At 35.8% G+C, this 243,793-nt stretch overlaps 3 protein-coding genes and 1 long non-coding RNA gene across 6 annotated transcripts; 2 read left to right on the top strand and 2 right to left on the bottom strand.

The window, feature by feature from the left end:
- Positions 1-17,386: 17,386 nt before the first annotated feature.
- LOC123679861 lies at positions 17,387-137,998 on the bottom strand. Its single transcript, XR_006747450.1, has 3 exons — positions 137,919-137,998; positions 49,368-49,516; positions 17,387-17,423 (listed from the first exon to the last, which is right to left on the bottom strand). It is a non-coding gene; the product is annotated as an uncharacterized LOC123679861 (long non-coding RNA).
- Positions 73,782-75,549, top strand: LOC123679859. 3 transcript variants are annotated; one of them, XM_045617394.1, is made up of 3 exons: positions 73,782-73,950; positions 74,728-75,063; positions 75,145-75,549. In XM_045617394.1, exons 1-3 carry the CDS (start codon positions 73,795-73,797, stop codon positions 75,421-75,423), a joined length of 771 nt encoding a protein of 256 aa, XP_045473350.1. In that variant the 5' UTR covers positions 73,782-73,794; the 3' UTR covers positions 75,424-75,549. The 3 variants fall into 3 exon arrangements, with proteins under 3 accessions (XP_045473350.1, XP_045473349.1, XP_045473348.1); XM_045617393.1 differs by having other exon boundaries at positions 73,782-74,640; positions 75,162-75,549; XM_045617392.1 differs by having other exon boundaries at positions 73,782-74,640.
- Positions 77,828-79,557, top strand: LOC123679860. Its single transcript, XM_045617395.1, has 3 exons — positions 77,828-78,648; positions 78,736-79,071; positions 79,153-79,557. The coding sequence occupies exons 1-3, from the start codon at positions 77,995-77,997 to the stop codon at positions 79,429-79,431; spliced, it is 1,269 nt and encodes a 422-aa protein (XP_045473351.1). The 5' UTR covers positions 77,828-77,994; the 3' UTR covers positions 79,432-79,557.
- A 65,772-nt stretch (positions 137,999-203,770) lies between the features above and the next one.
- LOC123680220 lies at positions 203,771-209,285 on the bottom strand. The gene is made up of 9 exons (XM_045618010.1): positions 209,127-209,285; positions 208,914-209,035; positions 208,775-208,864; positions 208,588-208,665; positions 207,517-207,606; positions 207,327-207,434; positions 207,180-207,275; positions 206,258-206,381; positions 203,771-204,237 (listed from the first exon to the last, which is right to left on the bottom strand). The coding sequence occupies exons 2-9, from the start codon at positions 209,025-209,027 to the stop codon at positions 203,825-203,827; spliced, it is 1,113 nt and encodes a 370-aa protein (XP_045473966.1). The 5' UTR covers positions 209,028-209,035; positions 209,127-209,285; the 3' UTR covers positions 203,771-203,824.
- Between the last annotated feature and the right edge of the window lie 34,508 nt (positions 209,286-243,793).

Below are 243,793 nucleotides of genomic sequence, written 5' to 3'. Positions count from 1 at the left end.
TTTCCAAATATGTTTTCATTAATTATGTAATATTCTGAATAAACTCTTTTATTATTATTATGTAATTCTTCAACATTGAAGCATTATAAAAAAAAAGAGCATATGTCATTTTCAGTAAGCAAATTTTGTGCCAAACATTAACTATCAAATTTGACATGAAGCTCGCGGAAATGAAAACATATTATGATACGATATTCCACTTGATTCGCGAGTTTCTCCACAAAGAATGTACTTCTTATGCCCCATAAAGAATTAACGTTTTATATCAACTCAAAATATATTGAAATAAATGTAGGCTTGGTTAATCGATCGTCTAGAGGTATTATTCGTTTACCTGGCCTTTTGTCTCTTTCTCCGTGACTTTGTTGGATTTGTAATAATTAAACTCTTTTGAATTATTTACATCTATTTACAAAGCCACAATTATACAGTACAAACTCAGTATTGAGAAGATCTTAATTACAAGTTTCTCACTACGGTGCTGAATTTCGTCTTTAACTCGTTTGTTGATTACTCGAAAAGTCTTCGTTTATCACGTCTTCGTCGTACTTCAAGTTTTAGGTCGTCTCGTCTTTAACTTGTTCGCGACTCGTCTTAATCTAGTCCGCGAAACGTCTTTTCGTCTTACATCTTAAGTTGACCGCCCGAACTTGCCTCGTCTTCGACTCAAGTTAAAACTGTACCGTCTCTACCCGTCTTCGGTTTAATTTGAACTGTGCTCTCTGTCGATTGGAACTACCCTCTCTCGAATATAGACCTCCCTTCTCTCGGTTTGACCACACCCTTAGGGAAAGGTACCATCCCCTAGTCCAATAAGAGCTTTTGCCATACCGCCCCCAAAGATCTTCGCGGATTCCTGGAAATCGAATATTCTAGAAGGACTAGAACCTGATAAACAGATGTAACACATCTCGTACAACCGTCTTGTTTTCGAACTTTTCGAACCCCCGTAAATCTCTTAAGTTTTACAACCGACATGACACATTCTTCGACACCCCGAAGAATTACACATCCTTTTTACATTATATGTACAATAACAATTCGTTCCCTGTAAATCAATTGAAACTGTCAGCCCTCGACACTGAAAGAAACTAATAGGTCTCCAAGCATTCGGTTGACCATCGCAATTATTTACAGGGAACAATAATTGGATCCTACATAAATACCCAAATATTTCAGAAATTCAGAAAACAAACTTCAAGCGCGCCAAACGAAGTGAAGCAACCAATGATACTAGGAGAGCAAAAGTTGCCAAACCTTGGATTTCAGCAGGTAAATACAGAAGATAATAAATATTCTGCTTATTATAAATTCTACAATTAGGAAAAATATCGGATTCCAAATATTCAAATTCGCATATTTAATCGGGAATCACTCAAATAAATATATTTCATTCAATATAATATACATTCATAACGATATAGTAAAATTGTGGATTTGAAAATGTATTACAATCCGACAACGTAATCTAACCATGTTGAGGACATGTAAAAATTTCGAATACTCCCTCTATCTATGTTTTTTACTCTATGCCTAGCACTGTTGCTCTTAATGAAGTTTGAAAATTCATTTGAATTGAGTTTCATTCCTTCAACCAGACTGCTGGCAGATTTTAATGAACTCAGTTCAAAACAGAATATTATGTCATTACGAAATCCCAAATGGCTTACAATTCACTGATACGTACTTCTTCTATTTATGTTATACTTCTCCTCTAGTTTGGGAAGTAGAGTTCAATGTTTATCGTATCAATTTTATAGATACGTAAATTTTCTCCCATATACATGTGCCGTTTTCTATTGACATAAATGCTGCTCTCGTAGTTGATTTGATAGTTCAGATTTGACATTCACTTTACTGTCTCCATAAACTTTTATTTCGATGCCAAGGTATGAAGTGATTTTCTGATGAATGGCTATGGAAATTTGTATCTGATCGGTGTTTTAAAACTAGTTTATCTTATTGTCTTTCTATACTGTTTGCGAAGCACTGTCTTTTTATTCCTTCATTTAGTTTTATACAACCATTCAGTTCTAGTAGTAATATTATCGTTTAATCCTCTGAGGAATTGGATAACACTAGAATATATAAATATTATATTTAATGCCTGCATTTTATTACTTGAATACATTTTTTCGTCTATTGTGAAAATGATTTTCAAATGTGGAAATGAGTATTTCTCAATCATCTTTGATTGTGGGATATCCGAAATTTTAATGGATTCGTTTGAATGATACACACTAATTATAATCTTTGAATCTTTATACATGATGTTAGCTCTATTCATCCTCTAGTTCAATAAGTATCAATCTATCGTATTTAACTGAGATGATTACAGAAATTGTACTAATTAGACACTGATTGATTGATCTCTATTTGGAATTCTCTAATTGAATTGATACAAAAAACAATGCATGTGGTATTTATAATATTGTCTTTATTATTGTGTGGCCTAATCCGTAGGTGCACACATGCAATTTAACTTAGTCTGCGATATGCATACATTGTATTATACACAAGTAAATGGAAGGCTTGAAAATACGATATTCAATTAGAATGGGGCTATAATATTTAGTTATAATGTTTCACTTTATGAACAAGGAAGTAATAGTTATTTACTATACAAGTGGGATAAAGGCTTACTATATGAGTTTTAAGTTGCAAACGTTACAAGAGTTATGTAAGCACACGAATAAAGTAATAATGCATTACCAAAATATGTATAGTAAAACAAAAAATATTTGTAATTACCTAACTCTTGTGAAACTAAACTGAAAATATCCTAGTTGATATCAATTGCCTTGAGATCATCGAAATATACATTGACAACCACTTGACGTCTATCAAGTTTGATTGAAAACATAGATAGAGACTGGCGTGAAGTTGGCAGCCACTTTTCAGCAGCCGAATTCATTCCAGCAGCCAAACGACCAGTGGCGTCGGTAGAAATTAAAACTAACGAATCGATCTGTTTTTGGGGTGCAACGCAAGAATTTGATTTTTGAGTACACTTGAACGACTTCAGTCAAGAATTCATGATATTTCAATGCACAAAATAATATTATAGATGAAGGTGGATCATGCTGATCAATGAAACAATGAGGTACATACAAGTATTTTCACGAATGAAACAGTTTTAATTTATACCGACGCCACTGGTCGTTTGGCTGCTGGAATGAATTCGGCTGCTGAAAAGTGGCTGCCAAGTTCACGCCGGTTAGATAGAGGGAGTATACGCAATTTTCACATGCCCCAAGATGGTTACATACGGATTGTGATATATTTTCAAATCCACAATTCTATTATATTGTTATGAATGTATATTATATTGAATGAAATATATTCATTCGAGTGATTCTCGATTGAATATGCAAATTTGAATATTCGGAATCCGATATTTATCCTAATTGTCAAATTTATAATGAGCAGAATATTCATTATTTTTATTTTCTGTATCTATCTGCTGAAATCCAAGGTTTGGCAACTTTTGCTCTCCTAGCGTCATCGGTTGTTTCACGTCGTTTGGCGCGCTTCAAGTTTGTTTTCTGAATTTCTGATATATTTAGGTATTTATGTAGGATCCAGTTACTTATTGTTCCCTGTAACTAATTGAGATGGTCAACCGGATGCTTGGAGACCTCTTAATTTCTTCAAGTGTCGAGGGCATGACACTTTCAATGAATTTACAGGGAACGAATTGTTATTGTACATAATGCAAAATGGATGTGTTATTCTTCGAGGTGTCGAAGATATGTCAAGAGTTGTAAATCTTGAAGAGATTTATTGGGGGGTTGATAAGATTCGAAGACAACGCGGTCATACCAGATGTGTTACATCTGTTTATCAGGTTCTAGTCCTTTTAGAATATTCGATTTCCAGGAATCCGCGAATATCTTTGTGGGTGGTACGGCAAAGCTCTTATTGGACTAGGGGATGGTACTTTCCCCTAAGGGTGTGACCAAGACGAAAAGAAGGGAGGTCGATACTCGAGACAGGGTTGTTCCAATCGGCAGAGACACAGTTTAACACAAGTCGAAGACGAGTCAAGTTCGGGCGGTCAACTTAAGACGTAAGACGAAAAGACGTTTCGCGGGCTAGATTAAGACGAGTCGTGAACAAGTTAAAGACGAGACGACCGAAAACTTGAAGTACGACGAAGACGTGATAATCCAAGACGTTTCGAGTAATCAATGAAATTCAAAACCAAAATTCAGTACCGTAGTGAGAAACTTGTAATTTAGACGTAATTAAGATCTTCTCAATACTGAGTTTGTACTGTATAATTGTGGCTTTGTAAATAGATGTAAATAATTCAAAAGAGTTTAATTATTACAAATCCAACAAAGTCACGGAGAAAAAGACGAAAGGCCAGGTAATCGAATCATACCTCTAGACGATCGATTAACCAAGCCTACATTTATTCCAACATATTTTGAGTTAATATGAAACGTTGATTCACTATGGGACATGAGAAGTGCCTTCTTTGTTGATCAACTCGCGATTGAGTGAAATATCACTCATATGTTTTCATTTCCGCGCTTTATGTCAAATTTGATAGTTCATGTTGGGGACAAAATTTGCTTACTGAAAATGACATATATTTTCTCTATCTATGTTCATTCTTCTGAGGACTCTCCAAAAATGTAGTAGTAAAATAAGTTATTTGATGTATTCATTGAAAAAGTTTTATCCACTCCACCAGAATATGAAAGATGATTATCTCAAATCGTTCAAGAGAGTCAATTAAGCCCACGGGCGGTTCTTGAAAGATCCAGATATTCGAATTCGTGCCTACTTCCTTGGAGCTGAATCATTTGGGCAAATATATTCGACTGTCAAGCGTGTCATTTGAGATTGGAAAGTGTCATAGAGAGCGCCAGGCCTCCGGGTGATATATGGCAGTCCGATGCGATGAAAGCCAGAGGAAAATCGAATTTAGGCATGTATAAAGAAGGAGATATTGGCGCTGTCGCTGTCGCGGACCAATTTCATCATTCCATCCGTACGAAATTCGAAAGACTTTTCGAGCACTCTTTGAAATTGACATGGAGATAAATGAAATATCCGCTAGGAGAAGATCCGACCATCCGAGATTATGAAAAGTGAAGATATACTTCATTATGTTACTGATGCGTTGGATTGATTAGAAAACTTGGGTTAGTGTGGAAAATACAGCTTTTTCATCAAGAACGTTACCTAAGGCTACTGAATATAAAGTTAAGTTTGTTTTTTGAGCGCTCGTTCCCTGAACTGAATTATTTCGAAACAATGTCAGTAACTTTCGAATTTTGGTACGGTTCGTCTCATTGATGAAGAGTCCATCCTCAAATTCGATTTAATCCATCCTCAGAGTATTAAACATAGATAGAGGGAGCATATTTCATTTTCAGTAAGCAAATTTTGTCCCCAACATGAACTATCAAATTTGAGTAAATATGAAACGTTGATTCACTATAGGACATAAGGAGTGCGTTCTTTGTGGAGAAACTCGCGAATTGAGTGAAATATCGTATCACTGATTTGTTTTCATTTCCGCGCGCTTTATGTCAAATTTGATAGTTCATGTTGGGGACAAAATTTGCCATATACGATATTATCCTCAATTCGCGAGTTTCTCCACAAAGAACGCACATCTTCTGTCCCATAGTGAATCAACGTTTCATATTTACTCAAAATATATCGAAATGAATACCTGAATATATCAGAAATTCAGAAACAAACTTTAAGCGCGTCAAACGACGTGAAACAACCTATGATACTAGGAGAGCGAAAGATGCAAAACCTTGGATTTCAGCAGGTAGATACAGAAAATAATAAATATTCTGCTAATTATAAATTCGAAAATTAGGAAAAATATCGGATTCCAAATATTCAAATTTGTATATTTAATCGGGAATCACTCAAATAAATATATTTCATTCAATACATTCATAACGATATAGTAAAAATGTGGATTTGAAAATATATCACAATCCACCAACGTAATCTTACCATGTTGGGGACATGTGAAAATTGCGTTTACTCCCCCTATCTATGTTTATCACTCTATGAGTCTCTCCGACCTAGAAACTTAAAATTTTCATTTCTGTCATGAGTTGAATTGAATATGGCCATCCGGAATTTTTTTGTATATTATTTCCGAATTATAAATTTAGTTTGAATAAATTTCTGTTATTATACATAACGAAGTTTCGATTTCTCGGGAATAACCTCAAAACAGTCAATTTACCAGTTATTTTGAATATCGTTTCGTTCAGAAAATTCGATATCACTTATGTTTGAATTATATTATGAATTAATTCAGTTAATCATTGTCCCTTTGCCAATCCACAATCCATGAGCTCTCATCACTGAGAGAATGCCTTCTATTATGTTGTTACACAGCATTGACATTAAAGCCATAAATTATTACTATTTTAATTTTTTGGATAATTATTTTTCAGTTTAAGTAGAAAGTGTGTTCATCGTGCAAGAAACGTTATTAGTATTTCAAACGTTAAGAGGTATAACCACCACGTGGCTTTCCGCGTATCAGTCGAACATAAAGTACCCCTCTGGTGCTCCTACGATGACCAAACTTTGTAGGTTTACGAAGTTCATTCTCTTTATCTTCTTCCTCTTAACAGAGCATATGAGTAGAGGGCAGCACTGTACGACGGTCAATTATATTTTTCACAAAATTATAGTTTTACCTTTTTTTAATGATTTGTTATAGGTTTTTTTCATGAATATTTCCAAAACATATCAGCGCTTTGTACAGGGTGTTTCACGTAAATGGTTCACTGGATTTTGTGGCTTATCCTTTGAGCAATATTGAAAAGTGACCCATCAAAGTGAAAGAATTTTTCACGGGCTACCAAAATATGTTATCGAAAAAGTTATCGAATCAAGGCATGGAAAGTTATTGAGGAAAAACCGTTTTTCAAAAAAATTTTGTTGCAAATTTGACTGATTTTCAAAATAAGATAGTCTAGAGACTATTTCTCACCAATTGTTTTTCTATTTGAACTTGAAGGAAAAATCTATAATTTCGTTTTGAACTGAGCAATCACGTGTTGGTATTCTCTCCTGCGCTCCTCCTTCAAACTATTGTCTTCGATCGGTAAAGTGTCCTTACCGTCCCCGATATACTATTTGAACAGATTGTATGAGTTTTCCATCTATCATCATCGAAACTTACCAACGTTTGAATAGCTCCAAAGGATTCCATGGATTCATCATTGGAAACAATAAAACCGGAGGAGCATGTTATTGTCATAACACACAAAGACCATTCAGATAAAATGATATATATCTGGAGCGTTATAATCTGAAATATTGCCTCCTCGAAATGTCTCTTACGACCGAATGAATTTCCCGATCTAAAAGAAAAAAAACCCATTTCGTTAAGTCGGTAAATGATCGGGAAAATAGCGGCAGTTTTCTGCTTCCGATATTGCTACGGCAGGTGAATCAATACTTTTCCCAATGGGGTCCTCGACTCACTCCCGAGTATCCACTTCAATTTAGGAAGGCATATCGAGAATCTGAAGTAACTGTAGCAATAACTTTCAATAAACCACATTTTTCTGGAGCACTTTCTCATGAATGGGAATTGTTAAATTGCAATTGGATATCGTACAGCTGGTTGGCTTTCTGAATTGCAGCTTCTAGATGCAGTTGGAATACAGGATATGGTCGCTTTTACGACCAGTGAATTTTGTTTTCTAGGGACTATTAGTGAAACTGCTCGCTGTTGCGAGCTATAATTTTACCTAAATGTCTTTTATTTTCGAATTTTGAACCAAGAATGATTTTGATAAGGTTTGATTCAATAATGATGAATGTTTGGTAAAAATCAATTCTGACCGTCATCAAGCAGTGAAAACGATAACTCTATAACATAACCTTTTAGACTTTTGAAATTTTCATAGTAGGTTTCATTTCGAATGCTGTTAATGAAGGGCAATATTTGACTAGGATTTCTGTATATACAGGATGTTAAGGTGAATAAACAAAAGATCGATATTACGCTGTGCAACGATTTTGCACGCTTCAATTGATGTTACGATACTGAAATTTTCAAAGACGCGGTGCTTTGTCGATTCGTCGTGTATGGTTGGTCGCCGATGAAGCGCCAACGGATGCGCGCATCTAGAGAAATTTTCTGAAAGATTTTAAAGAATTATTGAGACTTCAGGAAAGATACTTGTTTCATTCTAGATTTCAGCCATTACTAGTTCAATTTGAGATGTAGACTTTAATTTATTGGTGAGAATTGTGTCGAGCTTCTCGCACCTCTCGTGGGATTGGAACAACAGAAACCTCTCTTGGGATTGAAAAAAAATCAAGAAGTACAACCTTCCGTGGGATTAAACAATATAAATCTCCATTGGGATTGAAATATCAGTGGGATATAGAAGATGGAATAATACGTACGTTAAACCACTTTAGTTCCTGAAACTGAGAGAATACCTGCGTAATACCTGGCGTTATTACATCAACTTCGCTGAATGGGAGTTGGGGTACTATAGCTTCCTGCTAGGATCTGGTGTTTAGATGACTGAAAATAATTATCTACAGAAGACCAAATAGCATAGTAATCCACTAAAAACTGATTTAAGTAAATTTTTATCTCGATATTATTTGTTCAGAGTGGAAAGGATCGATCTTTGTATATTCAAATTTTATTAAATTTGTAAGAACATGTGTGGGAGTTTTGTTGCCAAATAAAAAAAACCACACGAATGGCACTAAGAGAGCAAAATTTGCCAAACCTTGGATTTCAGCAGGTAGATACAGAAAATAATAAATATTCTTCTTATTATAAATTTGTCATTTAGAAAAAATATCGGATTCCAAATATTCAAATTTTCATATTTAGTCGGGAATCACCCAGATGAATATATTTCATTCAATATAATATATATTCAAAATAATATAAATTGTATAATTTAAATTGTGGATATATAACACAATACGACAACGTAATCCAACCATGTTGGGGACATGTAAAAATTGCTAATACTCTCTCTATATATGTTCATTACTCTATGACGGGAGCTTTCGAGATCCGAACCTACCCTGAAAATTTCAAATTTCTAGGTCCTTATTCTGTTATCGTGTATACGGCAGGACAAAATCGTATTTGAGGACGGATTGATCATCAGCTAGTCAAACCTTATCGTTTGAGGAGACAATTCATAATTCGAAAACTACAAACATTGTAACGAAATTATATACTTGTGATAATTCAGCAACAAGAAAAATCTGACGCTTATTTCAAGCTAGAATAACTAAAAAGTCAGTTTTCAAGTCAATAGAACACTAAGAAATTGCACTTTCATCTCCTTCTCCATAATATTCTATGAAGCTCCCTTCAAAGTTCCAACCAAGATATATTTACTTACCATCGTTTTGCTACGTTGGTCAAGCGTAATTATATTAACGATGCAACAAAAACCAATTCCTTTAATCAAGTAAAGTACCACAGCCCAGAGCCAGGGAATAAACGTGGCAAAGTTCCTTTGAACACATATCATTGCATTTACGTGGCACAGTGAAATGAACAAACAATGGTCTGTATAGTCGTCTAGTATACCGGAGGTCGTCCTCTTCTGCTTGAGCGAGCAGTGTGTCAGTTATCGCTCTTGAAATGAATACACGAATGTCCTGAAAGTGGAAGTTCGGTCCCCAATTCCAGAACCTGCGATCGAATAAATTCCAGATATGGGACGTAGTTCGAGTTTGAACTAGTTACGATTTCGTTGCTGAAGATAATGCACATTGCGGAATGGGGTTGGTTTAACTTGTACGCCAATAAGCTGGGACGTAACGAATTTCACGGTGTATCTAGAGGATTGGGTTTACTTTGAACAGAAGAGAATAATGCATGGATAAGTTTGTTTCACACTACGAAACTAAGACGGCAAATATTTGACAATTATAATAATGAAGTCATCTTGATATACATCTATACTGTTAGATACGTCATAGGTACATACTGCCAGAAATTCGGAGGTGTATTTAATTTCGAAAATAGTACATTTCATAATCAAGAAGGACCAGGCATCTGAATGTATGATGAATAGTTACCGGGTAATTTTAAATGTTAGTATTGTTCTTTGTAGACCTTATCTGAAAAGGCTATTTTTCATTGATCGCTGAAGTTTTGTAGAATTTTTTTGGGGTATTTATCGTGTTCACTTATGAGTTACATGACTTCGTAGAAAACGTAACAACTTAGCTGTTTTACAAATCGATTATAATGTTTTATTTTTAATATTATCTTATTATTTCGGAATTTGTATCAGAATACTCAAAGCAAAACAATATAATAACAGTATTCTTGAACGCACACTATCAAGAGTGTATTAGGTATTATCATCTTTTGCAATAAAAAGGAGTCGAAACATTTGCAATATCAGCTATCATCTCTCAAATTAACAGGTAAATCATTAACAGGCACACAAGCGGCCCAAGAACAGAACTCTGAGCGACTCCCAGATTTAGTTCATATTCATCTGATAGATAATTTCCCCCTTGACTGACATTGTTCTGCCCTTAAGAAAACTCGAGAGCAGAACTAGTACCTATATGATAGGAGTATTCTTTTGCCTTTTACATTCCAATGAATATAGCGAAATAATAATAATACTTCATTGTGTAAAAGGCATGTGAAAATATGCATATACTCGTCAAATAATTATATATTTTTCAAAATAAACACAGATAACTCAGATAAAAATATACTAACTGACAAAGGAACTGCAACAGCCAGAATGAACTGTTTGAATTTGAAATTTTTTTTGGTAAAACATAGATAGTATAGCAAGGAGTAAATAATTGAAATTTGGAGGAAAAACGAAGGGTTCACAACTTTTTTAATAAATTTGTTAATAATGTGTTTGTCCACCGCGATAATCTTTACACTCCCAACACGTCTCGGCGTTGATGCAATAAGATGGTCTATTTCTTCTTGAGGGATACTATCCCAAGCTACATGTACTTCATGTCTCAGAGACGCCAAAGTCCATGGAAGCTGGGGTAAATTTCCAAGCCTCCTACCCATGATGTCTCAAACATGCTCTATCAGCGAAAGATCGGAAGATCTGGGCGTTCATGGCAAAATATTCACATGGGTCACTTCGAAAGAGTGTAAACTAACTCTGGCAACATGAGGTTGGGCATTATCTTGTTGAAATATTGGATTCTCGAGCAGGTTAAGGTAAAGGAGAACATATGGCTTCACTATTTCTTGAAAATAATGCAGCGATGTCATATTACCACGAATAAGGACTACAGGTGACCTACTTGCATATGCAATAGCACCCCATGCCATACCGCCTACTGTCGGTGTATATGACGCTCAACATCAAACTGAGGTTCACGTCTTTCTCCTCGACGTTGTCTTACCCTTCTTCGGCCATCATGTGCACCCAAGAAGAATCGAGATTCATCAGAAAAGGCGACCTGATGCCAGAATGGCCTTGTTATCCTAAACAGTCATCAGCCAAAGATCGAGTTATCGTAAATCGGTCTCTAATGGACATAAGTCTTAGATGTCGATCTCGATCTCCATTTGTATCCCTTCGACGTCCGGTGCCTACTCTTCTCCTATTTTGGTCATTATCAAACCACGCTTGACCACATCTCATAACAGTAGTTGGATTTCTGTTCGTACGATTAGCGATTACCAATAATTCGACCTCTTTCAAATTCGCTTAGCTTAGCTTCAATTTTCAAGAAAAAATAGGTTCACTTATTAAGACTTGAACTTATTGAGCGAAGTGTTATTTTCAATATCAAGTTTATCGAAACAGAACTTTCATATCACGATCTTCATATTTTACAGTCAAAGCGCTCGAATATCAAAGTCCTCCATAACTTGCGATTCCTAATATTTCACAGCTGCTGCATACGCTGTAACACAATTCCTGTTAGCAGATGGAGCATTAGCCAGCCGATAATGAAAATATGTCCCGTCATGGCGAACAGTGGGGAACTTCGGTATATTCAACTTCATTATACGAACTGTCTTTGACAGTTAGTTGTTTCGCTGAACAAAAGGCAACACACAACTCCCGATTACACGAAGTTAGGGTCTATCAAACAGGAAGGAGTCTCGCTAAATTAAGATCCAGAAGTTTTTACTGCCCGTCAAGTTTGCGATTGGACAGAGGGGGAGGAGAAGATGTCTATTTGTGATGACCTACCGTGATCTGCAAGATAAATCTCGATATTCTTAGAGAAATCCCACTAGATTTTTCGCTTAGATTTCTGGAAGGAAGTTCCTTTGCTGCTTACGGTATGAGTACAAAGGCAGAAATCGTCACGTAAGGGAAAAGCGTTTGACCTCCGACAGGTCAACTCCCTTTCTGTTTATTTATGTCTCTTTTTAGTATATACAGTATAAAAATGAAACTTGTCAAAATTTCGTCACATAGAGTCTATTGAAGGTTAAGTGATGCAACAATTGTTGTTGTCTGATAAATTAATGAAAACAAGTTTCGTGTATTGTGAAACACTGTTTTTTGATGGGAAAGAATACTGCGCAAGCAAAGCTATGGCTTGATAAGCGTTATTCAGACCCTACTTTATCGACAACAACGGTTAAAAGGTGGTATGGTAACTTTATACATGGTTGAAGAAAACTGCTAAGAACTCTGATCGCCCGAATTCGGATGTTGTTTCAGAGACATCATGAAAATTTATTATATGCTTTTTAGCGATCGTAAATGGTTGAAGTTACGAGAGATAGCGGTAGAGTTGAAGATATCAGAGTCCAGTGTATTCATTTTGTTGCGTGAACATTTGTCCACGAGAAAGCTTTGTTCGCGCTTAGTCACCGCAAATCAAACGCAACAACGCATGCATCGTCTTTTCCGTTTAGAGCTTTATGGCTTTAAAACAATGCATTTCATATTTAGGCTTGTCCAGCCGTGCTGGTCCAGCCTAAGTGTAAAGCAGGTTCCAGGTTGGTAATTACCCAGGTATCATGGTATGGGCTGGTATCTCCGAAATTGAAGGCTTAGTAGGCCAGATAAATAGTCAACAGTAGCTGGAATGATTTTCTTATGTAACGTCTATGGACTGAAAGAGACCGAACCATCACTATTTGACTAGAAATCGAAATTCTCTGGAAACGCCCTTTCAGAGATTGAATATCACCAGGAAAAGTTTTAATTATTTGGGGGTTCTGTTCTATAACCATACGCTAGGTAGGTTGAAAGATGACAAATTTTTCAAGAGGAGTCTTCGAAAATATTCGATCCAAGGAGTTTATTATAGTTTTAACGAATTCCTTCTTTGATGAACGTGACGGATTGATCCAGTTATCAGGGTGTTTGTTTTATATCTATTATGATATGTTTCTCTTATTGTGTTGTTGTATACATCTTTTTTTTAAATTACTGTTAATACTGTAGGCTTGGTTAATCGAACGTCTAGAGATATGATTCGATTACCTGGCCTTTCGTCCTTTTCTCCGTGACTTTGTTGGATTTGTAATAATTAAACTATTTTCAATTATTAACATCTATTTACAAAGCCACACTTATACAGTACAAACTCAGTATTGAGAAGATCCTAATTAAGTCTTAATTACAAGTTTCTCACTACAGTACTGAATTTCGTCTTTAACTCGTTTGTTGATTACTCGAAACGTCTTGGTTTATCACGTCTTCGTCGTACTTCAAGTTTTCGGTCGTCTCGTCTCTAACTCGTCTTAATTTAGTCCGCGAACCGTCTTTTCCTCTTACGTCTTAAGTTGACCGACCGAACTTGACTCGTTTTCGGCTTAAGTTGAACTGTACCCGTCTTCGGCTTAATTTGAACTGTGCTCTCTGCCGATTGGAACTACCCTCTCTCGAATATCGACCTCCCTTATTTCGGCTTGACCACACCCTTAGGGGAAAGTATCATCCCCTAGTCCAATAAGAGCTTTGACGTACCGCCCACAAATAACTTCGCGGATTCCTGGAAATCGAATATTCTCGAAGGAATAGAACCTGATACACAGATGTAACATATCTGGTACAACTGTCTTGTTCTCGAACTTTCCCAACCCCAGTAAATCTCTTGAGTTTTACAACCGACATGACACATCTTCGACACCCCGAAGAATTACACATCCTTTTTACATTATATGTACAATAACAATTCGTTCCCGGTAAATCAATTGAAACTGTCATGCCCTCGACACTAAAAGAAACTAATAGGTCTCCAAGCATCCAGTTGACCATCGCAATTATCTACAGGGAACAATAACTGGATCCTACAATACTATTTTTATATGTTGACTATTAAGTATTGCCTACTGTTTGTAATACTTTGTTGAATAAATAAAATGCAATGAGAAATCATCTGTCTAAGACCATCAAGCGCAACTAATTTTTGTCTAAAAACCAAAATATTATATGGTTGTTATCTTGTCATGGATCCAGAGAGAAACCACTTTCCTGTCAAAAATTCAAATTTTCCTATGGCTTTCCTACAAGTTGAAGCTTATATTTTATTTCAGAAAAACCTTAAGGATATAAGAAATATGATACAGAAAGTTTGAGCACTCCATAGGTCTCCTGTCGAAAGTTATAAGCCTCGCAAATACAGGACTTGATTGTGAACCATAAGGTACATAGGCATTGGAATTGCATAGTTGTCTCACATAATCAAACTATTATCCTTCTACCTATAGACCTTTTCCGATAGCAAATCAAATCCAATGTTGGTGGTAGCTGATGGAATCGGAGAGAAATTTGCATTCAATCTCGATGCATCCATAACGAGTTCCAAAGTCTTCCCAACTTCATGAAAAACTAACACGGCAGGATAATAGGTTATCGCAGATTCCGGCCATGAAACAAACTTAAACTTCTCCTCGTTTTCTTCTCCGTTGAATTTAGATTCAAGTTAGCGCCTCTACCGAATCATCAACCTATAAAACTTTAAATATACCGAAAATCCCCCTAAGCTGTCCTTTTTCCATTTCAACAGAATATCGTGCGATTCTCTCCTGTTCAACTATATAAAATACGGTAATATTCAGTTAAAGTTCAGTTTTATTACATCGTAAAATACACATCTAAGTCGATCGTAAAAATGTTACAAAATACGGTCTCTTGTACGTCTTATACAACAATTGCACTGCACTATAACTTCCACGGTGTATCAAGAAATACCGCCCTGTACTCCACATTTAACAATCACTCTTGTCGGTTTTGTTTCTCACTCAATAAGAGTTGTTGTCGAAAGAATGATTTTCTGATCATTTCTTCAACTCATGATGAGGTTATAAAAAGTAATCATTATGAAATGAATATTCTGGTAGAGATTGCAAGAAAATCATGTATGAAATATAGTATTAGCAAAATTAATCGAGAACAGCTCTTACAGGGGATCAAGAAATTTTGGGCGCTTGTTCAGGAGCTGTTGAATAAATTTTACTGATATTATGAAAGATGCGGTAATCTAAAGTATAAAGTTCTGCAAAATGTGGTTACTTCTCATTACTATTATGAACTTATTCATCCCATTAGATAATCAGAGTAATAAACATACATATATACGACATAAACATCTCTTTGCAATATTCTTTCATTATTACTTATCTATTTTTACTTATTTTCTCCATTTTATGTCGAACTGACTTCTTATTCATAAATAAAATTGAGATATTTATATTCCACTTGCACACTGAATCTTGACACACTTTTGATTGCAGCAGCTGTTGATTGAAGAGCACTGTTATCCCAAACGCATATCAGTACGCAATCCAATACTAGATCCTTCACTTGAGCAGTAGACAACTCGCATAGTGTGTTCGCATATTGGGGATCGGTTTTTGTATGATTTGTTTCGAAGCTGAGGAGATGTTACTGAGTCATAACAAAATAAAACGGCTGATATTTGGATATAATTGATGAAAATAAAAATGAGTACAATATTTAGTACAATTTCCAAACGAGTAATATCATCGTATGATATTAATTATTAATCTGGTTATCTAATGTATCAGCAATAGGAAATTGCCATCAACACAACCATTGTCAGACAGAAGGTCTCCACGCCATTATGTAGGAATCATAATCGAAAGTAACCCAAGGAGAATGCATGTCATCAAGGGAGGATAGCGATATACCGGTTTCACCCTTATTAGGGATCATCAGTACTGCATAACCCTACCCAAGATGACAAACAAACGAAATAGCAGGCACCTTATTTCATTTCATTTATGACCTGGAGCAGGTCTCACATCTGGGTGGCATTCAATTTATTAAATTGTGCATTTGTGTTAAGATGTTGAAATACTTCGATTTGTTTTGTGTATTTGAATCTAATTGAGATGCCAAACTTCAGTATTGTATCTGGGTAGATAAAAGAAAGCCGAATTGTGAATACCTCAAAATAAGAAATGCTCATGGAGAATTATCTTCAAAAAAAGAATTATATGGTGAACGACTCAAAACTATGATCAAAATATATGTTTGTATATGTTTCGTAATTTTTCGTCACAAATTTTTGAATCACCTTGTATAAATATTTACCCTTCCGAATTGTGAAAAATTCAATAAAAATGTTGAACTTTTTAATGTTGAACATTATTCAAACATTTTTCTATGATTGATGTTTTTTATCTGAACTTTTAAATTTATTTTTAATTTACCATTATTTCAATCAGAAAAGAATAAACATGCTATATTATCACAATTTAGTTCATTGAACTATCTGATTTTTTTGAAAATGATTTCACTCGGAAGACACTCGGTTATAAAATAAAAAAAAAAGATGTTCAATTTAAAAATTGTAATTGAAACTATTTTGCAAAGAGTGAAATCGGGCGAAAAATATTGTGACATCTTATAAGGTATCACAATCTAATCTGATCTATTTCAATTTATAGGTGAAGTAATCGAAAGCACTACATCGAAAGAGTTTTCGATATTTCAAAAAGTTGAAATTCGTTTGGGACTATCAACAGCACAAACAGGATAATCATGACAAATTTTATTGAAATCGGCTGAGAATTATGAAACTTGTGGCTATAACAAAGATTTAACGATTCACTAACTTTCAAACAGTCTCTATTAGGTGGTGAGTTGGAAAAAGCTTCTTCGTCATTCTTATCGACTTTTTTTGGAGTTAATATTTCTCGAGTTCTATGACATTTCTGCAAGTTAACAGATTGGCACATCATAGGAAAGAATCAAAATTTATTTCGATATCTCATATTCAGAATAACCAACATGTAGGAGGGAGATCCCGACCTAAATTTTCCAAAACATTTAATTCGCTCTAAATATATTCCGCTTTTATTCGTACTTGCCTGAAACGTGGAGATGTTGACAAAATTATTTTTACACTGCATCAAAAGAGCCGAATATCCGTTTCATATCAGCGATGTTTTTTCCGAAATACAACCGTTACAGCTGCTGCAGTCACTCACCCTGAAAACAGAAATAGAATTATGAAATTTATGTTATTATTGAGGCTGATATGATAATCTAGCATTGTAGTAAGTCGAGTATAAACAACTAGAAACATATTCCGCTGTATTCGAACTATTTCGATGGATATTAATGTGACCCCGTCAATTTCGAATTTCATTCGCAAATGATTAATTTCCGAATGATGAATGTTCGTGCAAAATCGAATTAATCTAGCGTTGTTGCGGTGCGGTGGGAAAACTGATTCGTACAAACAGAGAGATTCGTGATTTTTCTGCTGGAAAATTCGTTTCGAAGCTCAAATTTAAAAAATAGGGTTTCTATTTTCTGTTAAATCACATCCCGAGAGTATGAATTCCGATATATGGTCAATTTCAGTGGTTTAGAATGGAGGCGAATGAAAATCTTCCAATTAATGTTTTGAAACGAGTTTTTTAATGAAAATATTCAGGTTTGATAAGAGGTGGGCCGATTATTAACGAATCAATCGATAATCCCACTAATTTATACTGATGAGGTACCGATGATTAATGTACCAATCGATAATAAATTAGAAGGATTATCGATTGATACTTTAATAGTCAGTTCATTATCGATTGATATAACGGGTGTTTTTTTTTCGAGGTATATAACATTACTGTTCAAGATGGCGAACGATTTAACAGCTGTCAAGTGATTTATTCTCAATTTGGTTTGGCAATTCATCATGAATAGACTCACGTCCGAACAACGCTTGCAAATAGTGCAATTTTATTTCGAAAATAATGGTTCTGTGCGGAATACGTATCGCGCACTACATCAATTTTATTGTGTTTAGCGATGAAGCGCACTTCTGGTTGAATGGCTACGTCAACAAACAAAACTGCCGCATTTAGAGTGAAGCTAATCCTGAATATATGTCGAAACACCGTTACATCCAGAAAAACTGACTGTTTGGTGCGCTTTATGGGCTGGTGGAATCATTGGTCCGTACTTCTTCAAAAACGATGATGGCCAGAACGTTACAGTCAATGGTGATCGGTATAGAGTCATGATTACTAACTTCTTCATTCCTGAATTGAACAACCATGATGTCCAGGAGCTGTGGTTTCAACGAGAAGGCGCAACATGTCACACAGCTCGTGCCACAATCGATTTATTGAAAGACACGTTTGGTGACCGCCTAATTTCACTTTTTGGACCTGTGAATTGGCCTCCAAGATCTTGTGATTTAACACCGCTAGACAACTTTCTGTGGGACTATGTAAAGTCATTGGTCTATGCGGATAAGCCACAAACCCTTGACCATTTGAAAGACAACATTCGCCGTGTTATTGCCGATATGCGGCCACAAATGTTGGAAAAAGTCATCGAAAATTGGACGTCCAGATTGGACTACATCCGAGCCAGCCGTGGCGGTCGTATTCCAGAAATCATATTTGAAATGTAATGCCACAAGATTATCTTACAAGTAAATAAAATTTATGTCAATCGAATAATCCATCGTTGTTTTATTGCAATTTAAAGTTCTATAGCTCTAAAAAAAACACCCTTAATAAATGATTGCCGATTGGTACCTCACTATAGTAACTATGGTGAGGGGAACGTATCAATCTATAATAAATCTGCAGGATTATCGATTGATACGTTAATAATCGTTACCCCTTCCTTCCCCTCACCATAGAAAATATGGTCTGATACTGATTATTAACGTATCAATTGATAATCCTACTGATTTATTAATGATTGATACGTTCCCTTTACCATAGTAGATGACTATGTTGAGGTTCTGATTATTAACGTATCAATCGATTATGCTACTAATTCTTTATCGATTGATACATTTATAATCGGTACCTCATCATCATTAGTATAAATTAGTTGGATTATCGATGGATAATAATCGTTACCTCACTACTTATTTTTTAACGATATATACATTAATAATTGGTGCCACACCATCATTACTATGGAGTGGGGAACCTATCAATCGATAATAAATCAGTAGGATTATCGATTGATACGTTAATAATGGGTACCTCACCATGGTAACTATGGTGAAGGGGAGGAGGGGTACTGATATTAACGTATCAATAGATAATCCTACTGATTTATTATCGATTGATACGTTCCCCTCACCATAGTAACTGTGTTGAGGATGTGATTATTTACATATCAATCGATAATGCTACTTATTTATTGAAATATTAATAATCGGTACCTCTTTAGTATAAGTTAGTAGAAGTATCGATTGATACGTTAATAATCGGTACCTCACCACTAATTTATTATCGATTTATACATTAATAATCGGTACGTCACCATAATTACTATGGTGAGAGGAACCTATCAATCGATAATAAATCAGTAGGATTCTCGATTGATACGTAGATAATCGGTACCTCACCATGGTAACTATGGTGAAGGGAGAGAGGGGTACCCATATTACCGTATCAATCGATAATCCTACTGATTTATTATCGATTGATACGTTCCTCTCACCATAGTAACTATCCTACTGATTTATTATCGATTGATACGTTCCCCTTACCATAGTAACTACGGTGAGGGACTGATTATTAACATATCAATCGGTAACGAATTAGTAGGATCTTTGCACAGGTGTGTTAATTTATTCCTCGGTCCCCATCAAAGACTCCGAACCGTGTACCAGCTCATTGACGCTGTCGAAGCCAAAACCTCGTTCTCAGCTCGCGCGAAACGCTCGGAAAATTGAGACTTTGAAGGCTGCACGGGCCCGCATCAGACCGGGATGAAATATCGGTCCAGGTCTGCCGTGAGCAGAGATCAAACGCCCCATTCCGGTAATCTTTGATTTCGGCCCGTCAATCTAACCGAGATTTATGAGAAGGGGAGTTCGACGGAAAAGTCGCAAATAAACCACAGGAAATCGCCATTTAGAGGAAACGTGCCAGCGAGGCAGCATCCATCGTCTCCGGGGAATTTATCTCAGGACATGAGAGGCCTTAATCCCTTCCCTCTGAGATGGATGCTGCGAAGAATTTTGAAACATTTAAGCGGAGATGGTCTTAAGTGGGGATAATTCGTGTTCTGTTAATTGCAGGGTATTTATGCGTAAAAACAAGCTGAAAGAATGTTGGGAGATTCGTATAATGGAAATTTCGATTCGCGTGGAACTTTGTTGATTCGTAAATAATTCGGATTTTCAATTCAATTTTAATTGTTTGAATTGATTAATTTATCGTTTATTTTTGTTCGATCGAATTCGTGATATGTGGCGTTCTATACCAAAAATTTACATGCGCCTATCAATGATTTTTTTAATCTGATAACTATTTGGAACAAAAAAAAATTCGGATGCGTTGAAGGTTTGTTGTGAATATTTTTTCGGTTATTTGAAGAGGGAATTGCTAGCTCATAGAAGAAGGAATTTATTTTGGAAAAATGTAATGTTGAAATCCAAAAATTTATCTGAAATAGACAAATTTCGAATTGCTAGTACCTATAATTTTTAATCTCCTAAGAAGCGAAACCTGAAGAAGAATGCAGAACGTTCTTCTTTGATGATTTAATTCTAATACTCTGTGACATTAAAAATGCAACACCAAGATGGCGATGGAATTTTTTGACAAAACTTGTAATTGACTAGAAATGTATACAAAATAATCTAGTTGGCCTGAAAAATTTAACGATTCACTCATACAATCGGTAGATATTTTGAAAGATTGGGTCGATTTCATTATTGTTTCTGGTTGCAATTTTTTTGTTTCTGTGTTCTTTTCTACGTTTTCGGTCTGCGATTATAAAAACCTGAAAATTATCGAGAACTGACCTAATTCGACAAAAGGAGCATTATTGGATTACATGGAGGTGGCTCTCCATTCAGAGTAATTACTGATCGATTTTACCATAACCAATTCTATGTTAGGAATATCTTAGGCGAGACATACAAATGTGATCCAAGACCGTCATCTTTGAAAAATGGCATTGAGAGACCGATTCTCTAAAACAAGGACAATATGCGATCAATAGTTTTGAAACGAAGGACGTCCTGTAACCCTTCGTACAGTTAACTGTCAAATTAAAACTTTTGTCTACAATCCATCGACCACACCTTGTTCCATTGCTTCATCGACCTTGCAACCAAATTTGGCCGTGGAAAAGCATAAGATAGTCTTCAAAAATGAATCCCGATTCTGCTTGGGAGTGCATTATATTCAGACGTAGATGTGGAGGAAGTTACACTCTTCTGTTAGACCTATGGTATAGTATAGGCAACTGTTCATTGGAACAGGTGTCAGTTGGTGTTTATCCGGTTAACTATAAATGGTCACTGATATGTTAATGAAGTGATCGAATCCCTTATCCTTCCATTTCTTCCGAAGGTGAAGGACCAAATTTTCAACCAGTATATAAACCAATATAAGCTATATGATGCTCTTCGTCAATATGTAGCTGTGGCCTCTCGACCTTTCGCTTATCCAACATGTGTGCAACATAATGGGTGGAAGACTGAAACAATCAACTAATCATTCGCAAAGACGAGAAGCTCCTTGGCATGAATTAAAGATCACCTGGGATGCAATACCGTCGGGTTTTTGCCCAAGGTATGGCATATTGCTGAAATTGTCATCAAAAAGCTATCTTATGATGGATTAATATACTGAGCGTGCCATTTGAAATAAGAAAGTAGTAGTCTGTAGTAGTAGACCATTATCTCAAACCCCAAAATACGAATTTTCACCCTAAAATTATGGTTAGTTATCCATGAACGTCTAATAGGTCATCGCTGTAAATCACTCTGCATATAAAACGGTAGGATTGTATTTTATCTGAAGAACCTCTGTTTTGTTTCAATTGTTGAAATGATTACCCAGAAAACATCTGAATTGAAAGTTTTGAGAGTTGTTACATGAAAGTTCCTGCTTGAATATCAGTATACATACAGGGTGTTTCATCATAAACTGGACAAACATATATATTCGTGTAGAGGACATCGGGAGAATCATTTTTGCCTTATACAATATATCCCGTTTTCGACGCATAAGCGAGATACAGGGTGTTAAACGTCAATTTTGAGCAAGATTCTTATGGGTGTGGTCAGTATTGTATAACACTCAAAGAAACGGTTTTTGGTCAAATCTCAGTATTTTTGGGTCCTCTATTCAGAAAAGTTGATGAAATCCGAAAAAAGAATTACAAAATGGCGGAAAACCTGCAACGTTCCTAATTTTTTTTTCCAGTGGTCAAATTGAATATTAGTTCCTGAATGAACACAATTTTCTAAGAATTTCTGTGCAAAAATTTTTTCAAAAATCGAACACAAATTTTTTTTTACATGTCTACAGCGATAAAAAAATTTCACCCGAAATAAATGAAATTTTGTACAATTATACTCCTTCAATTATCAATCACGAATATGAAAACAGAATTGTAAAATATCAAACGCTTTCGTTACTACAGCCATTCAAATGTTTCGTTCAAACCTCCAAAAAAAATTTAGAATGGCTTCTTAGAGTCAAAATTATTAAATTATTGCTATTTCCAAAAATTCCGGATGCTAAAATGTATTTATACAAAAAAATTCGGTGAAACTCAGTTGGGAGTCGAACCCTCGATTCCAACGTAAGTACCTATTAATGAAGAAATTAAGACAGTTCTAAGGATATTGATATTCGTTGCTAAGAAACGGAAGTTCGTAGCTCATAGAATTCTACTGGTTATTTGAATTTCACTGAATATAATTTCGCAAGTATCGTGACAAGAATTTGTTTGGAAACGAAAATGAAATATTCTCTTTTGGAAAAAAATTATATTGTGCAGGCTTATTATGAAGCGAATTGCTCAGGCAGAAAAGCAAGGGAAATTTACTCCCACAGATTTCCAAGCAGAAATTTGCCAAACTTCAAAACTTTTTATGAAACAGTACGCAAATTACTTGAAGAAGGAAGTTTGCACCGGAAAAAGAAGGAAACAATAAGAACAAACGATGATCGCATCCTTAATTTAGTAGGAGATAACCCAATGATTTCAACAAGAACTCTTTCGAACCACCCTTCAGTGAATAAAAGTAAAACTACTGTTTGGAGAGTACTCCAAAGGAACAGCTTCCATCCGTTCCATTTCCAACTTTGCCAAACTTTAGAAGACGTTGATTTTCATAGAAGAAAAGAATTGTGTCAGTTTATTTTGAGAAGAGTACGTGGAAATAGGGATTTTCTCCATCAAATTTTATTTACGGATGAAGCTACTTTTCATAGGGATGGTTTCTTCAACAAAAAAAATAATATTTTATGCTATGGAGAAAATCCGCATGCCACGGTATCAAAAAATAGCCAGAAGAGGTTTTCAGTTAATGTTTGGGCGGGAATAAAAGATAAATTCATTATCGGACCATACATTCTTCCTCAAACAATGACTGGAAACGGCTATTATCACTTCCTGACGGAAATTCTGCCAGATCTTCTTGAAGATATTCCGCTGAGACAGATTCAGGGCATTTGGTACCAGCATCATGGTTGCCATGCCCACACAACTCGTGATGTAAGAGGGTATCTAGATGAAGAAAATCCACTCTGATGGATTGGCCGATTAGGACCTATCGCATGGCCTCCTCGTTCGTAGGATCTCACACTACTGGATTTTCATTTCTGGGGACATCTCAAAAGTCTTGTTTATGATAAGAGAGCTCCAGTAAACTCAAAGGAAGAACTTATTCAACGAATTGAATCAGCTGCCGAGGAGATCCGGCAAAACCCCGAAATTATACGTTCAGCAGTCGATAGTGTTGCGAAAACAGCGAGAATGTATATTCTTTCAAATGGAAACATCTTCGAAAACGATTTATAAATTGATTTTTCCACTAATCTGTTTTTTTTGTGTTTATAAAATGTAAAATTATTAGTAAAAAATAAGGTTTATTCCTTGAATAATTTGTTTAATAATAAGCATGAACCATGACATTTTTTCCAAAAGATAATATTTTATTTTCGTTTCCAAACAAATTCGTGTCACGATACTTGCGAAATTATATTCAGTGAAATTCAAATAACCAGTAGAATTCTATGAGCTACGAACTTCCGTTTCTTAGCAACGAATATTAATATCCTTAGAACTGTCTTAATTTCTTCATTAATACTTACGTTGGAATCGAGGGTTCGACTCCCAACTAAGTTTCACCGAATTTTTTTGTATAAATACATTTTAGCATCCGGAATTTTTGGAAATAGCAATAATTTAATAATTTTGACTCTAAGAAGCCATTCTAAATTTTTTTTGGAGGTTTGAACGAAACATTTGAATGGCTGTAGTAACGAAACCGTTTGATATTTTACAATTCTGTTTTCATATTCGTGATTGATAATTGAAGGAGTATAATTGTACAAAATTTCATTCATTTCGGGTGAAATTTTTTCATCGCTGTAGACATGTAAAAAAAAAATTGTGTTCGATTTTTGAAAAAATTTTTGCACAGAAATTCTTAGAAAATTGTGCTCATTCCGGAACTAAAATTCAATTTGACCACTGGAAAAAAAAATTAGGAACGTTGCAGGTTTTCCGCCATTTTGTAATTCTTTTTTCGGATTTCATCAACTTTTCTGAATAGAGGACCCAAAAATACTGAGATTTGATCAAAAACCGTTTCTTTGAGTGTTATACAAAACTGACCACACCCATAAGAATCTTGCTCAAAATTGACGTTTAACACCCTGTATCTCGCTTATGCGTCGAAAACGGGATATATTGTATAAGGCAAAAATGATTCTCCCGATGTCCTCTACACGAATATATATGTTTGTCCAGTTTATGATGAAACACCCTGTATGAATAACATATTTACATAATGAAAGTTGAACATGTATTCGAAAACTCATGCCTGAAAACAAGGTCTCTAACCTTGCTTACAGGCTAACATCGTTGAAATGCAAGAAGAAAACCTTTATAATTATGTTATAAGCAAGTTTAGTAATTTGGTCTTTCATTGACTGCAGTGAAATAAGAAATTACAATATCCTTAACCATTACAAAGTAATTAAGTTATGAGCTAATATAGATATTTTCAAATGGAAAATTCTTCATTCTCCGAACTAATTCAAATTCCAGCTGCAAATTTCAAGGTACCTATTGCAATGAGGTGATCAATTCTAGAACGTGCAATGAAAAATGGCTGAAATTAAGTCGGTCAGAAAACATATGGGACAACAACTTAACGATTAATAAAGGGGAAAATTCAATTTACACGCTTCTACACGATTATAGATTTCCGTGGACAAAATTTGATATTTATTGCGTTAAATATTAAAATTAGTGGCAGAATCTGGCAGACCATCAACTGCGACAAAATTAGAAATGGATATTAGCCAGGATTTTAAGGTGGCTTCGACATCTACCCGCCTTGTTTTCGTACACATTGGCAAAAACTCAGGAGATGTGAACTTGTCCTGTTAAACTGAATCCCTGTTCCCATTTAGAACTGTCATGACCTTGCTGCTTCAGATTTCGTTTAATAGTGGTAGCTTGAAGGATACAACTGTTGTTGGACCGTTTCACAAGAATAACGCGTCATTCGATTCGTCACAGGCCTAACCAATAAAAACAAATTTTTTATGAAAATTTGACTTTATAGTCAACATAGTCACCTTCAAGGGTTGAAAACTTTTCAATACGTTTTCTGTAGAAACATTTATGTTTGCTTTCGAAATAAGCTTCAACCTCCGAAATCACTTCATCATTAGGGCCAAATTTCCATCTCTGGACTCAAGAGTCTAGTACCGACTCCATGTCACATAATGATACGAAAAATTTTGTTTATTTTACTTCAATAGATCCAAGGATTATTGCTTTTGGCGAGCGTTGAGTATGTGTGGCATCAATGTAGCTATCCGTATGGACGGACAGAATCGACTACTACTGGTTATACCTTGGACAGAAAAATATACGATGGGTTACCAGACAGGATCTTGTACTCAAGAATCGGTATCTTAATGCTATTGATCGAAGGTGAAGGTCCTGAACCACATTTGCTTCAATTCATGTTACGTTACTGGAATTTTCAAAGACGCGGTAATTTGTCAATTCATCGTATGCCATTGGTAGGGATGCGGATGCGCGTATCTAGAGAAGGAAACAGGGAGAATTTTCTGAAAGATTTTCGATAATTTTCGAGATTTCAGGAAAGATACGTAACTGGTTCTCAGATTTCAGCCATTACTAGTTTAACTTGAGATTAAGAGTTTAATTTATCGGCGAGAATTGTGCGGGATTCTCGTGTCATCGAACTTTTAAAACCGTATTTTGGGGATTGGAACAACAGATACCTCTCTTGGGATTGAATAATATCAAAAAGTACTTCCTTGATATTTAGAAGTTGGAATGGTGCGTACGAACCACTTTAGTTCCTGAAACAGAGAGAATACCTGGCGTTATTACATCAACTTCGCTGAATGGGAATTGGAGTTCTATAGCTTCTTGGTGAGATTTGGTGTTTAGAAGAATAATCTACAGAAAAAGTTCCATTCTAATAGCCCAGTAATTCATTAAAAACCGATTTAAGCTAAGTTTTCATTTCAATATTATTTGTTTAGAGTGAAAAGGATCGATCCTAACCAACCCTAGAAATCAGTCTATAGAGTCTCATGGGCAATTGTAATGTTACAAACTGTCAGATTAAAGTCACGCAAACCTTTATGGAGTAATTCTTTCCTTCAATCTAATGGAAGTGGCTAGGAAATTTGGCGTTCAGAATGGAGTTCTTGTAATGTCTTTAACAAATGTTTAATCGTTCCAGGTTTCAATCTTCCTTGAAAAATTTGGTGTATTTCAAATCGTCTTAGAACTGGTCATGGTCTTTGTGATAGTATGCTGTTCTATTGGAAGCCCACTATGTGAATGTGGTGTAGAAAAAAACATTGAATACTTATCCAATCTATAAATTTCATGGTGGTTGCCAAGCTACTCATACAGTTTCTGATTCTTTTTCTGAACGGGTCACTAATTTTAAATGAATATAATGGCAACTATTACACTTATTACTTCGTTTTGGTTATTTTATTTTTTGATTTCAGATTTAATTATAAAATATATGTCGTCATTTTTAGAGAAGAGGAAGGATGGAGGGGATTTTATTGCGATGAAGAGGAGGCCCTTCGATATAAATATGTCAGCTAATAATGTGAACAAATACACAAACCAATCACTACACCGATACGGGGAAACTGAGGTTTTTATCTGTACTCTTGCATCATATGCTGAAATGTATGATGCCCCGTTTAGATTTCCTCTGCTAATATTGAGATTTCATCTACACATATTTTATTGTTTGAAATTAATAATTTTTCGTATTGCTCTATCACAAAAGAATACATAGATTCAATTTACTTTAATCAATATCAACCTTCAACTAGAAGAACATTTCTGCCTAGTTTGGTAGCAAAATTCCAATGCCTTCTTGGTATTTTATGTCACGCAATATACTTCATGAATTTTTACTATTTCTTAGATTGAGTTACGTAAAAGTTCAGAAACTTAATAATTCAAACGGTTGGTCATATTCCTAATGAGGTTATCAACTCCGTTTTAATAGATGGACTGTTTTGCAGAACAAGGAGTAACAAGGAACCAACAAAGGTATGCAAATTACTGAAAACTGTTCGTTTACTTTTACAAGATGTTAAAATTTTAATGCCATATTCGTTATACCAACATTCATTCATTTAATACCATCACACCTAGTCAAAATTAAATGAGTGCACTTAGTCTGCATACAACAGAACCTCACTGTGTTCTAACATAGACCAGGACGTGTTCGCAATACTCATGGCAGTTTCAGCCTGGAACCGGAGCAATTAAGGACATGAAATATCTTGCACAGGATCAGCAGGTCAATCTCCATCACAGCGTTCATTAGTTAAAGAGAAAATTCATTGTGGATCCCTACATTTCATTATATGCAGGGGAATATTTTCTGTTAGGCTGAGACCGCGAGGCGACGTGATATAATTATATTAGATTATCCTTGATGGAAAAGCGTTGCAACCTACACCGTCATTAATTTTTCACATTACGGAAAAAGTGTGGAAAATTGGGTCGACAGAGAAAAGTTGCGCCTACAGAAGAAGCTGTGAGTCTCACGGATAGTTTAGTGCATTGAAATCGTCATTGTTTGAGTTCATGCAGCGTATGCATTCATCTTCGTTTGATCATAAGATTATATTAATGGCATGAAAATTTTCGCAGGTATGCAAGAGCAATGTTCGGTCTGCATTTTATATGCAGGCCTTCAATGAATGCTTCAGCTTTTGCATATTCTCTGTAAACTATTCTGGAGGAGCTTATCTTCTGATTTCAGACCTTTCGCCATGTTCCAGATCCAATTGTCCTTGGACATGAGCCTTTGCTGCCATTGTTCATTGCTGCACTCTATTAGAGCCTTTATAACTTGGAGGTGATTTGCCGCTGCTTCAACTACTTGATACATATTTCAAACAACAACAAATATAACGTCATTCAACACTCATTTTTTTTGATCTAGACTAAATACTGTAATATGAAATTTTGAAACGAATCATTTGAAGCTGTATAAAATCTGTGTACAAGGCCAATATATAGATTCTTGTTAGCTTTTTGAGAAAATAGTTTGATTCTTTCATTCATTCATCTCCATTTTCCACTATTGCTATTAGCTTTTATGTTGCTTTTACTACCTACTAATACCGTAAATGGCTATTCCGATATCATAGGATTATGTGTGATAAAGTTAGGGACCTACATAGGATGCATCCTTGGCTCTTCTCTCCTCCCTAATATTCGAGCATGATATTCGACTTTGTTTATTCAAGTCCACATTATGTGTTTTTTACCGATGCATTTGCAGAAAAAGCACCAAGGTTAACAGCTATTGGTCCTGAGCCCTTCTGTGGACTTGTAGAAGACCAATGTGTGTGTGAATTCCTAGGGTTGTGACCCTATAATGGCTTCGACAGTAAGTCATTAGCTAGCATATCTATGCACATATTCATCTTTACTCCATCGTATCACCCATTCATTCATTTCTTTTCGTATTGCTACTCGGTTTGCTCATATTAACTTTCGAAAATCAGGTAGACAGGATTGAGACTGGGACACATATACGCCAAGGGGCTCATCATGGCGTTTTTTTTGGTACACGACACTTCACATATGAGCCACGGTTGGACAGGAATAAACCACAAGAGGATTGGTACAAGGGGAACCATCAAACGCGCAAAGTTAAAACTTGAAGCCACATGAGATGGCATGATCGTATATGAGCTCATAAACGTCAGTTTTTCTTGATGAGAGGAGAAAATTAACTACATGGCTGAAAACAATCAATCACTCTGTTCAAATTGAACAAAAGATTTTCCCTCCGAGAACGAAAGGACTCGCAGATGAAGAGCAGGGACCGTATTCTCGACAAGTGATCTTTCAAAACGTATACGTTCTTTCAATGCTAATTACACTGAATGAACGTATACGTTTTGAAAGATCACTTGTCGAGAATACGGTCCCTGGTGTTCTGTGTTACCGATTTCTCCACACTCACAGAGGGGATTTTATCTAACACCTATTCTATGGAGGTAAAAGGGACACAGGATGTGTCCACTACGAAGACGAGAAGAGCCCTTCTGTGGACTTGTAGAAGACCAATAAAAGGTGCGGCAGAGTCGATTGACGAGTTCTGACAGGTCATTGTTCGGAATGTGGTGGGGGCAAGTATGTGCGTAAAGGGTCTTTGTGTTCCTCAGAGTTACAAGATTTTAGTCAGCATCATGATTTGGAACGGAGTGCATCGAGGCTTTGCCATTTGCAAAATAAAAATTCTGTGATCGCGACCCAGTGGGCACTTCGGCGCTATTTTAGCATTGTGACGACATGGACGTCCAAAAACGGTAAGAACACCGGAAAATGTGCAGGCTGTTCGAGTAGCAGTCGAGCATTCACCTAGACTCTCTGCACGGAGGCACGCGATAGCTTTGGGAAGAATTCTGCATGAGGATTTATCATTTCCACCGTATAAAATCATGCTTGTTCAAGAGTTGCGTGCTGAGATTCATGAAACGATTCAGAGCATCTCCTCAAGAGCAACTTTCTTTAGTAGTTATGAAGCACATTTTCTACCTTTCTAGAACAGTGAAAAAGCAAAATTTCCGGTACTGGGCTGCATGTAATCCTGCTCAACTACATAAAAGACTACTCTCTTAACCTAAAGACACAGTTTGGTGTGCTGTGTCATTGATTTTTCGAGGTTGAAAATGTCACCATCACAGTTACTTCCCAGCTTTATGTGTCAATGTTGGAAATCTTCATACAGCCTGAATTGGAAAAACTTGCTGAAGTCAGTCGGCTCCGAGGTCGGCTCTGCCGAACTTTGTATAAGGCAGCGGTCCAACAATGGAAGTGGAACAATATGAAACCCTTTGGAGGAGCACTCCAAACTAGCTCTGAAAAAAAAATTGTGGTGCTTCCACCGACCTATACCAGGAAGCTTCTGAAGCTACCACGAGCTGAGCTTCGGGTGATGGTGGGACTGTCGGTGCAAATACCTCTCTGAAAAGCAGAACACATAGTGTAAACAGGTCCAGGGATGACTGGCCTGAGAATCACTCACATGAGGAAGCCAGTTCTGGATACTCGCAAGGTAATAGCCGAGGCTACCAAGGATGTCGTCGGTTTCGTTAACAGTATCGACGGCCTCCCTGGGATTGTATGAGTAAGTAGGGTTAAGAACAAATTATCAATTTGGTAGCAGTTCGCGGAAGATCAACAGAGCCGCAACAACCCTGATTCAGTGAATTATGATAATAATAATGTATTTGTACACACAATACTGAATTAATTTTCATTGATAAAATCCGAATAGCTTCTTTAGGTATATAGGTAAACCTGAATTTTCGTACCTGATCCTAAAACAAACTGTGATAGTGTATACGACTAACAAACAGATTATATCTATCTATACGATCTATCGACGAGAATGAAAGTGTGAAAGTGTTCTTCAAGTGATTACTATTTCATTCAAGCCTTAGAAGTTCATTGATTCTGAATTGAATATTTAAGTACCTCTGCAGATATAATTAGATAGTGTTACTGACCATTGGTGGGATTCAAATCCTATGATCCAGATTCATTTTCATTGATTCCCGTTTGGTCAAACTCGTTTTAACTCAAAGCACGAACGTGTTACCAATCATTACCCTTGTAATTTCATGTTTTATGTCATCAATATTTCAAAGTGAAATATCGCAATGAGGATAATCGATCAGGAAATAGATGCATAATTTCAATCAACGAACATGTAAGGTTTCATTTCTATTAAATTACTAACCCTTCACACAATCAAACAGCAACTAATACATCAGATGTAAATAAACACTGATTGGATTAATTGAACTTGTGCATGAAACCAACAACGTTCCTAGATTGTCATTATATAAATAGCCGTATATTCGCGTATTTTTAGAACAGAAATGATTGTATGTGAAATACATCCTCACCAAATTGAAATGCTCCTAAGGTCAAACAGCGCATAACAATATAAATAACGCTATTAGACCTGAAACAATCATTCTGATCATTCATGCATGCTGTTGAATAACTTCGATTATGGTAAACTGAAAGCATACGCCTCTTTTCATGCGAAATTAGTACATTCATTCATATTGACGTGAATCAGAACACGATAAATCGACGGTCATGCTTTAACTTTTTTTCAAATTGAAAAGTTCAGCACATTTGGTGGATTCGGTATTGCTAAAATGCTAAATGAATTGTAAACATTAAACTGTTTCAAATACTCGTTTCATAACTGGTTTATTTTCAGCTGAATGATAGTTTCGATGGTTGCTGTCTATGGATTGGGAATATAGAACTATAATGACATTTGTGTTCAGTAAGGTTTGACAATTCATCATGAATCGTTTAAGGCCAGAACAACGCTTTCAAATAGTAAACATTTACTTTCATAATTATAAATATAATTTGATATTTATAAATTTATTCGCGAAATTCAAAGAGCACATCGTTCATTTCATGGTGAACATAATTTGCCTAGTGAGCAAGCAGTTATTGATCGTTTTAGCACTAACATTACTCTTATCGTTTCAAAACCATCAACAAGACAAGAAATGTGCATACTGTAGAAAATATTACTGCTGTAGCGCGAAGTGCTGAAGAAGACGACGAAATGTCGAAACGTCGACGTTTTCAACTTGTTGGTCTTTGTGCTAATCGGCTAAATATGAGAATTTTCACTGAAAAATTGTATTTAGTGATGAAGCTCATTTTTGATCAAATAACTTCGTCAATGAGCAAAATTGTCTTTTATGAAGCAAATAAATGCCAAAAAGAATACTCCATTATGCCATTATAACCATTTTGAATTAGGAATTATCATTCATTTTGTAGGTTCAACGCCAAAGGTAATAGTGACGTCAGTGGATTCGAGTTACTATGAACTGACAGATACTAGAACTGCCAGATTAAAGTAACGCAAACCTCTATGGATTCATACTTTTCTTCAATATAATGAAAGTGAAAAGAAAATGTGGCATTCGGAATCGAGTTTTTGTAATGTCTTCAACAAAAGTCTAATTGTTGATCCTTTAGAGAAAGTTCAAGGTGTCAATTTTCCTAGGAAAATTTGGTGTATATTGAATCGACTTAGGTCATGGTCGTTGCAATAGTATGTTCTACAAATGGCGTTCTATTGAAAACCAACTATGTGCGTGTGGTGTAGAAGATACCATTGACCACTTGGTGAATACTTGCCCAATTTATAAATTTCATGGTGGTTTCCAAGCTAACCATTCAGTTTCAGATCTTTTTCTAGAATGGGTCATTAACTTCAAATCAATATAATGGAAACTATAACATTTATTACTTCTTTCTGGTTCTTTTCTTTTCTGTTTTCATATTCAATTATAATATATTTGACGAAAAGTAAATATGGAAAAGATTTTGCTTGGATGAAGAAGAAGATGTTCAATATAAATATCCCAGCTTATTCTGTAAACAAATACACGAACCAATATCACTACACCTATACGTGGAGAGAGAATTTTTGCTGAGGTTCTCATCTAGTTTTCATCTACGTTGAAATGTATGATGCCCCTTTACATTTTCTCTGCTAATACTGAGATTTTATCTACACATGCTTTATTATTTGAAGTTGATAATCTTTTGTATTGTTCTATTTAAAAGAAAATATAGATACATATATCAAAGACCCGCATTTACAAGACGAACATCAGACCAACTCTTGGAGACTTAAGAAATGCGGGTTCTAAGACGAATAACAGGCAAAACGTTGAGAGATAGAGAACGTAGTGAAAATATCAGAAGAGCATGTAAGACAAAAAATATTAACGAGTGGGTGAAAGGAAAGAAAGTGGAATAGAACTGGTACATTGGACGAATAACGGAGGACAGATAGGTGAGAATTGCAAGAGATTAAGTCACCAAGTGTTAGGCGAAGTTTTGACCGTCCTAAAAAGAGATGAAGTGATGACATCGACCTGGGATAAGGTGAATTCATTCGATGGAAGAACAGGGAGAAGAGGAATAGAGCAAAAATTTTTTTCAAATAAAAATTGTCAATTTCCTTGATAGCTCAAAGGCGAGTGCATCGGACTAGTGATTCGGAGGTTGCGGGTTCGAATCCTGCTCGAGAAGGTACTTTTTACTGAATTGAAAAATTGTCTGAATGCCGTGAAATTAATTGAATAGATAGATAAATAGATAATATGTTAATATACAGACGTTAAACAATTATTTGTTGTCAATATATTTAATGGTATATCATTTCAAATTTCGAATCAATAACGGCGCAAAAAACCTTCAAACAAGCTCACCCTCGTCCAAAATTTCCCATAAAACATCCGATCATATTGGAAAGGAAGGCCCCCTACGAATCGAATTCATTAGCAGATTGCCGTGCACAAATTAGTTCAAATCGCGTATATCAGCTGGTTCGGGTACCCAATCGGCTATATATCGATTTGCCGGATCTTTCCCCATTGGAATTGACGGTTTCGAACCCACGGAAGCTTACAACCGGCAATATTTCAACAAAAGCCGTATCATGCTGGCTAGATACGTTCCGAATGTAACGTAACGTTGATCTGTTAATTCCTGCCAAACGGACCTTATGTATGCCAACACGTCTGTGTTTTCGTTTCATTCGGTCGGAATGTCGCGGAATTTTGGGAGGTTTTTGTGTTTTGTAAAGGTAGGAACCCCTGTCGAAAGAAAATAGATGTTGTGGTGTGTGGTGTTCTTTAGGTTGGAAAAATTTTGTTTTTGTAGGTTTTGTGTTATTTTTTCTACCTAGGCCTCAAAATATAATAAAAATAAGTCTGAAAAAATATGGTTTTCGAGATACGGGGGTTCTAATTTTAATTATAATAAGATTTTGAATAATAACACCAACAAGTGGACGTATTTCCAAAGTAAGTAAGAATGTCATATTTCCGCATAGACAACAGTTGCCGACTATTCAGATGTACTGCGGAAATTTGTCAATTCATCGTAGGTGATTGGTCACCGATGAATCGACTAAGGGTTGCGCGTATCTAGAGAAAGAAACATAGAGAATTTCAATAACTGTTGAGATATCATACGTTATTTTATATTTCAGTCATTATTGGCTGAATTTGAGATTTTCCTCGATAAATTGAATTCCAAATCTCAAATTCAGCTAATAACGGCGGAAATCTAAAACGACGTATGTATCTTCTCTCAAGTCTCAACTATTATTGAAAATCGTTCAAAAAATTCTCCATGTTTCTTTCTCCAAATACGCACACCCGAAGCTGATTCATCGGTGGCCAATCACGTACGATGAATTGACAAATTTTCGTAGTACATCCTCTGTAAGTGTTCACATTAATATTTTCGAAAATAGTAGCCGTGATATTATTTTCATATATAAGCATTTTCATTCAACAAGTAATAATCTCAACAGGAGGACTGCATTGATTTCGAAACAGTAGTTTTTTTAGAGTCATTCATCTTGTGGAAACATATACAAACATGTGGAAAATCCGAGGTTTATAACGTGGACTATGGAGATCCGCAAGGGTCAATTCTTGGGCCTTTAATTTTTATCCTTTTTATCAATGACGTGGTTGCCCATATTGCTGACTCTGAGTGCACGGTTTTGTATGCGGATGACTCGTCGATTGCTGTTAGCGCTTTAACGCAGGAGGAACTAGAACTTAAATTGAATAATATTGCTAACAGTTTCGTGTTATGGTGCAGATGTAATTCGTTGATAGTAAACATCAACAAGACAGTTTTCATGCAATTTTATACAAAAAATAAATCGTTTAAAGCAATTAACCTGAACATAGACGGCAATATTGTCAAGATGAGTACCGACACGAAGTTTCTGGGGATATATATCGACGGTAATCTGAGTTGGGAAGATAATATTGATCACATTTCTGCAAAATTGAATGGGAGTTTCTATGCAGTGATGCAATTGAAACAGGTACTGGATATTTAACAACTGCTTTCGGTGTATTATGCCTTGTTTTACACACATTGTCATATAATATTACTTTGTGGGGTAACTCCACCTTTGCATCTCGCATTTTCATTGCTCAGAAACGAGTAATACGTCTTATTTTCAATATGGGATCGCGCGATTCATGCAGGCCGTATTTTATAAGGTACCGAGTTCTAACGCTTCCCTGTATTTACATATATAGGTGTATATTGTTCTTTAAAAAAAACGTTAATGAAGTGCCAAAAATATCTGATTCTCATTCATACCAAACGAGACATGGTGCATTATTTAGGACACCAAAACATAAAACAAAACTTTATGAAAATTGTCCTATGTTTGCTGGGATAAGACTCTTCAACTCTCTGCCTGTATCTATAAAAAATGACTGCGGTCATAGAAGCTTCAAAAACAAATTAAAAAATCTTTTATGTGAGAAGGCATATTATACAGTGAGGGAATATTTGACTGATAATTTCTGTTGTTAGTATAGCTTGATAAAGTGATGTTGACGTTCTATTTATTTTAATATTAAGTTTTTTATTTTTATATGTGATATATTATATTTGTATATAATGTATTTTTGACTTGTCTTATATCATGTAAACGATCGATTGGACTAATAAATATTATTATTATTATTACTTCATGTTTGGTGTTTTGACATACCTAAAGATTGCCAATCTGGATTACAATTCAGCAGAATTGCAACGGAAAATAGAAGTAGCCGTGAATGTAATTAAAAATAATAAAGAAGGGTTATTTGATATTAAAATGTCTTTGGGAGATTGGATCATAAAGTGTATTGGAGTAGATGGTCGGTATTTTGAACATAATTTCAAGTTATTTTTTCGAATATTTCGTTTCTTTTGAAAGTTCCCAACATTGCGTTTGCATCGATTTCTCTCCCAACAAAATAGTTTTTCCCTAGTATTATCCTAATGACACCAAGAACTTAAATACGACCTAAAAATAAAGTGCCATAGTGCGCCAGTAATTTTTTCAAGCTATTGATCACGCGACCGCTTAATTATACTGCCTCTTTCCATCATGAACGCTGAATATTCCGAAAAAATTCATATTTCCCCCGACTCATAAAGATTGAAACTGCTCCAAGCCCGAAAAATGAGATGGCTGCTCTCCAGAATTTCCCCATTTGAATGGAACTGAAACGACTAGGCGTCGCAAGAATGAAAGTTCACTAATGGCTTATTCCATCCCCAATTATAGAATGAATTCATTATTCCAGCTCTATGTGGCGATAGAATGGAGGAGTGCTTGTGAATGCAGGTTCTGATAAAGGTTTTTCTGGCAGGGAAGTCGAGTGTAATCAACCGAGAACGAGACTGGACGGTTTTTTCTCCTCCTGCAGGGAGTTTCTCGACCGATTGAAATACGGGGAAAAAATTATGAATCGTTGTGATATTTCACTGACCTTAATTATCATCTTCACAATAGGAACTGGTTACTTTCGTGTTAGAAAGAAGTTGCAAATTTCACAAAAAGGTTTTTATTATTCTGTATCTCATACAATTGTTCAAAAATTATTTCTCGACAATTTTTTTTTATGTGAGCTTGGTTTATTGATCGCCTAGGGGTATGATTCGATAATTTGGTGAAACTTCTTCTTCTGGTTTACTTTGTGTGAAGGACAAATTCAACATCCTTAAATTATCTTCAATATTGTATCTAATGTTTCTCGAATACTACATAGGCGAACAACATTGCTTTCGCTGTCTTTTTTCGAAACTCGAGACTTCATTGTGAAAAACTGGTTATTCATTTATGATTCAGAGTATTGTCTATCGCTGGCCACTACTTTCTCCCATTTTTCGGACAGCGTCCGAATCCCGCATTGAAAAAACTGGTCAACCTTTGAAGCAATCCACGAATCGATACCAGTTTTTCACATCTTAATATTACGGGAAGTGCTGGTCAGCCGGGCCATGTGCCATTGATCGAAACAAGTGACAGTCCGAGGGAGCAACGTCAGGAGAGAGAGAGAGAGAGAAATTTTATTTATTTGTGCGTCGGCATCATAGGCCATTTAGCACCATTCTCGCTTATGTCAGACTTCAAAAGAAGTACACTTATACACAAATGGGTGAAAACAAATATTGTACGGTATAAACATAAATGTAGATAACAATATATAGGAAAAAACAAACAAATAAATAAATAGAAATATCACAAAAGTGTCAATGACTAGATTTTTTTCAGAATACCTATTTCTCTGAGGAAAGACATCAATAGTGAAGCATTTTCCTCCGAAAGTATCTCTTTTAATCTTTTTTGAGACAAAAAGGCTGATCTCCTACCTCCATATTGTTTACAATCTAGGAGAATGTGTTTAACTGTGTTAGTAACCCCACAACGATCGCAGAATGGACTGTCCTCAGACTTCAGCAGATATTTATGTGTCAGTCGAGCATTATCATGCTGTAAAATCACTTTATTATATCTCTTGTTGTATTGCGGCCGGTTGTCTTTCAATGCTCGGCTCAAATGCATTAATTGCGTTCGATAATGATCGCCTGTGAATGTTTCAGTCGGTTTTAATAAATCATAATACACTACACCTAGCTGGTCCCACCAAATATTGAGCATGACTATGAAACCGTGAACATTCGATTTGGCCGTCGATGTGGAAGCATGGCCGGAATTTCTCAATGATTTTCTGCGCTTGGGATTATCGTAATCAACCGTTTTTTCGTCTCCAGTTACAATGCGATGCAGAAATCCCGTCCGTCTGAGACTTGCAAGCAGCTGTTCACAAGCAAACAACCGCCGTTCAATATCTCTCGACTTCAACTAGTACGGCACCCAATTTCCTTGTTTTTGAATCATTCCCATGACTTTCAAGCGTGTTGAAATGGCTTGTTGTATCACTCCCAATGATCCTGCCAATTCTTGATGCGTTTGACACGGGTCTTGATCAAGTTATGTCTCCATAATTCTGCATCTTCGAAAACCTTCTCTCTTCGACGTTAAAACCACCGTTCTTGAATCGTTAAAAACACTCTCGGCACGTTCGTTCAATAATAGCGGCCCCACCATAGATATTTGAGAGCATTTGATGAGCCTCAGCCGCAGATTTCTTTATATTAAAGCACGAAATTAAAACCTCCGGCAAATGACGAGAATTTGGCTCGTAAGCTGACATGTTTAATCGAGAATAACTTTTCGATGCAGACATAAATCGACTAATATTTTTCAAATACCAAATATTTCTGAGATTTCAAATCCGATCAGGTCGAAATTTTACCTGTACATATATATAAAATACCAGTTTTAAGCCTATTTCAAATTTTTTTTATGAAGAATTACCAGAGCCATAGATAAATTAAGATGAATATCGATAGGAATAGCCCAATATTTCCAGGAGCAAAAAGCAAAAAGTTGAGATTTTGGATGTGGTAATAACATACCAAAATTTAGCTCCGAGCGATCACATCATCTGTACAATAGAAAATCCGAGAAGAATATTGGAAAAAGGCACTAAGTGTTTACTCAATGAGTCCCAAGTCTAAAAGTAAAAACTTCAAGCGTTTATATACAGTTCTATGGTCTTCAAAGGTGAAATTGGAGCATGAATGAACGAGCATACAAAAGCGCCTGACACGTTATTGCTTTTCTCTTATTTTCAGAACTTGTGTTGAACTCTCCAGCTTTCAAATACTAGCACCTACTGCATCTATCAAGTACCTACCTATCTACCATCTCAAGAAACTAATGGATTTTTCTGTCAAATGCGATATTCCTGGAAATTCAATCTTGCAGTTGAGTTGTCCCATTGAAAACACATAATCCAACACACAGAGTCCTATCTGAACGATTATCCCATTCGATTGGTTTATTGTTTGTACCATTATCATTTCCCTTTACGATACTGCATAGCCAATAGAATGGACTCCCATCGTTTGATATCAGATTATTATTTTAACTACGAGTCATGAATTAATGCAGAAACAGTGGCAATAAGGGCTTTGCTAATCCTAGTGCAATAATAGAAATCGCAATCAGAACACTCGACGACTGTATTTACTGTGCATCTACTATGCATCGAGTGGTTTCAATATCGAATTTATTGGGATTAGTTTTATGAAGTTTCAGATAAATAGGTGAAGAACAATATCAATATTAAATAGGTGATATGTTCTATGGTAATATTAACCACAGTCATAATTATGAAAGTTTCACAATTTTGGCATATTGTTATTCTAAAGATGCAATAATGCTAATTTAATAAATTATACTCAGTTGTAATATCACAAAAACTTTGACAATATTCAGGAGACGTGGTTCGCGAAACATCACGAGTACGCAGCTCGAGTGGTGTTTCGCGAACTATGTCGAGTGGAGAGGTTCGTATAATCGAAATATATTGTCTATGCTCGAGTTGGTCTTCGTTACGATAATATCACGAATAATATTAGGTGTACAACTTTGCTTCCGCCTATTTGAAAAAGATGACTGTAGCGGTAAATGGTAGTCGATATAAATAGATCGTAGCTGCCATACAATAAGGTTAGGTTTATGTGAACATAACGCCATTGATCGAATGCTCTCAAATACCTATGGTGAGGCCGCTATTAGTGAAAGAATGTGCCGAGAGTGGTTTCAACCCTTCAAGAACGATGATTTTGACTTCGAAGACCAGTGAAAGGGAAAAGGTTATCGAAGATGCATAATTGGAGGCAATACTTGATCAAAACTCGAGTCAAACGCAACAAGAATTGGCAGGATCAGTGGAAGTGACGCAACAAGCCATTTCAAAACACCTGAAAGTCATGGGAATGATTTAGGAACAAAGAAATTGGGTGGCATACGAGTTGAAACCGAGATTTGTTGAACGGCGTTTGTTTGCTTGTGAAGAGCTGCTTGCAAGGCAAACACGAAAGGGATTTCTGTATCGCATTGTGACTGGAGACGAAAAATGGGTTCATTACGAAAATTCCAAGGGCAGAAAATCATGGGGATATCCCGGCCATGCTTCCACGTCGACGTCCAAACCGAATATTCAGAGTTCTAAAGTCTTCCGGTATTATGAAGATGTAAAATATTGAATCGATTCGTGGATCGCTTTAAAAGATGACTAGTTTTTTCAACGCGGGAGTCGTACGCTTCCCGAAAGATGAGAGAAAGTAGTGACCAGCAATGGACAATACTTTGAATCATAAATATATAAACAGTTTTTCACGATAAATACTCGAATTTCAGAAAAAAAACAACGGTGGAATCAATGTTGTATGCCTTTGTAGCTATTGTGTCTCAGTGTTTTTCTATAATAGAGATCGACGAAGAAAACTTGGGTTCGAATCGACAGTGCCCCAAGAGACTTTTTTGTATGTTGCTCATTGATTAGAGATATTTTATAGAATAGTAGGAAAAAACTGACTTTTAGATTCAGAACAATGTTTCAATAATTCACTATACAATATGCTTGGAACCCATCAAAACGTCAGGCAAAAAAAAAGCTTTCTACTTTCGCGTTTCCATGACTGACAAATATCGAAACATCTGAATATAACATCACCTTTCTGATTCGAATGCATCGATATTTCCTGCAGGTAGGTCTCAGGTAAAAAACGGAGTACAAAACCTATAGATGAGGCCGAACGAATATGAAAAAGAAAAGAACGAAATACACAGTTCAGCAGGTACACATAATGGCAATGACCCAAAGGTCCCTATGACCTTTATTCACGGCTTGATGCAGTTTGCAAGTAGGGAAACGAATTGACATTTGATATAACGAAAGATTACAGAATGAATGTTGGGGCTATGTTGAATTAATGACGCTTTCCAATGCATGTAGATAACTTTTATTATTTCTAAAGTCAACAATATTCGAGAGTTCTACTCGGAATTATGAGCATTTGGTGATATTTATTTTCTGATTATCATTATTCCTGAGCGAGGAATGAGGAAAATTGAAATTTCATTCAGATATTGAGTTTTAAAGGCAAGGTTTTGTTCTCTTGAAAGAGTGGGCGTTTTCAATAATGAATTAAGTATTAGCATTTTCAAAATTGGGGCATTTCAATTACGTCCATTTTCACCTGGATGGCTTCCTTCAAAGGCAAAATTATAGTATATCGAAAAAAAAATTACCCGATATTTCCGTGTTCACAAAACCGATTCAGTTCTGAGTTTTGACATGAAATAACCAGGGCCGCCGCCAGGACCGGCATACCGGACATTTTGCCGGGGTGCCAGATTGTAGGGGCACAAAGTCAGTTAATAAAACAAGACTTTCTGCACCTTTAAGATTTTGCATTGGAAAATACGATTTCATATGGAATTGAAAAGCTGCCTGAGAGAAAAAGCAGAGGCTCCTTCAAATAAAATTCGTATAAATTAGCCAAATTTGCCGGGGCGCCGAAATGTCTGGCGGCAGCTTTGGAAATAACAATTTCCTTCAATATCTGAATATTTGTTTTGTTTTGCAATAATGCCTAGACAAAAACTCAGTGCGGCTGAAGCCATTAGGGCTATTGGTATTGTTGGAAAATGTTTGGTCATAGTTGTTTGAAAATAGTTTTCGTTAATTATGTAAATTTTGAGATTTAATTAATTCTGATTCAGACAGATTGTCATCTTTATAGATTTCCAATGAAAGTTTTCATTGAAAATATCATCAAATTGTCATACATATGTAGGAACCAGTTTATTGTTCCCTGTAAATAATTGAGATGGTCAACCGGATGCTTGGAGACCTATTAGTCTCTTCAACTGCCAAAGGCATGACAAATTCAGTGAATTTACAGGGAACGAATTGTTTTTGTACATAATGTAAAAAGGATGTGTAATTCTTCGGGGTGTCGAAGAATGTGTCATGTCGGTTGTAAAACTCAAGATTTACTGGAGTTGGGAAAGCTCTAGAACAAGACGGTTGTACCAGATGTGTTACATATGTTTCTCAGGTTCTAGTCCTTCTAGAATATTCGATTTCCAGGAATCCGCGAAGACCTTTGTGGGCGGTACGGCAAATGCTCTTATTGGACTAGGAGATGGTACTTTCCCCTAAGGGTTTGGCCAAAACGAAAAGAAGGGAGGTCCATGTTCGAGACAGGGTAGTTCCAATCGGCAGAGAGTACAGTTCAAATTAAACCGAAGACGGGTACAGACGGTACAGTTCGAAGTTAAGTCGAAGACGAGAACAAGTTCGGTCGATCAACTCAAGACGTACGACGTAAAGACGGTTCGCGGACTAGATTAAGACGAGTCGCGAACAAATCAAAGACGAGACCACCGAAAACTTGAAGTTCGACGAAGACGTGATAAACGAAGACGTTTCGAGTAATTGAACTAGAGTTAAAGACGAAATTCAGTACCGTAGTGAGAAATTTGTAATTAAGAAGCAATTAGGATCTTCTCAATACTGAGTGTGTACTGTATAAGTGTGACTTTGTAAATAGATGTAAATAATTGAAAAGAGTTTAATTATTACAAATCCAACAAAGTCACGGAGAAAAAGACGAAAGGCCAGGTAATCGAATCATACCTCTAGACGATCGATTAACCAAGCCTACATATATAGATTCGTATCAATTCACCGGGTATGTGCTCTGTGCGTGATAGGTATGATCGAGGCGGGATCAGAGAGATGTTGCGATTTCTTTTTTCAAGTTAGTGAGAGCGTAGTCTCCTTACTCGTCCATAGATATCGAGAAACTGGATACCTGACCAAAATACCGAGAAGTGGACGCTCAAAATCTACCACAAGATCGGTTACTGAATGTGTCTACAGGAAGAGAGCTTTTGAGTACTCATGCAACAACGTCTTATGAACGCTTCTGGTATTTTGCTTTCGATTGAAACAATTCGTCGAAGACTGCATTAATCTATATTCTCGACCACTTTTGAGAAGGATTCCATTAACTCAAAATCAATTGCGACTGCGATTAGAATGGGCCAATGAGCCAGTGACTTAAAATCAATGGAGGTATGTATTGTTCCTGTATAGATCCGTTGAGATATGGATAGTTTTCGTAGAGTCGGCGTGTTTGGGAATGAACCCATCCTCTGGTGCCCAGAAATATTAGATCAGTTCAAAGAAGTTCATCCGTTAAGAGGTGGTAGAGTTATTGTCTGGGGAGGCATCTGTTTGAATGAACGTACAGAACTCTAGGTGCTTGATCGTACCAAGAATGCACAAACTTACATTGATTAAGTTAATGGACAATTGTACGATAATGCGCTATCTCATCGTACGAAAATTGCCAATGAAGCTCTGGAAATCCATGGTGAGGCATTTTGCCTTGACCACCTGCCCACCGAGGGGCCGACCTCAATCCCACTAAGCTTGGGATGAGCTACTCTGGAGAGGAATTGATCAAGGCTTCTTCAACAATATGATCGAAAGTGTGCAAGAGCGTTGTCAACTTAAGATAAGTGAGTAAACATTGAGATCTATCATATTTGAAGAATTGCTGAAAAAAATTGAAAACTTCTCTTAAAATCTCTGAACTTCCTTAACTTTAGTGGAGGGGCATATATCTTGTCTACAGATTCGTTTTAACGTCTTCATCCCTATGAAACCACACAAGTACAACTCAAAAATCAAACTAAATTCCTCCACATCTCCACCTCTTACTCATACAGCCCGATTGATGGAATGCATCAGTGCGAAAAAACTTCCGCGTTGACTAAAATCCCCCCCAATAAAATCCCTTTTCCAGGGTAGATACGAAGACTGTGCTACGCAACTTGACATTCCCCAAACAATTCAATCCTTTGTCCCTGCCCAAAACTTGCTATCGACTCTTGTCCCAGCTCAGCATACCTACTTTAAACGCAAAACTCCGATTCAAACTTGCAAATGGATACCCCCGGAACAGATCAAATTGTCCCTCGTAAGCTTGTTAGGCCTGCAGGACCGCGTCCTGCAGAGATTCCCCTACCCAATTGTGACCGTTAAAGTTTATCGCAACGTTAGAAAGGGTGGTCTCCAAGATTCCATCGGAGAAATTTAACGGTGAAGTTTCCTGCATTTCCTATTTCTCCGGTCATTATCGTAAATTGGTGCCGAGCGATATTTCATCGGGATTGATGCGGTCCATTATAATTTGGGATCGGTAATGGACGGTTTGTCCGTGGACGATATAATGGTGGCGTTGGCTTACCTTTTGTGAGGATCTGAAAATAGGGTTCGACACATGCTCTGGACTGAAAAACTCTTGTTTAATAACTCATCAAATGAATTGGGATCTCAAAATACAATATATGAAAAATTTTAAAATAGACACACAATAGAAAATAATCATCACAACAAACTAAAACGAATTCACACAAAAGACATGAATGTAGGATCCAATTATTGTTCCCTGTAAATAATTGCGATGGTCAACCGGATGCTTGGAGACCTATTAGTTTTTTTTAGTGTCGAGGCATGACAGTTTCAATCGATTTACAGGGAACGAATTTTCATTGTACATAATGTAAAAAGGATGTGTAATTCTTTGGGGTGTCGAAGAATGTGTCATGTCGCTTGTAAAACTTAAGAGATTTATGGGGTTGGGAAAGTTCTAGAACAAGACGGTTGTACCAGATGTGTTACATCTTTTTCTCAGGTTCTAGTCCTTCTAGAATATTCGATTTCCAGGAATCCGCGAAGATCTTTGGGGGCGGTACGGCAAAAGCCCTTATTGGACTAGGGGATGGTACCTTTCCCTAAGGGTGTGGTCAAACCGAGAGAAGGGAGGTCTATATTCGAGAGAGGGTAGTTCCAATCGGCAGAGAGCACAGTTCAAATTAAACCGATGACGAGTACAGACGGTACAGTTCAACTTAAGCCGAAAACGAGGCAAGTTCGGTCGGTCAACTTAAGACGTAAGACGAAAAGACGGTTCGCGGACTAGATTAAGACGAGTCGCGAATAAGTTAAAGACGAAATTCAGTACCGTAGTGAGAAACTTGTAATTAAGACGTAATTAAGATCTTCTCAATAGTGAGTTTGTACTGTATAATTGTGGCTTTGTAAATAGATGTGAATAATTCAAAAGAGTTTAATTATTACAAATCCAACAAAGTCACGGAGAAAAAGACGAAAGGCCAGGTAATCGAATCATACCTCTAGAGGATCGATTAACCAAGCCTACATGAATAGTAGGTAACTTAAAAGTTTAAAATTCAGCAATGTAAAAACCCTTCCATAAAGTTCTTTGAAGAAGTAACTTTTCTCTTGAGGAGCGTAACATTGACCAACTTAATATCAGCCGGTAGTCGGTTATATACATAGGCGTACAACTTTGCTTCCCCTTTTTTCCAGAATTCGGGGATTTATTGAAAAAACTGGTTATTCATTTATAACTCAAAGTATTGTCTATCGCTGACCACTAATGTTTTGACTACTTTCCCAACATGGGGTCGATCATTGTCAAGTTGTAAAATAATTTTATATGGTCTGTCGTTGTATTGCGGTTGTTTGTCTTTCAATACTCGTCTCAAACGCATTAATTGCATTCGATAACGATTGCCTGTGATTGTTCCAGTCGGTGTTAACAACTTATAATACACTACGCCGAGCTGGTCCTACCAAATACTGAGCATGACCTTGAAACCGTGAATATTTGGTTTTGACGTCGACGTGGAAACATGGCTGGGTACGCCCATGATTTTCTGCGATTGAGATTATCGTAATGAACCCTTTTTCAGTCTTCAGTCACAGTGCGATGAAGAAATCTTTTCTGTCTTTGCCTTGCAAGCATCTGTTCACAAGCAAACAAACGCCGTTCAACATCTCTCGGCTTCAACTCGTACGGCACCCAATTTTCTTGTTTCTGAATCATTCCCTTGACTTTCAGGCGTTTTGAAATGGCTGGTTGCATCACTACCAGTGATCCTGCCAATTGTTGTTGTGTTCGACAAGGGTCTTGATCAAGTAATGCCTCAAATTCTGCATCTTCGAAAACCTTCTCTCTTCCACCGGCATGCTGGTCTTCAACGTCAAAATCATCGTTCTTTCACTAATAGCGGTCTCACCTTAGGTATTTGAGAGCATTCGATGTATTATTTCTCTTATTAAGCATAAAATTAAAACCTTCCGCAAATTAAGAGAATATGGCTCCTAAGCTGACAAGATCGTAATAACTTTACGATCCAGACACAAATCGACTAATATTTCGATGGCGTTCATTTATTTCGATTGCGATATGTTTACAAGTACCTAAGCTTATTGTATGACCTCTAAGATCTATTTATTTCGACTACGACTTACTGCTACAGCTTATTATTGCAAAATGGCAGAAGCAAAGTTGTAAAACAAAATTTTCAAGCAGATAAAGTCTGGTCCTTGTTGTTCCCTTTCAATTCTTTTCTTTTCCTAGTTTTATAATCGCGGAAGTCTTCATTTGTGGTGAACTCGTCTTCATTTTTATTAATATCGTCAACTCTAGTAAGTATGACTACATACGTCATGGTAAGTAACCCCTCTCTCTTAAATATCTCCCGACAGCTTGTCCTATCACTTAAATGGAACCCTATCCTCAAAGCATGTTTCTGTTTCAGGAGTACCATATTAGCATCTGCAGAGGCCCCCACATGACAACCCCATATGTCATCTGACTATGGAAGGTAGAAAAATAGGTGAGTTTTTCAGTGTCAGCTATTTGCTTTATCCTTCTTATAATGTAAATTGATGTAGATAGCACCTTACACAAAGTTTCAAAATATTTCTTTCATTTCAATGAAGAGTATCGCATCAACGCCAGGAGCAAGCGCCGAAATAATAGAATAAGTAAATTTCAAACTATTATATAATAAAAATATAATATAATAATATAATGTTTATTCACTATAAACATAAAAAAATTACAGAGGTATTTATTTCCCGAAATATTTACCTGTATGTAATCATAAATAAAAAGTGTATTATTATTATGTATTCATACATCTAATAAAAATGAAATTGGAACAAAATAAGCTCCTTGAGTTTGAAATATTAGAGAATTGACCAGGAAAATGAAGGCAGAACAACTATTATGGCAGGTTCAAGAAACAGAGAATTTCACCATGTCAATCACAACACTAAGAAGACTTGATGCAAAACACTAAGAAGAAGACATCTAAATACAAATTTTCATCACGCTAGAATCTGCAGTTTTGGAATAAACAGGAATATTTCACTCATATATGGAATTTCTCATGGCAGGAATGTTATTATCTGAAAATTACATCGGTAAATGCACTGCAGAGCGAAAATTGCATGGCGTAAACATGCTGTTGCTAATGACACCACAAAAAGGCCAAAGGATATTTCCTCAACAACAAAGGAGTCGTTCATAAGCGTTCTGTCGAATATATTATCGAACTGGACATTCAATATGCGCAAGCAGAACGATGAGGAAAATACCCCAAATGTTCACAAAACCACCTCCAAGTATTTTTCACGTTTTTATTGGTTTTCAATGAAAATAAGCATTTATAATGATTTTCACTGATGGCAAACCAGTATTTATACAGATCGTTTAAACGGAATAGGGAGTGAACAAGAGTGGTGGCGTGTAAATATTTTAAGAAACGTTGTGAAAATGGTGACTTCAAAGCACGTTTACCCTTGTTTTTTTTCAATTTGAAAAAGAATCATAGAAAACTGAAAACTAGTTTGTCAATCCATCAAAAATCATTCCTAACCTAACCTAACAGATGAAAGGTAAGGTAGGAATGATTTTTGATGGATTGTAATGATGGCGAACTAGTTTTTATGCAGAATTCCAAGATTCCTTTTCAAATTGCAAAACTATCGTCAAGAATAATTCTAGATTGCTCATTTTCAATGGTTAATAATTAAGAAGAAGAAATATGATGGTTCGGTTTTGTAAACAGTTAGGTAAAGCAGGTCTCAGAGTAATAAACATAGATACCGGGAGCATATATATCACTTTCAATAAGCAAATTTTGTCCCCAACATGAACTATCAAATTTGACATGAAGCTTCCCAGAAAATTTCAATCTAGATCCTTCCATTCGTCTGCAGTTATCAAGAACGAACATCATCTCATTTTAAGACAGATTTTTCATCATTCAACCGAACCTTATCGATCGAAAATATCGCTCGTCTAAAAAACTACTGTAGGACAGTATTGCATCCTCTCAAAATGATCATCGCCATCTGCTTTCCCAGGGTATCCTTCCTGTATTCAAATTGAACGAGATCCGAACGAAACCTGCAAGAATTAATCTAGAACAAATCCAGTCCGTCCTGTGTCTCTCTCCGTAGGGTTAAATTTCCCAGGAAAGTAGGCCAAACGCTCCACAGAACAGTTGAGCGTATCCCATTTCCACCGCAATATATCCCGAATGTCAGAATTCAAACAAGAAGTAGAGGTTCGTGATGCACGTAAATGTGGCATTTTTCCAAGTTCACAAAACTACATACAGAACTCGGACGTGACAGAGAGAAAGAGAGAGCTAGGAAATGCGCTCCGATGTAGTCGCATTCGAAATAAACAACTTACCCTGATTAAAGTCGGTTGAAAACGCTCAAAAGAAACGCTACGGTGCGTTATCAGCGACAACGAGCCCGAGCTAATTGAATTCGTTAGGTGGAGTGAAGATGCAGATGTCGGAGATGTGATTTGGGCATCAATGATTTGACGTGTCTTACCTGCAACAAAAATTGATGTCAATAAATATAATATTAATAATTGTCTTCATTACATCAGAAATCTCAAGTGGAAGTTCACCCAAAAGTGTTCTACCAATCAACCCTTGTAGTTTACAAAAGATACATTTGAACATAACTCAATAAATAAATAAAAAATTGGAAATAAAAAGGAATTGACAGAACGAAAAAAATATTTATTGATTAGCAAAATGAATTCGCACAAACGCTCTAAAAATTTTACTGAAGATATAAACATCCTTTTGAGATGAGCAATACAAAAAATTATTAACTTCAAACAATGAGCATGTGGGATGAAATCTTGGAATTAGCAAAGGAAAGGTAAGCAGGGCATCATACATTTCAGCATTTGATACAAGAGTAGTACAGATAAAAACCTCAGCAATTGCATTGATTGGTTTATATTTGTCATATTTATGTAGGATCCAGTTATTGTTCCCTGTAAATAATTGAGATGGTCAACCGGATGCTTGGAGACCTATTAGTTTCTTCAAGTGTGGAGGGCATGACAGTTTCAATGAATTTACAGGGATCGAATTGTTATTGTACATATAATGTAAAATGGATGTGTTATTCTTCGAGGAGTCGAAGATATGTCATGGAGTTGTAAATCTTGAAGAGATACTGGGGGGTTGGGAAAGTTCGAAAACAACACGGTCGTACCATCTGGTACGACCGTGTTGTTTTCGAACTTTCCCACACAGATGTGACACATCTGTGTCACATCTGTGTATCAGGTTCTAGTCCTTCGAGAATATTCGATTTCCAGGAATCCGCGAAGATCTTTGTGGGCAGTACGGCAAAATTCTTATTGGACTAGGGGATGGTACTTTCCCTAAGGGTGTGGTCAAGCCGGAAGGAGGAAAGGATATTCAGAGTGGACGGGGTAAGTTGCGGTCAGGGGACGAAGTAAGTTCGAGTCGAGAGTAAGTTCAAGGCAAGTCTGAGACGAGTCAAGTTCGGTCGGTCAACTTAGGACGTAAGACGAAAAGACGGTTCGCGGATTAAATTAAGACGAGTCGCGAACGAGTTAAAGACGAGACGACCGAAAACTTGAAGTACGACAAAGACGTGATAAACGAAAAGGTTTCGAGTAATCAACAAACGAGTTAAAGACGAAATTCAGTACCGTAGTGAGAAACTTGTAATTAAGACGTAATTAGTATCTTCTCAATACTGAGTTTGTACTGTATAATTGTGGCTTTGTAAATAAATGTCAATAATTCAAAAGAGTTTAATTATGACAAATCCAATAAAGTCACGGAGAAAAAGACGAAAGGCCAGGTTTTCGAATCATACCTCTAGACGATCGATTACAAAAGCCTACATTTATATTGAAGGGCCTCATCTTCATCCAAATAAAATCCCCCCCATCCTTTTTCTTCGCCAAAAGTTGACGATATATATATCATATAATAATCAAATATGAAATCAAAAAAAGAAAAGAACAAGAAAGAAGTGATAAATGTAACAGTTTTCATTATATCGAATTTAAAATTAGCGACTAGAAGAAGAATCTGAAACTGAATGGATGGCTTTGAAACCACTATGACATGAAAAAATTGGACAAGTATTAACTAAGTGGTCAATGGTTCCTTCTACTCCACACTCACATAATGGGCTATCAATAGAATACCTCTTGAAGAGCATACTATTGCTCATGACCAGACCTAAGTCGATTTAAAATAGACCAAATTTTCGTAGAAAGATTGAAACCTAGAACTTTCTCTGAAGGATCAACGATTAGACTTTTGTTGAAGACATTACAAGAACTCCATTCCGAACGCCAAGTTTCAAGAATTAATCTAGGTTTGCGTGACTTTAATTTGGCAGTTCTAGTATTTTGGAGGTAAGATACAATTGGAAATAAGTTCGAGTAGAAATTAAATTTATTCCAAGATCTCTTGACTACCATCTGTATACGAACGAGGCGAAACAATAAAAATGTGATAGCACTGTTAACTAAGGTGAAGATGTAGATCTAATAATTCCACTGATAATTCTCATAGAAAAGTTAAGCTGTGCATCAATTTTATGAATATGAGCAGCAGAAAACACCAAGGCCAATGTTGCCGTACTAAGATAGGTGGCATCAGCATCCCATGAAGAACAAGATAACTTTTGAAGAATATTACTGATGACGAATTAGGGAGATAAGCTGTGATTTTTTCTCGAATTTGGCATAGATCCAATCTGAAATTTTCTTCATGTGAGATGCTTATTTTAAATGCAAATCTAATGGGTGCCCGCTTCTTTTCTCCAGAATTTTTTTTTTTGTGGACCACTGGTAGCTAGGAAAAATGTAAAAAAAAGACTCTGGTGCCGGTACCTACTCACATCTGTTCTCGTAGTATTTACTTCCAAGTAACCTTTTTTGATTGAGTAATTTATGTTTGAAGAGAAATTCTGATGGTATTAGTTAAGTTGTGCTATTAAAGAATGAAATAAACTTGAATTAACCAAAAACGGTTGATTTTTCGATGATTCGTTCATACCAAAGTTTAAATACTCCTCTCTCGTCAGCTTTTTTGAGATTCCTCCACTTTTTATGATGAGTGAAGCAAAATCAAACGTTCCTCTGATTTACCGTTATTTTGTACCACATGCAAGGACACAAAATACGTTTATATGTATTCATTTTTAATTTTCATTTTAACAGTTTCATAGATAAACCTCACTTATGTTTCGGTATTCTATTTCCAAAAATATTCTATCAATTTTGCATTCCTGACTATAATTTCAATATTTTTTTTTTTGAGAAACAAAAAAAGACAAAATCTAATTGGTACAAAGAGAAATATCATCTAGTTGAAAAAAATTCTGATGATGACACAGAGCACGTGTACCTCTAAATTATCAGTCCTCGTGCTACTTTGCCGTAATTTATAAGTCATTAGTTGCAAGATCTAGGCGTCGTTCATAACAGTCACATAACAATAGCTTGAAATCGAAATGAGGAGGATTTTTTCATTGAAACGAACTTCATACTGAAATCATTTTGATAATTTTCGTTCAATGTATTCCTCCAGCTGAATGGAGGAAATCACTAAAGATAGACAATTAGAATTTGAGATGAATACAACAATGTTTCAATGAGAACATTGATATCCTCTTAGAGGACATTTACATGAATTAGTTGAGACATAAGTCTTCTTGAAAAGTCATCTCAATAAATGAAATATCTGGAAATCTAGATGGCCAGTGGTACTAATAAAACTTTTTGAAAATGAAAATTGGGGAAATGCTAACGGTTGGATAGAATATGAGTTGTCCATATTTTGTTCTTGTAATATTAAACAATCGTTTTACCTCTTACGAAAAAAAAAGGAATCCTATTTCTATAAACACTTACTTCCACGCTATAAATACAACATTGATGTGCACATACTTTCCTCGACAAAATATCACTTTTAACATTGATCCTCAAGGACAAAATTCTTGATTCAAGTGTAAGCTTTTTTTCATGGCTCACCAATTAGTTTCAACTTTGCGCAAAAGTGCAAGCAAAACTTCAAAATAAACTGCCGACTGCTGAACATTTCTATCACTCGTTGAATCAAATCTTCGTCCAAAAAACTTGATTCGCACAAAATTCCAGAATTTTCCGCAACCAATTCAACTTTTTCAATCCTTTAATTTTCCCAATAAACATAAGCCGGATTCCCACCAAACGATGCGAATATAGCACTCGGTAATGTAATTGAGTGACACAAGTCATGGCAAGGCTATTTTTAATGGGAGGTCAACCGTTCTTCATAGTGCTTAATGTCTGATAACTATTTAGATATTATAACGTACACCAACTCGAACAGTAATTGAGGCAGCATATCATTCAAATAATAGACGTAGAAATTGTTTGTTCAAAAGTAAAGTTCTAATGTTATGCTAGTAAGGAGAGATGTATTTGAACTGTATAATTTCGGTTTAAGTATTATTTTCAATGATAGAACATCCTAAGTAATCAACGTGGGTGTAGGAATAATTCTAACTAAAGGTTGCACTGCTCACGTTTTGGATAATTTAAAGTCGGAATGATTATCGAATGAAAAATACTGCATATTTAATACTATGGATCACCTCATAGAATATTCGAATCATTGGCCCAAAAGGCAACACTCGTCATGGTGGCTTCTTCTGGTGAAATTATTAACAGGCCAATTGAAAAGTCCCCGGTCTACTATAGTAAAACACATTTTTTTTGGCAAAAGTCGATATTATTATTCAACATAGTTGCCTTCGCGGGCTATACAGCGATTATAGCGATCTTCCAACTTTTCGATACCATTTTTGTAGTACGATTTGTCTTTCGATTCAAAATAGGCCTCAGTTTCGGCGATTACTTCTTCATTGGCGCAATCTTTCTTTACAGCAAGCATTGTTTTGAGGTGTGAGAATAGGAAAAAGTTGCTGGGGGCCAGATCTGGCGAATACGGTGGATGCAGAAGCAGTTCGAAGCCCAATTCATGCAATTTTGCCATTGTTTTCATTCATTTGTGACACGGCGTCTTGAGGAAACAGCACTTCCTCTTTTCTTCAAATGGGGCCGTTTTTTAACGATTTCATCCTTTAAACGATCCAATAACGCTATATAATAATCGCTGTTGATGGTCTGGCCCTTTTGGAGGTAATCAATGAATATTATACCTTGCGCATTCCACAATACTGATGTCGTAACGTTGCCAGCTGACTGTTGTGTTTTTCCTCGCTTTGGATTCGATTCATCGTGTGCAGTTCACTCAGCTGACTGTCGATTGTTGATTGACTGTTTCATCCGTTGTCATATATAATATAAAATTCATGTTTATTGCACTTAAACAACTTCAAACACTGTTCACAATCATTAACACGTTGTTGCGTTTGATCGATTGTGAGCTCGTGCGGCACCTATTTTGCACACAGCTTTCACATGTAAAAATATTCATGTACGATATGATGTACACGTTCAGAATAATCTTCATAATGTCTGCTATCTCAATCAACTCCACTTTAAGGTCATTCAAAATTATTAAGTGAACTTTTTTGATTTTTTCCTCGATGACAGCCTCTTTTGGCTTTTTTCTGTTTTCCATCTTTCAAATAACAAAAGTAGCTACACTCACAATGCAATATCTCACAATCTAATGGTCGGACTGCTGTCAAATTTTGACACGTATCGTTTGAAGGTTGGTATTAACTAACAATCATATGGATTCAATACTAGCACTGCCATCTGTGCATCAGATCAGTAAAATACTGTTAATATTCAGTACCATTACGGCATTACCTACATGCTTCAAACTTCATTATTTAGTATTGCTAAGTTTCCTAGATTAGTCTTTCATCTAATTGCTAGATAATTCGCTTTAAAATTCATGTATCTTGTTCACAGGCGTAGCCAGGGGGGCAGGCGGATAGAGGGGTTAGAAAAAAGGTGAAAATACGGTTCTCCTAAAAGCAAAATGAAGACGTAAAAACGTATTTTAAATTTTCGCATGTGATAGCAAAGGACGGTAAATCAGAGGAACATCTGAGATTGCTTCACTCATCCTGAAAAGTGGTGGGATATCAAAAACAACGATGAGGAGAGAAGAGTAGTTGAACTTTGGTAGATCATGTGGTATAAACACCTGTTAAGAACAGTCATAATTCCACTGACTATAAAAACATCCGAAGGATTCTAAAAATAGTGTAACTTCATTTCTTACTGTCTTAGAACATGAATTTTATTCAGTCTGGAAGTTTCAAAATCCATAGAAAAAAAACTGGAAATATTCAAAAGAACATCCTTCATCGTCGAATCACAACTTAAAATGAATGATGAATGATTGAAGACCATGAAAAAAAGTGATGGATATCTATCGAATATCAAATGAGTGTGATAATCGAATATCTAATTGAACCCATAAAAAAGTGATGATTTTATAGTGCCTTCATTAATGCTCATCTAGTATGCTAAAAAATCAATCATTTCATTATATACACTCTAATTAACTTCTACGTTTTTTTTTCGAGACGCAATTCTCCTCGTGAAAAGCAAAATCCAGGTATCCATGGAATTTTCCTCTTGATGAAAAACAAACGATCCGACATGATGAAAGTTATCCACATAAAACCCATTAAATAACTCTATGATGAACTTTGTCATTGGACAAATTGTGGAATCATCGGTCGAGAACTTTCAACAATAGATGAATGTTGATAATGCAGTATTTAATTCCTGTTATTTGAACTTGTTTTGTGATATCAAACCATAGAGAAGGCCAATCACCTATTTTCCTAAAATGATAAATCATAACAAAAAAAAATTCAATTTATTATATGAAAATAATTAAGTAATTACCTGACATGAATCGAATGATTTTCAATTTTATGTAATATTATTCACGCAAATATGGGTGAACAATCATCCTTCTGAAAAAATTCCATAAAAGCGCTAATGCCAGGTCGGAATTTTTTTTTTTTTTATCATTCAGTAGTAGTAAAAATTTCACTGACTAAGTTGAAGAAAACAATAACTTTCTGACTTTATGGTTTCAAGAAAACGTGGTTAGTATACATGGTGGGCCACGGTGAATGGTACTCAAGACTTTTTAGTGAGAACGGAAAGTACGATTTTATTGAAAATTTTGTTTCTTGGGTAGGAACCACTGCTCTATCGATCTGAAATATTTTCAGCGCTGCAGTTAGGGATTCACGGCTTGGCTTGATATTCAAGCTACTTGGCTCAACCTCAAGTAGCTTGGGCTTGACTTGAAATCAACTCAAGTTCAAGACAAGTATAGTAGTTTTTCAATGTTAAGTCAAGTACTCAATAAACAAACAATTGACTTGACATTGATAAACTACTACTTGACTAGAAGAAGTAGCTCAAGTAGCTTGAATATCAAGCCAATCCCTAGCTGCTATGTTGCCGCTTTTATCAAAATATACTAACAACTCGGATATTTCAAATAAATCACCTGTATATCATTACCTTTTTCGGTTTACTTCAGCCCTAGTCTCAACCCAACGTTTTTTTTGTTTATATTCCGGATCAGATTAGTATTCCCGGAAATATTGGGTACCTATTTCCTCTCGGTATTTCTTTTTTCCAATATTTCCCTTGATTTTCTATGATTCTGATTATTGGATCATCTGCAATTCTTATTTTATATCACACCTAAATCTCATTTTCTTCGATTTTGTGGTCATGGAAGTATTGGGTGATATTTTGTCGATATTCTTCTTGAATTTTCTATGATTCTCATCAACACAATATTTTGCACGAGAATGCCATTCTCCATCCAACTGAAAAATTTCACTCTGATCGATTATGCAGTTTTTAAATTGAAAGGAGCACAAAACGAACAGCAATATACAGGGTGATTCATTGGTGAATGGCCGGAAGCTAAGGGTAGATAGGTAGATAGAAGTCGCTGAGGTAGCCAGAATAATCTATATTTAAACGAGTCTATCTCCCTTTATAATCAAGATACAGAGTGTTTCATTGATTTTCTCAATCTCTCCAATTACCGAACCACGCTATATATTTTCATGATATTTGCTACGTTTATTCTCCGCAACAAACTTCAGATAAATATGATAACTGGTTTTTTTGGTCCGGCCTAGAAAGAATTGATACATAAAATTCAATCCCAAAAAAAAAAGAACCCTTATATCAAAATTCCTTAAATTTGAAAGAAAAAAGGAGAAAAAACTGAAGGGAGCAAGGTATTTCTCAAACTTCCGCATCCGATTTTGATGCTCAATAAATCTAGTCAAACCTGAATATTCAGACAACACAGTAATCAAAATTCCAGAAAAATTGAAAATCATTCGATTCTTGATTATAAAGAGAGGTAGACCCTTTGGATATTCTGACTCACCTCAGTGTCCTGTATCTGCCCTCAGCTTCCGCTATTTACCAATGAATCACCCTGTATACTCAACCTTGAGTCGCCAAGTTAATTCTCTTCTCAAATTTTTTACAGTTTAGACCTCTGACAAACCTTTTAGCTTCTTGAAGTTTGTACATACAGAAAGCCCACTTTATTTCTATGCTTTTCTGTGAAATTCCACGAAGTTAACAAGAAAAACCATAAATCAGATCGTTCATCCATCGCAGTATATTTGCCCAGAACGTCATCAATCAAGAGTCACGCCATGTACAGATCATGATACCCACTAACCCTTATAACGCTAAAACCTTGGAAATAAACCCTAATCAGGGGAGGAACACAGACTAAGGATAGATCAGAACCTGAGATGCAACCGACCAAAATGAAACTGCTACATAATAACCCAAGCGCATGTACGTCCCTGTCCGACACAATTGTTGCCTGAAATTGAGCTAATAATTCTCAAACCTCACAGGCGATATTAGGGTCCGTGGACTGAATATATGCCAACTAGAGAATTATAATGAGAAAATACAAAACCGCATCGGCAGAATTATGTTCAGTTTCGGTGTTGATATCTAGTTTGGCAGCTAGGGAATGTTGGACAGAGGTGGCCCAACATTTCGGTGATATTAATGTCAATTTGCAAACTCGGCAAATGTTCATATTCGAGGGTAGACCTGAAATGTGGAATTGGAGGTCTGATCATTCGATATACGAAGAACGTGATGTGTCTGCACTTTTTTTGTTGGTTTCGCTAAAAATAAAATAACACACATGTCTTTACATTGTTGTTGTTGTTCTTCTTCTTCCTTTGGAAGAAACATTGCCTGTTTTGTTCAGATTCACTTATGTGTTTTTTTCTTGAGATGTAGATTGCCAGCTGTCTGGCCATCGTTTTGGTGGTCTTTCATAAGGTATGGTGCCTCTTGCAATCATATCCATCCTGTATGTATGAACATTCTGTCAACCAGCTGCTCCCATTATCTCCTCCTTACTCTCATCCATCTTACTTTTTTTTTCCTCTTCTTATCTTTCAGTGTATATCCCACTATTGTTCTCAGAGTCTTCATCTCGGTTGTTCTTAGGATTCTCTTTGTCACAGATGTTTCAGCACTTGCTTCTGAGCCATATGTGATAACTGGTTGTACACATGTCTTATACATCCTCAACTTATGTTCTATTATCAGATGTTGTTTTTTCGGAATCAGATAATCAGAAAACACAAAATCTAATTCTATAATATTTACAATTACTCATTTCGGATTACTTCTTCATTATTTTCTATGGTTCTGATATTTGTTATGACATCTCGAAACTAAGCAATAAATGATGGTTCAGGCGCCAAATCGACATGGTTGTATTCTTCTTCTTCTTTTTCTTCTTCCTCATCTTCTAGGACACAGTCCTGTTTTGTAGCAACGCCATGGCATCATTATTGGGAGGCTGAATTCCAGCTTTCCTACCATCTTTATGGTGGTCTGCCTGAAGGTCTTCTTCTGCTCGGTTCACATTCCTTGATAATTTTGGCGATCCGATCTTCCGATCTTCTAAATGGTATTGAGTGCTGCGGCTATCTTTGGTGTTAACTGAATGCAACATGGCCGACATACATTACATGCAGGAGGTGGTGCATCTACTAATTCTACTTCTTCTATAGACGAACACTAAACCACTTTTCCAACAAAATAATATACGACCACATATAGCCGGTCCATTTCAAGACAATCCAGTCGAAGCATTAAACACATCTGAGACATTATGGAAATAAGATTGCTTCTTTGACTCTACCCTCTACTGGCTCGAGCTACACTTTGGCACCATAAAGAAATCGATAAGGAACAGGAATAATCGATAAGGATAAGGAAATCGATCAAGTTCAAATGACAAAGAAAAGGCCCTACACAATTTTCTACATGAGCAACTCTTCTGGTAGGAGCTGAAGCCAGTACCACTACACTGAAACTTATTGGTGTTGAGAGAGTGCTTATGTTGCTGAAGGATACATAAAGGACAGTATATCTACAAAAAAAACAGCTTCCCGAAATGCTTGCTGGCATAACTTCAGAGTCTGGTTTTTCTTTACAGAAAGACATTGAAACATGAAACCATATTTACTATAGACAATAAAACATTCATGGGGTTCTTTCAGAATTGACAATTCCATATCAATTCGAATGAAAAATTTTGATAGTTATCATAATTTCTTAATGAAACTTATTATTATTATTGCATAATTTCTCTGTATACATTTTGCCACAAAGCATTCAGATTATGTCCAAAGGCAATAATATCGAAATATAAACTGGTATTCTTTTTGTACTCGTGAAACACTTTTCACCATGAACTAACTTAAATAAATTTGTCGTTGTATCTGCTAATGCTTCAAAAACAATAAAATATACAATAAGAGACAATAAAAATTTAATCAGTTACGTATTGAAAATAATTTTCTTTGAAATGTAATAAACAGAATTAGAAATTAAATACGTTATGGAAGATATTATTCGATTCCCAAATATCCATCACAGATATGAAACACGAACAAGAAGAACTAAAAATTGGCGAAAATGCCCGTGTTTATTGTCGAAAAAACAAACAACCAGAAGAAATCCGTTTAGCTGAAAATAATTAAATAATTCAATTCGACGCATAAAACTGCAGTGAGCTCTCAGAGCTTACACAGAATTTTCGATAATGTTCCCATGAATTCTGAATGATGAACGTGAGATAATACCGCGATAACTAGTTATTACCCTTTTATTGAAGGCTCTTTTATACGATTACTGTATCATTCAAGGCCAATCTCATTGTTTAAGGTATAAACATTTTACTGCCTGGATTGACCATTAAAATTATACCGACTCATTGCTTGTCCAATTCTCGATATCTTTACGACAATGATTGTTCCCAGTATTAAAAGTTGGCTGATTTCACATTAGGAGAACTGTGGTATAAATTGACTCCTTATTTTGTTTGTTGTTGCTTTTTGTGGGCTTGTTTCAGGAGAAAGCCTATTGGAGACAGTTCTCGATTATGTCATGAATCAAAAAGTTTCACGACTTCACAGTGGATATAATATGATATTGCTACTACTTATTAGGTCAATTGAAAAGTCCCCGGTCTGATGCACAGATGAAGGTGCTAGTATTAAATCCATATGATTTTTAGTTAGTACCAAACTTCAAACGATACAAAATTCGACAGCAGTCCGACCATTAGTTTGAGAGATATTGCGTTGTGAGTGTAGTTCCTTTCATTATTTGAAAAAAGATGAAAAAAAAAAGGGTTTCGTGTGCTGATAAAATATTGCTTTTTGAAAGGAAAAAATACAGTCAATCAACCTTCATTGATTGGTAAGATAAGTTTAAACGTGGTGAAATGAGCACCGAAGAATGCGAACGCAGTGAACGCCCAAAAGAAGCTGTCACCGACGAAAAATCAAAAAAAGTTCACAAAATAATTTTGAATGACCTTAAAGTGAAGTTGATCGAGATAGCAGACATTGTGAAGATATCATCTGAACGTTTACTTCATATCATTCACGAATATTTGAACATGAGAAAGCTGTGTGCAAAATGGGTGCCGCGCGAGCTCAGAATAGATCAAAAGCAACATCGTGTTGATGATTCTGAGCAGTGTTTGAAGCTGTTTAAGTGCAAAAAACCTGAATTTTTGCGTCGATATGTGACAATAGATGGAACATGGCTCCATCATTTCACTCTGAAGTCCAATCGACAGTCAGCTGAGTAGACTGCACACAATGAACCGAATCCATAGCGAGGAAAAACAAAACAGTCAGCTGGCAAGGTAATGGCATCTGTATTCTGAGATCCGCAAAGTATAATATTCATTGATTACCTCCAAAAGAGCCAGACCATCAACAGCGATTATTATTTAGCGTTATTGGATCTTTTAAAGGATAAAATCGTTAAAAAACGCCCCCGTTTGAAAAAAAGGTGCTGTTTCATCGAGACAATGCGCCATGTGTCAAATCAATGAAAATAATGGCAAAATTGCATGAATTGGGCTTCGAATTTCTTCTGCATCCACCGTTTTCGCCAGATGTAGCCTCCAACGACTCTTTCCTGTTCTCAGATCTCAAAAGAATGGTTGCTGGAAAGAAATTTAGCGCTAATGAAGAAGTAATTGTCGAAACTGAGGCCAATTTGAAGCGAAAGACAAATCGTACTAAAAAAATGTTATCGAAAAGTTGGAAGATCGCTATAATCGCTGTATCGCCCTCGAAGGCAACTAGGTTGAATAATTAAATCGAATTTTGCCAAAAAAATCAATTAACTATGGTACACCGGGGACTTTTCAATTAGCCTGTTATACCTATTAGCCTCTGGATTATGTATTTAATCGAATTCATAGATTTTTGTAGGCGAATGATTTCTAGCATGTCTAGCATGACATGATAAGGGCTGAACGTACACTATCCACTCTACAGAAAGAGCAATCCTAACCCTTCCGAAACTGCTAATTTTGATTATTCTTCTAAATTTTGGATCTGACCATGATACACCCTGAATTGTAGAAGTCATTGCAGGTACTGCCTCATTTTGTTCAAATCAGGAACTGAGACTTCCTGTAACACTGGTTAAAAAAAAATATGTATCTACCTAGCACCGTAACGTATCATTCTTTATTGACAGTAGCGCTCTTAAATTTCCTCTGAAGTAGGACCAATGTTTCTATTTTTTTAATTACCGTCTATGCACTCAAAACGTTCTTGGTGCTTCAATTACAGGTTGTTTACCTTCAATATTCGCAATTTTGTCTGCTAACTTGAACATTTGAATATCAATGATTGTACTGATTCAGAGTGTATTATTTGATTAGGTTTCATTATCATATCATTAAAAACAACTTCCAGTCTAAAAAAAAACCCATCCTTCACAAATTCGACCTAGAACACTTTTTGCCTGCATCGAAGTCAATGAATCCAATGCAGAATGAAGATATTTGTTATGGTGTTGAGTCTCATAATTTCCATCAGGAACAAGCAATAAAATCCTCATATCCACACATTCGTTGATTAGCGATCGATTATAAATTATATGAGCCTATCTCTACAATAATCTCATGTTAAAGATGAAACACACCGCTTAATACTCTGCTCCATTTGTTCTTGAAGGTCTTCCACATTCGCAGGGTATTATTAGATTTTAATGACGGCGTAACATGTCCTGGTCCTCTGTACCTTGTCTAATTTCCTTGCCGATGTTTTAATCATCATCGATATTATACATAGTTGCATTTCATCAGTGTGTCCGAAATTTCACGCTACCATTTGATAGGTTTGATAAATTTTCACTTTAAACTGTCGGTTTCTGTTTGGAGTGAAGATCAAAGGGTTTGATTGAGGAATGTCAATTGGCGTGAATTGTGGAAAAACAACTGTTTGTGAAGGAGAAAAGTATGTAAGCTCAAGCGGACATAGACGAGATTAAGTAGAATGCAGCAATTCGAAAATAACAATTTTTATGTGAATATGCGAAAGAATGTTCAAACCAGAATGAACGTACATCAACCTTTGAATACAACTGACAGAAGTGGGTATAAAACACATCGTGTACATCAATATCTTTCAAATTCGGCCATAAAAAATCGTTAATCATATTAGATCGACGAGGTATCAACAAACTTCTGCCTACAATATTATACGAATTACAGAAGTAATATTCTCAGTTGTTCTTGAGTGACGCATACGATTTTGATCCTTCACATCACTAACTTGTCCCAACAGCTTGAATTTTTTTCCCAGTTCAAATTTTCACCAATTTGTAGGGAATTTTAACAATTCTCATGCGTTTTTCAATATTAAATCATTTCATTTTTAGTAATGGTGTAGTTTTTACTTGTCGAATGTGAAAAGATGACAACTTCAAAAGTTACAGTTGCCCAGATTAGTCGGCAATATGTGTTTCTCACAGAAAAGTTTTGAGGTAGTTTTGATTTTCCTTCGATTTGGTTTTTGGGGTGCTGCTATTTAAGGTTTTTCACCAAATTTTCGTGACGGATAATTGGAGAAAATTCAAAAAAAGGTAAAAAACTTCAATTTTGTATACATATAACTCAGAAAATATAAATTTACAATAGTTACCTGCCTATACAAGATCGAAATAAATGAAATTTCCTACAAATTTCTTTCATTAAAGTTTTTAATCCGATAAACCCTTCTGGCTCAAGACAGGGTGGCTCAAATTAAAAAAAAGTTGATATTTCCAATGGTTACCGAGATATCGATAAAAAACTAAAAATCAAGATTTAATTTTTTTCTGTATAACTCATTTGTATTTGGTTTATAGCCATTATCCATTATAGAGATACTAATGGTGTCTTCAGATTTTTTTTGTTTTCTATTGTTTCAGAGACGCCCTAGTCAAGTGATGATTTCTCATAACAACTCAAATTTCAGCACCAAGACTCGATATTTTTAAAGAGTGTGATACATTGTTGAATTTGTAATTTTTTTCTTTATCACCTCATGAAGAGAACCAATACGGCGTCCGTAAGAAAAAAAAATTACTACCGCATCTCCGAAACAATGAAAAACAAAAGAAATTTGACGACATCATTAGAATCTCTGTTGGATAATGGCTACAAACCGAATTTCGTAGAGTTATCTCCAGAAACAAATGAGTTATAAAGAAGAAAAGAAAATCTCGATTTTTAGTTTTTTCGAGATATCTCGGGAACCATTGGAGATATTTTGGTTCTGTTAACACTAACACACTCATCCCTAAATAACGCAACTTTTTTGTACTTTAAGCCACCCTGTATTTCTTACGGTTTTCGATATCCCTGTAGTGCTCCTCTCAATAGCTCTGACCCTGTATAATCGTAACGAATACCAATTCGAGCTTCTTCACTCGACGTAGTTCGCGAAACTACACGAATGTGCACGTCTCGTGAATCGGGGTTTAATCGAATATTGCATAGACAATATTCGATTATACATATCACATGAGCATAGGCTCATGTGATATTATAACTGAATATTTTGAGAAAATAATACCGTTGCATTATTTATAATAATAAAGTACTAAAATTCAAATTTTTGTAGCTTTCCCTTGAAGGACTCTTTCGAGTAGAATTGACTGAACTAACAAAGCGTGCTATTCAAAATGAACCCTCTTATTGGAACCCCTCTATATCTGAACGGTGGATAGCTCTAAGGTGCACAATATTAATCCCAAAACACTATTTGAATAAATTTTATGAGCATAGATGGATAACAACCGAATACCAGCTAAATTCCATCACAAAAATGAGAAGACCATCAGATAACCAAAAATCGAATCGAAAATTTATTTTCATTCAAATTCAGAACCGCAATAAGGGCTCCAAGTAGAAACCTTTTAGGCGACTCCGGGAATATTGGATCCCTTCTTGGGAGATTTAGAACCGACTCAAACGGGAACTGGAAGAATTCTTATCCTCCATTTGGCATAATTCATTAAAATTTTAATGAAATTCAGCTCGAGACGTGTCCGGAAAATGAAAATGGCTGAATTATAATGAGAGATCCTCGAAAAAATCTGAATACGGAATAATGATGCACTCAAATCAGATTTGTCGCTTGTTTCGTCCCAGCCTCCACACAGCTGCCATGCTGTGTATAGAATGGGATTTCCCAATGGAAGAAAAGAAAAAAAGGGATTTAAAATAGGATGATTCGTTTCGCTCTCCCTCAAAGCGCCGTTATATGTGCTCCATTATGATTTTCGGTTCATTATTTTCGATATTTCTTGTGGAATATTTTATCCCTATGACCTCAAGATAGAAGCAGTTCATTCACGCACAAATCTTTCTTCGTAGGATGATATCATTCACGTTAATAATCTTAGAGTTGTCGTTTTGCAATACATCAAAGTGGCGGCTAGTGAAAGTATAAGATGGTATAGAAAGAAAGCATTAGAAAGGAAATTATTATAATTTTATTGTAATATACATATATGTATATATATCTACTAACTGACAAAAAACTGCAACACCCAGAAGGAGCTGTTTACATTTAAAAATTTTTTTTTGGTGAAACATAGATAGTATAGCAACGAGTATATGATTGAAATTTGAAGAAAAAAAAGAATGGTTGTCAGTTTTTTTTTTATAAATTTGTTAATAATGTGTTTGTCCACCGCGATTATCTATACACTCCCCAAAACGTCTCGCCATTGATGCAATAAGATGGTATATTTATTCTTATTGAGAGATAATGTCCCAAGCTGTTCTTTTACCAATGATGTCCAAAACATGCTCTATGGGCGAAATATCGGGGGATTTGGGCAGCCATGGCAAAACATTCACATGGATCACTTCGAAAAAGTTAAAACTAACTCTGGCAACTTGAGGTCGAGCATTATTTTGCTGAAATATTGGATTATCGAGCCGGTCCAGGTGAGGAAGAACATATAGCTTCACTATTTCTTGAAGGTAACGTAACGCTGTCATGTTACCTCGAATAAAGACTGAAGGCGACCTACTTGTATATGCAATAGCACTCCATACCAAACTGAGATTCTCGTCTTTCTCCCCGACGTCGTCTAATCCTTCTTTGGACATCATGTGCCCCCAAAGAGAGTAGAGAATTATCAGAAAAGACGACCTGATGCCATTCCACGTTCCAATGTTGACGTTCTCTGCACCACTGTAATCGTTGCCGACAATGCTCAACCGTCAGAGGTAACAAGAGATGGGGTAGATAATGCTGCAATCCAAAAGACCTTATCCGGTGATAAACCGTTTAGGCAGTTACAGGATGACCTTCTTCTCCTAACCACTCATCAACCAAAGATCGAGTTGTCGCAAATCGGTCTCTAATGGCTATAAGTCTTAAACGTCGATCTTGAACTTCATGAGTGCCTCTCCGACGTCCGGCGCCTACTCTTCTTCGATTTTGGGCATTATCAAACCACACTTGACAACATCTCATAAGAGTAGTTGGACTTCTGTTAGTACGGTTAGCGATTTGTCGAAATGAAACCCCGCCTCCCGTAGACCAATAATTTGACCTCTTTCAAATTCACTCAGTTGGCGATAAATTCCGCGTGCAGGTGCTCTAGGCATTTTAACAAAAAATAACATCGACTTTGGATCTCCTCGAACAGCTGGTTTGTTGTAAAATTTAAAGAACTTGCAAAAAACGAATACAATATTCAAGTAACAAAATTGTTCAAACGAAAAAACTTCACGATTTTTTCTCTAAATTCAATCATTTACTCCTTGCTATACCATCTTCGTTTTACCAAACAAAATTTAAAATTTAAACAGCTGCTTCTTGATGTTGTCTTTCTTTGTCAGTTAGAATATTTTGAAAGAAGAGATCGGAGTCCTTTTTCTCCAGATTTCCTCGAGATACTCATAGTGACCATCGAACTACATATCAATTTACATTTATAGTGGACAAGAGGATATTTTGATTTATATTCTATTCCGAATAGGTTATTTCTCTCCCAACTCCTAATGATAATGATTCTATTACAGAGTAAGCTTTCCTCATCCATGAACTATGAGATATGACAAGAAATATTCAACCATTCCAGGTGTATTAGCTTAAACTAGAGCTATTCCCTGGCAGGTTCCTCAGACAAGTCCTTAGGAGCAATTACAAATCAACTTCAGCAAACGAACAGGGACAGGAGGAAAGCCAAGAACAGAGCACACGCTTCGTGCAGCTGAGTTCCTCCTTTGAGAAACGAAATGTAAATATTTCCATAAACGAAGAGTTGGCGATGTTACTCTCGACGGAAAGACCTGGCTATCTCCAACGCCTAGCAGTACAGGTCCAATCAACTTTATGTCAATTTCGTAGGTTGTATACAAGATTTGATTGAGTAGGAGGTAAACATAAGCTGTGATTCGATCACGATCGTCAGAACTGTCGGATATGTTCGGAGTTTATTCGATGCTTTCTTTGAGATGTTCGAAAGGAAGGTAAGGAAGCGGTGAAATTGCTTTTTTCGGAAACGAGTCGAAAGTTTAGTGTTACAGTGAATTGTTGAAGTTTTTAGGGTTGTGAATATGTCTTTGTCAGTTTGCGCATAGTTCTTGAAGCTTTATGGCTTCTTCCTACTCAATTCGGTTTATTCCAGTTGATGCAAAGTAAATGATTATGAATTTCATCTGAAAATTGCTCAAATAGTCATCTACAACTATCTGAAGGCATTTACGAATTACATTCCATTCATTATGCACAAATCGATAATAGTGCCTGATAATATCCATTGAATCCATTTGCTATTTCCTCAGAATAATGAACGTAGATAGAGGCAGCATATTTCATTTTCAGTAAGCAAATTTTGTCCCCAACATGGACTATCAAATTTGACATGAAGCGAGCAGAAATTAAAACATATCAGAGATACGATATTTCACTCAATACGCGAGTTTCTCCACAAAGAACATACTTCTTATGTCCCATAGTGAATTAAAGTTTCATATTAAGTCAAAATATATTGAAATAAAGACCTAAATATGTCAGAAATTCTGAAAACAAACTTCAAGCGTGCCAAACGAAGTGTAACAACCGATGACACTAGGAGAGCAAAAGTTGCCAAACCTTGGATTTCAGCAGGTAGATATAGAAAATGATGAACATTCTGCTCATTATAAGTTCGACAATTAAAAAAATATCGGATTCCAAATATTCAGATTTGTATATTCAATCGAGAATCGCTCAAATAAATATATTTCATTCAATATAATATACATTCATAACGACATAGTAAAATTGTAGATTTGAAAATATATCACAATCCGACAACGTAATCAAACCATGTTGGGGACATGACAAAATTGCGTATACTTCCTCTATCTGTGTTTATTACTTCATGGCTATTTCTATGAAGAACTTTTTTTTTCTCATCCGAGGTAAAATCTAAACCCTTAAAACTTCTAATATCTTCTCTTTTCGTTTCAAGATTTTATTTTTCTTAGTGCTGAGAATATATCAATTTTTGATATTTTTACTGTTTTATAGTCTATGGCGTCTGCAAAGAATATTACGCTATGGTGAAAGAGAAATGAAACAGCCCAAATCCATGAGTATGTAATTTCTGAATATTTGGAATATATTTTCAGAATAAATAATAATCAAATTATAAATTGGTTTCAGGTTTCAAATATATTTCTAAACGTATTTTTAATAACTCTCTGAATAAAAATTCATCATTTCAAACAACAGTTAAATCATAATTCATCCATGTATAATAGCACGACAAAAATGAGCATCATGTACATAAACACCTCTTAACCAAAGAAGCAGGTTTGTTACTTATAGGTGATAGGTAACATGTACATGTTTATTAATGAGGTTGGTGAATATCTGACAGAATTTCATAACATGCGTCTCATTAAGTAACAGAATGAATAACGACTAATTGTTAATCTCCTTCGAATATTCTATAATGATGGTACATTTTTCATAGGACGTTATAAAATAGAACCAGAATGAGGACGCGTTTTCTAAATAAAAACATTGTACCTACATATTGATCAATTAGGTGAAATTGGAATCTTGATTAGCTGCCTGCTAACAATGAAGTAGGTGGCTAAATTCATAAATATAACATTCCACAAGTTAGTTCTTCCTTCTTCATTTGAAGTAAATCTTCGATGAAAGTCACAAGTTTTCTGGGAAGCATAATATCTAGTTTTGATTCTTCTCAGATTAGCTTGAAAAGATTCAATTTGTTTGAATCACGAATGTTTGAATTTTCTCCACTAGTACACGAGTACACTAGTAGACGAGAGAGAATATTCGGAAAATAAAATTTCTGAGATTTATCGATTATCTACACTTGAAAGCCATCAAATCATGTATCTAAAACCATCAATCACTACTTATTTCAAAAAAATATTATATAATTGTTATATTTTCCTGTACAAAAAGGAAAACCACTTTATTGTCGAAAATATGAATTTGCTTTTCAATTCCTTAACAAATTAGGCTTATATTCTATCTCAGAAAAACTTAAGGATATAAGGAATATCAAGCAAAAGGTTTGAGCACACTATGACTCTCCTATCAAATGTTATAAGCCTCGCAAATAGGATACTTCATTGTGAATCGCCCTGTATATACTGTCATGAACGGGTTGGTCAGAGAAAGTTCACCAACGTTCATTTATCTCCGGTTGAGATGTTCTTTTAACCCCTGGAAGAGCGGCTTTCCAGAGGTCTCGGAGAGTTAATAATTATATAAATTCACAAAGATGTTATGTGTGAGTTCGGCCTGTCGCTTCAATGGACAGGTCTTTTTGATTGACTTTCTTTCTCTAGGGACAGGATTAGTTTACTGGGTCAATAAAAATCGATTTGAATTTTAAAACTAAATATAATAAAGAAAAATAAAAATATCCAAAACTACAATATTCCCTCAATTTCTATGTTGACTCATCAGCCAAAACTTGAAAAAAACAAAAAATGTCTCAAATAATCTGTTATTCAAACAAACGAAACAATATACCAACTTTGAATTTGGGAGAATCGGAACTACTCAAATAAACTTATTTTCATCGAAAAAGCATTCAAACATCAACAAATAAAATAAAAAGTAAATAGCCAAAAACTTGCCCTTATCCCACGATGCTAGGTGATTATTTTAGGCCTTGCCTAAACCTAGTTTTAATTTTTTCAAACTGTTCACTCGGAACGTGTAATTCCTTATAATACACTTCACTCCCGATCCGCGAACTCCGATCTAACCTAATTTATTCCAGAACAGATTCTAAACTTTGTCCAAAAAAAAAATAATCCCTAATTTTCTATTTCTGACCTAATTCTTCTTTTCTCAGAGCCAAAACAATTCCTTTTCCTGAATACTAAAAATCTCGAAAACATATACCAATTTACCGTCTATTCAACTTATCCTTATTAAATATTATTCTGATATTGAAAAGAAATTGCTTGGCTCTAAGTCCGGTTTCGCGACCGACGTTCTAATTCTCAACCCTTCTCAATAAGAGACCCTAAGCGATACTGATTTCTTCTTTCGACCTCTCCAAAAGTCGTAACATCGTACTTATCTAAGACCGCCCCAACAATTCCTCAAGATACCATGTCAATTAGATCATTGGTTAGAACATTTTTTATCTTTTTTCAATAAAAGTCCTTCCCTCTACTTCAAACTACATTTTTCTGTCGATCTCAGCAAGAAACATACTTCAACTCCGCCTAAGACCTTTTTGCTGCGTCATCTGAGAACGACTCAGACAGTTTTTCGCATGTATCGAACTCAGATAAGTCAAGATTTCCCCATATCTAAATTATTTTTCTTATCCGTAAAAAATATATCGATTTCACCAACGCCGTGAGACGGTAACTAAGAAAAGCATTGATTGAAAAATAAAACATCCTTATTCTAAGATAAGATCAGTTTACACAAATCGCGATCGCTCTTTTGAATTTAACGTATATTCCCTCCATAATAATTCCAATAATTTCAATAATTTCCAAATATCCGATTTACTATGATACAATACCCTCTTAATTTCCCAATTTAAATAATTTTTTGAACATTCCCCCATTCCATCTTTCAATTCATACAGACTGATCGCAAGTGAACATGAATAAAATTAAAATATCGAACTTCAAAAGCCTTCCATTACCAAAATTGTACGTTCACGTCTCTACCCCGCACTGGTATGAGGTCACGTGATTTTCGTTTCGATCTCGAAACCGAGATATATCATCTTAATGGCTTTCCAAGGAAATAGACTGTTGCCAATTCACCATTTCATAAAACTGCTCCCCCATATACCGAGAATTCCATGAGGTAAGACCGCCATTCATCCTTTATTGTATGCAGGAAAATTTATATTACGATTCGAGAGGCATTTCTGAGGAAAACACATAGATAAAAACGGAATAATCGCACAAAAACAGGCATGCCACGGATGAGCGGATGTACGCAACTAGAGATATGTTGTTGGAAGAAATATTAGGAAAATTCTAAATATTCAGCTCATTTGTTTGTGTCAGAAGGTCGTGAAACTTGGAGATATTATCGAAACACATTTCCATGTATTATTGTGGAAAAACATCATTCTCGGAACTGATATCGATAATCACGTACGTTTTGTCATTTTTAATTACAGGAGAGCTTCATTTGTCGCAGTAAATTTAACAAATGATCCTGAAAAAATGGGAAAACTCTGATTCGTAACTGTCATAATTTACTCTCTTCAATTTTCTATGGTTTTGACAACACTATTAACATAAAGCTTGGAATTGCTTTATACAGGATGCTCCCGAATCGGAAGCAGAATCAAAAATGCTATAAGAAACTTAAAAAAAAAAAACTTCAACATCTTGTATCTCAACGAAATGCGTCTGAGGGCCCATGTATATAAGCCATTTTATCTCAAAATTATCCGAGAAAAATACCATTTTTGTTTGTAACTAGAATTGTGCAACTAGAAACAAAAATGCAATATAAACGGATCTGCATTTTAGAAATCAACAGGAAAATTTTTAGACATTCTAACAACCAATCAAATTTTGTCATTTTGGGTCATATAAAACAATTCCATCATCATGTCAACATAACATTGATAATTGCATTCCGTGCATTTATCAATCACTATGACAAAAAAATTGAGATTGACAACTTTATTCCAAATAAATTTCCAAACGTCATGTTTTTGGCAATGCGTAGGAATATTCAAAGCATAACAAAATATAAATGCGCTAATCATGGAAAAATTCCCAGAAATACAACATATAGTCACAAATATATTTGGTGAATATTAATAGATTTTTGTTTCGAACGAGAACATGAATTGAATGATCAGAGGAGTTTGAAAGAATTGAGGTTGATACTAAAAGATTGGGCGCTCAATATGAGAAAGAAAAACTAGATCAAATATAAAGAAACAACGGTGAAGACAATGTGAAACGTTTTGTCCAAACTCTTGCATAAAAGAACTATATAATGACTTCAACATTATGTTTGACCCCTTTAATAATATAGTATTTAAATCAGACCAAAATGCCAACGAATCTAATGTTGAGTTAAATTTTTCCCGCCGAATATTCCTTGGGCATTGGCATTCATCTCATAATTTTATGACAAATGTCGCAAGCTTGTATCTTGATTACCAAGTAACGAGCTTTCGATTGTCATAAAATTATCTTATCTATTATCAATGTCCTAGATAGGGATTCATCAAGCCAAGTAGCTTGACATTATAACCAACTACTTGACTTCAAAATAACGCTCGTGAAAAATTCAATACTTGAGCTTGACTTGACTTGATTTTAGATATTTATTGCTTGACGTGATATCGAGGTACTTGATATTACTTGAGCTTGATATGCACGTGTCGCACGGCATATATTTCTGCAACCTCGTGCGTGCTTAGACTGAATGAGGGGATTCCTCTATAGTCCAAGAAAATGGCCAATGAAATACGAATTTTGAGGTTAAAACTTGAATTTTCGATATAAGTTACTTTGAAGCATCTAAAAACGAACTGTGAAAGGTTTTTTTAAATTCACCTCCGGGAAGGGGTGAAAAAAAATAAAAAAAGGGGTTTTTTTGAAATTTTGGGGAAATGGTAAGTGTTAGAAAAAAAAGTTTCGAATAAAAGTTGTAGAGCGTATAATTTTACATAAAAATGTTCCCACAACTTTTTTTCCTAAAATTGAAATTAACTGAGATATGGTAGCTAGAAGCTAGGGGATGATAACAGGAACTTTAAAAAATCATAAGTTGTTGAAAAATTGAAAAAACTCATAATTTTTTTTTTTAAATTACTTATATGATTATAAACTTTAATTCTAGAGAAAAATTTTTTTTTTTTAATTGTTTATAAAGAAGTTATAACAATTTAAAATTTTTATTTTCAAATTAAATCAACTTTAACTGATGAAAATATATATATATTTTTTTTAATAGATTAATATTTTAAGAAATTGACCATACGCGTTGAAATTTAATTTTTACCTGTTCTTTTCAAGCAGATATAAAATAATTTACCTGGTTAAAGATATTGTGTGGCGGCCATTTGCTTTCACTACCGACTTCGGTACCTCATGCGCATGCGTCAGTTGTTCTCAATGCGCCAGTTGTTCTCTGTGTGTTTACAATATTCTCCATTTGTTTTGAGTGAATTGATCTCTGTGTGTTTACAATATTCTCCATTTGTTTTGAGTGAATTGATTAGTGCTGTTAATTTGGAAAAGGTAATTATTTAAGTGATGTTCAATTTTATATTGAGAAACCGCATGGTCAAAACATAAACACATGCTTTTTATTTACTTTGTTATAAAAATCACCATCAATCATTTTATATTATTTAATTTTTTAAATACTATTGTTGAAGTATCTACCTAGATTAGTTGATAATGCATTAATTTTGTACTTTTCTTGTTTATATAGGTTGAAATTTCAACATGGATCAACAAGCATTATGCAGTATTTGTGACACAGTTTTGATCAATGACACCGACACTGTTGTTTCAGTGAAAGAGAGAGGATTAAAAAAGTTGATTGAGAAAAGCATTGAGAAGGAAGACAGAAAAAGCGAGTTATGGCTCGGAAAGATTGAAGTAAGTTTTCATGAAAAATGTAGGAAGTCGTATCCTATGTCTACCTCTTCAATTAAGAGAAAATCAAAATTATCTACTGATCCATCTTCATCACATTTTACATCATCTGTAGTTGGACCAAGTATACTACCAGTGTCAACTTCAACAAATTTGAATTTTGATTTTGTAAATCTATGTTTTTTTTGTAAAATGTCATTGGATCGCAAACATAAACGGGTCCATTTGATAGCTAATAAGTACACACAAGACCAGATACTGGATATTGCCAGGAGGCAAAATGATGAGTTTAGTACTGAATTGATTAAACGCATTAAAGACATCAACCTAGTTGACTGTAAAGCTAGTTATCATCATAAATGCTACGTGAATTTTAATAAGCTCGTGAAGGAACCAAAAATCTCTACCCTTAAAGAACAAACAGCTAGGATTTTTAATCAAATTTGCAAACACATTGAAGAAAGCTGTCAGTATACATTTAGTTTGCGGGAACTAAAAGATATCATGGGAGATGATCCCTTGAGTAACTTTGTTTTATTTCGAATGTTGAAAGAAAAATATAAAGATGATATCTTCATATCTCATCATCGAGGTAAGGAACCAATGATCTATTATAAAACATTCGATATTTCTAATGTGATGATACCTATCATGTCAAACGCGGAACCAGCACCAAAGGAGTTAATAGATAAAGTAAGTTACAATTCACACCAACTTATCTTATTTTAGTGTTATCCAATAGTAATAATAAATTATTCATTTTGCATTTTATTTTAACAGGTTTCTTGTAGCTGTAAAACGAATTGTTTATCAGCTCGATGTGGTTGCAAAAAAAGTGGTTTAAAATGCAATAAATTTTGTAAAAGTTGCCAAGGCCAAAGCTGTGATAACGCTTCTGAAAGATCGTTTAATCTTGAGGATGATGAAAATGAAGATAAAGAAGATGAAGAAAGAGATGATAGTGATGATGAAAATGATGATGATGGAAATGTTTATGAGGATGAAAATGATGGTGAAGAAGAAACTACTGTCAAAGACGGAGAACAAGAAAATGAAGCTATATGTACAGGACGTAAAACTTTTAAAAACACTCGTTCAAAAGTATCCACACAAAAGGTATAATATCAATCAAATAAAATTCTTCTTTAGTTAATTTTTACGCTATGGACGATAATTTTTTTCTTGTATTCTTCACAGATTTTTTGTGGTTGTAGAACCAATTGTGCATCAGCAAGATGTAGTTGTAGAAAAAGTTCTCTCAAATGTAATGAATTATGCAAGTTTTGTCATGGTGATACATGCAATAACAGTATAAATGCAGGCGTTGATACCAATGAAGATAGTGAATATGAGACACATACAAAAGCTAACGATAAAGACGAAGAAACACCTACTGAAGAAGAAAACGAAGGAAGCTCAACTGTTAGAGACAGCAGTCCACTTGATGAAATTTATATTAACTTTGAAAAATTTTAATATAATTTTTGGAATTGCAAAATCTATATTTTTTTATTTATTATATAATTAGAGAATCAATTACTCTTAGGAAGTTTCTTCAAATTTTTTTAATTGTAATACAATTTTGTAATCTATTAAAAAAAAAAAAATATTTTCATCAGTTAATGTTGATTTAATTTGAAAATAAAAATTTTGAATTGTTATAACTTTTTTATAAACAATAAAAAAAAAAAATTTTTCTCTAGAATTAAAGTTTATAATCATATAAGTAATTTTTTTTCTGTCTTCTTTTTCTGTCTTCCTTCTCAATGCTTTTCTCAATCAACTTTTTTAATCCTCTCTCTTTCACTGAAACAACAGTGTCGGTGTCATTGATCAAAACTGTGTCACAAATACTGCATAATGCTTGTTGATCCATGTTGAAATTTCAACCTATATAAACAAGAAAAGTACAAAATTAATTCATTATCAACTAATCTAGGTAGATACTTCAACAATAGTATTTAAAAAATTAAATAATATAAAATGATTGATGGTGATTTTTATAACAAAGTAAATAAAAAGCATGTGTTTATGTTTTGACCATGCGGTTTCTCAATATAAAATTGAACATCACTTAAATAATTACCTTTTCCAAATTAACAGCACTAATCAATTCACTCAAAACAAATGGAGAATATTGTAAACACACAGAGAACAACTGGCGCATTGAGAACAACTGACGCATGCGCATGAGGTACCGAAGTCGGTAGTGAAAGCAAATGGCCGCCACACAATATCTTTCACCAGGTAAATTATTTTATATCTGCTTGAAAAGAACAGGTAAAAATTAAATTTCAACGCGTATGGTCAATTTCTTAAAATATTAATCTATTAAAAAAAATATATATATATTTTCATCAGTTAAAGTTGATTTAATTTGAAAATAAAAATTTTAAATTGTTATAACTTTTTTATAAACAATTAAAAAAAAAAATTTTTCTCTAGAATTAAAGTTTATAATCATATAAGTAATTTAAAAAAAAAAATTATGAGTTTTTTCAATTTTTCAACAACTTATGATTTTTTAAAGTTCCTGTTATCATCCCCTAGCTTCTAGCTACCATATCTCAGTTAATTTCAATTTTAGGAAAAAAAGTTGTGAGAACATTTTTATGTAAGATTTTACGCTCTACAACTTTTATTCGAAACTTTTTTTTCTAACACTCACAAATTCCCCAAAATTTCAAAAAAACCCCTTTTTTTATTTTTTTTCACCCCTTCCCGGGGGTGAATTTAAAAAAACCTTTCACAGTTCGTTTTTAGATGCTTCAAAGTAACTTATATCGAAAATTCAAGTTTTAACCTCAAAATTCGTATTTCATTGGCCATTTTCTTGGACTAAATGCTTGTTGATCCATGTTGAAATTTCAACCTATATAAACAAGAAAAGTACAAAATTAATGCATTATCAACTAATCTAGGTAGATACTTCAACAATAGTATTTAAAAAATTAAATAATATAAAATGATTGATGGTGATTTTTATAACAAAGTAAATAAAAAGCATGTGTTTATGTTTTGACCATGCGGTTTCTCAATATAAAATTGAACATCACTTAAATAATTACCTTTTCCAAATTAACAGCACTAATCAATTCACTCAAAACAAATGGAGAATATTGTAAACACACAGAGATCAATTCACTCAAAACAAATGGAGAATATTGTAAACACACAGAGAACAACTGGCGCATTGAGAACAACTGACGCATGCGCATGAGGTACCGAAGTCGGTAGTGAAAGCAAATGGCCGCCACACAATATCTTTAACCAGGTAAATTATTTTATATCTGCTTGAAAAGAACAGGTAAAAATTAAATTTCAACGCGTATGGTCAATTTCTTAAAATATTAATCTATTAAAAAAAATATATATATATTTTCATCAGTTAAAGTTGATTTAATTTGAAAATAAAAATTTTAAATTGTTATAACTTCTTTATAAACAATTAAAAAAAAAAAATTTTTCTCTAGAATTAAAGTTTATAATCATATAAGTAATTTAAAAAAAAAAATTATGAGTTTTTTCAATTTTTCAACAACTTATGATTTTTTAAAGTTCCTGTTATCATCCCCTAGCTTCTAGCTACCATATCTCAGTTAATTTCAATTTTAGGAAAAAAAGTTGTGGGAACATTTTTATGTAAAATTATACGCTCTACAACTTTTATTCGAAACTTTTTTTTCTAACACTTACCATTTCCCCAAAATTTCAAAAAAACCCCTTTTTTTATTTTTTTTCACCCCTTCCCGGAGGTGAATTTAAAAAAACCTTTCACAGTTCGTTTTTAGATGCTTCAAAGTAACTTATATCGAAAATTCAAGTTTTAACCTCAAAATTCGTATTTCATTGGCCATTTTCTTGGACTAATTATGCAGTATTTGTGACACAGTTTTGATCAATGACACCGACACTGTTGTTTCAGTGAAAGAGAGAGGATTAAAAAAGTTGATTGAGAAAAGCATTGAGAAGGAAGACAGAAAAAGCGAGTTATGGCTCGGAAAGATTGAAGTAAGTTTTCATGAAAAATGTAGGAAGTCGTATCCTATGTCTACCTCTTCAATTAAGAGAAAATCAAAATTATCTACTGATCCATCTTCATCACATTTTACATCATCTGTAGTTGGACCAAGTATACTACCAGTGTCAACTTCAACAAATTTGAATTTTGATTTTGTAAATCTATGTTTTTTTTGTAAAATGTCATTGGATCGCAAACATAAACGGGTCCATTTGATAGCTAATAAGTACACACAAGACCAGATACTGGATATTGCCAGGAGGCAAAATGATGAGTTTAGTACTGAATTGATTAAACGCATTAAAGACATCAACCTAGTTGACTGTAAAGCTAGTTATCATCATAAATGCTACGTGAATTTTAATAAGCTCGTGAAGGAACCAAAAATCTCTACCCTTAAAGAACAAACAGCTAGGATTTTTAATCAAATTTGCAAACACATTGAAGAAAGCTGTCAGTATACATTTAGTTTGCGGGAACTAAAAGATATCATGGGAGATGATCCCTTGAGTAACTTTGTTTTATTTCGAATGTTGAAAGAAAAATATAAAGATGATATCTTCATATCTCATCATCGAGGTAAGGAACCAATGATCTATTATAAAACATTCGATATTTCTAATGTGATGATACCTATCATGTCAAACGCGGAACCAGCACCAAAGGAGTTAATAGATAAAGTAAGTTACAATTCACACCAACTTATCTTATTTTAGTGTTATCCAATAGTAATAATAAATTATTCATTTTGCATTTTATTTTAACAGGTTTCTTGTAGCTGTAAAACGAATTGTTTATCAGCTCGATGTGGTTGCAAAAAAAGTGGTTTAAAATGCAATAAATTTTGTAAAAGTTGCCAAGGCCAAAGCTGTGATAACGCTTCTGAAAGATCGTTTAATCTTGAGGATGATGAAAATGAAGATAAAGAAGATGAAGAAAGAGATGATAGTGATGATGAAAATGATGATGATGGAAATGTTTATGAGGATGAAAATGATGGTGAAGAAGAAACTACTGTCAAAGACGGAGAACAAGAAAATGAAGCTATATGTACAGGACGTAAAACTTTTAAAAACACTCGTTCAAAAGTATCCACACAAAAGGTATAATATCAATCAAATAAAATTCTTCTTTAGTTAATTTTTACGCTATGGACGATAATTTTTTTCTTGTATTCTTCACAGATTTTTTGTGGTTGTAGAACCAATTGTGCATCAGCAAGATGTAGTTGTAGAAAAAGTTCTCTCAAATGTAATGAATTATGCAAGTTTTGTCATGGTGATACATGCAATAACAGTATAAATGCAGGCGTTGATACCAATGAAGATAGTGAATATGAGACACATACAAAAGCTAACGATAAAGACGAAGAAACACCTACTGAAGAAGAAAACGAAGGAAGCTCAACTGTTAGAGACAGCAGTCCACTTGATGAAATTTATATTAACTTTGAAAAATTTTAATATAATTTTTGGAATTGCAAAATCTATATTTTTTTATTTATTATATAATTAGAGAATCAATTACTCTTAGGAAGTTTCTTCAAATTTTTTTAATTGTAATACAATTTTGTAATCTATTAAAAAAAAAAAAATATTTTCATCAGTTAATGTTGATTTAATTTGAAAATAAAAATTTTGAATTGTTATAACTTTTTTATAAACAATAAAAAAAAAAAATTTTTCTCTAGAATTAAAGTTTATAATCATATAAGTAATTTTTTTTCTGTCTTCTTTTTCTGTCTTCCTTCTCAATGCTTTTCTCAATCAACTTTTTTAATCCTCTCTCTTTCACTGAAACAACAGTGTCGGTGTCATTGATCAAAACTGTGTCACAAATACTGCATAATGCTTGTTGATCCATGTTGAAATTTCAACCTATATAAACAAGAAAAGTACAAAATTAATTCATTATCAACTAATCTAGGTAGATACTTCAACAATAGTATTTAAAAAATTAAATAATATAAAATGATTGATGGTGATTTTTATAACAAAGTAAATAAAAAGCATGTGTTTATGTTTTGACCATGCGGTTTCTCAATATAAAATTGAACATCACTTAAATAATTACCTTTTCCAAATTAACAGCACTAATCAATTCACTCAAAACAAATGGAGAATATTGTAAACACACAGAGAACAACTGGCGCATTGAGAACAACTGACGCATGCGCATGAGGTACCGAAGTCGGTAGTGAAAGCAAATGGCCGCCACACAATATCTTTCACCAGGTAAATTATTTTATATCTGCTTGAAAAGAACAGGTAAAAATTAAATTTCAACGCGTATGGTCAATTTCTTAAAATATTAATCTATTAAAAAAAATATATATATATTTTCATCAGTTAAAGTTGATTTAATTTGAAAATAAAAATTTTAAATTGTTATAACTTTTTTATAAACAATTAAAAAAAAAAATTTTTCTCTAGAATTAAAGTTTATAATCATATAAGTAATTTAAAAAAAAAAATTATGAGTTTTTTCAATTTTTCAACAACTTATGATTTTTTAAAGTTCCTGTTATCATCCCCTAGCTTCTAGCTACCATATCTCAGTTAATTTCAATTTTAGGAAAAAAAGTTGTGAGAACATTTTTATGTAAGATTTTACGCTCTACAACTTTTATTCGAAACTTTTTTTTCTAACACTCACAAATTCCCCAAAATTTCAAAAAAACCCCTTTTTTTATTTTTTTTCACCCCTTCCCGGGGGTGAATTTAAAAAAACCTTTCACAGTTCGTTTTTAGATGCTTCAAAGTAACTTATATCGAAAATTCAAGTTTTAACCTCAAAATTCGTATTTCATTGGCCATTTTCTTGGACTATCTAGCATCGAGAGAGTGAAGCATTCGCCACTGTGACTTTATTAGTAGTTTTCTCACATTCCTATGAAATCTTTTGGAAGATTTTGGTAGTTTCAGAAACATCTTTCCAAACTTGGTCAAAATGGCCAAGGGTTTTCATCAATGCCAGCTCCCCTTGAAAGACAATTTTCCTGAGCTGCTCTTACAGTTACAAAAACCCGCAATAGGTTAGGCGACAAATTTATGAGCTGCCTCATGTGTCTTATATCCTGGATGGAAAATTATGAAATCAAGCAAAGCCTGGAGATTTCTCAAAAGCAGGAAACTTCATTTTTCCATTATTTTTTATTTCGTTATGATTTATAGTGATTTAATTTATGTTTCTACTTCGAAAAAATGATATTTTCGGTTTTTTATTGAATAAGTTTATATATATATATATATATATATACAGGGTGAGTCTTTGACTTGTACATATATTTTAACCGTAGATTCTTGAGGTCAAAAGAAACACTTTTTTCATTTACCATTTTTTCCGATTCGGCTCGGTTGAAAAGATATGGCCATTTTAAGTTTTCATAATGAGCTATGCCAAACCTGGAAATCAGCCCACTGAAGTTTTTCCAAGCATAAATTTATACCATTTGAACTTTGGAAATGGGTTACTATATTAGCAAAACAAGCATAAACTCACTTTTTCCATTCCCTTTGGTGACCGAAGTATTATTTTCAATATAATAAATGAGTTATAGCAATTTCGTGGGAGATGAATATGTTGATTATTTTTCTCTTGATTTCTATTTTATATTCGATAATAATAAAAAATTCAGCTTGCAACCACCCATATTAAATCTGATATTCATATCCAATCATTTATTTTCGCTTTTTCACCTCTTTTTCTACAAGAGTTAACAATTCATATAACCTTTAATTTTCATAAAGGTAAATAAACATAAATGATAATCATCTGTGGACTTTCCACGTTGCCAAGTTTACAGTCACAAAACACCTACAGAATAATAAGCTAAATCTATGTACATATGAATACTAATCATCTCGCATCTGTAATGTTATGTTTAAAGGTTATGTTATGTTTTGTCAATAAAATTCAAGAAACCCAACAAACGGTTGAAGTTTTGTACATTACTAGAAATTTGGGCTAATTGAGTTGTTATCTAGAGGTCAGCAAAAAAGTGGTATTCAAACCAGTGTTCAATTTGAATTCTTATTATCATGGAATCAGTGAGAAAAGTTTTAAATTTTTAGGGTAGCAAGAAGTGTAAGAACGCTTGCATTTTGGATTGAATGAACCCAGAATACTTTATCTAAGTACCTACATAATAACTTAGCTCGAAAATGAAAAGGCAGTTTCATGAATGGATTTATGTGGAAGATGGAATCACCTCTGTATCACACAGAGGTAATTTTGTGATGGAAAATTCCGATTTTATCTTGTTAAAAATAACAGTAGTATGAGAAGGAATAAATAATTTCCAGAAGGAAATGAATTTTTTTCCCTTTTCATCCTAGAAGCTTATAAGTTTCATGAATCTTCAATATTCCATTATTGATTAATTATTGATCTTGATTTTTGTATTAAAAATGAAATGGTGGTATTCAATATGAATATCCCCTATTGAATATTCTGCTTCTTTCAACTCACTGAAGTTTTTTATTTATTTTCACGTTAAAACAATTTTGGCCCTCTTAAAAGTATGTCAATCAAATGTTCTAGGATGAAATTATCGAATAGCAAATGGATAGAAGTATTCAATCACGTAAAAATGAAATTTTAGGATGTATTGTTATGTATCGATGAAAGCTCAGAAGACTGGAAGAAGATTATAGTAATGTTTGGCAGCAGCAGTTTTTAATGGGATTTCATATCTTGATTGGTTTTATTTTATAAGGAGCCTAGTTTGTGAAAATTCACTTGAAAATGAGTTTCGATCAGAATTATTCAAAATAGAATATTAACTTTAATGAAATATCTTCATATTATAGGGCTGTGCCAAAGCTCAGTAATTTGTTATCATGAAAATATTTGAAATCCTTTTCTTCTTAGTGTTCACTAATGCCAATATTCTGTCTGAAAATTTGATACCCAATAGGTAACTCCAAAAAATGCTCTCGAGTACTTTTGATAATAAAGAAGCAATTAGTCTTTCCTTAATATTATCAATGTTATAATCAACATCTTCGAAAATTTTATTTTCCTGAAGATGGTAAAATGGTATTCGGCTAGAAAAAAGGAAGTACAACGTACAAGTAAATTTACTTGTTTGTTATCAAACAGATAAACTGAAAATATTATGAAACTTCCCAACAATTATGTTATCTTTTTTTTTTGTTTTCACATATCAACTACACGTAAAATAAATTTTGAATTCTTGTAAGGTATACCTTTTTTTCAAAAGTACTCAATAAACTGAAGCTTTTGATAAACTTATCGAAAGATTAACAGTGACTTGAAATCATGTATTACTCTTTTACTATAAATCCAGTGCCCCAGGTATACAACATTCAAAGCAATTTGAAATAAACATTTTTCATTACTGAAACAAAAAAATGCATATCAAAAAACAAGAATTGAAGTACAAACTACCATAATAATAAATTGTCTTTATTTTCATTTAATTTATAAATAACCAGGTTTAACATTTTTTACTCTTAAACTTCTTACGTAGATTCATTTAGCAGATGTATTGTGCGAAATAAAAAACATTCAATATTTAGCCAATAATTATTAAATTAGGCCTGCCATTATTCGAGTTTATTCTCAATGATTCCTGATCTCAGATGTATTCATTATTATAATATCTATAAACCAAGGACAGTAACTACAAACTATGTGTATGCCTTAAAATATCAATAGCTATTGATTCTGAAACATATGGATTGGATCAGTACATGTACTAGATAATAGGATAGGATCTGGGTTAATGGTGAAATCAGTGACTTTTAAATTATTTTTCAGTACATCAATGAGTATGAAGTTTGAATAAGTATTCATTACAGAACTAGTGCTTCACTTATTCAAGTAGTTGAATTTATCAACAGAATCATTGTATTGTAGATTTTTGGTTATTTCAATTAATCAATTTACTTTTCCATTCATTATATGGAAAAATTATCCTTATGAAATCATGAGCACCTCACAGCAAACTGTTTCCGGTTGGATTTAATTTGAAGGGGTTCAAGATTCTCTTTAAATACAGGTCATCTGAAACTTCTCTGTATCTAGTGGGCAATCATCTTCACGAAATAAATCACGAAGGAAAATCGTCGTCCAATTAAATTCATTATGGTGTTTTTCTGAATGATTCGATGAATTATTAGGAGATCTGAAAAAATACAATAATTATTCAATATATTATTTATATTATATAATTTAGTAACTTACTTACGCCGAACTATCTTGTTTCTTATTGAAACATAAAATATTTTCGAATCAAATATCGAATTATTCCACTTGTTTGCCAAACATAACCACACTTCTTCGAGATTTCTCAAATTTTCAGTTTGGCCATGCGCATAGAGTCATAATCTCTGAGGCCATGCGCAATAGTTCAAATCGTTCATAACATACGGTAATCTAGCATATTATGACTTATTTTATTATACAAAATTCGATTTAACATTTCGGATGATACTAATTATTACATTTAATGAAATTCATAATAAAATAAATTTATTAATTCATAAATTTGATGGTTTGTTTAAAAAATTATTCGAGATTCTTCTATGTTGATCGGTCATGCGCATAGAATGATCCGAAAACAATTGAAATTCGAATTTATGGTATCATGATTTCTGTTGCTCTGTTTAATGTAAATGATAAGTATTATGTGTATTTAGTTTGTTAAGTGATACCTAAGTGCGTTTAACTTGTTAAGTGTTAAGTGTGTTTAGTTTGTTTAGTGTAAGGTGTCTGTTTAGTGTAAAGTGTTTGTTTGTGAAGTGTGTTAAGTGGAAATTAGCAGAATGTATTCTAACCAGGAGATGGTAGATATGTTGGAATGCTATTTCACAAATGGAAAAATAGCGAGAAGAGCTAAAGAAGCTTATGGAAGGCTGTTTCCAAATAGGAGACAGCCAAATGAGAGAACTTTCGTAAGGATTGTTCAAAGATTGTGTGATCATGGAATTGAATTTTCTCAATGGGTGAGCTTATTCAAATCACTTTATTTTCAAACTAAGTCGGCTGGTTTCCTCACTTGTCAATGCAAATTCAGTGTTTCAATCCATGATTTTTGACCTGACAACGTAGCAAATATTCATTTCTGTGAGTCTTTTCTATCAGAGTTGCAATTAGCCAAAGTACCCAATTTTTTGAATTTCACAGATTTTTTTTTTTTTTTAAACACATATTACTCGAAAACGGCTCAATATACGAGAAAATATGAAGAATACTTTTATTTTTCAAATTAGCTAAATATCCTTCAATGAACGTCCTAGTTACTTTTAAGAGTTCGGTTCTTTGAATTTCTGGTATTTTTATAGGATGAAGTGTTCATAATGAAGAAACGGGGAGATGTGGATAAAATTTTGTGTACGGAGAAGATTCATCACATACATGAAAAACTATATCCCGAAATTCATTTTTTTCTATACAACCATTTCCGAGATATAACGGAAAATGACATTTTTTTATCGATTTTCAACAGCCTGTATCTTTTTAACCGGGCCGAATCGGAAAAAATGGTAAATGAAAAAAGGGTTTCTATTGACCTCAGGAATCTTCGGTTGAAATATATGTACAAGTCAAAGACTCACCCTGTATATATATAAGTGTTTTTTGCAAGGTTCTTTTTCATGTCATATTTTTTTTATTGATGTGACACTACAGAATAAAACTGCTAAAAATCAAATAAGATTCAAGTACTTGATAAATGAATACATGACTTGACTTGAGATTGAAAAACTACTACTTAACTTCAGCACTTGACTTGACTTGAAATCAAGTCAAGCTCAACCCAAGTAGCTCGAAAATTAAGCCAAGCCGTGAATCCCTAGTCGTAGAGAAAGTACCACATTTTGAACGACTATATTCAAAAATCCTCTAGTGCTCAAAACTTCATGTTGATATATTCCAATACAAAAACACATTAGACATTCATTATTGACTTTCTTGTTCTTCATTTTATTGTTTTGACGATATTATTTTTCTGCGTGATGTTTTGATTAAAGAAGAAGAGGGTTTCATGATTATTGATACGTCTCCATCGGTTTCTAAAGAAAGATTATGTCAATAAAGAGCAAAAACACCAGCAGCTCCATTTGCAGATAAGACGACAAAAACTCGACTTACATCAAACTAACTGTCATGTTAGATAATTTCAATTTTCAGAATACCGATGATACACCCAGCCTCCTTTGTTGTGATTGTCCGATATCCCCAAACAGTAATTTTGACCAACAACATCGCCCCAACTGCAAACTTTCAGCATTATCGGTAGAACACTCGGATAGCCACTCGGTTTTATCAGCTGAAACCATAATGAACAACGTAGTTGGATCGGACAGTAAGTCGATCGCGTACTCCGTAGTGCATGTCAATGTTCGACCGCTTTCATATCGACCTTAATTGTATTGACAGCCATATCATAACTTCCTTGATTGCAGAGGCCTTGAGTGATGCGACCCAAAATGACGGATGAAACTGCTGCCCTTCGGGATCATTTACAGCACACAAATGGGATTACTCAATTTTTGAGGGGGGAGGAAAATTGAAGTGACGTTTCGTTTGAAATTTGTGTCTCGGGTTTCTATTTTCCACCTGGGGTAGAAAGGAAATGAAGCTTCGGTAACCTGACAGTTTATAATGTCACATTGAAAAGTCACCAAATATTGTCATCTTTTATGAAAGAGTCACAACACTATTGTAGACATGAAATTGTCACTTCTAGTAACCTGAAATCCAAAGATGGTAGATGAATTATAATAGTCTGATTAATTAGGCAAGAATAATAAGATCTTTTCAATCCTCCTGATCACTAAGAAGGCAATTACATTTGCAAGAAAAGGATCACAAATGCTTTTTACTAGCCCGAAAACTTTCTGTGCTATAGAAAAGTGCACCTATAGGAAAAAGTTTCGAGAGGAGAGAGAAACCAAAAAACAATTACTATGGCATTATCTTCTAGGGATGGAGCACAGCAATATTCAAAAAGTATTTGGATCTCAGTAAAGAAATGCTACAACTCCTCACTGTATTCATTAGGGGACATTGTCCTCTCAAGAAGCACCTGATGAGAATGGGTCTATCAGAAAATGATTACTGTAGATTCTTTGAGGAAGAGGAAGAAACTCCTGATAGTCTGGTTACAAAATGCCACTCCAAAGAAAGTCAATGCGAAAATGCTTCCGACGAGGAGTGAAGATGTGACATCCTTGAAGCTATCCCAGATATTGAAGTTCGTTAGAGCTCTGGAACTGAAAGGAAGCTGCAGATGGTGCAGTTATGAGAACAGTTCTGATAGAAAGCACCACATCCCACAAGTTCTTGGTTTGAGGTAACTCCGTAATAGTAACCAACAACTGCAGCTTCAAAAAGCATCTGTCTTTAATTACTAATGGATTCATGTTCAAAAGAGCCCTCTCAAATTTGTTTACATTTTCGTTCAGAACATTTTATTTAATATATTCTAGTCCTAACCTATAAAACCAAATTCTTCCCTAAAAATTCTACTTCATTTGTCAAGAGTGTTCAAGAGTTATTCATGTACTACATTCTGTAGAAAGATCTTTGTTTTCGAAATAGGCTTAAACATTGGCAATCTCTTCTTCATTATAGCTAAGTTTTGTTTGGGGTCTGCAGTAATCAGTAATCACTAAAGGTCAGATCTGGAGAAAAAGTTGGATCGAAAAGCATTTCAAAGAGTGATTCGCGATAGGTTTTCATCGATTTGTGACAAGTAGCATTGTCTTAATGCTTTTACATTTAAGGACGTTTTTTCTTGATTTCTTCACTCGATTCAACATAATATTCGCTGTTAGTGGTTTTACCTTTGTCAAGATAGTTAATGAACACTGAACCATCCACGTCTCAAAATATAGATGCCACAACCTTGTCAGCGAATATTTAAGATTATGGTCTTTTTGGACGGAAGTAACTAAATACTTTTCACTCATGCTACTCTTTTTACCAATATTGCGAAATTTTGAATCCTTTTTGAATTTTTCTGGAGAATCAAGGTCGTGAATAATAAATTGTTTCATGAACTTCTACTTGGTGTGATTTAAATATGTTGCAATATCGAGATAGCGAAAACCCGGAAACAATTTCCGACACAAATTTCATAAAATCCAATCATTTCATCGGAATAAAAATAATTGTACTATAACGATCGCGAAAAAATCAGTATATTCTGAAACTGTTTACATATTGACTCAACAGTCGATCAGTGGAGGAGTGCTACTTTTTGTCAGCTCACATTATAATCTGGAATTGGCTTTATCGGTGTTGACATGGCAATAATGTATATCATTCCATCGATTTCCTGAATCATACTTCATAAAGGCCGAATAATAAACGATTGCATTAATACAAGCAGTATTTCGAAATGCAAAAATATTCCAGTGTACATTCTACCTAGGAGTCATAAAACATGGTTATCGATTTGATGGCTTTTCCGTTGATTGTTCATTCGTCGATGATTTTAATATTCTCGTTTCAGTTCAGTCAATGATGGAGTTAGTCAATCTGGCATTTTTTACCAATATTGACTCAATTGCTCGACATTTTTGAAATTTCATGATGAAGGGATTCGGATTGAAATTTGGAATCGAAAGTAAAACCATCAATAATGAATATGGTATAACGTTATTGAGTGCAGAAATTAAGAAAAAACGTCTTAAAATGGAAAATAAAGCAATTACTTTCACTAAGACATTGAATCATGTCACAAATCGATGAAAATCATAGCTTCCAATTGAATGATTTCCTAGCTTATTCCCTAGATCTGGCCTCCAGTGATTAACGTCTTTTTACAGATCACAAATGAATGCCACATGGAAAGAAATTTGGCTTTTATGAAAAAGTTACTGTCGAGGTTGAAACCTATTTCGAAAGCAAGGACAAATCTTTCAACAGAAAAGTTATTGAGAAGTATTGAAGAAGAAATATTGAATCAAGCGTTGTAGTCCCTAGACATAATCCTCATTTGACAATGATAGAACCAAGGTCAAATACTCCAGGAGAAAAGAGCTGTGCCGGATTGCTGCTTGCAAATCAAGATGCAGTACTACCATCTTGAAACGATAAAGCGTTCTAATCGAAAACTGTGCCAGATTGGTGCTTGTAGTTTCAAACAGAGGCATATTAGGTAAAGAAAGATAAGCTATACTCGTCGATGAAATAGCGATATTCGACATTTTTCCTTTCGAAAGAATATTCATTGATAAGACTAAAAATGTCTACTGTTTTTCTTATTGTTAGAAGAGATTCTACTAGGCATTCATCAAGCCAAGTAGCTCGACATTTTAACCAACTACTCAGCTTGAAAATTAAGCTCGTGAAAAATTGAATTCTTGAGCTTGACTTGAATTGATTTGAGATATTTATTGCTTGAGCTCGATATGCACGCGACGCACGGCATATATTTCTGCAATCTCGTGCGCGCTTAGATTGAATAAGGGGATTCCTCGAGGGCCGAGATACTGAAGCATTGGCCAGTGTGACTTTATTAGTAGTTTTTTCACACTTCTATGGAATCTTTCGGTAGATCTTTGCAAACTTGGCCAAAATGGCCAAGGATTTTTCAATGCCAGCATCTGCAGCTCCTATTGAAAGACAATTTTCCAGAGCTTCTCTTACAGTTACAAAAACCCGCAATAGGTTAGGCGACAAATCTATAAGATGCCTCATGTGTCTTAGAACCTGGATTGAAATTTATGGAATCAAACAAAACCTGGAGGTTTCTCAATATTAAAAAACTTTATTTTTTTATTTTGTTTTTTTATTTGATTTAATTTATGTTTCTATTTCAAAAAAGATGATATTCTCGGTTCTTCATAAAATAAGTTTAATAAATGATAGAGTTTTTTGCGAACTTTCTTCTCATTCCATCACTTGACTTGACTTGAGATTGAAAAACTATTACCTGACTTAGTAGCTTAAGTAATATCAAGAAAAGCCGCGAATCCCTAGATTCTACAGACTTACAGCTTTTCCACACCTCGACTACAAATGTCCTCTTTTCAGAGGAAATTACAATATAATTCCTTTTTTCTAATAATTTAAATCTACGAAATAATTGGTATCTTAAAGGATAAGAAATTAAAGTATAAAAACAAGAAACATTCTCCGGTAAGAAGACTGGACCTTGTTCATATCCCAGAAATTAGCCGACCAGTCGAGATCGCAGTTAACACTCTAATGTTGAAGTTGGATCCGTAATCTTGCTATGGGTCATTACTTCTTGGATGGTCCTTCGACCTAGGATAGGTCGACTGGAATGCTGGCCTGGCCCGACGTTGAGTAATGAACTTTTGTATCGAAATAAATTTCGTCCCATTCGATCCCATATAGAACGAAACACAGAGAGCAGAAATTCGAAGAACTCCTTATGAATCTTGGCAAGTTCGGATAGTTTCAGACGGCACTGAGTACCATAAAGTTCGGTCGATTTGGCAGGACAATCAGGACGACGCTCGGTCCTTCATAACTATCGAGCGAACTTCTGTGTGTGGATGGGTGGAATGATTGAAAACTGTGGATTGATTGAAACGCAGCTTTTGATTTATTTCAACCCGTGAATTTTCGGCGTGAACGTTTTTAGTGGTTGAAAAATCCGATCATCCAATAAAAATGCCTTGGTGTGAATTGGATTCGGTTTCATTAAAATGCGTTGCGGTATTGAAACGAATAATCCTGACTATCAGGTTACCTGAAAATGTATGCGGTGTTTCAACGCCAAATAAAAAAAATCGTTTGAAAACTCTTTATCAGCGACAAATATGTAATGTGATACATTTGTGATTTTTAAACTTTATTGCCATAGGGATTAAAAATAGGAGGAAATTATTAAGCCTTATTCCTTCTTCTTCCATTGCAAAATTTTTCACACGGAATCAAAATTAACTTCCTTCATAATGTCAGATATAAAAGTGTAGTGTTTGTGAAATTGTATTGGAATTGATTAAAATAAAAAGTCTTATGCTTGTGAACCTTCAAAAATTCTACAATTAGCAGCAGCAACAATATCAGAGACCTTGATATCAGGTGTATCGAATTGATATTATACAATGTGTCTCAAAATAAAAATTATATGTGCAAAAGCAATTAAAAGCAATTAGCCTTTTATCGACAAAATGTTTGCTTGCCAAGTATGCTCCGTTATAGCTCCTATTTCATAGTGGATATTTTATTTTAACCCATCCAGGGAAGTTTTGGTTTGCAGATGTGTCACATCTGTGTATCAGGTTCTAGTCCTTCGAGAATATTCGATTTCCAGGAATCCGCGAAGATCTTTGTGGGGGGTACGGCAAAGCTCTTATTGAACTAGGGGATGGTACTTTTCCTAAGGGTGTGGTCAAGCCGAAAGAAGGGAGGTCGATATTCGAGACAGGGTAGTTCCAATCGGCAGGGAGGACAGTTCAAAATTAAGCCGAAGACGGGTACAGTTCAACTTAAGCCGAAGACGAGTCAAGTTGGGTCGGTCAACTTGTGACGTAAGACGAAAAGACGGTTCGCGGACTAAATTAAGACGAGTTAGAGACGAGACGACCGAAGACTTGAAGTACGACGAAGACGTGATAAACGAAGACGTTTCGAGTAATCAACAAACGAGTTAAAGACGAAATTCAGTACCGTAGTGAGAAACTTGTAATTAAGTCGTAATTAGGATCTTCTCAATACTGAGTTTGTACTGTATAAGTGTCGCTTTGTAAATAGATGTAAATAATTGAAAAGAGTTTAATTATTACAAATCCAACAAAGTCACGGAGAAAAAGACGAAAGGCCAGGTAATCGAATCATACCTCTAGACGATCGATTAACTAAGCCTACAGAAATGACAATAGTGTTATCAGAAATTGTCACCAACGTAGGTGACACACAATATCACACAGTCTCGTAAAATTATTTGTCTGAAGCACCTATTCGGAAGATGTGTCCGATATTATTAAAGCACCTTTTATAGAAAAAATGTGTGAATTTCGAGAAAGATCAGACGAATATCTCAATAAGGAACAGATACAAACAAATACTGTTCTATCACTGTTGTAGTCGCTAGCCAATATAGGGATGTCATTCAATCTCGAAGCATTTTGTTACGCTCGACGTTGGTAGACGGAAGCGCTATAACTCAAAAAATTTGAAATGGTCAGATCTTATGAACACTAAAATCTGACAGGTAAAATTATATTTTTCCAAAACAATTATGGAAAACAAAACGTTGACATTGGTATAGTATATCCAAAGTCACTTGGAGGAAGATCAATATTTCAATTATACAAGGTTTGTCCAAGTTTCCAGAAATTCCTTTGGGCCCAGTGAATTTATTGCCTAACAATACTTTTAGATAAACCTCGGTATTTTGCAGATCGCGGTATCCACTTCAAAGGGACATCTATGGCCAAGAGTTTTAATGGAATAGTTCAAATGACTTTGAATAAACTATACTATAGCATTGCTAAAGATATCTCAAGTCTTTCTAACGGCAGTTTTGAAATCCGATTATCAATTTTGTACGATCTAACGGAAAATTAGACACGAAATCATGAATATACTGAATGGAATATAATGAGCTCCGTACTTAAAATGCATTAATTCGGTTCAATGAATACATCAATAATAAACCTTTGTATGAAAATCAGACCGTTTTTTCTGCTTCCTAACCCATAACTTGACCGAGAAATCGCTCAATCACCATACCATTACTCATACAGTTGAAACAACAACTACAAGCTCGCCATTTGTCGTGTTGTAAATCTGAACCGAATCTGACCAGATTGTCAAGATCAATCTGCAACAAAGTTGTCGCTGTTCTGATTTCAAATCGATAACAGTCATTTCACGCGATTTCTTATGTAAATTAATTTGTCCACTATCGTGTGATGTTGATAAACACGCTGGGTCACGACAGGCCTAATTGTAGAACAAGTTCAAGGGTGCAGACTGTCGAAAAATTAATGGTAGGATTGCCTGAGAGACCAAATGGGTGGGTGGGACGGTTGCCAAGATCTGGGAGCACAGGTGGATGTGGGTCAGGTGTTGTTTTGTTTTGTGGCAGATAAACGAGGGTGATTTATTATGATTTCGGATGGAGTGATGTTTGTGACGTGTGATCAAGAGAATGGGGAATGTGGGGTTGGGATTGGATTTAAAGTTTCGCGATTCTGTAACCAGCGGCGGCTCGTCGGGGATAGTATTTCGTTGACCCATGAAAACGAAATATATATGATAATAGGCTCCATTTCTTCAATGGGTTTTCTTGAATTGGAGATGCAATTTAAGAAAAACATCTCCTATGAACATGAATCCGCAAACTTTTTGTATTCAAGATACAAGGTGTTAGAGATATTTATCTTAAATTTGATACATATATTCCAATTAGAAGTTATCATCATGAGATATGCTAATTTTGAATGATATTCTTCTTTGTTCCAGATTCATTCTTTTGGTGGGCTATTAAAAATTTAGGGGAAAAACTTTGATCCAGTACTACACTTCTTGGTTTCTTGTAGTTTTCTCGAATTTGCTACTGATTTCAGGGAAAAATTTCAAACAATTATCTCCAAATTATAACCAATTGAAAAGTCCTCAGTAAAACATATATTTTTGGCAAAATTCGATTTTATTATTCAACATAGTTGCCTTCGAGGGCGATACAGCGATTATAGCGATCTTCGAATTTTTCGATACCAGTTTTGTAGTACGATTTGTCTTTCGCTTCAAAATAGGCCTCAGTTTCGGCGATTACTTCTTCATTGGTTTCAACGAGCATTTTTTTGAGGTCTGAGAACAGGAAAAAGTCGCTGAGGGCCAGATCTGGCAAAAAGGTGAATGCAGAAGCAATTCGAATCCCAACTCATGCAATTTTGCTATTGTTTTCATTGATTTGTGACACGGCGTATTGTCTTGATAAAATATCTCCTTTTTATTCTTCAAATGGGGCCGTTTTTTAACAATTTCATCTTTTAATCGATCCAATAACGCTATATAATGATCACTGTTGATGATCTGGCCCTTTTGTAGGTATTCAATGAAAATTATACCTTGCGCATCCCAGAATACTGATACCATAACCTTGCCAGCTGACTGTTGTATTCTTCCTCGCTATGGATTTGGTTCCATTGTGTGCAGTCTACTCAGCTGACTGTCGATTGGACTCCGGAGTGAAATAATGGAGCTATGTTTCATCTATTGTCATATATAGTCGCAAAAATTCAGGTATATTGCACTTGAATAGCTTCAAACACTGCTCAGATTTAGAATCATTAACACGTTGTTGCTTTTGATCGATTTTGAGCTCGCGCGGCGCCAATTTTGCACACATGCTCATGTACAAATATTCGTGAATGATATGATATACACGTTCAGATGATATCTTCACAATGTCTGCTAGCTCGATCAACTTCACTTTACGGTCATTCAAAATTATTTTGTGATTTTATTTTATTTTTTCGTCTGTGACAGCCTCTTTTGGGCGTCCACTGTGTTCGCCGTCTTCGGTGCTCATTCCACCACGTTTAAACTTAGCATACCAATCAATGATGGTTGATTTTCCTCACATTAATTTTTATCACAACTGTAAAACAACTGTATAAATTGTTTTATGATTGCATTCATCTGAGAACATCAACTGCACCAAATCAACGAGATTCAAATTCTTTGATATTCTGACTTCATGAAACTCCTTCTTAATTCCTACTGCTTCAATTGTTTAATGGGGTTGGTTAACCGTTCAGTTATCACAATAAAATTCAATGTCTTGAAAATAGTTTTATGACCTACTTAAACACTGAATGAGTTCTTTTTCGTAAGCAGTTTCGAACTCAATTGGCACTCTGCCTCATTGTCGAATATCTAATTTTCATCGTAATAAAATTCAGGAATCGTGGAAGAGAATAGCATGTAGTCATTATAGATAATAAAATCACTCTGCAATGGGTTGTCTAGAAAAACTGAAACTATGAAAAAAAATCCTCCTTAGAATCAACACACTCACATAAGAGGATAATAATAAGATTGCCAGATGATATGGAATTCTGTGAACATAAAGTATAACGCGAGAGAAGAACGTTATTTATTGAATCTTGTGAGAAAGGAAAGTGCGCTTATAAAATCATTTTCACTTCAACATCTACATTAGCAGACAAAAATGCCTCATTCAAGGCTGGAAAAATCCTTCAGGATAATAACGACAATATTTAGTGTGTATTGTGATCTGAAGTAATGAACAAATGAACAAGATAATTTAGTTAACATTTTTTGTGATAATGGGGATATCCAGGCCATGCTTCCACGTCGACGGACAAACCGAATATTCATGGTTCCAAGGTCATGCTCAGTATTTAGTGAGACCAGCTCGGCGTAGTGTATTATGAGCTCTTGAAACCGACTGCAACAATCACAGGCGGTCGTTATCGAACGCAATTAATGCGTTTGAGCCGAGCATTGAAAGTCTTGCGGCCGCAATACAACGAGATACATGATAAAGTGATTTTACACCAATGCAATGCTCTGCCCCAAGTTGCAAAAATGGTTAAGATATACTTGGAAACGTTGAAATGAGAAGTCCTACCCCACCCGCCGTATTCTCCAGACGTTGCTTCCTCGGAAAATCATTTATTTCATTCAAGGCTCACGGCCTGGCTGACCAACACTTCCGGTCTTATGAAGAAGTAAAGAATTGGATTGATTCGTGGATCACTTCAAAAGATGATCAGTTTTTTCAACGCGGAATTCGTACGCTGCCCGAAAGATGCGAGCAAGTAGTGTCCAACTGTGGACAATACTTTGAATCATAAATGTAAAACCAGTTTTCCACCATAAAGCCTCGAATTTCGGAAAAAAACGGCGGAAGCAAAGTTGTACAGTGCATCCCATTTTGGGTGAGACAGCCAGATTTCTCGCTTGTTATTTGAGATAGAGCCTTGCGGTTTTCACGTTCCTTTCCTACTTTTTCGTGAAACTCAAGTTGGTCTAATCAGATTGTGCATAACTGTTTCCGTTCAAAAGATACAGGGTGATTTTGGAAATTGATACTTTTCGGAGCCCTTCTTTATCTCCGAAGTTATTAGAAATAATGCTGAGGTGAAAACTACGTCTGAATCAGAATTCTGCGTAGAATCCAGTGGCGTACTCAATATTTTTTTTCGGGGTATGGTTTTGAAGATTCAACACAAACTTATGTTTTTTTTTAATGGAACACCATGTGTATCTTTACTTCGTTGAATTTGTTATTTTTTTCCCTTCAAAATGATATATGACACTATGTAGGTAGGATGTTCAGAAATGTTAAAAAAACACTAAAACATCAAATAATGATGATTTTTTTGTTAATGGGCAATGAATTTCCCATAGAAAAGAAGAATCAATAATGATAACAATAATTTATAGCGATGACAGCTAGATCAGATTGGTTTTTTCCCTCCAATGCCTACTTGATAAAACAATGCTCCCAAATGCATAGTAGCCATAATAACAACAAGGATGTTTGTGTCATCAATGACCTACTACTTTTAAAAATCGAAAGTAATAATTCTCTTATTGAAACATAGAAAATTCATGGCCCATTTACAAAAAATCATCATTATTTGACGTTTTAGTTTTTTTTTTGACATTTCTGAACATCCTACCTACATAGTATTATACATTATTTTGAAGGGAAAAAAATAACGAATTCAACGAAGTAATGATATATAGGGTGTTCCATTAAAAAAAATATAGGTTTGTGTTGAATCTTCAAAACCATACCCCGAAAAAAAAAATTGGGTACGCCACTGGATTCCACGCAGAATTCTGATTCAGACGTAGTTTTCAGCTCAGCATTATTCCTAATAATTTCGGAGATAAAGGAGGGGTCCGAAAAGTATCAATTTCCAAAATCACCCTGTATCTTTTGAACGGAAACAGTTATGCAGAATCTGATTACACCAACTTGAGTTTCACGAAAAAGTAGAACAGGAACGTGAAAACCGCAAGGCTCTATCTTAAATAACAAGCGAGAAACCTGGCTGTCTCACCCAAAATGGGATGCACTGTACGCTTATGTATATTGAAAACTTTATCACCGAAAAATTAGGCGAAAACCAAAGATAAACTTATTTCAGAATGGTCTCATTTATAAATTCAGTTTAACTTCATCAAAAAGAGTATCCTTCACCTTGTATATGTCCATCTATATGATGAGTTCATTCAAATAAAAACCATCAAATTACATCAGAATAAGCATTAAGCCCTGACAACTCAACTGAATGACAATCCACATCCAATCAAATCGATGCATGAATTTTTTGACGGCCTTCCGGGGAGTTTTGATCTCGTGAATTTTAAATGAAGCGTATAACTGCCAATGGAAATATTTGCCGATAGTTGAGCTAACTACACCAATGAAACACAATCGAAATTTCATTTTAACATGCACAGACGGTAGAACCCCCTCGTTACTAAATGGGTCAAATTCGAAATGAATTCCTATTATTATTACTTGAAGTTCAGATCGTCGACAGTGCTGTAATAAATAGGAGTTGAATAGATATTGTGATCGTTGTAGTAACGAGCTTGTTATGTAACTACTGAGCTGTAATATAACTTTCAACCCCTCCTTCCCAAAACTCTGTTGATCTGGTGGTTTGGTGCCTTAGTTCGAAATGCATTCTGAAACATCACGAGGAAATGTAAGTCAAAAATCAATCTGATTAACATCAGATAGTAGCTACATAGGCGTACAACTTTGCTTCCGCCGTCTGGAGAATAAGGCGAGTGGGGTAGGACTTCCCATTTCAATGTCTTGACCACTTACGCAACATGGGGTTGTGCATTGTCATGCTGTAAAATCACTTTATCATGTCTCTCGTTTTCTTGCGTACTGAATATGGTACCCCAATTTCCTGGGGATGTTAAGCGTCGCTTTGGATTTTGAATACCAAAGCGCAATCCAGGTCCCTGATTGGTCCACGTCTTCGTTTCTTGCCCTTAGATGTGACTACAGGATGACCGCCAATGTGGCGCCAAGGATGCTCTTGTTCTATTTTTAGCCCTCGCTGTACCTGCAGGATTTGTTTTTCGACCTAAATGCATCTTTCTGAATATTCAACTGCCCGTAAAGTTTGCGTGAAATTCTGTTGACGCAACAAAGACACTGAAACACTATACAGTGTGTCGAATTGAAGAAGTGCCATCTTCAATATCTCGGCACCATGCAAAATCGGAAAAATGCAAAAAAAGATAAAGTTTGGTCCTTATGGGCGACATTTATACAGTTGATTCCAATCAATTTATATCAACCCTGTGACAGTGTGATGACGGCAACCCCTAACATTTGAAATGGAAAGAGGGTTAGAGTGACACCTTGTTTTGGAAATGATCAGATGGCCTTTTCAAAAATGTCGTACACTTGACCTTCGTTAGTACTTCCGAAAAATTAATAAGGAGTAAAATGAGCAATGGCTCTCAGATCATTTCCAAGAGGAATAGATTGGTAGAAAAAGACCGATTGAATGGCCACCGTGCTCCGCAGACTTAACACCTTTAAATGTTTTCCTCTGGTGATATTCGAAGTCAGTTGTGTATAAAACAGCCCCGAGATGTAGAAGAATTGAAAGTTATACTACTAAATAGGAATTCAAGTTAGAGTTTTCTAAAACGTAAGGGCCGAATTCGAAAATAGGTTATATTTTTGTCAATGAAATGATATGTAACGTTACAATTGCCATGAGACTCTAAGAATGATTTCTAGAGGTGGTTTCGCTTGTTTGGCAACAAAACTCTTACCCAGATTTTCAAGAATTCAATAAAATTAAAACAATTTCCTCGTTTCGAAATCATTCCCATGACGTTTAGGCGTTTTGAAATGGCTTGTTGCGTCACTCCCAATGATCCTGCGAATTCTTGTTGCATTTGACACGAGTCTTGATCAAGAAATACCTTCAATTCTGTATTTTAAAAAACCTTCTCTCTTTCACCGCCATGCTGGTCTTCGATGTCAAAATCACCGTTCTTGAAGCGTTGAAACCACTCTCGGCACGTTCTTTTACAAATACGGGCGTCACCATAGATATTTGATGGCATTCGAATGAGCCCTAGCCGCAGATTTCTCCATATTAAAGCAGAAAATTAATAATTCCCGCAAATGACGAAAATTTGGCTCGTAAGCTGACATTTTCAATCGAGAATAACTTTATGATGCAGACACAAATCGATAAATATTTCGATGGCATATGTTTACAAATACCTAAGCTTGGAAATTTTGAAATGGAAAGTCCTATCCCACCTGTCGTATCCTCCAGACGTTGCTCCTTCGGACTATCACTTGTTTAGATCAATGGCACACGTTCTGGCTGACCAGCTTTTTCCGGTCTTATGGAAAAATGAAAAATTGAATCGATTCGTGGATCGCTTCAAGATCCGTACGCTGTCCGAAAGATGGGAGAAAGTAGCGCGGAAAGTAGTGTCCAGCGATGGACAATATAATTTCGAAAAAAAAACAGCGGAAGCAAAGTAAGTTGTATGTCTATATATAATAAATGAATGAATGATATATGTGAATATAATGCATAAGTGAATAAATAAATGCGATGAATGATTAAGTAAATTAAAGCTTCAGAGATTTCTCTTGAAAATTTCCCGAACAATTTTCCCCCAAAATTCTAGAAGGTTTTGAATTTCAGTTGTACCTGATAGGCATCGAGATATTTGTATTTGCTATCTGATATTTTAGTCGTGGAGCAGTATAAGATAGACGTTCTGTAACTGTGTGTTCAATAGTTATGATAACTTGACATTGTTGACATAAAGGGGGATTTTCGCCCAGAATAAGATGAATTTTTGTGAGGTTTGTATGCGCGTGAAGTGTTTCCATGAATATTCATCAATCAGGGTGAAATAGAACAAAGTTCATTTCATCTGAATTCTGAAAGTCTACTCAACTATACAGTATCAACGCTCAAAAAACAACAAAATTAACAGTTTAAAACCTATAAAATGGGAGAAAATATTTCTTCAATAATGGAACTGACTTGAACATTTACTCCTCTGCCCATTATTATTGTCTCATACAAGAGCTATCATCAATGCAATATTACGTGTTAGATGATGCTCGCTCTTGTGATACTTTGCTGATGAAGATACACTAGTCTGCTGAGGCCAGTTCGCTTTTATTGTACGAAGACTGAAGTTCAAATTATGAATATTACATGTAAAGGTTTTCTTTGTGAAAGAGTTGAAATCTATAATTCAAAAGGGCCAGAATTTCATTAAACCAAACAAAAAAGTCCGGGGATTGATTGAATCTTTTCTTGGAACCGGAAATAGACTTTTCTTTGATGTCGGTAAATTCCCACCGTGAAGTAACTAAACTCCGAAGCAATTTCCATCAAGTTTTTCAGAGCATGCTTATATTTTTGCTGCCTCTACTTCCCATCAAGAGTATAAATAAAAACAGGCAAAAGGTATTAAGCGTGAGGAAAATGATTAAAATTCATTACCACTGAGCTTGATAGCGATACAGAATAAGTGAAAATAAAAATGGTGTGGTAATTTCCTTGATTGTCCACGATAACCATTTACTCACGGACGTGCAGCTCAGACAATACGAGTACTCTATTCATTTTTTCCGTTCTATTTTTTAATGGAGATATTTTTTATAGAAGGAAGAAGATTCGATCGATATTCCCGTTTTCCGTTAAAGAATACTGTTTGGAAATTTTAATCAGTTGGTGGAAGATATTCAGTTAATTGCTTGTCTTTCATATAATGAAAGGTTTTACAATAAAAAGAGGTTTTATTTCGAACAGACCGCTATCTGTACAGCTGTCACTTTTGATATTGGACAAGAAAAATGGAGCTGTTGGGACAAGATGTGAAGAATCGGAGGTCCTCTGCAATCTGCTGAGTTTACCTCGTTTTGCCTCAGATATCTCAAGATGTATCCACCTTTTCACATTCAAATATAGTTTTTTGGACATTTTTCACTCGAGGAGTGGAAATCACATAACAGAAACACTTCAGTACTTAGATGTACTTTCGCTTGGTGGTTGTGGACACAACAATTATACGTAATCTTAGTAGTAGAATTGAGATGTCTAAAATAGCGGTGTATTCACTGATTACATTTTGTTTGAGATCATTCTGACGACTCGGCTCAGCATGAGTCCCTTTTCGCTTTTATTCCTTAAGGTGGCGCTGTACACAAAATTGACCAATCAATGGCAATAATGGCATCATTTTGAGATTTTCATTTGTTTTGTCAAAAGTTGATGAACTTTTGATATTACCTCAAATCGACATTCACAGAAAGACGACGTGAGCGCCAAAAAAAACAATGGAGAAATCAAGTGGAAAGGGTCCAATACAAAAGTCGCTACTTTAATCTTAAGTTTTTTCAAGAAAGAGCACACTAGTGTTTTAGCTATCTTTGTTAGAATTGATGTATGTACGCATTGTATTCGGATTTGAATTTGAAACAGTGTGCGTCGCTCAAGGACAACTAAGAATATTCTTGCTGTAGCCCATAATATTGACGAAAACGTAAGTTTGTCGATTTCTCGTCGATCTAGGGAATTAGGCATTTCACAAACGATGTTTGATGATATTTTATGGCCAGAACTCGAAAATATGGATCTGGACGACATTCACTTGAAGAGACGGCTCTACATGTCACACAAGCAACGAAATATTCGCTATTTTGCAAGAAAAGTATCCTGATCGTGTTATTTTTCGAAGAGGTGATCACAATTGGCCACCAAGATCTTGTGACGTATCACTTGTAGACTGTTTTCTTTCTTCGGGACCAAGTGAAAGATGAGGTCTATGGCAATGCTTCATAATCGATTAAAGATCTTCAATATAGAATTCGTGAAGTTATCGAGGATAAAAAGCATAGAAAGGATATGGTGCTGCGAACATAGCCGTGGGTCCATTTGACTGAAATAATATTCGTTTATTTCTTATTATCAAATTGGAAACCTTGGAGGAACCTTCGAGTCTTATTCGTTTGTCGACTGAGATTTGGGTAGTATGTCTCGATGCTCTTGAGAAATTTTTTTCTGGCAATACGTTATTTGTATCGCCAGAGACAGTTTTTAGATTTCCATTCTCGTAAGTATCTCTGCGAAACACTTGTCTGTCCAAGCTGAGCTATGGATTGACAGTTTTTTATCCTTGTCTAGATTCTGTCGAGAGATTGCAAAAAGTGCAAAATTCGTGCTTCCACTACATGGTAAGTTTGAGAAAATACGACAGGGGGATCAGTGATGGAATGGATTAGGTTAGGTTAGGGAACAAAATATTTTTCGGCTTCACATTACAGTATATCGAAGTTTCAGTAGGTACAGGTATTCCTCTTTATTTGAAAGCCAGGTTGGTTTACAGACGAGATATTCACCGTCGCGCTTTGAGGCATGGGCAGAGGCTCATGCTGCCTCGATTTGGTTCAGCCATGTTTCAACGCTCTGTCGCCTTTAATGCGGTGAAATTGCATAATGAGATGCTAATTTCATGTAGGGGTTCTACTTTGAGCTCATTGAGAAAAGAATTGAATAATGTTTTATTTTTGAGAATTGTGAATGATCTTCATTTTTGGTAATATTCACGTTGTATATTGATTGGATTCTCTTATGTTGTATTTCCTTTTATTAATTCATATTCTTGTTTTTTCTTCATTTGTATTCTGTCGGGGGTTGAGAGTCCTTGACTAAACTTCGACCCAAAAATTGCCAAATAAAAACATATTAACAATAAATTCTTCTTCAAGAACTGATAAGACAGTACAATTATCCGTTTGGTACAAGACAGAGAGGAATTCCAGTTGATAGTTTCCAACCTCTGTTGAGTTGACGGCACTTAAAACAGAAAAGATTGAAAAACTTATCTACAGCAATGATTCTGATAATTGGAGAAACGAAATGACTCTTCGTCATTGTAAGATGTATCCACTACACATTGACTACTGAAAGCGAGAATAATCCTCCGAATTTCTACTCTGTCTTTGAGCCTAACAGCGATTTTAGATACTCGAGTTTGCATACCATTCCACCATGTATCATAAATTTAATTAGAGATTTTAATTTTATCCCGAATTAAAGGAGGCCACCCCTATTGACATTTCTATGAGCGAACCGTAGTCCGTCATATCGAAATTACAGTTGGTAGCCGGGCGATTTGATGAAACTTCGGACAAACGGAAATGGGTAAACAATTTTTCAATATCGATGCTACTGACCCTCATATATTAGTTCCGGAGGGGTTCGACCGTGAAATAAGTATTTAATTCCATATTTGGACGTGTCATATTGTATCGGGCCCTGGGGATCGGAGGAAATATAAATTTATGTTCGAATCTCTGCGTCTCTGCGTTGACCCCAGGGACGTAGTAAGAGGGGGTGTAAAGAGTGCCGTGCGAAAGGGTACGCCTAGACTTTTTCAGCAAAGGAGAATCAATATTTAATTGTTTGTTAATGGGTTATAAATATAAAAATATGGAAGTAAACTTAAAAATTAAGGATGACAGTTTTAAATTGAGATTGAGGTTTATATCTTTACTCTTTTTTATTTATCGAGACACTGTAACACTATGTAGTGTGTCGAATCGAAAAAGTGGCATCTTTAATATCTCGGCATCATGCAAATTCGGAAAAATGCAAAAAGAGATAAACTTTGGTTCTTATGGGGGACATTTTATACAGTTCGTTCCAATCAATTTGTATCATCAACCCTGTCAGAGCGTGATGACGGCAACCCCTAAAATTTCAAATTGGAAGAGGGTTAGAGTGACAACTTGTTTTGGAGATGATCAGATGGCATCTTCCAAAATGCCGTACACTTCACCATTGTTAGTAACAAAAAATTAATAAAGGGTAGAATGAGCAATAGCTCTCAGATCATTTCCAAGAAGAATAGATTGATATAAAAAGACCGATTGAAAGGCCACCATGCTCTACAGACTTGACACCTTTAAATGTTTTCCTCTGGTGACATTCGAAGTCAGTTCCGTAACACAACCCCGAGATGTAAAAGAATTGAAAGAAATAATACGAAAGAGGAATTCAAGTTAGAGTTTTCCAGAATGTAAGAGCCGTAGGTTATATTTTTGTCTACAAAATAATGTCTAACGTTACAATCGCCGTTGAGACTCTAATACTGATTTCTGAGGGTGGTTTGGCTTATTTGGCAACAAACTCCTACTCAGGTTTTACAAATTTAATGAAATTTAAATATACAAAAATCGATCCTTTTTCACTCCATACAAATAATATTGCAATAAAAACTTAACTGAAATGTTTTTTAGTGAATTACTGTGCTATTAGGATGGAATCCTTTCTGAAGATTATTTTCAGCCTTCTGAACATCAGATCTTAGCAGAAAGCTATAGTACTCCAATCCCCATTCAGGTATTACGCAGGTATTTTCTCAGTTTCAGGAACTAAAGTGGTTTAACGTAAATAATATTCTAACGTCTATATCTCAAGGAAGTTCTCCTTCCGATATTTCAATCTCAAGAGAGGTTATACTTCTCAATATTTTCCAATCCCAAGATAGGTTTCGAGAATTCCGACACAATTCTCGCCGATAAATTAAATTCTAAATCTCAAATTAAACTACTTATGGCTGAAATCTGAAGCAAAGTACATATCTTTCCTGAAGTCTCGATAATTACCGAAAATATTTCAGAAAATTATCTCTGTTTCTTTCTCTAGGTACGCGCATTCGTTGGCGCTCCATCGGCGACCAACCACACACGACGAATCGACAAAATTCGAGAACGAAATCTCTTATTGCATTTTTTCTGATTTTATAATGTAGTCGAGCTATTGAGGTTGGTACCCATTTAAATTGACACACTATATATGATCATTTCAGATAATGAAAATATTTCAAGTGTGCATATAAAAAAATGAGGCTGATATGCCGATACGCGACGATTTCATCAGGTCAGCTTTGTCATCGATAAAGCTGTCATATTACCGGTTGCAGATTAATCAGCCAACACAATCATTTGTCAGTAGCTGAGGATTAAGGAAAAAAATGTGAAAAACGAAAAAGAGCAAAACTTCCAACGGTAACATCTTTTTTCCATGCATGTTGGCAAGAAATAGCTGAATGAAAATTTCCATGCGATAAAATTATAATTTTCTATTTCTCGCCTTATAATTATTATAATAAATTTTCCCGAATTGACAATTTGGATACTCAAGTTCTTGACCTCTAGTCTAGGTTTCAACATTCATTATTTCTGAACTTAAAATATTGCAAATTTTACACAATGGTTCATTATTTCCTTGTTTGTTCTTATGTTGATATATTCAGTGAAATATTCAAAGGGGAATTTTATAATATATTGAGCAAGGACCATTCGATAAAAAATTTATTCAGTACATCGTATTCCATGTTGAAATTTATGATTCTACTAGGCAATTTCCGTAAATATGTAATTTTCAAAATTTCAGACTTTGATTTTCATCGCTTATGATTTCATGATTTCACATAGTTTCCAAGAAAAATTCTGGAACTGGAAGGCGTACGCAGCAAGGGGATTTTTATTCAATTTTTGGATTTTAAACATTCCAAAACGTAAAGTGTAATTTTTTTCTGGAACGATTTTTTAAGTTTATTATTGAAATTAACAAAACGAAAATGTTTGAAATTATTTTTCAGCAGAGCACGGATCAAACTTGGTACGTCACTGGTTAGCCCAATACGTCGTATATTGAATGTTTTATGAGTCGTGAATTATCTATGAGCACAAAAGTGTTCGCGATTTGAAGTTTGAGAATGATAAATGGATAGGATGGAATGAAAGCCCTTTGGAGATACAACACAGTTATGGATATTTCTACCAAAAGAACGGAGCTACCTATACTTCTTCCAGTTGCATGGAAATCATATAAGTTTAATTGAAAGTAAAGTAATTATCAAAAAATCATAAAGTTTAATTGAGAGTATAGTAAATATCAAAAAAATTATAATGAGTCTATTTTATTAATCTACTCTAATAGAATCAGTACATATCAACCCTTGATTCAAATCAATTAATTTCCAATTTTACTTTCCCCATGAGGGACCACATCAGAATTTCTTTATTTGAAAAAAATCACGGTAGGAAAATAAGTTATTCTAGAGGGATAAGATTACTCTCCTTCTAGGTCTTCTAATCTTGAATTTAATTGGAGAGTAGAGATTCACGGCTTAACTTGATATTCAAGCTACTTGTCTTGACTTCAATTGGAGATGGGGAGGTCCGAACATATGACCTTCGGTATACTGTACGATTTTCCTGAGAGAAAAACAATATTAACTTGAATCCTCAAACTCTAATTTAACTGAAACAAGCTGTAGAATTTTTTGCGTCCAAATATCGAAGAATTGTTTCAATCCAGAGGGTAAGATGATGCTACAGCACAAATAGCATCAACGCTCTACTCCAGGAGATTTCCTAGCTAAGCTATTTCTTTTACACGAACATTTTCAGAGGCCAGCGCAATCTCCAGATTATATATCCCGAGATTTTCACTTGTGAGTTCCTTCCAAAGAAGAGTGTTTCGAATATCTTTCAAGAACATTGGATAACCTAGGGAATGCAATTAAGGAAGAAGTATCTCAAATGAACCACGTCACGTTAGGGGAAGTCATGTGAAACTTCTACAAAAATTTCTCAATATGAGTATTGCCCACCGAGGCATCATTCAGATGATAAACTCCTCAAAACATAGCTTCAAAACCTACACATTCTGCCAAACGAATTTTTTTTCTGATATCTACACTTTTTAGGATCCATTTCAAAAGTGGGAGCTATCCATTGCACAGTGTATTTCTATCATTATCTTTTTAATTGCTTGATTCTACTTGCCTTGAACATAAAGAGTTAATCCACAACTCGCTGCTTCCAGCAAACACGGAAGACCTCTTCGCACCAAACATGTTCTTTAGCCAAGTGGATGCAATGAAGATGGTATGCTATAATAATCAATAACTACAAGAAATGGTTGTATTTTATATCAATTTGCTTCAATACTTTCAAATACTATGGAAATATAATTACAAGTTATTTCATCAATCTGTACAAAAACAGTGTTTCAAGCCCCTTTTTCACTTAAAATATCTTTAGTTTGCTTATGCTTATGTACTTTACTCCTGAATCATGTAGGCAATGCACCGTTCTGAATTAAAGTTTGATACGCGTTTCAATGAGAAAATCTAATTAAGTCACTTGATACTTTCGGATATGATTAGATTTCAACTGCAATCTCAAATTTCATTTTCGTTCTTGGAGTGCATGAGTATATTTAGATAATGATTATTCAATTGATATCACCTAAACTTAATCACCTCTAACATACTATATTCGGTTACTGAGTTACGAGCTTGAAGTATTGTAATACTTCTCACTTCATCGCCATATCATGATAATATGTATTACAATATTTACAAACTCTACAGATCGCTGAAACACTAGCAAACGGAGGCGCAAATATTTACAATATCTTCAATACCTGTAATATTGAGCTTTTATAAACTTGTCAAGAACCATTGCGCATAATTTGCAGTGTTCTTAAGAAAGAACACTAAATTATACACAATAGTTCATTATTACCTTCTGTTCAAGCACATTTTTTCTTCATTTTTTTTCTACATTTCATCCCGAAATACAGATGCCATAACTTTGCTAGCTCATATTTGGAATTTTAGTTGTTTTGGAGGGTTTACACTTAATATTTTCCACGAGCAATTATAGCCCCCATTTAGGGAGAAATTTCTTCATCGACAAATGTTCAAGCAATATAGTAACCACACAGCCTTTTGATATCTTCAATTTCAACGATATCTCACGTTACTTCAATTTCGTTGGTTGCACTCAGCATACCACCTTTTTACCGTTGTGGTCGATGGAGCTGGGAGCACGGATTTTTTCCTAGACAACAGAGTTCCAACTACACGAAAGTCAGAAGCCCTTGATACAATAAAAAGGTTAGCCTGTGTTTGTATCATTGGAGCTATAAGAACGTTCCCAACTAAGGCATTGGAGATCATTACAGATTACGCCTCTTCATCTAGTGATAGAGAGAGTGGCCGAAAGTTTGACACTGCGAGATCCAAGAAGTTTCTGGATCAAGAATATACTACACCTCCTCACTGGATGCCTTACAGAGCATTCTCGCCTTAGAAAACACCTCATGAGAATGAGTCCAACAGAAAGTGCAGATTCTTCGAGGAGGAGGAAGAAACTCCGGATCATCTGGTGACAGAATGCCTCTTCATCACTAGCCAACGCAAAACCTACTTTGGACCAGAAACTTCCAGAAATGAGGAATTAGCCTCATTGAAGCCATCCTAGATACTGGAGTTCGTTAGAACTCTGCAACTGGAAGGCTAGCTGTACTTTATGGAGTGAAAAGCTATGGCATAATAAACCATTACGTCGCAGTGAAACGAAACCTCCTCAATTGAATCTAATCTAATCTGTCTGAATCACTACACGAAACTCCTTTCTAAAAGGTGTTTTTTTTAGAGCTATAGAACTTTAAATTGCAATAAAACAACGATGGATTATTCGATTGACATGAATTTTATTTTTCCGCAAGATAATCTTGTGGCATTACAATTTAAATATGATTTTTGGCATATGACCGCCACAGCTGCCTCGGATGTAGTCCAATCTGGACGTCCAATTTTCGATGACTTTTTCCAACATTTGTGGCCGTATATCGGCAATAACACGGCGAATGTTGTCTTCCAAATGGTCAAGGGTTTGTGGCTTATCCGCATAGACCAATGACTTTACATAGCCCCACAGAAAGTAGTCTAGCGGTGTTAAATCACAAGATCTTGAAGGCCAATTCACAGGTCCAAAACGTGAAATTAGGCGGTCACCAAACGTGTCTTTCAATAAATCCATTGTGGCACGAGCTGTGACATGTTGCGCCGTCTTGTTGAAACCACAGCTCCTGGACATCATGGCTGTTCAATTCAGATATGAAAAAATTAGTAATCATGGCTCTATACCTATCACCATTGACTGTAACGTTCTGGCCATCATCGTTTTTGAAGAAGTACGGACCAATGATTCCACCAGCCCATAAAGCGCACCAAACAGTCAGTTTTTCTGGATGTAACAGTGTTTCGACATACACTTGAGGATTAGCTTCACTCCAAATGTGGCAGTTTTGTTTGTTGACGTAGCCATTCAACCAGAAGTGCGCTTCATCGCTGAACAAAATAAAATGGATGTAGTGCGCGATACGTATTCCGCACAGAACCATTATTTTCGAAATGAAATTGCACTATATGCAAGCGTTGTTCGGGCGTGAGTCTATTCATGACGAATTGCCAAACCAAACTGAGAATAAATCACTTGACAGCTGTTGAATCGGTCGGCATCTTGAACAGTAATGCCAACTTAAAGTTATATACCTCGAAAAAAACACCCGTTATCAACCTTTCAAACATCAACGAAAGTATCAATTAGCCTTTAATCTCTCGATCCAGACTCGCTTTGTTTCAGTTTCCTTTTAAATTTCGTACTAACGAAAAAAAAGTGATATGCCATTGGTGATGCCATCTGCGCGTCAAGCCTGGAAGTTATTGAAAGACGTGGTACAACTATTTCTTTCCTTCTCTCCTGTGAGTGTATTGAGTAGATTATAAATTTTTGTTATTCAAAATTGAAAATGATTAATTACTAGTCTCGCTATCTTCTTCGCAGTTTTTAGTTCAGCAAATTCTTATATTGGAGCAGATAGCGATATTACGGGTGGTTGGCGTCTCTAAATATTAGCCACTTCATCTTCACAAAATTTCACAAAACTGAAAGTTTCCTGGCGATCTTATCTAAATGTTCCCTCAAAACTCGTAACGATACTTCGAGGCAGCTTGTAATGACCTGCTCCGTTTTTCTAGAGTCGATAGAGGAGGAAGAACGACCTAAGTTTTATCAATCTGGAGTTTTTCCGAATCTTATTCCATGAGGAAAAAAGTTCAACTTCAACGGTATATTCAAGTATATACCCTTGGAAAGAATGAGAATTTGGAAACCTTCTCATTCGCATAATCTTGAGATTCTTTCTCGAATAATATGAAGTTTTTCTTTCGATTTATGTTAGTTTCTATCAAATTGCTAGAAGAAATGTAGCTCATTCAAAGAACTTATGATTTTTTATTTTGTAGAGAAATGAAGAATATTGTTGAAGAGATATGAACAGCTTTAAGTGGGGATTGTCGCATACTTGACATTTTTAACCGAAATTTCTAAATAAGATCTTGAATAACACCTAAAAATTTTCTAATTTTACGTCCATTCTTTTTTTGAAAAAAAAATTCTGTTCAAGCACAAATCTTTACAGTCAAAATTTTCAACAGAAAACCAAAATTTTCAACAGAAAACTAAGTTACCTATATTATAAATGTGCATCATATATCTCAATGTATGATACAGAGCACAGATAAAAACCTCAGCAAGAACTATGTCTCCCCATATAGGTGCAATGATTGGTTTGTGTATTTGTGTACAGAATAAGCTGATATATTCATATTGAAGACCTTCGTTTTCGTCCAAACAAAATATTTTTCATCCTTGGCATCCTTCCGTTTCACCCAAATGCAGATATTAATATTAAATCAACAACAAAATAGGACAACTGAATGGATAGCTTGGAAACCACCATAAAATTTATGAATTGAACAACTATTCACCAAGTGGTCAATTGTTTTGGCTACGCCACACTCACATAGTGGCTTTTCAATAGAATGTCATTTGAAGAGCATACTATTGCAACGACCATGACCAGTCCTAAGTCGATTTAAAGTGAACCGAACTTTACTAGGCTAATCTGACAGATCAACGATTCATTGAAGTCATTGAAGACATTACAAGAATTCATCCGAACGCCAAATTTCATTACTTTCGTCACTTTCATTAAATTGAAGGAAAGTATCAATCCAATGTGCAATTAATACAGAAACATAGTAGATTTATATTAATATCTTCTTAACCTGACAATGGAAAATAGAATTGATCCTCTTCCTCTTTTGATTTGAAAAAGTAAGAATTATCCGAATTTTACAGGACCGGTTCCGGTGACGAATTTAAAAAAGAATCAAGACTTCATCGATTGCAATTTCTGCGATTTTTGTCCAGTTATTATGTGTACAACTTTGCTCCCGCCGTTTTGCAATAGATAGCTGTATCGGTTAATGGTAGTCGAAAAAAACATATCGTAGATGTCAAACAATAAGCTTTGATATTTGTAAACATAACGTCATCGAAATATTATTCGATTTGTGTATGCATCATAAAGTTATTCCCGAACAATATGTCAGCTAAAAAGTCAAGTTCTCGTGATTGGCGAGTGGTTTTGATTTTCTGCTTTAATATGAAGAAATCTGCGGCTGGGTCTCATCGAATGCTCTCAAATATCTATGGTGAGACCAGCACGGCGGTGGAAGAGAGAAGGTTTCCCAAGATGCAGAAGTGGAGGCATTACTTGATTAAGACTCGTGTCAAATACAAGAATTGACAGGATCATTGGGAGTGACGTAACAAGTCATTTCAAAACGCCTGAAATTCAGAAACACGGAAATTCGGTGCCGTAAGACTTGCAGCCGAGAGATGTTGAACGACGTTCGTTTGCTTGTGAACAGCTGCTTGCAAGGCAAAGACGGAAGAGATTTCTGCATCGCACTGTGACTGGAGACGAAAAATGGGTTCATAACGATAATACCAACCACAGAAAATCATGGGGATATCCCGGCCATGCTTTCACGGTTAACCGAATTTTAATGGTTTCAACTGTTTGGTGGGACCAGCTCGGCGTTGATAACCAGTTTTCTCAACGCGGGATTCGTACGCTGCCCGAAAGATGGAAGAAAGTAGTGGTCAGCGATGGACAGTACAATGCTGACGACCTGTAGAATTTTGTGACCATCCAATAGAGCATAATCAAAAAAAAAATTCAAATCTAGGAATCATTCCATATCTTTGTAAGGCTGCAACTTCGGAAGTGTCGCAAATGAAAAAAACCTCCTCAATAATAACCATCTTTTACCAGTCTCATAAATCATGAATTTACAGGCCATATTTTTGTTTTCTCCATCATATCCTTCGACTACCAGCTCATATACCGGCATGAAATATAATTTCAACAAGTAAATCCCAGTCAACTTAATCCTGAAACTTCATGAAACGCTCGAAATACCCTGAAATCATTCGTCTGTAAAATTTTCCCACTCGGTTCTCCTTGGAACTACATACTATACTACACCCAATGCCAAGGTCGACAAGTACTACTTGGGAATAATAAATTAACCTAACAGGAAATGCGGAAATAGCGTATTGTTGATGCAATTACCGAATGGAAGCTCCAGAATTTCGATATCTTCGACTACAATCGGATTTCAATTGGATGAATTTAGAGCGGGTGCATAGCATGATCCAATTTGGGTTTTCCGTAATTTCATCTACTTCCGCCGCTGGTTTTTCCTCGTCCTAGGATGCGGTTGAAGAGATTACCGATATTCGTTTGCCCGTTTCTCTCTCGAGATTGGTTCATTTATTGGAGGAACTCGATTTGAAGATGTTATGAGAATGATGCACTTTAACAAGCATAGATCGAGGTCAAGGAGGCCATCACATTATTTGGGGCTTGCACTGATTGGGGTTGAATTTTTTTTGGTACTGACGTTTTAGAATTCCAGATATCGTGTTTCAAGAAAAAAATATGATTTATGGAATTCAGCCTAAATTTATTTGGGTCTTGCACTGATTGGGGTTGAATTGCTATTGGTACTGACGTTATAGTATTCCAGATCTCGTGTTTCACAGAAAAAAAGATGATTTATTGAATTCAGCCAAAATTGGGAGATAATGAATTGGTTTTTTTTGCGTAATTTCATCAGTTTATGTCACTAGTTTTTCCTTGTCCTACGATGTAGTTGAAGAGATTACCGATATTCGTTTGTCCGTTTCTCTCTCGAGATTGGTTAATTTATTGGAGGAACTCGATTTGAAAATGTTATGAGAATGATGCACTTTAACAAGCATAGATCGAGGTCATCAGTTCATATCACTGGTTTTTCCTTGTCCTAAGATGTAGTTGAAGAGATTACCGATATTCGTTTGCACGTTTTTCGTCGAGATTGGTTCATTTATTGGAAAAACTAGATTTAAAGATGTTATGAGAATGATGCACTTTAACAAGCATAGATCAAGGTCAAGGAAGCCATCAGATTATTTGGGTCTTGCTCTGATTGGGGTTGAATTTTTATTGGTACTGAAGTTATAGAAGTCAGTGTTTTACAGACAAATAGATTTATTGAATTCCACCGAATTAATCTGTTTATATCACTGGGTTTTCCTTGGCATAGGATGTGATTGATAATAATATATATAATAATAAACTTTATTTAGCACTCGGCTATTGAAAACAATACAAATGTAATCCACTAACTTAATTAAATTCTTCATAAATATAACTGATAAAACATTTTTTAAATTCTCTATAATCATTACAATATTTGATCTTTTCAGGTATTATATTGAAGATAACTAATCCCCTGCTGATCTTTAAGTTGTACTCTGAGAAAATTTCCAACGAAGCACTAGATGGACTGGATGAAGATATCATTTTGAACGGAGTCAGGCTGAACAATATTCGATACACCGACGACACCATTGTGATAGCTGACAGCTTGGAAGCTTTACAAAAAAAAATGAACCGAATCACGCATCACAGTCAGCAATATGAGCTCAATATCAATGTACTGAAGACTAAACATAGGGAAGGCTAGGACGGTGATCAACAAAATGAGTGTCATCTTCAAGAACCACATCTTATCTCTTGAAATGAAGGCAAGACAACTAAGATGCTAGGAGTGTATGGCGTAGAACCTTGGATGCTAACAGAGGTCACCACGAAAAAACTTAAAGCTTTCGGAATGTAGCTATATAGAAGAATCATCAGGATACCTTGAATAGCTCACATAACAAATAATGAAAAGAATGAGAAGAGATCTGGAAGTCGTTTATACAGTTAAGAGAAGCATAAATAACTGGTTTGGAAAAAGTTCAGCAGAACTGTTTCGGGCTGCTACCAACAAAATTATGATTGCCAATATAACTGCCAACATTCGAATGTGATAGGAACTTGAAGATGAAGAAGGATGTGGTTGAAGGGATTACCGATTTTTTTTTGCCCGTTTCTTGTCGAGATTGGTTCATTTTTTGGAATATCTCGATTTGAAGATTTATAAGAATGATGCATTTTAACATGCATGGATCGAGGTCGAGGAGGCCATTAAACACAATATTGGGTCTTGCAATGATTGGAGTTGAATTGCTATTGATACCGACGCTTTAGAATTCCAGATTGCGAGTTTCAAGAAAAAAATTGATGCACCAAATCCCACCAAAATTAGTGCATTGTTTTAACATCAATTCTATTGTATATATAATTTAATCTACTTCCGCCGCTGATTTCTCTCCGGCCTAGGATGTGGTTGAAAGGTGGTATGCTGATTTCATACGTAGTAGAATAACCAGTTGTTTCAATCCACGATATGGATTTGAACGATCGTAAATTGAATTTGTGTGAGATACCGGTGAAATCGAAGATATCAAAAGCCAGTTTATTCATTATTTTGTTCACCGCTGATCAAAAGAAACAACGTTCGGCGATTCTCAACGCTGTTTGGAGCTGTTCAAGAAAAATTAAGTAAAAGACTTTCAAAGTGACAAAAATCTCAAACATCAACTGGCAATTTTATGGCGTCCGTATTTTGGGATGTGCATGGTATATTATTAAGTGACTATCTTGAAAAAAGTGAATCCATCAACAGTGAATGGTAGTGCAGAAAGAACGCTAAATTTATCGTTATTTGGAAGCCAAATGAAAACAAGTTTGAGGTATTGATAAAACGCTGTCTTTTAATGAAAAAAAAAAAATTCTGTGCAATCAAAGCGATGGCTTAATTAGGTGAAATTCAGGAAGTGTTTTCACCATTTTGCGGTGGATATTTTCCTATGAGAAAAATTTTCTTGAAACGAATGGCGCCAAAGCAACAACATAACGCATTGCAGCATCTGAACGCTGTTTGGAGCAGTTTAGGTGGAAAGACCAGAATTTTTGCGACGATATATGACTTGGATACATCTGTTCTGAGTTGAGGAAAACGTCAGCTGAGTGAAAGGCATTCAATGAAAGCCTTGCAGAGTGACTGAAATCTGAACAGCTGGCAATATTAGCTCATTTCAAAAGCAACGTTTTTTTTTATAGAAAAGGTATTGAAAAGTTAGGGGCGTCGAAAAATTTTTAACTGGTTCCAACCATCTGAAGAATGATAAATGGATAAAAATTTGGATAACCTTATTGAGTTGTTTATCTGTTGTTTTAAAAATTAAGAAATTCGATAGTTTTTATATGCAAGGTGATCTTATATGAACGTAAATAGAAAAAAAGGAAAATTATCCTTTTTAAAAATTTTCAATTACAAAAACGTTTAACTAAGGCAGTCGAAAAGGGTGACACAACTAAAAAACTTTGAATCAGCATGTTGATCAGTTGAAGATTTATTTAACTTTTAAATTCTACTAATTCTCAGAGTATCACCTTGTATATCTTAAACAAATGGTCTCAAACGATTAAAACCTCTTGATATGGGCCCACCTTGAATTCGATTTATGGCTTCAAATTGTCGCGTACGTTCCCTCTATAGAAGAGAAGTTTTCAGTATAACTGAAATTTATTCATTGAATTTTCAACCGGCATAAAAAGCATAACGTTCACATTTTCTAGGTAGAATTGGATCCTTCCACCTCTGTTCTCCAGCGTTCACTGTGAAAAAATTCCCCCGAACTCCAATAAAATGAGAAAAAAACCGAAAACACGAAATGTCCACAGAACGAACCGACAAGAAACACAAACATCGATGTTAAACAGGAGGACTCTGATCGTCCGTTCGAATTGAAAACACGGAATACCTGTTTTCCCAACTAACATTCGCAAAAACTATTCCCCTTTGTGCAATATTGAATTCATGTCTGCATAGATAATTTACATAATGAATGGTACGAAACAACCCCAGGTCAGATTTTACGCAGCAGGCGGAAATATCGAAACCGCCAATTTTCTGTACAGGTTGACAATTATACTATCTGACAAAAAAACTTCAACACCCAGAAGGAGCTGTTTAAATTTCAATTTTTTTGAGTAAAACATAGAAGGTATAGCAAGGATTGAATTATTGAAATTTGGAGACAAAAATGAAGGGTTTAAAATTTTTCTAATAAATTTGTTAATAATGTGTTTGTTCACAGCGATTATCTATACACTCCTCAAAACGTCTCGGCGTTGATGCAATAAAGTGGTCTATTTCTTTTTGAGGGATGATATCCTGAGCTACCTGTACTTCATGTCTCAGTCCATAAGGGCTGGGGTAAAATTTCAAGCCTTCTACCCATGATGTCCCGAACAAGCTCTATGGGCGAAAGATCAGGGGCTCTGGGCGGCCTTGGCAAAAGATTCACAAGGGTCGCTTCGAAAAAGTTTGAACTAACTCTGGCAACATGAGATCGGGCTTTATTCTGCTGAAATATTGGATTCTCGAGCCGGTTAAGGTAAGGAAGAACATATGGCTCCACTATATCTTGAAGGTAACGCAGCGCTGTCATGTTTGCTCGAATGCACATTAAAGGTGACCTACTCGCATGTGCAATAGCAACCCATACCATAACGCGTACTGTCCGGTGTACATGACGCTCAACATCAAACTGAGGTTCACGTCTTCCTCCCCGACTTCGTCTAACCCTTCTTTGGCCATCATGTGCACCCAAGAAGAATCCAGTTTCATCAGAAAAGATGACATGATGCCATTTCACATTCCAAGGTCACGTTCTCTGTACCACCTTAATCGTTGGCGGCGATGCTCAGCCGTCAGAGGTAACACAATATGGGGTCGATAATGCTGCAGTCCAAAAAAACATATCCGACGGTAAACCGTTCGGACAGTTACAGGATGACCTTGTTGTCCTAACCACTCATAAGCCATAGATCGAGTTGAGTTATCGCAAATCGGTCTCTAATGGTCATAAGCCTTAGACGTCGATCTTGAATTTCATTTGTGCCCCTTCGACGTCCGGGCCTAGTCTTCATCGATTTTGGGCATTATCAAACCACGCTTGACAATATCTCATAACATTTTGTACGGTTAGCGATTTCTCTAAATGGCAACACCGCCTCCCGTAGACCAATAATTCGACCTCTTTCCAATTCACTTAGCTGGCGATAAATTCCGTGTACATTTACTCCTGGAACAGCTAGTGTGTTGTAAAATTTAAAAAACTTGCAAATTGACTACAATATTTGAGTTACAAAAATTGTTCACATGAAAAAACCTTCACGATTGTTTTCACCAAATTCAATAATTTACTCATTGCTATACTCTCCATGTTTTACCACAAAAAAAATAAAATTTAAACAGCTCCTTCTGCGTATTGCAGTTTCTTTGTCAGTTAGTATATAAAAGCCCGAAGAATGTAATTTTTCGATAACAGTCATTATTGCGTGACGCAATAACGAAAATAGCATAGGAGCTCCAACGAAGACATTTATTTCGATGTTTATTTCCGCTTTTTTTTATCGACGAAATCTTGCAAAACTTTACCGTTGACGTACCTCTAGCCAATTTGTCTACATCAATTAATGACCGATAGATTAGACGTTTATTATCACCGATCTAATGAGGGTTTCGGGTTAGACTCATCGGATTCCTATACATTAAGCTGTATTAAAAACTATTTTTACAGCCGGTCATAAAAATTAAATTATTCCGTTCTGTTAGATTTCTCATTACCAATGTCATAACAACTCGATTGTGTCTTACCACATGCTCGATATACACGGCCATTATCTTGAGAAATAGTCATACTGCGAAGATAAACATTTATGACAAAGTACAAAAAAAAATAAGGAAAATTATTATTCGTTAGATAATAATTTGTTGAGTAACACATTGCGATATTTAAAATGAGATTTAACATATCAATAATAATATTAAATATACTTGCACATATGGCAAAAATAAGAAGATATTGTTTATTTCATCAAATATTGTCTAGTGTGCTTCCCTTAGCCAGCCAATTTTTTTTTATTATATTTTCGCCATCGATGTCTGGGATCATTAGCCGTTCAAATAACAAAATACGTTGATTATATGTGTGAAAGAACAAGTATAAAACAAGTATAACAAAGCAATAAATAGTTAATGGTTTGTTCTCACACATAAACCAAAAAATATTAAAAACGATACGCACAAATAACTAGATTTGGTTGAAAGGCAGGTAGTGTAATACAGGGAACAACAATCTGGAGTAGGTGAGTTATATCTTTGTCAATGAATTTATTTCCAACCAAACTCTAGACAATGCTGCCTATGATGTGCAATTCGTCCCGAATTTTACTAAACTTCGGACATACCACAACAGTAGGTATGTTTTACCGTAAGTTTAGTATATCCAAAGTCATTTGGAGGAAGCCTGAATATTTCGATTATACAAAGCTGGTTCAAGTTTCCAGAAATTCCTTTTGGCCAATAATTTCACATTTATTATTTATTTTTATTTATTTTATTTTATTATTGCCTAACAATAATTTCAAATGAACCCCGGTATTTAGCGGATCGCGGTATCCACTTCAAAGGGACATCAGGCCAAGCGTTTTTATGGATTAGTTCAAGTGACTTTGGATGAACTATATCTGTTAACATTGTGAACATCTCGGTGGATTCATACCTCGGAGCATAAACAACGATGTTAAGTTTGTATGCCAGCACAATTATTGATAGTAAGTTGTATCGTGCAGTTTTTTGTTTTCTTGAAGTAAATAAAATTTCTGCCATTATTCTACCACAACACAGCCTGATGCCTGGCTACATCATGTTGACTTGTACAATTGCAATGAAAATTCTTTACAGTTCTTACAACCAATAAAATATGAAACAATTTCACCCAATCATGTCATTGATAACTGATAACTTACTGCATTCAGTGCAATTATCAATCACACACGATTGAGTTTGACAACTCCATTCCAAATAATTTCAAAACGTCACGTTTTGGCAATGCGTATGTTCGAAGTATAACGAAGTTTAAATGCGTTTATTGAAGAAAAATTCCCAGAAATACAAATGCAGTCACAAATATATTTGGGGAATATTTTATGGATTTTTGCTGCGAACGAGAATATAAATTGATTGAACAATGAAACTCAGAAGAATTGACGTTGATACTAAAAGATTGGGCGGTCAATATGAGAAAGAAAGACGGGACCGAATATAAAGAAGACAATGTGGAACTTATTATGTAAACTCTCGCAAAAAAGTACTATAATCACTATAACATTATGATTGACCTATTTAACAATATAATATTTATAGCAGCCCGAGATGCCCACGATGCAATGGCAATAGAGAAGAGCAACGAATCTAATACTTGGTCGAATTTAAATGAAGTCATAAATTTTTTTGTCAAAAAATATTGCGTCGAATACCCGTAGGCATTAACAAATGCCTCATAATTTCATGACGAATTTCCCAGCTCGTATCTTGAAAAGAGCACTCAGCCTTCGGCTTCGGGCTGTTACTAAGAAACGATTGTCATAAAATTATCTCGTCTATTTATCAATATCCTAGGGAAATTACCACTGATAATCTTTCATTTCATTCGTTCTTCATGAAAGTCCTACGTGTATTTTTCAGCCCGGATATTTCTCCACGTTTTTACAATAATGTCTCGCAACCATTTGAATACTGCTCAAATAAATGTAGCTGCATGAACCATACAGATATGAGACAGTTACATGTAGTCGACGCTCTCAACATTCTAGTTATAATGTTATCTACCGTTTAATAGCTAGATATACAGAAGAAGTAGAAAAGGGGAGGCGCATCCTGGTCCTCCCATATCACAAAACTGATTTGTGCAACGAAAAGCACGACAAAATCGCACTGTGAGGTGTAAAAAGCTAAGAAGACAATTATATTAAGCCAATTGTTCGAGTATTTCGAGTAGAGCCATTGGTAACTGATTACGGAAAGTCAGTCTGCACTACAGAAGATTTTGAAGATCTAAACCTTCAACAAGAGGAAATCGCGCAGCTAGTTTAGATTGGTCTGAGCAAGAAACAGATTGGAATATTGGTAATTTGTCGTTCATTGTGTTCGTGTTAATAAAATGTTAGGGAATGTTGAAAGGCTGCAGCATGTACAAGAAGTTCATTTGTACAATGATGGTAGGAATTTCATTTCATGGAAGAACAGATCCGTTTTGCTGCAAAAATTTCTGAATGCGAGGACAATTTTCTAGATGACCAAGGAATCCAGACTTTGCTAACTCAGTCTCTTGATTCAAATCCGATTGCATGGGGTATGCTAGAAAGAAGAGTTACTCATTGTCAAAGTCGATTTGATAGTAGAGATGCATTCTTTGCGGCTCTACAAAAAGCCTACTAGTAGAATATATCACTGTAACAATTCCAGAACTGAATTTCAAACATGCCTACAAGATAAGGATGCGTACTCTCTATTGACCTATAGACATTTTTCAACACAATTTTATAGTGTGAAAATACACATTATTATATGACAAGATAGAAGAATATTATGAAAATTGTAAAAAATTTCAACTTCTTTATATGACTTTAGTGAAATTATTATACTAGTAGTGTTTGCAGTTAAGTGTCATTTAACAATTCGTCAGGGATTGAAATAGGGATAAATATGCTTTACTTACTTAATTTCTGAGATTCACAATAACATAAAAACAAAATTAAGCAACTCCAAAAATTGAAAAATATATGGTGTCTATAGTGTATATATTTGTATTGTGATAGATGAAACTGATGAATATACTTACTATTATGTAAAACTCAAAAACAACTAACTACTGCAACAACATGTACCTTGATATCAGATGCATCCAAATACATTTATATTAGACAGGATATGATTTTGAAAGAATGAAATCATCAAAATAACGTGAATTCATTTCTCGAAAATGTTCTGCTGACCTTTTTCTCACAAAAATATTTGTAAAATATTTTTGTAAATAATTTTAAAGTTTTTGGTGAATAAAATTGTTCATCAAGATTTTATAAATTGATCTAAGATAAAATAGAATCTACTATCTACCAGCAATAATGGATGTTATTGCCTCAAAATATTACTCCCACATCGCTCACGAGGAAACTAATAATAGTTATGATTCTTGATTATTATTCTTCTAATTCTATGTGTGAACTCTACTATAATTCAAATGAGATTATCCCTCAAAAAATAGTAACACTTCAAACCAAAATAAAAGTTATACATATTTATATCGAGGAAGATACCTCCTTCTTCATATTTTCTATGACATTAATAGCAGATGTGCTGGTCATATAAATTTTGCGATGATAAAAACATTGATGTCTTCTTCCTAATAACTTGGCATTTAAATTAACAAAACTGTCAGATTAACAATCGTATATTTCTTCTAATGGGTTAATCAACCTCTGTAGCCTTTGGAACGCTAAGCCAACAGTGCGACAAGACAATTTGGCAACAAAAAATTTGCCCACGCTTATTTTAGGATCAATTATAGTCCGCTGTTGTGAAATGTCCCAAAATATCGAAACTCTATGGTATATTCGAACAAGAGTGACATGCTTTATCTATATTTGAAGCCTCATTAGAATTACCATAACAAATATAACAATGTTACAATAATGGAAATGTAATTATGTAAAAATTTTCATCGGTGAAATATATTTCACAAATGAATTGATAGGGAATGAGCAAAACGCAATTGTAATGGATTTACATTGAATATCGATGTGTCTCAGGATTGCTTCAATTCAGTATAGGATAATCAAGACCAGCTATATCAGATGCATTCAATCAGTAAATTAATACTTAATAGGGTGTGGATTACACCTTATAGTGATTGAGTTCATCAATAAATAAGATATGAACCAATTATTAAAATCAACATTTACCAACAACCTTTCAAAAGAAAACTAATCTTATCATTTTAGCACACAAACATGGGAGTGAATGAAAAAAATATGATAATATGGACAAACCTTCAATTAAGAGCAATCGTTGTTGGCACTTAAATTTATATTGATATGAATATTCATTTGTCTCAGTATGTTTGGATTCGATACATAGCAGTTGGTTTATAAGAAATATATCAAGAATGGAAACAAAAAAAGTCATTCGTCGACTTTTTGTTTCATAAAGATATAATTTTCGACTAGAAAAGTTGAGGCAGTCGAAAATGTAAACAGGTTATGATGAAGTGATTGTGGTTTATTGTATTGAAAAATGCAGAAGGAAACATCGAATTAATCAATTATTGATTCGAAAGATTGTATGGATTTAAAAGAAATTGTTCTGCAATACGAAGTGAATATAATAATATTTTTGTAGATTTTTGACAAGAAGCTGGAATTAATTTTTCAAGAAAATATTTTTATTGTAGTCAAATTTAGTATACAAATAATATGTTGCGAACCTCAAACGCAAAACTAATCAGACTTCAATTTATCGAGGGAAATTTTCGCAATGTGAATCTAATTCGGAGCAGATATTGAGGAATAGACGGAATTGAGAATTGGTAGAGGATTTTTTCAGGAGAAAACTTTATTTTTCAATTGAGAGAAAAAAGAATCAATGTGAAAAGAATGTGATCAAATTTGACTTAATTTTTCATTCACTTCAAGAAAACTTTTTTTGTACATGATCATTTTAATTCCGATTTTATTGGTACGAGTTCTTGATATCCGAATGTATTAAATATCATAAAACGATTTTTGTTGAGGATGTGAATGACGTCCCAATTTAAAAACAAAATAAATTAGTTAGATTAGATATATATTAAGAAAGAATATTAAGAATAGAAAATAATGATTTTCACGTCTAATGAGCCGTGAAATTAATTTCATATATTAATACTAGTGAAAATTGTTGTGAAACCGCGAAAATATGAAACAAACTTGAAAAATTCTATATGTAATAAAACTCAGAGTTTTCATGTATAGGAATCATCGTTGCATTTATTGTAATGGATCATAATTTTAACCATAAACTTTGGCATTATTTTCGAATTCCTCATAAACAGTCATAGTGAATATAAGTGAAGAGACTTCCGCTCACTAAAAGTATGCAGTATCTTACAGAACCTATTTTTCCTTAGAACAAGTTGATGAAAAATGAGCAAACCCAACGTTCAAGGACAGCCAAACAAACATTCAAAAAATTTTCATTAGAAATATTGGGCATTTTCAGATCGATTTCATTGGTTCTATTCAATGATGCAAAAGTTCATCTGATATTCTATTGATTAAGATTTTTTATGATAATGTAAAAGACTTTCCAACGAAAAATAAACAAGATATTCAAACAGAATATTAAGAATCCAGTGAAAAATTCTTGTAGATATGCGAAAATGTGGGGAGTTTTGAAATAAGTCAGGTAATATATGCAAGAAACGAATATTTCAAATGGACTAATATTTGAACCATAAATGATATCTTTCAAATTGACAAAGAAAATTTAACGCAAATATTCGTGGAGAAACTTCATTCTCACAAAAATGTATGCGTTATCTCACAAAGTTCAAGAAAAAAAACCAAGTCACTGAACAATCGGCAAATCCAAGGATACCCCAACAAACATACAAAAAATGTTAATATAGGTATTTCAAATTCGTTTTCATTGGTTCCATTCATTGGAGTTCAAATGCATCCAGTATTATATCCATTATTTTCTTGAGAATATAAAGGACGTTTTAAGGCAAAAACAAAATAGAAGATGAATATTCAGAATGAAAATATGCGGTAGAGATTTCGAAAATTCTCTGGGTAAGACACAAATATTTCAGTTTAAATTAATAACATCATTACATAAACCATAATTTTGCAATTGACCAACGGAAATTCTACGCAAACCATCGTGGAAAACCATCGACTCACCGAAAAAACAAGCAGTATCTCTCAAAACTGTTTTTTTTTCTCCAGAACAAGTCACTGAACACTGAGCAAATCCAACTAACACACTTCAAGACAACTCCAACAAACATCCAAAAAACCAAAAAAAATTTTCACGGACAATGTCGGCTATATCCAGTCGGTGGAAAACTCGGAAAATTCTCGGTGTGACACAGTGCGTTCTGGCGTTCGAAAAACGGCGCGAAGCGTCTTCTGTGCGGAGCGCTACGCGTGCCGTTTACGGGTGGCGAGGATACGACTGGCTCGACAACGTCCGATGCGAGCGTCGTACCCGCTAGGACATCTGGCGTCGCGCCGGCCGTCGCGATGCTCTTGCGGACGCTCTGGGATTGATCAGATGCCCCCCTGCAGCACCTGCACTGATCATCATGTCGGTTGGGTCGACTTCGGCGATCTTGCTGGTCCTTCGAGTCGGATTCGCGATCTTGACCTTGACAGCGAGAGGGGGGGCGCCTGAGGTCGGTAGTGTGGAATTAATCATCGCTGATGATTTCATTAGCTTTATTCCGATGGGTTCGAATTGAAGGGGCTACAGTGGAACGAAGAATACGTAATGAGGAGTTGGTGGATTCGGAGGTACCTGGAGGAGGATTCGTTTGTTTGTGTGATGTCCAAGATGAAGGAGGATAACTTGGTCCTTAAATACTTCTTAATTACCTACTAACACTGGTGGTACCCACAAATTTTTTTCAGTTGAAATCCCAAATATTATTATGCTATGAAATTTTCACACAATTCACGTCGAAATCACGGAAATTCATATTTAATATTCCTTATAGTATACAGGGTGGGCCACGGTTGATGGTACCCTAGGCTTTCAAGGAGAACGGAAGATACGATTTAATTGAAAATTTGGTTTTTTTAGTAGGAAACACGGCTCTATCGGTCTTAAATATTTTCAATGTTTATTTTATTTATTCAAATGGAGTACATGACAGGACAAACCCAAAAATATGTACTCGCTAATAGTTGCAGTGGTGTTTAAAGATTAAAAAAAATACAAAGAGGGCGAAAAATAATAACAATACACTCACAATATACATCGATACATAAGGAGAAAAAAAAAACATTTCTACATATTACAAAGAGAAATGTTATCAATCGCTTCAAAATTCCAGAAAAAAAACCCGTTGCTGCTTATATCAAGAAGTACTAACATCACTTTATAATAATCTCTTGATTAATTATGTATTTACTTCCTTGTTCCTATTTCTAGCGGTTTTCGAGTGATTGATATATTCACTTTTTTGTGAAAAACAAAGCTTCCATTAAAATTTCATCACTTCAGTGCAGCGAAAATAAATTTTTATTCGTTTCCGATGTCCTTTGAATGCATATACACTTCTTGAGATGGATTTTCACCTGTCAGCCGTTGTATTCGAACGCGAAAAACTTGAAGATTTACTTGCATCGATTCTCTTTCTTTTGAAGAAGTTTCCAAAGAAGTTTGTTCACTCATAATAAGATTTTGATTAGTTTTTGCGATCATAAATATTCGTACAAATTTGCTTCCGCCATTTTTTTCCGAAATTCGAAACTTTATTGGAAAAACTGGATATATATTTGAATCCGCGTTGAAAAAATTGGTCATCTTTTGAGGCGATCCACGAACTTCTACTTCTTTCGATGCAGAAATCCCTTCTGTCTTTGCCTTGCAAGCAGCTGCTCACTTTCAAACAAACGCCGTTCAACATCTCTCGGCTTCAACTCGTGCGGCACCCAATTTCCTTGTTTCTGAATCATTCCCATGACTTTCAGGACTTTTGAAATGGCTTGTTGCATCACTCCCTATGATCCTGCCTATTCTTGTTGCGTTTGACACGAGTCCTAATCAAGTAATGCCTCCAATTCCGCATCTTCGAAAACCTTCCACCTTCTTCCACCGCCATGCTGGTCTTCGACGTCAAAATCACCTTTTTTGAAGCGTTGAAACCACTCTCGGCACGTTCTTCCACTTATAACGACCGCACCATAGATATCTGAAAGCATTCGATGAGCCTCATATGAAAGCAGAAAATTAAAACCTCCCGCAAATGACGAGAATTTGACTCGTGAGCTGACATGTTTAATTGAGAATAACTTCATGATGCAGGTACAAATCGACTAATATTTTGATGGTGTTATGTTTACAAATACCTAAGCTTATTGTATGGCATCTACGATCTATTTACTTCGACTACCACTTACCGCTATAGACATATATTGCAAAACGGCGGAAGCAAAAATGTTCACCTATTACATCCATCATACGTTAAAAGTTAAACACGAAATATGAATATGTTGCAACAGATCAAGCTGAACTGAAATTTTGCAGGTTTATAAAAGTAACGGCTTCCAAAATGTCGTTTTTAGAAAGCCACCAGAATCATGAAAAATTCAAGAAGAATAACGTAAAAAATGACCGCTCGTTCGTTCATGCGCCAATTACACTCTTGGAGACCATTGTGATCCATAAGGACGAATTAAAAAACGAACGCTCAAAAACTGCTCACTTCAATGCTTTCCTTATTTTTTATATCCATTCTGGAAAGTTAAAATCCACTGAAAAAAACAAAAACTGATACCTATTCAGGAGCATTGGGTTCTGCAATAATCTGCCCTACATCTCAGAAATGATAACAGCTACTCAAGTAGCGCACTGTATAACAGAATAATACACTTTTAATCTCCAACACACATAAATCATCAATTCAAATAGTTGACCATTACATCAACAGTTAAAGAAGGAAACAATTGAATTGGGCATCTGGCCTTTATTTGGGTCTTGGTTCCTTTAAACCTGATGAAGCCATTGACCGTTGAAGGATTAATTGAGCCCAACATACATGTTTGAACCTGCCGTTTCATCAGACAGTCGTAAAACAGTCAATATTAAAACAACATGATGAAAATGCAATCAGAAATGCGAAAGAAGAAGTTTCAATTATAGAAAATAAATATTGAGTAGTATTTCTATAGCCAGTATGGAAAATTATTCTTTTCAGATTGGAACGTGAAGCCATTTCTCAGCTAGATCGTAGGTAATAATAAATTGTACATTCAATGAATTCTAGCACTAAATTTTTTATAGACCATGAATCTTATTTCATTCAATCAATAGTTCAGCTCATCGTAAAATGTCATTTATCTGTGAACCTCAAACACTTCAATTCTGATGGGGAATTGAATTATATCATTTATATTTTATGAGATGGAAATTTTACAGAAATAAGTTTGCTTCAAGCAAGAAAATAATTATTGATTGCATAATCAACCCGATAAAAAATATAATTCTGCGTGAAAATGAAGTTACTGAATTTTTGTATTTTTCTTAATTGTTTCATATCAACGCTTTTTGGTTTGAATATCTCGCCGAATTCATAAACTGATATTGCGCAGAAATTAATACAATTAGCAGATCTTATTCGAGCTTAATAGTCGAAGATATTATACTAACTATAATAATTTTTACTTTTATTTAATCATGAAGATATTTTCTTTTACTCCCAATGAAATAATAAAAAATTTTGAATTTCATAATTTTTTATTATGAAGATAATAAAGATCAAAATAGCTATGTGAATTCAAAATTTTGTCATATTGCAAAATAATGAAATCGTTAGCATCCGCAAAAATATGAATTACATATTTCATTGAAAAATAAATGCATGTCTTGACTCGGATCGTTCATAAAATCTAATAAAATTTCTAAACATTATACTTTATGTTACTGCCGACTAATCGAAACTAAACGAAACGTGTGTGTTATAATCTTGATAAGTCAAATTAGATTTATATTCATTACACCGTAAAAATGTGTTCAACGCTCAATGTGAGTCACATTAATTAATTTTTATTCAAACTAGAGAAAGAAACCAATTCAAGTGCATCGTCAACAAGGCGAATCAAAAAAGACTTATTAATTTCTGCATTTAATTGAAAGACTGAATCTACCTTCGTGTCATTTTGCAGAATATTTTACATTAAGAAAAGTTAATGAGTACTTCTATGCTGGACAAAAAATTGAAAACGAGCGCTATGAAAATTAATTTGTGTATTCATTTAGTTAAATAATACAGTTGGTTGTTTTGATTAACTAATATGAATTCCATAAAATTTGCCTTGTCAAGTAAGTATTTACCTGGTTTTTTCTATTTGAAGACAATTTTTGGCACGACCTTGTTTTTTTTACTCGATTTCAACTGCTCAAAAACTTGATTTATCATTATCATTGTTTATTGACGCGAAATTAAGTCAATATTCTCTATATAAGGATATAATTCAATGAAAATTCTTTGTCTCGCAGAATTATTTGTATACAGGGTGATTCATTGGTAAATGAGCGAAAGCTGTGGGTAGAAAGAGGATGCTGAGGCGAGTCAGAATAACCTATATTTGAAGGCTCTTTCTCTCTTTATAATCAAGGTACAGAGTGTTTAATTGATTTTGTCAATTTCTTGAGTTACCCATAACTTTAGAACCACCATATATTTTCATGATAGTGCAAGATAGTTGCTGGCCAATTGTCTTTATACATCTGGGTGTTTGGTGATTATGATCTCTGTTCTTGGTTGTGTAATCATGTTCCAGGGGGTTCACTATTATCTTATTGGACAGGATGTTACATAGTACTTCAATAGCGTATAATTGCCTTACATCAAGCTAGCTCAAATAATTCATGGCTCGGGAAAGCACGTGGTTTTCTGTGAATCAGTTTCAGGACCCACTTTTGAAGAACCTCCAGTGGTCTAATATGATTTTGGTAAGTACCACCCCACCCAATAATGTTAAAGCTGATTTGTGATTGTACTAGGGTTTTATAGAAAAATTTTGAGTATTTGATATTATTCAGATGAACACGTAGGTATTTGAATTTGTATAGCCGACCTCTTATTCTAGAGGGTGTTTTTTTTTAGAGCTATAGAACTTTATTTTGCAATAAAACAACTATGAATTATTCGATTGACATGAATTTTATTTATCCGCAAGATAATCTTGTGGCATTACATTTCAAATATGATTTCTGGCATATGACCGCCACGGCTGACTCGGATGTAGTCCAATCTGGACGTCCAATTTTCGATGACTTTTTTCAATATTTGTGGCTGTATATCGGCAATAGCACGGCGAATGTTGTTTTTCAAATGGTCAAGGGTTTGTGGCTTATCCGCATAGACCAATGACTTTACATAGCCCCACAGAAAGTAGTCTAGCGGTGTTAAATCACAAGATCTTGGAGGCCAATTCACAGGTCCAAAACGTGAAATTAGGCGGTCACCAAACGTGTCTTTCAATAAATCGATTGTGGCACGAGCTGTGTGACATGTTGCGCCATCTTGTTGTAACCATAACCACAGCTCCTGGACATCATGGTTGTTCAATTCAGGAATGAAAAAGTAAGTAATCATGGCTCTATACCGATCACCATTGACTGTAACGTTCTGACGTTTTTGAAGAAGTACAGACCAATGATTCCACCAGCCCATAAAGCGCACCAAACAGTCAGTTTTTCTGGATGAAACGGTGTTTCGACATACACTTGAGGATTAGCTTCACTCCAAATGCGGCAGTTTTGTTTGTTGACGTAGCCATTTAACCAGAAGTGCGCTTCATCGCTAATGGACGTAGTGCGCGATACGTATTCCGCACAGAACCATTATTTTCGAAATAAAATTGCACTATTTGCAAGCGTTTTTTAGGCATGAGTCTATTCATGATAAATTGCCAAACCAAACTAAGAATAAATCACTTGACAGCTGTTGCATCGGTTGCCACTTTGAACAGTAATGCCAACTTAAGGTTTTATACCTCGAAAAAAAACACCCGTTATTTGTAAGATTTTTTATATGTTCACCTCATATTAATTGTTGGTCAATCATTACTCCTAAATACCTGATATTTTCAGTTTCAACTACAGAAGTTTCGCTGTCAATCTCAATTATTCCAACTTCGGTATACCATAAGCATTAGAGCTGAAGACCATATATTTTGTTTTTTCTTGTTCAAGGTGAACTTATTACTTTTCAGCCATTTGTTTATTTCTTAAAATTTTCTTTGTGTTTCTTTCTTCAGCACCTCCCTTCCAAGAAGATCCCCTGAGATGAATAACAATATCATCTGCAAAATAAATCGCATATTGAACTTCCTTAATCTTCAGCAGACTGTTGACGTATGTAAGGAACATTATTGGTCCTAAAAAAATACCTTGCGGTACTCCATACGTGACTATCTCCTGAAAACTCTAAGAACTGCTGACCTGAACGACTTGTTTTCTATTAGTTAAATAGTTCTTTAGTAGATATTACATGCTCATAATGTTCATACCCCTAAGCTAAAGGTAGAAATCCAGATCGAAGGACCAAATTCTCTGTATCAGCTATCACCATAACCTGTCTTTCCGCACCCAACATTTTTTGCGAATCGGATCTCGAAGTTCTCCACTCCCCTACGAGATGATCGTGGAAGTCTATGTTGTGTTAAGTGTATCTTAATGCGAAGGCAAAACAGTTCGTGTTTACGATACGACATAAAATGTTGTAGCTTCTCTAATTAGCCCCCCTCTGATTTCGGCTATTTCCTTATTACTGCTCCTTAATTGATTTCCGGAACATTGTGTACAAACACAGATCGGAAGTTGGTTATCAAATTCGCTTGATCCTCCGGGCATTCGGGATGAGGATTCTGAGACTTCAAGCCGGTAGATTGTGTGAATTATTGAGTTCGGTTTGATGATTCGGTCTTCCGTCAACTTCCGTTCAATTCCTTGGATTGAGGAGGGAAGATATTAGTTGCATTCTGCGAGAATTATCCAGATTATACGCTATGCACAGTACGTAGTCGTGATTTGGAGATCACAACTGTTTTGGTGTCGAGGTTTTTCGAGCTGATTCGATATCAATTTGATGAATTTGAAAAGATGTCCTGAATTCAAATAACTCATTCATTTTCACCTAGGAGCTCGAATTTTTAAGATAAACAATTTAAGGGAAATATAGGTTATTTTAACTCAAATTCGTAACCGTAGTAAACCGAAGTAGATACGAATTTTGTCGTACTTACAAAAAAAAATAAGCTTCTTTTCCGCGGCATTCTTGAATGTATTTTTAAACAGACCCGTTTTGAACTCCAGCAGTAATCTGCCATCATGTGCATGTCCCATCTTGCTTGGTAGGAGTCCTCGATAATTTTAATATCTTGGTGAAATCTTTCACCTTGATCCTCACTGATGTCTCCTAAATTTAGTTTTCTGGAAAACGGTCAAAGTGGCTGTGTAAAAAGTGTATTTTAATACTCATATCGGACCTTGAGTATTTGAAACTATCAAGCATTTTGTTAATCATTTCAACAGTGTTTTGAGCTTTATGTTTGCCTAGAAAATTTTCTCCAACTGCAACAAATGATCCAAGCTTCTTGTTAAACTTGACACATTGAATTTATGAAGGTAGGATCCTTAATTAATTTTCTTATTTGAGGGCCGTCAAATATCTCTGCTTTGAGTTTTCTGTGCTGAACTGGTGCATTTTTACCCCTATATATGCAAAACATGACCTGGTCTTATCAATACCCTTTACAAATTACTTCATTAAGCCCAACTTTAATGTAACGCAGGAAGTATGATTGCTTTCTCTTACTTACTCGAGTTAGGGGATTAAAAGGGTCAGTTCAGGTACCTGATAGATAATGGTTCCACTTTTTATAGTGTTTAATTTTAGTTATACAAAATACAATATTATATCGTACTTACAAACAAAAAAAAAACCTTGAAGAAATCAAATAGTCACCCAACACTTCGAAAGCTTCTTTTCCACGACGTTTTTGAAAGTTTTTTCGAACTGTCCCTTTTTAAACTCCAGCAGTAATCTGCCATCATGTGCATGTCCCATCTTCCTTGGTAGCGGTTCTCCATAACTCTAATATCTTGGTGAAATCTTTCACATTGTTTCTCAATTATGTCTCCTAAATTTTCTTGAAAATGGTATGTGGCTGTATAAATGTATTTTAGTGTATTTTAATACTCATATAGCACCCTGAGGATTTGAAACTATTAAGCATTTTGTTAACCATTTCAACATTGTTTTGAGCTTTATGTTTGCCTAGAAAATTTTCTACAACTGTGAAGTTTCTCGTTCAACTTGATTCATTGAATTTATGAAGGCAGGATCCTTAATTAATTGTCTCATTCGTGGACCGTCAAATATCCCTGCTCTTAGTTTTTCTGCGCTCAACTGATGCATTTTCACTCTTATATTTGTAAAACATGACCTATTCTTAGCAAGAGCTTTCACAAATTTCTTCATTATGCCCAACTTTAAATGTAACGAAGAAAGTATGATTTTTTCTCTTACTTACCCGAGTTAGGGGATTAAAAGGGTCAGATCAGGTACCTCATAGGCAATGGTTCCATTATTTATAGATTGACCTGGAATTCACTCAATCACAACTGACAATAAAACCATTGTACCTACATTAATGAATATATAATAATTTTAGAACTGTCATAAATGAATATACTGAATGAAACCCATATAGATAGATAATTTGATGTACCTAAAAAAGTAGAGCTGATAGAGAAAAACAGATTGAGCGTCCCAAATATATTAAAATCAGCTTTTAAATCCCAGGCACCAAAAAAAAAACTTTTTTGTTGCCCTGTGTAAATGGAATGTTGTTCGAGTTGAAGGAACTGATGTAATTTGAGGATGAATCCTCGGGTTAATCGAGATATTGAAATCTCTATTTGTTATCGTGAAAAATTTCTCTCTTTATCATTAGAGAGAGTTTAATAATTTTTCAAGAATTATGTTAGAGAATATCTCATGATCTTGAGATTCCACACCGTTCATTTTTGAATCATAACATTCATAACGTTTATAATATCTTAAGAGAGAACATTTTTAGATTTTCCGTAATACTTTTAGTTACATATAATGTTCTGATGAACATTATGACATGTATTCATCGCTACACTCCTAGGACAGCATCTCCTGAGAAGAAAGGAGTAGGTGAAAACCTTCCAACACAACCGAAATCTCAAACATCAGCTGGTAAAGTTATGGCATCCATATTTTGGGACGTGTATGGTATACTGTTCACTGACTATCTTGACAAAAGTTAAACCATCAAAAGTGAATATTACATCTTCTTCTTGGCGTGCCCTATCCGTTCCGGACGTTGGCAATCAACATGGCAAGTTTCATCTTGTTCGCTGCGTTTCTTAAAAGTTGTATGGATATCTGGCCAAACCACTTACTAAGATTGTGCAACCATGAATGTCTTCTTCCACCCGGTTCCCTCCTGCCTTCCACTTTTCCCTTTGTTGTCAACTGCAGTACTTGATTTACTGTTCCTCATGACGTGTCCGAATAATACACATATTAAAAAACACGTCTCCAAATGCAAAAGAACAAATTTTTTTTCACCGAGTCTATCCTCCTAGTAACAAATCAATGAAAACCATGAAAAATTGAACGGATTGCGCTTTCAACTGCTTGACCGCCCAGCTTATTCTCCAAATCTGGCCTCCAGTAATTCAAGGCTTTTCACAAGCCCCAAAAGAATTCTCCAAATAGAGGAATTCGTCTGTAATGAAAATGTGCTTGTCGAAGTTGAAAGCTTTTCCAAAAACAAAAACGGATATTTCTATAGAAGTATTATTGGAGCGTTGGAGTACATGTAACATTATTGAAGGTTACTATGTTGACGAATAAAATAGAATTTTCAAGAAAAAATGTGTTTTTACTAGTAAAGCCAGACCTCTTCAGTGAAGTGTTATTCAATTTTCTGCTTGAAAAACCAATCGTAAAATCAAACAGGAATAAATCCATTAGTGAATTCGTAGCGGAATCCAGAGAGCAGGTTGTGTAATAAATCCTGCAGATAACGTCTAATGATCATTACGGTTCTAAAAATAGTATCGCACAATACTCATACTTCCGGATATCCAACACCATTCTATTCCCATTCAAAATGGGCCCCAATCAATGTCTCCCCCACAAAGTACACATTTCAACCTACCCCAATCCATCCTGACCTATGTATACACTCCAGACGGAGATGGATTTCTGGTTTGTCTGTGTGTGTATGGGGGCATTGAAACCGTTCTACTTTGGAAGTGGGGATTCGAACTGTATAAACTGACAATCGAGTAGGTAGGTCGTGTTTAACTATCTGTGAAGTATTGACCTAATTCCACTTCTTTTATTCCGCAGCATTCCAGCCGATCTGAGAGTAAGAGATTCGATTATAATGGGAGTTTGTTAACAGCGAATGCACTGAAGCGGAGGATGGCTATCTAGCTCGAACAGCCACTTACGGATGCGCTGTTCGATTGTTGGTCCAGAGTGTCCCGAGATTTTCCGTATCTGGAAGGATTATATCCATGTTTGAGAGATTCGAGGCTGTGTGTACACTATGCGTGTTAACCCCAACAATATAAGTGAAATAATTAATCTTGATACAACAAAATATCGGGTTTTCCAATAAGGACTTGACAACTTTTCTCGAAATGAAATGCAAACCATTTGAGATATTTCAAAACCTTCATTATCGGGTTGAAGTACAATCAAAACATTTATGAATGGAACTCGACTCCGTTCATATGGCCACCGCGGGCACGTTTGCAGCGGTCGATTCGTTGGGCCCAATTTTCGATGACTCGGCCACACATTTCGGCCAAAACGGCTGCTATTTCGCATTCAATGTTGGCTCTGAGCTCTTCCAACGTCGTCGGCTTGTTGCCATAGACCAATGACTTGACGTGGCCCCAAAGAAAGAATTCTAGAGGCGTTAAATCGCACGAACGAGGCGGCCAATCGACTGGTCCATGATTTTGTGATGAAATTGATCATCTTGGCGCATCTTTTCCAGAGCCCAATTGGAGAACGTACGTCGCTTCAAATGGTCCTTCGGCTTCAATTCTTGAGTCAGCTTGATCTTGTATGGGTGTAAACCAATATCCTTACGCAAAATTCGCCATAGAGTGGTCTGGGCGATGCCCATCTCTTGAGAACGCCGTAGAATTAACTGATTTGGATATTTTCTACGGACGTTTCAACGGCAGCGATATTTTCGACACTTTGACCAACCCGTTGTCGAACTGGCATGGCGGCATCACACAACGAATATGTAGACTCAAATTTTTGTACTGAACTTGTTACTGCCTGTTTACTAGTGCGAGAATTACGACCGAAAATCGAAGTTAACGCTCTTAAAGTAGCGGTCACCGTATCCGAAATTCTGTTGTAAATTTTTATAATTTGCAGACGTTGTTTGTTCCTGTACTTTACCATGATGAAAATTTTAAGTTTACTGAATAAATTGATAGTAAAAGTTCGATGATGAGAGAAAGGGTGCGTTCACAAATTGAATTAAAAGTTGTCAAGTCCCGATTGGAAAACCCTTTACAATAATAGTTCTTTACTATACAAGTGGTATAAAGGCATCATACCTATATGAGTGTGTGGGTTGCAAACTAGTTATCACAACGTTTTATCTACGACTCTTGGATAGAAAATAAACACAACGTTGTACAGACGTTGAAATCAATCGCCTTGAAAGAACCACAAGTGGTTGTCATTGTGATAAACATTTCGACGATTTGATAGATGCCAAGACATCTATCGAGTTGGTATGTAATAATGTGAAAATTTCGGTTGGTATTCGTAAGGTCGAAATGAATTATTCAAAAATACATAGATAAATGAGCACAAATAATTTGGTGGCACAATGTGGAACTCTTCGATACTTCCAGGCAACGCAAATTCGATATTGAACAAACTTCTCCTTTCTTCCGTAGATGGCGCTTTCATACTAAAGGGTTTTCCAATAAGAGATCCATTGGAAAAACGGGTTCAGTTAAACAGAAATCAATGGATATGTATTTCATTTTTTGGCGAGTCTTTGCCGAGCCAAGTTAAGAGGTGCGCCCTCTCACAGGGGTTGGTGTTTCATCCCTAGATCGCTGGTGCACTCATCAGATAGGCTATCCAGCGATCTCTACCTAAGACACACCCTCTCATACCATCGTGAAGAGGTGACTCTGTTGCAACGCAATGACCCCTATAATAACGCCATCTGTGTGCAGACAGAGTCACAACAATTTTATTAACGATGGATAACGATATCAGCCAAATGACCTTCAAAGCTACGATGATGACCAATACCCACATTTGCGCCTGTATGTCCACGAATTCAATGTTTGAGGTCTTGAATCGATTGTGGAACATCTTTCTTATCTTTGACAAGGCCCCAGAGTGAAAAGGTTAAGGTGTTCAACTACAAGATCTCTTCCAGAAATAACATGACCAGGAAACATTTCTTGCAAAATTGCGATTGTTTGGTTATTTGTGTGACACGTCCTATTGAGAATAAACATCGTCTACATCAATATCTTTCAATTCCAGCTATGAAAAATCTTTAATCATAGCTCGGTAGCGAACTCAATTTACCGTAATAGCACCAGTCTCATTTTCGAATAAGTAGGGTCTAATCAAAAATCGCACCAAACCGTGAAACATTGAGGATTGCGAGGCATTTCAACAATCATTCTAAGATTTTTCAAGCGCCAAATGCGTACATTCTGCTCATTCACGTAGCCTCCGAGGTGAATGTGAGCCTCGTCACTGAAGAAATTCTTTCGATGAAAATCAGTATCATTTCGATACTTTCTACGACCCAATAAGCGTTACAACGTTACTGTTGATCAATCGGTTTGAGTTCTTATGTTACCTGGACTTCAAAAGCCTTTAAAATACGGTGTAACTTTGTTTGTGGAATGCCTAGGTCTCAAAATCGACGAATAATCGACATACCTATAGGTTTCCGTCAACACTACGTGCTGCAGCAGCAATATCACCAATAGAATCAGTTAATCTTGAGATACGCACACATCAATGATTTGGAGACCATGGAAGGCCTTCAGTAATGTGCTTATCACTAGTTCAAAAGTGGTGGCAGAAGAGATCTTCAATATGCTCTGGAACGACATGTACAACACAATGTTGGAATGAATCATAATATGGCATGGGAGTCTCTTGTTTCTGGAAGACATGATCTTGGGTGTTCCATGACTCCCAAGTATTTCACCCAGTATCAATTGGAACCACTTGTTATACCCCATATGAGGACGCCCACCAATCTACTGTTTAAATTCAATGATGGCCTGATTGCTGAGTCCCCTAGATCTCCTGGTTTTCACCCATTAAACACGTCTAGGATATTATAGGAGGAAGATAACTCCGTTTACCCAATTCTCCATAAACCCTAGCATCACTTGTGCACGAGATATCCCAAGAGGAAATCGATGATCTGATTAGGAGTATGCACAAACGTGTTCCTGAGAATACAACACATCTTGGAGGCCCAACACATTATTGATTTTTAAAATTAATAAATAATTAATAAAACAGTAGGATTCTCCTAGAATTTTGAGGAATTAGGGCTTAACCTCACCTTCGATTCCAAAATAAAATAAAATAAAAAAAAGGTTCCCATCGGGGCACTACAACAAGAATTGAGCTAGTTCTCCAAATATCCCACAGCGGAAATACAATAGAGTTAATTGAAAAGGAAAGCGTTTCCCTACCAATCACAATTCAGCGGTGGAAAACTGATGAATGTCGCCAAGTCGGAATTAAGTTCCTACAGAGGTAATCCCATTAGTTGAGACATTATTTATCCAACAAAGTTTTACTGCATTAATAATGTATTGGAATCGGGGATAGTGGAATCCAACTTCAGTTCAGAACTCAAATTTCTATACCCGGAGGAGTCGTCTTCGGGATTAGAATTACCGCCGCATATATCGCAAGGGATGGAACTTTGGGAGAAGTTCGGAAAATATGAAACGAAAAGAGACCTCTGACGTTTTCATAATGTCCAAGTTGGGCCTCGAATGGTGAATAGTTTTATGTATGCATGTCTTCTTTACGAAATGTTCAATCTGGAAAATACAGTGGTAGACTTACCATCTGACTCGGGAACGGTAAAAATTGGTGCAAATCGGAAAATTTATTTTGTATTCATTTGAAGTTGTCACCAGTTTGACAGATCACATCATAGAGTATTAAACATAGATAGAGGAAGTATTTGCAATTTTTACTCTGATGATCACATTAAAATCGACTAGGTGATCCCTCAACCCTTTGGTTCAACGTTGTCAAATTTCTTTAATGCATTTAACCTACAAAATCAATAGAAAATCAATGTTTTCACAGAGCACGGAAACGTAGGTTTTGGGTGATTCATCAAACAGTTTATGACTAGATCGAATGAAATTAAATGTTTCATATTCTGCTATGAATTCGAAGATGAAATGAACCAAAGAGCTCTATCATAACAGGCAAGCGCCAATTTTTTTGTGATCGATTTAAGATCTCAAGAAATAGATAGTGTCTTCTGAGGACGTTTTATTCCTGACAACTTTTTAATAGGTGATCTATACAGAATTGATGTGAGCGATAAAGAACGATGTAGTAATCAATTGAAATTTAGTTAATCCCATCTAACCCACTGTAGATTGAAAGAGGGTTTCATTGCCTCTCGACCTTAGGGTCTATTCTCGCCATTAGTCATCGTATTCTACATCTCGCCCTCCAATTCCAGAGTTCTAATGGAATACAGTATCTGGGATGGCTTTAAGGAGGTCACTTCCTCATTTCTGAGTGAAGTATTCCATCACCAGGTTATCCAGAGTTCCTTACTTCCACAGAATCACAGAATCTCGTCGTTTGCTGCTAGACTCACTCTCATGCCGCAATGTGAGGACCTGTGAGGAATCCAGTGAGAAGGTGCAGCATATTCTCGCTAAGATCTAGATACTTCTTAGATCTAGCAGTATCAAAGTATCGAAGAAACTTTTTGGGATGATCTAGCCCAGGAAGATTTCACCAGCGTGTTTCTTTTTTTACATCTTCTGAGACTCTTTCTTGTAGGTACATTTTTCAGTACCATAGAAAGGTTCTGAGCCAATGAAAGGACTTCATCCACAAACCCACACATGAATCGAAAAATGTCCATTGAACAAAGTGACCAAGTAAACATATAATTCAGACGATAATCGTTTTCTTCAACTTTATTCACTATCGGGTAAAATATTCTCGTATTTCAAAAAAACATAAATAGAAGTTAATCGCCTCATCAAAATTCACAAACTGGTTAGTTGAAACAAAATGTTGCGTCGCTTTTTTAATACAGCAGCCCATTCATTAGTGGAAGATGATTTGAATATTGTCTACAGACAGCACAAAACCAAACTATTAAATCAAGGCCAAACTAATGCACCAATTCTTAACATAAATTCATAAGCTGTTGTGTCCTAGGACTTGGTCGCAGGACAATATCTGTTGCGATTAATTGACTGCAATGAAATTTGCTCCGAATAACTTAATTTTTCACTGTAACATTTTAATTCAATTCACAATCTGCCACCACACTAAGTCTCATTGAAAACAAATCAAAATGTCATTGAGAATAAATAAAAGGATCATTGAAAAAGAATCAAAAACTCATTAAAAACAAATCAAAATATAATTGAAAACGAATCAGAATGTTATTGAAAACAAATCAAAATGTCATCGAGAAAAGAATCAAAAGATCATTTAAAACAAATCAAAATGTCATTGTAAACAAATCGACAGCTCATTAAAATCAGATCGAAATGTCATCAAAAACTCATTGAAAACGAATCGAAATGTCATCAAAAACAAATATCTAAAAGCTCATTATAAACGAATCAAAAGATCATTGAAAATAAATCAAAAGCTCATTACAAACAAATCAAAATGTCATAAAGAACAAATCGAAATCTCATTGAGAACAAATCAAAAAGACATTAAAAACGGATCAAAATGTCTTTGAAAACAAATCGAAAGCTTATTAGAAACGAATCAAAAGATCATTGAAAAGGAATCAAAAGTTCATTAGTAAAAAATTGAATGATCATTGAAAACACATCAAAATGTCTTAAAAAAAATCAAAAGCTCATTAAAAACAAATCAAAAGTTCATTCAAAACGAATCAAAATGTCATCCAAAACGAATCAAAAGAAAGATCATGAAAAACGAATCAGAAGATCATCAAAAACAAATCAGAAGATCATCAAAAACAAATCAGAAGATCATCAAAAATGAATCGAAATGTCATTAAGAACAAATCAGAAAATCATCACAAACAAATCAATAGATCATCAAAAACGAATTAAAATGTCATTAAAAACAAATCAAAAGTTTATTAGAAACGAGTCAAAATGTCATTGAAAACTAATCAAAATGTCATTGAAAACACATCAAAATGTCTTAGAAAAAATCAAAAGCTCATTCAAAACAAATCAAAAGTTCATTAAAGACTAATCAAAATGTCATCCAAAACGAATCAAAAGATCATGAAAAACAAATCAGAAGATCATCAAAAACAAATCAAAAGATCATCAAAAACAAATCAGAAGATCATCAAAAACAAATCAGAAGATCATCAAAAACAAATCGGAAGATCATCAAAAACGAATCGAAATGTCATTAAAAACAAATCAGAAAATCATCAAAAACAAATCAATAGATCGTCAAACACGAATCGAAATGTCATTGAAAACAAATCAAAAGTTTATTAGAAACGAGTCAAAATGTAATTAAAAACTAATCAAAATGTCATTGAAAACAAATCGAAGGGTCATTGCAAACGAATCAAAATGCCACAAAAAAAATTTTCAGTGTCCGAAGATGGCATCATTATTTCTTCCGAAATGAGAAAGGAGCATAGGTTACGGTGAATGGCGAGCGCTATCGAACCATGCTGACTAATTTTTTGTTTCCAATAATTAATCAGCTAAATATCAACAAAATTTGATTGCAAAAAGACTACGCGCTTACCATTCATTTCAAAATCGATTTGTTGACAACTTTATCTCCAGAAGTGGTCTTGTTAACTGGTCCCATGGTTCATGAGACTTAACCCCTCTTGATTACTTACTTTTAATGGGGCTATGTTATGTCATTAGTTTATTCCGAAAAACAGCAACTCTTTAATGATTGGAAGCCAATATTCAAGCCATCATTGACACCAGACTGCAAGATTTATTGAAAAAATTGGACTGATCGATGTCACTCATAACCGCGGCGGGCATATGCCGGAAATCAATACCTAATGAAAAATTCTACAACAAAACATGGACATTGGGATCCTCTGAAGATGTATTGAGATTGTAGACATTTGGGAATTATGTATAGCATTGCTTATTTCATAATCTACAGTCTGGGAGTTGTTTGATGTTTCATAGTTTCACAACTCACTGTCTGCAACTGAGATAAACATCACTAAGAAATTTATCTTCGAGATTACATCTCATCAACTTATTAATCCAAAAAAAAAACACCCACCCTCCCAATTTCAATATTTGCCCATTCTCTGGAGAAAAAAACGGCAATCATTTTCACCTGACCCTATCTCCCCCCACCCAGCCCAATTATGATCAACCATTTCAGATCTCCCACCCCAAGGACCCAATTAAGCAATGTCCACCGACGCAGATGATGAATCTTTCAAACGGATCACAGGTGCCTTGTCACGGACGAACATCAAAACGACACTTCATGCGTTACCTCCAATTATCATCGCAATCAGATGACAGACGTCAAGAATGCGACAGTGACAGGCGATTGAGCAGCAAGAGCCAAGAACGTTTCGGCGTCAATTCACAAAATTAATTCCCGATAGAGTGCGCTCGAGTGTGTAATGAATGGCGTTAAGGTTAACGGGTCAGGGACTCGATTCTTGAAATTCGGAGATGGGGACAAGTAAGGGAAAGTTGGGGTGTCCAAGCGTTTGGAAGGAAATCGGTACCCTTGAACAGAATGGCTGTAGAATTGCGATACTCGTAGAGAAGTTGGTATATTTCTTGGAATTTTTCAGAGAACAGCAAGCGAACGATTTTTCGTGGGTTATGTTTTAATTGACGTTTATATTTCGAGCATAATTTTGGATTTGTGGCTTGATACAAGTTACGAGTTCTTGGACAACTTTTCACATTTTGTTTCTCATACATCGATAAAACTAGTGCTCCCTTTCCTGTAACTCTGATAAATCCCTATATTTCACTTCTAACACGATCAAATTTGGTATTATGCATCAAATTCTTCTTCTATCATCAATTGTAATTCGTGATTGACATATCCATAGTATAGATGATTGAGTAACAGAATACCTATTCGAAACGATTTCGATGCATTTCTATTCGATTCATACCATCTCTATTCGATTTGAAGTTACAGAATAGGGCTAAAAATCATAATATGGTGTCAGATAAATGATAATGTTGAATTAATACAGAAAAATAGGCTTGGACGTACTTCTAATCAGAACTCTTTAGAGCAATTTGATGAAACATTTTCTCTTATAACGTTAAGACTCAATCGTGCAATCCTTCTTTGCAATGGTTCATTTGCCTTGAGATTCTGAAGTCCAGGTTTCGTAACAGTGTTTTGGTGGTCATCCTGAAAGTCTCGCGGTTTTTGCTACACTATCTACTTGATCTATCCATTGTCATCGTCTTGTTCTGAGCTATCTCTCTAATATTCTCAATGCTCTTATGATCGTATGATGTATATACTATAATATTTCTCAGTATTTGTATCTCTATTATTCTTCGTTGTCTTTTGAGAAATTTTGGCGGTAATATCAGTGGAATATGTCTTGATTGGCCTAACACACTTTGTAAATTTAAACCTTGCTAGGTGTGCCCAGGTGATTGTTTCTCCATATGATGTCACGTAGGTATCCTAATATCAGGGAAGCTTTTGTTATTTGGAGTGTGCTTCTTCTTTTAGATCTCTACTTCTTTTTATTTTGGTATGTGTAATTGCTATCTATTCTTGGTATGCACTGCTGTCTAGCATCTTCTCGGTTCCTTGGATATGGGATTGGGTTTAGTGAGTGGAGATAATCATGTTGAAACAATCGGCCGGTCACTCGTTATATAGCAAAGTCTCTGAAGGTCCTCTACATTTTCAGAAATTATATCGCCTTCATCTGCATAGTACAGGATTGAAGTTCCTTTTTTCCCATTCAGCATCCTCGGCATTCGTTCTTAGAATAATATGAGATTTAGATTTAAGGAGAGCTTCATTACATCACAAACTATTGAGCCCCTCATCTGGGATATTCTCTAATAGTCTTAGTTTACAGCTCGCTCCCCAGTTCGAGAGTTCTAATGAACTGGAGTATCTGGGATGGCTTCAAGAAGGTTATTTTTTTTCTTCTACTACTTGTAGACATTCCGTCACCAGGAGATTCGGAGTTTGTTCCCTCTCCCCGCAGAATCTTCAGTGGTCATTTTATGTTAGACTCATTCTCATGAGGTGTTTCCTCAGAAGCCTGTGCCCTGTAAGGAATCCGTTGAAGAGGTGTAGCATATTCTCACTAAGATCCACTAAGACTTCGCAGACCTTGCAGTATCCAAATTTCGAAGATACTTTTCGGAGTGATCCAACCCTGGAAGATTCCGCCAGTGCGGTCCTCTGGTATTTCTCTCAGTTCCTCTTGATGAATGTTGATATGATAGTATTAAGTTCACTTATAGTCTTATTTCGTTGTTTCAGTATTCCTACAATGTCAGGTACTCTATCGTATAACTGGGTGAGGTCAATAAAGCACATACATGTCATTTTGTTGAATTCAATGGCTCTTTCGGTAATTTATTTCTGGGTAAATATTGCATCTATCGTCGATGAATTTCTTTTGAAGCCTTGCTGATCCTCTTGTATTCCTGTTGATACTATCTCGTCGGATATTATTTTTGTGAAAAGCTTCGGTAATGAGCTTAGGAAGCTTGTTTCTAGGCTGGCTTCTTCTACATTCGAATATGGATATCGAGATGTTCTGGTATTTTTCGTTGTAAAAATATTTCAATTACTAAAACATTTCAAACGAGGCAACTCATTGATGTTGTAAAGGTGGGGGTTCTATTGTAAAACAGATGATGATAACATGTCAATATTGTCAATATCAAATATCATTCTGTCAGATTAACATTTGTCATAATAGTATATTATTCAACGAGCGGTAATGTAGGTCATAACTCACGCAAATTATGTTTGCAGCACGAGCCGCAGGCGAGTGCTGTAATTCATCAAGTGAGTTATGACCATTACTGCAAGTTGAATACTATACTTTATCTACGACTATATCAATAAATACTAAGAAAAAAATACAGACTTAGAATAAAGACAGAAGGAACGGGAAATAAACATAATGTGCTCGATCCCGTACAAGAGAGATGGAAACTTAGTGCCACCAATCACAATCGAACTAGCTTCGGCTAGCTCGAATCCAGTATTGAGTACAGACATAGAACTTTATTGAAAAACCTTAATAGTTGCCTTAAAAAATGCATTGAAATATACCAAAAAATATTCCCTGTACACGATGACTTAATGATATTACTGCTACACCAATCTTGAAAATTTTTTCAAACTCCTTTATATTTTTTCGGGCAATTAATTCTACATGGTAACATTAGCTGTTTGTCTTTTGAAAATGTATACCTATATAATATTTCTTCTTCACTATCTGAATTAATCGTTTTCAGCAAAACATTCACAATAATTAGATATCAACTTAATTTGAAAACGTCAAGAGTGACATTCCCTCGGACATTCCTCCCCTCAATAACAATAATGGAATGTTTCCTTTCGGCCAATCGAATAGAAGCAGAGAAGTATAGAAGCACAGATCCATATTTTCCGATTTATTATAGGGAGTTATAATAGTGAGTTATTATAACTCACGCTGTTGTTAATAGATACTATTAATTGCTCAAAAGCAGTTGAATAATGAATATATAATTCAATAGGAGTAGATAAATGGTTATTTCATATTGTACTGAAGCTTCGGCAAATTCCCCCCTTAAGATGCTCAAAAATACGTTTTTTCCATTGTCTAATGAGAGAGTAGAAGCAAATTGATGAACAGTTCCTTCTTTTCTATCACCATCAAGAATCGTGGTCCAGCACGAAAGAAAATGGTAAATATGGACTGTGTCCAAGTGGTGACCTTTGGAATGAAGATAGGGGCGGAGGAAAAAAAGGCATTAATCCCACCAAAATTGGAACCGACATTAGTGAAATGTCCGTTTATCGATCTTCCGCTTCAAGTCGACACATATCGGATGCTATGGTACAGGCACTCTCGCAGTGGGAAGAATCAATTTGCAACGGATTTATTTTTTTTGCTGACGGTCCGGAACCCACGAGTTTGGGTATGTCGCATTGTGTTTGTGTGACCGGGGCCTTAGTCGTAAATGGGATAAATGATCCTCCTTACGCTAGCGGTGATTTGTTGGGTGAAATGGATGCCGAGATTTTCGTAAGAAATTGGAGGAAATATTAGATAGAATAATAGCTAATGCCTTTAAGTCAAAAATGGTATTGTTGTAATGAATGTTAATATTTTGCTATTAGCGGGTTTCTGTTGTTGATTTTTCTCCGTCAGAATTGTTACTGTGATAGTGAATATTTATAGCTGTTATGCCCTAGGCGACTTACAATAATTTATCTTAGTGTTGACAGCTGTCCCAGCACAAATATTTGTGTAGTTAACTCAGATGTGAATGAACGCAGAAACAAAAATTGTAGAACTGAGGCGATTTTGATCTCTCGTTCATTCAGGTGCCTATTGGAAATGACATAATGTATATCATGTAATCATGTAATATGAAACTTTAATTGGAATTTTCGCAACAAGACTACGCCTATCCACCTGAAGTGCTCTACTATATACAGGGTGTCCCAACGAAAACTCAACCCTCACCCAGAACCCAGAAATAGAGAATTTTCGAAGAATAGGTCAACTTCTGCTACCAGACCCATCAGAAAAAATTATTTTACTTACGTTGAAGTAAAGGGTGTTTTTGTAGAGCTATAGAACTTTAAATTGCAATAAAACAACGATGGATTATTCGATTTACATGAATTTTATTTATCCGCAAGATAATCTTGTGGCATTAAATTTTAAATATGATTTCTGGCATATGACCGCCACGGCTGGCTTGGATGTAGTCCAATCTGGACGTCCAATTTTCGATGACTTTTTCCAACATTTGTGGCCGTATATCGGCAATAACACGGCGAATGTTGTCTTCCAAATGGTCAAGGGTTTGTGGCTTATCCGCATAGACCAATGACTTTACATAGCCCCACAGAAAGTAGTCTAAGCGTGTTAAATGACAAGATCTTGGAGGCCAAGTCACAGATCCAAAACGTGAAATTAGGCGATCACCAAACGTGTCTTTCAATAAATCGATTGTGGCACGAGCTGTATGACATGTTGCGCCGTCTGGTTGGAACCACAGCTCCTGGACATCATGGTTGTTCAATTCAGGAATGAAAAAGTTAGTAATCATGGCTCTATACCGATCACCATTGACTGTAACGTTCTGGCCATCATAGTTTTTGAAGAAGTACGGACCAATGATTTCACCAGTCCATAAAGCGCACCAAACAGTCAGTTTTTCTGGATGTAACGGTGTTTCGACATACACTTGAGGATTAGCTTCACTCCAAATGTGGCAGTTTTGTTTGTTGACATAGCCATTCAATCAGAAGTGCGCTTCATCGCTAAACAAAATTCGCTTATGAAAATCGGGAACAACGGCAATCTCATTTTGGGCCCATTCGACGGACGAATCTACGCCTTACTTGATGATCGTTTGGCTGAATTTGATGAATTGCCAAACCAAACTGAGAATAAATCACTAGACAGCTGTTAAATCGGTCGCCATCTTGAACAGTAATGCCAACTTAAAGTTATATATCTCGAAAACAAACACCCGTCACTTTAGTTTTTCTTTCATGCTTCTCTAAAAAAGTTTTATGATCTTACTTCAAAATGTCTTTTATATCTAACACTTTATGTTGCAAAGTATCTGATCATGCACCTAAAAAAGTAACTTAAGATAATTACATATTCAAGTCCTTTCTCTGAAATAGTAACCACGTACCCAAAGTAACTTTAATAGATCTTTCAGATATGCTGATTACTTTTGAAACTGTACCAAATCTGAAAAATAATAATCAGTAATTAGTTTTGATGGTACTAATGTCATATGAAAATTAGGCTGACTGGATAATTCGCTTATGGGTAATTATTCATTATGGGAATATCGACTATTCCCATAATATATGGCTAATTCACATATTGGTAATTCGATTCATGACTAAGTGAAATGAACACATTGCAGATCTGACGTGATTCATGAATTGTTTATTCGTCATTCATTTATGCTTATTTACTAGTCCGAATGGAATAATACCATTGATTAAAATAATCAACATTAAAGAACTATTTCTTCATCCATGATATCGTCTTTAGTACTTCACTTGATAAGTCCCTGGCCTCACAAGTAAAAAAAAACGTTTTTTTTTTTTTTAAATTCGGCTTTATTTGTCAACATACTCACCTTCAACTGTGATGCATCTACTTCAACGGTCCTTTAACGTCTCAATACCTTTTTAGAAATATTCGTCTACGATTTCAATATACTGTTCAACCTTGGCAATCACTTTTTCACAAGACCCAAATTCTTTTCCCGCAACATTCTTTTTGTTCTGCAAAAAGCCAGGAATTACTGGGGGCTAGATCTGGAGAAAAGTTGGATGATCATGGAGTGTTGAAGCGCAATTCGTTCAATTTCACGGTCGCCATCGACTTGTGTCTTGGTGCAAGAGGTTCTTTTCTTTTGCAGTTGAGAATCAATGCAATCAATCCATCCAATAACGTTATGTATTATTAACTGTTGATGTTTCCACTTTTGTCAACATTGTCAATGAATAATACACCATGTACGTTACAAAATACGGATGCCATAACCTTGTCTGTGGATGGTTAAGATTCTGGTCACTTTGGAAGGCTTTTACCGACTGCTTTCCATTCAAATATGTAGTGATGAATCCAGGTTTCATCTAGTGTCACTTATCAACGCAAAAATTCTGTTTATTCCGTTAAAACAACTCCAAACAGCATTGGCAATCGACAATGAGTTGTTGCTCTTGATCAACGGTAAGCAAGCATGGCATCCATTTCGAGCCAAGCATTCTGATGAACAAATGTTCACGCAAAATATTTACTCTTTCCTGAAACAACTGCCGATTTCAAATGAACAGAGCCATCATCAGCAGTCAGCATCAAACTTTTTTATCATTGTTGTCGAAGGAGCAGTCTCAATTGCAGTTATACAGCCATTGTTCTGTTTGCACAGTTTTTGTTCCGTAAAGAAACAGTGTTTTATCAATATACGAGACTCGTTTCAACCATTTTTCAAACAACAACGAATTTAGCGTCTCTCAACCTGCAATATCTCGATCCAGACATAATATCCGATATTTTGACATGCATCTTTTCAGAGAAAAAATTGGTATGGCACTAGCTGTGCCATCTGTGAGCCAGGCCCAGGACTAATTTATTTGTTAACTTCATAATTATTTTTATCGAGGACATCCATTTTCATGAGATATTATTCATCATTAATATGTAGGTAAGTTGGAGGATCATCGTTGAACAACTAAAAGCTGGGAGAGATCTTGTGCAACTGTTCCTACCGTTGTTATCCTAATCCAGTGTGCGTAGTTAGGTGCAAAAAGGGATTAATCCAAGGGCCTAAGCTCTTAAATTCCATCTAGGCACCCTGAACGTTGGGAGACTTATTAAATCTGATGTTTTTCGTTTAAGAGACTCTGAGGAAAACTGCTGAGAATACTAAGGAAAACGGCTGAAAATCCAGTTGTGATTTGATTCAGAGTTTATTTCTCAACTTGATTGAAATTGGGACGGAAGTAATATGTGTGTTAGTGAACTTTCTTACCATCATCTTGCTGTGATTTAGAGCACTGATATTCACAAATTTTATTATTTTCAAATTGATAATGTCGTTTCAATGAAATCTTTTTTATACAGATTGATTCACGAAGAGTGTTGGTTAGAATATTCCAAAGAAAGACTCGAGGTGGGAGAGAATAAAACCGACTATCTCGGAAAATAGAGCTCCGACTCTGTACTTCTCCAGTGAGTGCTAATATCTAGGTGTTATCCTGGACAGCAAACTCAACTGTGGGAAACACATAGAAAGGACTCTTTCCAGAGCCACGGCGGCCATGTGGACCTGCAAAAGACTCTTTGGGAAGACATGAGACATGAAACCGAAAATGGTACTGTGGTTATACACAGCGGTAGTACGCCCTATTATCACCTATGCGTCTCTAGCATGGTAGAAAAAACCGAAGAGGCTACCACATGCAGCCGGTTGCAGAAACTGCAAAAGCTGGCATGCATTGGTTACAGGAGCTATGCTCCCACAGCAGCGCTGGAGGTAATACTTGACTAGCCTCCCTTAAATCTACATGTGAGGAAATGTAGCCTGCTGGAAGCAATAAGAATTTCCCTTAATAGAAAGCTCCCACCTGGAAACTGGGTTGGTCATATGAGGATATTGAATCAACTAGATTCAAGTCTTTTCGAAAAATTCAGGAAAAGTAATGCATATAGGACTAGACGTCAATTCTTTACTTATCAGCAATATTGTTCATCACTGACTGAAAGAAATTGTACATATATGTGCTTGAAACTATATAACACACTACCAACCAAATTACAAAAAAACAAAAACTTTGAATATTTTCGAAAGGAGATACAGCTTGTTGCTACGGATAGAGCCTCTCTGTTAACGAATTTTTGAGGAGTTACATTGAATATTGATTTCATACTGTATTTTACATGTGTATTTTTTTTTCTCTTGTGACTTTTCCCTATTTTATTGTTTATACAATTATTATTGGTGAATAAATGTATATTCTATTATTATTTGCCGTCGAAACATTCGCAGAATAAAGTGAAATTTGTTTCAGGTATTTACAGATTCTGGGACCGTGGCAGATATCAATCAAATTAATAGAAGAACACGCCTTTATAACTGCGAGTTCTCTCGCATCACTCTCATGATTCCGTCATCACATCTCATTTTCACACAGCTGTTCCATCTCTCACACGCCGAGCAACGAATCAAGGATTTGCATAAATTAAAATTCCATCTGACTCGCATCTCCGAATATCCCATTTTCGAATTACGCAAATTCGCCAGAAGGCTCTCATCCCCTCCCCAGTGCGTTATTTCCTTTTATTTCACCCCGAATTGAGCGATAACCGGGTTCGTGACTGTGAAAAGGGCTTTATATGGACAGCTTGGGACAGAAAATAACTCACTGGGCTGCTGAGTTCATATCTTTCGGGAAAGTGTAGGAGTTTCCTGTGATATTGAAACCGGCGGCACACTGAAAGGGGGCGGTAATTTTCTCCTTCGTCTTTGTGAAGAAAGAAGCTGCAAATTTGAATAACCAGTTCTGAGAGAATGTCGGAGTTTCATGAATTCCTGATTATTCTGGATGCGAATTTATGTTTTATTGTGGGAGGTTTTTCTACAGCTTCAAATAATAGGATATTCGGAGTGTGGTTCAGGAGATAAATTGTAATTGTGAACCAGGGTTTCGGAGTCATTGGTCCATCTTCAGTGTTACTTAGGTGGTGCTGAGGCGAAAACTCGTTTCATTGACAAAAGTAGAATGGAGAAGGTATCATCATTGTTGCCTACTGTCTGTTTTACTTCAAAAGCAAAAAGCATCGAACTCTCACAAATTCCTAGGCTCTATTTGGAAGAAGCTGCAAATTTGAATAACTAGTTCAGAGAGAATGTCGGTGTTTCATGAATTTCTGATTATTCTAGATGCGAATTTATGTTTTATCGTGGAAGCTTTTGGCTACAGATACAGTTTCAAATAATAGGATATTCGGAGTGTGCGTTAGGAAAAGAGTTGTAATTGTGAACAAGGGTTTCGGACTTATCAGACCATCGTCAGTGTTACGTAGGTGTTGCTGATACAAAAACTAGATTCGAGAACAAAAAAAGATGAGTAACAATCCTCACAGATTGCACCTGTTCGTTTTACTTCAAAAGCATCAAACTCTTCCACAAATTTTTATACTATTTGCGAAGGAGGAAGCTGCAAATTTGAATAACCAGTTCTGAGAAAATGTCGGAGTTTCATGAATTCCTGATTATACAGGATGCGAATTTATGTTTTATTGTGGAAGGTTTTTCTATAGCTTCAACTTGAAGGATATTCAGAATGTGGTTCAGGAGATAAATTGTAATTGTGAACCAGGGTTTCGGAGTCATTGGTCCCTCTTCAGTGTTACTTAGGTGGTGCTGAGGCGAAAACTCGTTTCATTGACAAAAGTAGAATGGAGAAGGTATCATCATTGGTCCCTACTGTCTGTTTTACTTCAAAAGCAAAAAGCATCGAACTCTCACAAATTCCTAGGCTCTATTTGGAAGAAGCTGCAAATTTGAATAACTAGTTCAGAGAGAATGTCGGTGTTTCATGAATTTCTGATTATTCTAGATGCGAATTTATGTTTTATCGTGGAAGCCTTTGGCTACAGATACAGTTTCAAATAATAGGATATTCCTAGTGTGCGTTAGGAAGTGAGTTGTAATTGTGAACCAGGGTTTCGGACTTATTAGATCATCGTCAGTGTTAAGTAGGTGTTGTTGATACAAAAATTAGATTCGAGAACAAAAAGAGATTAGTAACAATCCTCACAGGTTGCACCTGTTCGTTTTACTCTAAAAGCATTAAACTCTTCCACGAATTTTTATACTATTTGTGAAGGAAAAAGCTGCAAATTTGAATAACCAGTTCTGAGAGAATGTCGGGGTTTCATATGGACAGCTTGGGACAGAAAATAACTCACTGGGCTGCTGAGTTCATATCTTTCGGGGAAGTGTAGGAGTTTCCTGTTATATTGAAACCGACGGCACACTGAAAGAGGGCGGTAATTTTCCCCTTCGTCTTTGTGAAGGAAGAAGCTGCAAATTTGAATAACCAGTTCTGAGAGAATGTCGGAGTTTCATGAATTCCTGATTATTCTGGATGCGAATTTATTTTTTATTGTGGAAGGTTTTTCTATAGCTTCAAATAAAAGAATATTCGGAATGTGGTTCAGGAGATAAATTGTAATTGTGAACCAGGGTTTCGGAGTCATTGGTCCATTTTCAGTGTTACGTAGGTGGTGCTGAGGCGAAAACTCGTTTCATTGACAAAAGTAGAGTGGAGAAGGTATCATCATTGTTGCCTACTGTCTGTTTTACTTCAAAAGCAAAAAGCATCGAACTCTCACAAATTCCTAGGCTCCATTTGGAAGAAGCTGCAAATTTGAATAACTAGTTCACAGAGAATGTCGGTGTTTCATGAATTTCTGATTATTCTAGATGCGAATTTATGTTTTTTCGTGGAAGATTTTGGCTACAGATACAGTTTCAAATAATAGGATATTCGGAGTGTGCTCTAGGAGGTGAGTTGTAATTATGAACCAGGATTTCGGACTTATTAGACCATCGTCAGTGTTACGTAGGTGTTGTTGATACAAAAACTAGATTCGAGAACAAAAAAAGATGAGTAACAATCCTCACAGGTTGTACCTGTTCGTTTTACTTCAAAAGCATTAAACTCTTCAACACATTTTTATACTATTTGCGAAGGAGGAAGCTGCAAATTTGAATAACCAGTTCTGAGAGAATGTCGGAGTTTCATATGGACAGCTTGGGACAGAAAATAACTCACTGGGCTGCTGAGTTCATATCTCTCGGGGAAGTGTAGGAGTTTCCTGTGATATTGAAACCGGCGGAACACTGAAAGGAGCTGCAAATTCGAATAGGCAGTTCTGAGAGAATGTCGGAGTTCCAGGAATTTCTGATTATTCTAGATGCGCATTTATGTTTTATTGTGGGAGCTTTTTCCTCAGTTTCAAATAATAGGATATTCGGAGTGTGATTTACGAGGTGAGTTTTAATTGCGAACCAGGGTTTTGAACTTATTAGACTATCGTCAGTGTTACGTAGGTGTTGCTGATACAAAGACCAGATTCGAGAACAAGAGAAGATAAGTAAAAATCTTGACAGGTTTCACCTGTTTGTTTTACTTTAAAAGCATTGAATTCATTCACATATTTTTATGCTATTTGCGGAGGAAGAAGCTGCAAATTTGAATAAACAGTTTGAGAGAATGTTGGAGTTCCATGAATTTCTGCTTATTCTAGATGCGAATTTATGTTTTATTGTTGGAGCTTTCGGACTTATTAGACCATCGTCAGTGTTACGTAGCTGTTGCTGATCGAAAAACCAGATTCGAGAACAAGAGAAGATGAGTAAGAATCCTGACAGGTTTCACCTGTTTGTTTTACTTTAGAAGCCTTGAATTCATTCACATATTCTTAAGCTATTTGCGAAGGAAGAAGCTACAAATTTGAATAACCAGTTCTGAGAGAATGTTTGAGTTTTATATGGACAGCTTGGGACAGAAAATGACTGAGTGACTGAGATGCTGAGTTCATATCTTTCGGGAAAGTGTTGCGTTGGCAGTCATCCGGTTGATATTGTTTTCCATCGTTATTCATGTTCATAAGTGAATAAATATCCAGTTTCTTTTGATATTAAAATAAAACTCCTCAAGATAAATTCCATCCGATGAGAACAAACCTTACTAGCTAAAAATTGCACAAATTCACCCTAAAGCCATTATTGGACGAGATCAGTATCTGGATGAGTGACCGCTTTATTTCGGGAAAGCTACGTTTTCGTGTTAGCATCAACATTTTTCGAAAAAACAACGATTACTTTTAGGACAACGAAAAAACTAAACACCAAATATTTCGAAAACACGTGTTCGACCATCCCTGCATTCGTAATCAGCATAATTCCCTCCTTTCACTGTTTCCCCGCATTTTCAATTTTCCAGCGACTACGTCCGTTAATGAAGGGCGCCATTTAAGAGGGGGAAATCGCACGGGAGAAATTTTCTTCATTAGCGACCCTCAGGTTTTTCGTCGTATGCCACTCGGAGCCCTCTCCCTCAACCTGAATTGTATCGGTTTCGGGAGGAAAAATCGAACGATCTCTTAGAAAGAGTCGCGAATCGGGCGATCCGTCGGCAAAAATTCGAAACTCAATTATGGCCGAGGTGAATTAATGCAGAATTTAAGAAAATTTCCCGAGCAACATTTCTTTCATCGCATGAACTTTTAATGAGAAATGTAAATTGGATTGAATTCATGATTTGTTGGAAGTAACGAAGATTTTTCGCGTTCCCTAGTGCAGGCACTTGTTTTATTTCTCTTCGCGAGAAAAATTAAAATTTCAAGAAGTTTTCCTAGTTTACGTCCTATTGAATCTGTGTAATAGTTTATTATTCAATGAGCACATTAGGACTGCTCGAGTCACTGCTTTATTTCGTAAGTCACGTGAATAATATTCTTATTAGGTGTACAACTTTGCTTTCGCCGTTTTTCAATAGATGGCTGTAGCGGTAAGTGGTATTCGAAATGCATAGATCATAGTTGTCATACAATAAGCTCAGATATTTGTAAACATAGAGCCATCGAAAAATTAGTCGATTTGTGTCTGACTCATAAAGTTATTTCTCTAATTCTATGGTTATTCCGTTCATTCTTCCACATCTTGTAGAACAAAATCGTGCGAGAATATATCAGAAACGCACTGTTTTCATGGTTATATTTTATTATTATATGTTGGTACTCCGAACTTTACGCCACGGCTCTATCTGTCAATTCATCAATTTGCCTTAAAGAAATCAGTTCTGCCAACCAACATTTTTCGATGCAAAAATCACTAAATGATATTTATGGAAATATTTCATTGATTTCAATAAGAATGCAATGAATTAGAGAAAATAATATATAATACTCGTACAGAAGGCTCATTCTACCACTCGGTCATTCAAAAACTCGTCACTTCGTGGCTCGTTTTTGAATTTTGAACTCGTGGAAGAATATCAATGCCTTCTGCACTTGTATTATAAATAACTATTCCAATCAAAAATGTCATCTTACGACACAAATTCTTGTAATTTGCCGGAAGTTACAGATTGTAGTGATAATTATTGGACATTGAACGTTTATTGACGAATTTAGTTTTGAATTGTGTAACCATTTCGATTGGATAAGTTTCTTGGATGAGACAGTTTTTTGAAAAAAAATCTCACTTTTCGATCCCTGAAGATGGCTGTGGCAACAGCCGAAAGCTTGGTATCTTCTTCTGGCATTTGACAAGTAGGAACTACGCCATTACTAAAAATGGAACGAAACATGCTTCAACAACGCATTGAAATTGATGAAATTCATTTAAAAATGGTGAAAACTTTTCAGTCATAGGTAGCAAAACTAAAGCATTTTTGGGTTGTCTTGAACAACTTCTCGTCAGGCAATAGTTGAGCTGGTGGAAAAATTTGAGCTATTGGGGCAAGTAAGCGATGTGACCAATCAAAATCTCGTGCCTCGCTAAAGAACTACTGAGAATATTGCTGCTTTAGCTCGTAGTGTGGACGAAAACCCAAATTTGTCGATTCCTCATCGATCTTGGAAATAAGTCATTCCACAAACGACACTAAACCAGAATTGTAAGATATTGATGTGGGCGACGTTCATTCACAACAAAATGTCACACTTTTCCACACAATAAACGGACCAATCGCAATTTTGCAGGACAAGTCTCCTGGCTGTGTTATTTTTTAAAGAGTTGATCAAAATTGGCCACTGGGATCATATATGTCACAAAGTTTTCTGCCAAATCCAAATCCATATTGTGGAAATTATTTTGAGTTTTGGGTATTATGAAACAAGCTATGCAAGTGTATTGTTTGAAATATGGTGTCATACTAAATTTAATTCAGAACAGTTTGTATTATTCGATAAATAATTAATCGTAATTGACAAAGTAGGTATAGATATCCAATCGCATATTATAACTTTTATTCACTCGAATGAGTTATAGCTGTTCCATGTTTTCAATATTCAGTGCTTCAACTCGAGTGAATCCACAAGATGTAAGCAGCATGCAGTATCATTTCTGTCCTCAAGGCTCATCAATGCAATTTGAAAAATAGAGCAATAACTGAAAGGTCAAGAGAATTGGAGATCCTCGTTCCATTTCCTCTCCTTTCATTGACCTAAATCAAAAATTCTCCCATTCATCCGGAATAAATAGGTCATCCTTGCGTTTCCCAGGAAAGTTGGATCAAACTCAACGTGGACATTCTACATCATTGTCGCCTTCACTTCCCAGAAGCAGTCGATAAATTTCACGAAATATACCCCATTCACATTAGACCAACCGGCGAAAGTGTATTTTCGGTATGATATGATTCATTGTTCGTTTGTGGAAAGGAAAATACATAAAAATGATGTACTGACCACTTATCTACTCTTTGAGAGATTCTGATAAATACATTTTTTCCAAGTGAAAGGAATCGGGGTAGTTCTGTTGCAGTGAGCTTATTTCTTTTCGTGGAACATAAGTTGTTTTTTATGTTTTCTGTCGTATTAGTTTATTTACTTATGTTTTTTGGTTTATCAGGTACATAATAGGTGATAAATAGCTATTTTTTTGATCCAGATACATCTCTTACTGCTTCATGGCAAAGTTGTGGCATTTATGTGTTTTTCAGTGTGTATGTGCGTGGAAGGAATGCTATTATTCACGATGATAAATAAAAGTTTCTATAAGCAAATTGAATTATCCACTTCATCCAAGATAATTGATTACATGATATTTTATACTCTATCTGTCACTTACATGAGTTCTAGATCACCAATAATATTGAAGATTGTTCACTAACACTAGATAAATTGTTCGTATTCAGAGACCAACACTTTAGTATTTTGCCATCTATATAAATTACTTTCAGAATTGGAATATTTGAAGGAAAAACCGCACTATGCAGTCTTAGAGCATGACTCTCTGAACGATCATCAATGAGAATTAGTTTGAAAGAAGATGTCCAATGAAATGTCCCCCAAAGTATCTTTATATGACACAGCTAGGTTAATTTGAAAAACGTTGTATTGAAAACAGAACCTATTCTTTTAAAAGATCTCCGCCAGCATGTTATGAAAGAACATCTGAAATCTTGTGAATTTAATGGGGTTACATTGCACTGCGACCTTATGGTCTATTGTGCCCCCGATCCCCATCAGAGTTGTCCTCTTCATTAGTCATTGTAGCCTACAGCTCGTCCTTCAGTTCCAGACTTCTAATGAACTCTAGTATCTGGGATGGCTTCGAGGAGGTTACTTCCTCACTTATCCAAAGCTTTTTTTGAGTTGGCTAGTGATGGCGAGGCATTCCGTCACCAGGTGATCCGCTGTTTTCTACCATACTCATTCCCAAAAGATGCTTCCTGAGGCGGCAATGATCTGTAAGTAATCCAGTGAGGAGGTGTAGCATATTCTTACTTCTTTGATCTCGCAATCGATTATCAAAGTATAGAAGAAATTTTTTGGAACGATCCATCCCAGGAAAATTCCGTCAACGTTTTTCTGTTTCTTTCGGCTGAAACTCTTTCTTGTAACTACATTCTCCTATAGATACCTAAAAAAGCTTTTATGTCAATCGAATGAGTTTGTACTCCGTTTCTGGCAAGTGTGAAGGCCTCGTCATTTCCTTTTATTCCTGGGTGATTAGGACCTGAAATGTTTCAAATATTAGAGGAAATTATTGACAAAGAATGTTAATAGATGAATGGTAAACAACTTATGACTCAAAATTCATTCAGAAAGTCGATCACTCAATAGTATAGTCTTCATTCCATTTTAAATAGTTTTTCAAAACGACAAGAACAACAAATTATGTCTCACTAGGCCCCTATTGATATTGAAAACTTGCGAGGGAGATGGAACCCCTATTAAAAGGATGTTCTTCCATCCACGACTTTCACCACACCACACATCCAGGTGGAGCGACCCTGTACAGTAGTGTTTTTTTGCCGATCCTAGAAACAATTGCAACGATGCAATATTTGGGGTCCTGGCCTGTTAGCATACATTATTTTATGTTGAGGAATAAACTGAAACCAGTTGAATCAATAAATTAGGTCTTGAAATATGGATTATCACTATAGAAAATTGATGGAACATAGACCAGCGAAGAGCTGCCAGTGAATAATGAATGTCTTATTGCTCAAGTAAATGAAGGTTTTTTCAATAAGATGTTTTATTAAAATATAAAAAAAGTATATTTCAAGAGGGATCAATTGATTATCTACTGCCGACTACACGATGACCCCAAAGTGCATTAGTTTTGCGAAAATTTTCACCATTTTCATAGCGAATTTTGAAAATTTCAATGCGTTGTTGAAGCGTCGATCGTACTTATGGAATGTCAAAAGATAGCAGCTGCCCGGATAGCGAGCTATTCAAAATGAAACTTTTCATTGAGACCCTTTACCCCTTTACAATCAAAATAAAAGTAGTGGACAAACATTTCTTGATTTTCAACTGGCATTTGTAATCTTAAACAAACTGTATAATTGTATATAACCACCCAGTAACTTCTTCAAACCCCACACTGAACAACCGAACAAGCACACATTGTTCCACAATTTCATTCTAAATTTCCCTCCCAAGTGTTGTTAGTATGCAAAATGAGTTATAACCACTTGTATCGTTTACTCTAATCTCGATTTCCCCACACCCAGGTTGAATACAACCCAGTGATATCACATGATCCCGCTGAATATACAGAATTGCGAGAGATTGACTTTATCTCATGATCAAGGCTTCCATCACGGCACAGCCCTTCTTCATGTATTTCCGGCAAAATCCACTAGCTTCAGCTATAATCTTGAATGATGTGGGAGTACAGCACGCTTTCCATGTATTTTGGTTTATTATTTTCAATAGATTGAGTGGGAAATCGTTTGATGGGGAATATGCACCGGTATTACTATTCCAACATTGTTTTAAGAATATTTGTTCAGTCCTCGTGATTACTCCTTTGGAATATATATTCATGGCGTCATTCAACGATGGAAAAATTTTTATGCCTTCTACAAGCAAGGAAGATGCTTCAACATAAGAGGATCTTCGTCTCGAGGAAAAAAATCAATGGCACAGTTCGATTCTCAACCTCCTAGAGAAGGAAATATCAGTTTCACCACCAGTCCATGCACTTAAGCTTCTATTTAAATACTCACTAAGCTTGAGTGTCAACTTTATTGAAGTGACTCTGTTACAAAGCTCAAAATAAGATGCTTTAAGAACTTTAAGTTGTTAAAGGCCGGAGAGAATTAAAGTGGACTGATTGGACCTCAATCCTCGAGATTTCCGTTGAAAATTCAATAATAGCGAATAGGACCCCTCACAAATCAATAAATTAAATAAATATTGAAACAAAACCAACGATTTGCGACTTACCCTTAAAAGGATGGTTCTGCTGCTGCTTGAAGGGCCCTTCTTTCTGGAGATGAACACAACACTATGTCCTTTGGTGAGTATTCACGAACTATAGCGGCTTGATCACAAGTAAAATAGTTAAAATGCGTCCAAACTTTTGGAAAATAGCGAAAATAGCGAAAATAGAAAAAAATAGAATTTAACTGCGTGGCGGTTTCTTAAGAATTGTCTTCCTGTCTTCTGCTTAACCACTACGCACATGCGCCAACAAAAAAGGTAGCTGTACGCAACTCGTTGGCAGAATATTCAAAACTTGAATTTAAAAATAAAGAAAAAACTTGTGAGAAGTCCCTCATAATGAAAAAACAAACAATACATTCTCGTATATATTTCGTGATTACGAAACAGACTCTATTTTCACGAGCCATATACAAAAAGGTATATCGTCGACACGAGGTAAATAATGAGATTTATTTCATTTTTATTTAATGATTTTTTTATTTTTTCATTTAACAATGAGATTTATTTTGTTATCACCGTTTAGATTAGTTGAGTTCAGACCCCTAATAGAGCAAGAGCCCACGGAGGACAGACCTTCGTTGTTTTATAAAAGCTGAAAGCATTTCTGTGGTTGCTTTGGCCTTGGTTTTTTCTGCTGCTGAATACTGTTGTTTTGTTTGGTTGAAAAGTGCTCATGTTCACGAAATTAATGGATTGCTTAGCGTTTTCATGAGAATTATCATTGGAGCTATTAGATCCACACCATTACATTGGTTACCAGTGTAATTCCATAGGTATACAACCGCCTCATATTCATAGACAGGTTGCAGTCAAGAAATCAGGTGATTAAATTAATTTCTACCCTAACTTATTTCCAATTCTAGTTTATCTCACAGATGCAGATTGATATCACGCAAAAAGCTTTCTGGAGTAATACTTTTCTTCAATCTTATGAAAGTGATAAGAAAGGTATTGTATCGAGGTATGAAGTTCTTGTAATATCTTCAACAAAAATCTAATCGTTGATCCTTCAAAGAAAGATCTAGGTTTCAATCGTCTCACGAAAATTTGGTGTAGTTTGAATCAACTTAGGACTGGTCACGGTCGTTGGAATAGTATGCTCTTCGAATGGCATTCTATTGAGAGCCCTCTATGTGAGTGTGGCGGTTTCTCATAAAGCTCCACATAGCAACAATAAACACAGCACTCGGTGGCCTAGAGGTAAAGAGTGTAGACTCACTCACCGAGATGCGACAAGGTGCCGGGTTCGAGTCCGGCGGCTCCCGATAATAATAAATTTCCCAAGCGTCTGTGACACGGCACACACAAATATACCAAAGTCACACTGATGAGTCCGGTGTGTGTGCCAAGGACGAAACGCATAAGAAGGCAATGTGAAATCCTACATGAGTGTGGTGTAAAAGAAACCATTGACCACTTAGTGAATACTTGTCCAATTTATTAATTTCATGGTGGTTTTCAAAATATCCATTCAGTTTCAAATTCTGTTTCAGAATAGGTCGCTAACTTCAAGTCAATATAATGAAGATAATTACATTATTTTCTTTGTTTTATTTTTTTATATTAGATTAATTTTAATAAATATGACGTTAACTTTTGGTGAAGAGAAAAGATGAAAAAGATTTATTAGGATGAAGGAGCCCCTCATTATTAATATATCAGCTTATTATGTAAACTAATACACAAACCAATCACTACACCTATACCGACCCTAAGTATCGATATGAAATCGTCATTTCAAGCTCTGTGTAATACCAAAGAAAAATTTAAGAAAAATATTGGAAAAGAAATACCCAATATTTCTGTGCTTAAAGATTCGATCGTAATGAGATTTCAGTTGAATATAAAGAATAACAATTTCAATCATTCTGCAAAATTTCGTGTGAATAGCATCGTCAGAACTATAAAAAAATCAGGCAGAATTCAAACCTAATATTGCAGTGATAACAAATACGATCATGTTGAACTAATGCATGTATACTCATAGAATTACAATTCCAAATTTCGAACCATAAGATTTTCGAGCAAAATATCGAAAAAATATGAAAGCTCTTCTATTCACGCACCAATTCTACCCTTGGAGATCACTAATACCTACTTATAAAAAGTCTCAAGTGACGCATATATGACAGGCACTCAAAACCTCCTGCTTTTCCTAGTTTCAATCTTTATAGGCCTGTGGAATACTTTCAATGGATCATAATATTAAATAACGTAATAAATCATTTCGAATATAAGAAGAAGATTTAATAGTAACAGTAATAGTAATATATATTAACGTCATCAATGAATTACATGACATGTCAATCAGAACTTTTTACAATTATGTAAATACTTATGAATATAATATGTATATATAAATTCTCGCTACAATGCAATAATCTGCGATAAAAAATACAAACACAAATTTGGTACGATATACATAATTAACTATGTTAAAAAAAAATATAAACACAAATTTGGCACTATACATAATCTAAAACAATGCAAGCACTAACGAATCAGTCAAGGAACTCATGTAAAAAATATATAGTGTTCTGCAGCAACAAACTCTTTACTCGTTTATGAAATTGCAATTTTCCCAGGCTCTTCACTTCATCTGGAAGCTTGTTGTAGAATTTGAGTCCCCAGAAATTTGGACCAAGTTCCTCCTTCCTCATTCTTAGACGGGGTAATGTATATTTATGTTTCTCTCGAGTATTGTAGGTGTGATAATACGAGTGCTTTGTGTACTTCTCCTTGTTTGCGTGAATATAATCTACACAAGCCAATATGAACACGGAGGTTATGGTAAGTATGCCTTCTTTTTTAAAAGTTTCCCTGCAGCTCTCTGTGCTTCGCATATCATACAAGGTTCTCAAAGCTTTCTTCTGTTTCAGGAGGACTCTTTCGGCATGACTACTGTGTCCCCAAAGAATTATTCCATAGACTGCCAAACTATGGAAGGCACAGTAGTAGGTTTGCTTAGCTGTTGTTTGGTCAACTATTTCTCTCATTCGACGTATCATAAATATCGAAGTTGACAGTTTTTTGCAAAGTGTGTCGATGTGAGTGGCCCAGCCGAGAGAAGACTGGAATTGCAATCCCAGGTAAATCAACGAGTTCTCACCAGAGTCCCTACCGGTGAAAACCAATTTCTGTGTTTTGTCCTCGTTGAACACCAGACCATTAGCCGCGAACCATGAACGTGCATCTCTCTCTGAAGTTATCGACGATAATATATAATATAACAATATAACATAATATAACATTCTCAATGTTCGTTATATTCGAAACCTATAAATTTAATTATTACTTCCATTTAAAATATTTCCTCTCGGTTAGAAAGCACCTTATATCACCTGGTTGGGCTTATAACCAGGTTAAGAAAACAATTTATCTCTAATGAGTTTCAATAAGCGAGGATATATATCTGGAAAGGAGGAAAAACGTGAGGTAGAAATAATGAACCGTGGCATGAATATTCCACGTTTTCTATTGAAAGTTTGGTAACTTAGCGTACTGTAACTCAATGATTTACTATACCAATTTCTCGAACTGGCTGAAATATATCACGAGCTTCTGCTCCTAATCCAGTTTCAAAGTTTAAATGAACTCCAGCAGTTGATATTGCCTAAGGGAATGTATGTCTTCTTCTTGTATCAGTTCGCGGCTGTGAAGATGTTTTTGTCAAAGCATCGTTTTATTGAGTATTCAAAAGTTGTTCTCCGAAGAATATGATCATTTTATTTGCATTCAGATCGATCCTCAGAAGGAATATTCTGATCCAGCATTGTTTCGGAAAGGAGCCTGATGAAAAACTTGCTTGTTTCCCACTAGAATTTGAATTATCTGTTCGGACCACCCTTCTGAAATTACTTACTTATCACCAACCAAGACGTTGTTTACTAGTTGCTAGGCAGGAAGAGTCCGTAAAGTATGTTACCGATTAAAAAAAAAATTACCAACAGTTCCAGAATATTATATTCAATTCCACACAAGAAATTTTGATATATTTATAAACAAAATTACTGTCAAAAACAAATGAAGACGTATAATTAGTAATTTTTTTTTAATAATGCGTCGTTTATGAGAGGAATTGGTATTCACTGGAACTGATGTAGCAGAAATATCATTCTAAACACTTTACTCAACAAGTGCCTGGGCTTACTGTTGGATCTATAGGTTTGGCAGGGGATTCACTAATACACAGTTAAAGTTTTAATAGTTTAGCTCAGATCTTAGACTGTCGATCCAGATCTCAAATTTGAATTCTCTTCTGTAACATGGATTAATTTTTATATACCAGGGTTTTCTAATACTCTACAATTCACCCTCAAAAAATATTCTCTCAACTCTAATTATCTCTTTAACATGAATTAATTTTATTTACCTGGGTTTTCTAATACTCTTTAAATCCCTAATATTCTCATAACTCTAATGTCACTCATTGATACTACTCTAGTCAGCTAAAATCAAAGAAATGGCAACTATTAATTGCATGAAAAGAAATTACGTTAGTAAAATAAATAACATTGATTGATTGATTCTCTCTTTCATCGTTTTACATAAAACCTCTATCTTCTGCACTTGCGGATGGAATCTGAATCACTATCATAATCCATCGATGGTTTTCCTTGATTTCCTTTGGCTGGCATCTCAATTTCAGGATTTATGAAACAAAAATATTTATATTATGTATTTTAAGATTTTTGTGCATTATATGCTCTCTAAGTACATCTACTACCAGGTATAAGATATAAAATTTTGTTTCGTGCTTCTGAATTGCCTCAGACGCACAGCGATCTGATAGAATTCGAAACAGGACTATCAAGTTTTCAAGCAGCACCACATCGTACATGTTCACCTTATTTAAAAAGTGGTATCACGCACTGCAATGAATACCTATTGAGTTAGGTATGGCCATTGTACAGGTACGAGATGAATACTAGAATCCTATAATATCCCTAGCTTACAAACAGAAACACAGCACAGCAAGCATTGTATGAAAGATGCCCTGAAATATTGATTATCACTAATCTTACCATACTGCAGTTCTTGTAGTTTAGTGAAATAAATAATTCCCCAAATTTTTCATCAAGCATGATGAATATAAACTCTCAAAACATCTACATTTCTGGATTATATATGTGGAATGTGAAACATCCAATTTTAGATACTCCAAGAGATGTGTAGAATCTTCAAATCTACATGCTCCAATCCTCTAGGTGTTGTATGTAAAATCTCTGAAATTATCCAATCTAAAACAGACAGTATGTTAGCAAAATCTCTAAAGTTTACATAATCTCAACCTCTGATTGGTTTAAGTGGAACTCTTAAATTTTCTCATCAAAACCTCTCAAATGATGTATATACATCACCTAAATCTCTCAAACGGTGGATGTGACATCTCTCGTAAACGATGAATATGTAAAATCTTAACATTTACAAATCATGTGAACGATGAATTGTGAAATTTCTACATTTACAAACATCGGAATCGATTTTAAAAGATGAATATAAGAAATCTCTACATTCACAAACATCCAAATGGATTTTAAACAATGAGTATGCGAAATCCCGACATTCACAAACATCTTAATCGATTTTAAACAGTGAGTATGCAAAATCTCTACATTCACAAACATCTGAATCGATTTTAAACAATGATTATGCGAAATCTCTACATTCACAAACATCTGAATCAATTTTAAAAGATGAATATGCGAAATCTCCACATTCACAAACATCTGAATCGATTTCAAATAATGAGTATGCGAAATCTCTACATTCACAAACATCTGAATCGATTTTAGAAGATGAATATGCGAAATTTTTACATTCGCAAACATCTGAATCGATTTCAAACAATGAGTATGCGAAATCTCTATATTCACAAACATCTGAATCGATTTTAAACAATGATTATGCGAATTCTCTACATTCACAAACATCTGAATCGTTTTTAAAAATGAATATGCGAAATATCTACATTCGCAAACATCTAAATCGATTTCAAAACGATGTGAAATCTCTACATTCAGAAACATCTGAATCTCTGAATCTGAATCTGATAATGAATAGTAAAATCTCTACGTTTACAAACATCTGAATCAGTTTGAGACGATGTGTATGCAAAATCTCTACATTTGCATATTCTGAATTTCTTGATGGTGAACATCATCTAAACCTATGAAACATGTGTTCAGTAAAATATCTCATTTCTCTAAGCATCAACGGTCAATAATCGTTAAGAATCAAAGTTGATTCCTTCTCTAATAGATAGGTAAACAGATTCTTTCCAAATACAGTATATACTGTATAATAGGAATTCTCCATTTCAGCAATGAATATGAAATAAATCATTTCCTATTAATGAACTAAATAAAATATCTCTAGGCTCTTAATTGAGGTGAAATTCAACTTACCTCAATTGATATTTTTCTCGTTGTGTATAAGAATAAGTGTTTACCTTGTTGCGCAGTAAAGCGTGCACTGGAGCCTATAACCTGTTGGATTTATAGGTTTAGCAGAGGATTCACTAATAGACAGTTAAAGTTTTAATAGTTCAATATAATCTCTAGAATGTCTCTTTTCGAGCAAGCTCGAAGTCGAATAGACTCATCTCTTAGGTTAGACCTCTGTCATTCGCTCTAGATCATTGGAGATCTATTCTTGTTCTTTCTTTCGATAGCCTCGATGGCCTCGCTTAATGCTCGCAGCGCCGCGGTGACGAGATGAAGTAATACTACGAGGGGGTAGGATGAAATGTTGGTTGTCTCTCTCGTAATTTGTTCGGATGAAGTAATATTCTAACATAATTTTTTTTTTCGCAATAGATGGCTGTAGCGATGAGTGATAGTCGAAATAAATACATCGTAGATGTCATTCAATAAGCTTATATATTTGTAAACATAACGCCATCGTTGTGTCTTCATCAGAAAGTTATTCTCGATTAAACATGTCAGCTTCCGAGCCAAATTCCCTTAATTTGTTAGAGGTTTCAAATTTCTTCTTTGATATGGAGAAATCTGCGGCTGAGGATCATCGAATGTTCTCAAATACCTATGGTGAGGCCACTATTAGTGAAAGAACTTGCCGAGAGTTGTTCCAACGGTTCAAGAACGGTGATTTGACGTCAAAAATCAGCAAGGCGATGAAAGAGAAAAGGGTTTCGAAGATTGGAGGCATTACTTGATAAAGACTCGTGTCAAACGCAACAAGAATTGGCAGGATCATTGGGAGTGACGCAACCAGCCATTTCAAAACGCCTGAAAGCCATGGGAATGATTCAGAAACAAAGAAATTGGGTGTCGTATAAGTTGAAGCCGAGAGATGTTGAATGGCGTGTGTTTGCTTGTTAACAGATGCTTGCAAGTCAAAGACAGAAGGGATTCCTAAATCGCATTGTGACTGGAGATTAAAAGTGGGTTCATTATGATAATCCCAAGCGCAGAAAATCATGGGGATATTCAGGCCATACTTCCACGTCGACGGCCAAACCGAATATTCAGGGTTCCGAGGTCATGATCAGTAATTGGTGGGACCAGCTCGGCGTAGGGTATTATCAGTTAAAACCGACTGAAACAATCAAATGTGATCATTATCGTACGCAATTAATGCGTTTGAGCCTAGCAGTTTGAGACAAACGGCCGCAATACAACGAGAGTCGACCCCATGTTGCGAAAATGGTCGAAACATACTTGGGAACGTTGGAATGTGAAGTCCTACCCTACCCACCGTATTCTCCAGACGTAGCTCCTTCGGACTATCACTTGTTTTGATCAATGGAACAGTGCCTGGCTGACCAGAACTTTCGGTCGAAGTAAAAGATAGGCTTCCACTTTACCAATCAATTCTTCGTTAGAGCCCAATTTCTATCTCTGAAGCACCTTTTAATCAATATCGTCCGAATATCACTTATCAATTCATTATTTGACTGAAAAAGATTGTGGAAACTGTGGGATGTGTTGATAAATTTTTGACTCTTTTGACTTTTCATTGACTAAGTGGATATTACTTCATTCGTCAATTGTCGCGAATACAATTATTCATTTAGTTCATTAAGGAAAAGAAGAGGATCGTGCAAAAATTTAGATAATCATCAAGAACTGACATTCACAGAAAATAATACTCGTCATCGCTACGCTGCTTCAAACAATTGTGATCAATCGGTAAAATACTATTGTCGTTCTTGATACTCAATATGCTGTTGCAGATCTTCAAATACCTGAAAAGTCTTAAATATGTTTCAATATATCAGAAAAAATTCTTCATGTGAAGAAGTGAGTTTACTCAAATGTCATTACCATAAGGAGTAAAATATTAGAGAAGATTCAATTAATCTATTCGGTAAAGAAATCCTTTCCTTTTCCCCAATTATATACAATATAATCTGGTTCGTAATTAATTGCAAAACACATCCCTAAAATAATCCAAACACGCAATTTCCTAATCATCAATATCAATTCATCTTTGCAACACAGAGTTAACCCAATATTAGTTTATGTTTCTAGGATTACATCCATTCGTTACTAAACTTTCGCATAATGAAGAAGGTCTACTACGATGTTTCATTCCATGGAAATTCTCTCACATTCAAATTCCCTGGGCCCCAATTGACATTAAACGTGTTCAGCACTTGTGTGTAATATATTTGTGGAATACTACGCAAACAGCAGCAGTTTAGGAGGACGATCAACAATAATGTAGTTAAAGGGTATATGTCGGTTGTCTGAGTCAGAATTGTAGATGGAATTGTAGATTGAATAAGGAAAACTCTACTTTTAATCATGAATATAAACCATCTTCGTTATTGGTATATGTGGATAGAGAGCGGTATATTTACGTGTGTGAGACTCTTAAGCCTTTATGGACAAGTCTAATAATTGTTCTAACTGCGTTTCTCGTGAACTTCTAGCAGATACATATAGACAGAAAGATTAAATTATTGTTGGCACTGGCAAGAGTCGATCTGAACCTTATGCCATAGGAAAACTATTATTTTCATAGTCCTATTCAGCACTTCTGAAACAATTCGGATGAATTTTTGATACAGAATCAATCGAATTCAACCGTTTTGTTATCAATTGGTTCCGAAAGATTGTTTAACATTCTTCATTCTGTTACATTTGATAGTTGGACCGATTCTCAAAGTTATGATTTTTGAATTCAAGTGTACCAGGAAAGCTACAGGCCCTTCATTTTGGGGAATCATCTTCCATAGATTTATACTTATTGTAATCCATTAAAAAATATAACAAAAATACGAAGTGAAAATGACAAATCTTCATAATTCATAAGTTCTATAGCTATATCAAATATCATTGTAAGCTCTATTCCATTATGCACCATCTGCAAAAGATTTATTTGCAAAAATCACCAGCCTACTTTCTGCTCCATATATGCTAACTGACAAAGAAACTGCAACACCCAGAAGGAGTTGTTTTAATTTTAATTTTTTTTTGGTAAAACATATATAGTATAGCAAGGAGTGAATGATTGAAATTTTGAAAAAAAAACGAAGGATTTACAAGTTATTTTGATAAATTTGTTAATAATGTGTTTGTCCACCGCGATTATCTATACACTCTCCAACACGTCCCGGCATTGATGAAATAAGATGGTCTATTTCTTATTGAGGAATACTATCCCAAGCTACCTGTACTTCAAGTCTTAGAGCCGCCAAAGTCTGTGGGGGCAGGGGTAAATGTCCAAACATGCTCTATGGGCGAAATGTGAGGGGATCTTCGAAAAAATTTGAATTCACTCCGGCAACATGAATTCGGGCATTATTTTGCTGAACAATTGCATTCTCGAGCCGGTTAAGGTCAGAGAGAACATATGGCTCCACTATTTCTTGGAGACAACGCAGTGCTGTCATATTACTTCGAATGGGGACTACAGGTGACCTACTTGCATATGCAATAGCTCTCCATAATATAACGCCTACTGTCCGGTGTACATCACGCTCAACATCAAACTGAGGTTCACGTCTTTCTCCCTGACGTCGTCTAACCCTTCTTCGGCCATCATGCGCATCCAAGGAGAATCGAGATTCATCATAAAAGACGACCTGATGCCATTCCACATTCCAATATTGACGTTCTCTGCACCACTGTAATTGTTGCCGGCGATGCTCAACCGTCAGAGGTAACACAAAATGGGGTCGATAATGCTGCAGTCCAAAAGACCTTATCCGGCGGTAAACCGTTCGGACAGTTACAGGATGTCTGACTCGAGTCGTTGTACCTTCGACTGGATCCCCTCTGTTCATTTTATTTTCAACAACCCTTGGTTTCGCCCAAGTTTCCCTCGGACCTGTTTTATTTCAGGCCATGGTCCTTTCAAAGGTAATCCGTTCAGGCTGTGTCTGATCGAAGAGGAACATTGTCCATGTGTTGCCCACAGTTCAGCGACCAAATCCTTAGAAACTGTCCCTTGTTTAGTGACCTCAGGGTCATTTACGGTGTATCTATTTTGGAGTCGCCGGATCTCAGATTAGCCGATTTTTTTTCATCTCAAAATAATTTTGGCCCTTTATCTGCATTCGCGGCTGACGCTATATGTCACCTCAACTCCTGGCATTCCGCCTAATCTGACATTCTTCCCCAGACAGCAATGATGTGAATGTGCCTAACGTAGTGACGAGCACTGCCCATGAACTACTTTTTGCACTGTTGAGCTGAGTTACAGGACGGCGATATTCTTCTAACCACTCATCAGTCAAATATCGAGTTGTCGCAAATCGGTCTCTGATGGCTATGAGTCTTAGATGTCGATAAATTCCGCGTACACGTGCTCTAGGCATTTTAACAATAACTAAACATCGACTTCGGATCTCCTCGAACAGCTGGTTTTCTGTTGAAATTATAAAACTTGCACAAAACCACTACATTATTTAAGTACCAAAAATTGTTCACATGAAAAAACCTTCACGAATTTGTTAGCCATATTCAATCATTTACTTCTTGCTCTAACATCTATGTCTCACCAAAAAAAAATTAAACTTTAAACAGCTTCTTCTGGGAGTTGCAGTTTCTTTGTCAGTTAGTATAATTCTCAACACAAACACGCGATATTATCGCGTCGAGATTCGATTAACCCCATCCACATGCCCACGGATGAGTTCCCCAACTTATAGCGAAAAAAAACATACACGAAAAGTTCTTCCCCCATATTACCAAACGTGTCATAAATTACAGCACGCGCACATCAACCGACGAAGCAAAACCCTTCAATACGTCCTCCCTGCTCCAATCAGCCGAAGCCAGAAGAAGTCCTGGCGATAGAGCGCAGGAAACTCCGGGAAACCCGGATCAAAAACCTGGGAATAGAAGGAGGCGAGAAGGAACAAAAGCGAAGCACATGTTTCGCCATCAAGTGTGGAGACAATAAAATTGCCCCTTCGGGAATCTTTAATAATCGTAACGTTAATATACTAACTGACAAAGAAACAGGAACACCCAGAAGGAGCTTTTTAAATTTTGAATTATTTTTGGTAACACACAGATAGTGTAGCAAGGAGTTAATTATTGAATTTTGAAGAAGAAAACGAAGGGTTCACTATTTTTTCAATGAATTTGTTAATAATATGTTTGTCTACCGCGATAATCTATACATTTCCCTTCTTCTTGGGGAAATACTCTCCCAATCTCAGAGCCGCCATAGTCCGTTGGGGCTGAGGTAAATGTCCAAGCCTTCTATCCATGATGTCTCAAATATGTTATTTGGCCAAAAGATCGGGGGATCTGGACAGCCATGGCAAAAGATTCAAATAGGTCGCTTCGAAAAAGTTCAAACTAACTCTGGTGACATGAGGTCGGGCATTATCTTGCTGAAATATTGGATTATCGAGCCGGTTGAGGTCAGGGAGAACATATGGCTCTTGTTGAAGGTACCGCAGTGCTGTCATGTTTCCTCGAATGAAGACTGAAGGTGACCTACTTGTATGTTCAATAGCACCCCATACCATAACGCCTACTGTCCGGTTTACATGATTCTCAACATCAAACTGAGGTTCACGTCTTCCTCTCTGACGTCGTCTAACCCTTCTCCGGCCATTATGTGCACCCAAGGAGAATCGAGATTCATCAGAAAAGACGACCTGATTTCATTTCACATTCCAATGTTGACGTTCTCTGCACCACTGTAATCGTTGCCGGCGATACTCAACCGTCAGAGGTAACACAAGATGGGGTCGATAATGCTGCAGTCCAAAAAACCCCATTGGGCGGTGAACCGTTCGGACATTCACAGGATGGCCTTGTTCTCCTAACCACTCAACAGTTAAAGATCGAGTTGTTGCAAATCGGTCTCTAATGGCCATAAGTCTTAGACGTCGATTTAGAACATCATTTGTGCCCCTTCAACGTCAGGCTCTTCTTCGATTTTGGGGATTATCAAACCACACTTGACAACATCTTATAACAGTAGTTGGGTTTCTGTTCGTACGGTTCGTAATTTCTCGAAATGACAATCCCGCCTCCCGTAGACCAATAATTCGACGTCTTTCAAATTCACTTAGCTGGCGATAAATTCCGCGTACACGTGCTCTAGGCATTTTAACAACAACTAAACATCGACTTTGGATCTCCTCGAACATCTGGTTTCTTGTAAAATTTAAAAAACTTGCAATAAAACGACTACATCATAAGTTACAAAAATTGTTTACATGAAAAATCCCTCACAATTTTTTTCTTCAAACCCGGATCAAAAACCCGGGAATAGAAGGAGGCGAGAAGGAACAAAAGCGAAGCACGGGTTATAAGTTTCAGCGGGCTGTTTCGCCATCAAGTGTGGAGACAATAAAATTGCTCCCTCGGGAATCTTTAATAATGGTAACGTTAATATGTCCGCGGTATGTGTGCAGTCCCCTGATAACAACCGGCTAAATGATATAAATCTTCAGTCATTTACATCATTTTCTTATATTATGTTTGCGTAACGCCGTAATTTTGTAGGTTATATGGAATCGGTGCCGCGTTTATAACTGAGATACGGGACTTCATTAGAGATTATTTATCTTCTTCACGTTTTCCGGCATACTATCTTCCTTGACTTATCTCATTGCTGTCGCATTCTCGCATGTTTATTCGCCGCTTGGAGTGGTGTTTCAAGTTTCTTATGGAGTACGAAAAGGTTTAAGTTAAGATCTCATCTATTATGAATTTTGATGTTTGATCTGTCTTTCGTCATATCATGATCAAGATGTAAACAATGGCAATTTCTCATTTGATGAAATATTGAAACGATATACAGAGTTCCCCATCCAGATTTTCAAAATCAACTGTTCATCGGGAAAATCAAATATAATTTCTCTTACTATAAGCATTTAGATCTTTTAATACATAACTCAATAAGTTCCAAGTCTGGCGCACAGATGGTCTCGCCAGTGCCGTAAAACTTTTTTTCCTCAGGTATCAAGTCTGGATCGAGATATTAAAAGGTAAGTGATGGTGAAGTTTTTGTGGTGTCATGTATTGCAAACAATGGTTTGATGGATTAATACCTTCCTTCAATCTAATGGAAGTGACAAGGAAATTTGGCGCCGGAATGGGGTTCTTGAAATGTCTTCAACAAAAGTCTAATCGTTGATCCTTCAGAGGAAGTTCTGGGTTTCAATCTTCCTAGGAAAAATTGGTGTATTCCAAATCGACTTAGGACTGGTCATGGTGGTTGCAATAGAATGCTCTTCAAATGGCATCTTATTAAAAGCCCACTTTGTGAGTGTGGTGTGGAGGAAACCATTAACCACTTGGTTTATACTTATCCCATCTATAAATTTCATAGTGGTTTCCAAGCTATCCATTCAGTTTCATATTCTATTTAAGAATGGGTCGCTAACTTCAAATCAATATAATGAAAACTAACATTTATGTGGGATCCGAAGTCTTAACCAATGATACGCTATTGACTTGACGATACGAAAACTACGCGATCGATCCTAAAACGGTGGACCATGCAGATTTATCGATATAGGGAGACGTAAGGGAAAGAGATACTTGAGACTTGAGACGAGGACTGGACTAGGACACAGACGAACGAGGGTGGTATGCGACGTTAGAGAATAGACGGACATAGTAAGGATTCGACGTTACAGATTAGACGGAAAAAGTTAAATAATTCGACGCGAAAGATTAGACGCATATGGTTAGACGTAAAAGAGTAGACGCAGTGAGTTAGATAATTTCGACGTTAGATATAGACGGATCTACTCGAATAATCAGACGATTAACAATTAGACGGAATAAAATAACTTCGATAGACGAAAGTTGTACATTCATTTGACGTTGTGATTGTACAAAATGTGAATAAACAGTAGTTAAGTACCGGCGGCTTTTATTATAACCGCTGGACAAACAATATAAAAACCTCACGTTTATTACTCCTTTCTGATTCTTTTCTTTTTTGTTTTCAGATTTAACTATAAACTCGTCAACCGTTGGCGAAGAGGAAGAAAGGAAAAGTTCTGTTTGGATGAAGAGGAAGCCCTCCAATATAAATATATCTCCGAAGTCAGTAGAGTTTCTTCAACTAGGACCGATTCTTCAAGGGATGATTTTTCGAATTCTCAGGTGTACCAGGATTTCTACAGCTGAACAACATAACCTTATGCAAGAGTATTATTTTTCACATTAAAATTTGGAACAAAATTCAAAGTGAAAAGTTGCAAAGTAGTTTGGAACGATAGGTTCCAAGTAACTTTTCATCGATACCTTGAAATGTTGATTAACATCGAACAACTAAACATAAAACAGAAAAACCCATCTAACCTAACATAAATCATTCGAGAACGAAATTTAATAAGCGAATTATACCATTTCGAATACGTTCATAATTCAGAAAGCTACGGAAGATCACCGCCATTATTTCTGATTCACGCGGTATAAATCTCCAAATCCACTCCTCACTTATGCCCTGTCATGGGGAAGATTTATCAATCGATGAGCATCCAGTGTAAGATGATGAGGAGCAGTTTTGGGAGTGGGAAATTTCGCTCGGTAATCTGGAACAGTCCACCTAATCAAGATTAATTCATTCAAATATGCCTAACCAGCTGGGCCGTATATCACGGCCAGGAGTAATTCCTGAAGGAAATTACAGGAACGCTACACTCCTACCCCAAAGATTTATTACTTTTATCTCTCATTGTGCCTACTGAATTTCTATGTTCGCGTTTATGAGCCGAACCAGGCGTGCTGATGGGCCGCTAAGGCTCCGAAGGTATAGAATGTACTGAAAAATGTTGAGCCATCGTCTTGAGGAAGGAAATGCGGAAGGTTGGAATGATTCGAGATCCGAATCAGCATTTAACGGGGAAATTTTTAGGGCCATTTAGGGGGTGATGCTGACGATTTCGATGGAAATTTTCGAGGAATCGGGAAGAAGATGAAAATTCTAGGAATCAGGAGAAAAGAGGGGAAGGAAAGCTTCAGACACCTTGCTGGCATGTTATGAATTGGTGGTGTTTGGTGTTCCCAATGGATGCAATTCAGATATATTGAATTTAGAGATCTAAAGCATAAATTAATCTCAAATTTGTTTTCTTTCATTTTTTCTAATATTGATCCTGAAATGGCCAAATAATATTTGACAGTTTGTAAATTCAAGTGAAACTTATTAAAGTGCATTATCTTATCGATCTAGATTGTGTGCATAACCCAATATATAATGCTCCACAGAAGTTAAGGAAGTTGGGACATTTTGAGACTTCGATGCCTTCGCATGCTTTCGATCAGATTGTTTAAGTAGCTTTGATCAATTTCTCTCCAGAGTTGTGGAATTCTTGAAGCGTATGAGGAGGTGGTTGGTGAAAATCTAAAACTCTTTGTAGCTGATCCCAAACGTGTTCGGTGGGATTGAAGTCTGGCGACCGAGGGGGACAAGTCCAAATGCGGGATACTATGGATTTCTAGAGTTTCATAAACAATTCTCGCACGATGGGGTGGCGAATAGTCCAAAAATAAGAAATTTGGCCCAATAGCGGCATGAAACAAAGAAATTATATTGTCAATGACTTGCTCTATGTAAATCTTTAGCATCAAGCATCAACAATTGTGTACGTCCGTTGAAACAAATGCCTACCCCAACAGTAATTATACCATCTCTGAACGCGTGAACTTCCTGAACCGATCTATGATTTCTAGGCACCAGAGGATGTGTCTATACCCGAACTTGCCGACTATCCAAAAACCGACCATATCTCGATGCATTTATGAACAATACAGATCTCCATTGATAGTTCACATGGTCATTGGTTCATTTCAATCGCAGTCGCATATGATTTTGAGTTAATGGAATACTGCTCATAAGTCGTCGAAAAAATTTAGCAAGATCGTCAAAGAGGAAGGAGAAATCTGTTCATCTATCTGTGGTCTATATCCATCTCATCATGAAACATATTATGTAAGATCCAGTCATTGTTCCCTGTAAATATTTGACATGGTCAACAGAATGTTTGGAGAACTATTAGTTTTTTCAAGCGTCGAGGGTATGACAGTTTCAATGAATTTACAGGAAAAAAATGGTTATTGTATATAACATAGAAAGGAAGTATTAATGCTTCGGGGTCGAAGATGTGTCATGTCAGTTGAAAATCTTGAGAGATTTACTGGGGGTTGGGTACCGGATGTCACATCTGCGTATATAGTGCTGGTCCTTCGAGAATATTCGATTTCCAGGAATCCGCGAAGAGCTTTGTGGGCGGTACGGCAAAACTCTTATTGGACTAGGGGTGGTACTTGGTAATTTTCCCCTAAATCGGGGTGTTGCTAAGGGTGTTGTCAAGCCGGAAGAAGGGAAGTCGATAGTCAGGGGAGGTCAGTGAGTAAGTTCCAGCCGGTAGAGAGTTTGAGTTCAAGTTCGGTCTAAGTCGAAGGAAGTTAAGCCAAGTCGAGTTAAAAGTTAGTTCGGTCGGTCGAGACTTGAGACGTACGACGTGAAGACGAAAAGACGGTTTGCGGGCTAAAACAAGACGAGTCGCGTACGAGTTAAAGACGAGACGACCGAAACTAGAATTAAAGACGAAGACGTGATATTCGAAGACGTTTCGAGTAATTAACTCTCGAGTTAAAGACGAAATTCAGTAGCGTATCTATTGTGTTTGCACTGAAGTGTGGTTTTGTGAATATATGTATATAATTGAAAAGAGTTTAATCATTACAAACTCGAACAAAGTCACGGAGAAAAAGACGAAAGGCCAGGTAATCGAATCATACCTCTAGACGATCGATTAACCAAGCCTACACATATTTCATTTTTCAGCGAAAGATTCAAACTCGACAGGGGGTTAATTATTTTCCATCATATATCCGCTTTGTCGCTCCTTGTTCTGCCATTTTGTATTCACTTATTCCATGTTTTCAATTTTTTGTCTCATTCTGGTCACGCAATTTCAATACTGCATTTTTCAACGAATCAAGCTGAGTTAGGTATTTGCATCAAACCTCTTTTTCTCTCATTACAAATATGAGCAAACGTAGACGTCAAAACACTTTGGATATCTATGTTTATTCGAAACATGAATGAAGCCAAGGTAAATAATTTCATTTCTCTTTCGCAACAATTGTTTTTGAGTCATTAGCTTGTAATAGTATATTATTTCACAAGGAGGAGAAGTGTCACTTTTCATGGCGAGCTTATGTTTCCCCGCCGAACGGAGTGAGGCGGGGAATTTAAGCGAGCCATGAAAAGTCACTTCAACTCCGAATGAAATATGCTATTTTTTTTTCAAACGTTTTGTAATTCATACAATCAAATTCTGAACAAAATCGTACGAAAATATATCAGATTTGCACAGATCTCATGGTTACATTTCATCATTTTATGTTGGTACTTCCGACTCTCCGTCAGCCGTCACGGATTTATCTGTCACTTCATCGTTTATTTTCATTTCTGCTCAGAAGTCAAGTCGTGAACAATAACAAATACAAAATACAATATCTACTCTACATCTAGTAATATCGAAATTCCTGGAACTTTCCTAAATAGAAATATATCAAGTAGATCCTGTGTTATCTCGAACTCATTTAATAGTATAGAAGAAGTTGTATTATGAAATGGAAGGTAGAATCAAGCAAAATTATTACATCTCGTATGGCTCTACTATTTACATTTATTTTACAGAACTGTTGAACTCTCCAGGGTGAAAAGATTCGAAAATACTATTATGTACAATCCACACATAAGTATTTATATATTTAATAACTGCATTGGATATCCAAAAGGATTGAAATAACTAGAAATATTTTTGATGAAGAATATTGTTTACAATGTTTTCTTTACGGATAAGTTATCGTAAAGAATTGATGAAATATATTGTAACATAACTAACCTAACAATTTTAGCAGATATATAATTAGTGTTCAGAATAAATGATTGAGAGAATTATAATTCTCATCAACAATATGAATGCACTTATATTTTTGATTACTAAAGAAGAATTACTGCAATATGTGATTTTATGAAAATAAATGAGATTTGTTTTGATATATTCTATTCATTCTATAATAATTTGAAGATTGAATGAACTCTCAGTCCATATTTTTGAAAGTACAATTATTGAGAACTTTGATTGTTACATTAGAATGCATAATATATGTCTGCATTGAATGATAATCCAGGTATGAAGTGGTTACGTTTGTAGTACCTTTGTCAATTGTATTTATAATGGGAACGTTCAAAATTTGACTACTCGATAGTCGATGCAAGAATATAGCTAGCCAAAATTTTAGCAATATCCAGTTTTTTCTGTGCTGCAGTTCTACATAACTTTCAGCAACAGAAGAGCTCTTCCATCCTCCATGTCATTTCAAGGATATTATATTTTCTCCTTTATTTAGCAGGTGAGAGGTAGATAATTATTTATTGTTATACTGCTCAACTCGATTCTTCTGAATGCACCAGAATATCTGATAATTAATATTATCTGCAATTTTGTCCCAAAATTATGATCATGTCCTGCCAAAATTCAGATAAGATAAGATGTGATAATATTGAGGATGATATACATACATATCTTGACATCGAGGAATTCAAAAACTTTTCTGTCTTCAAATTCTAAAACCCCAGATTTTTTTGGAATATATTTTCTTGACAAAGATTTCAATGAAGGTTGTCATTTCGAATAATTCGATTTCGAAAATCAATATTATGTTATCGGTTGAGTACCTATACAACAATACAACGAATGGGTTTTCTCTTCCACAAATTTGACCACATTGAGCCATCAACTTTTGAACATAATTCTAACCGTCCATTACTATATGGTTTCAATTTTCATAATGCAACATTAATCAATTGTACAGTAAAATATAACTTTGGTCAATAAAAATGACGTTTGAATTAGAATTATTCATTCTTGTCCTTAGTAACCAATTAATCATTTCCTTAGCAACCACTTTTCCCTCCGCCGGAGGGAAAAGTATTTTTCCCTCCGGCGGAGGAAAAGTAGAACTTTTCGATGATCCTGTCAGTCGAGAAAAGACGTTGTTATTGTACGTTTGAAAAAAAACATGTTTTATTTATGTTTTTCTGATTATCAGGATCACAAATTTATTAAATGTGTTATCACCGGGAAAAAGTTGTTGATTTTGAAATTTTCCTTGTTGTGTACCTCTATATGTTTTATAAGTATTTTTGATGAAATAATTGAAATTGTATAACTGTCGAATTTTTGACGTGGTGCAGAGAAAAAATATAAATGAATTAATAGGCAAATTCGTTTGGAGATAAAGACCCCGAGATCTGAATACGAATATGATTTATCTATGATCAGAAAGCCGTTTGTTCAAATACCATTCATCATAAATTCATACTCGAAAATAGTCCACAAAATACAGTGTCATGTGGGTCTAATTGAAACCATAAACATAATGCAACCTAGTTATTACCGGTTGAATGGAAGATCTGTTCATTAATAATTCAATAGGCCATTATGAGTTTCTGGTTATTCGAATTATAGCTACCTATATTCAGGAATAATGTATCTAAGTTTCAGTAGCATATAACCAGGTAGGTATGCGATTGCATATTCAAGTTGTTATTTGCTGTTGGTTTCCTGTTTTAGTCAGAGACCATTTTAAGCCAATTCATGCGGAAAGCTAGAATTCCTATATACAGCCAAAACAATTAGTCATATAACCATAACAATAGAATACTAAAAATTTCTGAAGTAAATTCATACAATATCCGTATCAAATAATTGATTTGAAGAATGCTACTTAATTATGGGAACCTTCAACTATTTATAGACATTTCCGCTAGATAAAAACAAGTTCAATGTCGTTAGAAGCACTCATTATCTGATTTACTCATTTGTTTTTTATTTATATGGCATGAATTGAGTGCATCCCATTTGTTCAAACGGATAGTAAGGAGAATTGGAATAAGTCTAAAATATAGTGTTATTTATGGCCCAACTCCTGACTAGTTACCTACCTATGACTGGACAATTCGAAAAATATAATATTCATTGAGTTGACAGAATGACAGATAGATAAAAACGTTCTGTCGGAGAAAGTTCTTTCAATGAATTTCCTTTCAAAAGGCAACTTACCTAATATCGCATGCAATGTTATCTGAAAAAATAAAAGTGATTGTCAAATACAGGGTGTCCCAAGTTATCGTATACAAGCAATATTTAGCTTATTTGACAAGTTGATGCAAAATAAAAAAATTGCTTTGTATAACTTCAGCATTGACAGCCTTGTGTTAGTTACCCCTCACTTTTCATTTCCAAATGACACCCCTTGTATATTGTTAGTGGAAATTGTATGTCATTCTATTTGGAATACAGCGATGGCACATACTTGGCATTTTTTTATCAATAAAAACAAAAACATTAACATTTAATGAAGTATGAATTACAACCAAAATACCTACTATGCGATTCAAAAAAACGAAGAAACATTTAAAGCAAGTTTTTTTATATTAGAAAACATCGGTTTTTTCAAACGAAAAATTCATCTACTTCTCATATGTGAAGTTTGTACAAACATGGGTGGAAGCATTTCTTTTTTTTAAGGATAATTAAATGTAACTCAAAAGAAGTCACAAGTGACAAAATATTAATGTTCTTTTTATTATTACCGAAAAAATACCAAGTATATGCTATCGTTGTATTCCAAATAGAATGACACGCAATTTTCACTGACAATATACAGGGGGTGCCATTTGAAAATAAAAATGAAGGGTAGCTACCACAGGGCTGTCAAATGTAGGAACATTTTTTATACATTATTGGAAAAGAATTTCGATGTTTTTCACAGCAGTTTTTTATTTTTTTTATTATCTTGTCAAATAAGCTAGATATTGCCTGTATACTTAGGACACCAATTATTATGAATATGTATGTTAAACTATTTTTTTCTTTATGAATTGAGAGTTCCACAAAATCTGGAAGAAACTAAAACAAAGTCAAGTGTGAAGGATTGAAGACAAAGGTCAAAATGAATTAAATTCCATCAGAAGTCGAAATAGCCTCAGGAGTGAAATAAGGAGTTTAATTATTCTCCTTGCTTTTTAATCAGACGATAAAATATCCCAAAGAGATACTAGACTGGAAAATGGAATTAATATCCTAACATTCGCGAAAGACATAACAATCCTTACAGATATAATAGACGAGATCAAAACTTGCAAAGTGAGTAGTTTGCAAGAGTTAATAAGTATTGGAGAAGCTAAAATAGTTGGACTGAGCATAAAAAAATTTGATTAAATCTAGATTATCTGCAAGATGCTATACATGTGGATGGGTTTGTTGTCTTCCCTAAAAAAAAGCTTTTTCAATATTTAATTTCGATTTAAGAAAATGATAAATATTAAAGACACGGAGGTACAAAAAATAATGAACAACGAAAATTGAAACCCGTACACATATTAAAAGTAAGATAGAAAATGAACTTATGACAAACTAAAAAAGTTATGAGTAATATATATGACAATTTGGATTGTCTTCCCAGCAAGAAATTGATTCGTAGGAAATCCCAAATCAAGGAGGATCCTTTGAAGGCAGGCTGACGAAGCTAAATTTTGAGGTAGATGGCCATGAAAGTAGTAGAGTTCATAACCTTGTTTCTATTAACAAAGTGCTGTTATCAAGTTATTCATTCATCAAGTATTAAATTAATGGTGTGATTAACACCAAAGTTGGCCTACTCCCATAAGTTATAGGCCCTCAAAATTTCAACAGATTGGTTTACATGGCTTTCATTGCAAAATGAGGGTCTCATCTTTCACCACTGCACGGTCATCATGCATGTCCAAACAAAATCTGTATTAATCACTAAAATCAATAGTATTTCATTTCAGCTTCCAGTTCAGCCGTGTAAGGTCAAGAAGGAGACTTGGTGAAAGATAATATCTTCAGTTTTCTATGAAAAGGCTTGTGCACCACACTTTTGGAATTATAGTATGTGATGCTATCGCATGGTGTTCATGAGAGGCAACATGACCACCTTGAGTCACATGCAGGGTGGGTGTAACCACTTTTTCCCTTATATACGGAAGCTCACCAAGTCACCAACTAAATTTTTCGATAACATTATGAGCGTCCACATATAGCCTTCATTACGCTGACTCCATTTAGAGAAAATCAAGTCAATTTGTTCCTCTTGGCCCTTCAGATCTCATGATCTTTCACTGATTGAGGTCGTCTGGAATATCATGGAAAGAAGATATTTCTGATCTCTATCCCTCACCGGTCACTGAAGCACTAGATTCAAAGAGTCTGAGATGAAATACCTCAGTATGAAATCGATCATCTAATTATACGTGCATAAGACATTATAGAGGTTCAATAAATCGTTAATTCTTTTCATTTTTGGATTTTTTAAAATTAGTCTGATGAACTTACTTAAGACTAAAAGACAGGTACACAGAAATTGTTGTAATGAAGGGTTTATTAAAAAGTTGTTTCATTTTGAATAGCGCAGCTGTTACAAAATAAGCCGTCATTATTTGACGTTTGACAAGTTAAATATACGCCATTACTAAATATGGATACAAGCAACAAAAACACATTGAAATTGCTAAAATTATATACAAAAATAATGAAAATTTCGTAGTGACAGTTTGTAATTATAAAGTGATTTTGGGTCGTTGTGAAGCACCTTCTCGGCTCGCAAAAGTGAAGCTGGTGGAACAATTTGAGCTGTTGTAAAGAATAGAGACTGTGTGCGTCGCTCAAGAAAAACTGAGAATATTGCTGTTGTAGCCCGTATTGTTGACGAAAACCCAGGTTTGTAGATTCATTGTCGATCTTGGGAATTATAGGCCTTCCACAAAAGTCATTACACCGTATTTTGCATAAAGACTTTGGTAATGAGGTTTTCAAAGTCCAATTAACATAAGAACTGAAGTCAATCAATCACCAGCTACTTCATATCTACAATGATTTTGTCCTTGAAATGCATCTTCAGAGACAAGGTCCATTTTCACCTCGAAGGCTACGTTAATAAGCAGAATTGTCGCATTTAGGGCTTGAAAAATCCAAATATTGTTGAAAAGTCTCTCCATCCTCAACGTGTCACTTTTTAGTGCGCGATTTTTGGGTTTGTAGTGTGATTGGACTTTACTCATTCGAAAATTAGGGATTGCAGTACCAAACTATGTTATCGAAGACATACATCCGCTAATGTGTGAATTGGTCATAGAAAATTTCATGAAAAGAATATGCTGCAACCAACGCCTGGTGGTATCATTTTCCATCAATAATGGCATACCACTTTGGGATATCGCGTTTTCGTGGGGATTATTCAAACACTGATGGATGATAGACGAGAACTTTATTGTGGTACAGCACTTGGAAACATCCTTGAACACTCTACTAACTCAACTGGTCATCACCTCGTAACTAACTCCACTGAACTCCCAGTTTTATACCTGGGTTACAAACATAAAATCATATTGTACACCGTGTATTTCTTCTTCCTTTTCTTATTCTCTAAGTTGTATGCCTGGGCAATGGTATCATAGGGCCTGCACACTAATTAGGGTAGGGAATAGTATATTGTGCAACAAGTGGGGAAAGTCCAACTTTTCTCGCGAGTGTGGAAGTTTGTGGCACGCTGTAGTTTTCCTACAACTGCACAAATTTAAATAATTCACGTAATGGACTTGATTCAAATCAAAATGACCTCCGTTGACAGTATGTGCTTATTTATTGCGTTTCCATAGAAACTACTCAAAAGCCCAATTTCATTGGTCTACCAAGCGAGGTGTGGGCAAAGTGCCCTGAGAAATAATAGTTTCCATAGTATGAGCAATGGGTACATAGTTTTGAAATTGAGTAAGCTATGAAGAATACGCTACTTTTCATAGCAGTTGTAGGAAAAAAATATTTTCTACTGTATTTTTCTGAGAACCTTATGAATGACAAAGTTTTATGTACAAGTACCATGAAAGACCATTGTTACACTTATGCAGGTATATTTATATTGAGCATTATGACGACAATTTTGGCTAGACACAGACATTATATCTAATTGCTTCTTGTTAGCACACCACTTTTCGCTTCATAATGGAATGAACATTCATTGATTTCTATTGAAATATACTCGCCTTTTTTTATTTAATTATGCAACTAGGAATTGGAGAAGCCATCCAGCATGGATATACATCCATGCTGGATGTTCTCTTCTCTATGTCACTCAGTATTTACAATGATGTAAAGTTCCAAGATTCATTGGATTGCTTCAAGACCTTCCAAATCAATCCAAAAGAAAAAATCACAAATACCATCTCCTAACCCCATTCCCAAAATATCGAAACATTAGATTCCCCCGTAAACTCCAGATCAAATCGAAATAACCTCTCTATGTGTACGAGCCCTGGAGCCAGTCACATTTTATACACCTGAAAAGGTGTTTTTTCCGCTTTGGAAAACTTTACTCCGCCCGTAAAATACTCACCCGATCCGACTGTAAAAATAGAGAAAACGTGTTCGGAATTGCACCAGACGCGGACAGAGAGAGGAAGGTGGAAATGGAGAAAAAATCCGGGCCTGAGTACAGCTCCCTGGTCTGGCGATTTCGGCAGGGGCTTGAGATGTAGGTTAGGAATCCGGGAAAGCCCACCCCGTACGAAATCTCGGCAGAAAAGTGACGTACGAACGTTTGGGCGGTTTCCAATCTATTTTTCATGCGATATCTTGGGGGTAACGAGGCCTCCGGGAGTCTCGACAGATAGTCGAGGGGTTGCTTCTGGTGGGTCTCTGCTGAAATTCCAATTTTCGACTCGGATGTCATGTCCGTTGTGAACACTCAACGGCTCATGGGAAAATGGCACGCAAATTGAAGGTGTGCTGGGGGATAATTGAAAGCCGCCGAGTGTATACAGGGTGTGCTTGAGTGATCCATGGATGGAGGAATCGGATTTTTCTTATGGTGCTACGATTGAGTAGAAAATATGACGAACTTTTATCGTATTTTTCACATTTCATTATTTTTCTTCGAAAATTAGCTTTCAAATGATCAATAAGAACCATCAAAAATCATTCTTAACCTAACCTAACAGATAAAACGTTAGGTTAGGTTAGAATTGACCTAACGAATGAAAGATTAGGTTAGGTTAGGTCAGGAATGATTTTTGATAGCTTTCAATGATGGAGAACCAGTTTTTTCACAGATTTTCATGATTTTCTGCAAATTAAAAAACAATTATTCTTTGAATTTTTTCTGAAAATGGCGTCATCAATTTTCACATTATAGACAGTTCCAAGGATAAACGTGCTCTGAATTTCTATTTTCATAACGTTTCTTCAAAAAAAACTTACCCATCCAGCACGCATGTTCACTCCATATCCCTCAAATCATTCTAAAATGCTCAATTTCAATGAAAAATAAGTGAAAAATACTAGGGGCGGTTTGTAAGCATTTACCCAAATGTGGGTTGTGGTCCTTATACTGTGACTAAAGTAGTTCAAGGCCAAGGACAATTTAGGGAAATAAAAGTACGGGATAAATATACTTATTCAATTCATTTCAACACATTGAAAGAGTTTGAAGATGATGATAATTTGGAAATCGATTCTTAGGGTCGCTGGACACTTGGGTCGTTGTGGCTCGGTCGCAGGTGGTTTTTCGCCGGTCTCGTGAACAGATGTGAAAATCTTCAATCTTCTTGTTGTCGGTGCAAGTGTTGCACATATGTTGTAGATGTAGTTTCTTTCTCGTAGACTGTTCTGAACTCAATTGAATTATTCGCCCTGAAATGCCGAGTTTTATAGGCATTCAGGCTGTTTTCCATTCGACCGTTAGCAAAGTCTTTCTACGGATCCCTTAGGGGTGTGGCTTTGGTAATCCTAAGTTTGTACACCGAATTCTTCAGTTCTCCGACTTTTCGAAGGAATCGATAGATTCCCTACACAAATTTCGAAAAGTTGACATCAAAAATTCGTTTTGTTTGCACAAGAACCTCACTTCATTTTCATTATCTTTTAACATTAATAATGATAGTTATAAGGATTTTCCAATTAGAGGTTGCATTTTGGATACTCCGCTGTCTGGTCAGCTGCCATCTTTCGACATTTGAAAACTTAAAACTACGCCATTACTTCAAATGGAACGATACACACTGCAACAACGAATTGAAATTGTTGAAATTCACTACTGGTCAATTGGGGTGACTTGATACGCCAGGGTGTTTTGTTACGATTTGAGGCATAACCCTTTCAATATGTCTAAAATATAAAGATCAATTAACCATAGATCCCTTCCATCAAATAAAATAACTTTTTTCATTTATTATTTTTCTAAATTTCCAGATTAATTTATTCAACTCGAGTACTCACCTTGTATATAAGTTTATTGCTGTAACAATTAGATGGGCTGTTGCCTATGGTAACCATTCCACAAGCATACATTGACAATTCCATTTCGATACCCAAACGTGTTCAGGAATTCAATCAACGTTAATTCCTCACAATCCTACGTAGGTTGGTGACCGAGCAGAAAAGGGAAAAAACAATCACCGCTTATTGCACTAAGCTATAAGCATTCCTTCGGACCTATTCAATTGACTTTATTGTAATTTCGCTTTTTGTTCTGTTAGTTATTATAATTGCACAGAAAATCTCTCGAATATTTGTAGGGTCCTGTCATTGTTCCCTGTAAATAATTGACATGGTCAACAGGATGCTTGGAGACCTATTAGTTTCTTCAAGCGTCGAGGGTATGACAGTTTCAATGGATTTACAGGGAACGAATTGCTAGTGTAGATAATTTGTAAAGGAAGTGTCAATTCTTCGAGGTGTCGAAGAAATGTCATGTCGATTGCAAATCTTAAGAGATTTATTGGGGGTTGGGAAAGCTCGAAAACGAACACGGATGGTACCGGATGTCATATCTGCGTCCATGAAATATTCCATGGCTGAGATTTTCAGTAATCCGCGAAGAGTTTTGTGGGCGGTACGGCAAAGCTCTTATTGGACTATGTATGGGTGGTACTTGGTACTTTCCTCCGATATCGGCGTGACGCTAGGGGTGTGCCAAGTGGGAAGAAGGGAAGTCGATAGCCAGAGAGAGTTAAGAGCCTCAGTAAGTCCAAGTTTGGTCTGAGTCGGAGTAAGTTGAGAGTAAGTCTAAGTCGTGAGAGTTAAGAGTGAGTCCGGTCGGTCAAGATTTGAGACGTACAACGTACAGACTAGAAGAAAGAAGTTCCTTCGTTATTTATTTATTAAACAAACCGTCATGATCACATTAATTTCTTACGGATCAATTATGGAAATTTTTGGGTAGCAGAACATAAATAGCAGACGGCTTTATCAGTCTGTTCTTTAAAATATCACAACTGTGATGTAATAAACTTAATTCATTTTGAAGTACCAGATTTAAGACTGTGTAATACTCGTACTATGATTCATTCTGTGTTGATACTATGCATTCACGGCTTGACTTGATATTCAAGCTACTTGTCTTGGCTTGTCAAGTCAAATATTTATTCATCAAGTACTTGACTTCACATTAAAAAACTATTACTCAACTTGAACTGGAGTTGATTTCAAGTCAATCCTAGACAAGTTGCTTGAATATCAAGTCAAGCCGTGAATTCCTTATTGATACGTTCAATGGATGTCTTTTAAATAACTTATTTTTGTTCCCGAGTAACAAATTCTTCAAGAGTTATTTCACTTCTTATTTTCTCGTTTGTATAATTGTATTAATATTGGAAATTCAAGTTATACAGATTCATAAACAGTCCTTAAGCAATCGTCAAAAGCCAGACATTTGTCCAGTAATAGAAATGAAGATAAACAAGGAAAAGGCTTAATACTATACCGAGTTAAGACGTGCCCTTTTAAAATGAGACAACTTCCACCTTGTTACGACTCCCAAAACCAGAATGTTGGAGCAAATCAACTTGGAGCATCCAACATATGAGGTTTACTAAATACTATTTGTTCTATCATCATGCTTTCAATATAACGGTTGTAACGTTACAATTGCCCATGAGACTCTAAGGACTCATTTCTAGGGGTGGTTTGGCTTATTTGGCAACAAAACTCCTACCCAGGTTTTTACAAATTTAATAAAATTAAAATATACAATGATCGATCCTTTTCACTCCAAACAAATAATAAAATAGAAACTTAACTTAAAACGATTTTAAATGAGTTACTCTGCTACTAGGATGGAACCTCTTCTGTAAATTATCTTCAGCCTTCTGAACACCAATTCTTATCAGGAAGCTATAGTACTCCAATCCCCATTCAACGAAGTTGATGTGATAACGCCAGGTATTTCGCAGGTATTCTCTCAGATTCAGGAACTAAAGTGGTCTAACATACGTACTATTCCAAATTCTGTATCTCAAGGAAGTAGTTCTTGATATCTATCAATCCCAAGAAAGGTTTTCTTTGTTCTAATCCCACGGGAGGTTTCTTCGTTCTAATCCCACGGGAGGTGCTCTGAGAAAATGAACAAAAATGATACCAGAATATGTTAACTGAATTTACAACTCCTTCTCGGATTTCTAACCAAGAAATTACAAAGAAATCATTACATTTATTATCAATTAAACCTGAGAAGGAGTTTTGCTGACATTATTTGATACAAAAAGAATTCTACCAAACCTGAAATACGTTTCGACAAGATGGATGACTCTAAAAAAAAACTACTGTTTCAAATTAAATTGATTCATTCTGGTGAGATTATTACTTGTTGAATACAAATATTCATGTCAACACTTACCGAGAATCCCGACACAATTCTCGACGATATATAAGATTCCGAGTCTCAAATTAAATTATTAACGACTGAAATCTAAATCTTAGGTACGTATTCTTGCTGAAGTCTCAATAATCATTGAAAATCTTTCAGAAGATTCTCTCCAGAAAAGCGCATCTGCGTTCCGACCGATAGTACACGATATGATACGATTAATTGACAAATTACCGCGTCTTCAAAAATTCCAGTAGCGTAACATGGAATGAAGCGTGCAAAATCGTTGCACGGTTGACAGATTTTCTATACGGTATACAAAAACAAATCTCACACGAGCGATGCTCTCCAAACTGTATGCAGACCGAGTTATATCTAAACCAGCTCGACACAGTAGGCACAATAGATCATCGGGTCGTATCCTTCAGGAAACGGAATTTTCGAGTCACCCCATTTAGAATTTATACGCGCCGCTCTGTGTGCCTTTTTCAAAGGTGGCGAAATGACTTATGCATGAACCACCCCCGTATTTATTTGTTTAGTTCGGCACCCCTGCATCGCGAGGCGGCGGAGTCGAAAATACAGTGCAAATTTTATACTATGTTCGATTATTTCAGGGTAGAATATCTCCGATCATCGAAAAAAAAGGTTAATAACATGAAAATTTTATGTCAATTGAAGTGCAAATTTTATTCGATTATTGGAGGATTTCATAATACTTTTATCGTGATAATTTGGTCCATCAATTCATTTCTGTTGCAGTGATTCTATTTGCCCGAGAGGTGGCGTTATGGAAGTCGCGCCACACTCTACTACGGCCCCAGCGGGTCTGTGAGGGTCCCGCGTTTCAACAGAGTCACTTCTCCACGATGATGTGAAAAGGCGTCTTAGGCAGAGATCGCTGGTTTGTCTAAGTGAAGAATCCATCAGCGTTATCGGGACGAAACATATATTATCCGTAGGGAGAGGGTGCACCTACGTGAATTTAGCTCGAGACTTCTCGCCAAGTGGCCAAACTGTGTTCAATTACAGTACATTTTTGAAACTATAAATTGCCAACTACAATCTGCGAGTTGATTGCTCTATCAAAGTTTTATGAAACCCGTTGTATATTTATGTTTTTTGTGTTTTTTTGAACTTGTGAATCATGAACTTTATGATCATCATTCTGCCTTATGTTTATTATATGTTGCAAATATCTCATGAAACTTCTGTTGATAACTCCAAATGCAAAAACATTACGAATTCAATGGTAAAAAAACAGAATATTGAAGATGAATTTCATTTAGCTAGCTTTTTCAGAACAATTGATATATGGAAATTCATGTTGAAAATTAGAGTTCATCTGATTGTTTCTCAAGTGATTGATTAGTACTGTTATTTCGCTAGCTTGGCATTGGTTCTCATAGAAGCAATTGAACTGCTAATGTGACAAGGGCGACCAGGCTTTGTTTCTATTTTGGCTTCGTGGTGTAGATTCTTTAGTGGGGTATATCCTTTTGTATTGGTGATAAGAAGAGGGTGTCCCAGCTCGGCGTAGAGTTAAAACCGACTGAAACAATCACAGGCAATCGTTATCGAACGCAATTAATACGTTTGGGCTGAGCATTAAAAAACAAACGGCCGCAATACAACGAGACACATGATAAAGTGATTTTACTGCATGACAATGCTCGACCCCATGTTGCGAAAGTGGTCAAGACATACTAAGAAACGTTGAAATGAGAAGACCTACCCCACCCGCCATATTCTCCAGACGTTGGTCCCTCAGACTATCACTTGTTTCGATCAATGACAGACGGCTTGGCTTACCAGCACTTTCCGTCTTATGAAGAAGTAAAAATTGGATCGATTCGTGGATCACTTCAAAAGATGACCAGTTTTTTCAACACTGGATTCGTACGCTGCCAGAAATATGGGATGAAGTATTGTCCATCGTTGGACAATACTTTGAAACATAAATGTGAAACTAGTTGTTTACAAGAGAGCCTCGAATTTCGGAAAAAAACGGTGGAAGCAAAGTTGTACACCTAGGTAGTATGCAGAAAAAGCTATTCAAAAGTTCGTAACTCCGAACACAAATTTTTCATTTCGTTTGTGTGTGGAGCCAATTTTTGAGGATATGAATTTCACGAAATTTGATTTCTTGATTTTTGCTTTTAAAATTCATTGATCATGTTTTTGATCTTGCAGAATTAATTCTGTATGGCATGCGAAAACAGCTGTAATGAAGTAGTGAACTCACCCAGTGTCAGTCGGTTAGATCTTTTTGGATAATATAACGATTGATTTCGTTTATTGATATATTATTTATTGTTTATCTGTTTTTGAATTTTCCTTTTTTTTTCAATATTATATGCTTTGAAGGTTTTCACCTGGATTCTTTTCTGTGAATAAATGAAATATTTTCCGAGAAATACTGTAGACGGCGGACAGCGTATTGAATTTCAAACATTCCAATTGGTAAACTGTGAAAATTTTAGAAGGCGTGGAAATTTTTTCTTTAACCGGAAACCAATCTTTTCGATCGTGCCTCGATTTCATGCAAAATGCATTTCTGCCTTCGCGGTAGCCCAAGTCGAACATTATACGAAATTACCGACGGGGGAGGTACGTAGCCGAGTTCCCAACGAGTCCGGCATATTCTGGAGGAGAATTCGAATATCGATTTTACCTGGAAGATCTTCCGGAGGGTTTGGAAACACGGGTAGAATCATAACGATGTTATGAATGAATTCTCATTAGGTGTTAACTGTTAGTTAGTGTCGGGTGCAGTGGAGGTTTAGGTTTTTTTGGGGGAGATAGAAATTCCATCGGATGGTTGTAACATTTTGTGTCGAACGTGTTTGGTTCAACAGGAAGATAATTTAGATGTCCACTAAGTGAAACAAGATCGACATTGTGAATGCCGAAATATGGAAGGCAATGAAAATGTAATTTGCAGTTTTGTTGCTTTCGTCGATCTTGAATTATTCTTTACTATTTTTCATTTTTATACACCCAATTTAATTTCTTATTATCTTCTGGTTAATATCTCAGTTCAGGGTTGAAAGAGATTTTATAAAACCTGGTGCAAATAAAGTTATTTCCATAATAACGCTTCCAAAACTCATACGCGTGCAGAACATAATTAAAAATGCACTGAAATTTAAAAATCATATACACTGATCAACAATTGCTAGGGATCACTTATGAACTTTTCTTCATTTGTATTTTTTTCAAGTTATCTCGTGAATATCTGTACATTATATGTTCTCTAAGGAAAAAGTAAGATGTTTTGAGTTGATTATATCAAAGTCTTCCTCACTTCATCGGCTCTTGTTCACAAAATCGATTATTATCTGTAGGCTGTTACAGGTGGAGTGAAAAGCAATGTGGTATTTGTTATTGAATCTATTTTTTTCTCTCGTTCAAATACATAAGGTGACAATAATTGAAGAAATGAGAACAATATCAGCTTATCAGTCATGCCGAGAAGACGTTTGGCTCCTGTGCAACTGGACCAAATCATACGGTGGATACAGGAAGGTTTGTCCCAGCGAGAAGTGTCCCGGCGGTTGAATGTTTCGCAAAGTGTCGTGAGTCGGGCTTGGAATAGGTTCATCCAAAACGACTCAGTAGCTTATGTTCATGGGGGAGGTCGGCAGCGCAGTACAACAGCTGCCCAAGATCGTCTTTTGATCCTCAATGCTAGGAGAAATCCCACTTACCCGGCGTCGCGGCTCAATAGATCACTGAGAGTTGCAACAGGAGTTCTAATTTCGAACCAGCCTGTAAGACGACGACTACATGTTCGTGGTTTGAGAGCACGTAGGAGTGTACAACATCCCCGTTTGAATAGGGAACCCCGGGTTCATCGACGGCAATGGGCTGAGGAGCACCGCAATTGGACACTTGAAGATTGGAGCCGATGTTTATTTACGGATGAATCTAGATTTCGTTTGGTCAACTCCGATGGACGTATTCTTGCTTGGAGGGAACGAGGTCGAAGGTATGCAGAACAGTTTATGGTACCCACAACAGCTTTTGGCGGAGGTTCTATATGTGTATGGGGAGGCATTTGTTTGAACCAACGCACAGAGTTGGTTGTTCTGCAGAACATCACCATGACCAGCCAGAGATATCACGATATGATTATTGAACCCATAATTGTTCCATTTGCGGCTGCCATGGGCGAGAATTTCATTTTAATTGACGATAATGCCCGTCCACACCGTAGTCGTCTGGTTAATGAAGCGCTAGAAACTCATGCTATTGATAGGATGGACTGGCCAGCTCGCTCTCCAGACATGAATTGCATCGAACATGTCTGGTCTGAGATGTCTAGACAATTGTCAACCTTAGAACTACCGATCAATAGCCTGGAGGACCTTTCTAACGCTTTACGGGATATTTGGACGAATTTGCCCCAAAATTTTATAAATCGTTTGATCGAAATTATGCCTCGTAGGGTAGAATGCTTGAGACGAGCTCGTGGGGGACCAACTAGGTACTAGCTTAACCGAAACTTCAGCCTTCTTGTGGTTTCATCATAAAAATTTTATGTTATTCAAACACAGAATTTTGAGTGTTCCTAATAAAGTCTTTTTTTCTCTCCAACTTTCCATTTTTTCATTCTTTTCTCAAGTGAACCATATTTTCAACTGAAAATACTCTGATATCTGACTAAATTTATAATCTTGGAGCGAATATTTCAGAAATAAATTTAGAACAAGTAAGTGATCCCTATCAATTGTTGAGCAGTATATTTTGCGACGATGGTCTGGCCCTTTTGGAGATAATCAATGTATATTATACCTTGCGCATCCCATAATAGTGATTCCATAACATTGCCAGCTGACTGTTGTGTTTTCCTCGCTTTAGATTCGGTTCATCGTATGCAGTCCACTCAGCTGACTGTCGATTGGACTCCGAAGTAAAATGATGGAGCCATGTTTCAACTATTGTCACATATCGACGCAAAAATTTAGGTTTATTGCACTTGAACAGCTTCAAACACTGCTCAGAATCATTAACACGTTGTTGCTTTTGATCGATTGTGAGCTCGCGCGGCATCCATTTTTCACACAGCTTTCTCATGTACAAATATTCGTGAATGATATGATGTACACGTTCAGATGATATCTTCACAATGTCTGCTATATCGATCAACTCCACTTTACGGTCATTCGAAATTATTTTGTGATTTTTTTTTTTATTTTTTCGTCGGTGACTCTTTTGGGCGTCCACTGCGTTCGCTGTCTTCGGTGCTCATTTCACCACGTTTAAACTTAGCATACTAATCAATGATGGTTGATTTTCGTGGTGCAGTCCCCGGAAACCTTTCATCAATCCAAGATTTTGCTTCAGCTGTATTTTTTCCCTTCAAAAAGCAATATTTTAACAGCACACATCTTTTTTCAAATTACAAAAGTAGCTACATTCACAACGCAATATCTCACTAACTAATGATCGGGCTGCTGTCAAATTTTGATACGTATCGTTTGAAGGTTGGTACTAGCTAAAAATCATATGGATTTAATACTAGCACCGCCGTCTTTGTATCAGACCAGGTATTTTTCAATTGGCCTAATATAATATAATAAAATAATGTAAAAACATGTGTTTACTATTCTGAGTAAAACATACTCACCTTTCTTGATACTTAATTCATCATTGTATATCAAGCAAACGCTTCAAGATATGCGTCTCTTTCTACCAGTACCAAAAAATTCACTGTCACTACCCTAATGGAATATAGACACGAGTAGGTAACAGGAAAACTTCGATGTTGAAAAATAGGGGAACGAATATCTTTTACCAGAACACAGATGCTTATGGATATTAATAACGTATAGTGCGATCAGATAATCAACTTTTCCTCACAAGTTTCTCCTTCCATGAAAATAAAACCCCTGTTCCTTATGATATTTATTCGTCATCTCGAGCTTGGGAAGTAACAGATGTTTGACGTGGGAACAACCAAGTAGGAGTGAATGTTCATCTAAAATGTATCAACTCAAATACGTAATTCAGAAGGATAACGCTGTGTCCTACGTGAGCGAATCATTGCGAGCGATTAGCGCGACGCGACCAAACGCGATATATCAAACAATGTAATATAATAGCGCTGTCCTACGTGCAGCACGTAGGACAGCGCTATTATATTACATTGTTTGATATATCGCGTTTGGTCGCGTCGCGCTAATCGCTCGCAATGATTCGCTCACGTAGGACACAGCGTAAACATCTCTGCGTTTACAATTCTACTGAATGGTTGCTAACTAAGGAGACAAACTGATGATAATCTCTGAAACGCACACATCATACTGAGCTAAAAATATTCTTTAATTAATGCTTTACTCCAAGGAACAACTTGACCTTAATTGGATCCATAAAGTAAAATTAATACTTGAATATAACAATACTATTTTCTGGTTTCATTCCATTCGATTTGCTTCCATATTTCCTCAATATTGTGTTAATTTCGGACTTCGAAACGGTTTGTTGTTCATCGGCATCAAAGGCAACTCTTGACATGTGGCATCTCTGTATGGGAAGGTTCTTTAATGAATCTGTCGAAGCTGTCACCATTTTGCAACTGCTATAGATTCCATTTTCAGATGTGCGTATATTGGAGACTGAAATTACCCTAATTCCTACAGGATATTATCAACGACGTTCTTAGGGTTTGAAAAAAGGTTCCATCCATAACCACCTCAATTCAGGTATCTTACCTGTGCCTGTGAAACTGTTCAAAGATATATATTTATAACAAAATCATTGACCACCATTATTGTAGATGACCAATGGAGACAATGACTCGTGTATTCATGTATGTTAAATTATCTAAACTTTCTGATGTAAGAAATAATACTATCATCCAGGATGCAGAGTTTATTATAACAAACATTGAACTAACTTACTAATCAGGATCTAAGTCGAAGTGATACCAGTGAGAGCCATATCGAAAGTGTGAGTTAGAGTGACGGTACCTTGGTACCTACCCTGTAGATTGGGTTCAATCGTAGAGACTCATGCGCGTGATTAATTCTGACGCTTTCAGTAAAGAGTAATTTGATCATAATATAAATGTTTTCAACGTCATGGATGAATCGAAGAGGTATATGCAATTATTACAGTTTTAAAGCAGAGGATCGTCTTTTTTTGGCAATAATAGTTGGAAAGTTTGTAAGGGTATTCATATTTTCACTTGAATGTATTCAGCAATAAATTCAAGATGCCATTTTCAGCTTCATTAACCAACTCTGATGTTGTCCTGGATATCTGAACAACATAACATTTCGAATATTTTCTGTAGATAAGTAGATATTTATCTGTTACTACTAGATACTCAATGTACTATCTCTATATCGATAGTTTTCTAAATAGTTTTTCCCTAAAACTTGATATATTTCTGAAATTAGGGAAAAATATCATTTATAGAACATGATAGTCAAGCATCCAAATCTCCAAACAAAAGTTTCTATTTTATTTTCATCTGGCCACCCTGTTTTGACGATCGTATCGAATAAGTTTGGCAAATTATTCGATGAGGTAGCCATAAATATTTTATTACTACTGATAAAACTTAGTACAAGAGATTCCTCGTAAACAAAGAGCAACGCTAATATGTTTTCATGAAGTTTCCCAACCCAGATGGGTCCTTTTCACCAACTTATCATTATTCATTATCACATGCATATTTTAGTTATTCTCTTGAGTTCAATTATTCTCTGGATAAGTTTTTGCTAATATTTGTAGTATGTGAGTTATGAAATTCGTATCGAAGGACATAAACAGTGAACAGCATCTTGGGAATTTGTTTACATAACGCCATCGAAATATTAGTCGATTTGTGTCTGCATCATAAAGTTATTCTCGATTAAACATGTCAACTTACGAGCCAAATGCTCGTCATTTGCTAGAGGTTTTAATTTTGTGCTTTAATATGAAGAAATCTGTGGCTGAGGCTCATCGAAATCTCTCAAATACCCATGATGAGGCCATTATAGTGAAAAAACGTGCCGAGGTGGTTTCAACGCTTCAAAAACGGTGAGTTTGTCGTCCAACAGCTGCATGACGGTGGAAGAGAGGAGGTTTTCGAAGATGCAGAATTGGAGGCATCACTTGATCAAGACTTGTATCAACAAGTCGGCAGGATCATTGGGAGTGGCACAACAAGCCATTTCAAAATGCCCGGAAGTCATTGGAATGATTCAGAAACAACGAAATTGGGTGCCATACGAGTTGAATCCGACATATATTGAACGGTGTTTGTGTGCTTGTGAACAGCTTATTGCAAGGCAAAGACGGAAGGGATTTCTGCAACGTATTGTGACTAGAAACGAAAAATTGGTTCATAACGATAATCCCAAGCGCAGAAAATCATGGGGATATCCAGGCCAAGCTTCCACGTCGAAGGCCAAACCGAATATTGACGGTTCCAAAGTCAAGCTCAGTATTTGGTGGGACCAGCTCGGCGTAATTTATTATGAGTAGTTAAAGCCCACTGAAACAATCACAGACGATCGTTATCAAATGCAATTACTGCGATGGAAGAAAATAGTGGCCAGCGACCGGACAATACTCTGAATCATAAATGAATAACCACTTTTTTGAAATAAAGCCACGAATTTCGAAAAAAAACAGCGGAAGCAAATTTGTACGCCAATGTAATATTCTTCATTATGGTACATCAGAACGAAAAACTTTTGGTAGCCTGGATTCTAACTGTAGTGACTCGGTTTGCTCAGAGATGGTGCTATGGTAGTAATGCGCCACAAAACATCGGCCCCGGCGTATTTAAAGGGGTCGACGCGAAGCAACCGATTCACTTCTCACCGATGGTGTGGGAAGGTGTGTCTTAGGCAGAGATCGCTGGATAGCCTAACCGATGAGTCCACCAGCGATCTCGGGACGAAACACTATACCCCCGGGAGAGGGCGCACCTAATTCTTGGCTCGAGAAAGACTCGCCAAATAACGTTACAATAAATATCATAACTTCTTCAACTTTCACTATTGAACCTAGCCTGACCTTAAAATTAAAAACAGACCTTGTTATGCTCGAAAAATATATTAAAAACTGGACATCCAAAATCGATTTCGCCATCATTTTTCACATCCCAAACAATGAAATCCGCCCAAAAACACGATCTGAACCACCTTCCCCCCTCCTAATTCCCAATATCCAGCCGGAAGTTCGTGTCAGTTCGGGAAATGAATCCGATCCAGGAAGATGATTAATGCCCGATCCTCAAGGAGACAAACGTCAAGTCTGCTGTTGAGTCAGGAGCAGTTGTAAGTGAAGACACCAGAAAGGGGCGAGCACATAAATCTTCCGGGACTTGACTTATTATTGCCTAGTTCGGCCAGTTTGTAGTGCCGTCCTTGGGTTGGGTCGTAACGAATGTCAAAGAAGTAGGTGCAAGACGTGAGAGAGTTTTATTTTCTTGGCAGGCCATGAGCGGAAATTGCAACTACGATAAACGGGAAATCTTGAAGGCTCCATTGGTTTATGCGCCCTGGTCCGATATCCGGAAAAGTTTTAATCCAGTATGCTCCGATTCTTTGCTTGAATTCGGTTTGCAAAACTTGGGAGTTTGAGGATTGTTAGGATTTGAGAAAGTTTGAATAATGCTCGAGTTGCAAATTGACGGATGCGCCTGTATTCCTGCTTTGTTGTGTACTGAGATTTTGGATTAACGTTAAATTGTGCGGATAGGTGATTCTTGCGGTTGAAATATGAAAAAACTCCATATTTACTAATGTTTCGAAATTAATCTGTGGAGGGTTAGATCATGTCCTCCATAATGAAAACTTGACAAATACAAGGTGATATTCTACAAGCTCTATGGCAGATTATAGTTGTGCTCATTCTGATCACTTTTTCTTATAAATAGAGGTTAAATTCGTATTCGTTCAGAAGTTACAAGAATTTGAAGTAAGTTATTTTCATATTTGGATGAAAAGTAGAGCGAATAACGACAATAATAGTTTTCGTAGGAAGTATAATTTTCTTTAAATATCATAAAATTGACAACTTCGTGTCTATTCCTTCACAATTATATATTTTTATGATATATTTGATTCATTTTTATCTTGGAATACAATCTCAATTCTGAAAATGACAAAATTAATAACCAACCAAAAGAATATTCAAAAATTTAATTCTAAAAATGACAAAATTAATAACCAACTAAAAAAAAATTCAATTTTTGAATTTTCTTTTAGTTGGTTATTATTTTATTTTTATTTATTATTATTATTCATTTTATCATTATTTATTAATAACCAACTAAAAGAAAATTCAATTTTTGAATTTTCATTTCCAAACGCCTGAAAGTCATGGGAATGATTTAGAAACAAGGAAATTAGGTACCGTACGAGTTGAACGGCGTTTGTTTTCTTGTGATCAGCTGCTTGCAAGGTAAAGACGGAAAGGATTTCTGCATGGCATTGTCACTGAAGGCGAAAAATGGGTTCATTATGATAATCTCAAGCGCAGAAAATCATGGGGATATCCCTGCTATGCTTCAAGTCGACGGTCAAACCGAGTATTCACGGTTCCAAGGTCATGCTCAGTATTTGGTGGGACCAGCTCGACGTAGTGTATTGTGAGTTGTTAAAACCAACAAAAACAATCGCAGGCGATCTTTATCGAATAACAAACGGCCACAATACAATGAGAGACATGATGAAGTAATTTTATAGCATGACAATGCTCGACCCCGTGTTGCGAAAGTGGTCAAGACATACTTGGAAAAGTTGAAATGGGAAGTCCTACCCCAATTTTATAACCTAAAAGTTATAATATTGATTGTTTAAAGTTTTTTAGCAGTTACCTGTAGAGATTCACTTGACTTGGCTTCACTTGAAATCAAGTAAAGTTCAAGTCAAGTAGTAGTTTTTCAAGTCAAGTATTTATTTATCAAGTACTTCATCACTATAAAACATAACAACATATAAAAAATATAGTTTCTCAATATTGAGAAATCTCCAAGCACTATTTGATTACATCATATGATCTTGGTTGCAGCATTTCACAATGAAGCCAGCAATCAATGTAATAACCTATATTCTCCATAGTTGCATCAACGATAGCAATCACCTGCATAAAGATAATCATAAACAGACATCTCGTTCAACATTTCATTGAACGCAGCTGAAGAATCAAACTGACTTCAGTTCCAGTAAGTCTGTAATCTATAAACGGAACTATTTGAGTTACAAAAGGACGTTTACGTCAAGAACTTCATCAAACAACCATCCTCAACAGAAACACCATACGCTCAGCGTCTCTGCAGCCGATGTCTCAAAAACCCCTTTGTAGTCATCAATTCTGAGGCATTGTATATTCTTTCGATCAAGATAAGAATAACAAGAAGAATCGAAACATTATGAAAACAACTTATAGGCGGTTAAGTTAAAATAAATATGAAGAACAAACAGAATAAAAAGATCTTGTACATCTTCCACTCATCTGAACAGAACTTATTAAAATAATGATCAATCTAAAAACCTATATTCTCCATAGTTGCACCAGTGATTACAGTCACCTACACGAAGATACAGAAACACCATACGCTCAGCGTTGTCTACACAGACTTTTTTGTAGTCCTATCAAGATATGAATAACATGACATTCGAAAGATCAAAAAATCTTGGTTGTGGCGTTTCACAATGAGGCCAACAATCAATTTAAAAACCTATTGTCTCGATAGTTGCACCAGCAACAGACATCTCGTTCAACATTTCATGCAACTCATCTGAAGAACCAATACAACTTTAGTTACTACTTGATGATTCCCTAGTCATAGTCTGATAAGACTCGAATTACAGGAGATTTGTTGGATAAACTTACGAGATGGATGTCAAACTTACCTATTCATCCTTTGAAGATGATTATTTTGCGGCCACAAGCTTGCAGAAATAGTAGTTGGTTAAAATATCGAGCTACTTGACTCGATGATTCCCTAGTCAACTGCATGAAGAGACATCTCGTTCAACATTTCATGTAATAAGTATGAAATCCATAAACGAAACCATCCTAGTTAAAAAACGACGTTCACTTCAAAAACTTCATCAAATAACCTCAGAAACACCATACGCTCAGCGTTGTCTACACAGACTTTTTTGTAGTCCTATCAAGATATGAATAACATGACATTCGAAAGATCAAAAAATCTTGGTTGTGGCATTTCACAATGAGGCCAACAATCAATTTAAAAACCTATTGTCTCGATAGTTGCACCAGTAATAGCAATCACCTGCATAAAGATCATAAACATATATCTCGTTCAACATTCCATGAAACTCAGCTGAAGAATCAGTCTGACTTCACTTCCAATAAGTACGAAATGCATTAACGAAACGATTACAAAACAACGTTTACGTCGAAAACTTCATCAAACAACCTTCCTTCACAGAAACACCATACGCTCAGCGTTGTCTAAACAAACTCTTTTGTAGTCCTATCAAGATATGAATAACATGACATTCGAAAGATCAAAAATCTTGGTTGTGGCATTTCACAATGAAGCCAACAATCAATTTAAAAACCTATTATCTCGATAGTTGCACCAGTAATAGCAATCACCTTCATAAAGATTATAAACAGACATCTCGTTCAATATTCCATCTAACGCAGCTGAAGAATCAATCCAACTTCAGTTCCAAAGTCCAAAATCCATAAACGATACCATTTCAGTTATAAAACTACATTTTCTTCAGAAACTTAATCAAACAACTGTCCTCCACAAAAACACAAATTGCTCAGCGTTGTCTTTGCAGCCGATGTCCCACAAAACCTTTTTTAGTCATCAATTCTGCCTCTGCTCTCGTGGCACTCAACGAAACCAATAGAAATTTGGAAAGTAAACGTTTATTCTACAGCATATTATTGTTCCTATCAAGTTATAAATAACCTGACATTCGAAAGATCAAAAAATATTGGTTGTAGCATTTCACAATGAGGCCAACTATCAATCTAATAACCTATATTCTCCATCAGCGTAAGCAGTCACCTGCATAAAGATACTCATAAACATACAACCCATTTCATGCAACTCAGCTGAATAATCAATCCGAAATATCAGAAATAGTAAAATATCAAGCTACTTGACTTGACGATTCCCTAGTCACCTGCATAAAGAGACATCTCGTTCAACATTCCATAATAGTAATAAATATGAAACCCATAAACGAAACCATTTCAGTTACAAAACAACATTCACTTCAAAAACTTCATCAAACAACCTTCCTCCACAGAACCACCATACGCTCAGCCTTGTCTTCGCAGCTGATGTCCCACAGACCCCTTTGTAGTCATCAATTCTGCCCTCCTGACACGAGCACAATGCCGACGATGAACGGAAGCCAATCGAAATCAACAAAACCGAAAATAGCATCGTAAAGTTCAGGGACGTCGGAGCGGCGGTCGAGTCGATCATTTGCCCACGAGGGCCATTATAGTAGCCGGGTCGGCTAGCAAAATTATGATTTGTTCTGCCGAAAATCCCGACCAACAACTCCTCCCATTTTACGATCCGGGGTCCGTTCCAACAAACACGCTATGAATGGATCCGTTATCCCTTGCCGGGGTGTCCCTCGTGTGGTCGAGACGTAAAGTATGAAGTTTCTAATGGGGGTTGGATGCAATTAAACCCGAAAGTTGGTCCTTCGAGAATCGGATTGGAAGGTTTGGTTATTTTTTACAGCGACATTAAAAAAATAATGTCAGATTCAATTTTATTTTACAATGTTTTCCAATAACAGGTTTCATTTTAAATAGCCTGATATTTGTGACTAGCTGTCACTTTTGAAGCTGTCATCTTTTGACATTTGACAAGCAACAACTACGCCATTATTTAAAATGAGACGATACAAGCTTCAACAACGTACTGAAATTGTTTGAATTCACTACAAAAATGGTAAAATGTTTGCAGTTACAGTTCGCGAAGCTAAAGCATTTTTGGGTCGTCGTGAAGTACCTTCTCGCCTGGCAATAGTGGAACTGGCCCAAGAACAACTGAGAATATTGTTGATGCAACTGGTTATACATTTATAATTCAAAGTATTCCTCCCATCTTTCGGGCTGCGTACGAATACAGCGTTGAAAAACCTGCCATCTTTTGAAGCGATCCATGAATCGATCTAATTTTTCACTTCAAACATAAGACCGGAAGTGCTGGTTTGCCAGGTCGTGTGCCATTGATCGAAACAAGTGGAAGTCCAAGAGAACAACGTCTGGAGAATACGATGGGTAGGGTAGGACTTCCCATTTCAACGTTTCCAGGTATAGCTTGACCACTTTAGCAACATGGGGTCGAGCATTATAATGCTCACTTTATCATGTCTCTCGTTGTATTGTGTCCGTTTGTCTTTCAATGCTCGGTTCGAACGCATTAATTGTGTTAGATGTGATTGTTTCAGTCGATTTTAACAACTCATAATATACTACGCCGAGCTGGTTCCACCAAATACTGAGGATTACCTTGGAACCGTGAATATTCGGTTTGGCCTTCGACGTGAAAGCATGGCCGGGATATATCCATGATTTTCTGAGCAAGGAATTATTGTAATCAACCCATTGTTTGTCTTCAGTCACAGTGCGATGCAGAAATCCCTTCCGTGTTAACCTTGCAAGCAGCTGTTCACAAGCGAATAAACGGCGTTCAATATCTCTCAGCTTCAATTTCCTTGTTTCTGAGTCATTCCCACGACTTTCAGGCTGTTCGAAATAGCTCGTTGCATCACTCCCAATGATTCTGCCAATTCTTGTTGCGTTTGGCACGAGTCTTGATCAAGTAATGCCTTCAATTCTGCATCTTCTAAAGCCTTCTCTCTTTCACCGCCATGCTGGTCTTCGACGTCCAAATCACCGTTCTTGAAGCGTTGAAACCACTCCTGGCAAGTTCTTTCACTGATAGCGGCCTCGCCATATGTATTTTAGAGCATTCGATGAACATCACCCGCAGATTTCTTCATAATGAAACAGAAAATAAAACCTCCCGGAAAGGACGAGAATTTGGCTCGTAGCTGACATGTTCAATCGAGAATAACACTATGATACAGACACAAATCGAATAATATTTCGATGGCGTTATGTTCAGAAGTACCTAAGCTTATTGTATGACATCTACGTTCTATTTTTTTCGATTACCACTTACCGCTACAGCCATCTATTGCAAAACGATGGACACAAAGTTGTACACCTGGACCGTTAACTCCTAAGCCGAAGGCCAGGAATTCGAGCCTCGGACAGGACAGGCTCGTGCCACAAACTGTCCAGCCATTCGCGGGATCAAAATTGAAGTTCCTGAAGAGACGATGGGACACAGAAACAAAGCCTACATAGATCTCAACCTGTCCTACTATTCGATGGAATAAAACAACATGTGAATAAATCAAATTCTTTTGTATAATCCAAATCAAGTCAGAATTTAATACAAGTTATTCTTGATGAGGGCCACTCGACATTTTATCATAATAGCACATCGTTTTCTCCAGCTCCTTCAAATACTCTTCAGGATGTTGCTTACAGGCTACGATGGCTTCCTTAAACTCCAGTTCCTGACTTCTATAACTCTCAGAATTCGGATCTGCGGTTACTATCTGGCTTCTGAGGAAGTAGTAGTACTTGGGATAATTCCTGCGCATGAACAAGTCCATCTCATCGAATGTATTTTCAAACTCAGCTGGATCAACGGGCAACTGTAAAGGAGTACGGCCTCTCGATGTAGTCGCCCGTCGTTTTTCCTTCTCTTCACCTATAATATCATCGGCGAACGCCAATGTGTTGCAGAGCTCTTCCAGAGATGGTACAGGGGCGTCTTTAGGCTGCTTGGGCAAAATTCTCTCGGATACTATGAAAAAAATGTTACAAAAATAATAATGGTATATTGTTTTGATGGGAGCATAGAGTAATAAACATAGATAGAGGGAGTATACGCAATTTTTATATGTCCCCAATATGGTTAGATTACGTTGTCGGATTGTGATATATTTTAAAATCCAATATTTTACTATATCGTTATGAATGTATTTCATATTGAATGAAATATATTTATTTGAGCGATTTCCGATTGATGAGGTAAATTTGAATATTTGGAATCCGATATTTTTCCTAATTGTCAAATTTATGTAAGCAGAATATTAATTATTTTCTGTATATACCTGCTGCAATCAACGGTTTGGCAACTATTGCGCGCCTACTGTCATCGGTTGTTTCACGTCGTTCAGCGAGTTTGAAGTTCGTTTTTCTGACTGTGTTTACACGAAGAGAGCCTTTTAGTAACGGGTGTTTTTTTCGAGGTATATAACTTTAAATTGGCATTACTTTCAAGATGGCGACCGATTTAACAGCTGTCAAGTGATTTATTCTCAGTTTGGTTTGGTAATTCATCATGAACAACACTTGCAACTAATGCAATTTCATTTCGAAAATAATGGTTCTGTGCGGAATACGTATTGCGCACTACGTCCATTAGCGATGAAGCGCTCTTCTGGTTGAATGGCTACGTCAACAAACAAAACTGCCGCATTTGGAGTGAAGCTAATCCTCAAATGTATGTCGAAACACCGTTACATCCAGAAAAACTGACTGTTTGGTGCGCTTTATGGGCTGGTTGAATCATTGGTCCGTACTTCTTCAAAAACGATGATGGCCAGAACGTTACAGTCAATGGTGATCGGTATAAAGCTATGATTTCTAACTTTTTCATTCCTGAATTGAACAACCATGATGTCCAGGAGCTGTGGTTCCAACAAGACGACGCAACATGTCATACAGCTCGTGCCACAATCGATTTATTGAAAGACACGTTTGGTGACCGCCTAATTTCACATTTTGAACCTGTGAATTGGCCTCCAAGATCTTGTGATTTAACACCGCTAGACTACTTTCTGTGGGGCTATGTAAAGTCATTGGTCTATGCGGATAAGCCACAAACCCTTGACCATTTGGAAGACGACATTCGCCGTGTTATTGCCGATTTACGGCCACAAATGTTGGAAAAGTCATCGAAAATTGGACGTCCAGATCCGAGCCAGCCGTGGCGGTCATTTGCCAGAAATCATATTTAAAATGTTATGTCACAAGATTATCTTGCGGATAAATAAATTCATGTCAATCGGATAATCCATCGTTGTTTTATTGCAATTTAAAGTTCTATAGCTCAAAAAAAACACCTTTTATAAGGCCAAATTTATTGTTTTTGGAAGATAATGCGTCACCCCATCATGCGAGAATTGTCGATGAAGCTCTGGAAATCCACGATATTCCGCATTTGTCAAGCTGTGGTTGATGTTCGAGGAGGCCATACTCTTTACTGAACTTTATTTTTTATTATTATTTTTTTTTTTTTGATGCAAAAATAGAGAAGAAATTTTCAACTGAAACTGTGAAACTCAGAAAGGAATGGGCAAAAAAATATTTTAGTTAAGTGAGTTAACATTTAGATCTATCATATTTAAAAAATTTCTGAAGAAAATGGAAACTTCTGAAACAGTCTCAAAAGCTCTGAAATTTTGTGGAGCAGTATATTTATATGTCCATGGAATTGAGTGAAATTCGTCTCACTGATAAGTTTTCATTTCCGCGCGCTTCATGTCAAATTTGAAAGTTCATGCTTGGGACAAAATTAGCTTACTGAAAATGAAATATCTCCCCTCTATCTATGTTCAATACTCTGAGGATAGGAGTAAAAGTGTGACTTTCGTAGCGAAACTGGATGTACAATTATGAAGCATGACATTTTTACCTCAAACGTCACTCAAACCATTGAAATAAACCAATTACTACTAGCTAATTTTTGTGAATTGTCGAAATTAAAAATGAAGCTGCTATCTTCATATCATTATAGATTATCTTGTAGAATAAACTACCTTCCTCTGTTAGGGTGTCGATATTATCTATATCCTGTGGTGGTTTTTTAGCAGCCGAAGGTCTTCTATCATTCGCATCGAACACTCTAACTTTCACCTCTTCTTGGAACGATACTCTTCTACCCTAAAATATTCATGTTCGATAAATACACATTCGTTAAAATGGAATTTTTCAATGAATGTCCTCTATAGATCGAGAAAAATGAGGTTGGACTCTTTTGTTGAATTTTTTACAATATCAAATACGAACTAGAATATAGACTAAAATTCCAATGAATTTCGATTGGGTATGGGGAATCTTGTATTCCTTATCGAATTCCTTGAAATATAGTAGTAAATTCATAAATTAAGTCAATTTAATATTACGAGAACATCACACAAATAGTAACAATAGCTGTCAACAAAAAAATGTGGACGAACTTGATAGCCAACATCCACAGAGGATAGGCACCAACAGAAGAAAAAGAATTATTAAATAAACGATGTGTAAATAGTAGATCTCCTAGACAAGTTTGTATCTCTACCAATAGAAGATGCTTAAAAATGTATTCTCCCGCCAATATTTTGCATAGACCAGGGCAACAATTTCGAAAAATAAATTTGCGTTTTTTTTTTTTGATAATGCCATTTTTTAAAGAATATTCAAGTGGAAGTAATTGAAATATACAAGCATTTCAATAACATCAACAGGATAAAAGCGACACCAATCGTTCATAGCGCCTTACAGATCAGCAATAGATAGTGATAGAGCCCGAACCAAACCAGTCGAAAGTGGAGGGGATGAATAAGATATGCTTACTCCGACCAATGGAGAAAGAATAAAAATCGTCTCCGGACGAGAAGAACCAGTCAGGAGAAATTCCGTGTCAAGGTTAAAATCGGTTATAAGTGACATTAGACAAAAGAACCAAGGTAATCCTACCTTAGAGTCCACACTGGCTCTTCTTTTAGCACTCTGTGTATCTTCTTGCGATTGATCTTTGGGAGGAAGTGTTGTTTTACTTGCATTATTGTTACCCTAAAAATAATGCACACTCACTCTCTCAGTTTGATGATATTCAAATCTTACTTTTCCGTCTAAATTCACAATCCTCCTGGGAACATTCCTATTCATAGCTGTTAATACAGAGCTTTCACTTGAGATTGATACAAAACGTCTTTGACTTTCCATACTTGCCTTGAAAAATCTCCATATTATTCATTAAGAACTTCCGATAACCTTACATGGATAACCGCAATTGAACTGAAGGATTCCTTACTTTTGAATCCATACTCGCTTTCCGAAGGTTACTTTTGCGGACTGGCGTTGTATCTGATTTTGATGTCAGAGCATTAGCACTAGACGTCCTCTGAAAATATTCAATTTTAGCATATACGTGTTCTTCTTCATAAATATTTTTTATTATTTTTCATAGAAAAATTTGAACAATCAAAATTCCACAATTTCGATAACAACTTATCATTTCATATAAGAAAATAATGAATCACTTCATATATAGAGCAGTTAAACAGGGTGTCTCAATGAAATTTGACCGTCCCAGAACTCAGAATTTTCAAAGATTAAAAAAAAATTGTTTTGAGGGGGACGAATTTCCATCTTTTTCCTATTAAAAAATAAATAAAATGGGGGTTGCCACCCTCAAGCGGTCCAACTTTCTGTTCAACATCATCTTTTGTCGGTTAGTTCAATATTTATTTCGTGGAGAGAGAACCGATTTCAAAAATTTTAACTGGGTCGTGCACAAGACATAAATCACTTTCAAACTAACCAATACTCCTTATTCAAAAAATGTTGGGTTTTGATGCCACCTTCATTGGAGTTTTTTCGATACAAACTCATGATGAAAATTCGTTCCCCTCAAAACAGACAATTCTTTCAGAATGTTTGGAAATTCTTCGTTTCTCAGTTCTGGGGAGGTTCAAAGTTTCATTGGGACACCCTGATGTATACAATCTCCCTTTATATCCGTTATGAAGAAACATAAGGAGAAAGTGTGTCCATTTTTTGGTCTAATTTTTTGGATTGACTTGTGGGTAAATTTTGTGTTTTAGAAGTTGAATTGCCCTGTATATTGTTCATCACTTTACATATGGAAACATCAGTAAGGATACTCAATGACCTCTGACTCACACACAGGTGAGGTGAATTCATCGAAACTATGGAGCCGTTCTTCTGCGTATTGTGCCATCTATATACTTTCAAAGAGTCAGCTACTATTGATTGAAGTGTGAAAGTTTTGAGACCGTTTATTCTTTCAAAAAATTTCTTGATATTCAATCAGAACAACAATATTGAGATTCAGAAACTGGTAAATATTATATTTTCTTACTTTTGAGTCCGATCTTCTTTCGTACTTCTTGCCAGTCAGAGAAATCCGGTCAGAACTTTTAGTAGATTTTTGACTAGCCTAAAAACATTTCATGTTAATCAATTTGAGAATTTTAGAAAAATCTCACCAAGGTTCCAAGCTGAGCTGAGAGAAACTTTCACTTATGAAATTCATCCCTTGTACTAACCAGATCTTCTTCATCATCGTCTTCTATCGGTTCTGGAATATCATCTTTATTTTCATTTGTCGTTACTGCAAAATCCTCATTTGAATCTTCCTGAAAAAAATCCATGTTATTCAATTTGAGCATGTTGGAATCACCTCACCGAATGAAGTGAACCATTTGACATGTCAGGACCTTTTACAGTTTCTTCTTGATTCCGTGGCTGTATATCTTTGAGTCTCTGAGATGGAAAGAAACACAGCGAAGAAATACACATCCTTAAATCTGAAATCACAAGCTTCGTCAGAAAATACCTTAGATAAAATGAGGAAAAGAATAATCTTTAATTTAAGATAAAATATTAAAAATGCATTACCACTTCGAAAGAAGATATGAAAACATGGGAATTCACTGAATGAGATGAAAAACCATGATTTTTAGGATGGTTTTGAATGATTCCAAGGGTTTGACATTTAACCTTGAAAATCCATTTTTCTTGTTAAACTGATGTCGATGATTTTCTATGATATCTAAATGTCTCCTTTTTCGACTTATTTCTTCTTCTTTAACCACTATAGTGGCTTCTATGGGTCCGCTTAAGCATGATTTGCTATTTACTCTGTGTATCTTGCATATACAGCATTTGACGTCAACCTTACAATATCCAACTTCTATTATTTTCTATCCAGACTGTCGGTTTTCGATAGATTCCTTACACTCATGGACTTCTTGACATATTGTATGCAATTCCTTTTTTCGACTTATTTCAAAACTGAATGGTTGGAATATATCAAATTCACTGAATTCATAACTTCGAATCACAGAGTCCCAGAATTTTCGTTCAACGGGTCTATGACAGTAATGTCAATATCAATAAAGAACAAATTTCCAATAACTTCAAAACTCCCTAGCTTCTTTGAGTACTCTCAGGATTAGTCACTGAATTTGAGAAGAAGTTGATTATTTTGGCCGTGTAAAAGCTATTCCTATAGCTGAAATTTTCTTCACTCATCTTATCGAGTTATCTAAATTTCACAGAAAGACAGAACAATAAACTCAGCGAATCAAAGAATCAGATCGAAGTTGTTCCTTCTTTCTCTTGTCGGGCGCAAAGTAATTCAAAGTTCTTTATCAGCAAAAATCCAAAACCTTCATTCCAACCTCTGTATAAATAAGATAAGGTCATGAACAGAATATCGAAGAAGTAAAACTTCTCAGCCACATCGAAGTTTTCGAAATGGCTTCGAACGTCTTCACACATGTAGGAACTAGTTGAAGTATTTCGGATCAATTGAAATCTAATTTCAAGTTCATTGTCGGATCCTCTATTCTCTTTATACACTTCAGGAGAATCGAGAGCGTTACAGGCAGTTCTTTCTCATCGGGAATACCTATACCTTGTGGAAAAAGCTATCTTGAAGTTGGAAGTACGAAAGCTTGAATCGATATTTAATATCCTCTTCCTTATTCACGCGTTTACTCTGCAAACATAAGTTCAAGACTCTTCAATGTATTCCGAACGTAGGAATACTGTTAAACTTGAGCAGACGGTAGGGATATTCCAATATCCTGGTGTTTCGTTGGCAGCAAGTGAGAAAAAAAACACTGCAAATTTTACATTTGCAATTTATTATTTCCTCTTGTATCAGACATTATTGCATTTAAACATGGCTCCACCAATGAAAAGTCATGAACTTAGTCCCAATATATGCAATATGATCGACTTTTGAGGGAATTAAAGAAATATGAGCGGCTATTTAGTTCGATTGCATAGTGTGCTATCATATTAGGCCAATAGAAAAGTCCCCGGTCTGATGCACAGATGGTGGTGCTAATATTAAATTCATATGATGTTTAGTCAGTACCAAACTTCAAACGATACGTATCAAAATTTGACAACAGTCCGACCATTAGTTTCTGAGATATTGCGTTGTGAGTGTAGCTACTTTTGTTATTTGAAAAAAGATGGGGAAAAAACAATATCTGCTGATAATAATTGCTTTTTGAAGGGAAAGAATACAGTTGAAGCAAAATCTTGGCTTGATGAAGAGTTTCCGGGGTCTGCACCAGGAAAATCAACCCGAAATTGATTGGTATGCTAAGTTTAAACGTGGTGAAATGAGCACCGAAGAAGGCTAACGCATTGGACGCCCAACAGAGTCTGTCAATGATGAAAAAGTAAAAAAAATCAAAAAAGTACACAAAATAATTTTGAATAACCGTAAAGTGAAGTGGATCGAGATAGCAGACATTGTGAAGATATCATCTGAATGTGTACATCATATCATTCACGAATATTTGTACTTGGGAAAGCTGTGTGTAAAATGGATGCCGCGCGAGCTCACAATCGATCAAAAGCAACAACGTGTCAAGTATTCTGAGCAGTGTTCGAAACTGTTTAAGTGCAATAAACCTGAATTTTTGCATCTATATGTGACAATGGATGAAACATGGCTCCATCATTTCACTCCAGAGTCCAATAGATAGTAAGCTGAGTGGACTGCACACGATGAACCCTATCCAAGGCTAGGAAAAACACAACAGTCAGATGGTAAGGTTATGGCATCAGTATTCTGGGATGCGCAAGGTATAATATTCATTGATTACCTCCAAAAGGGCCAGATCATCAACAGCGATTATTAAATAGTGTTATTGGATCGTTTGAAGGATGAAAAAACGGTCCCATTGAAGTAAAAAAAGGTGTTGTTTCATCAAAACAATGTGCCGTGTGACAAATCAATGAAAACAATGGCAAAATTGCATGAATTGGACTTCGACTTGCTTCTGCGTCCAACGAATTCGCCAGATCTGGACCCCTGCGACTTTTTCCTGTTCTCAGACCTCAAAAGAATGCTCGCTGGAAAGAAATGTATCGCCAATGAAGAAGTAATCGCCGAAACTGAGACCTATTTTGAAGCTATCGACAAATCGTACTACAAAAATGGTATCCAAAAGTTGGAAGATTGCTATAATCGCTGAATCGCCCTCGATTCAACTGTGTTGAATAATAAAATCGAATTTTGCCAAAAAAATGTGTTTTACTATGGTAGACCGGGGATTTTTCAATTGGCCTGTAACATAGAATTTATCATGCTAGGAATATAATTACCAAAAAATTACTACGGTATCAACACTGCAGAGCGAAAATTGCATTGCGAAAACATCCCATTGCCAATAACACCACAGCAATACTGATAAAGTCGGATAAACTTCAAAAAGTCAAAAATTTTGCATAATATAATTGATCGAAGAGAATATAGTTCAAAATGAACCAAAAAATACCAAATGCAAAACCATTCCTATATGGCGACAGTTTATGGATTTTTTCAAAGCCAAAGAATATTTCTCAGAAAAAATCGACCTACAAATATATGAAACATGCTTGATGTATTTTGAAAAAAATATATATTCTAGATCGTTCTCATTAATGAATTAAATCGACTGTATTTGTGTGATATGACGAAAATTGCCGAAAATAAATCCAGAAGTCCTCGCCAACTTCTAGAATCTACTTATCATTCCCATCTTCAGGTTCCATGCGTTATTTGAGCAGATGAAAATATTTTCGATAATCCATCTCAAGGTAAATATAGAATATGAGTTATTTTGACTACTAACGATGGAGACTACGATGGCACTGTATGTAATCATTCATTCAAGATGATTCAAGAGCCCGACCTACGCAATCTTGCAACGTGATAAATACAACTCAGTCAGTGTGCCAGTTTATTTACAAACTGTCTCACCTGTACCAATAAAACTAGAGGAAAATAATTCAATGTTACCCCAGCCACTCAAAAGTGGGCTTTAAATATGAAACAATTAATCAAGAACATTTGTCCTGATAATATTTCAATTCTTTTTGGCTTTTTTTCACTCTACAAATCATCAAGTATCTTTAGCTCATCTGAATCTGGTGGGTTCAATTTTTTTCTACAATTTTCAAAAATTTTCCGAATTATAATCGTAACTCGATTCAGCATATCGTCATAGAGTTTGTATGCATCAACTTAAGTACTGAGAGTATACAACAAACTCTGTGTAAAAGCTGCAGATAATGCAAATATGTGTTGGTTATCTAATAATTAAAACAACATTCACTACTCCAACGCTTCTACAAGCATCAACGTCTAAAAACAAATCCATGTCAGCTTTTAGGTCAGTGTACTCCAGAAGGGTATTTAATAGATCTCAACTCATTTGATCATAAAATGAATACTTTAAAGTTTCGAATTAACTTTAGAATCCAAATCCTTCGAAACATTCTATCAACCTCAATATACACACTTCGTCAAAAATCTCTATCAACTCCTAACTTGTAGAATGAAACATGACAATTTTTTGGTTTGGAATCTTCACTATCTTATCACTTGAATGAAAATAATTAACCAGCGAAAAATGTTTCATGTACGGGAGAATACATGTGTATTCGAAGTTAATGAGTTTTCATCGAATAACGAGAATTGTTATATTGAGAATATTCCGTGTAAAAATCCGGGCCATCCAATTTCTCAGTTTGACCAGGCAAAAATAGTAGCGTCGAACCACCAGATTGCGAAACGTTTGAATATTCCACGGACTGCAGTAAGGCGCATAGTGGCCCTTTTCCTGTAAACCGGCAACGTTGCCTGGAGACCGGTGCTTGGTCGACCCAGAGTAACATCTGCAAGGGAAGACCATCCAGTACCAGAAGTAGACGGTTGCATTCCTCAAATTTAAGGGTGAGAAGACCTTCGAGAGTACCTTGGCTATCACCTATCACAAAAAGCTATCTGTTCGCAATGGGCAGAACACCACCAAGACTGGCCTTCACCACAATGGCGCAACGTACTTTTTTCGGACGAGTCATAATTCTGTTCACAAAGTGATTATCAACGAAAAAGGGTTTGGAGAGGTCCAGGCAGACTAGAGCGACTCAATTTCACCCGGGAAGTTGTGCCCTTTCAAGGAGGATCAGTAATGTGTTGGGGAGTATTATGTTCGGTCTCCGTACCCCTTTTATTATTGTTGAACTAACAATGACTGGTGCTATCTGCATACAAAAAATCACTGAAGCAACCATTGTTTCTCTGCGCAACGAATTTGTGGATAATTTCATTTATCAGGATAATAACGCTCCACTAGATCGCACACGAGGGGTTCAAAACATTCTTCAAGAGAACAATATCCAGAGAATGAACTGGCCAGAAAACTCACCAGACATGAATCCAATTGAGCACGTATGAGAATACTTAACGAGAGCAATATTCAATCGCCAAAACCACCTTCAACTTTTCAGGAATTGAGTTCAGCCCTTCAGGATATGCCTGCATATTTCATTCATGACTTAATTCGTGGAATGACTAGGCTTATGGGGCAGTTTTTTGAAAGAAGAGGTGGTAATACGGACTATTGCATTAGGATTCGGTTGGGAAATAACTTTAATTAATCAAAAATAAATAATCGATAAATTTAGATTTTTTCTCATTTTTCCCTTTTTTTGTCTTATCCTGCATAAAGCAAAAAGTAACAAACAAAGATTCTCTATCAAATATTTTGCAGTTGGAATAGACTAAGTAGTTTATAAGGTTAAGGAAAAAGTTTCGGGAAAAAAAAATTATAAGGAATTCAACTTCAATCTACAACTTTGAAAATGAACGTTTTGTTCGAAAACTAATTAAGTTGGAAGTGATAAAAAAAAACCTAAAAAAGTCAGAAAATATTGAGGTTCCTCAGCCCCTCCTCAAGTTAGTGTTGGATAACTAGACAGAATCATCCCATAGCACCCCCAAACAACCTGTAGAAGTTTCATTAAGTTCGGAATTTTTTCCAGCACACCCCACTTTTTTTGATTTGTCACTGGACTATTATTTTGATCGACTGTAACTCAATTGATATTGGGTTTACGAAAAAGTCTGAAGATACAAAATTATAGAGAATTTAATGGTCTACAACTTTGAAATAAACGTTTTGGTCGAAAACTACTTAGGTAAGAAGTTATGAGCAAAAAACTGAAAAAAGTCCGAAAATGTTTAGGTTCTTCGGCTTTCCTCAAGTAAACACAGGGTCCTCGATAACTTGACAGACTCATGCCACATCACCCCCGAACAACCTGTAGAAGTTTCATTAAGTTCGGAATCCTTTCCAGGTATTTATCTACTAGACTAATAGAGATCATTTGCAGAATACTGGATTAAAAAAACTTTCAGAAATATTTCATAGTGCAATCGTGTATCGTGGAGATCCAACACATAATTACTTTTCTAGAATTGATCAGTTATTCACCAAACCTGTATACAAGAAATAGTTATTAAGTTATTATAACTTAGTATTCTTTTTTCTATATCACTCAGTTCAACACTTATCTTACAAGATTAGTGTTCAATTCAGACTTATTAGGGAAGATATGATGAGTTGAGTAGCATGCATTCGATGAATAATCTTCCACAAAATAGGAGGATGATTGCTCAAATAATCTGGAATGAAGAGAAGGTCAGCTAGGTCCATCATATCCACCTCTCCGAATACCCAGACCCCAAAATTCTAGAGCAACAGATATAACCGGCTCAGTTCAACATTTTCTGATCCATACATCCGAATTGCCGAATTTGCATAACGCAGAACCTCTTGGATATTCCCCGAATTATAGACCCCGTGACTACGCATACAGCTCTGGATCGGGCGGAACTTCAATTGGAAATTACCCCGAATATTTCCCTGAGTTATTCCAGACCCGCCCGCCTCCTCAGAAAGAAGTAATCAGGATGGATATCCTAAGTTGCAGATGTAAATCCACCAGATAACGTTATTTGAGGGATTGAATGGAATATGAATGGAAGACATATCGGTTCAATGGTTGGGTTGGGGAATTTCGAATGAATTGAGGCTTATTTGATGCTGTTCCTACTCTCGAGAGATGAATCGTTTTTTTCTGCTCGATCGTGGGATCTATTTATGTTGAATGTTTTGGGGAGTGTGTGTGAATAGGGTTGAGAGGAATTTCGGTGAAATATTCTCCCGAGGAGGATTGGTTAAATCCTGGAAACGCCATTTGGTCCGAGAAGTCTTAACTGTGAAGCTTTCATATGCTTTCACAACTCTATTATGGCCTAATACTGAATGACCTGCATTAGTGATAGTTGCTTAAATAGTACCTAGGCGTAGAACTTTGCTTCCACCATTTTTTCATCAATTCGAGGCTTAATTGTAAAAAAAACTGGCTATACATTCATGATTCAAAGTATTGTCTATCGCTGGCCACTACTTCATCCTATTAATCGAAACAAGTGATAGCCCGAGGGAACGGAGATGCAGAATTGGAGGTATTACTTGATCAAGACTCGTGTCAAACGCAACAAGAATTGGCAGGATCATTGGAAGTGACGCAACAAGTCATTTCAAAACACCTGAAAGGCATGGAAATGATTCAGAAACAAGGAAATTGGGTGCCGTACGAGTTGAAGCCGAGAGATGTTGAACGGCGTTTGTTTGCTTGTGAAGAGCTGCTTCAAAACTAGAGATTTCTTTGTTGCAGTGTGACTGTAGACGAAGAATAGGTTCATCACGATAGTCCCAATCGCAAAAAATCATATATCCTGGCCATGCTCACACGTCGAAGGCCAAACCGAATATTCATGGTTCCAAGGTCATGCTCAGTATTTGGTGGGACCAGCTGGGCTTAGTGTATTATGAGTTATTAAAACCGACTGAAACAATCACAGGCAATCGTTGTCAAACGCAATTAATGCGTTTGAGCCGAGCATTGAAAGACAAACGGACGCAATACAACTAGAAACATGATAAAGTGATTTTACAACATGACAATGCTCTACCCCATGTTGCGAAAGTGATCAAGACATACTTGGAAGCGTCCTACCCCACCAGCCGTATTCTCCAGATGTTGCTCCCTCGGACTATCAATTGTTTCGATCAATGGCACGCGGCCCGGCTGACCACCACTTCCGAGATAAGTACGCTTCCCGAAATATGGGAGAAAGTATTGGCCAACAATGGACAAAACTTCGAATCATAAGTGTATAACCAGTTTCTTACAATAAAGCCCCAAATGTCGGAAAAAAATGACGGAAGCAAAATTGTACGCCTATGTTTATTGTGTATTTGTCTTGTTTTGCTGTTTTATGTTATTCAAAAACCACTTGATGTAATACTACATATGTATAGGGTATTTCACCCTGATGGCCTCTTAGAAATTCTTGGAGGACTAATCATAAATTTATGCTGAAAATTTGCTTGTTGGGGTTTGAGACAATGATGTTTCTCTCCAAAATATTTTTGTATCTCTACAACTTAACATAGCATAACATAAGTTTTTTCGAAAAAACTTTTTTCAATTTTCGATCCTATAAATACGTAGTATTATACCAAAAATGTATAGCATATTTATGAGGAGACCATGAACTTGGACAACTCAAATTCATCAAAGCTCAAGATTTCCGAATTAGAATCTATATTTTCCACTATTTCATTTAATTCTACGAATAATTAGGGGGAGGGAGGGATCACTTAAACAAACTCTATACCTAAAATGAAAACTTCAAGAGTTATCGAGGATGAACCTGTAATAAGGAAAAAACCAAACGGAGTAGACAGTGACTTCTGGAAAAAACAGAAATAAACAAAAACAACATCTCAATATTCTTCATTCATTAATTTTTTTCAGTAACCATTGTTAGATTCTTAATCGGAAAATGAAAGTTCTGTATCATCATCGGAGTAGGTGTTTTGTTTTTTTTTTGGAAGGGGGATATATTAGCTGGTGGGTTGGAAAGGTTTTGAGGCAGGTCATATTGTTTTGATGCTTTTTCAGCAGATTCGCCAAAAAATTATTCACTTCTGGCACCAAAATTACTTCCGCCGGTCCTACACTAAATACACAACGTACTATTCCATCAAAGACATTCCCTCCTTTTCGATTGAAGAATAATTTGTACCAGTCAAATTTATTCGAATCGTTGTTGACAAAACTGACGCCATAACTGTTGCCACGATCCGAGGATAAATATCCTGATATAGCAATTCCAGCAAAATTGTATACGAATATAGAGTTGTAACTGGCTACACAAATTATGCAAACTACCGAAATTGTTACGAACATATCACACGGAAAAGCAATTTCAGCACGTGTAGAGTTTCATTGAATGTGAAATTGACTGGAAATCCTATTTCAAACACGACATTGCGTCTAAAATGCGATTCTGTTGTAAACTACCCTTCTTGTCATCTAGAGATCTCTAGGGTGGCAATGTTATAGGACTGTCTAGTAGAAGTGATAAGAACGCGCTTGACTTCGAGTTACTTTTGAGGTCTTCAATGTCAAATTAGATACTTGTGATCTACTGGACCTTGGGGAAAATTTTATACCAAAGGATATCAACGATAACATAAGTTAGGTGATAGGAATTTGAACCGATATACTTTAACCTGCTAGGTTAGGAGGTTATGATCTCCCAAAGTCCTGAAAAATGAGAAGGTCGTATTCTCTTAGTAACATAGATAGAGGGATTATAAGTCATTTTCAGTAAGCAAATTTTGTCCCCAACATAAACTATCAAATTTGACATGAAGCGCGCGGAAATGAAAACTTATCAGTGATACGATATTTCACTCAATTCGAGAGTTTCTCCACAAAGAACACACCTCTAATGTCCCATAGTGAATCAACGTTTCGTATCAACTCAAAATATATTAAATAAATACCTAAATATATCAGGAATTCAGAAAACAAACGCCAAAAGACTTTAAATAACCGATGATACTAGAGGAGCAAAAGTTGCCAAACCTTGGATTTCAGCAACTAGATACAGAAAATAATAAATATTCTGCTTATTATATATTCGTCGATTAGGTGAAATATCGTATTCCAAATATTCAGATTTGCATATTTAATCGAGAATCACTCAAATAAATATATTTCATTCAATATAATATACATTCATAACGATATATGTATGTAGTAGAATTGTGAATTCGAAAATATATCACAATCCGGCAACGTAATGTAACCATGTTGGGGACATGTAAAAATTGCGAATATTCCCTCTATCTATATTTATTACTCTATGCTAGTGATTTACTGGACCTTGAGAAAAATTCTATACCAAAGAATATTAACGGAAACATAAGTTAGGTGATTTGAATTTGTTATGGTTTTGATGACGCTATCAACACGAAAATTTGCACCAAGTTTCAAAATTGTTTTCCTATTTACAAGGCGAGTCTTCAATACAGGGTGCGGCAGAACCGACTGACGAGTTTCAAAGGGCTATTTGGAAGAAATGGTGAAAGTTAGAGAAAATCAATTCAATTCATTCGAAGCAGTAGGAATAATAGTTTTTTTGTTCAAGTTTTGAAAACGATATCAATAAGATGGCGGCCGTCAGCAGTGATGTAGTCGATTTTGGAATTTTTGACCGCTTTTTGACATATCTCGAGCGGTGGACGATGTTTGAAGACCTATTCTTCAAGGTGCCAAGAAGTCGCAGATTCGCAAATCTGGTGAGCGCGCTGGCCAACCCACGTCCCTCCTCAGTGAGACCAGTCTCTCTGGGAACATCTGTTCAAAACAGCTAATGAAGTCCTAGCTGTGTGGGCTGCAGCGCCATCTGGCTAGAATCAGATGTTTCCCATATCGTGTTCTTCAGCAAGTTCTTTCAATTCAGGCTGTAGTAAGGTTTCCAACATTAACACATAAGTCTGGGAAGTTACTATGACGGTGATCGAATTGAGACTCAACACACCAAACTGTGACTTTAGGACTTTAATTAGGTTGTGTTTGCAGAGGGGACTGAAAAGTTGACAGGAATGCCGAAATGCCCACTGAGTCGCGATCACAGAACGGTTATTTTCGTAAAACGTGCGAAAAGAAAACCCTCGATACACTCCGGTCCAAATTATGGTTCCAACTGAAAACTACTGAGTCCAAGGAACGCAAAGACCCCTTCCGCAACTGCCTGCCCTCACCACATCCTGAGCAATAACATTTCGAAACTCGTCAATCGGCTCTGCCGCACCCTGTATTAAATGTTACACTTTCCATTTTCCTTTTTTTCATATTCGGCTCAGGTGAAAAAAAATTCGCTTATATCGTCCCAAAAAACACTTGTTTTTCCTTTGTACCTTCAACATGATCATTCATAAATAAATGAATTTCAACTTGAAGTTTTCTATAACAAAGAGACATATTCTTCAATTATATTTGTTTTACCTTTTATCTGTGATCCTGAAGATTGTTATAATTCACCTAGAATATTTAGTTCTGGAAAATAAAATTCCTATTCCGAAAAGTCACTACAGACACCAGGCACTTTCGAATGGGAGCTCAAGAATGTTAAGATACTGGATTACTAACGATGTAGCTCTGTCTCTAAATCGCTCTGATTAAGATCGACTGACAAATGGAAAAATCCTATTTCGACTCCCAGTAAATCAGTTCAAGGCACATCCGTTACATCCCTACTGATTACTTCAAAACCAAGCTGAACCCCTGCATTTTTATATGTTCAGATTCGCATTCGGGATATCAAATCGAGTATGGAGAAAAAACATCGATCTCTACGATCCCAAAATTCACAAAATTGCCACCCTTTACGAGTGATAATCAAAAGCAGAACACCGAAAATATGAAAAATAAAAAAGATATCATCCACTGTGGATGATATACACCCCTCAGTATATCTCTCCGAAAGGCCTACCCAAATAACAAACGTATCTCCTGAGGACGATAAAACACCATTAGTGCATTTCTGTACGGGGCAAACCTACCGGAAACAGCTCTTTTAGCATTTGTGCCATTCTGGTCTGCGGTATAAAATCGACAGGATTCATAATATTGCACCGCCAGAATGCGAGATGAAGTTCATAAAGCTCTCTTTCAGGTCACTGGATGTTGAACACCGCTGTTAATTCGTTCGTTTCATCTGTTATCGCTGTTGGTGACATGGCGCAATTAAAAGGCAGATTAACAATGAGCAGATCTGAGTCATTATATTGAATTATATTATAATCGGATGGGTACAAATAGAATACGATATGTGAAAGGAATATTAAACGGGATCAGCATCAAAACATCTCGATTTGATATTGTGTAAATACAATAATAAATGTTGAAACGTAGATTACGATCGATAGGTAAGGTATTTATAATGTATAAAAGTTTTCTGAAATGAGTAAATCGATTCGAGAGACCTCCAGTATGTTGAAAGAAAATTAGTAAATTATTAAAGTGGACGATTTAAATTTTTCATTTTTGATCGGCTAGGAATAAAAAACTAATGAATATTTTATCAAAGTTATAAGTTCATCAGAAAGGTTGAACCTTGACATTCACGAATGGAAAACAATATCATCCAAACGACCGTCACGACTGGTCATACTTGTCAAAATTTTTAGTGATTCATTAGGAGCCAAGGTATTCATTTTCTAACCCTCTAGAGTCAGAATGTGTGGATTTGGTTGTTTCTATTGGCTAATATAGTCCACGTTCCACCACATGCCGATTCCGTTACTTTCATCAGTGAGGTTCATAGGTGGATCATTTTTACTCGGTTTCAGTAAGTTGTGTACCTGATTGTTTTTCATTTAGCTTAGTATATTCAAACTCGCTTTAATAGACCTGAATATTTTCAATATTCAAGAGTTTTCCAATTTGTCTTTCCAGCCATTTGATTAGATTCCAGCATGCTGGGGTATCGTCATATGAAATAGTATGGACGATTTGGTCACTTTCATTGCCCTTAATACTAAATGTGCTACCACGTGACAATTGGATCGCTCTTATTGGTGGGAGTTGTTCTCATATTCCACATATCATCAATATTACGGGTTTGGGGAGTTATTGAAGACCGTTAAAGAAATTTTCATCAAACATAACGAAGGATTCTACAGTCACCGAGGAAATAAGAAAATTTTTATCGATTTCGACGATGATGTTTGGCAAAATTTTGTGACACGTTAAAAAACTGAAGATGAATATTTTGCAATCAGATCTACTCTAGTTTTAGTTATTTAGAATAATCAAATTATAATTTGATTATTTTATTATTATTATTTTCGAATAATCAAATTATAATTTGATTATTCTAAATAACTACTAAATAAATACATTTTACTGTGTTATAACACAGTAGAATAACACAGTATCATTAATTATCTGAAAAAATCGCCATCTGGAAAAAAGGTGTTTGATCTCAATTTTTCGAAACATTCACAATAGTGAATAGAAATCCAATACCGTCAAAAATAAAGGGAACATGTGACAATTCTAATGAAAAATTTCAGTGATGCCACATATATAAATATTTGATATTTCATAAAAAAATTTCCTACATTTTCCCTTTATTTTCAATTCCCTCACAAAAATTTAGGCCTCTCCTTGGCCCTCACTAATCTTGAAAGTTGGTGTCTCCACTGGAAGAGAGAAAAGTGTTCAGTCGTATTCTGAGCTCTAGCATCAACGTTTCAGGTGTACGCACTGAAGGAGAACGGGTTGTTTCATCCAATAACAGTGCATTTCCACGAACTCCTATAACAAATTGATCTACAAATTGCCCTAAAGTCATTTCATTTCCACTGAATTTCCCACGTAAATTTCTTAAAGTTTGGATAGAAGATTCATCACTTCTGAAATAAGTTTTTATAGGTCCCAGTTTATTCCAAGTATAAATCGATTTATTTGGTTAATATCAAATATCAACCTAACTTTTTGTCATAACATGAATGAAAAAAGTGTTGCTACGCTCGAAAAAATCATTAGGTACTTCAGAATGCAAACGCTATTATTATTTCCTGAAATTGCATTGTGAATACAATTAAAAGGAAATGATTAGACTTGATAAGAAAAAATTTTAGGACTGAATAAGTTATAACTTAAAAATGACTCTTAATTCTGAGAAAAAGTGTTCTCTGCGAGAAAAACAATTTTCGCGGAAAATATGGGGTTAAAAATAAACTGATTCTGCTTAAAAACTCAGCCAAAGAACTTGAACCAACGTGTAGGTTTACCGAATTTGTAGACAATACAAACAGCAGGAAAAACAAGGACTCAGAACATGACGCTAGTCGAGAGAGGAAATTTTGAGTGCCACTTCATTGTTCTTTGAAGACAGACTCGTGATGGTGTAACCCTAGATGAACTGAATTGAAGAACATACGACCTTGTTTGGAATCCTAATTGAACAAGTAGAAGAGCTACTTTGTTTAATGGAACCTGCCGGGAAAAACTTATAAATAATAGAATAACTTCATATTTTCATGTCGAGCTCAATGATGGTGCTCCCGGATTTTGTGTGATTTGAATGAGAGAATTATATACTGGATGTCTAAAAAATATTGATGCGGGAAACTTTTTGCATTTTTTCACAGAGCTTTTTAAATCTGAAAGCAAAATGTTGAATCAATCAGAGATTTCAAATTTCTAGATTTATTCCATTCAGAAGAATGTATATATTAGATTCAACTATATAATTGTTTGTATAGATTTCATCAATAGAAAAAATCAAATGTTTTTTTCAATCTCTCTGAATCACAGAATATCTTTTGGAAAACGAACTGATTTGCTTGATTTTTTCGGTTATTTGCAGTGAGGATCAAGGAATGTCAAGATTCAAGAAGGACAGAATTCTCAAGAGTAGACAAGTTCGTGATAAGAAGACGCGGCATTTATTTTCAAAATAGTTCGTGAGTTTCAAATTTCCCCTACTTCTATGCTTTCACGGCAAGTAATTATGTACTTGAATTGAGTAATTTTGATGAAATCATAGATAATGGGCGTATATCAACTAGTAAACACCGAAGATTACAGGAAAGAACATCACCAATCGATGATTAGGTACATGACGATTTCGCACAAAAAAAATTCAGTGAGGAGATTCATTTCCACCTAATTTGTTTCGCTAACAGGCAGAACTATCGCATTTGGAGGTCAGAAAATCTACAAATAAATCATAATAATGCAATGCATTTTTTCTCGGAAATGTAGATCAAGAGAAACATGAAAATTGGGATATTGCAATATCCCTCTCAGGTTCTGAATCCGATTTATGAATTCGAAAAGCTACAAACCAAGCTGATATTTATCTTGCGCTTCACATATTCTTGGAAAGAGCCAATTCGAAATTTCCGGTTAAACACAACTAAATATTGAGGTCAATTGCCATCTACGTATGCTCTGTGAAATAAAAAATGGAAGACAACATTCGCCGTGTTATTGCCGATATACGGCCACAAATGTTGGAAAAAGTCATCGAAAATTGGACGTTCAGATTGGACTACATCCTAGCCAGCCGTGGCGGTCATATGCCAGAAATCATATTTAAAATGTAATGCCATAAGATTATCTTGCGGATAAATGAAATTCATGTCAATGGAATAATCCATCGTTGTTTTATTGCAATTTAAAGTTCTATAGCTCTAAAAAACAACCTTTACTACTTCTACTTCATGTCCACACAAGCTCAATTGGCATAAGGTTAAGAGATCTTGGTGGCACTATATTGACCTTAGCCTCTTCGAAACGCTAGAATGCCTTGCAATTGTCCTGTTAAAAAACCTGGTTCACCAGCTCTTAGAGGACTGGAAGGATATGGGGTTCTACCACTTCATCGGAAGGCAGTCATATCGCGTCGGATGATTCCAACCAAGATAAACTGGTCCAATAAACATATCATCTCATACCATAACCCGTACAGCATATGACACTCAAAAGAAAACTACACATTGTGACGTTGCCCACGTTTACGTTCGATCATCATACAGCCATCTTGCATCCCCAAGCACAATCGGGATAAGTCCTTGAAGACAACCCTTCGTCCCAATCTAGTCTCCAGGTACACCGCTCCAAACGTCAGATGTGGTCGATTAATACCATGAATCGAATATCGTGTTTCTGGACGTCATTTGTCTGTCTTGGACGTCCACGACGTTCTTGAATTTCTCTAGACCAGCGTTTCTCAAACTGTGTGGCGCGCCCCCTAAAGGGGGTGCATCTACCTAATTGAGGGGCACTCAAGAAATTGAAAAGATTTGAAGAATTTTTAACGAAATTTTATCTAACAATGACAAAGGAACATTTCAAGGACTAACTAATGGCTAACATGAGTTTGTTTTAACGCGCACAATTTCTCTAAATTTGGTCCCATGTTAGAGATGGTCACTTTGAGTTCATTCCCTACTTGAAGTTTATTTCTGTATTCGGATTTTCAGGTAATAAGTGTAGAAAATCCAATTTCACAAAGATAAGCCGTTGGATAAGGCTTGCGAATCCTGAGTGCTGTGGGTTTATAACTGAGTAGACTTTCAGAAGCTAAGTCCAGAAGTATGTTTAAGAATTTTATCAAAATTGTTGTAAGGTACTGTATTATTATTATTTGAACTGAGGTCGTTGTGGCACGGTAAGCCTTCCGGGAACTGCACCGTGTAGATCTTTTGTTCTCTACCCTACTCATTCATGAAAACCCAAGGAGATCGTCAATAACTTTAATAAAACTGACAACCTCCTTAGGGGCCTTGGCCGTTACCTCTCGGGTATCCAGGACCGGCTTTCCCATATGAATGGTTCTTAGGCCTGCCAACTCTGTACACTTGCATACCATGTGTTCGCCTGTTTCTGCTTCTGATCCATAGATCCTGCAAATCCCATCTGCTGACTTTCCCATACGGTACAAATGATGTTTGTACCGACAGTGCTCCGTCAGCAGTCCCACCATCACCCGAAGCTCGGCTCGTGACAGCTTCAAGAGGTTTTTGGCGTAGTTAGGTGAAATCGTCACGAATTTCTTGGCCTGAGTAAGTCCAGGAGTGTTAGTTGTAAGGTACTTAATGAAACATCTATCAGTTGTTCTTCTTACAGTGATAGTCCAACAGGAATATTCTCAAATGGAGTGTAATTGTGCAATTCGAATTCCTATGGGTAGGGGGAGCAGAATTTTTTGAATTACAAAAGAGGGGCGCAAAGAGCAAGCTTGAGAACCGCTGCTCTAGACAATACTTGATAAGGCCGTCTGACAGAGTTTCGGTTACGATTAAGCCATTAGCTATTTCACTGAATGAAGAATTAAGGCAACCTCTCAGTTGTAAATAATCTTTACGTTGTCGCACTCTAGCTTGCAGCTTCAAATGAAAAGAAAAACACAAAAACAAAACAATTGCAATAAAAAACAATACTCAAATCGATAATTCTAACAACAAGTAAAAAGTTAAATATTCCATGGCTACTCGATTATTTTGAATGGAATTTCAGTGAATAACAATCTTAAACTAGTTAATTGTAATACAGCTTATTTCACAAAGTATATTTAAATGGATTATGTAAAAAGTTACAAGGCCAACAATGGAGACATCTTACCCCAACGCCAAATTCTTGTTTAGGCTTCGTCAAAGTCGCAACCATTTCAAAACGTGTCTAGACTTTTCACTTCAAGGATTACATTGTTGCCTTTCTCCTTTGTTGTTTATTTCCGAATTCATTACCATCCTGATACCCAGACCAACTGAACACTCGATATTCTGAGCCGTAACCCTTTATTTATTTTCTCATTAAATCTAGCAACGAAACAACAACGCACGATATTTCACATGATAAAAGGATGTTCCTGGAATGAAAATGTGCCACTAACATTCCTCCCACCCTTGCCCTTTGTGTAGTTCGGGAGCAAAGTGTCATGATTTTAATGGGGGAGTCGCAGAAGAGACCCGGTTCTGCGAAGCTATAGAATCTACAACCTTACTCATGACTTCGTTACAAAGGCTTAATATTTTGAATGAAGGAGTACAATTTAGTGCTCGGATAAGATTAGAAACTAAACAGGATTAGCTCATTATCCTTTGAAATACTGCAAATTCTCAAATAATGACACAAAGCTCCAAGGAAGGCTGAAACAAGTGATGTTCTTCTATAAGTCTGTATAAAGCTAATAGAAATTCCAATGTTGTTATATAGTTGAAATTAATACGAAACATTGAAACCACATTGTGTAACCACAATAACATTTCTACTAGTTCCATATCCTTTCAAATTTATATTTGTTATATTAGAAGTTTTGATTATGTAGTAGTATAACATTTGCAAGATATCGATATAAAACGACCTTCACCGAGATGCTTATTTTAAAAACGTATTTTATATTTAATTTAACATGTCAATAAATATATCACATATGGGTTGCCTAACAAATTTTAGTCCAGAGTGGGTTCAATTAATAATTAAAAAAAAATTTTTTTTCGAACATTTCACCGGTTTGCTTATTAGATAAATTCTATACCAATCGAAAGTATGAAGCCCATAGAATGTGCAAACGTTAGGTTGCCTTTTTTTTTCCGGTCACAACTCTCGGTTTGCCAGGTATAAACAGGTCAATCTATACCAGCATTTTGCAACGGTCTGACTATTTAATCAAAATCAATTAAATTAAAGATTATTTCATTATGAACACGGTGGTATAGGGTTGCCTGCGAAAAATCAGTCCAGAATCCCGGTTGTCGAATTTTAAAAAGTTAAATATTGCTGCGAGTGAATGTGTGCAACTGAGAGGTCCCAATCAACCATCTCATGCGATAGAAGAGGACACAGCATAGCAGCTGTTTGAAGTCCGTCCAGTGAAAGAAAGAGAGTGCGCATGCTATTTGTTCTTGGAAATGAAAAGGATAGCGATAGACTGGTATACTTTCAGTCGCACACATTCACTCGCAGCAATATTTAACTTTTTAAAATTCGACAACCGGGATTCTGGACTGATTTTTCGCAGGCAACCCTATACCACCGTGTTCATAATGAAATAATCTTTAATTTAATTGATTTTGATTAAATAGTCAGACCGTTGCAGAATGCTAGTATAGATTGACCTGTTTATACCTGGCAACCCGAGAGTTGTGACCGGAAAAAAATAGGCAACCTAACGTTTGCACATTCTATGGGCTTCATACTTTCGATTGGTATAGAATTTATCTAATAAGCAAACCGGTGAAATGTTCGAAAAAAAATTTTTTTTTAATTATTAATTAAACCTACTCTGGACTAAAATTTGTTAGGCAACCCATAGGTAATATATTTATTGACATGTTAAATTAAATATAAAATACGTTTTATCAAATAAGCATCTCGGTGAAGGTCGTTTTATATCGGGATCCTATACTATTGTTTGTTCACATATAGGTAACCAGAATATTAATAATGTGTTTGAGAAACTGTACATGAGCACACACCTGTGAGTAAATGTTGAACTAAAAATATGAGATGATCGAAACACTCGTATATAGAGCTCGTCCTTTATTTCTGCTAAAATACCTCTAGGAAGAGTTGGGTCACTGGAAAAAAGTCTTTTTGTAAGGGATTTTCCAATATAATGGTCAATTTGAAATGTATATAATGGCAACACTCTATTATTGTTCGACATTTCTTTTGTCATTTAATCATTTGATCATGGAAAGATACAAGCCCCAACAACATTCAGAAATTGTTGCATTGTTCTATTCAAATAATTACTTATAGACCACATCATTAAGTTAATCGGCTCACTAGTCTTCGTATTGTAGACAAATTGGAAAATGCTACTTATTATCGATCAGTTTTTCGTACTGGTAGCCTTGTATCGTATAAAGAAAATTCATTTTTAAAAGATACCGCACACTTTATTAGGAGAAGTACTCTGTCAGCCCGAGAGATGGCGTTATTGGTTTCACGCCACACTCTAGGGCGACACGGGCAAGTTTATAAGAGCCACCGCATTAGAGCAGGGTCATTCCTCCACGAGGTAGTGGGAAGATGTCTTAGGCTGAGATCGTTGAATTGCCTAACTGAAGAGCCCACCAGCTATCTCATGATGAAACACCGCAATTCCCAGACTAGGGATTCATCAAACCAAGTAGCTTGAAATTTAAACCAACTATTGGTCTTGAAAATCAAGCTCATGAAAAATTACATGCTTGAACTTGACTTGAATTTATTTTAGATATTTATTACTTGACTTGATATCAAGCTACTTGATATTACTTGAGCTTGATATGCACGCGTCGCATGGCATATATTTCTGCAATCTCGTGCGCGCTTAGACTAAATAGGGGGATTCCTCGAGCACCGAGAGACTGAAGAATTCGCCAGTGTGACTTTATTAGTAGTTTTCTCACATTTCTGTGAAATTAAATTTTGGTAGTTACAGAAATGTCTTTTCAAATTTGGCCAAAATAGCCAAGGATTTTTTATCAACGCCAGCATCTTCAGCTCCTGTTGAAAGAATTTTTCCAGAGCTGCTCCTGAAACCCGCAATACGTTAGGCGGAAAATCTATATGATGCCTCATGTGTCTTAGATCCTGGATGGACAATTATAAAATCAAACAAATCCTGTAGGTTTCTCAATATTAAGAAACTTTAATTTTTATTATTTTTCATTTTGTTATGATTTATAGTGACTTAATTCATGTTTACATTTCAAAAAAGTTGATATTCTCGGTTCTTTAATATAATGAGTTTAATAAATGAAAGTGTTTTTTGCAAGGTCCCTTCTCATTTCATCTTATTTTTTATTGATGTAACATTACACAATAACACTGCTAAAAATCAAGTAGCTTGATATGATTCAAGCAATTGATAAATAAATACTTGACTTGAGCTTTACTTGAAATCAAGTCAAGACGTGACCCATGTATATCTAAATAATAACGGATGTCTATCATTTCCTAGTGATTGACTAGATTTGTTCCCGAAATAATGATGATAGCTACAAGCAAATTCCGAATACGAAATGAAACCTTGCCCCACGATTCGGCCATTTCTCACAGCAAATCGATGGGATGGTAATAGCCTGGAAACTATTGACATTCCACCCATTTAACCGAAAAATATAACCTCCTGATCTCCAAAGTTCCTGCTCGTCTCATTGTAACTTTGGCCATTATCGTTCGAACAATAACTTCTTGTTACATTCTCCCGAGAAATGGAACTGGAACGAACTTTAAATGTTGCAAATTCTATGAGGGAGTTGCTGAATTTAAACTACGAAACAATTATTTCGTACCTATCGCTGTATCCCGCAAAATTATTGGAAATAAACTGTTCGAAACGTTGTTCGATGTTTGGTATTCACTTTGAAAACTTTCCTATGTTCTTGTTTTTGCTTTCGAGTCTACCAAAGGTAGAAGATGCTTTGTAATCAGGTTTGCGATATAAAACTAGGGCTTTAAACTGTAGTTATCCCCCAGAACGTGACATTCTGAATGATTATTTTCCTTTAAATTAGAATGGAAGGAGAAGTCATAATGAAAGACTCTCAAGATCTCCTGACTTTTGAAGTCATATAAACAGTGTCATGGTGACGGTATCTACCTCTCTTAGGACTGCTATTATAAAGGTTAACCGACGGTTGAACCGTATGTCAACTACCAAATTTCGTAATTTTAATAAGGAATTCGGTAGTTGATGCAATGGTTGAACTGTCAGTTATCCATAATAATTGATTATCCATAATACCGGCCCTAAAAGATCTTCAAAAGTATTAGAAGTAACAATCCAACAAGTTTACCTATGCGAACCTATTGTATCTGTTCTTGATTGTTTATTTGAATTGGACATTCCTTTCTATAATGTAATTAAATGTATTATTATTATTATGTTCAAAAAGAGAAAAAAACTGTACATCATGCTTTCTTAACAATATAGACTGTAGAAACATTGTAGTTCAAACATGTAACAAACAAAAAATAAGGAGGGGAATATTTTATTACGGTTCAGAGCAGTTTTATAGGACAAATGTTGATATCCTTCTTTTGAAAGTTAATTTTGGATTTAGAGCGCAATAATGTGAAAGTTCAGAAAGATTTTCATCTTTCAATGTTTTCAGAGTGTGTGTATACAAGTTTGCTCAAGTTATATACTTCTGTCGATCTAATATTATTAGTATTGAAAAGGGTTTACTAATAAGAGGTTCAATTTCGAATAGCCTGCTATGTGAGCAGATATTACCTATATTTGAACATATCCCCTCCTTGTTTTATGTTTGTTACATTTTTGAACTACAATGTTTCTACAGTCAATATTGTTAAGAAAGCATGCTGTACAGTTTTTAGCATTTGACAATTGAAAAATACGCTATCACCAAGAAACAAGTTCAGCCGCAAGTTCATGAAAAAGATATGGTGCTGCAACCGTAGCAGTTGCGGCCATTTTATTGTTGATTGATATAGTTTTCCATCATTAATGGCATATCTTCTCCTCTACAATTAAATGAACATTCATGGATTTTTCTCAAATTATATTGGTTCTTTCAATATCAAAATGAAACCTCTCATTGGAAAACGATAATACGGTACTACAGATTAATAAATGGAATCGAATAAAATGGAATGTAATGAAATAAGACCTGAGATGCTACAGAATTTGGGAGAAAATGTTGAACAAAGGCAATATTACTGATGAGAAATTACTGGTAGGCAATTTGAACATTTTAAAAATTGAAATTTGTTCAGGAACTCAACCACTTGTTAAGCTTCACAGATCATTTCGAGTTTTTTACGCCGTTACAAAAGGCAAAAATAATTTTCTCAACAACAAAATTTTCGAAGTTATGTTTTAGTTGAACCCTATTGCCATCAAAAAATTCTTGAGGAGGTTTCCCTTAAAGAATTTGAAAGCACATGATGTTCCCATGAAAAAAATTGATTAAATAGGCCACCTCGTATTTATGTTCATACAATATCCCAATAAAATTATAGCGGTTTACAACCTCAGTAATCGATATTGGAATAAAATTGAAAAAAATGTTGCAGAATACGATAAAAATTTCCATCTCTGTAAATGGAAAGTCCTGAATAACAGGTACCTATAACATCAAGGATCAATCGAACTGTTTTCCCATCGAAATACGTATATTGTTGACCCCAGTCTCGTAGGCATGTCCACAATGAAAATTCACCGGAAACGAAAAAAAAATGGAGAGCGAAAATTCCAAAGCAGCGACAAACAATTCAGCTGAACACTCGAAGCTTTTCAATCGAGATGGTTGTTCGTTGTTTACTGGAAATCTAGATTAATGATTAGATAGATCCTCTCACAGTTCGTTTGAAGCCTATCAGTTATTGGAGAGTATCCTTTGTCCTTGATGAGTAGTATATCGTGGGACGATGGAACAACAGATAGCTGTTTGTTCTTTGAATACTTCGATCGGTTTAAATATCTAAAGAAGAGTAGAAAGTTTCGAACTGTTTTTTCTGAAAGGATTGGGGCAGAGAAAACAAACCAGATGATTTTGTCTTCATTGATCCCGGTTCTCCATGGAACAGGAAAATAGTTTTCATTTTCATTATCGTTAAAAGAAACAGCATTTCGAGTCAATGGAGTGCCTCCATTGGTTCCGTTTTCCACCGATGTGTTCTGCGATCTTGTAGCTGTTTTTTTTCACTTTTCAACTTCAGAATCGTCCAATCAACCAGTCTACTCGAAAATATATATTCGGAGTTAAGCTAGATTAGGTTAGGTTCAGTTCTTGAACTCCACGATAAGTTCACAACCAAATGTGTGAAATCGAATTTTACAATTATCTAAAAATTCTAGAGAAGCATTTGAACCCCTTTTCATTCATGCGCCCTTTACACATATTGTGCCCTTGGTAGATCGGTATAAACGTATATATAAGATGTTATTGAACATGTCACTCGATAAATTCCGGGACTTACCAGTGAAAACACATTTTTTTCTGAAAAATTAAACTTTATTCGCGATTTTCGACTCTCGCGACCTTTGAGTATATTCTATGCTCGTGACAATCTCCTAAATTTTTGTAGGCTTGGTTAATCGATCGCCTAGAGGTATGATTCGATTACCTGGCCTTTCGTCTTCTTGTCCGTGACTTTGCTCGTGTTTGTAATAATTAAACATTTTTAGTTATGTACATTTATTTACAAAGTCACACTTACAGTACAAACAGAGTATTGTATTATCGCAATTACCGTCTTAATTACAATTTCTCACTACGGTACTGAATTTCGTCTTATCGTTGAATGTTAATTAGGAAACGTCTTCGAATATATCGTATTTTCGTCTTTTACGTCTCATTCTGATCGACTTGGGCAGAAACTTACTCTTGACCGACCGACTCTGAACTAACGTCGACTTAGACCAACTTAGACTGAACACTTTCTCGGCTTAGACTGATCTCCTCTGGTTATCGACTTCCCTTCTTCTTACTTAGTCACACCCCTAGCACCACCCCGATATCGGGGGAAAGTATCAAGCACCACCCCTAGTCCAATAAGAGTTTTGCCGTACCGCTCACAAAACTCTTCGCGGATTACTGGAAATCTCAGCCATGGAATATTCTCCCTGCACGTGGTACGCAGATGTGACATCCGGTACCACCGTGTTCGTTTTTGAACTTTCCCAACCCCAAGTAAATCTCCTAAGATTTACAATCGAGTAATGGACCCGACATGTCTTCGACATCTTGAAGAATTAACACTTCCTTCACACATTTTCTACACTAGCAATTCGTTCCCTGCAAATCCATTTGAACTATCATACCCTCGACGCTTGAAGAAACTAATAGGTCTCCAAGCATCCTGTTGACCATGTCAATTATTTACAGGGAACAATGACTGGATCCTACATTTTGAATATACCAAATGCAGTCTGCCATTTTATTACAATAATTTTGCACTTTCTCAAATCGTTATTTCATTTTCAAACGGATTCAGACAGATAGCGAAAAATTCGAAATTCGTCACCTCGCAGAACTTACCAGTTCTATCCAAAGCAACAAGTGGACTATCTCAAAAAGTCTAAAACAAAATCGAATCACTGCACACAACAAGGTTTCTAGGCATCTGACTTGGTACTAACGAGAAAGAACATGTCAGGTAAAACACTGGCAGTACCATCTCTTCGATAAGTATATTTACTGACGTAGAAGTTAAAAAAATGTTCGAGAAAACAAATTTGCGATCTGTCATATTTATAAAATCCTTATCAGATTTTGTCCATTACCGCATTTACCTGCGATATTTAATATCCGAACCTACCTGCAAATTTCAAGTTTCTACCATGTATGCGGCTGGGCAGAATCAAATTTGAGGACAGATTAGTCATCAGAATTAAAACGCTCTGTGCTGGAAACAAGCTCTCAAAAACTGAAAAACTAAATCGTCTGTTCAGCACAGATCCATTTGAATGAATGTTTCATTTGTCCCAAACATTCATAGCATCCATATATTCATAATTCCTGACCCTTTTCATCTGCTAAGTCAGTCATTTCATCCTTTCACAAGCCGTAACCACTAAAACCCAACTCTCATTGTTTCAATCGTCCCGAAAGACATTAATTAATTTCGTCATCGTAAGCATCATATTGATTAAAGTTTCTTTTTCTTTTTTTTTCCTTTTCCTTTTTCTTTTCCTTCTTCTTCTTTCATTATCTATTTACTCTTGTCAGTTGATTTATCAAGAGTTCGCCTGTTTTTCTAATTTAGAAATTTTACTATTAAAGCTTCTTATTATTATATTATATTATATTATATTTTTTTCTTCAGAAACAAAGAGAGATTTTCTGTTCATACAAGTAGAACTAATTACCCCTTAAGATCCTTAGAACTGCATTATCCGATACACAGATTATCGATATCTGAAAAGCATCCTTCTGTACGAAATTCATGAAAAACGGAAGAATTCGGTGTACAAACTTAGGATTATCAAAGCCACACCCCTAAGGGGTCCGTAGAAAGGCTTTGCTAACGGTCGAATGGAAAACAGCCTGAATGACCATAAAACTCGGCATTTCAGGGCGAATAATTCAATTGAGTTCAGACCAGTCAACGAGAAAGAAACTACATCTACAACATATGTGCAACACTTGTACCGACAACGAGAAGAGTAAAGATTTTCACATCTGTCCCGAGACCGGCGAAAAACTACCTGCGACCGAGCCGCAACGATCCAAGTGTGCAGCGACCCTAAGAATCGATTAGACAAATTATCATCTTCTTCAAACTCTTTAAGTGGGTTGGAAATAAATTGAAAAAGTATTTTCATCCCGTTTTTTATTTCCCTAAATTGTCCTTGGCCGTGAACTACTCAAGTCACAGTATAAGGACCACAACCCACACTTCTTATATGCGTATAAGAATTTTTAATAAGTTACCAAATGAAATTAAATGTGTAAATAGTTTTAAGATTTTTATGAGAAATGTTAGAGAGTATCTTGTTAATTTAGAACCTTATTCTCTGGATGATTATCTGTTGATAACTGTGTGATATCTTGGTTGTTAAAGACAATTTTCTTGGCACTGTTTCTTTTATGTATGGCCTTATCTGTACATATTTTGAAATTAATGTTATTATTGTTATTGTTATTCTCCTTCTTCCACTTCTTCCACTGGTAGGTATAACACTGGCAGTGCCATCTATTCGCCAGGCATATTTAGCGACGTAGTAGTTAAAAAATTATCAATAAAATAAATTTGCGAACTGTCTCATTTACAGAATCCTACTGAGATTTTGTCCATGACTTAATTCACCTGCGATTTTCAATATCTGAATCTACCCCGCAAATTTCAAGTTTTTATTGTGTATGCGGCTGGGCAGAATCAAATTCGAGTACAGATTAGTCATCAGAATTTCTAACATAATAATAAAACGCTCTGTTCTGGAAACAAGCTCTCAAAAACTGAAAACCTGGATCGTCTGTTCAACTCAGATCCATTTGAATGAATGTTTCATTTGTCCCAAACATTCATAGCATCCATATATTCATAATTTCTGACCCTTTTCATCTGCTAAGTCAGCCATTTCATCCTTTCCCAAGCCGTAACCACTAAAACCCAACTCTCATTGTTTCCATCCTCCCGAAAGACATTAATTAATTTCGTCATCATAAGCATCAGATTGATTAAAGTTTGCGATAACTCGAAATCAGGATGCTCTGGAGAAATTACGTGTTCATTTCATTCCCACATCAGTTGTCCCTAAATCTCCTGGAATGAAATGAAAATGTCTGTGAACCGTTCGATACAGCCTCACCGAGCTCTGTGGAACGATGCAGGTTGGCGATGTTCCATGAAATCGAATTAACTTTTAGCATTCTTCTTCACTCACTGCTTGACCTTAGGAAACAGGACCGCACCCAGTCGAATGGGACAAACGATGACAGGTGAATTTAGGGCTATTGCTTTTGGGTGGATCTTCCATTGGCTTCGTTCTTGAGAATGGACGAGTTTAATGCTGTATTGGTTCAATTCGAATTCTATCTGAAATTGAAAAGGATTCTTATTTGTCGTGTTTGTTGTTTGTCGGGTATGTTAAACGATACTTGAAAAGAGTCGAAAAGTCTACTAAACTTAACTTAAGATAATGAAAAAGAATTTGACGTATGTCGGTGCTCTTCTCATTTATTTTTTTCGGTATTCGTGAAAAAACCAACATAAAATCATTACAAAGATAAAACTATAATTTTGTGAAAAACAAGGCAAAAAAGAACTTTTTTTTTGGCCCCTATAACTGATTTCAACAATATTTGAGGTACTAAATCTATACATGCAATCCATATTTCTCTATCAGCTCTACTTTTTTTGATGAATCAATTTTTTACCAATGAGGGTTTCATTCAGTATATTCATTTATGGGAGTTCTAAAATTATTATATATTCATTGATGTAAGTACAATGCTTTTAGTGTCAGTCTGTAATTGAGTCAATTCCAGGTAAATCTATAAATAGGGGAACCATTGCCTATCAGGTACCTGAACTGATCATTTTAATCCCATAACTCAGATTAGTGAGAGAAAAAACCATACTTCCTCCGTTACATATAAAGTTGGGCTTGATGAAGCAATTAGTAAAGGCCTCTTGATAAGAATGAGTCATGTTTTGCATGTAAAGGGGTAAAAATGCATCAGTTGAGCACAGAAAAAATCAAATGAGGGATATTTGACGGCCCACAAATAGGACAATTAATTAAGGTTCCTGCCTTCATAAATTCGATTAATCAAGTTGAACGAGAAACTTGGACATCATTTGTTGCAGTTGTAGAAAATTTTCTGGGCAAACATAAAGCTCAAAACTATGTTGGAATAGTTAACAAGATGCTTAATACTTTCAAATCTTTAGGGTGCAATATGAGTATTGAAATAAACTATTTACAAGGCCAGAAAATTTAGGAGACATGAGTGAGGAACAAGATTGAAAGATTTCACCATGATATTAAAGTTATGGAGGACCGCTACCAAGGAAGATGGGACATGCACATGATGGCAGTGTACTGCTGGAGTTTAAAAAAGGACTGTTGAAAAAAACATTCAAGAATGTCGCGGAAAATAAGCTTTCGAAATGTTGAGTGACTATTTGATTTCTTCAATATTTTTTCTTTTTTGTAAGTACGACATAATATTGTATTTCGTATAACTAAAATAAAAATTGGTAACTACTTTTGTTTACTACACTTACGGATTTGAGTTGAAATAATGAAACTTATATTTCTCTAAAATTGTATTTCTTGAAAATTTGAGCTTCTAGTTGAAAATGAATACGTTATTTGAATTCAGGACATCAAATTGATATAGAATCAGCTCAAAAAACCTCACCATCAAAGCAGCTGTTCCCCTGATAATTGATCGTCGTACAGTACTACCCTCTACTTATATGCTAAAATAAGTAAAGAGAAAGAAAATAAACTGAATGTACAAATTAGAACACCGTACAAAGTTTGGTCATCGCAGGAACGCCAGAGGGGAAATGAATGGGTACGGTAGAGCTGTGTGACTTTGCCAACGGAGGCGACTTTGCCGAACTGCCTAATATTTTGAGTATCACTTCGTTTACGTAAAGTTGGCCACATCTTACAGAAATCACGAATCGGAACCTTTAACCGCACTATATACTCACATGTTGCAACCGTCGCAGTCGTCTGGCGTACTCTGAATGGTGTGCTACGGTATGTTATGTGAGCGGGTAATTTTTTAACGTGAGTATATATGCGAAATACTAGGAGTTGTGCAGAAAATATGGCGAACGGTACATCGAAATAAATTTAGCAGTTTACTTTACATTCATTAAACGTCACGTTAAAAAACAAACTGAAAACATTTGGTTGAGAGGATTTCGACATTTCGGGAAATTTTTCTATTGTGGCCCTTTGGCAGGAGACATTGCCACATACCAAATTTGTTTCACAATCTTTTATTTCGAGCCATATTATGGGTCGTCGATAAAAAAGAAGTTGGATGCAAGGAACTATAGTAATTATACGGAAAAAAACACTAATCCGAGCAATCACTGCAGTTCGAAATGAAAACATTTCAAAACAGACAGCTTCCGAAGTGTACAACATTCCCAGAAGAACTCTTTGGAATAAAATAAGCAAAAGATATATGGGTGAACCTGGAAGCATTAGTGCACTAATATATACCACCAGCACTTCAATAAATTGTCAAAAAAATCATTTTTGATGCATTGGCAATTGCGGGTCACTTTGCCAAATTGAAAAAAAAAAAGAAAGAAGTGTGCACCTTTTCATCTGATTCTGACCACAGCAGTCGACAACTAAAATGTTCAAATTGAAAATACTTTGCACAGGACTAATTTCACAAAAAAAACCAAAAAGTTACACCAAGAAAACTAGAAAAAGAGGTGCAAAGTCACACCACTCTACGGTACCTAATGTTCGACTGATAAGTGGAAAGCCACGTGGTGGTAATCCTTCGTTATCACACACACATCAACGACTATCCCATCTACAACACAACTAGGATATCGTCATCCGACCCGAAACCACTTATTAACGGCATATTTTTTCGACAGCGACGGTCCTGATCCCATGTCATCCTCATAATATCGCAATTCCACCAAATTTCATTCCCATTATCATCTTCTCCCAAGCTATCCGGAAGGAAGGCTCGTAACTTGAGCTGGGAACGCAGTTACGTGACGGAATCACAACCAAGCCCTGCACGCCGCGTTTCACTTCTGGCTCCTGCAGAAATAGCGTGAAATTTTACGATACAAGATGTCCAGTTCCTTCGTCACAATAGAGCACTGCGGGGTCTTCGTAGGTCAGTATTCCGCTCGTCCGATTCTCTGTTTCCGATCGATTTGGGTAAGTTCAGTGGTTCTGATCATTTTAAAGGAGATGCTGGAATTTTATTTATTAGTCCATGGTCCATCTTCAGTGTTTCTTCACTGGTATCTATCAGGAGTATTAAGAATCGTATTATGTTCTCTGTCCTCACAAAGATGCTCAAGCATCTGCCACGAACTGAGCTTTGAATTTTTGTGGGATAGCTTACAGGCGTTTCAACCAATTTTATGGTGCACCCTGACCAAAAGAAGTGCGGTGGTTCATCCTGGGACTGATGGAATCATCAGTATGGCAAAACATCGTGGATCACGGATCGTGATGACTTTGCCATAAACAATTGGGTGTATGTCTTATGTCCTCAACGGAGGTGTTCTGTCTAGCAAAGTGTCGCCACACTACACAAGGTGTCTTTGACTTGTACATATATTTCAACCGAAGATTCCTGAGGTTTAAAAGAAACACTTTTTTTTTACAATTTTTTTTCGATTCGATTTTTTTTCTTACTTAGTATAGCGAACATTCTGGAGTTGACTGGACTTTTATGTTCGGAAAAGATTCATCACATCACTAAAAACCTATATTTTGAAAATCTTTTCCTTCGATTTTATTCCGTTTGCTAGATATAACTAAAAATTACCTTTTTTATGGATTTTCAACAGCCTGTGTCTTTTCAACCGAGCCGAGTCGGAAATATGGTGAAGAAACTGTTTCCTTTGATCTCGGAAAGGATCGCATTAAAGTCTATGTGAGAACTCTCAAAGAATAAGAGCTTGGTTGAATAAGGAAAACCTTGGTAATTCTGAAACAGGGCGTAACTCTTCAACCGTTCGAACTAGTTACAGTATTGAGACAAATTTCAGCAATAATGAAAATTTGTCTATCAAAGCTTCTTCTTTTTAATATAATTATTATATTCTCTTTCTTCTTCTCTCTCTTCTCCTTCTTCTTCTCATCCTTCTTCTTCTTATCCTTCTTCTTCTTCTACCCCTTTTGTTTTTTCTTATCTTTCTTCTTCTCTCTCTTCTTCTCTCTCTTCTTCTCCTTCTTCTTCTCCTCCTCCTTCTTTTTCTTCTTATCTTTCTTCTTCTTCTTCTTCTCCTTCTTCTGCTTCTCCTTCTTCTTCCTCTTCTTCTCCTTCTTCTTCTTCTTCTTATCTTTCTTCTTCTCTCTCTTCTTCTCTCTCTTCTTCTCCTTCTTCTTCTCCTCCTCCTTCTTTTTCTTCTTATCTTTCTTCTTCTTCTCCTTCTTCTGCTTCTCCTTCTTCTTCCTCTTCTTCTCCTTCTTCTTCCTCTTCTTATCCTTCTTCTTCTTCTCCTTCTTCTCCTTCTTCTTCTCCTTCTTCTTCTCCTTCTTCTTCTCCTTCTTCTTCTCCTTCTTCTTCTCCTTCTTCTTCTCCTTCTTCTTCTCCTTCTTCTTCTCCTTCTTCTTCTCCTTCTTCTTCTCCTCCTTCTTCTCCTTCTTCTTCTCCTTCTTCTTCTCCTTCTTCTTCTCCTTCTTCTTCTCCTTCTTCTTCTTCTCGTTTTTCTTCTCCTTTTTCTTCTTTTTCTCCTTCTCCTTCTCCTTCTACTTATTCTTCTTCTACTTCTTCTTTTCCTCTCTTATCTATTTGGCCTTGCCAGTTGATTCATCAATAGTAAGCCTGTTTTTCTAATTTCTAGGTGGCAATTCTGTAGACGTTTACATCCAGTTTTTTGTCCAGTGTTAGGTGGTCTTAGGCTGGTTTTAGAGTCACGCTGACCGTCGGCGCAATATGTATTACTTATGAAGCGTTTTAGAATAACGCCGACGGCTCAGCGCTGAGGCATCAAGCGCGTACGCGCAACGCGTCGGCGCCGCTGATCACGCCGCGCCGACGCGCTACCGAGCTCAGTTATCGTTACTGTGTTATGTAAAACGCACGCGCTGACGGGGACAGTCAACGCAACAATGAATCGCGATATTGATACTGATCGTGTGATTGAAGTTGTGGTTGGGCATGACTGTACCTCACGACGTTCAGCGAGACTCTGAAACGAGTTGCTAGTTGCTACGCGCTGAGAACTACGAGCGTAGGCTTCAGCGCTGACGGTCAGCGTGACTCTAAAACCAGCCTTCCAGGTGATCCGTTGGTGTTCGGTTTTCCATCTGTAGTGATTCTGGGGAGTCTATTATTATCCACCCATTTAATTGTCTCTAAATTTTTTATTTCCAACACGTTACTCAAAAAGTCCCGGGCCTGGCGCATTGATGAGAACACTAGTACCATACAACTTTTTTTCCAGTTAGTACCAAGCTTCAAAAAAAATGCGTCAAAAAAGTTGAGTATGGGTTGAGATATTAATGGTCAAGTGGACCTACATTTTTTGTTGTTCAAAAAATGGATAAAAATGTGTTTCGTGGATTGGTGATACCCTGTTTTTTAATGGGAAAAGCTAATGTGCAAGCGCAATGGTTTATGTTATTCAGACTCAGCTCAATCGACAGCAACAGTTAGAAAGTGTTTCAGAGAAAAGAATTCAGAAGAATTGATTACCAACATTGAAATCCTTTTCAAAAACAAAGAGTTCATTTCTATAGAAAAGATATTGTAAAGTTAGAAAAACGTTTGAGTACATGTATCACTATTTTCAAGAGTAAGTACAACTGTAACGTCTTCAAAACAATAAGTCCAAAATATGGAAAAAATGCGAAAATAGTCATATTTTGAGCTGAGAAAAATATATTATATTTGCAGTCAGTTGTAGAATCATCGCTGGCTGGTGTTATACGACCTCAAAATTAACACCCCTCATATTTCTATACATTTTCACAGAAAACTGCACTTTACTTAACTTTTTACATTTTTATTCATCTCCCTTAAAACATTTTTCCTTCAATTTTGAATAGACCGGATTCAAACTTCAAACAATCAGGTGGTTACTAAAAACTTCTACCCCTTATTTCCACAGGTCTAATGGTAACAGGGAAACATTATACAATATTCATTTCTTTTTCTCTATTAGACGACGAAATACAGAATATTTCGAATGAAAAACCTACTCCCACGGCATGCGATATAATCATTACGAAAAATCGAATTGGAAGGAAAATATTGTACTGGTATGATCTAAATGCCCATATAAATACATGTATCGACACGGTTAAACAGTCGTTATTGAAGTTTCTGATTTATTTCATGTTTGTCATTGCTGCATCGAATGTTTCGTTGTTTTTTTAAATTTACCCGATGTTTGGAAATCCACTGAAATAAATCAAATTATTTTATATAATACCACTGGAGATGAAATTCTACCTGCTTGAATTTTTTTCCGTATAACTCATTTGTTTTTGAGATAACTTCACGAAATTTGATTTATAGCCATTATTCAATCCAATCCAAGAGAACCGATAATAATGAAATATTTTGTTGAAAATATAGGGTGTCCCAGTTGAGAAACACCAACTTTGCTCTATATTCCTGAAATATCATATAAAACATAAAAACTACTGAAAACCCGTTTTATATTTCTTTGAATAACTCGAACAGAAACCAAGATTTACCGAAATATTCGACTGTCATTTTTCAGAAACACCTATAATTCTAGAACGAATCGATATACAGGGTGGCCATTTGAAAACGAAACAGACGAGATTACAGACGAAATAAAGTTTTTCGATAGAAATGCTCGGACAGGTCAATTTCTGTTTCGAGGGGGACAACTTAAGATGTAGGTTACGGACGCATAGCGCTTCAACCCTTGCTGCTACAACCCCCACCCCCAATTTTTGAATAGGGAAGATGGGGTGAGTGATACCTCAATTTGAAGGTATTTTTATACTGATTTCAGCACAGTAATTGTTTTTTCATTTTATGCATTAGTTCTCGAAATATTCATGCGTTAGTTAGTTAGGAAGGAAGCCACAGTCCCTTATTGTTGTGAAGCTCAAAATGTCGATTTTTCACAAAACACTACAAGTGCCATGAAAACACTACTTCATTTTCAAATACTTAGTTAAGAATATTTCGAGAACTAATGCATGAAATGAAAAAACAATTACTGTGCTGAAATCAGTATAAAAATACCTTTCAAATGAGGTATCACTCACCTAATCTTCCCTATTCAAAATTTGGGGGTGAGGGTTGTAGTAGCAAGGGTTGAAGCGCTATGCGTCCGTAACCTACATCTTAAGTTGTCCCCCTCGAAACAGAAATCGACCTGTCCGAGCATTTCTATCGAAAAACTTTATTTCGTCTGTAATCTCGTCTGTTTCGTTTTCAAATGGCCACCCTGTATATCTATGATCTCGGTCCTTGAAGATTTTTTCTCTGAATATCGAATTTGGGACACCTAGAAATACCTAGAAAAAAAATTGAGTTCAATAGCATGAATCTCCAAAGGAATTCAAGATTCACTCGAATAAACTTCTTATTTTGACCAGAACTACCACCTTTTGAATTAATGACCTGGTATTTTGAATCACCCTGTATACACTCGAAAAACAATTCCTCCTTAGGGGGCAGTCAGGTAAAATATTCTAAGAAAACTTTATAATCCCTTATCCCCCCGTTACTTCCGGGGATTACCCTCATTTTTCACAATATTACTTCCTAAATAATAATCCCTTTTTGACGTTAAGCAGAATGCCCTTTCATCATTCCCTTCGAAATTTTCCATTTCATACTTCTAATTCTGACACTTTCCCTATTCAACTTCTCCTGCCCTGGTCCGCTTTGCTATAGATACTGAGGGGTAAGCGTTAGGACGATAATGAAAATGGCACCTTTATCTCACGGTTTATTTGGGAAAGAAGTGAATGATGCATATTTGACGAAAAAACGGTACATTTTTAGGCTTTGACGCCTACGTAAGCTTTGATGTTAATTTATAATCTTTTAGAATATCGCAGGCGTTTTGCATCAAAGGAAACACCGCTAGTTAGAAATGTTAATTCAGAAAAATGAAATGTTTATGTTGTAATCATCTATAATGAACATTTTATGTCTCTTCTTTATTGATGATTATAAGGAACATAATATCGAATG

This window comes from Harmonia axyridis, chromosome 5 (genome assembly GCF_914767665.1).
Source record: "Harmonia axyridis chromosome 5, icHarAxyr1.1, whole genome shotgun sequence".
Lineage (NCBI taxonomy): Eukaryota > Metazoa > Arthropoda > Insecta > Coleoptera > Coccinellidae > Harmonia > Harmonia axyridis.
The sequence above is the reverse complement of the archived record's forward strand: the minus strand, read 5'-3'. Positions and strand labels throughout refer to the sequence as shown.

Bases quoted from the DNA above. Each gene is read 5' to 3' on its own strand.
- LOC123679859 (XM_045617392.1), top strand. From the start codon at position 73,795: ATGGATCAACAAGCATTATGCAGTATTTGTGACACAGTTTTGATCAAT. The intron at 74,641-74,727 runs GTAAGTTACAAT...TTATTTTAACAG, and splicing joins CAAAGGAGTTAATAGATAAA to GTTTCTTGTAGCTGTAAAAC. The intron at 75,064-75,144 runs GTATAATATCAA...TATTCTTCACAG, and splicing joins CAAAAGTATCCACACAAAAG to ATTTTTTGTGGTTGTAGAAC.
- LOC123679860 (XM_045617395.1), top strand. From the start codon at position 77,995: ATGTCTACCTCTTCAATTAAGAGAAAATCAAAATTATCTACTGATCCA. The intron at 78,649-78,735 runs GTAAGTTACAAT...TTATTTTAACAG, and splicing joins CAAAGGAGTTAATAGATAAA to GTTTCTTGTAGCTGTAAAAC. The intron at 79,072-79,152 runs GTATAATATCAA...TATTCTTCACAG, and splicing joins CAAAAGTATCCACACAAAAG to ATTTTTTGTGGTTGTAGAAC.
- LOC123680220 (XM_045618010.1), bottom strand. From the start codon at position 209,027: ATGTGTATTTCTTCGCTGTGTTTCTTTCCATCTCAGAGACTCAAAGAT. The intron at 208,865-208,913 runs GTGAGGTGATTC...GATTTTTTTCAG, and splicing joins CAAATGGTTCACTTCATTCG to GAAGATTCAAATGAGGATTT. The intron at 206,382-207,179 runs GTAGGATTACCT...TGAATATTTTAG, and splicing joins GAGCCAGTGTGGACTCTAAG to GGTAGAAGAGTATCGTTCCA.